Raw genomic sequence first — 222,058 nt, 5'->3', positions numbered from 1 at the left:
GGCCAAGTGCTCCGAGCCAAAGAAACAGCTCCTCACTCGTACCCAAAAGAAGAAAAAATAAATAATCACCCACCCATTTCCCTTCTCACATGAGGGAGGGATATTAGCAGTCTGTGGCCAGTGGTGTTCTGGGTGCTAGGATCCTAGCCAGCACTTATTAAGAGCTAGTAATATCGCTTGTATGCGAAGTGATATTATATTGTCTCATTAAATTGTCAGAGCCATGGGCTTGCTTAGTGGTCTTGTGGCTAAGACTCCACACTCCCAATACAGGGGGACTGGGTTTGATCCCTCGTCAGGGAACTAGATCCCTCCTGCTGCAACTGAGTTCACATGCCACAACTAAGACTCAGTGCAGTCAAATAAATATTAAAAAAAAAATAGAGCCACTCCATGGAATATTAACGTTTGGGAGCAGGGAATGGAGGATAAGGGTGAAGGTAAATGACCTGTGTTACGTACTTGTATGTGGCAGAACTGGATTCAAACTCCTTGTCTATTTGACCCTAAAGACCAGAGTTAGGCTGGCTACATTGCTTTGCAGTTCTTGATCATGACCACCAGGGGCGCCACTGCTCCACACATGAATGCTTTCATAAATGTGCTCAAGAGAACGCTGCTTTTATTTAAAAAAAAAAAACAACAAACCATCACCATTGCCATTCTGTGATTCACTATAACCATAAAAGCTACTATAAATTAAACACTTACTATGTGCCAGGCTTTGCCCAAGCACTTTACATGCATTATTTCATATATTCCTCACAACTGCTCTGTGATTTCAAATGCCACTGTGTTCCACAGGTTAGAAACTAAGATTTAAACCCAGGTCTGTCTGTCCATCTTCAAAGCCCATACGCTTAACCATACCCTCAATGGAAGGCACAAACTAAATGCTTGGAGGGTGCATTTGGCTGGCAGACTTTTGTTTGGACCAGGCTGGTACCTTAAAACACATTAAATTTAAATGCTTTGGGGCAGGGCATCAGTCTACACTTGTCGGCTTCCCCAGTGGCTCCACGGTAAAGAATCCACCTGCAATGTAGAAGATGTAGGAGACCCAGGTTCGATCCCTGGGCCAGGAAATTCCCCTGGAGGAGGAAGTGGCAACCCACTCTTAGTATTCTTGCTTGGGAAATCCCATGGACAGAGAAGCCTGGGAGGCTACAGTCTATGGGGTGGCAAAGAGTCAGACACCACTGAGCGACTGAGCACACACACGTCGGTCTCCGCTTAGCCACAGTCCTCACCATGCCCTGTTGTCTCTTTTGTTTATCTTATCTGCCCAACTCTGACATCATTTGAATTTGCAACCCCATTTATGCCAATGACGGTGCTGACTCCATTTATACTAATAATATTTGGTGGACTGGAAAAAAAAACTGGGTGGAATCTTGGAGTTTTAGGAAGACAGCCAGGAAAGGTGACAAATGGTCCTGGCCCAGTGTCATTCCAGAGATGTGGGAGGCAGCACTGTCCGTCAGTGCTGTCCCGAATGTGTCAGTAAATGAGTTAACTGCAGTGTGCATGGCACACAGATGTGTGGGTTTCCTGGGACAGGTGACAGTGAGCTGGAGGTGGATGTGACATGTTTTGACGTCACAGCATCCTCCCAAGCAGGGTGATCAGGGTGACTGGCTACTGCATGGACCCATGCAGCATCTTGTCCAATTTGTGTGTCTTTTTAGATTTCCATTTGCTTGGCCCCTGACCCAGTGGTTGGACTTCATCAGCATTGTGGAGTTTCTAATTAATATCAATCACTCCATCTGTTAAGGAGTGAATTGTGTCTCCCCTAAAATTTGTGTGTTGAAGCCCTACCCTCCATACATAAGAATGTAATTGTATTTAGAGATAGGGCCTTTGGAGAGGCGATTAAGTTCAAACGTTAGGCCATCAGGGTGGACCCTCAGCCAGTTTGACTGGTGTCCTTATAAGAAGAGGAAATCTGGACAGAGTTGGGGGAAGCAAAGGTGGAGACGGATGAGCCTAAATCCTCTCTTTTTCTACAAACAGAGGTGACTAAATTCTTCAAAGTGAGGTGCCCAAAATGTGTGACCACATCCCCACCAGCTACACTGGCAGCCAGGGGCCAGCTCTGAGGTTTGCAGGTTAAGACAAGATACAAATGGAGGCCCCCCCCCCATACCCACCAGTTTGTCCTTCCCAGCTCGGACAAGCAGCCTGCAGTGGAGGGCCTGGAATTTGTGTCCAGACCACCTAGTTCAGATGTCCAGCTCTGCGCACCTCCCTCCAGCCTCAGCAACACCCTGGGCCACCTCTCAGGGGTAGAAGGACACTCTCCAGTAGCCAGGAGAACTGGCCACAAGCCCAGGCAGGCCGTGGGAAACAGAATGTTGTTCAGAAAGGCGGAAGCGCTAGGTAGGCATGTCTCTTTGGCTCCATGGACTTCTCACACCATAGGGAGAGCAGTGGCTAGAGAGGGGGGAGGCCCTCCAGAGGCCAAGCCTGGCTCCCCACCTAAGGCAGCACTAGCCCACAGCAACAGGAAGTCCAGCCCAAGCTTCTGATACATCGGTGGTTCTCAGCTGGGGGTGGTGTGGCCTCCCAGGGGTCATTGGCAGTGTCGGGAGGTATTTTGGGTTGTCACAAGTCAGAAAGAGGGATGTTACTGGCATCCAGTGGGTACCGGCCAGCGATGCTACCTAACATCCTGTGATGCTCAAAATAGTACTCCACCTCCTCCCCCGACTCCCATCCAACAAAGAATTATCCAGCCCCAAATGTCCATGTGACACTGTGGAGCAACCCTATGACACGTGAGTAAGTATGAAGGCTACAGGCTTGGGGTTCAGACCCTGACTCTGCCACTGACTTGCTCTGGGATCAATTATTTTTTTCATCTCTCTCTGCATCTGCTTTTTTCATTTGGGAAATGGGGTTAATTGCAACTATTTTACAGGGTTGTGTGAGAAATAAAACGGACTTTATATAGAATATATAGAGTAGGTCCTCAAAAAGTATTATTGTTACCGACGGGGTTCTTGACCTTGTTGACTGATAGAAATTAATCAGAGGCCAAATTCAGGCAAGGCTTTACTGGGGCTTCTAAAGCATCAGGGTTTCCCTCGCTTGCTCCCCGAAGGGGGGCAAGCTGGTTCCTTATGTGGGGTGTGGGTAAGGGTGTGTTTTGGGTGCTTTGCACCCCCCTCCCTTAGGTGGTGTTGTGTGCAGGGGATATACACAGTACCCTGCTTTTGCTCCAGGCTCTTCAAAAGCGGCAGTTGGGATTTTTTTGGTCTCTTTATATCTTTCATCCAGCGTTTGCCCCAACTCTACATGTATGCAGTTATTTTTAGTCCCATATAGTTTCTTTGTATTTCGGTGCTCAAGGAGGAGCTATGTATCCAGGTGCAAGCACTGCAGCAAAGGATGCCAGATCCCAGCTTGTCTCATTGTAAGTGTCCCTTAGATGGAGGGAAAGAAGTGAATGAATAATATTTTTAAGTGGATAAATCACAAAATAGCAGTACAGCCATATTTCTGTGTGAAGCCGCAGAGGAAATACTAAAAGCCTTGAGGGTATGAGGGCAGGTGGTAGGAGTCGGGGCTGGAAGATGTGGAGAGCCGTGTTGTTACAAGCTGCGTGGTAGTTTGACCTGTTAAGCTCTATACATGTATGATTGGTTTAAATGTTGAAGTCGAGGACCTTGAATATTAACATCCTTCCTCCCGTGTCCCTGATAATTGCTGTTAGGAGACAGCATGAAATTACTGTGGATGTCCCACTGGCAGGATTTCATGCCACCGAGCCCTGCCCGGTTCTGCACGCCCCAAGCGCCAGGGGGTCTTGCCCCTGTTTTCCTGCCCCTCCAGAGCCCTTAATAATTCTCGGGGCATAGCAGTCAGTTTGGGCTGCCATGACAAGCACCGCAGACTGAGGGGCTTCAGCCACAGAAATCAATTTTCTCACAGTTCTAGAGGCTAGATGTCCAAGATCAAGGTGCCACCAGGGTCTGATGAGACCTGTGTCTTGGGGTGAGGATGTAAGGCTGTCTGCTCCCTGTGATCTCTGCTGGCAGAGAAAGACGGAGAAGGGGAGAGGGGAGGAGGGAAGGAGAGGGAGGAGAGAGCGAGAGGAATTAATTACACCTCTTCCGTGTCCCTTCTTTGTTGTTGTTCGGCTGATAAGTTGAGTCTGACTCTGCGACGCCATGGACTGCAGCACACCAGGCTTCCCTGTCCTCCACCACCTCCCGGAGTTTGCTCAAGTTCGTGTCCATTGAGTCTGTGATGCCATCCAACCATCTCATTCTCTGTTGCCCCCTTCTCCCCCTGCCCTCAATCTTTCCCAGCCTCAGGGTCTTTTCTAATGAGTCGTCTCTTCGCATCAGGTGGCCAAAGTATTGGAGCTTCAACTTCAGCGTCAGTCCTTCCAATGAATATCCAGGACTGATTTTCTTTAGGACAGACTGGTTGGATCTCCTTGCAGTTCAAGGGACTCTCAAGAGTCTTCTCCAGCACCATACTTTGAAAGCATCACCTCTTTGGTGCTCAGCCTTTTTTATGGTCCAACTCTCACATCCATTCATGACTACTGGAGAAACCACAGTTTGACTATATGGACTTTTGTCGGCAAAGGGATGTCTTTGCTTTTTAATATGCTGTCTAGGTTTGTCATTGCTTTCCTTCCAAGAAGTAAGCATCTTCTAATTTCATGCCCGCAGTCACTATCCACAGTACCTCTTCCTATGAGAGCACTCATCCCAGCATGGGCACCCCCACCCCTGCCACATAACCTCATCTAAACCCAGTCACCTCTAAGTGCTATCACACAGAGGTTTAGATTTCAACATGATTTTTTAATTTTTATCTTTTACTTTTGGTTACACTGGGTCTTCATTTCTCTAGTTGTGGCAAGGGGGATTACCCTCTAGTTGGGGTACGTGGGCTCTAAAGTACACACACTCGGGTGCAGGGGCTTAATTGCCCTGAGGCATGTGGCATCTTCCTGGACCAGGGATGGAACTCCTGTCCTCTGTGTTGGCAAATGAAAGTGAAAGCATTAGTCACTCAGTCATGTACAGCTCTTTGCAACCCCATGGACTGTAGCCCACCAAGCTCCTCCATCCATGGAATTCTCAAGAATACTGGAGTGGGTAACCATTCCCTTCTCCAGGGGATCTGCCCAACCCAGGGATCAAACTCGGGACACCTACATTGCAGGCAGATTCTTTACCATCTGGGCCACCAGATTCTTAACCATTGGACCACCAAGGAAGTCCTCAACATACAATTTTGAGGAGACGTAATTAAGTCCATACCATTTCTGTCCTCTATCGAGCCCATCTTTGCATGAAATGTTCCCTTGGTATCTCTAATTTTCTTGAAGAGATCTCTAGTCTTTCCCATTCTGTTGTTTTCCTCTATTTCTTTACACTGATCGCTGAGGAAGGCTTTCTTATCTCTCCTTGCTATTCTTTGGAATTCTGCATTCAGATGCTTATATCTTTCTTTTTCTCCTTTGCTTTTCACTTCTCTTCTTTTCACAGCTATTTGTAAGGCCTCCCCACCAGCCATTTTGCTTTTTTTCATTTCTTTTCCATGGGGATGGTCTTGATCCCTGTCTCCTGTACAATGTCACGAACCTCTGTCCATAGTTCATCAGGCACTCTATCTATCAGATCTAGTCCCTTAAATCTATTTCTTACTTCCACTGTATAATTATAAGGGATTTGATTTAGGTCATACCTGAATGGTCTAGAGGTTTTCCTTACTTTCTTCAATTTAAGTCTGAATTTGGCAATAAGGAGTTCATGATCTGAGCCATAGTCAGCTCACAATGGTGTGATCACTCACCTAGAGCCAGACATCCTGGAATGTCAAGTCAAGTGGGCCTTCAAAGCACCACTACGAACAAAGCTAGTGGAGGTGATGGAATTCCAGTTGAGCTATTCCAAATCCTGAAAGATGATGCTGTGAAAGTGCTGCACTCAATATGCCAGCAAATTTGGAAAACTCAGCAGTGGCCACAGGACTCGAAAAGGTCAGTTTTCATTCCAATCCCAAAGAAAGCCAATGCCAAAGAATGCTCAAACTACTGCACAATTGCACTCATCTAACAGACTAGTAAAGTAATGCTCAAAGTTCTGCAAGCCAGGCTTCAGCAATATGTGAACTGTGAATTTCCAGATGTTCAAGCTGGTTTTAGAAAAGGCAGAGGAACCAGAGATCAAAGTGCCAACATCCGCTGGATCATGGAAAAACCAAGAGAGTGCCAGAAAAACATCTATTTCTGCTTTATTGACTATGCCAAAGCCTTTGATTGTGTGGATCACAATAAACTGTGGAAAATTCTTCAAGAGATGGAAATACCAGACCACCTGACCTGCCTCTTGAGAAACCTATATGGAGGTCAGGAAGCAACAGTTAGAACTGGACATGGAACAACAGACTGGTTCCAAATAGGAAAAGGAGTACGTCAAGGCTGTATATTGTCACCCTGCTTATTTAACTTATATGCATAATAGATCATGAGAAACGTGGGGCTGGATGAAGCACAAGCTGGAATCAAGATTGCCGGCAGAAATATCAATAACCTCAGATATGCAGATGACACCACCCTTATGGCAGAAAGTGAAGAGGAACTCAAAAGCCTCTTGATGAAAGTGAAAGAGGAGAGTGGAAAAGCTGGCTCAACATTCAGAAAACGAAGATCATGGCATCTGGTCCCATCACTTCATGGGAAATAGATGGGGAAACAGTAGAAACTGTCAGACTTTATTTTTGGGGGCTCCAAAATCACTGCAGATGGTGATTGCAGCCATGAAATTAAAAGACGCTTACTCCTTGGAAGGGAAGTTATGAGCAACTTAGATAGCATATTCAAAAGCAGAGACATTACTTTGCCAACAAAGGTCTGTCTAGTCAAGGCTATGGTCTTTCCAGTGGTCATGTATGGATGTGAGAGTTGGACTGTGAAGAAAGCTGAGCGACGCAGAATTGATGCTTTTGAATTGTGGTGTTGGAGAAGACTCTTGCGAGTCCCTTGGCCTGCAAGGAGATCCAACCAGTCCATTCTAAAGGAGATCAGTCCTGGGTGCTCATTGGAAGGACTGATGTTAAAGCTGAAACTCCAATACTTTGGCCACCTCATGCAGAGTTGACTCATTGGAAAAGACTCTGATGCTGGGAGGGATTGGGGGCAGGAGGAGAAGGGGACGACAGAGGATGAGATGGCTGGATGGAATCACCGACTCAATGGACATGAGTTTGAGTGAGCTCTGGGAGTTGGTGTTGGACAGGGAGGCCTGGTATTCTGCGATTCATGGGATCGCAAAGAGTCAGACACGACTGAGTGACTGAACTGAACTGAATTAAGTCCATACCTACAAGGGCGACAGCCAAATCACGGCTGGCCTCCATGTCTAATCTCCCTTGACTAGAAGGTCTTCATATTAGTTTCTTTAACTGCTTTGAGGCTGCAGTTAAGGAAGCCCTTTCCTGCCCAGTACTCTGGTTCTGATTCCTTCCCAGCCCTCAAAGTCAATAATAATCCCACAGTACATGGTGGGAACTGGTGAACGTATGGCAGGGCAGAGATGGGATGAGCTTCCTACTAATCGGACTATGAACTCCTTGCCCCAAGTGCTGCTTCTCTCGGCCAACAACTGTCCTTGAGCCAACTACACCTCAAGCCCCCATCACTTCCAGTGACACAGTGCATCTGAGCCATCTCAATCCCTCTCGTCCACTGTCACTAGCCTGTCTGGTGTCACCACTGTCCTTCCCCTGGATGACTGCACAGCCCCCCTGACGAATCTCCCCACTTCCACTCCCCACCCCCAGCAGCCAGAGAGACCTTGTGAAAAGGCAGTTTGGATCGTGTCCCTCCTCCACTCGAGTGACTTCCTACTGCCTTGACCACAAAGTCCAACTTCCTTATTGTGGCCTAGGAGTCCTCATCAGGCCATTAGCTGCATCCTCAAACCCATCTTGGTCCACACTCGCATTTGATCATCCCTCAGCCACACTGGTTTCCTTGCTACTCCAGAGCAAGAAGGCTTCTTCCTGCCCCAGGTCCCCTCCACGAGACTTTTCTTCTCTCAGGCAATCTGTCCTCTAAGATATGGTCACTGCTGCTTCCTCTACCTTCTCAGGGCTCTGCTTGGCCACCTCCATCCCCTGTCTGAAGTGGCCACAACACTCCTCCACCCATTCCTCTCGTGTCACCCTACTATGTTGTCTTGGGAGCATTTGTCCCCGTCTCCGACTAGCCATCTTATTCATTAAGATGTATTAGTCGCTCAGGCGACTCCATGGACTGTAGCCCACCAGGCTCCTCTGTCCGTAGGATTTTCCAGGCAAGGATACTGGAGTAGGTTACCATTTCCTTCTCTAGGGGATCTTCCCAACCCAGGATCAAGCCTGGGTCTCCTGCACTGCAGGCAGATTCTTTACCGACTGAGCTACAAGGGAATCCCTCTTAGTCATTACTCATTTGTATAAAATATGTTGGCGGGAGGGAACAGCTCCAATAGCCCAGAGTGGGTGACCAGGGCTACCTCTGAGGCGTATGTGTTAGAGAAGTTGATTCAGGGCCAAACATCACCATACCCAGCACACTCATACGTGGAGCTCCAGAAGAAATGGGTGAACGGACATCTCCTGGAGCCAGCATCCTGACACCATCCACACGTGCATCCCGTGGGAGGGGATGGCTGGAGCCGTGAGGGCCGCCAGGATCACTTCCTCAAGAGCCCTTTCTCCACTGCTTTCTCCCAACCTAACACACCACCATCTGCTATTCTTGATCGGAACAACTATTTTGGGGCCCTTCTAAGAGGACTTATTCTTGGGCTTCCTTTGTGGCTCAGCTGGTGAACAATCTGCCTGCAATGTGCGAGACCTGGGTTCTATCCCTGGGTTGGGAAGATCCCCTGGAGAAAGACTACCCACTCCAGTATTCTGGCCTAGAGAATTCCATGGACTGAATAGTCCATGGGGTCACAAAGAGTCAGACACGTCAGAGCTACTTTCAGTTTTACTTTCTAAGGGGCCTTACCAATTGATATCTTATAAGTACTGGTGAAAGGAAAGAAGGGAAAGTGAAGTTGTTCAGAGGAGGCTGCCAGGCTCCTCTGTCCATGGGATTTCCCAGGCAAGGATACTGGAGTGAGTTGCCATTTCTTCCTCCAGGGGATCTTCCAGACAGAGTGCTAATTAACCCGCTTTGTGTTTCATAGGAACATCTGGAGGGCACTCTTCCTCCACTGCAGGGTCTAGCTCTCCTGCCGAAGGTCAAGGGCTGACAAGGTCAGATGGACAGAGATGGGTGGGTGGGGGTGGCGGTGCCTTCTGGCAGCAGGAACACCCTTCCTTTGGAGAGAAGGGAGGCTGGAGGCCCAGGTAAGCTCTGAATGCGGGGTGAAACTCAGGCCAGAGAGACGAAGGGCTGCTGTGTGTGGTGATGAGGGACAGATCCAGGCACAGCTTGCCTGGGAGAATATTGGCTCTGCATCCTACGAGTCCCATGACCTTGAGCAAAGCTCCTTCCCCATTTTCTCATATGAAACTTGGAGTAATAGTCTCCTCTTCAAAGAGCTGCTGTGAATAATAATGAGCTAATACATGGAAAGTTCTTTGAAGTTATTATTATTGTTGTTATTTAAGCTCTACACAGAGGTAAAGTTTCTCGTATTATGTACTAGCCAGGACATACTGGGGTGTATGCATGGGCCTGGCAGGCACGTGGTATGTAATGTGTATGGCATTGTGCCCATGTGCCATGCGTGGGTACACATCTATATTCTTTTCTTTCTATTCTTTTCCATTACAGGTTATAACAAGATATTGAATATAGTTCCCTGTATAGCACAAATCCTTGCTGCGTATCTATTTCATACACAGAGTGTGTATCAGTTAATCCCATACTCTGAATTCATCCCTCCCCGCCCCTCTTCACCTTTGCAGAATCACAACCACAGAGTCAGCCTCTGAGGTCAGGATCAGGAAAATATGGCATTCTTCAGGCACGGGCCAGTCCTCCAGCTCAGTCCTGGTCACCAGGCAGGGCACAGTCCAGATATCAGCTACCCAGGAAGCCTTGGCAGACTCCGAGCTGGACTGGGGGCCCCTCTTCTGCCTTCTCCCGGCTCCCTCTTTTTGCACTGGCCACATAGTAGTTTTAAATGTATGTTTTTTTTAATGATTTATGATATGAAATTATAAATTGAGGATTAATTTAATATTACTGGTTTCATTCTCTGCCTCCCCAACTTGCTGTAAGCTCCTAGACGCGCAGACTCTGTGTCCGATTCCACTTGGTCCTGGGTGCTCAGCTGAGGGCCTGGCAGAGAGTAAACTGCCCACTTGTTTGTATTCCTGCTGAATGAATAAATTGAATTTTAACATCCTGGACTCTGAAAATTCATTGGAAAGCCCATGCGGGCCATGTTGCCCACATTCTGTCTAATATGGAAATTCAGACGTAGCCCTAGAGGGAGGGATTAGCTCTGGGCAATCTCAGGACCAGCCACACCTTCCTTTCGGGATGAGAAGCCTGGCCTTTGCCCCTGCTGTGGCCCCTGCTAGGATTCCAGGGTTTTGTGGGGGAGCTGGAAGATGCAGGCAGCTGAATCAAGCATTTGGCATCTGGAAGGGCAAGCAGTTTTGGTTCCTGGATCAGCTCCACAGAGAGGGGAGACGGGTTGGGGAGGGCGGGCCGCAGGCAGGGGCTGAGGGTCCTCACCAGGTCAGGAGCCCTGCAGTAGGGACCAAGCAACAATAACATGTGACCTCGAGGACTGGGTCCAGGCCACACAGACTGGCCTTGGCAGATTGGGGGCGCCATGGCTGCAACGGTAGCTGGTCTATTCTGAGCCCAGGGTGGCAGCTTTAGGGGCACAGGGACAGGGTGGGGGCATCTGTGAAGAAGCCTCAGTGCTTTTACAGTGGGTGTGGCATCAGGCTCCAGGGGCTCCATGGGCTGAACCAGCATCATCTCTGGACAGAATAGGAAGAGGTAGCAGACACTGCTTCCTGGAGAGAGGACTTCCTTGGGGAGACAATTTCTTTTTTAAAAATATTTATTTGACTGCTCCGGGTCTTAGTTGCAGCACGAAGGACCTTTAATCTTCATTGCAGCATATGGGAGCTTTCGTTGCGGCACATGGGATCTAGTTCCCCAACCAGGGATCAAACCTGGGCCCCCCGCATTGAGAGTGTGGAGTTTTAGCCACTGCACCACCAGGGAAGTTCTGAGAGGATTTCTTTGCGAACATGTGAGAACCTAGATCTCCCCTGCGTAAGGCTTGGGTTGGTTTCAAGGGCTCAAAGTCTTACATTTGAAGGCAGGGCCAGAGCCAGGGAAAGAATATGGAACGTTACTGGTGTGGCCCCACTCTGCTCAGCTAGGATTGTGGATCCATTGTCTGAGAAATAAGAGCCTGAGATGGGGTTTCTGGGTTAAGAAATTTACCAGGCGGGTACTCTGAGTAGGGGAGTGAGGGAAGCAGGGTAGGGTGGAGAAGGAGCTAAGCAAAGATGGGGAGCCGCTGCATTGTGATCCCAAGGAGCTTTGGAGCATGAGAGGTACCACGGAGTGGCTGCTCCCTTATTTGGTTAGGAGGGCAGCTCTGGGGCGTGGGGCATCCCCTCCTGGTCCAGGGCGACGACTAGGACAAAGGGGGCAGCTGTGACCAGTGAACAGCCAATACTCAGGAGCCAGCCCATAAAGGGGTCTGGGAGGGGCACCAACATCTTCCCCTATAGTAGGCACCATGGACTTCCTCACCCTGAAATCAACCTTGTACCTTCCACTATCCATGCACTCTGCTTCCACTCTCTGAACCCCCCGGGACACACCCACTTGGCCACCCCCTGATACGTGTGGGCAGGGTATTCAGACTCCGTCTGGGTGCCTCCGAGCATCCCTGGAGCTGACAGAGAGGCCAGCATCAGCACATGGATGTGGCCAAAGGAACCCTGAGATCCTGATGTAGCGATGTGGGGTAGTGGTGGGAGAGCAGGTGGGAGCATCCACCTCAGCAGCAAGAACCCAATAGCCTAGCACTCTTATTTGGGACTGTGTGCGTGGATCCCAGTGATCCAGCAATGTTGCTTTCTCCAATGTATGGAGAGAAGCAAGAGTCGAATATTAAACTCTCTAAGTCATCTGTGTGTTACTGACAAGCTCCACACAGGAAATTGTAACCACATGAAATATTTATGCCTCACACTGCAACGACGCTACTGACATGACAGCATGTTGTTTTTGTTTGTTGGGCTGGGTTTTTTTTTCTTTTTCCAAAGTGGACTACAAGTCCTCCAGTGAGGAAATGGCTCAGAGAAATTGTGCCTATCCCAGGAGTTGTTATCTGGGTGAAGCAGGGTTATGTGATTGGAGAACGAGGGGCCAGACCCATGCAGCCTCCTCTGTCTGGGTCATGGGCCTGGTTTGGGGTGCCTAAACCTGCTCTTCATCTCAAAATAGCTGTGTCATGAGGCCCAAGAGCTGCAGTCTCCCCCTAGCTCCTCCACACCAGGCAATTGTGATTTTTCCAGAAATGGCTAAAATAGTCACATAATTATTACTTTATTTTGAGGTTATCACCCCTAACATCTTTCAGGAAAACCAGTTAAGAGTTCCCTGTCTGAGATGCTTGCTATACTTGGGTTTGGAGGAGTCCCTCTTCCCACCCTGGGCTCCTGCTGCCCTAAATGCACCTCTCACCTCCACCAGCCTGGAAACTTCCAGAGGACAGAAACTCCATTGGGGGCAAGGGAGTGGTCGGGAGGGACTCACTGTGGTCACCTGCTGATGGGAGCTCCCTGTGTGGCCAGCACGCAAGGCACCTTGAATCATCATGGGAACCTACTTGCTGGCACCATCATCGCCCCACTTCTACAGATGGCAAGACTGAGGCCATCCAGGCTCTGTCGCCCACAGAGACCCTCAGGGATGGAGAAAGGGCAGGGGGGACTTTGCCCTCAACCTGGCTGACACTAGGGGCTCTGTCCTGGCGAATCCCACCACCAAGGATCACTGCAGAGGGCCTGCCCCTGGCTTACCAAGTGTAAAGAGAGACAGGCTGTTTCCAACTTTTTATCAGTTTTATTATAAAGAAATTCGAGAGAAGCACTGGGCACCAGGACAGACATTTGCAGGGTCAGAAAACAGCTGCAAACATTAAGAACCCAAACCCAAACCAAACCCCAAAGCACACACACTTTATGATAAAAACTGCAATTTTGTTCTCGATTGTTCCTCGTAAACAGACAGAAGTCATTGCTGGCTGTTTTAAATAGATGAATGTATGATTAAAAAAAAAGAAAGCGCAATGTCTCTGAGTGTGGCTATAAATTGTCCAGTTCCTGCTGTACAGAGGGTGAAATGGTTTGGCAGCCTCTTTTGTGCACGTCTCCCTTGAGATAAAACTTAAAAAAAAATGTGCTAACGGTCATATAAAATGCCTTTTTTTTTTTTTTTTACCTTTAAGGAATCTACTTTCCGCCCCACCCCATCCCAACAAAATAATCTTACAGGTGTCTTCAGCACAGCTTCTAAAACACATAGTCAACTAATACTTACATGGAGCCAACAGTTTGTAAGTGTCATAATGTCTTGTTCACACTGTAAAACCGGATTTGCACGTCTGGCGCCGAGCCGACCCCCGCCCGGCGCATCTGGGGTGGTTTCCTGCGGCGGGGCCACCGGTCCAGGGACAGCTCCGGCGCAGACGACCAGACGGAGGGGACGGCGGCAGGCGAGGCGCGGGGTCCACGGGAACCCTGGAGCAAGCGGTCAGGGGGCGGGAGGTTCCAGCAGGTTCTTTGGGCTGGCGGCGGGCGGCGGGCGGCCTCTGCAGAGTCTGCCGGGAGGTGAGGAAGAGCCTCAGCCCTGGGCCCGGGCATCTCACTGCGCTCCGCGCCGGCGCCCTGCTTCCTGCCGAGGCCTCTTTTCTGCTGTCAGCCCTTCAGGCTCTGAGCAGCGCCCTTCCAGCAAGCCTCAGGGAGGACAGGGAGACGGGCTTAGGTGAGGTAGAGCGATTTATCCCTGGGGAGCAGGCTGGGGAGAAAGGAGGGGCTGTCAGAGCTGATGTGACCGCCCCCCACCCAGGAGTCCCCTGGTCCTCACGGGGCAGGACACAGGGCCCGAGTGCATGGGGACAGCTGCTCACTGGCCATTCATCCCCTCCCCGGATTCAGCGGCCCCTCGGAAGATGCGTGAAGGTCTGGGCCGGTCCCGTCTTTACTATCCACCTGCGGGGTGTCGGAGGGGTGTGTGTGTGTGTGTGGCGGCGGAGGGATGTGTGTGTGTGTGTGGCTGCGGAGGGGTGTGTGTGGCTGCGGAGGGGTGTGTGTTTGTGTCGGAGGGGTGTGTGTTTGTGTCGGAGGGGTGTGTGTCTGTGTGTGTGGCGTCGGAGGGGGGTGTGTGTGTGCGCGCGGAACCAAACACCCTTCCTGGAATCCTGGTGGGAGACCACCCGGTCCTCAGCGCTGAGGATACAAAAAGCTAGAACTTTTAAAAGTTGGGACCAAATCTCCGTTCTTCCACTACAGGAGCTCTGGTTCAATCCCTGGTTGGGGAACACAGAATTCTCCATGCCACCCGGTGCGGCCAAAAAATAATAAAAAATTATTTTATTTTAAAAAATGGGACCAAATAATGGGACCAAATCTGTGCTGTGATTGGAACCCAGAGCTCCCATGAGATCAGGCCAAAGCCAGAGAGAACAGCACTGAAACATGTATATTACCATATGGAAAACAGATGACCAGTGCAAGTTGCATGCATGAAGCAGGACACCCAAATCCGGTGCTCTGGGACAACCCAGAGGGATGGGGGGGAGGGAGATGGGGGTTCAGGATTGGGGGGACCCGTGTATCTGTGGCCGATTGATCTTGATGTATGGCAAAAACCATCACAATATTGTGAAATAATTATTCTCCAATTAAAATAAATAAATTAAAAAATAAAAGCCAGTCTCTGGCTGAGGCCATACCCTCGCTAGGCTCCTCCCTGCCCCAGCCGCTGCCCTAGCCCCACTACTGGTACGGGGTTCTCCCTGAACAAATATACATCATCAAGGGCACCAAATTCCTGCTTCAGGCTCTGCTCCTCGGGAAGCTGACCAAAGACAGTTGCTCTAGCTATGAATGCCACGCGGAAGCACTTGTGAGAAAAGAAAACAGGGTGGAGATCTCTGGTGGTCCAGTGGCGAAGAATCCGATGGCAGGGGCCACCCCTGCTCCAGGAAGACTCCACGAGGCACGGGGCAACTAGGCTCCTGCGCCACAACTGCTGAGCCCGAGCTCTAGAGCCTGGTGAGCCACAACAAAGACCCAGTGCAGCCAAAACTAAATAAATCTGCCCGTGGAATCCTCCAGGCAAGAATGACTGGAGCACGTGGCCATGCCCTTCTTCAGGGGATTTCCCTGACCCAGGGTCGAATCTGGGTCTCCTGCACTGCAGGCAGATTCTTTACCATCTGAGCCACCAGGGAAGACTAAATAAATAAGTAAATCTTAAAAAAAAAAAAAAAAAGAAGGAAAAGAAAAATAACAGGATGGAAGGAAAAACAGCAAGAGCGAAGACGGGCCTCAGTATCCCCCAGGCCTGGCCCCAGACAGCTGAGTCCCTACGGGTCCTTGCTTTGTTCTACTTCCTCTCCTGACGACGCTGGGCACCTGGTGCCCACGAGGCCCTCCTGCAGGTGACAGTGATCTGCAGTGTCCTCCTTGCCCTTTCCTCCCATCACCCCATCCTCATACTACCCTCACACTGCCCTCAGCAGCTCCCACCGTGGGCAGGGGTGGGGGTGAGGCCCACCTGCAGGTGCTGACGCCACACTCGGTGCTGGGGTAACTGCTGTCCCAGTCTCCGCTGCTCGTGGGGTTGGACGGGCCAGGGGAGCGGGGTCCGGAACTGCTGGGGAACTCAGAGATGTGAGGGAAGTCCTGCGGAGAGGGGAGGAGGAGGCGGTGAGCAAAGGCGAGCCAAAGGGGTGCCTCTCAGGCAGCAAGGAGGGGATGGGGCTGTTCGCAGAGACACCGCCCCGGCTTATATGAAATTTCTGCTCCGCCCGTCTGCCTGGACTACTTCTTTCTTTTCCCTGGTAGAGCACCTTCTGGAAAATCCAGTCCTAGTCTTAGCTGCAAGGGTGGGGTGCTGGTGGTGAAGGACTTTCCTTCCCTGGACCTCAGTTTCCCACTCTGTAAAATGGACTTACTGGGCTGTGTGACCTCCCAGGGTCAAGCAGGCTTTGTAATTCCCAGTGTCCATGGAGCAATTAGCAGGGATCAGGCTTCAGAGGCTTTGGGGAGAGCCAGGAGCTAAGGCTCAGTGGCCTTAGCCTCTCTGGCCAGAGAGCAGGAATGGACAGAAGCTGAGAGAGGAGGGCCTGGGATACCCTAGGAATCTGAAGAATCTGCCTGGGAACCTGCCAGCTGTTCTCTGCAGCCAGTGCATCTCAGGCCAGGTGTACTCATCCCATTTCACAGATGTGGTCACTGAGGCTCAGAGGGATAAAGTGCCAAGGCTGAGGTTTCACAGGCCGTGAGTGGCAGGGCCAGTATTTGGAATCCCAAGCTGCCTTCCCTTTCCACAAGGGGGTTCCTCAGGAGCGCATTCTCGCTGGGTCCTGCTTACCTGTGGCCCTGGAGGTGAGGGGCTCACGGCCAGCTGCACCTGGAGTGCCATGGGAGCGGGCAGGACCGGAGGCTGGGGGGCTGGGGACATGCTGACAGGTGGGCTGAGGAGGGTGCCCTGGGCGTGGGGTGGCAGCGGCAGCTGCTGGTGCAGGGGTGTGCTGAGAGGGAAGGAGGGCGGTGGCGGTGGGGAGGCACTGAGGCTGGGCAGCAGCGACTTGGAGCCCAGCGTCCGGGCGAGGCTGGCGGGGGAGGCCCCGCTGCGGAAGGCCTGCAGGTCAGACGGGGTCAGAAAGGAGGCCAGGCCCGGCATGGCGTACATGGGCTGCTTGGGGGGTAGCATCTTGGCCGGCGGGTTCGCCTGAGCACTCTTGGTCTCACCCTGGTCAGGGGAGCTCTGGAAGGGAAACAGACACCAATCTGGATAAGCCGGAACCAACGTGGATAAGCTGGAACTTGGGCCACGAGACCCACATGGTTTTGTAACCCACTGGCTGGCTCTCACGTCCCTCAGGGGAGAGCAGGGGACTCACGAGAGATCACTCAGGACCCACCACCCTTGGCTCTGACCATCCGACCACCCCATATTTTAATCCCTGGGGGTTCCCCTGTCCACGGGCGAACCCATGCTCCTCAGCCTGGCCCGAGGCATGAGCATCGCCCAGCTGGATTATCCTCTCTGTGGGCTTCTCCCAGCCTCTGTGCCTTTGCATTGGCTGTTCCCTTGATTTGGGACACCCTCTTTGCTTGGCCCTTTCTGGCCCAATTCAGAAACCATGTCCTCTGTAGCAGGTGCCAGACCACCTCCCTCCCGGGCTTGGACCACGCAACCGCCACCATGCTGAGCCTCCTGTGATACTGGTGTCAACAGAGAAGGCTGAGCGTAGGACAGGAGTAAAGGCCAGTTTTGAAGACAGGCAAACTGGGTTTGAATCCTAGTACAGCCATTTAACAGACTGGATACTTCCAGGCAAGTTGCTTAACTCCTGTGTACTGGGTTCTTGTTGGAAGAATCATGTGAAATGAGATGTGTGTAAAGTACGCAGCATGAGCTGGCACACAGGAGGTACCCTGGAGAAGGGACCGCATGCGTGTGTGCTAAGCGGTTCAGTTGAGTCCGACTCTGTGCGACTCTATGGACTATAGCTCTCCAGGCTCCTCTGTCCATGGGGATTCTCCAGGCAAGAATACTGGAGTGGGTTGCCATGCCCTCCTCCAGGGGATCTTCCCCACCCAGGGACTGAACCCAGGTCTCTTATGTCTCCTGCATTGGCAGGTAGATTCTTTACCACTAGTGCCACCTGGGAAGCCCAGAGAAGGGACCACATTGGTCTTATCCATCCCTTTCAAGACCTGTGGTGTTGACCATTCCCATGGACTTTGGTTCTTGCTCTATTCCTCAAGGGCTGGGCTTAGGGATCCCAGATGTTACCTTGGAAACGAGGCTGGCCCTGTAGGCTGCCAGAGCCTTCAGATACTCCTTCTTCGCTGCTTCGGTCTTCCTCTTGTAGGCCTGAAAGATCCAAGATGTGGGTGATATCGGGGAGAGGTCAGGTGGTCAGCCTGAGCTCATAGGGCTGGTAACTGGCGTTAACCTCTGAGCTAGGTCTGCTTCTATCCCCCCCGCAGGCCCTTGAGGTGAAGCCACAGGCTTACAGCCAGTGGGTAGGAAAGCTGTGACCTGGACCCCAGACTTTCAGAGTTGGAGGCACACGATGGCTGGAGATGCTTGTTCCCATTTAACAGACGAGGCAGCAGAGGTCCAGTTTCCTCCCCCACTTAACCAAGTCGCTAGTGAACACAGCTACAGAACAGCCAAATGGGACCGGGCCTACCTCCCCAGTTTACAGATGGGCGAAGTGAGCCCAGTAGAGTCCTCAGCAGAGGCTGGGCAGAGGCTAGTTCCCCTAGTTCCAGAGGCTGGACCTGGTTCCAGACCTTCCAAGTCTGACTACAGAGCCTTGAGGGACGGCCCAGAAAGGGATGGGGGCTCACCTGCTTCTGCTCCTCTCCCAAGCTGTCCCACATGGAGGCCACGATTTTGGACACATCCCCGAAGGTCGCGCTGGGGTTCTGTCCCTTGATGGCAGCCTGAGTGTCTCTGAAGAAGAGTGCGTAGGCTGACACAGGTTTCTGTGGCTCATTGGGATCCTTCTTCTTCTTCTTCTTTGGGTTCTTGGCCTTTTTGCCAGGATCGGCTGAAGGTCTCTTTTCTCCCGACATCTGCCCGGGTGAGGGGAGTTAGAAAACCAGAGAAGCCCAGGACCTCCAGCTAACCGACCCAGCCTAGGCCGAGCTGGATCTTCCTTAGCTTTTCCCAGCTTGCCCAGCCCTCCTCACACATTGGCAATGCCCTGGCCACCCGCTGGGCTTGAATATACACACACACATAAATCACACACAAGCGAATGAGCACACATGCCCTGGGTACGAGCCCTGGGTTTTTCATTCAGAATGATGGTAAAGTTCATTCAAAAAAACACAAGAGAAAGAAACAAGTTACTGCCCTATAGAGCAATAAAACCATCACCTCTGAGCCTTTAGTCTTTTCTGCTGCACAGAAGTCATTTGTGTCTCTACAGGGAAAAATTAATTTGCCTTGCAATCGAACAAAAATTGCTTACCTCTTCATCACTTTGCCCTCACCCCAAGTTAACATCTTCCTTTACAGAACGTAAAAGCCCCCATCAATAATGAGGGAGGAATCAAAAGGAAAGTATAATCTCCCAGAGAATCATCAGATAATTCTTGAGCCTGTTCGATAAGGCAGTGATATACATTGAAAGACTGTGCAGTTATCTGTTTTTGGACTATTTCCAAGTTTTGGATATATATATATCTTTTCTTAACACCTCTCCCTTCTTGTGATCACAAATAATCCCCAAAGATTATTCTTGATTGAATGAGACCGGTCTCTTCCACCACATTTCAGCTCTGCGACTTGGGGCAGGTGGCTTAGTCCCTCTGACCCTCTTTGAAGTTGCTGGATGGGAGAGAGGTTAATGTAACTGTCAGCAGGGTGACCTCACCCTGGATACCTGGCCTCTGATGCAGTCAGACTCCAGGATCTCAGTACTGTGGGCACCTGGCTTCCAGGATGGAGGGGGTGGGCACGTCCCCCACCGACTAGGACTCCCAGGCCACCCAAGGACCAGGGATTTTGGCCAAAGGCCATGGATCCTGCCATGAAGACTGTGGCTCTAATGCTCCAAGAAAATGAGGGTAATATCGTAAACTGATAAGGAAACCACGGGCCAGACTCAGGTCTGTGGGTCTGAGGGACAGTGAGGGGCAGTCTGTGGCCACATCAGTCCTATTCTTGAGTGTTTCTCTGCGGTCACCCACCTCTCCAAGCCTCAGTTCTGTCTGCCGAGCAGATGGGGCGTTGCGGGTGGTTTAGAGTACGTGTGCTAGAGCCAGACTACAACCACCTTCGTTTAAATCCTGGTTCAGTGACACCTGATAAGTCACTTGACCTCTCTGTGCCTCAGTTTCCCCACGTGGCAATCAGAGATAATAAAGCCACCTACTACATGGGGTTGTGATAAAGATTATATGGATTAATACCTGTCATGTCCTTAGAATAGTATCTGCCCCATGCAAGTGTTTTAGAAGGATTTGTTAAATACAAATTAAATTAAAAGTACCTCCTGCCTGGACTACAGTAGTGATCAAGTTACCCTGAGGATGAAGCTGGACCAGGATCCAGATGTGCCCACCCCAGCTAGGAGGTCAGGGTCTCTGATGGATGCCACAATTACTGCCCCAGGCCTCTTCAGGGACACCACGTGGAAAGAAGTGAGAGGCCCTTATGAAGAAGAAAGGGAGGCAGACATTGTGGGAGGGAGCAAGTCTTGATTTTACCAGTGGCTCAAGGAGAGACTGTGGGAGAGGCATTGTGGGAGATTCCGGGCAAGCACAGGCATCCTTGGCTTTGATGGGTCTCTGTTTCCTGCTCCAGTAAAACAAGATGCTCTTTGACAGGGAGGGAGGCTTGGGGTCAGTGCAAAGAAAGCTCAGGAGCTGGACAGGTGGTGAGTTCTCATTCCCTGGAATGTTCTTGAAGAAGCAGGACAACCCCTGGTTCCAGGGATCTGCAGGGGTCATGTCCGCAGTGGGGGGGTTGTTTTTAATGCTCCCTCTCACAGTGATGCCCAGAGGTGCCCCGTGCTGGACCACACATCTCTGTGGTCCTCCTGAAAGGTCAGAGTGGCCACAAGATGTGGCCCTGAGGATCTTGCCATTGCCATCAATGCCACCAAAATGATCCTCTGGCCATTGAGGAATAAGACGTCATCACGTTTTTCCAGAATTTTCCTTGTTTTCCGACAAAGGGGATAGTTATACTCTTGTAGTCTTTTCTAGAGGTAGGTGATGCCCATTTTCCCACAGGGCCTGTCCCTTGCTGACGGGAAGGCGTTCTAAGGCATCTGAAGCCTTTGCATCTCCATCCCCACGTACCTTGAAATGTGCCTCCGACTCCTCCTCCTGAGTTGAACTGGAGGGAGAGGGGGTCGCTGACTTGCTCCCTGGGGGTGACGGGGAGCTGTGGGCGATGCCGCTCCGGATGCCCATCTGAGAAATGAGCTGGGACTGGCTGAGGGCGCTCATGTGGCTGGCCAGCATCGCTGGGCGGCCCAGCAGGGGCCCTGGTCGGCCCGAGTCATAAGCAGCAACCTCCGAGTGGACCATCTCCTGGATCTAAGAAAGGAGGAGATTGCTTGCTGAGTTAGAAAGGGCCAGCACATCAGCATTGTCAGACTCAGAGGAGGCTGTCTGCTCTGACCTGTGGCTTCCTCAGGGACCCCTGCGTGATTCGGTGCACCCCTGGGGGGCGCCATTCTGCTGACAGTCACGCTGGACGGCTGGCCGGTCAGCATCTCAGCCCTCGTGAGAAAGCCCACTTCAGTTGTGAATAAGTTATTTGATGATATTGCATCTTCTCTCCTGAAACACGGTATATCTTTGCATTTATTCCCTGTACAGCATAACAGCAAAGAGCAGAGATGCTGGAAGCCGCCTGCACTTTGAAATCTGGTTCCACTTGTACACTGGGTGACTTTGGCAAAGTTACTTAGCCTCTCTGTGCCTCAGTCTCTACATCTGAAAAATGTGGATAATGATTAAACCTACCTTCTAGGGGTGTTAAGGATTAAATATGCCTGGCACACGGTAAGCCCTATACTGTATAAGGGTTTGTTAAATACAAAAAATAAATAAATCCCTTAAGAACATTTGCACTTTCCCCCCGCCACCATAGGTCAGTAGTGTTCTTACTATCTATTCCCCAGGATATTTTCTAACTGGTTATTTTTGGAATATAAAGAAAACTACTGAGTTTTACATACAGGCACTTCTCGTACTAATCATATTTAGAACAGTGTGTATTTTTCACCTAAAAATTATACATGTATATAGGTACACACACACTGTTCAGTGAAGCATACCAATTTACATATTCTTATAGTTATTTTTATTTCCTTTAAATTTGTGGTCAAATTCTAATTTCTAATATCTAGTATCTGTGTTTTCCTTTTCCTTTTTATTGGAGAAGTTCTTCAGTTTTCTATTTTATTTTGTGGGATTGTTTTTTTTCCTCCTTAAAATAATCAAATCTCAAATCTGTTCATCAGGTCTACTCTTTCTCTGCTTTCTAATTCTTTATCTTTATTCATCTCTTTATAGTATCTTTATCTAATTCTTTTATATTTATTAATCTCTTCTGCTTTTGCAGTTTGGTTGGTGTTGCTTCCCCCTCAATTCTGAGTCACATTTTCAATTCATTATTTTCATCCTCAATGTTTAGAAATATGTTTCATGCTATGAATTTCCCTCTGAACATGACCTTAGCTTTTCCCAGACTTCATCTCATGAGATTTTCATTATTATCCTTTTTGATATACTTATTCCTAAATTTTATTTTTAATTTCCTCTCTCATGGAACCGATGTTTAAGAAGACTTTTGGAACTTCTGAGGTTAAAATTTTTTGTTGTTTCTTTCCTTTCTGCTATTCATTTCTTATAACAAAAGTGATCAAAGAATATAATCTGTACCATTTGTACTTTAGAGAATTTATTCTGGTTTCCTTGGGGACCCAAACATGCTTATTTTTTAACATTCTTTTTTTATTGTAGTAAAACATGCATAATGTGAAACTTACATTTTAACTATTTTTAAGTCTACAGTTCAGTGGCATCAAGTCCATTCATACAACCATCACCACCATCCAACCACAGAACTTTTTTCATCTGGCAAAACTAAAGCTCGGTACCCCTTCAATACCCCTCCCCCCATTCCTGCTCATTCTGCCCCTGGCAACCACCCTTCTACTCTCTGTCTCTATGAGCTTGACTAGTCCAGGTACTTCACTTAAGTAGAATCATACAGTATTTGTCCTTTTGTGTCTGGTTTATTCCACTCAGAGGCTTCCCAGGTGGCTCAGTGGTAAAGAATCTGCCTGTCAAGCAGGAGACATGGGTTCAGCCCCTGGGTCGGGAAGATTTCCTGGAGAAGGAAATAGCAATCCACCTCAGTACTCTTGCCTGGGAAATCCCATAGAGGAGCCTAGGGAGCTACAGTCTATGGGGTCGCAAAGAGTTGGACACGACTTAGCAACTAAACCACAACAGTATTCCAGTTGGCATAATGTTTTCAAGGCTGACTCATGTTCTCCCATGAGTCAAAATTTCCTCCCTTTTAAAGACTGAATACTAATTCCCTTGCATGAATATACTGGACTTCTCAGGTGGCTCAGTGGGTAAAAAACCCACCTGCAAGGCAGGAGGCACAGGAGACACAGGTTCAATCCCTGGGTTGGGAAGAGCCCCTCGAGGGGCATGGCAACCCACTCCAGTACTGCTGCCTGGAGAATCCCATGGACAGAGGAGCCTTGGGGGCTACAGTCCATAGGGTGGCAAAGAGCTGGACATGACTGAAGTGACTGAGCACACACATAAGCATGAATATACTATTTTCTTTATCCACTCATTTATCATCCATTTGGGTTGTTTCTACTTATTGTAAATGATGCTGCTTTGAACACTGTGGTACACATATCTGTTTGAGTCCCTGCTTTCTATTGGAGTATAGTTGCTTTACATTGCTGTGTTAGTTTCTGTTGTGGAGCAAACTGAGATCAGTTATACGTATACATGTATAATATATCCACTGTTTTCAAGATTCCCTTCCCATTTAGGTCACCACAGAGCACTGAGTAGAGTTCCCTGGGTTACACAGCAAGTTCTCATGAACCATCTATTTCATACATAGTAGTGATATATGTCAATCTCAATCTCCAAATTCTTCCCACCCCCCCAAAGATGTTTAAATTTTGTGTATTTTCACAGTATTTGGAGCTGTGTTTGCAGATTAATAGTGTAACATTTCTCTGTCCTGTCAGTGATGATTATTTCGATTCCTTTGGTTTGTCTAAAGTGAAAATAGAAGTCGCTCAGTTGTGTCTGACTATTTGTGACCCCATGGGTTATGCAGTCCATGGAATTCTCCAGGCCAGAATACTGGAGTGGGTAGCCTTTCCCTTCTCCAGGGTATCTTCCCAACCCAGGGATTGAACCCAGGTCTCCCGCAGTGCAGGCGGATTCTTTACCAGTTGAGCCACAAGGGAAGCCCAAGAATACTAGAGTGGGTAGCCTATCCATTCTCCAGTGGATCTTCCTGACCCAGGAATCGAACTGGGGTCTCCAGTGTTGCAGGCGGATTCTTTACCAACTGAGCTATCAGGGAAGCCCCTTCGTTTGTCTAAGTTGCCAATAACTTTTCTGCTTCCATCAAAATCTTTCTTTGAAGCTTTTGTTTTGGGAATCTGATATTGGTTTTTACATCTTACAATGTTGTTCAGCCACAGAAAAGAAGGAAACCCTGCCTTCTGTGGCAATGTGGACAGGCCTTGAGGGCATTATGCTGAGGGAGATGAGCGAGACAGAGAAAGACAAATCCTTTGTGTTCTTACTCCCACGTGGCTGGCTCAGTTGGTAAGAACCTGCCTGCCAGTGCAGGTACACATAAGAGATATGGGTTCAAGCCCTGGGTTGGGAAGATCCCCTGGAGTAGAAAATGGCAACCCACTCCAGTATTCTTGTTGGAAAATTCCATGGACAGAGGAGCCTGGCGGGTTACAATCCATGGGGTCACAAAGAGTCGAACACCACTGAGAGATTAAGCGTGCGCGCGCGCGCGCGCGCACACACACACACACACACACACACACACACACACACACAGTAGAACGTGGTTGCCAGAGGGTTGGGGGAAATGGGTGAAGGTTTTCAAAAGTTAAAATTTCTAGCTATATAATGAATAAATTCTGCGGACCACATGTACAGTATGGTGATTATAATTAACAATACTCGTGTCCGACTCTGTGTGACCCCATAGACGCCAGCCCACCAGGCTCCCCCATCCCTGGGATTCTCCAGGCAAGAACACTGGAGTGGGTTGCCATTTCCTTCTCCAATGCATGAAAGTGAAAAGTGAAAGTGAAGTCGCTCAGTCATGTCCGACCCTCAGCGACCCCATGGACTGCAGCCTTCCAGGCTCCTCCATCCATGGGACTTTCCAGGCAAGAGTACTGGAGTGGGGTGCCATTGCCTTCTCCAATTATATAGTTAAAAGCTGTTAAAATACTAGATCCTAAAAGTTATCACCACACACACACACACACACACACACATTTATTGTGGTAATTATTTCACATTCCCTGGTGGCTCGGTTGGTAAAGAATCCGCCTGCAATGTGGAAGACCTGGATTTGATCCATGGGTTGGGAAGATCCCCGGGCAGAAGGGAAAGGCGAGAATTCCATGGGCTGTATAGTCCATGGGGTTGCAAAGAGTTGGACACAATTGAGTGATTTTCACTTCACTTCACTTCATATACATGCATCAAATCATCAAGCTGTATCCCTTAAACTTAAATATGCTAAATCTCAATAATATCTCAATAAAGCTGGGAAAAATTTTAAACACTTTTAAAAAAGAGTAGCCTTTAATATCTATTCTCTAAGCACCCCTTTTCCATCCCAACATGTACACACCTTTCTTTCCATGAATTTTAAACAAGGGCCTGACATTATTTCTTCAAGGGCAAATTAGCCTTGGGGCTCTGTGTTTAGGGCTTGTCGTCTGTTTCTTTCTTTCTTTTTTTCTTCCTGGTGCCTGCTTTAGAATTCTTCAACCAGATATTCCTGACTCAGGAATTTAATATATGACCAACACTTGGTAATGGCAGACTTTGAATTTTTGCAAATTTTCTAAGTCTGAAATGCTCCCAAAGTTGTTCTAATTTGCACTGCCCTCTTTACTAGAGAAGTCAGACATCTTTTCATTTGTTTCCTGGACATCTGGGTTTCTGTTTGTACTACTGGTGGGGGTGTAAACTGGTAAGACACACACTTTAGGAAGCAATCGGATGATACATATCCTATAATCTAGCAAATCTACATTAAGATATAAAGAGCTTTCCCACATACACAAGAACACATATATACTGCAGAAAATTTGAAAGACTTTGAAATGGGCAAATGAATGCCCTTTCAATGGCATCCTAGGTGTTGGCTCAGGGTCATCTGTTTCTACAGGAATGTATACTTTTGTCTTTGACTAGGCTATGGGCTTCCCAGGTTGAGCTAGTGGTAAAGAACCTGCCTGCCAATGCAGGAGACATAAGAGACATGGGTTCAGTCCCTGGGTGGGGAAGATCCCCTGGAGGAGGGCACAGCAACCCATTCCAGTATTCTTGCCTGGAGAATGCCACAGACAAGGAGCCTGGCAGGCCACAGTCCATAGGGTCGCAGAGTCAGACACGGCTGAGTGACTGAGCATGCACACAGGCTATTTGCTGTTTCACAAATTTAGTTGTGACACGTGGGATCTTTAGTTCATCTAAACTCTTCATTGTGGCATGTGGGATCTAGTTCCCTGACAGGGATTGAACCCAGGCCCCCTGCACTGGGAGTGTGGAGTCTAAGCCACTGGACCACCAGGAAAATCCCCCTTGCCTTTTTTTTTAAAAGGTGTTTTTATTTTATTTTATTTGTTTTCTGTCTACAATGCATGTGGGATCTTAGCTCACCGACCAGGAGTCAAACCCGCAACCCCACTTGCACACAACCCCCTGTGTTGGAAGTGTGAAGTCTTAACTACTGGACCACCAGGGAAGTCCCTATTTTACAACTTTGTAAGCTGTACAAAAATGAAATTAGTGCTTATTTTTTATCATTGATTTTTTAAAGAAATTGTGGTAAAATACACATAGGATTCCCCAGTGGCTCAGCAGTAAAGAAACCATTTGCAAGAGACCTGAGTTTGATCCCTGGGTTGGGAAAGATCCCTTGGAGAAGGAAGTGGCAACCCACTCCAGTATTCTCACCTGGAAAATCCCATGGACAGAGGAGTCGGACATGACTGAGCACAGAAACCCACATGTAGGATAAGATTTATCATCTTAACGACTTTGAAGTACAGAGTTCAGTGGCATTCAGTATAGTCACATTGCTGTATTACTGTCACTACAATCCATCTCCAGAGCTCTTTTCATCTTGCAAATCTGAGACTCTGTATCTGTTAAGCCATAACTTCCTGATTCCTTCCTCCCTGAAGTCCGTGGCAGCCATTATTTTACTTCTATGAAATTTGACTACTATTCTATGAATTTGATTACACTAGGTACCTCCTGAAGTGGAATCATACAGTTCATTTTCTTTTGTGACTGGCTTATTTCACTTAGCATAATATGCTAATGGTCATCCATGTTGTAGTATACATCAGACTTTCCTTCCTTTTAAAGGCTAAATAAAATTCCATTGTATGCATATACTGCATTTTGTTTATCCATTCATCTATTGATGGACACTCGGGTGCTTCTGCATTTTGGCCATTGTGAATAATGCTGCTATGAACGTGGATGTCCAAATACCTCTTCAAGACCCTGTTATCAATTCTTTTGGATATATACCCAGAAACAGAATTGTTGGCTCATATAGTGATTCTATTTTTAATTTTTGAGGAACTGCCATATTGTTATCCTAAGGGCTTGCACAATTTTATATTCCTACAAATAGTGAACAAGTGTTCTAGTTTTTCCACGTCCTTGCCAACACTTGTTTTCTCTCTCTCTCCCTTATTTATTTTTTTGATAGTAACCATCCTAATGGGTATGAGGTGAAATGCAACTGACTCTTGTGTATAAAAAGGCAAAAAATGTTGTCTCATAGAGGTACTAATTGATCTTACCATGTAGAAAAGAAGAACCTGAACATTATATTCTTGCTCTATAGATATCAATCAGTTTTGCAATTATTAGAAATCTTATTTCAACACTCTTGATTGCCTATATATGTACTTATTCATCAGATTCTCCTTTGAGCTGATTATAATATTTTACTGGCTTCTTCATTAATGAATAAATTAAATAATCTGATGTTTCATTTTATATTTATATGAGAGTTATGATATTAACTTTCAAAAATTACACACTACAACAAAGTTTGTTATGGCATCTTTTAACTTCAGAAAAATTGGAAATAATTTGAATGTTTGCTAGTTGGGAAATGGTGGAAATTTGTGATGTATTCACACAATGTAATTCTGTACAGAGTTCAAGCAAATGGCGTGGAGGCACACCTACCAATGACAATGAACTCAAACCAATACTGAGTGAAGAGTTTCAGAAGGACGCACACAGAAGAATAGCTTTACGTAGGCATTCAAGACGTAAAACATCACTAAAAAGTGTTTATATAGGATCTGAATAGAGACTTTTAATTGTATCCAATTCTTCATGATCCCATGGACTATAGCCCACCAGGCTCATCAATCCATAGAATTTTCCAGGCCAGAATACTGGAGTGGGTAGCCATTCCCTTCTCCAGGGGATCTTCCCGACCCAGGGATGGAATTTGGGTCTCCTGCATTGCAGACAGATTCTTTACCACCTGAGCCACTAGGGAATCCCAAAATGCATGAGACTTATAAAAATATAATAAAGGCCTAAAAACACCTTCTGTGGTGCAAGTGTGCTGAAGTTTTTACTCTGTGGATCCTGATTCCTCTCCTTCAGTAAACAACACACACAAGAATCCTTGTCTCAGGCCTAAGGCATCCTCCATCTGGTCAACTGGTCTACCCTTTCTGCGGCAGCATCTCACTGGCATTGAATCACGCTCACTTCTTTCCCATCTTTAACTGAAAATCTCCCTTATTTCCAAGGCTCCTAAGGACTTCTGCCCCAACTTTCCCCAGAACAGTCAGCTTCCTCACTGTCACTAGGCCCTCCCCTCCCACCAGCAGCTGGTCATTTGGTACCCTCATTACTACCAATACCACTTAATCATCTTCATCTTCCTCACTACTGGCCTCATCAGAGGAAGAAGAGGAGAAACTTCTGTTAAGCATTTAATATGTGCCAGAAGCAGTGCTAAGCTTTTCCATCTATGGCCCATTTAATCATCAAATAAGGTGGATAATATCATTATCCCCACTAAAGTCAAGACTCAGACAGGTTCAGAGACTTGCCCATGATCACACAGTTACTGCAGGTGGAGCTGGGTTTCCTCAGACCATTGTACTTTCTCTCTAAGCTATGACACCTTCCCCAAAGACACCCCTCAGTCCCTGACTCCAAGAACTGCTGCCTCTCCAGGCAGCCCTCTTCCCTCTGTCCAGGGCCTGGCTCCTGGTTGCCCAACTACCTAACCAGTTGCTCCTTTCTGGTCTTTTCCAGCCCACTCCTTCAACACTGGCATTCCTTTAGCTTTATCTGACTTTCCCTCCTTTCTTCCAGGCCCCCTGGGTGAGTCGTGGCTTCTGCATGGATGCCTACAAATAGGGGGCATTTCCCAGAGATGATTCCAAATTCCCATATCCTGCCTAAGAAAGTGTTTTGGTTAAAGCCAATTTTAGAATTTGGAAGGAAAAAAGGTGAGCTCCGAGGAACAGTACACAGAAATGGTCAGACAATGTCAATACCTCCACACATTCTAGAATTCTCCATCAGCTCCCAGGACACTTTCCCCAACCAGAATTCACCCTGGTCTGCCCAACAGGTTGGAAAACCATTGCCTTTTGTCCTAATCAACTACAGCAGATGCTGTGAGGGGCCTGCCCATTTGCCCCTGGCCTACTTTGGAGGTCCCCCCGCCCAAGTCCAAGGGTTATTGTACCTGCTGATGGTTTCCTGTGTCTCCCTTCCTGAGAGTGTTTTCTGTCCACTGGAAGTGCTGAACCCAGAAGTAACCCTCAACCCCTGAGGGACAGCAGTTTGTGGATAAAATCTCGGCATTCCCCACTCAAGAGGACAATTCTAAGTTCCATCCCATACACTTCCTGGAGGGTCCGAAACAAGATTCCAAGTGGTCACAGCTCACCACCCTGCCCTTTCTTGGCTTTCTTCCCTTCCTGTCCCTCTTCCCTTCTTCCTTCCCAGAGCATCCTGGGATTACCCCCAAGCAAACTATGTGCACCCAAACATTTGTGTTGGAGTCTGCTTTATGGGGGATCCCAAATGGGGGTCACAAATTAAGACACCAGCCCTCCTCTTGGCTCCCAGCATGGCTTCCTCAAGCCCAGGTGCTCTGTTGGCCACCAGAGTGACCCTTCAGGAGTATAATTGTCTCTTCCCTTCTCAGAAGCTTCCAGTAGCTCCCTCACGACCTGCTGGCATGGTCCCACCCTTGTAGGATGCCCCCACCCTCTGCACCATCTCTTTCCTCCCAACCTCTCCAGGTTCTTCCCAAAGCTTCTTGGGACATGTGGTCTTCTTCCTAGAATGGAGACTGCTTCCCCCATGGCTCACTGGTCCTTTCCTCTGTATCATCATCTTCGAGGCTAATCTGAAACATCACCTCCTCAGAGAAGCCTTCCCTGACCTTTCCGCTCCTCCCTCCTTTGGCCACGACTTTTACCTGGGCCTTCCCCAAGGCTCATCCTGGTGGGGAGGGTGCATCTGCTTATGTGTAGTGATATAACGTGCTTCCCCAGCACCAAGCAGGTGGCCCAGGCCACAGCTGGCGCTTATGAGATGGCTGGTAACTAAATGAACCAAGCCTCCTGCTCGTCTCATGGAAACATATGGTCACGTCCAGGAGCCACATCTGAGCCTCTCCCGGAAGGATGAAACAGAGGAAATGGTAAGGTGGCGGCGCTGTGAACATAATTAGGTTCGCCTGGCTTAATAGATTCTCAGGGCTGCAGGACACAAAGGTGTTTTTCCGCAAAGCTTCATTTGCAGTCTCTACGGAGAGCATCCCCGATGCCGAAGGCACCCCCACATAGCAGGGGGAGAAGCAATCACACCCGTCTCCTTCCCGCTTTCTGCTGATTCACGACCGCACATCCGCCCTGCTTCCTCTAAGGCAGGGACAAGGTGTCATTCAATATGACCTCACGCTCTGCCCAGGGACTTGGGAGTTTCTTTTTTTTCCTGGAGGCAACAGTGGCTCTGCTTAATTCTCTTATTGAAACCTCTACCTCAGCTCCAAAGGGTCTGGAAACTTCTTATTTCTGAGCACAATCAAACCCCAAAGGAAAATGAACAAGCCACTGACCATCATTTTACAATCCCTTTCATAGTCTCAGAGGAGCTCTTTCCAACATATACTAATATCTCTGCTTCATAGAGGATGGTAAGAATAGTCATAATAATACCAATACTTACTATCATAGTTAGTGAGTGTTATGTCCCAGGCACTGTGGTAGGAGCTTCATGAACAAACTTTGACATAAAGCCTCCTATTGTCTCCCTTTTATAATAAAGATGCTGAAACCCAGAGAGGGTAAGAAACTTTCCCAAGGTCACAGAGCTAGGTAGTGGGAAAGTCAGAATTCTTGCTGTCTTCAAAGACTGAGATCATTTTACTGCATTTGCTGATGTTTTTTTTTTTTATGTTTTTAAATTTTATTTACTTATTTTTGGCCCCACTGGGTTATCATTGCTGCACGCAGGGTTTTCTCTAGTTGTGGGGAGCAGGGCTACTCTAGCTGTGGTGTGCAGGTTTCTTACTGAGGTGGCTTCTCTTGTTGCAGAGCACAGGCTCAAGGGCACTCGGGCTTCAGTAGTTGCAGCTGGAGGGCCCTAGAGCATGGGCTCAGTAGTTGTGACACACAGGCTTAGCTTCCCTGCAGTGTACCCACAGATCTCAACACCTCTAATACGGGTGGAGGGTAATGAACCCGCTCTCACAGGGCAGCTGTAAGGAGCCAATGAAAAGAGAGCACTGTAGAGAACCTGGCACATAGTAGGTCTTCAACCTGAGAGGTTTCCTTTCCTTCATGCCCTCATGGACTTGCTCAGGGTGTAAGCTTGAATTGGATCTCAACTGGGCTAAGAGGGCAGAAGCAACGGCAGTTTCTGGAATATGAGAGAAATATGCAAGAATCCAAGAGGAGGCACTGATGACAATAAAAATAACAGCACAAGGCCTGGCACAGGGCTGGTGCTTCAAAGATATTTGTCATAGTTGTTAGATAAGGAGTTGGGAAACTTCTTTTGTAAAAGGCCAGATACCAAATATTTTAGGCTCTATGGACCAGATGCAAGTACTCAATTTTGCCATTATAGCACAAAAGGCAGTCACAGACAATAAGTCAACGAATGGGCACGGCCACGTTTCAATAAAACTTTATTTATAAAAACAAGTGGAGGGCCAGGTTTGACTTATAGACATGGATTGCCAACCCCTTGAATGCTGTTAAGTAAATAGAAATGGTGATAGAAGCACTACTCTGTATTTGGCAGTTAACATCTGCCAGGCACTGACCTGACTACATTTCATTCTCACCCAGTCATGGGAGGAAGGTGTGTTTATCAGGAGCATTTTACAGAGGAGGAAGCTGAGGCTCAGTAAAGTGCCTGAGGTCAACAGTGGTAAGTGGCAGAGCTGGGATTTGAATTAAGGGTTGACTAGTTCCCTGTGTCTTCAGGTACTACCTCACCCTCCTGCTCAGCCGTGTCCTAGAACACAGCTGCTCAGTGTGCTGCCCCGGGCCTAACCCTGCCCTGGCCACCAGCTGGGCTTTTGCTCTGTCTGACTCATATCACAGCCTCTGTTTCAAATCAGAAAGGTCTGGAAGAGTGGCAGAGACCTTTGGCCATTGTCCTCTGACTCTGAGCTTCCGTGGCTGTCTTGAGCCTCTTTTTCATGTCCTCGACTGAGCCTCTGCCTTCAGCTGCCCTCATCAGAACTGCCTCTGTGGTCCTTTTACTTGTCTAGTCCTCCTCCTGTTACTCATTCATTCAACAAACCTGCCCTGAGGGCTGCTATGTCTGAGATCCTGGGATAGAACCAGGGGACTAAAAACACCCTACCTGGAATGCACAGTCTGATGGGGAAGGCAAAGATGTAGCCACACAGTTTCAACCGGGGCAATAGCATGGTTGTGTAGGAGGATCAGGGAGGGGGACAGAGAGGAGCCCCTCCAATGGCTGGAGAGCCAGCAAACCTTCCCACAAGAAAGACTCTGAGCTGCTCCTGGAGAGGAGGTCTGCAGAAGACAAGAGCGGGGGGATGGTGTTGCCACATGCGCAAAGGCACAGAGGCATGGAGCAGTGTGATGGCTCACCGCGTACCCAGACATCTGACCAAACATTATCCTGGATGTGTCTGTGAGGGTGTTTCTGGATGAGATTAACATCTGAACCAGCAGATTGAGTAAGCAGCCTGCCTTCCCCAACATGGGTTCAATTCAGTTCAGTTCAGTTGCTCAGTCGTGTCCTACTCTTTGCAACTCCATGGACTACAGCACACAACGTGGGTGGGTATCATCTAATTAACTGAAGACTCAAACAGAACAAAAAGGCTGAGCAAGCTGGATTTAGAAAAGGCAGAGGAACCAGAGATCAAATCGCAACATCTGCTGGATCATCGAAAAAGCAAGAGAGTTCCAGAAAAACATCTATTTCTGCTTTATTGTCTACGCCGAAGCCTTTGACTGTGTGAATCACAACAAACTGCGGAAAATTCTTCAAGACAGGGGAATGCCAGACCACCCGATCTACCTCCTAAGAAATCTGTATGCAGGTCAAGAAGCAACAGGTAGAACTGGACATGGAACAACAGACTGGTTCCAAATTGGGAAAGGAGTACATCAAGGCTATATATTGTCACCCTGATTATTTAACTTATATGCAGAGTACATCATGCAAAATGCTGGGATGGATGAAGCACAAGCTGGAATCAAGATTACCAGGAGAAATATCAATAATGTCAGATACGCAGATGATATCACCCTTATCACAGAAAGAGAAGAACTAAACAGCCTCTTGATGAAAGTGAAAGAGGAGAGTGAAAAAGCTGGCTTAAAACTCAACATTCAGAAAATGAAGATCATGGCATCTGGTCCCATCATTTCATGGCAAAGAGATGGGAAAACAAAGAAAACAGTGAGAGATTTTATTTTCTTGGGCTCCAAAATCACTGCAGATGGTGACTGCAGCCATGAAATTAAAAGATGTTTATTCCTTAGAAGAAAGGCTATGACCAACCTAGACAGCATATTAAAAAGCAGAGACATTATTTTACCAACAAAAGTCCATCTAGTCAAAGCTATGGTTTTTCCAGGAGTCATGTATGGATGTGAGAATTGGACTATAAAGAAAGCTGAGCGCTGAAGAATTGATGCTTTTGAACTGTGGTGTAGAAGACTCCTGAGAGTCCCTTGGACTGTAAGGAGATCCAGCCAGACAATCCTAAAGGAAATTAGTCCTGAATATTCATTGGAAGGACTGATGCTGAAGCTGAAACTCCAATATTTTGGCCACCTGATGCAAAGAACTGACTCATTGGAAAAGACCCTGATGCTGGGAAAGATTGAAGGTGGGAGGAGAAGGGGACGACAGAGGATGAGATGGTTGGATGGCACCAATGCGATGGACATGAGTTTGAGCAAGTTCCGGTATTTGGTGATGGACAGGGAAGCCTGGCGTGCTGCAGTCCACGGAGTCACAAAGAGTTGGACACAACTGAACGACTGAACTGAACTGAACTGAAGAGGGAGCCTGCCTCCTGAGTGCTGGGACATCAGAGCCAAACCGCCAACTCTCCTGGGCCTCCAGCCTGCTGACCACAGATCCCGGGAAGAGCAGGAGATGAGGATAAAGGGGTAGCAGAGGCTAGGATGTGCAGAGCTGAGTTGCGGGGATGGTGCCTGCCAGATGAGAGCTTCAGGCAGAGGTGGGTCAGAAGCCAGGTCTGTGTACTGACAGCCACCAGGGTGTCCTGTGATTTACAGCAGAACCGCCTTCCTGGAGGAAAGCTGTCCCAGGGCTCTGAGAAGCAGCAGAGACCCTGTAAGGCAGTTTCCCATCGCTGTTGTAACAGATTACCACAAACGAACACGAACTCATTACTGTACAGTTCTGGAGGCCAGGATCCATCTCACTGGGCGAAGCTCAAGGTGTGGGTAGGGCTGGTATGTCTCCGTGATTGTTTTTCTTTAGGATGGATGTGGTCCTTATTCTTAGGCTCATGGCTTTGCATCACATGGCCTTTTCTCTCTCTGCTTCCATTGTCACATCAGCTATTCCCAATGTTGGACCCCCCTGCCTGCCTCTTATAAGGACTCTTGCTTACATCATTGAAGTGAAGTGAAGTGAAGTTGCTCAGTAGTGTCCGACTCTTTGAGACCCCGTGGACTGTAGCCCACCAGGTTCCTCTGTCCATGGGATTCTCCAGGCAAGAATACTGGAGTGGGTTGTCGTTTCCTTCTCCAGGGGATCTTCCCAAACCAGGGATCGAACCCAGGTCTCCTGCATTGCAGGCAGATGCTTTTAATCTCTGAGCCACATTCAGTTCAGTTCAGTTCAGTCGCTCAGTCATGTCAGACTCTTTGTGACCCCATGAATCGCAGCACGCCAGGCCTCCCTGTCCATTACCATATTGCGGAGTTCACTCAAACTTATGTCCATCGAGTCGGTGATGCCATCCAACCATCTCATCCTCTGTTGTCCCCTTCTCCTCCTGCCCCCAATCCCTCCCAGCATCAGAGTCTTTTCCAATGAGTCAACTCTTCGCATGAGGTGGCCAAAGTACTGGAGTTTCAGCTTTAGCATCATTCCTTCCAAAGAACACCCAGGGCTGTTCTCCTTTAGGATGGACTGGTTGGATCTCCTTGCAGGCCAAGGGACTCGCAAGAGTCTTCTCCAACACCACAGTTCAAAAGCATCAATTCTTCGGCATTCAGCTTTCTTCACAGTCCAACTCTTGCATCCATACATGAGCACTGGAAAAACCATAGCCTTGACTAGACAGACCTTTGTTGGCAAAGTAATGTCTCTGCTTTTCAATATGCTATCTAGGTTGGTCATAACTTTTCTTCCAAGGAGTAAGCGTCTTTTAATTTAATGGCTGCAATCACCTTCTGCAGTGATTTTGGAGCCCCCCCCAAATAAAGTCTGATACTGTTTCCACTGTTTCCCCATCTGGGTCCATCCAAATAATCCAGAATAATCTCCCCATCTCAAGGTTTAAACTTAATCACATCTGCAAAATCCCTTTTGCTGTATAAGGTAATATATTTAAAGGCTTCCAAGATTTGGACATGGCCATCTCGGAGAGGGTGTTCTTTAGTTACCGCACCCCAGAATCAGTGATGTGGAAAGTCACAACCAAAGCTCCCCAAGATCGACATTTCCAGAGATACAGCACTCTCTGAAGCATCCTCAGGCTTTAAGAGTCAAATATCAGAAAACTCTTTTCTTGGCCATGCCAGGCAGCATTCGGGATCTTTGTTCCCCAACCAGGGATCGAACCTGTGTTCCCTGAAGTGGAAGCACAGAGTCCTAACCACTGGACAGCTAGGAGGTCACAGAAAGCTTTTTTTTTTTTTAAGAAAAAAACTCCAGCACGAGGACTTCCCTGGTGGTCCAGTGGTTAAGAATCTGTCTGCCAGTGCAGGAGATACAAGTTCAATCCCTGGTGGTAGAACTAAGATCCCACATGCTTCAGGGCAATGAAGCCTGTGCACCACAAACTATTGCGCCCATGCTTTAGCGCCTGCAAGCCGCAACAAGAGAAGTCACTGCAATGAGAAGCCTGCGCCCTGCAACTAGAGAGCCCCCGCTCGCTGCAACTAGAGAAAACCCGTGAGTTGGAATGAAGACCCAGTGCAGCCAAAAATAAATAAAGTATAAAACTCCAGCACAGAAGAGATAGGGAGCCAATAGGAAGCATTCCTCAGCGCCTGCCTCTTGCCCTGAAGCCTCATCAGCAAGTATTTCTAATAAACTTTCATGCTTGGCGGGAGATCCGTCGCACACTGACAAATTTCTCCAGAAATCTGAGATGTCTTGTTCAGAGTAATAGCTACAGTGCCCAGGTGCCCAGCTGCTATTGTAAAATCAGTAAGCATTTAATTGAAACAAACGACTATAATAATAGTACATTATCCCTGCAGGCCGAGCACCATCACAGTTTTAATTATTGAGTTAAGCGTCAGACTAATTTATTCTTGAAAGCAACAGCCCCATTCCTGGTTACAGTGATCATCCCGTTATGAATATGTAGGCACCAGCAGGGAAGGATCTAAATGGAAAGCCATTTGTCCTCTTAGGGGCTGGTTTTGTCTTTGAAGAAAGGTTTGCAAACACAGGATGCTGAGACACTGGGATTGTCCTGCTGGGGGTGTGAGATTTCTGCTGGGTTGGGATTTCTCCTAGGGGGTGTGGTCCTCAGGCTTCCCCTATCTAGGATGTAGGCTCTTACTCCTCTGGATGGAGCCTGCACTAGCCCCCAGCTTCACTCTGAGTTAAGGCCTGAGTCTTAACCAAGTTATATGCTTCTGGACCCGGAGAAGAGAATGACAACCCACTTCAGTATTCCTGGGGCTTCCTGGTTCAGAGGGTAAAGAGTCTGCCTGCAAAGTGGGAGACCCTGGGTTGGGAAGATCCCCTAGAGAAGGGAATGGCTACCCATTCAGGTATTCTTGCCTGGAAAATTCCACGGACAGAGGAGCCTGGTGGGCTACAGTCCATGGGGTTGCAGAGAGTTGGACACGACTGAGTGATTAACACTTTCACTTACATTTCACGCTTCTGAAACAACCCACCACCATCACTTCCACGCATACCACTCTGGTCTCTCCCTATTGCTTTTTCCTCATTCATTCCACTCCGCACCCGTACCTCCTACCATCCCTTGCACATCGAAGCTCAGGGCCCTCCTCTAGCTCAGTGTGATACCCCCTCGTGGACATCTGCCAATATATGGAGATACTTTCAGTTACGATAGGAGACCTGGGTTCCATCCCTGGGGTTGGGAAGATCGCCTGTAGAAGGGAAAGGCTACCCACTCCAGTTTCTAGCCTAGAGAATTCCAGGATCACAAAGAGTCAGACATGACTGAGTCACTTTCAGTTTCACTTTTTTTTCAGTTAACGACTAGGAGATGCTACTGGCATCTAGTAGGCTGGTTGTTGTTCGGGAGCTAACTCGTGTCCAGCACTTTGTGACCCAACGGACTGCAGCATGCCAGGCTTCCCTCTCTTTCACCATCTCCTGGAGTTTGCTCAGACTCACGTTCATTGAGTCAGATGTCCATTGAATAGGTCAGGGATGCTGCTAAACATCCTACTAGGCATAGAACAGCCCCCTGCCATGGACAACTACCCAGCCCCATATGCCAAGAGTGCCAAGGGCGGGCCGCTTGGAAGTTAGCCATCGCCTTTGTTCGGATGTTCCTCCCCACCTGCAGGAACACCTACCTGCCTTACTCCCTCATCTCTTTCCAGTCTTCGTTCAAACCTCCCCTTACCTGAGGCCTTCCCTGACCATCCCACCTCACACTGCAACCTGTCCCCACCCCACCCCTCCTGCCTTCCCAAGTCCCTTTGGACCACTCTTCTTTGTCTTCCTTCCAAAGCACTGACCACCGGTGAACACACCATCCGACTTCTTCATTAATTGTCTTTCTCATCGTGCTCCCCCTGCCAGGATGTACTTTCCACATGAGCAGACAGCTGTGTTTTGTTCACAGGTGTTTGTACTGGAAGAGCACTTGCCACAGAGCAGGCTGTTGGTTGAGTGAATTGTCTGCTCAGTCTCCTTCTTCCTTTACCTCCTACATCTACTCCGCCTCCAGGTCAGGCAAGGCCATCTCCTCCTCATCTCCCACATCCACCCCTCTTGCTCAGCTTCAGAGCCTGGGATAATTAATTTTATTTATTTACTTATTTGGGGGGCTGCACTCGTCTCTGTTGCTGCTCAAAGGCTTTCTCAAGTCGTGGCGAGCGAGGGCTACTCTCTAGTTGCAGTGCATGGGATTAGTTGCCCCGAGGCATGTGGGATCTTCCTGGACCAGGGATCAGACCCATATCCCCTGCATTGACAGGCAGATTCTTAACAACTGGACCACCAGGGAAGTCCCTGGGATAATTAATTTTATGTGTCAACTTGACTGGGCTAACAGATGCCCAGGTGCTGGTAAAATGTTATTTCTGGGTGTCTGTGAGGGTGTTTCCAGAAGTGATTAGCATTTGAAATCTGTCTGCTGAGTGAAAAAGAAGGCCCTCCTCAACATAAGTGGGCATCAGACAGTCCACTGAGGACCTGAATAGGACAAAAAGACAGAGGAAGGGCGAACTCTCTCTTCTTGAGTGGGGACATCCATCTTCTCCTGCCCTCAGTCACTGGGGCTCATGATTTCAGGTCTTTGGACTTAGACTGAATTATATCATCAGCTTTCCTGGTTCTTTAGCCAGCAGACGGCCGATTATGGGACTTCTCGGCCTCTAAAACCACAAAAGCCAATTCTTATAATAAGTTTCCTCTTCCATGTATCTATCTACGTCCTGTTGGTTACGTCTCCTTGGAGAACCCTGACTGGCACATAGCTCATTTCTTTTTCCTGGACAATGAAACATCTCTTGCTGGGCTGCCCAGGGGTGTCTCCAGCAAGCATTTTGGGGGTTACTCCCATGTACCACAAGCGATGTTCTTGGTTCCTTGAGGGAAGAAACTGAGGCCTGTGATCTGTCAAAGTCCCAGGGTCCAGAGGGCACTGCCTCTGAGCCACAGACCCTGGGACACAGGGAAGGCAGGTACAGGCCCTGTCATTCAGGAAAGGCCACCAAATCCAGCAGAGGGACAGCTGAGCGAACCATGTGAATCCGTGATTTACCATTAATGCACTCGCCCATTCAACAAGTGCAGTGTGTCCCCTACAACCTGTGCTCCCGGGACACAAACTACCCCATCCCTGCGAACGGGCGGAGGGGGCACCACGTGGAAGCCCTGCTCACGCACAGGTGATTCTTCTAGAGCGTGAACATTTTGTGCCACCATGGAACAGCCTCAGACTGCAGACGATGCTAATCCAGCCGAACTCAGAGAGCAGTGGAGGAGTCAGCTGTGCTCCCCTGGCCCACGGACCCCACCATCTAACCCTCATCCCATCTGGCCACACATCCTGGCATGAAAGTGTCTCCCAGTCTTTGTGCATTTTGCTGTAACCCAGTGGTGAAGAGGTATCTTTACACACCCTTCCATCAAGCCACCCTCCCAGTTCTCACTGAGAGTTTATGTGGTAAGGATTTAACATGGATCTATCCACTGTGCAAGAATCTGCATTAGGGATCATTGCTGCTGCTGCTGCTGCAAGTCGCTTCAGTCATGTCTGACTCTGTGTGACCCCATAGACGGCAGCCCACCAGGCTCCCCCGTCTCTGGGATTCTCCAGGCAAGAACACTGGAGTGGGTTGCCATTTCCTTCTCCAATGAAAGTGAAAAGTGAAAGTGAAGTCACTCAGTCGTGTCCGACACTTAGCGACCCCATGGACTGCAGCCTACCAGGCTCCTCCGTCCATGGGATTTTCCAGGCAAGAGTACTGGAGTAGGGTGCCATTGCCTTCTCCGAGGGATCATTACGATTCTCTAACTACAAAGCTTCAGAGGTCTTGAGAGCCCTGTTTTCCCCATAAGCTCTGTTTTTAGGATTTTGCAGCATCTCTCATCACAGAAGAACCATCTATATTGATTGTGTGTGTGCATGCATGCTCAGTCATGTCCAACTCTTGCGACCCCATGGACTGTAGCCCGCCAGGCTCCTCAGTCCATGGGATTTCCCAGGTAAGAATACTGGAGTGGGTTGCCATTTCCTACTCCAGGGAATCTTCCCAGACCAGGGATCGAACCAGCATCTCCTGCATTCAGGTGGATTCTGTACAGATTCTGAGACATGCAGGAAGCCCGTGTGTATGGACTAGGTATCTGGTATGTGCTCAGCTCTGTACTGGGGATTCACAGTGATTAATACAGGTGTGGTTTCTGCCCCACGGAGCTGACAGTCTTATGGAGGAGACACATTGATCAATTCCGCCCCTAAATCAAGGTGCAGTCACAACAGTGATGGGGCTGAAAGGAAAGCCAAGGCCACAGGGATCTAGTTTGAGGCAGACTGGAAATCCAGAAAGGAATCCAGAAAGCCTGGCTGGGATGAAGGAGAGTGGGGAGGGGTAAGAAGGGCAGGGAAGGATGAGACTGAGATGCAAGAAGGGGCCAGGCTGGAGCAGGACTGGAATGCCAAGTGAAGGCCTTCAGATTTCATTCCATCACTGGGAGTCCAGAAAAGCAGATCAGCGACTTGAATTTTACAAAGGCGAGCTTGGCTGCCATGTGGCAGGTGGCAGCTCCCAGGTAAAAAGTGACACAATCACCATCACAGATTCAGGAAGATGGAAAGTAAGAGATGGCTATCAGAGACACAGAGGGAGAGAGGCAGGATTCGGGACAGGTCATGGCAAAGGGTCAAGGATGACACTGGACAGCCAATGATGTTCCTGGGCTGGTCACAAGGGAGAAAAGGCAGGTCCAGCCACGTGGGGAAGAGCAGACAGCTGTGAACAGGCCGAGCTCGGGCACAGCATCGAAGTGGGGTCTCCATGTGGGGATGGTCGATTACGTGGTCTGATAAGAAGGGGACTAAGCAGTGGAAACTGGCCTGGGGTCCTGGAGGTACCCATCCACAACGGAGGATCAGGCAGGGCATAGGGGGCCAAGAAGAGGCCTGAAAAGGAGGCCGGGAGTGGGTGCTCTGAGCAGTGAAGGACCTCAGGAGCCTCACTGTCACACTGAGGAAGCAGAGGAGCGGGCTGTTCCAGGAAGAAGGGGTGGCGAGTTGATCTAACTGAGCTAAATGTCAAGTGTTGGCTTTGGCAACACTTGGCAACACTTTGGCAACACTTGGCAACACTTTGGCAATGTGGAGGCCACCGGGGCCCTAAACTACTACCAGGTTTCATATTCGGGGTGGGGTGGGCGGAGGCCAGAGTGAATGCAAGGGGAAGGAATACAGACAACCTGGGCCAGTGACTCCTTCTGGAAGTTCTGCTGGGTGAGATGGGATAGCAGGACAGCGTCAAAGGATGACTTTCTATTTAGATGCTGCAGCTCAATCCGGGAGGGCAGGTGTTCCTGTCACAGGAACGCCCTCGCGGGGACCTTCGCTGCAGAACTGATGGGGGGCATCCTGGCTCTGCCACTCACGGGATATCCCGTCTCCAGCGATCCTTTTAACAGCCCGTGAGGCACATGCTGCAGCCTCCACTTTACAGAGGAGCCCATGGAGTCTCAGAGGTGAATTAACTGCTCCATGTCCACAGCTCAGATGGAGCAGGGCCGGGTCCCACCCCAGGTCTGCCTGACCCCACATCTGAGCTCTTCTCAGTACTGAGGGTGGAGGATGCAGCGTGGGCTGGGTGGGCCCGGGGTTAGAGTGCCCGAGGGAATGGTTCTGTTACCTGCCTTGTTTTGACTACTGCTGGACTCCTCTGTGTCTCTGTGAAGGACTGGGAGGGGGTGAATATCCACCAGGAAACTGCTATGATTAAAGCAAGACTGGAGGCAAAGCCTGGGGTCCGGAGTCAGCACGATGGTCATCCCTGAGCTCCAAGGCACTCCTAGGACTGGGGATGTACTGGGGTCAAGGCAGGGATGCAGCTCGGGGAGCCCCCAGGGGCACATGAGAGGTGGTGAGGGTTTGGTCCTGCAGGTGGTGGGAGCCTAAGTAGCTGTGAGCAGTAGACAGTCTGGCAGATTCCCTGTGCTCAGGATAAGAGGCCAGAGGTGGGGTCGGGAGGTAGGCGGGGCAGATGCGATGGACAAGGGAGAGCTGAGGAGGGAGCCAGCACCCTCGGTCACGGGAGGCCGATAAGCAAAATGACCTGTCCAACTGTGAATCCTCCATCTTCCTGAACTTGGTCTTCGATTCCTACTGGAAGGAGGCCTGGTGCCCCTGCCCACAGCTGTGGGGTTGAGCCTCGTTCCGGGAAGATGCCTCTGCTGAGCTGTTAGCCAGCCTTGGCTTCCCCATCTGGGGGCACGAAGGGTGTCTTTTACTCCCTTATCTCCTTGTCTGTCTCTCTGTGTACCCCACTGGATATAAGCTCCTTGAATCAGGGACTCATCTGCCCAAGGCTTGGGAGCATGCCTGGTACATAGTAAATGCTCAATAAAAGCATACAGAATGAATGAAAAAACACAGGAAGGAATCCTGATGAAATGAAGCTGAGAAATTTCCTATGTCCTCTTCAAAGTCTTGCAGCTTTAAGCACTGGAGTCAAGATTTGGGACCAGAAAAGGGGGTTATTTCCTCCCAGCAATGAGTTCCCTGTGGACAGACACCCCTTTTTCATTCCTAGTCCAGACCCCATGCCTATTACCAGCTCAGCCCCATCCCAACACCAGACCACTTGGTGGGGACTCTGCCAGACCCCCGTCCTCAAGCACTGCCCTCTGGGGGTGGGGCAGCTCTGATCTATGGGCCCAGCTCCCTCTGCTGGGAACCCAGTTTGCCTCCAAAACCCTGAGTCGCTTTACAGGGCTCTGCTCAAATGTCAGCACCTCCAGGGAGGCCTCTTGGGCTCGCCCCATAAACCAGAGTCCCCAGGTGACGGCCTCTCATGCATCTTGCATTTTTTTTTTTCCCTTGTCATGTCCAGAATCATACATTCACCAGCATGTGGACATGGTCCCAGTCATGTGCTCCATCCGTGAAGGCAGGGACCGTGGCTACTCTCCTTGGAATTGTTTCTCCGGTGCCCAGCCCCAGGCCTGGCACCCAGCAGGCATTGGGTAGATGTAGGAGTGAACAAGGAGGCCTGGGAGCTCTGGGCTCCACAGTGGCAACCTCCGGAAGCCAGGCCCATGGAGGCTGAGCCCCCCGTGAGACGCGCCTCCCAGTCCTCCTCTCCAAGCATCGAGGCACAGCTAGGTCCCTGCTTCCTTCAAGCCTCTCCCCGCCTGGCTCCCCGCTGGCTGTCCCCACATGGCAGCTTCCTCTTCTTTGCTTTTGCTTATGCTGTTCCTTCTGCTAGTGGTGACCTCGGCCATCCGCACAGGTGTAGAGATTGGCTGAGGTCGGCTGGTCCCGGTGTACCCCTGAATACCCGCGTGACTTTGCTTAACCTATTTCCTCTCTCTGGGCTTCCTCAATTGAGGGGCTCTGAATGAAACCAGATTTGCATTTCAGAAAGCTGCACTAGCGGTCCTGGTGGGGAGGAACCAGCTCTTGAATGAACCAGAAGGGGACAGACGGAGGCAAGAGACAAGTTCACAGGCTTCTGTACCAGACTCGGCCCTGACTAGGGGATGCTGAGCTGGGGTCCGGCGGTGGGCCTGAAGCCGAGATCAGTGGAAGTAAGAGGGACTCAGGAGATAGGCCCAGCGCGGCTCAGAGACTGCTGGCAGGTGGCGGGACCCCAGGTGAGAGGGAAAGACAAGGAAAGGGAAGGGTTACTCACTCCCCTCCCCCTGAATGGGGAACATTCTACATTCTGAATTAACACATGTGCTAATTAAAACCATCTTTCCAGAGAATTTATGATAGGATATTGCAAGCTAATTATGAATTCTCTGTAGCAGATCCTGAGCGGTGTGCTAATGTGGTGTTGAAATCTCTTTGGCCACCCTCGTTTAAATTATTCATCAGGCCCTGCAACAGTTGTGAACTGTAATTTAAACAGTCAGCTCATGAATATTCAATTAACACAACAAACACTGGCATGTTTTACTGCCTTGCCGCTCAATATTTTGTATCCTCGCCCGTGTTTACATGTTTTTATGAACTCTCGAGAACAGCGCTGCCTGTTGAAGTCCCTGGTTAAGGGGAGATTGAAATGCTGGGGAGGGGGCGGGAGGCAGCAGACATTATTTCTGACAAACTTTCTCAGAAGAGTTGTGGGTGATCAGGCTGGAAGGGTCCAGAGACGGGGTGCCCAGAGAGGGCAAGGACTGGGCCTGAGGTTGCACAGCAGATCCAAGGCACAGAAGTCCACGGTGGTTCCCACTGCCTAATCCCACACAAATTAACTGACAAAGTGGGTCTAAGGACATCTGGCTTTGAGTCAATACAAGGGACATAGGAGGAGGCCAGGCCTTTCCTGCTCCCCAGCTCCCTAAGGGCCATGGCCAAATGCTGCCAAAGCAGGTACAACCATTCAGGGTTAGCAGGCTGGATTAGAATCCAGGCTGAAAATCAGAGCTCCCACCCCTCTCCATGGCCAGGTCAGAGGAATATGTGTCTCCTCTCCCCGCTGTGACCCCCTGCCACCTGCAAATAGTTTTGCAGCTTTCACAAATGGCTCCTCCTTCATCCTCGCATCCTCCCATGAGGCAGGAACTACGGTGATTCCCATTTTATGAGAAGATTGAGACTCAAGAGGGCTTGCCCAGGGCAGAGTTCTCCTCTCCTCCCTCTCCTGACACCACACCCTCCAAAAGTCATCTTCACAACTCCTAAGGAACCCATCCCAAGAGGGTTTTATAATAGAGAAAAGTCAGAAATAGCCTAAACATCTATCAATAGAATACTGGTTACACTCACAATGAGATATCCATAAATCAAATGTTAGGCCACCAGGAAAAATAAGGGCACATACTATAATTATGGGCATGGAAATACACGCACTCCCTACTGTTGTAGAAAATCAGCAGGTCACAGAACGGCTCCAACAGAAGAGACCAGAAACTACAGGAAATGGTACCATATTATGGTCCTTTTTATGTAAATCACGTGTGTAAGTCACAAGTTCCAGTTCAGTTCAGTCACTCAGTTGTGTCCAACTCTTTGTGACTCTGTGGACTGCAGCACACCAGGCTTCCGTGTCCATTACCAACTACCGGAACTTGCTCAAACTCACGTCCAACGTGTCGGTGATGCCATCCAACCATCTCATCCTCTGTCATCCCCTTCTCTTTCCACCTTCAATCTTTCCCAGCATCAGGGTCTTTTCCAATGAGTTGGTTCTTTGCATCAGGTGGCCAAAGTATTGGAGTTTCAGCTTCAGCATCAGTCCTTCCAATGAATATTCAGGACTGATCTCCTTTAGGATGGACTGGTTGGATCTCCTTGCAGTCCAAGGGACTCTCAAGAGTCTTCTCCAACACCACTGTTCAAAAGCATCAAGTCTTCAGTGCTCAGCCTTTTTTTTTTTAACAGTCCAACTCGCACATCCATACATGACCACTGGAAAAACCATAGCCTTGACTAGACGGACCTTTGTTGGCAAAGTAATGTCTCTGCTTTTGAATATGCGGTCTAGGTTGGTCATAACTTTTCTTCCAAGGAGTAAGCGTCTTTTAATTTCATGGCTGCAGTCACCATTTGCAGTGATTTTGGAGCCCCCAAAAATAAAGTCTGACACTGTTTCCACTGTTTCCCCATCTATTTGCCATGAAGTGATGGGATCAGATGCCATGATCTTAGTTTTCACAAAGCTATGACTAAAGGATACTTAGCGAACCATTAGTCTAATCATGGTTATCTGCGGATGGTGCAGGTTTTCATTGGTTTTTTTTGGCTGCACCACACAGGTGGTGCCAGTGGTAAAGAATCCTCATATCAATGCAGGAGACTTAAGAGATGCAGGTTCGATCTCTGGGTTGGGAAGATTCCCTGGAGAAGGAAATGGCAACCCACTCCGGTATTCTTGCTTGGAAAATCTCATGGACAGAGGAGCCTGGAGGGCTACGATCCATAGGGTCACACAGAGTTGGACACGACTGAAGCTATTTAGCCCACACACAGCATGTGGGATCCTAGTTCCTTGACCAGGGATCAAACCTGGGCCCTCAGCTGTGAAAGTGCAGAGTTCTAACCACTGGACAACCAGGGAATTCCCAATGGTGCTGTTTTAACAGTCTTATTTCTTCATTGTATTTGCTTGTGCTTAATATTTTTACTACAACCATCTCCCATTTATAGAAAAATGGATAAAGCTATGTTTTTGACAGAAAGAAGTAAAGGATGTAAGAACACTTCATTTCAAATTTATAGGGTACAGCCAAAGCCATACTCAGGAAAAAGGTACAACCACAAATTTTTTATTATGAAACAATAAAAATAAAAGTAAATGAATTAAAGAATTTAAAATGGAAACTCTAAACATACACAGGAAACGAGGGAAGGGATTAATAAACATACAAGGGGAAATGAATACAAAAAAAGAAAAGTAAGAGAATTGAAACAGAACTCTGATGGTTGGTTCTTTGAATAAAATGAATAAAACAAAATTGATAAACTAATAATGTGATTAAAGATGAGCATAAAAAAAAGAGAAACTATAAAACACAGCTTTTGGAATATGAATGGGGTACAATTAGAGGTACAATGCTATAAAAAATATAACATTACACTACGATTTAATGGTAATGACTGTATAGATCTCAGTGAGATAACTATTCATTTTACAAAGATGGTATAACCTGTATAGTAATTATATATGGTATAGTTTGTATTTCAGTACAGAAATATGAGAAAGCTATCTTATAAAAAGAAAACTACAGACCCATTTCACTATAAAAAATGCAAAAGAAACATCTTAAGTAGAATAGTACAACATTAAATTCAGCCTCATATTAAAAATATATGTGTGTATGTACATATATTTAAATATGTATGTATACATACACACCATACCCAATCAGAATATATTAACAGGTACTGGGAACCTATTAATAAAATTTATTAACTCAATATACTAAGAAAGAAAAATGCATATGATTATCTCAATGCACACCTTCGAGGCATGTGATAAAACTCAACCAAAATTATGAGTAAGTTCAAAGATTAGAAATGTCTTTTAAAGTATGCTAAAGGACAATGCACACCTTCGAGGCATGTGATAAAACTCAACAAAAATCATGAGTGAACTCAAAGATTAGAAATGTCTTTTAAAGTATGCTAAAGAAAACTGACTTTACGCCAAGGTGAATTTCTTTCATATTTTAGAATGTATTTGGCTGCACTGGTCCTAGTTGCAGCATGTTGGATCTGGGTCCCTGACCAGAGACTGAACCTGGACCGCCCGCACTGGGAGAGCTTAGAGAGGAGTCTTAGCCACTGGACCACCAGGGAAGTCCTGCCAAGGGGGAATCTAATTCGCATTAAATTGAGGGAGAAAGTAAAGATCACTGGTCACTGATATCGTCCCTATTAAGTGAAAGTTTGACCCAGTGCAATGCAACAAAAAGAGATGAGAGATGAGTTACAACAACAAAGGAGATGGAAAAGCTTCTTCTTTGTAGATGTGATAGCATTTCTAGAAAACCTCAAATTTTTAAAAAATTAGAATTTGAGACAGCCACATAAAACTAAACATAAAAGACACACTGATTTCTTATTTACTCTCACACACACAAAAACAGAAAACATAATCAAGAAGTCCTAACCACAATAGCAATGCAAAAATATACAATTCTAAAAAAACAAGTATATATGGAATATGTTAGATCTGTATGTATGGATTTATATATATACAGCTATAGAGCAAAAATTATTTAAATAAATGGAGATACACATTGTTTCTGAAGGGGACAACTCACGAGTATATTGATATAAAATCTCCCCACTTTAACCTGTAGATATAATGAAATTCCAAAATAAAGAAGTATATCCAGGATCAAACCCAAGCAGGAACCAGAGGGCATGAGTCGGTCAAAAGGGAGCTAGCAGACCACAAATCATGCACAAAACATGGGTGCACCAGTGCCCCTGCCTCAATTCACACGCCTGGCTGCGACGAGGAGGAAAAGCCCGCCTCAGCCGGCACCACTCTGGGGATGGACGGAAAGCCTGGTCCCCAGGCATGGACTCACACCTGGCGTAGCATCCCACCAGGGGGCCCACTTCACAAAGACACAGGCACGGGATGGAACTGTCACCACAGGATTATGGCTCACCTCACTTATCAGGCCAGCATCTGGCCTCTAGAACGCAGGGATGGCCTTCTCCAGAGGCAGAGGAAGCACGAGCTTGCAGATAACGCTCTGGGAAGATGGGGCGCTAACCCTGAAGTCGTGGTATTTGCATTCAACTGGAGGCCTCCACATGGTTGACTGCAGTACACGTGGGCTGAGGAACCCAGGCGTGGAAGCAGGAGCGCCCCTCCTCCTCATCACTCCCCATGACCCACGAGGGGATTACCCTGACCCAGCAATGCTGGGCTCTGCCGAGCTGGAGAAGCTGGTACCCACGGAGGGTGTGTTCCTGCCAGAGGACACAGGAGGTCCTGGCTGCTCTCAGGACCCTTTGGGCTTCTTATGTCTGGGGTTGTGGATGAGAGAGGAGAACTCTGCCATCAGGGCAGGAGGAACTGGCCCTGACTGGCAGGAGGCCGGAGGGCTGCCCCGTGGGGGCAAGGAGGTGACCCCCTCCTGCCATCTCCTTCCCCACTGTGACTGCACGTGGACAGGTGTGGTGACCTGAACCTGAGAAGTGTATGAGTGCCAGGGACACAGAGCTCCTGGGAGCAGGTAACACGTATTAAGGCACCAGATCAGCGGGGGTGATAGCTGAAGGGGACGGGAACTTAGCCGAGGCCGGCCCGGGAGGATAAGGACTGATCACAGTTCCCAGCAAGGCAGGCTGTCATGAGTTCCACTACATTTCCTACAGGAACAGAGGTCCAGGCAACCATGGAGATGCCGTTCCCTCGCCTGCGTGGAAAAGTAGGTCTGTGTGGACTCTGCTGGCCACGGAAATGCTCTGAGGGCCCAGCTGTGCTCTTCTGGCTCCATGAATGTGCCCTTGCCACGGCCACGCTTTCCACAGGCCACCCCACCTTCCTTCCCTCCTTCTTTCTTGTTTTCCTTCTATGGATGTAGAATTCTGGTATCACGGTCTGGAATTCCACCTCCCCACCCCCAACTTCCTGCCTTCTTTTTCTCCCTCCTCAACAAACCTCTTCCATGTCCCATCCCATCCAGGGCTGCTGCTTGGGGCACTTGAACTACTGCCAACCAGAATCCCTCTCTGGGAGCAAACTGTCCCTGTTTGACTGTACTGCACTGAGAAATATACCAGTATATTTATATATTTATATACACTGAGCAAGGTGTATAAAATGCACCTTGCTCAGGGTGGAGGGTGGACCCAAGGATGCTCAGTTCAAACCAAAGGGGCCCTGAACTAACCCCCAAGGAAGGCAGGTCCTATTAACGGAGGAATCTTCTTGAAGTTGAGCTCAGAGGTATGTCTGGATCCGTGGGTCTAGGGGCATATGCTGAAACTGGGGGGGATTATGGTCTGAGAGAATCAAGAGGATTGTGACACAGGACACGCATGCCATGAGGGCAGAGATGAGACAGACAAGTCATCACAGTGTCAGTGCGGGAAAGAGGGGACTTGGGAGCACAGGCCTGTGTCAACTGTCTGTGATGGAGACCCCCCCGCCGAGAAGGTCCCCAGGGAAGTAACTTTGTCCACCCATACTTTGGTAGGTAGATGTTTGGGGGAAAACTAGGAAGGATACAGAGTGCTCCATGTGGGTTGGCAGAGAGGAAAAAAAAAAACAGGCAGCTCATACACGAAGTGCTTAGAGACAAATAATAGCATATTTATGGCTACCATGCTGAGCATTTTATAAGCATTATAACATTTAATTTTCAAAACAAGCCCATAAGGTAAGGGTTATTAATATATCCATTTTATGCATAAGAAAACTAATGATCAGAGTATGTGAATAACTTGTTCAACACGGCAAGCAACTGAAGGAACTCAGATTTTTTGCCAGGGCGGTGGGCACTTGGGATCTTAGTTCCTGAATCAGGTATTAAACTTCCCCTGCAGTGGAGTCTTAACCACTGGACTGTTGGAGAAGTCCCAGGAACTCAGATTTAAATCCAGGTCTCTGGAAGTCCAAAGTCAGAGATATTAATTTTTGCAAAGTACCCCCCGCTTTCAGCAGGGCAGTGGTCAGAGGCAGAAAGACACAATGCAAGTGTCCAGGGTGAGGGGTGGCAGTAGAGGCTAAGCCTCTATCCCAGAGGACAGCTTTGTTTTTAGTGTCATTGGCCGGCCATTGGTCACTTGTGCTGTGGACACCTGCGGGGGTGGCAGGCTTCAGCCATGTGCTGGGGCATAGAGTTAGGAGAAGATACATCACTGTGACCAAGGTTGCAACGGTGGGGGTGGGGGGACATGCAGAGAAGGGCTCAGCCAATCTGCTGGCTGGAGTTAGTCTGCTTCTCCTAGCAGGGCACAGCAAGTAAGAACATGTCAAATACAGAGGCAGGTGAAAGGGGTGGAGAGGAGGACTCTCACGTGCTAAGGCAGAGGGGCCGGAGGTCCGGGTTCCCAAGCAAGGAGTTTTGTGGGGTGGGGGAGTGACCATCTCGGCTTGACCCTTTGGGCCCAGGATCTCGGGCAGGAGGCCCATGCTTTGCTGTCACCTTGCGCCCTTAACCAAAGCCCAGTTCATCGGGTCCAGCTGCGGCCAGCACTGCAGTGTCTGCTTGAGTGTCCAACTCCTCATACTCAGTCCTCTCGTGATTTCCAAGAACAGGCTGCCCTGATCACCCTTCCTCAAGCACCGCACTGTCCCCCAGACCCTGCCTCTTGGTCATACAGAAGTCCCAGTGACATCCCCTGCCCGGGGTTCCCTTTCTTTACCCGCCTACGACATTTTGCTTCTAATTCTGCATAGGCCCTTGGTACACAATTCCCCGTGAAGCCTCACAATCTAAGGAGACGTGGCCTGGAGTCCTTCTGATCCCAGGGGGCGGATGGTTCCCAGGCCAGGGTGTCTGCTTCGAGGCCTAGCCAAAAGGAGGCAGGAGGGGCTGGGAGGAGTCAGGAGTTACACGTGTGGATCCTCTGCATTCTCTGGGATAAAGGGTTTGCAACTGTCACAGGTGTGATGAAATTCTCAAGGCAGACAGAAACACAAGGGACAGTTCCGAGGGTCCTAAAACAACGGAAACCAGGACTCAGCTGAGGCTGACGGCCATCCAGCGGCTCTGGGCTGGATCACTATCTCCTGGGGGACTGGTTAACAAAGGTTGAGAGGTTTGGGTGGGGCCTGAGAATCTACATCCCTTAACGTCCCAGGCCTTGTTGTTGTTTAATTGCTAAGTCGGGTCCGACTCTTTGCGACCCCATGAGCTATAGCCCATTAAGCTCCTCTGTCCATGGGATTTCTCAGGCAAGAATACTGGAGTGGGTTGCCATTTCCTCCTCCAGGGAATCAGGATTGAACCCACATCTCCTGTATTCTCCTGCATTGCAGGTGGATTCTTTACCCACTGAGCCATGATCTCATTTTTGATGGCAATACTGCCGGAGGCCCATAGAGATCGATTCTTGGGAGTGTTGGCTGCCAAAGGTTCCCGGCTGCCTCCTTCTCTAAGAACTGCCCTTGGCCAGTGGGAACCATCTTGCCTAGGAAGTTATGCACAAGCTCCACCCAGCCTGGCCTGTGACCAATGCCTGATCACACCGCACCCAGTGGTCTGCTTCATGCTTGAGAGCTCCCTACGGAACCAAGCAGACCTCCCTCTAGCACAGATCTGGACACCATCTGGAATATCTCATTTACTCTTCACAACAATCCTGTGAGGAAACTGCAGCACAGAGAGGGTGAGTGGATGGCTGAGGTCACACAGCCAATCATACATCTGACCTCGGAGTTCCTCTAGACCCCCACCCCCCAACCATTGACAACAGCCCCCTGCGGGGCCCATTCATGACACACTTTGGAGATGTTGTCTCTCTTGATCCTCTCCACAGCTCTCGTTGGGGTTGGTCCATTCAACACATGAAGAAAGTATGGCTGGGAGGAAAGGGATTGTGTTCTATCATCCATCAGCGGTGGAGAGATGGGCCATGAACCCAGGTTTCCTGCTTCCAGGTCTTTCTACCAGTGCCGGGGTGATACTAAGAACTGCTGCTGCTGCTAAGTCACTTCAGTCGTGTCCGACTCTGTGTGACCCCATAGACGTCAGCCCACCAGGCTCCCCCGCCCCTGGGATTCTCCAGGCAAGAACACTGGAGTGGGTTGCCATTCCTTCTCCAGTGCAGGAAAGTGAAAAGTGTAAGTGAAGTCGCTCAGTCGTATCCGACTCTTAGCGACACCATGGACTGCAGCCTACCAGGCTCCTCCATCCATGGGATTTTCCAGGCAAGAGTACTGGAGTGGGGTGCCATCGCCTTCTTCTAATAACTAGCAATGGCTTATTCGGAAGGGATTCCTCAGGGCTCCAGTATCTTGGGGCCCAAAATTTCATCCAACCAACACAACCCAATGACAAGGTCTAAATACTTTTTTCTTGCTACCAAGAGTCTCGAGAAATAGCCAATGTTTTTGCCCGCCCCCCCGACCCTATCTCTGTGTCCGGTGAGAACTCCGACCACAGGCTGGGCAAAGGATGCTTCTGTGCAGTGTTGAGGGCACAAAACTTGGGGTCAAGGGAAGAAGGTTCCTATCCTGCCTCCACCACTTCCTGGCTGTGTGTCTCTGGACAAGCCCCTTGTCAACAGGGATATACCTGTAAGTGAGATTAACTCTGTCTCCCTCCAAAGTTGATGGTAGGGTTAGGTAAGGTGGGCCATAAGATGAAATAGACTATTTTCAATAGAATAGAAAATAGAAATAGAGTCCCCATCTGGCTTACTTACCAGCAATAGCGTAGGCAGCGCTCTACAGTTTGTGAAGGGTTTGCCTCAGCACCGTTTATTTTTCATTCATTCACTCACCCACTCACTCACTCAGTCATTCAACAAACCTGTATCAGACACCTGTTACATCCCACACAAAGCTAAGCATCAGGATTATCCAACAGTACAGTTGGTTCTCACAGCCACTCTGGGTGGGCGGGGGGCGAGGGGCAGGGTAAACAGCATCAGCTCCATCTTACTTGAGGCTTGGAGAGGAGGAGTAATGCCCAAGGTCACACACCAGGGCAGAGGAGGAACCCCAGGACTCCAGGCTCCCTGTTAAGTGCTACTGGTTGGACCCCAGGCTGCCACTACCACAGCTGGGGCCACAGCCCAGACCAGCCAGTGTGCCGAAACCTCCCCCAGGACACCTTGGCCTCAATAGTAATACAGCGATGCTCTCCTCTGGAGCCTTAATATTTTGATGAGTTTTATTTGTCTTGTCACGTTTTATAAAGACTCCGAGTACTAAATGGACAAAGCCGCAAGACGAGAGAAAGAGGGCAGGGGACTGACTGACTTTTCATTATCCAGCAGAGCCGGGGGAAAATGACTCCAATAGATCTCAAGTTTTATGTGCTCCAGACATTCTGCGGAGCCAGAGATGGTTTCTCAGCAATGCTGATGGTACATTAAAAGCTCATTTTCCCAAACGTGGTACTGAATATGCACTAGGAGGAAAGAGCCATTATATTGGGTAATATCGAAGCTGCAGCTGACGAATGTTGCTGAGATTTTCTGTGAGTTTTCCCTCGTGACTCGGGAGCCGGTCTCAGAGGGAGAGGTACTCTGCCACGCTGGGCATCTGGCCCAGACTGGAAGTAAATGCCTGGTGGCCCTTGCACCCTTCTGGGCCGGAGGATCACAGCTCCGACTGGGAGCCTGGCAGAGGGTGGACACTAGAGGGCGCTCAAGTGATCTATTAATAAAACCTCACGATCGTTTTGTGAATCCCAGTGGAACAGGTGGCAATTGGGTCTGAACACGGAAGTCCAGGCAGGTGTGAAATTTCCTTCTCCTAGGCATCTGCTGCTGTTGTCTGGTTCCAAAGGCCCAGCCCCTAGGATGCCACCTCCAGGAAGTGCTCTCTGCTACCTCTCTCCTCCGAGCTTGTTAGTACTCATCTGCTCCTCATTCCGAACTAGCACCTCACGCTTCATGCTGTGGTTACCTGTGAACGTGAATGGCTTGACTCAGAGTCAGTTAAAGTGGGTCTCAGGCCTGGCTCGCTCACCCCCTTGCTCATTCATTAACTCACGTGAAGGCTGTACAGGTTGGATACTGAGTTCACAGGCAGGGGAGCCAGCACCTGGGTTTCAAATCTGAGCACCACCATTTGGTGGTTGTGTAGCCAGGTGGTTTTTCTCTCTGTGCCTCTGTTTTCTCATCTGCAAAATGGCAATAATAATAGTACCTCCTTCTCAGGACGAAGGACTGAATGAGATAAATATAAAGGGCTTTAAGTGGATGTTGAGCACATAGTAAATGTTTTAATAAATGTTAGCAGATTACAGATGAGCCTGGTGGGCTACAGTCCACGGGGTCATGAAGAGTCGGACACGACTGAGCAACTAAGCACAGGATCCACACATTTAGAAAAGCTCACCTAGAGGAAAGTGAACGTGTTAGCTGCTAAGTCATGTCCGACTCTTTGCGACCCCATGGACTGTAGCCCACCAGGCTCCTCTGTCTAAGGAGTTCTCCAGGCAAGAATACTGGAGTGGGTTGCCATGCCTTCTTCCAGGGGATCTTCCTGACCCAGGGATTGAACCTGGGTCTCTCACATTGCAGGCAATTTCTTTACCATCTGAGTCACCAAGGAAGCCCCAGCTAGAGTAAATGGGGGTCAAATGAGGAGTATTCCTTGCCCTCCAAAGGCCAAGATACAGAATCCATGACTGTGGGGAGCATTAGTGGTGCTCCCGGAGGCTCATCGTCACGGTTCTGTTCTAGGAGAAGCTCTACATCAGTGAGCTGCTGCCTCTTGCCTGGCACAGGGCTGGTGGCTGCTTAAGTCAGCCACCCGGAGAGCCAAGTGGACACCAAGCTGAAATCACAGCTGCTGTTCCCTTTCCCCCTCCCCCAGGCTGGGAGCATCCCATTGCATCTTTTAGTCCCCTGTGACTTAGATGCCACCCTGTAGGCAAACTTGATTCACTCCATACACAGCCTGAAGGGTGCAGAAGGCACTGGGCTTCGAGGCAGAGACTTGGGTCCGAATTCCATCTCTACCCTTATTTTCACTGTGGGACCTTGGACAAGTAATCTCTCCTCCTGTTTATTCCATCAATAAACAGAGACTGAATATTATCTGCAAGCCAGGCCCTTTGTTAGATGCTAGTGCAGAGCAAAGCATAAAGCACAGACCCAGCCTTCAGGCTGTGCCGGGCTGGTGGTGCGGAAGGCATCTGAATGGACAACCACATATTTCCAGGAATTTAGTCAGATACTACCTTTATTTAAATTTTTGATACACGATTCATCATATTTTTGGTGGCAATTCTGCCTTTTAAAAATGCTGTATAAAAAAAGGACTTGTCTTGATTCCTGAGTTTTGGCACATGCCCTTAAATCTTGTGATGGAAGCAAATGCCTCACCTGCCTCTCCCTACATCCAGCTCAAAGGATCCAGAGAGCCTCTGAGAGAAAATGACTTCTGAATCGGGTCCTAAGGCAGGAATAGGAGACCACCAGGTTGACAAGGGGGAAGAGGAGTCCAAGTAGAGGGGATGGCATGCAGTGGTGCTCAATCAGGGGTGATTTTGTTCGCAGGGAATATCTGGCCATGAGAGGAGCTATTTTAAAATTTTTGACTGGCGATTGTTCCTAGAGGCCAGGAATAGTGAAAGGAAGCCAGGGATGCTAGACATCCTACAGTGCACAGAACAGCCCTCCACAACAGAAAACAATCCCTCCACCAATGCTGGTCGGGCTAAGTTGAGAAATGCCATACTAAACATCAAGGAGCGGAACATCATGGCATCATGCTACCTTGGGCTGACTCCTTGACTTCTCTAAGCCTCAGTCTCTGGATCTGAAAAATGGGGATAATAGTGGTACCTGCTTTAGAGGGTTTTTGGGAAAAGGCAGTGGTACTACATCTGTACACAGCAGGTGCTCAATAAATAGCCCTATCTTTTCCAACTTTGAACATACCTCAAACTTCAGAGCAAACCCTTCTCAAAAGAAACAGCTTCCCCGGGTTCCAAAGAAAACTAGGACACAGAAAAGAACACATTTTGTTCTTTTCTGACCTTTCTCTTAGAGAAAACCACGAGTCTTATCTCTCAATAGAACGTGAGCCTGTTTGCAGAGAACCAGCCTGTGTGTTGGCTTATCACTGGCCTGAGTTTTAACAGGGACTGCATTTTTATGACTGCGTTATAAACCTTTGCAAAACCCACTTTTAAACTAAAATACGCCGACAGGTTCTTAACTACTATAGCTACTAAATTAAGCATGAGGGATGGAGGGAGGTGCAGAGTGCAAAAGAAAACAAAAGTGCCCTGAAAGAGTCAGTGGAGGTAAAATAATGTTCATTAAAAATAGAAAAACAAACACACACAAAAATCTTTTGTGTTCAACTTCACACTCGTACATCATAATGTTCCAGTAAAAGGCCATTTCCCCCTGAGATAATAAAAGAATTGAATTTTTCCTTATCGGTCATCTATTTTTCTAGCTGAAGCTATTACTCCCGCTCTGGGGTTGCTAGGCAACAAGAAATATTAATAGCAGCTTTTATTAGCTTAGCTTTTGCAGCCGAGTACCAGAATGAGAAAATGGGAAACATAAATGTGTTACATAAATCTTTCAACCTTTCAGAGCCGGTGTTAGTCTCTGTTTTCATAATGATTTATTGGAGTGATGGTTCATTTATGAGAAAAAGGAGTGCAGGATAAGAAAACGGAGCAGTCCCCTGCAGGAGTGTTTGAAAATAAATAATTATAGCAGGAGAGCAAAAGCTGTTTAAAGCCATTTTTCTGAGTTTTATAAAATGTAAAAAGACATATTTCTTTCGCTTACTGCCTCTAAAAAACAGGGGGAGTGAGTTTCATCCAGACTCTGTAGAATAAAAAGGAACCTCTGAACCTCTGGTCTACTGCCACCCTGCGTAGGATTCTCAGAGGTCCATTTGGGAGATAAATATCCCGACTCCCACTCCCCAGAAGGAAATTAGCCAAAAACATGGCAGCCAGGAGAAGCTCAGCTACAGAAGCCCTATGGATGCCCTTGTTGTTGTTCAGTCACCAAGTCATATCTGACTCTTTGCAACCTCATGGGCTGCAGCATGCCAGGCTTCCCTGTCCATCACCAACTCCTAGAGTTTGCTCAAACTCAGGTCCATCGAATCGGTGATGGATGCCCTGCTTTTACCAGAAGATGGATCCTTCTCCAGGTCACATAGCCAAGAAGAGTTGAGTTCAGGTCTTTCTCTTTATTGGCAAGCAGGAGAACTGACACTTTTCTGTTGCTGTCAAGCTCTGAGCCTTGACTGAGGTCCTGGTTTAATGACCATGCCCATCCCCTGTCCACCCCCAGCTGGGGCCCACTCCCCACCCACAGCCACCCCACCCTCTGATCTGCCTTCCCCAACACCCACTTCTTGGATTGGCGAGCATTGGCGAGTCTGATGACACCTCCAGCAAAGCCAACCCCAGGCAGGTCAGGCTGGACCAATAGAGATACCCAAACTGTATCAGTAAAATGAACAAGTAGAGTGGCTTACATTTACTGAATGTCCACTGTGTGCCAGGCACTGGGGACATGCCTACATCTGATCACTGAATTCTCTTAAGTTCCCATAAGACGTAGCTCAGATGGTAAAGAATCTGCCTGCAATGCAGGAGACCGTGGTTCGATCCCTGGGTCAGGAAGATCCCTTGGAGAAGGGAATGGCAACCCACTCCAATATTCTTGCCTGGAGAATTCCATGGACAGGGGAGCCTTGAGGGTTATAGTCCACGGGGTTGCAAAGGGTCAGACAACTGAATGACAAACACACACACACACACACACACACACACACACACACATTACCCAGCAGTTAGGAGCATGGGCTCTGGGGTTAGGCCAACCTAAGTTCAAAACCCAGTTCTACCATTTGTTATTCTCCACCCTGTGACTCAGAGCAAGGAGTTAATCCCCCGGTGCCTCAGTTTTTTTTTTCATCTGTAAAATTTAGGTAATGTTACTTATCTTACGGGAACTTGTGTGTGTGTTAGTCGCTCAGTCATGTCTGACTCTTTACAACCCCAAGGACTATAACCCGCAAGGGTCCTCTGTCCATGGAATTCTCCAGGTAAGAATACTGGAGGGGGTTGGGCTGCCATTCCCTTCTCCAGGGGATCTTCCCGGCCCAGGGATCGAACCCCAGGTATCCTGCAATACAGGCAGATTCTTTACCATCTAGCTACAAGGTCTTACAACTGCTGGATAATACTAAACATCAAGAAACACACACACACAAATGGCCACAAATTCCTGCCCTTGCTGCATCTATACCTTTCTGCAACGTCACTCAGCCATTTCTCTCTTTGGGGTCTACTTCTGGGCTTGGCCATACGACTTGCTTTGGCCAAAGGAACATTAAAACATGTGATGCAAGCAGAGGTTTGAAAAGTGGTTGCATGTCAGAGCCTCTTTTTCTTGATGCTCTCAGGAGCCCTATCACCATCGCCATGTGAACAAGCCCAGGTCACCTGTGGCCACATAACCTGCACAGACCCAGCCAACTGCCAAGTTGTGAACAAGACCATCCAAGGCCATGCAGCTCCAGCCAAGCTGCAAGCTGACCCCAGAAACCAGCCAAGCCAGTCCAGGTCAAAAGAACTACCTTGCTGTTCCACAAAAGAACAGGAAATAGAAAAAGTTCATTGTTTGCTTTAAGCTACTAAGTGTTGGGGTTTAAGCCATTAAGTGTTGGGGTAGTTTTGTTACACAGCAAAAACCAACTGATAACAATTGTAAAACAAAACAAAAACCAATTTATGCACTAAGAGCAATCAAATTAATAGGTTGGACAGGGTGATGGGTTTCCACTGGCCCTGCGGCTCAGAAATCCAGAGGATCAAAGGTTTGGGGCCTTTGGTCCCTTTATCTCAGACTCCAGACAGGACCTCTTGCATGTCAATTTGTGAGAATCATCTAGAGGGAGATCAGGTCTTCTGGGTGGAAGAGGAGTGAGTCAGGGATGGGAGGAGGGGAGGAACAGGAGATTGGAGGGGAAGAGTGAGAATAGGAAGAGAAGGGGGAAGGTGATGGGGAGATGAATATGAAGGACCTCCCCTCCCTGGGTCAACACACAGAGCCTGCCCCCAAGCTCTGAGCCCTGCCTTCAGGCTCTGGAACCTCAGCCAGGGCTGCAAGCTGTCTCATGGGAACCACCTCTAAGGCGAGGGGGTGAAGTGCAACTGCGAAACTGCTCAGCCCTCTCCCTCGGCCTATCCTAGGATTCCAGCCAGGAAAGATCCTTCACTCGGTATGCCCCCAGCCCTCTCTGTGCAGGGAGAAAGTCCAGTCTTGGCACGATGCTTTGGGACAAGGACCTAGAACATGGACAGTATAAAACTACCAGTCCAGCACTCAGGATGTGAGTCCAAGTTGATGAGGCTCGAGCCCCCCGGCCAGTGGCATGTGTGGTGGTCACTGTAGGGGGGTCTATCCAACCCCAAACCCATATGCTTATTCAGTGTGTCACAGCTGACAAAGCAGTCACTCCCATTTTCCTATCTGCGAGTTCACCAGATCTAGAATTCCAGTCTCCATTCTGTCGATGGGAAAGAAAACTGAGGCTGGGAGAGAAGTTACTTACTCAAATCCCCGGAGAAAGCAGTAGAGAAGAGTCAGTGCTGGAGGAGAATGTTTGAATGATGCCTGTGTGCCACTCTTGTGCTCACTGAAGCCCACGACTGGACCACAAAGTTCCAGTGACCTAGCGGATGGCCAATGACCAGCGCTCATCTTAGGGAGACCCCAGATTACCCAAATCACCAGGACCTGTGGCTGCTTTTGCCAGAACTCATTTCCCATCGTGGCCCATCTCCACCTGTTCAAGGCTCTCCAAGGAGTTCCTCTGGTCTTGCAAAAGGAGCAGGTTCCCTGAGAACTTATCTAGGAGCATCAGGCTTTGTCCCTTCCCAGGATAATTCCTCTCCTGCGTAAGCCAGGACGGTGAGCTCAAACATTTCCCAAGGACGACTCCAAAATAAATTATTTCAGACTTAACAGAGGCTGTTTAATAAATTCCACTCTTCTAGTTTCTTTGGGTATTTTAGAAACTGATTTATACACACAATATCTCTCTCAAAATGAGACAATCAACACAGGATAAAATTATTGAGTTATGAAAATAGGGGTCAGATGGAGGTGCAGCACTTTAAATTAAACTGGCAAAATATATCTTTCATACTAAATTGACTCTTTTTGTCTTGGAAATGAATGTTTAATCAGTTAAGATGCTGAAGTTGAGGGAGAAGCCTTGAGCATATTTAATTTTGTAAAAGAAGCCTGAAGCCAATATTGTACAGGCCTCCTGCCGACAGCCATACCTTTAAAACTGAAGAACCAACTCCCACACAAGCTGGGAGACCATGCGGGCTGGGCAGGGGACCAAAAGGAACTGGTGACCTCTGGCATCAGAGCCAAGAGGGCCTGGCATTAATGAGAGGGCTGTCAAATGCCTTAGTGTCAAATGCCACTGCTCCAGGGACCACTTCCTTGACACATTGCAGCCTATGCAGAGGGCACCTCGTCATTGGGCCATCTTCTGTGCCCCCGGTGGCCCTGTGGCCAAGCTGCTCCACCCCTTGGGCAGCTGCTAAAAACTGTGAGGTACATGGTAGGGGACAGAGCTGGGAGTGAATTCTGGTTTGGGGACTTAATAACTATGTTATACTCATTCATTCATAAAGTACATAAACTATTAATACTAGGGTCAGGTTATCACTTCCCCTAGGAAGCAGTAACCTCACATCTGAGCCAGGTGCCTCCTCTTTGTGATTTTAATTAATTAATTAGGCTGCATCAGGTCTTAATTGCAGCACGTGGGATCTTTGTTGCAGCATGTAAACTTTTAGTTGGCCAGGTGCCTCTTCTAGGTGCACAGAGCAACATGCTCTGATTCTATCAGAGGATTTATTACATGTTCAGAAGTGGGCTCCTCACCTGTCTTTCTACCTGCACTGGTTGTTCCTCAAGGGCATCTCGTAGGTCCAGAGCTCAGAACAATGTCTGGTACTTAGCTGGCTCTTAATCAAGACTGATTACTGTGGTTAAGCCCAAAAGTGGCCCCTTTAAGATATCAGATTCTAATCCCTGGAACCTGTAAATGGTTCTGTACTTGGGGGGAAAAAAAAAGAGTCTTTGCAGATGTAATTAAAAGTTAAGGCTCTTGGGATGGGGAGATGATCCTGGATTAACCCTATATGTTGTAAGTCCCTAAGCATCCTTGTAAGAAAGGCAGAGGGAGATTTCACTGACAGAAGAGAAGGTGATGTGATGACAGACAGAAACTGGAGTGATGTAGCCACAAGCCAAGGACAGCCGGCGACCACAGAAAGCTGGAGAAGCACAAGATGGATTCTTTCCCAGAGACCCCGGAGGAAGGTCACCCCTCCCGACACGTTTCTCAGTCCAATGATACAGATTTTGGACCTCCATCTTCTAGAGCTGTGAGAGTATAAATTTCTGTTGTTTTTAAGCCACAGTTTGTGACAATTGTTACAGCAGCCGCAGGAAACTAACAATCACCTACCTGCTCTGAGTCTCCGTTTCCTTACCGCAGTCGTTCCTGCCTCACTTGGAACTTGGGAGTGTTATGTGAGACAATGTTTGTAAAGCTCCCTGCGTGGTGCTTCACATCTCGGGGGTCTGACACAAACTCCAGCATCACCCACATAGCATGCATGTCCACACACACTCACACACACACACACCTTCAAGCTTCAGCTCAGACAAATTTAAAACAATTGTTGAGCTTCCCTGGTGGCTCAGTGGTAATGAATCTGACTGCCAATGGAGGAGTGTGCATGCAAATGTGTGAGCGCTCACTTGGGTCCAACTCTTTGCGATCCCATGGTCTGTAGCCCACCAGGCTCCTCTGTCTATGGGATTTTTCAGGCAAGAATACTGGAGTGGGTTGCCATTTCCTACTCCAGGGGATCTTCCTGACCCAGGGATCCAAACTGTGTCTCTAGCATCTCCTACATTGGCAGGCGGATTCTTTACCTCTGATGCCAATGCAGGACACGTGGATTCAATCCCTAGTCTGGGAAGATCTCACATGCTATGGTGCAACTAAACCCGAGCACTGCAGCTACTGAGCCCACACTCTAGAGCCTGTGCTCTACAACAAGAGAAGCCACTGCGATGAGAAACCCGTGCACCTCAGCTAGACAGCAGACCCCGCTTGCTGCAACTAGCGAAAAGCCTGCACAGCAAGGAAGACCCAGCACAACCGAAAATAAATAAATAAAAATATTTTTTAAACATCTTTTAAAAACAACTGTCTTTTTAGCATATGGTCCCAATGGATGGACGTGTTCTTAATTGGTTTCCCACTTGGTTTGGCAGCCTTCCTCTGGGTAAAATAGTTTGGCTTACCTTTCATTTCATAACGAGGGAATAGAAAACCCAGTGAACCGTTGATAACTCTCACTAATGGAAGAATTAAAGCGATCTGAATTTGTGAAGCATCTTAAACATGCACTAGTTTTAAAGGAATCTGGAAAATGGCTCCAAAGTGCCTATCTGGACTAAGGCCAACAAAGCCTAGGCAAAGGGATCAGGGGGTCATCCTGATAAACAGATAATCTCCTTTGCAATGATCAGAGCTCTTATAACCAGGTGACCCTACCAAGGTACCTGCGAGTATCTGGAGACTGTTCCTTTAGGTAAGTGAGACTTGCGGAAAACACTGCCACTCGTTACAGTGGGAATTCATTTTTATGACTAATAATAACAATAGCAAATATTCCCTGATTGTTTACTCTCTGCCAGACATTTGCTGAGACTTTACATACATTATCTCAGATACCCATCACTGTAAGAAAAGAGGATTGAAGCTCCGGATGTGGGGCCGGGGTTAGCACTGGTCTGTGGGATGCCAGAGCCTATGCACTAACCACTACCCGACACTGTGTCTGCTGAAGACTAGCATCCCAGGCCAGTGACACTGTGACCGAGAACCCCAGGCAGACGCACGCCTGCATCCACGGGCCTCCCCAGGGTACACGACAGAGATGTCAGCCAGGCCGTGCCCTCGCCTGGGTTACCACAAATCCCGAACCGGGACCGTCTGGAGTTGTGAAGTTTTTGCTAGGAAATTAGTTGGGCAAGCAGCTAAGGCAAAAGCATTGTAACAAAATGGAATTAAAACCATACACTGTGGAATCTGCAGGTCTCCGAGAGAGAAGAGGAAGCTGAGGGTCTGCATTATTGATGGGCTCCTTTTTCAAGAAATGGAGCAGCAATTTCCACTGAGCACTTTAGTGAACAGTAGAAAATGTGGGCCTTGAATTGGCTTCCTTCTGCTCTCCCTGTCTCTCATCTACGTCTCACCTAGCTTCACAAAAATAAAAGTGACGTGGCTCTTGAAAATACACAGAGTATGCCAGGTTGTTCTTCTTTTTCTTTTTAAGCAAGGAGATTTGGTGGTAATAAGAGTAAACAATAAATAAATAGAATATAGTCAAGATTGGTGGATGATAAACAGTGTAAATGAAGGTCTCAGACATCAGATAGAACTGGGCCACAAATTTGGCTGTGACCTCTGAACAGCCTTGGTAGGGATAAACAGGATCCATCCAACATCATGTGATTCTTATAGAAATCAATTTAGCAATCCCTCCTGCCCTCCCACAGGTGTGTTTCTGACCAAATCAAGGACTGTTTTCCTCCTAGATACAGTGGTTGGTCCACCCATGGTGTCACGGTCCTCCTTGGAAGACTCAAACTACCACCTACCAGAGACATCAGAGAAGATGCTGGCTGCCGGTAGCCGTCATGCCTGCTGTGTGGATGATACTAATGATATTGCTGGAGTTCCTGGATCCAGCCATGCCTGAAACCCTCTGTCCAGCCCTCAATACCTAGATATTTCAGTCTTTTTTTTTTTCTGCATCAGCTTCTTTGAATTTTATTCTTGTCACTTAAGAATGAAGTTAAGAGGTGTGACTATCAATATAATATTAATTGTAAAGGAAAAAGCAAAAAGAAACATATACCCCAGTCATTCAAAAGAAGTACTAGAATTCTAGAAGTACTAGAATTAAGGAGATTTTCCTCATTATACAAAAGAATTCTCTACTGTCTATAGGTCTTGATTGTTCAAACCAGTCATTCATTCATGCTGAAAACTCAAACCTTGCTCAGCATGGGACTCAGGATCCTTATGATCCAGGCCCTACTAATTCTTTCATGTCTTCTCTTCCTACGTGACTCCATGTTCTTCCTCTCCAGCCCAGTAAGAGCGACCCACATGCCACACCTGGGCACAACATGAGCCTCCTGCTTCTTGCTTTTGTACATGCTGTTCCCTCAGCCTGCAAGGTCCTGTTCCTGTGCTGGTCTGCCTGCCAAAGTCCCTCCTATCCTCAAAACTCTAAGTCAGTCACCACCCTCTTCCCTCCCAGCTTAAGCAAGACACAGTATTTTTTAAATAATATGATTCCACTTATATGAAATGTGCAGAAGAGGCAACTATACAGAGACAGAAAGTAGATTAGTGGTTGCCTAGGGCTAGAGATGGGGGTGGGGTTGGGAGTGATGACTAAAGGGTATAAGGTTTCTTCGTGGGGTGATGAAAAGGTTCTAAAATAGCTTGTGTTGATGGTCACACAGCTCTGTGAATATTCTAAAAGCTACTGAACCGTATACTTTAAATAGGTGAATTTCATAGTAGGTGAACAATATTTAAATTTCAATAAAGCCTTTTTTTTGACCGTGCCAGGTAGCTTGTAGGATCTTGGTCCCCCAACCAGGAACTGGACCCAGACCCCCGGCAGTGGAAGCATGGAGCTCTAACCACTGGGAAACCAGGGAATTCTCCTTCAATAAAGCCTTTACAAGGTGAGACTATATTATTAAAAATAAAAATAAAACAAATAATATCAATATATTATAAACAGAGCTTCAGAAACAAGTAGCATGAGAACACAAACTTCCCTCCATGCCCACCCCCCATATTCTGCTGACCCCCATGCAAGTAACCGACACAGCCCAGACCCTGCACCTGAGCAGAGGGTCCTCCCTTCCTTGCCGTAACCCGGCAGGAACCATGGCTGGTAACAGGGACTCACCGTGGGCAGCTGGCCTGATAGCAGGTGGCTGTCCTGGGCCAGCATGTTGGACACCATGATGGCTGGGAGGTCCATGGCCTGGTAGGAGTAAGCAGGGAGCAGTCCGTTGGGCGTGAGGCCGTGGCACAGCGAGTGGTAGCCGGCTTCGTGGTCCCCCAGGTGCAGGAGGGATGGCTCGGGGAGGTTGGGAGGTGTTATTGGGGGGATCTCATAGTCTTCGTTGCTCTCGTTCTGGCTGTTGAAGGTCTAAAATATCAAAAGGGCAGGTTGTTGCGGGTCAATGTTGTACAACTGCAGAACAGGCTTGACAGCACCAGTGATAGCCACAATGAACACCCCTTAGCAAAGCAGACAGGGGATGGTCCCTCTGCAAGGCACACAGTCAAGATGATGCAGTCAGACTCCTGACCCATCTGCAGTGGGTGCTTCCTCCTACTGGACAGTCTGTATACAGAAACCTGCCCTCCTGGAGAGTGGGGCCACCACCTGTTCACCTGTTTTTCTGTTTTCCCACCAGATCTGGCCACTGTAGCCCACCATGAATCCATCTGTCTACATCCACCCATTTTACAGATGGAAGAACTCAGGTCCTGGAGGAAAATGGCTTGTGCAGGGTTAGTAGACGAGCCAGGAGTGGAGCTGAAGTATCCTGGCTCCATACCTGGTGGTCTTCCAGGGCAGCTGGATGACTTTCTCTTGGGTGTCCCCATCTGCGTCCTCTCTTGGTCTTCTCATCTCGGTAAATGGTACAAACATTCCCCCAGGAGCACAAGCTATTCCCCCAGGAGCCACACTGGACACTTTTCTCTCCAAACATTATTTGTTCATCTTCCCCACCTCATTGCACTGACCAGGAAGCTCCAGTACAATGCTAAATAGAAATGGTAAGAGTGGACACACTTGCTTTCTTTCCTTAAGTAGCTCAATATTTTATCACTAAGCACCCAGGTGGTGCTAGTGGTAAAGAACCTGCCTGCCAATTCAGGCGGCATGATCCCTGAGTAGGGAAGGCATGGCAAGGAGGAGGAAGAGGGCATGGCAACCCACTCCAGTATTCTTGCCTGGAGAATCCCATGGACAAAGGAGCCTGGCAGGCTACAGTCCCTGGGGTTGCAAAGAATTGGACATGACTGAAGTGACCCAGCATGCAAAATGTTTGCCATAGATTCTTATAGGTATTCTATAACAGGTTAATTGTATTCCTTCTTCTTTCAATTAGGCATCAATTTTTAATTTTATTGAATTCTTTTCTCTTGCATCTACTGAAAGGCTCAAATGAGCCTTTTCTCCTTTAATTCAGTTAAATATGGTAAATTGCTACACTTGGTTTTCCTAATGCGAAAGCAACCTTGTATTTCTGCATTGGACCCTACTTGGCTGTAATGTACTATTTTATCCATTATTAAGTTTTGATCGCTGATATTTTGTTTAGGATTTTTGCATCTAGTTCATGAGTGGGATGGGCCTATGATTTTCCTTTTCACACTGCTCTTATTGGGTTTCAGCACCAAGGTTATGTTAGCCTGGAAAATCATTCTTCCTTTCCTATGCTCTGAGAGTGATTAGACCTAGGAGAAGAGTTATATGTGAAATGCAAGATGGATCTGAGAAAACATGAAAGAGAAGTTTCAAGACATAGAGGAAAAAGTGAGGAAAAAATGGACATCTCTTTAATCAACAGACTGGAGGGTGAAGAGTGAGAATGAAGCAGAGGAATAACTGAAGAGATAATGACTGGGAATATTCCAGAACCGATGAAGGACACTTAAGGTACTGGTGAATATGATGGTGACCTGTGGTCACCTGTCTATGACAAAAGAGGCAAGAATATGTAATGGAGGGAAAACAGGCTCTTCAATAAATGCATAGCTCCACATAAAAAGATGAAATTAGAACACTAACACAATACATAGAATAAACTCAAAATGGACTAAAGATCAAAATGTAAGACAGGAAACTCTAACACTCTTGGGGGAAAAACATAGGCAGAACACTATTTGATGTAAATTGCGGCAAGATCTTTTTTGATCCACCTCCTACAGTAATAAAAATAAAACAAAAATAAACAAATGGGATCTAATTAAACTTAAAAGCTTTTGCACAGCAAAGGAAAACAGAAAGAAAGCAAAAAGGCAACCCTCAGAATGGGAGAAAATATTTGCAAATGAAGCAACCGACAAGGAATTAATCTCCAAAATATACAAACAGCTCATGCAGCTCAATGTCAAAAAAAGAAATAATCCAGTCAGAAAATGGGCAGAGATTGAAACAGACATTTCTGCAAAGAAGACATGCAGATGGCCAGAAAGCACATGAAAAGATGCTCAATATCACTAATTATTAACATTAGTGAAACGCAAATCAAAACGACACTGAGATTTCACCTCACATTGGTCAGAATGGCCATCATTAAAAAACCTATAAACAATAAATGCTAGAGAGGTTATAGAGAAAGGCAACCCTCTTACACTGTTGGTGGGAATATAAATTGATACAGCTACTATGGAGAACAGTATGGAGGGTCCTTAAAAATGTAAAAATAAAACTACCATATGACCCAGGAATCCCACTCCTGGCCATATACCCAAAGAAAACCATAATTAAAAAAGATAAATGCAACCCTATGTTGAAGCTGAAACTCCAATACTTTGGCTGCCTGATGCGAAGAACTGACTCATTGGAAAAGACCCTGGTGCTGGGAAAGATAGAAGGCAAGAGGAGAAGGGGACAACAGAGGATGAGATGGGTGGATGGCATCACTGACTCAATAGACATGAGTTTGAGTAGGCTCTGGGAGTTGGTGATGGACAGGGAAGCCTAGCGTGCTGCAGTCCATGGGGTCACAAAGAGTCGGACATGACTGAGCAACTGAACTGAACCCTGTGTTCATAGCTGCACTATTTACAATAGCCAGGATATAAGCAAATGAAATGTTCATCACCAGATGAATGGATAAAGAAGATGTGGTACATATATACAATGGAATATTACTTAGCCATAAAAAAGAACAAAATAGTGCATTTGCAGCAACATGGATAGATGGAGAGATTGTCATATTGAGTGAAGTAAGTCAGACACAGAAAGACAAATATCATGATATCACTTATATGTGGAATATTATTTTTTAAAGGATACAAATGAATTTATTTGCAAAACAAAAGTAGAGTCACAGATGTAGAAAACAAATTTATGGTTATCAGGAGATGGAGTGGGGAGGGATAAATTGGGAGATTGGAACTGACATATGCACATTACTATATATAGAATAGATAACTAACAAGAACCTACTGAATAGCACAGGGAATTCTACTTAATACTCTGCAATGGTTTGTATGGGAAAAGAATCTAAAGAAAGATATACATACACATGTACATGTGTATGTATAACTGATACACTTTGCCGTATATATGAAACTAAGACAACTTTGTAAATCAACTATACACCAACAAAGTATAAAAAAATAGCTAGGGCAGTTCAAGCCCATTACAATATCTGGTTCATGGTAAAATAATATTTGTTATTATTATTAACAATAATAAATATTTGTTGGATGAGGTCATTGAAGGATGGGATGGGTAGGATTTGAGTGGAGTTATGGCAGGAGACTAACTTGGAATTAGTCATCTTCTTGGAATTAGAATTCCAAATTTTTGGAATTCTGCCAAGAAAATGCACTAGTCATAGCAAATACCCTTTTTCAACAGCACAAGAGATGATATACATGTTCATCACCAAATGGTCAGTATCAAAATCAAATTTATTACATTCTTTTTTATATAAATTTATTTATTTTAATTGGAGGCTAATTACTTTACAATATTGTATTGGTTTTGCCATACATCAACATAAATCCGCCACGGGTGTACACGTGTTCCCCATCCTGAACCCCCTTTCCACCTCCCTCCCCGTAGCATCCCTCTGGGTCATCCCAGTGTACCAGCCCCAAGTATCCGGTATCCTGCATTGAACCTGGACTGGTGATTCGTTTCATATATGATATTATACATGTTTCAGTGCCATTCTTTTTAGTCGAAGATGGAGAAGCTGTATAGTCAGCAAAAACAAGACCTGGAGCTGACTGTGGATTAGATCATCAGCTTCTCATAGCAAAATTCAGGCTTAAACTAAAGAAAATCAGGGAAAAATACTAGGCCAGCCAGGTATGACTTAAATCAAATCCCAGATGAATTCGCAGTAGAGGTAACAAATAGATTCAAGGGACTAGATCTAGTTGACAGTGTGCCTGAAGAACTGTGGACAGAGGTCCATAATATTGTACAGGAGACGGTAAACAAAACCATCCCAAAGAAAAAGAAAAGCAGGAAGACAAAGGGGTTATCTGAGGAAGTATTACAAATAGTGGAAGAATGAAGAGAAGTGAAAAGCAAGGGAGAGAGGGAAAGATAAATCCAATTAAATGCAGAATTTCAAAGAAAATCTAGAAGAGACAAAAAGGGCTTCTTCAATGAACAGTGCTTAATAATAGAAGAAAACAACAAAAGGGCAAAGACTCGAGATTTCTCCAGGAAAATTGGAAACATCAAGGGAGGATTCTGCCAAAAGACAGGCACAATAAAGGATAAAAATGGTAGAGACCTAGTGGACACTGAAGAGATCAAGATGAGATGGAAAGAATACACGGAAGAACTGTATAAAAAAGATCTTAATGAACCGGATTACTACAATGGTGTGGGTAGTCACCCAGAGCCAGACACTCTGGAGTGCAAAGTCAAATGGGCCTTAAGAAGCACTGCTGTTAATAAAGCTAGTGGATGCAATGGAATTCCAGTAGAACTATTCAGATCCCTAAAGGATGATGCCATCAAGGTTTTGCATTAATTATGTCAGCAAATCTGGAAGACTCAGCAGTGGCCACAGGACTAGAAAAGGTCAGCCCTCACCCCAATTCCCAAGAAAGGCAGTACCAAATTGGTACTGAGTGCATTGGACAATCGCACTCATCTCCCACGCTAGTAAGGTCATGCTTAAAATCTTGCATGCTGGGCTATACCATTATGCAAACCAAGAACTTCTGGATGTCCAAGCTGGGTTTAGAAAAGGAAGAGGAACTAGAGATCAAATTGCTAACATTTGCTGGATTATAAAGAAAGCAAGGGAATTTCAGAAAAATATCTATCTCTGTTTCATCAACGACACTAAAGCCTTTGATTGTGTGGATCATGACAAACTGTGGAAAGCTCTTAGAGAGATGGGAATACCAGATCATCTTACCTGTCTCCCAAGAAACCTGTATGCAGGTAAAGAAGCAATAGTTAGAACCCTGTATGGAACAATTGATTGGTTTAAGATCGAGAAAGGGTACGACAGAGCTGTCTGCTGTCACCCTGTTTGTTTAACCTATATGCTGAGAACATCATGAGAAATGCCGGGCTGGATGAGTTACAAGCTGGAATCAAGATAGGCAGGAGAAACATCAACAACATCAGATACGCAGATAATACTATTCTTATGGCAGAAAGCAAAGAGAAACTAAAGAGCCTCTTGATGAGGGAGAAGGAGGAGAGTGAAAGAGCTGGCTTAAGACTAAATATTAAAAAAACTAAGATCATGGCATCCGCCCCTGTTGAAGTGAAGTGAAGTCGCTCAGTCGTGTCCGACTCTTTGCGACCCCATGAGGTGTAGCCTATCAGGGTCCTCCGTCCATGGGATTTTCCAGGCAAGAGTGCTGGAGTGGATTGCCATTTCCTTCTCCAGGGGACCTTCCCAACCTAGGAATCGAACCCAGGTCTCCTGCATTGCAGGCAGACGCTTTACTGTCTGAGCCACCATGGCAAATAGAAGGGAAAAGGTGGAAATAATGACAGATTTCCTCTACTTGGGCTCCAAAATCACTGTGGATGGTGACTGCAGCCATGAGATCAGAAGACGATTACTTCTTGGCAGGAAAGTGATGACAAATCTAGACAGTGTGTTGAAAAGCAGAGATATTACTCTGCCGACAAAGATCCATATAGTCAAGGCTATGGTCTTCCCTCTGGTCACATATGGTTATGAGAGCTGGACCATAAAGAAAGCAGAATGCCAAAGAATTGATGCCTTTGAACCGTTGTGCTGCAGAAGACTCCTGAAAATCCCTTGGATAGCAAGAAGATCAAACCAGTCAACCTTAAGGGAGATCAACCCTGAATATTCACTAGAAGGACTGATACTGAAGCTGAAGCGCCAGTATTCTGGCCATCTGATGCGAACAGACAACTCATTGGAAAACTCTCTGATGCTGGGAAAGATTGAGGGCCGAAGGAGAAGAGGGCATCTGAGGATGAGATGGCTGCATGGCATCACTGATGCAATGGACATGAAGTTAGGCAAACTCCAGGACATGGTGAGGGACAGGGAGGCATGGCCTGCTGCAGTCCATGGGATCACAAAGAGTCAGACACGACTGGGCAACTGAACAACAACAGCAATGGTTGGAGTGGGGACCACACGGTCTCTAAAACCCCTGCTTGGTGTCAACACCTTTCTCCTTGGGTGCCTGTGGTTTGAACCTCACCACAACTTGTGGGGAAGAGCCCTAGACTGGTCTTTGAGGAGCGTGCATGCATGCTCAGTCATGTCTGATTCTTTGCAACCCCATGGATTGTAGCCTGCCAGGCTCCTTTGTCCATAGAATTTTTCAGGCCAGAGTACTACAGTGGGTTGCCATTTCCCTCTCAAGGGGATCTTCCCAACCCAGGGATTGAATCTGTCTCTCCTGTGCCTCCTGCATTGGCAGGCAGATTCTTTACCACTGAGCCACCTGAGAAGCCAGACTGTCCTTGATATTCACAGAAACATGCTCTGAGAAGATAGTGCCTTGCCACATTCATGCCCAGCCCTTAGACCCAGACCCCAAGCCAGCTCTTGCTCATTGGCTCCCTCTGCATGGATGTTGTGAGATTATTTCATATTTTAGGCAAATAGCAGTCCAGGAAGCAGTGACCCTGTTGGGGGAAAGGGCACTGGCAGCCCTACAGAATAGGACTCAGTCTTCCCACACCAAGATCTGGCTCTTCCCTACCATCTGAAGTTGCTTCCAAGTGCTGGGCCAAGCTCACATGTTTGGGGACCAACCTCCGCCTAGCTGCTCTATATGCATACACCTAAAGTTACATCTCTCTTCCTGCACGATCTGAGGTTGTCATCGCCTCTCTCTGGGCTCAGTCCTCACTCTTGCACTAAGAGGGACAGGGGATGGGCTCATCCACCTCTTAAGTTCCATGGCTAATGATATACATTGGCTATTCAATCAAATCGATGAGATTTCAATTCAACTCGATGGGAGTCCCACAGCTGGTACCCAGTAGTAACAGAAGGACAGGGGAGGGGACCCAGGGAAGATCCAGTTTCTCCTGATCAAGCTTGACATATAAGTGGAAACCATGTCCTGGTAGGCATCAGTTCTTCTGAAAACAACTTCCTTGAGCATTTTTTCAATTAGGAAATATAAATAAATAACATTTACTGTACATTAAATATGCTAGTTATAAACATTTTACAGATGATTAATGTACTGAATTCTTACAACCTCTTTATGAAGGAGGTTCTGTTATTATATGCCCATTTTACAGATACAGAAACTAAGGTACAGAGAAGGGAATTTACTTGCCAAAGTCACACAGTTAGAAAAAGGTCTCACTCCCTCCACTGTCTGCAAAGGAAGGCAATGTTTTCTAGTCTGTGGCATGGATCCTGGGACTCTGGGTCCTAATAATCATTAGAGGCTGTGCCATTTCATGGCCAAACTGAGAGTGTAAGCACTAAAAAACAAATTTTGGTCCAGCCATGATAACCACAGCTATTGTTGTTATTGTTCACTCAGTCATGTCCAAACTCTTTGGCACCCCGTGGACTGCAGCTCGGCAGGCTTCCCTTTCCTTCACAATCTCCCAGAGTAGCTCAAACTCATGTCCATTGAGTTGGTGATGCCATCCAACCATCCTTTCCCACACTGGGTCAAGATTCCCTTCCGCAGCCTCACATGCACTCTCCGTGCCTTCTTAACACCTGCAACGATTTGTGACTCATTCCTCACTTTCAGTTTGTGTCCCCTCCTCCAGACCCCAGGCCAGGGGTTAAGGCTGTTGTGTCACCAGTGCCTGGCACACAGTAGGTGCTCAATTAGAATGTGATGAGTGAGCACATGTAAGAGGGTGATGCACCAGGCTTTGGGTTTAGACTTCATCTGGGTATTTCCACATCTGTCCCTCCCAACAGACCGGAAGTCCCTCAGTCAGCCTCTATTCACGTCTGTGGACGGCTGACTTCCTCTCTACTCCCTGCACACACAACAGGTGCTGTCACAAGGCACACGACAGTGAAAGCCAAATGACTGCTGGAGTCCACACCTTTCGTTTAAAAACCAAAACCTTAACACACTGGAACCAGCCCAAAGGACCAGAAGCCTTTTGCAAAACTAAGCATATGTTGTATCAAAATATTGGAATCACACAATTATGACAATTCATTTAAAGAGGCAATTAGCACACTTAAAAACAACTACACACGCAAACATGTACATGCCTCCTCTGAATGCAATTAAATCCTAAATGTATGACACCTGAATACCAGCCCAGCCTCCTATGGATTCATACTGTCTGTCAGTCGCTGGACCCGGCATTTCCACACTCACTCTCCATTTAACTCATGAGTTCTGCAAAGAAGTGACTGTTCTCTCCATTCTGTGGATGAAGATGATGAAGTTCAGCGAATGAAGGTGTCACAAGTAATTCTGGGTTGGGATTGAAGCCCAGGTCTTGTGACTCTGAATCCATCATTTTCCCACACTGGGTCAGAGACCTCTTCAAGACTCAAGTTCCTCACTTCCTCTAAGTAAGAGATGGGCCTCAGTGATGCCTAAGTTGCTCTTCAGCACCAGTGTCTTCATGAGAATACAGAAAGAGATGCCAAGTTGTAAAAGCTATAGAAGCTAAAAATATTAGCAAAACCTTACAAGGAAACTTCTGGGAAGAGCTATCTTTTCCTATCCACCCATCCTCTCTCAAACCCACTCCAATCACATTTTCATCCCACCATCCACCAAAACTGTTTGTCAAGGTCTCCAGTAACCTCCATGTTACTAAGTCCAATGGTCAGATCTCACTGCCCTCTCGTCCCCCTTGACCTTCTCAGCAGCATTTGACATACCTGGGAATAAATTTCTTCAAATATTTCTAGGACATCACAGATGTTGATCTTCCTAAATCACAAGCCATTTCTTCTCCATGCCCTTTGCTGGTTCCCATTCTTTCCCTCAACCTATTAATGATGTCACAGAGCTCAGATCCCAGACCTCTCCTCTAAACACACTCAGTCTTTGAGCATTTCATCCAGTCTCCTGGATTTAAATACCATCTATGTTCTGCTGACTCCCCAGCTTATGTGTCCAGCTCAGAACTCTCTCCTGAACCAGATTCATGGACCCCACTGTTATTTGACACCTTTGTTTGCCTTTTAATGGACATCTCAAATTTAACGCATCTAGAAGAGAACCTGTCAATTCATGGTTTTCTCTTCCTTAGCGAATGGCAAGTCCAACCTTGCAGTTGCTCAGGCCAAATGCCTTGGAGCTGTCCTTTGACTACTTTCTTTCTCTCATATCCAACACCAAATCTGTCAGGAAATGCTAACGGCCCCACCTTCAGAACAGAGACATATGGAACCACTACTGTCCCAGCCACCATCCTCTTTATCCTGGAGGACTGCAGTAGCTTCCTACCTGGCTTGCCTGCCTCTGCTCTTGCTATGGTCTGTTCTCACTCAGAGGCCAGAATTACATGTCAAAATGTAAGTTCATATAATTCCTCTGCTCACCACCCTCCAGGAGTGCCCTTCTTACTCAATAACAGAGTCCTCAGCAATTCCATTCCTGGTTATAATCTAGAAAAAACCAAAATTACTAATTCAAAAAGATACATGCACCCCAGTGCTAACAGTGGCATTATTTACAATTGCCAAGGTATGGAAGCAACTTAAGGGTCCATCAACAGATGAATGGATAAAGAAGACGTAGCATACAGACACACACACACACACACACTGGAAGGCTACTCAGCCATAAAAAGAATGAAATTTTACCATCTGCAGCAACATGAATGGAGCTGGAGGGCATTATATTAAGTGAAATAAGCCAGACATAAAAAGACGTAGACCGTATGATATCACTGACACGTGGAATCTAAAAAATACAACAAATTATAGCAAAACAAAAGTGAAAATAGAAAAAAAAAGGAGCAGACACAAAAATACGGGTAAGAAAGTAGCGGTTACCAGTGGGAGAGGGAAGTGGGAAGGGGGAGTACAGAGTAGGAGGGGAAAAGGGTTATTATGGGATGATATGAAACCATGTGTGTTTCATATGAAACTTTTGAAAACTGTAAAGCACTGTAGAAGTCTTTTTATATTTATTTATGGCTGCATTGGGTCTTAGTTGAGGCACAAGCTTTCTTGTAGCACGTGAGATCTCAGTTTCCCAATCCTCGATTGAACCTATGTTCCCCATACTGGAAGGTGGATTCTTAACCACGAGGCCACCAGGAAAGTCCAGCACTGCAGAATTTAAAGAATTGTTCATTCAATAAAAAAGAACAAGGATCTTATAATGGCTACATGGCCCAGCTCCCCCACTCCCACCTACATCCCTTTCACCTTCCTGACGTCACCTCAGGAACACCGGCGCAAAGTGTTCCTTCTTTGCGCCAGTCTGGCCACACTAGGTATGGCTATGCCTCAGCACCTTTGCACTGACTGTTTCCTCTCTCTAGCAGATTCTCCTGTTAAATATTCACACAACTCATTCCTTCATCCCTAAGGTCTCTACTCAAACATCCACTTCTCAATGAGGTCTACCCTCACTGTTCAATTTAAAGTCACAAATCATCAGCCATGTTCTACAATTTCTTTGTTTCTATCACTTACTAAATGGCAACTCACTCCAGTATTCTTGCCTGGGAAATCTGATGGACAGAGGAGCCTGGCGGGCTGCAATCCCTGGGGTCACAAAGAGTTGGACAGACTGAATGACTGAGCATGCACACATCACTTAATGCTTTCTAACATCCTACACATTTTATTGATTTATTATGTTTATTATGTATTACCTTACTCCACTAGAATATCTTCATGGAGGAGGAGATTTTCACCTGTCTTGTCCACTGCTATATCCCCAGTTTCTTCAACAGTGCCTGGCATGTAATGAGTGCTCAAAAAGTCTTTGATAAATGAATGAATAAATGAACAAATGAGCTGCTCAGCAAATGCCTGAAGAAAGAGTGGTAAGAAAATGAACGGACTGGCAGACCATGAAGAGTCTCCCCTTCTAAGGAGAAGGCTTACTCTAGGCTCTGATCCAAGGCTGACACAAGTTGTTTGAATCAGTCCAACATTTCCCCCTTCTCAGAGCTGGCGGATGAGAATCTGTAAGTGTCCTTTATGGGAGTGGGTGGGAGTGGGGAGAAAGAGGCACTGCAGCCAACAGCAGGGCTAGGAAGTAGGGGTTTATCAACACATGACGTCTACCATGCAGAGGCGTGTTAGGAGGCTGCCAGAATCAGCTTGTTTCTCAGTTCCTCCCTTTGTGCTTTTCTTTCCAAATCAACTAAAGAATGAGTTAGTTGAATCAACCATACTCAGAGCAAAGCAATAGAGATGAGGTAGAAGGGGCATCCGGGAAACTGTCCGGTTTTTCACGCACCAATTCCAGGAAAGGAAGACTACTGCAATGATCCAAACAACCTTTGTGGCTTGCCCTTGGGTCAGAAGGCTAAGCATTCTCAGGGAATTCCTAGGAGGTAGAGGCTTAATTAAACATGGAAGCTGATGACTTCTTGAGGTAGGGGGACAAACAAGCAAGGGTGGGGGATGGGCCCTAGGCCTTGAGAAAGTGATGGAGAGGAAGGAGTCTAACAACATCCAATGGACCACAGCCTGTTCCACTGATAAGCTTATGTTCCATGAAACTATCAGAATAGACTCATTTGCTTACCACAATAAAATAAAATGACAAGTGAATCAATTAGCCATAGGAACTAACATGGCTGTAATATAGGAAGTAAAAAAATAAATATGTGTGTGTGTACATTCTAAGTCGCTTCAGTTGTGTCCAACTCTTTGCAGCCCCATGGACTGTAGCCTGCCAGGCTCCTCTGTCCATGGAATTTTCCAGGCGAGAATACTGGAGTGAGTTGCCATTTCTTACTCTAGGGGATCTGCCTGGCTCAGGGATCAAACCTGAGTTTCCTCTTTCTCCTGCTTTGGCAGGCAGATTCTTTACCACCGAGCCACCTGGGAAGCCTATATATATATATATTCTTTTAAATAACCCTTTCTGAAACAAATATTCAAAGTTCAAACCCAGAGAACGATAAAAAAAAATCAAGAAAAGGATTCTAGAAAGAGTAGTGAGCTGAAAAATTACAATGTATATTAATTCAAAATATCTGTTCATAAGGTGACTATAGTATTCAATATGTAATGTGACTATATTGGTTCCTAAAATAGAAAAGGTACAGGATAGAATTATAAAATTAATAATGATCACAAACTAAAAATCTAGAGGATTTCATTAGAACCTATGCCTTCCCTTAAGATTACAACTATTGATTAGTAATTTATATTGCAAGGAAAATATAAGTTTAAATACTTCTGTTAGAATTTAAAAAATTTTATTGAGGTGAAATTCACACAACAAAAAGATAATTCTTTTAAAATTAACACTTGTGTGGCATTTAGTATATTCATTCACAACGTTTTGCAATCACTGCCTCTATCAGGTTCCAAAATATTTTCATCATCCTCAAAAGAAAACCCCATACTTATTGAGTAGTTTCTCCCCTGGCCTCAACCCCTGGAAACCACCGATCTGTGTTGTCTCTGTGGATTCACCTATTCTGAATAGTTTAATATAAGTGGAACCATACAATATGCAATTTTACGTTCTTCTTTCATTTAGCATAATGTTTCTGAGCATAATTTACATTATCCACAATGTAACATATATCAGTAGTTCGTTATTTTGTGTGGCTGAACAGTACTCCGTTATATGTATATACTCAGTTTTGTTTATCCATTCGTCCACTGATCTGGGCTGTTTCCACCCTTTGGCTATTGGGAAAACTGCTGCTATGAACAAGTGTGTACATATATTTGTCGGAGTCCTTATTTTTAATTCTTTGGGGTATACAGCTAGGGGTGGAATTGCTGAGTCATGTGATAATTCTATGTTTAACTTATTGAGGAACTCAAACTTTTCCACTGTGGCTGCACATTTTACATTTCTACCAGCAATGTATGAGTGTTCCAATTACACCACATCCTTGCCACCAACACTTAAAGTCCGTTTTTATTAGAGCCATCCTAGTGAGTATGAAGTGGTATCTTAGAGCAGTTTTGATTTGTACTTGCCTGATGACTAGTGATGTTGAGTATCTGTCCATGTGTTTTTTGGCCATTTGCGTATCTTCTTTGGGGAAACGTCTAGAACTTTTTGTTCATTTTTAAATTAGGTTGTCTTTTCATTGTAGTGTTGTAAGAGTTCTTTACATATCCTACATACCAGACCCTTATAAGATATACGATTTGCATGGGGTGGAAAGTTGGAGGAAGGTTCAAGAGGGAGGGGACATACCTTTAAGTATGGCTGATTCATGCTGATGTATGGCAGAAACTACCACAAAGTTGTAAAGGCAATTATCCTCCATTTAAAAATAAAGAAATATTCTTAAAAGCTAAGCACAGAGCTTAAAAACAGATATATGATTTGCAAAATATTTTTCTCCCATTCTGTAGGCCTTTTTTTCATTTGATAATGCCCTTTGATACAAAGGCATTTTTTTCGTTTTCATGGAGTCCAATTCATTGTTTTTCTTTTGTTGCTCATGCTTTTGATGTCCTATCTAAGAATTCATAGCCAAATCCAAGGTCACGAAGAGTTACCCTATGTTTTCTTCCTTAGAAGATTTTGTGGCTTTAAACTTCCTTAAAATTTTGTGGCTTTAGTCCTGAGACTTGGGTCATGGATCCCTTTTGAAATAACTTCTGTATACAGCATGAAGTACAGTCCAGTTTCATTATTTTGCCCATGGTTATCCAGTTGTTCCAAACTATTTGATGACAAGACTGTTCTTTCTCTGTTGACTGGCCTTGGCATCCTTGATGAAAATAATTGTAACTGACCACAGCCGTAGAGGTTTATTTCTGGACTCTTATTTCTATTCCATTGGTCTATATGTCCAACCTTATACTACAACCACTGCAGATGATGACTTCAGCCATGAAATGAAAAGATGCTTTTTCCTTGGAAGAAAAGCTACGACAAACCCAGACAGCATATTAAAAAGCAGAGACATCACTTTGCCAACAAAGGTCCATCTAGGCAAAGCTGTGGTTTTTCCAGTGGTCATGTATGGATGTGAGAGTTGGACCATAAAGGAAGCTGAGTGCTGAAGAATTGATGCTTTCGAACTGTGGTGTTGGAGAAGACTCTTGAGAGTCCCTTGGAAAGCAAGGAGATTCAACCAGTCCATCCTAAAGGAAAGCAGTCCTGAATATTCATTGGAAGGATTGATGCTGAAGCTGAGGCTCCAATACTTTGGCCCCCTGATGTGAAGAACTGACTCACTGGAAAAGACTCTGATGCTGGGAAAGATTGAAAGCAGGAGGAGAAGGGGATGAAAGAGGATGAGATGGTTCGATGGCATCACCGACTCGATGGACATGGGTTTGAGCAAGCTCTGGGAGTTGGTGTCGACAGGGAGCTTGGTGTGCTGAAGTCCATGGGGTCACAAAGAGTCGGACACAACTGAGTGACTGCACTGAACTGAACTGAACTGAATACTATGAGCACGCTGTTCTGACTGTGGTGCTCTTGTAGGAACCGGGAAGTGTTATCCAACTTTGCTCTTCTCTTGTAAAACTGCTATGGCAATTCAGGATTCAATTCCTTATGTATTTGAGGATCAGTTCTTCTATTTCTTCTAAAAAACTTGACAGGGATTGCATTGCACATGTAGGTTGCCTGGATAGTACTGCAATCTTACCAAAATTAAGACTTCCGATTCACAGACACAAGATGTCTTCCCCATTTATTAAGCTCTTCTTTAATTTCTTTCAGCAGTGTTCTGTAGTTTTCAGCATTCAAGTCTTTCACCACCTTGGTTAAATTTATTTCTAAGTATTTTATTATTTTGGATGCTGTGACATATGAAACTGTTTTCTTAGTTTTTTTTTTTTTTAATTGTTCTTTGCTGGTATATGGAAACACAGCTGATCTTTGAATATTGATCTTACACCCTGAAACTTTGCTGAATTCATTTATTATTGATTTATTATAATTTTAAATAAAAGCAGAAATTTCACACCATTAGAGGAACAAGAACAAAAATAAAAACAAATGGAAAAGAAAGCAGAGCCTGATCAATCTAACAAAAATGTGAAAAGAAAAAGAAAATAGAAATGAATTATGAAATATTATAACCTTCATAAAATGAGAGTATTAAGACTACTAGTAATCACAATAAATACAAATGACTTTAAGTCCTTTATTAAAATATAAAAAATTAAAATTTTGATTAAAATAAATGAATCCAGCACATGACATTTATAACAGGCATGCCTAAGATAAAATTACATAGAAGGTTAAAACTAAGCAGATACATCAGGCAAATAAAAAGCAGAAGTGGCAAAATTAATAACAAGTTAAGCACAATTTGGGGGCAAAAAGCATTAAAGAGACCAAGAGCAATACTGAAGTTGATAAATGACACATCCACTAAGAAGAAATGACAGACAAAGTCTTTTATGTAGACGGATAAACCACAGGGATATACAACGTTGACAAACTGTTAGAAGTACAAAGAGGATTTAACCAAACCCAAAACATAAAGAGACACTAGCACATTTCTTCAAAAACTGACAAATCGATCAGATAGAAATGAGTAAGGACAGAAGATTTGAATAACACAATTTCCTCTCTTGATTTGTCTCAATTTAAAGAATACACATTCTTTTCAAATGTGCATGGAACACTTAAAAAACATGACCATGTACTAACTACTCAGATAATTACAAACTTATCAAAAGGTAGAGATGACATGGGCCACATTCTATGATTTTTTTTTTTTTGCACTAATCTAGTTTTTAACAACAAAGAAAGAAGAGAGAGAAAGAGGGAGCAGAAGAACATGGAGGGAGACAGACCTTCTTAAATACTTGGACATTTTAAGCACAAATCTAGTAAATTTGGGGTCAAATAGGAAATCACAACTGAAATTACAGACAATGAAAATACCACCTGACCAAATCTGTGAGAGGTGGACAATGAAAAATGTATAACTTCCTACCTCAATGAATTTATTAGAAGACAAGAAAGACAAAATAGATGAATTCAGCACTCAAGAAGCTAGAAACAAAAACAAATAAACCAAAAGTCATTAGAAGAAAGACTTAAAAAAGTACTACAGAAGACAAATTTTATATAAATATGAGGAGGAAATTTTTTTTGAAGAGGTTAACAAAATAATAAATTGACAAGAAAAAAAAAGGATGCCCCAAAAGAAATGAAAAATACATAGAATCTTTGAAAGTTATTGTTGAGAATTCCTTTGTAACAGAGTATAAGGCTAATTTTCATAAATGTTTATTATTTTCAACTTAATTCTGTTGTGTAAATCTTCTAAATAACTATTAGCTTTCTTTTTTTCTCTTTGATCCATTGGTTTCTAAGACAGGTAGGTCAAAAAATTTCCACCATGATTGTGATTTTATCAATTTCTTGCTGTATGTCCATTTTTGGCTTCATATATTTCAGAGCATTGTTATGTATTTGCAAATTAACAATTGTATCTTGGAGAAGTATACCTTTCATTATTTAATTGGTTTATCCAATTAATGCTTACTAGGAGGTTGTCTTGGAGAAGGCAATGGCACCCCACTCTAGTACTCCTGCCTGGAAAATCCCATGGACGGTGGAGCCTGGTAGGCTGCAGTCCATGGGGTCGATAAGAGTCGGACACGACTGAGCGACTTCACTTCGACTTTTCACTTTCATGCATTGGAGGAGGAAATGGCAACCCACTCCAGTGTTCTTGCCTGGAGAATCCCATGGACAGAGGAGCCTGGTGGGCTGCTGTCTATGGGGTCGCACAGTCGGACACGACTGAAGCGACTTAGCAGCAGCAGAAGATTGTCTGGCTGACATTTGGATTACCAGTTTCCATCGCCCACCCCAGGGCTGTGGAAGGCAGAAGATTCACTGAAGAGGAATCTATAGGAGTTGAGGGTGATTTGGCTTTTCTCTCATCCTGAACCCCCGCTTTCAAGCCAAGTGAGAAAGACCTCTGTCACCTGTCAGGACTTGGAGTGCAACACAAAAGGGGTGGTGGCACCTCATTCCCTGGTGAAGTCTGGTGAGAAAGAGCTTTCAGGAGGACTCAAATTGTGTCTCCAGAGTCGAGAGGCTCTGTGACTAGGAGGTTCTAGAAGATGAGAGGAGAGCTGGAGCCGCCAGAAGAGACTGCAAGGAGAGTCAGAGAGCGATCTGCACGTCCATGGTGTGGCAAGTTCGGGATGTATGAGTTGCTGGGGGCAGATGAAAGCTAAGGACCGTGGTTGGCTGTAGGTATCCAAAGAGGTTCACCCAGAACAGCAGCCTGATAGGGCAGGCGGAGTGTCTTAGCAGCAGGAGGTATGTCAACAGGTATGCCACCTGCAGAGTGGATCCCCAGCTCAGTGCGCCCCAAGGGAAAAAGGCCATGTGTGAGGGTCTGCTACAGCAGCAGGCACAAAGGCGAGGATATCAACAAGACTAGTGAGTGTGATGTTCTGATCCTATTCCTTAATCCTGCCTTCCCCTGTCCTAACTCTGGAGCCTCCAGCAGCATCACAGGAAACGGGAGTGGGTGGAGAGGCAACAGACCACCCCCTGCCCACTGCAATTTCCAAGACCATGAGCCGGGAAGGAAAGGACAAGCGTGGACCTCTGCTTTCTTGTACCCTGTGGAGTCCAGTCTGCTGAAAAACCCAGACTGACAGAAACACCTTATGCTGAGACCGGACTTTGGAGCTCCAAATGCTTTCATGTATTTGAAATACTTTTTCCACAAAAGCTTGAAGATTCTTGAAATGTACAATCAGTGGGTACTATTTTTTTTTTTTTTTTTAATTTACAGAAACAGTGCTGGCTTCGGACTTACACTGAGCTGGGGGAATTCCAGTCCTGCCACTTACTTGCTGAAGGACCTTTGGCAATTCATCGCAACTACCTACTCCTGGGTGTCTTTCTCTATGAACAAACCCCACCTCACCGCAGAGAGAATTATACAAGGAAACAAGATGAAAACACAGGGCCAGAGGTCAACACAATCCCCTCCCCCATGCGCAAGGAAGCCAAACAAACAAACAAACAGAAAACTCAGGGTGTAAGCAATACAAGGGTTAGTATCTTTTCTGTTTTGGAAACTGAGGTTCAACATGGAAAAATGACTTATCCAAAGTCACACAGGCAGTATTTATGGTAACAAAGAGAAGAAGCCCAGACTGACTGGGGCCAACACATGCTCTACCATTATTCACGCCTGTCCCAACACATACATCAGTCCTGATTAGCCCAGAACTGTCCTGCTTTATGCCTCTTGTCCTGGGGTAATTTTTAATAGTGCCCTCTTTCACCTTAAAATCGTCCTGGTTTGCACAGTAAATTACATGGCCATCTACCATCTTAACAAATCAAACCCACACCCTGTAAGAACATCTCAGATAGAGGACTGTCATTCAATTCAGTGTTTCCTGACTCTGTATTCAAAATAAGGAAAACAGCATCTTTCCCCAACCTAACGCCCCGTCAACTGGATCAGGGCACCCAGCGCCATAACTTACTATGTGTACAGTGCTTTTATGAATTCAGTGGGGAATGAAATGCAATTTTGTCAGGCTTGTCTGTGTCCATAATGACTGAGTCAAATTAATCATCTTGGATAATACCCCTGTGTCTTCCGTCCCAGAGATGTTTAATAGAATTTTTCTGATTCATGTCTTACAGTCCATCAGATCTGGAGTATTGCCACCCTTCTGAAAATCAGTACAATAATGCCTTCTTGTTGGGCTATCATTTTCCAGGGCTAAAATGCTTCTCAAAAATAAATAAATAAAAGCCGATGCCATATATAAGCGAAACAGGAGTGAAAAAGCCATATTGTTAAAATTAAATGTGGATTCTGGTGGCAGCGGGGAGGGGAGGAGGATATAATAGCTTTTTAAGCCTTTATTTACAGGCAGAACCTCTGAGCCATGGCAACGGGGATGGAGGAGACCACAGAAAACTCTCCCTCTGGTGGTCCTGACCCTGAAATGCTTAGGTTGGAGCAGACAGAGGTGTCATAATGAGACAATGACAACCAGTCCCACTTGACATGAGTTTTGTTTATTAAGACTGTATCTGGGAACAAACATGATAATCCTTGCAGGTTTTTTGCTCAGGAAATTATCTGAGTCACTTTAAGGTTCAGGCAGCTTTCCAGACTGATCCACTTGTGGGGGATGCTTCTGGAAAAATAAGCAATTAGTGGAAGGGTTTCCTTCTTCTTTAGGAGAAAGCAATTCCAGGAGAACTGAAGTAGGAAGGCTGGGAGTAACTTGGGGGTCACAGCTTTTGAGTGACAGGGTGTGGCCTGGGCACCATCATTATCCCATTTTACAGATAAGCAGGCTCCCTTTTCTAATAACTGGTAGAGGTTTATTTTAATAACATACTTTTTTTTTACAATCACATACCCAACTGCCTCTTTGACACTTTCCCTTGGATGTTGTAAAGGCGAGGTCTGCAAAATTTTTTCTATGAAGGTGGAAATAATAAACCTTTTTGGCTTTGTGGGTCATATAGCCTCTGTCACAACTATTTTACCTCTGCTTCTGGAGCATGAAAGTAGTCAAGACAGCATTGAAACTAATGAACATAGCTGTGTTCCAATAAAGCTTTATTCACAAACAACAAGTGGTTGGCCAGATTCGGCCCATGGGCCATGGTTTGCTGACCCCTGTCCTAGAGGTGGTTTTTCTTCTCCTTAGAACTTTTACCATCTAACACACAAAATTCTTGACTTTTTAAAGATACTTATTGCCTGTTCCAGAAACCTGTACGTGGGTCAAGAAGCAATAGTTAGAACTGGACATAGAACAATGGACTGGGAAATGGAAATGGGAAAGGAATATGACAAGGCTACATAAAAGGCTGCTTATTCAACTTATATGCAGAGTGTATCGTGAAATGCCAGGCTGGATGAATTACAAGCTGGTATCAAGATTGCCAGGAGAAATATCAACAACCTCAGACATGCAGATGATACCACTCTAATGGCAGAAAGTGAAGAGGAACTCAAGAGTCTCTTGATGCAGGTGAAAGAGAAGAGTGAAAAAGCTAGCTTGAAACTCAACATTCATAAAACGAAGATCATGGTATCTGGTCCCATGACTTCATGGCAAATAGAAGGGGAATAAGTGGAAGCAGTGACAGATTTTATTTTCTTGGGCTCCAAAATCACTGTGGATGGTGACTAAAGCCATGTAATTAAAAGCCTCTTGCTCCTTGGAAGGAAAGCTATGACAAACCTAGACAGTGTATTAAAAAGCAGAGACATCACTTTGCCGACAAAGGTCCATTCAGTCAAAGCCACAGTTTTTCCAAAGTCATGTACAGATGTAAGAGCGGGACCATAAAAAACGCTGAGTGCCGAATAATTGACACTTTTGAATTGTGGTGCTGGAGAAGACTGTTGAGAGTCCCTTGGACTGCAAGGAGATCAATCCTAAAGAAAACTGATCCTGAACATTTATTGAAAGGACTGTTGCTAAAGCTGAAGTTCTAATACTTTGGCTACGTGATGCAAAGAGTCAACTAATTGAAAAAGACCCTGATGCTGGGAAAGACTGAAGGCAAGAAAGAGAAGCGGGTGGCAGAGGATGAAATGATTAGATAGCATTACCAACTCAATGGACATGAATTTGAGCAAATTCCGGGAAACAGTGAGGAACAGTGTGGCCTGGTGTGCTGCAGTCCATGAGGTTGCAAAGAGTTGGACGTGACTTAGCAATTGAACAACAATAATTGCCTGTTCCCTTCTCTAGCATATAAATTCCACTGTTTGGTCACTGATTATCCCAAGGGCCAAGAACAGTGCCTTGCATATGGTAGGGCCTCAATAAATATTGTTGAATGAAATAACGAATGAATGAGAATAGGGGTTTTGGACTGTTGTGTTTGCAGCTGTGTCTCCAGCTCCTAGGACACTGTGTGGCACACAGTAGGTACTCAGTAAACATTTTTTAATGCATGAATACATAAATGAATTTACTAACAGCCCACTGATGGTACAGAGGGCTGGCTCAGCACCATCTTCCCTGTTCTAAGAAGTTAGAGCAAAGATCTGAGGTGGCCTTCTCCTTAGAGACACTGCTTAGCACAAAGTAATTCTAACTTGACCCATGGACATCTCTTGGTTCCCTGTCCCCATCTTAGAAATCATCTTCCTGTGAAAGTGTCTGAATTCCAGCTCTGTCCTTCATAGTCTGTGTAACTTTAGGAAACTCACCGGCACTGCTGCTTCTGGGTCTCAATTATACCAACTGTGAAAAGAGGGAGTTGGACCAATGGATTTTCAAACCCAAATTCAATCCATGTATGTGTCACTGATTCGCAGGTACACAGGCAGACATGAAGTGGTGCTGATTTTAAAAGCATTTTAAAATGATGAGCAGGCTCTCCTGTCGTTTCTGTGTTAAAAGAGCTTCTGGGAAAAAATTATGTCTATTTGCAGCTTTTTTTCCTTTCCATTTCTACCTTTTGAAAACTACATTAAGTAGCATCACCTAAAAATGTGCCACACCAGCTGTTTGGGGCTGAAGGTGCTGAAGTCCTCAGAGACTGGTCTCCATGAGTGCTCTGAGGGCCTGTGATACTAGGATAAGCAGGGAAGACCCCCAGTTTGCATTGCCCCAGGAACACTGCCCTGCTCAGACCCTCTCGAGGCTTACCTGCCTTCAGAGCAGGGATACAGTACCTGTCTGGCATCCAAGGACTCCTGTCCCAGACACTGCAAGCTGTGGTATCACCAGGCCCCTGGGTGTGCTGGACCCTCTGCTCAGGTCATTGTCCTGCCAGGTGACACCTGCTCATTCTCAGAACAACCACAGTACCCTTTTGTCTTCCCAGGTGGTGGGACCAAGGACAGAGCCCAGCACCCTAAGCCTGCTCTGTACAGAATGGAGCAAGGACTCCTTCTACAGCCTGGACCCCATACTCCCTCTAATGTGCCCCAAAAGTCCCATCAGGAGACTGCAACCCAGAGCTTATCCAGACCCCTAAGGTTTACTGTGAGCCAGCTTATGCTGTTCCATTTCTCTGAAGCTTTGTTCAAATAATAATAACAGCAAAACATCTATATAGTACTTACCATTTACTCAGCACATCCCTGCCCTATGACTTTTCATACATGAATTTATTTATCTTCACAACAACTCTAGGAGGTAGGGCCTACAATTATAATCCATTTCACAGAGGAAGAAAGGGAGGCATTGAGATTTGAAACTGGCTGAAAGTCACAAAGCTGCGAAGGGCTAGGACCAGGATTCCAACTCGAAAGTCTGGCTCAGGGGGGTCTGAATCCTTCCAACAACCACTGATGAGCTTGGGAGCAAATCTCCCTTCAGTTGAGCCTCCAGATAAGACCACAGCCCTGATCAACACGTCAACTGAAGTCTCATGAGAGATCTTGAGCCAGAGGCATTCAGCTAAGCCACACCTGGATTTCTGACCCACGAGAACTGTAAGATAATGAATACATGTTGTCTTTATATTTAAAAGTCTAGCTCTTAATCTCTGTGGGATTCTGCCTCTTTATAAATAGGAGGGACAGGCTCCCTCAGGAATGATGCTGAAGGCCTGTGTTGATTCTGTCTCCATGGGCGGCTCCCGGCTGCCTCCTCCCTTATTCTCTGATCTCTCCTCTCCAGCAGTCCTCAGGTGGGCGTACGGCTGTGCTCCACCCAACTGGTAAGCCCCTTGAATGTGGACTCTCCTTAATGTTTGAGGCAGACAGTGTACCCCAGGCTATGCCTCTCAATCTGTACTGAGCACAGAAACCACCTGGGGACCTTGATAAAATGCAGGTTTTGACGTAGGAGGTTAGGGTGGGACCTGGGATGCCACATTTCCAACAAGCTCCAGGGGATGCTCCTGGCCCATGGGTCACACTGTGGATAGCAAGGCCTTAGTATTAAAAGCATAGACTCTGACCCAGATAGACCATGGTTCAAATGCCAGTTCTGTCACATCCCAGCTTGGAATCCTTAACCTCTGAGAGGTGGGAAGACTTACCCAAGACCACGTAATAAACATGGAGCCACAAACAGAACCTTTGCTCTGACTTCCAGTCCAGAGTCTCAAAACTGCAGCTAAACACCCACTCTCCTGATTCCTGGGCCCGGACATGGCTATTTGGGTGTGTGCATGTATATGTCCTATATATGTCAACACATGAGGATGGGTGTATAGGCAGACATGTATACATATTTAAAAAATGTGTATGTGTATGTGCCAAAAGTTAGCATGTGTGCCAGGGCATTAGTGAGAGTTGTTCATTCACTCACTATGTCACCAGATATTAACTGAGCTCCTACTAAGTGCTAGGTCCCCACGCCCATGAAACCAACAGTCTAGGAGGGAGGCAACCATCTACAAATAAAAGTATCATTTGTGTGTGTCTATATGTGTGTGTACTGCGCACAACAGTGCCACCAGCTGGGTGCCCTTATTGTCTCCATCTCAATGAGGACACTGAGGCACTGAGAGGTTGAGTAACTCGCCCCGAGTCACAGAATGATGCTTAGCGCTTGCAAGGTTGTGTATCAGCAAGCAGGACAGGGTGAGTGTGAAGTGCATATATGCTTGTACTTGTGCATGAATGCCTGCAGACGTGTGTGTGTGTGTGTGTGTGTGTTGGTGTGGGTGTGTCTGTTGGTGGGTTGGTGTGTACTTGGGGTGTGTGGCTGGTATGTGCATGTGCCCAGAGGCACTTTTCCACAGATATCTCTAAATATTCCATAAACAAGATTTTCTGACACCACAACATAGCATCACAAGGACACACGAGCACACATTTTTTTCGATGTTCGTGTTTTCAGAGTTCCTAAAATTCTGCCCATGGAGAAATGGGAGTGAAAGTCGGGGCCAGCAGAGCACGGCAGATCCAGGGAAGCCCAGGCCCCTTTTTCCCCTGGGGTAGCCCTGGAGCAATTTCACAGCTCATCATCCATTATGAGGCTAAAAGAATTCTGCCCCTCCCAGGAACTTAAATAAATTGCTCAGGCTGTAATGGGCCAGTCCCTCCACACTCCCAGTGGGAAAAGGCACTACCTTGGTGAGACGATTGACACAAGATACGAATGACCGAATCTGGCTAGGTTCCCTTCTCCATCATACCACATCTCTAAAAATAGAGACATCTATACAAATACCCTGATAATTCTTTTTCCTTTTTGTTGAAACATAGGGTATAAATAGGAAGTGCAGAAGTCCTATGTGGACAACTCAATGACAAATCATCACAAAATAAAAATACTTGTGTAACTAGCACCCAAAAAAGGACAGAAGACTTACCAGCACCTCCAAAGCTCCTCAAGTCCCCTCACTACCCGCCCTGGCCCCCACCACCAGGGTAACCACAATTCAGATCTCTATCACCATAGATTAACTCTGCCTGTTTCTGTGCTTTATGTAAATGGAATCATACGGAACGCTCTGTTTGGGTGTTTGGCTCCTTCCATTCACCCTGTTGTTTGAGATTTATGCACTTGGTTATAAATTGCTCCTTCTCGATGCTGTGTAGTATTTCACTGTGTAAGAATATTTTGCAATAATCTATCCAGTCTGCTGTTCATAGGCATTTGGACTGTTTCTAGTTTTGTGCTTTTATGAAAAGTGCTGCTATGAACATTCTTATACATGTCTTTGGGTGATCAGACGAATGCATTTCTATTGAGTGAACACTCAGGAGTTGAATTACTAGGTCACTGAGCTCTATACTGAGAAATGGTTTTCCAAAGTGGTTGTACCAATTTATGCAGCAATGTATGAGGACACCAGGGCTTCCCTGGTAGTTTATTTTTTTTTTTTCCCCCCTGGTAGTTTAGCTGGTAAACAATCTGCCTGCAATGCAGGAGACCCTGGGTTGATTCCAGGGGTGGGGAGGTCCCCTGGAGAAGGGATAGGCTACCCACTCCAGTATTCATGGGCTTCCCTGGTGGCTCAGATGGTAAAGAAGCTGCCTGCAATGCAGGAGTCCTGGGTTCGATCCCTGGGTTGGGAAAATCCCTTGGAGAAGGGCATGGCAACCCACTTCCGGTATTCTTGCCTGGAGAATCCTGTGGACAGGCGAGCCTGGTGGGCTATCCATGGGGTCGCAGAGTCAGACACAACTGAGCGAGTAACACACACACGAGGGCACCAGTGCCTCCACAGACTTGCCCAACTTGGTTTCTTCTATTTTTTCCACTTTCTACATTCTGGGGGGAACACTTAATAAAACGCCTTCTTCTCCTATTGCTGTCTGGATTGTTTGCTAAGGCTGACAGCGAGTGTAAAACTATCAATGCTCCACGTTCACATATCACACAGACACAATCTCCAGCCACAACCCACCACTCTAGAGGGCCATCCCAGCACAGGAAATAGCCCAAAGGAGCACAGAGTGACTTGAAAGGCCTTGAGCTGCTAAAGGTTTTCTTGAGGGGACTTTGATCAGGTCAGGCCACCTCACAATGCTAACAAGGCTTTCACAGGCGCTCCTTCTCCATCTCCCTCTCCAAAGAAAACACTCATTCCTACGGCCTATCTCCCCATCCTTCACCGGCCAGGCACAACCTCCCCTCCAGGCTGTGCACCCCAGGCCCCCAGGCTCCTGAGAGCCTCCGCCTTGCTCCACGTCCCTGGGCTGTTGATCAGACTCTGACACCAAGCAAACAGTGCATCTACAAGGCCCTGGTGCTGGCCTGGCTTGAGGGTATCTGGGCTGGATTTCTGTTTACCTGAAATATAAGCCTCATATAATTCATGCCACCCTGGCCCTATGTAAAAAAAAAAAAAAAAAAAAATTTTCACCAAAAACTGGAGCCTACCTCCAAATATTTACCTAGCTCCTTCACTATTTCACTTCTCAGCATGGCACATTCTAACAACAACAAAAACAAAAGCTTTATCAAGTTCCTATCATATTCATCACTGGCCAAGCAGGTTATTCGAGACCCATTTAATCGGTTTTCTTAACTACGTACACCCACTTAATCAGTCTAACTCAACTGAACCACTTAACTAAGCTACACCTGCTAGTTTTTTTATCCTGCAGGGTAGGTAAGGCTGCTTGCTGCTGCTAAGTCACTCAGTCGTGTCCAACTCTTTGCAACTCTTTAGGCTGTAGCCCACCAGGCTTCTCTGTCCGTGGGATTCTCCAGGCAAGAATACTCAAGTGGGTTGCTTTTCCTCCTCCAGAGGATCTTCCTGTCCCAGGGACTGAATCCTCGTCTCCTGTGTTTCCTGTACTGCAGGCAGATTCTTTACCTGCTGAGTCATCAGGGAAGTAAGGCCGGTAATAATACCCCCACTTTACAGAAACAGAAAGTTAAGACAAGAGAGGTTAGGTAATTTGGTCAAGGTCACACAGGGAGAACGAAACAGAGGTAGGAGTCCCAGACCTGCCTCTTACTCTCACCTGACTCCCTGAGTCCCTGGCACTCCACACTTTCCCAGGGGCTGCAGATGCGGGATGCCAAGTCTGGCAGGGGCAACCATGTCACACCAAGGCCTTTGTTTCCCATCAGAGTCTCAGGTTTTGACTATATCAGAGACAGAGACACTGGCTGTCTGGACCAGATTTTTAATAATAATGAGAGGAGGCTGGGCAAACCCAGCCTGGGGCACCAGACTGGAGTGTGGTCAAATGGAGTGGGGGTGGGGAGGGGTCACACTTTAGCCGCCTGGCAATTATCAGGAGGCATCTTCTATTTTTGTGATCGGGGGGCATTTATTGGTACATTTTAAAAGCAAGGTAGTTCCAACATCATCTTTGCAATTTCAACCCTTCATATAATTTGACTGTCATTAGATAAAATCACTGACCGGCCTCCTCTTTGCTGATACTTCTGATGCTGTTTTTATCTCCTGTGCCCACCACATCCTGGGTGGATGACTTTGGCAAGTTGTTTCACCTTGCTGAAAATCAGTTTCTTCATCTGTGAGACATAGCACCTCATGCTCTTATACCCCTGCCACACACCGAGGACTGTAATAAGAACTTTGGGTATAAATGCACCTTATTTACTTCCCCCCAAATCACTTTGAAGAACTTCTAAAGACAACATTGAGGCTCAGAAAAGCTGGTTGACTTACTATGGTCACCCAGCCATGAAATGTCAAGACTAGAACTTGAGCCCAGCTCAGTCTGTCTTCCCCTGTCATTACTTCTATAACTCTCTGACCAACAGCATCTCTTTATGGTTGCCCATGGTGGGCTAAAACCTCATTCAGAGTCACCAGACTCCATCTCGGGGGCTGCTCCAGCCTGGGCGCGACTTTAGCCAGCTGGGGGAGGCCAGTCTCTGGTCAGTTGAAAAGACCACTGTCCCTTCTGGGGTTCAGGCAGAGGGTGGAAGAGGCCAACCCATCTAAAGACATAACCCTGAGACACCCAATCAGCCCCCATTCACGGATGCAAAAAGCAGGGCTCAGAGAGGGCACATAAACCACCCAAGGGCGCCCAGGGAAAGAGGCTGAAGAGGCCGCAGTCAGGCTCCGGCCCCTCCAGGGTCCAAGGACCCAGGACCACTCTAGAAAGGTCCCACCTCTGGCCCGCTCCAACTTGCTAATCCCTGGGTGAGCTTCCACTGTAACAGACAAGTGTGTGAAATCAGGGACTCTCCCATCCTCCCCAGGAAAGACTCAGGCCCTGTAGAAGATGCTGAGTTCCAGGTGGCTGGGAGTGGGCAAGGGGTGTTGTTTTCAATAAAACCCTTGAAATTACGTTTCCAATGCAATGCTGTTCCCTCCCCCCAAGCCATAAACTTCCTGCACCATCTTCATTGTTTCCATCCCTTTTAGAGAGAGTGAACGTTTCCTGGGATTCAATTTCTCTCATAATAGTTGGAAGGAAACAAAACTACATGCCGTAAACATTCACTGCATTGTACAAAAAAATATCAGCATTATGGGGGAGGCATAGTAAGCGCAGACCAAGGTCCTCCCCAACCCCTGCCCCACCAAGTGTTCATTTCTTGGTTGTGTTTGACTCCGAGACTCCATGGACTGTAGCCTACCAGGCTCCTCTGTCCATGGAATTCTCCAGGCAAGAAATATTGGTGTGGGTAGCCATTCCCTTCTCCAGGGGATCTTCCCAACCCAGGGATCAAATCCGGGTCTCCTGCATTGCAGGCAGATTCTTTACTGTCTGAGCCACCAGGGAAGCCCCAAATTCTGCCCACGAATCCATGCCCCAATGCCTCCCACGCCTGTGCCCTCAACTATTTAAACTTTTAACAGCCAGGAGGCTAGAACTTGAAAACAAATATATATATATATATATATATAGATAGATAGATAGATTAGCTATTGCAGTACATAATTAAGACTGGTGAGGTGTAAGCACCAACTTTCTCAGCAGTTTTCTCTCAAAGAAAACAAGAGAGGTTGGTCCATTTTTCCGAGCACATGTGTAGGACATGAGGGACTGTTCATTAGTTCAGCCTGACATATACTCAATTCTCTCCGTATACATAGCTTGCGTGGTTTTTTTTCCCCCTTTCATGCATTTTCTTCTCCAGCTGCGAAGTGATATTAAATTTCATCAGATTTGAACACAATCTACAGTCTTGAAACAGTTTCCTTTAAGGCCCCTCATATTTATTCAGAATTCATGAATCATGTTCCGATAACACAACCATAATTATTTTTAAAGTGTGATGTTTGTGGCTTTAATAGGAAATGCTTGCAAAAGGCCTTTTCTCTTTGATTGTTTGTAATCTTAGCAGTAATCGCTGCCGTTCCCTTCTCTGCACCACAGCAGGCAGAACACAATTTCATTTTCATATGAATCGGGAGCTCTTCACCCAGGTTTTAATTAAAGCAATAAAAGTCATGTCATCTTTGCCCTTTATATTGTAGACAGACTCAGGGGCCGGAGTTACAAAGCCTAGACTCTTAGATTTCAATAGTGGCAAGAGGTCTTCTGTCTCCTGGTACATTTTCTGGAAGTATTTTTGTTTGCTTCAAAAAGACTCTCTATGGCTGCAGTGTCTTCCTCTGTAAAATGGGAGAGCAACCTTACCTATCTGAGAGACGAAAGAACACCAGCCGTGGAGAACATGGAGCCCCCGAGCCTGAGCCCAAGGAAGTGCCTGGTAAATGTTCATTACTATCACCAGCATTATTTAGGGCTGGAAAAAGCCAACAGACCATCTTCCTTCATTACTCACATGAGCCAGCTGAGGCTCAGAGAGATACCAGTGCAAGGTGAGGGGAACAGGGCAGAGCTGAACCTGAAACTCAGAGTCTCCTGGCTCTTTCCCCCTTCTGGGCATCCTACACTGTCCCCTGCTGGAAGGAGGCTGAACCTTCAAGACAGGGACAGTGCCTGGGGACTGCAGATCTGACCCTAACCAGCAACCTACCTTCTGGCCTCCAGGTTAGACCATTGACCTAGTGGAGGTTGATGCTTGATCCAGGTGGTAAGAAACAGACCAGGCATCCCTGAGGATGGGGTTGACATCCTTCTCTTTGCCCAGTGTCCCAGGCAGACCTCTGTCTACCTCCCCTACAAATCCACCCCACCCTATTCAGCTCCATCAGCATCCAGTGCCTCATGCCTCCCCAGCGTGTCCCCTTTCCCCAGCATGCTCCCAGCTTTCAGCCCTGGCTTCCTATCCATCACACCCCAGCATCACCTTGAGTCCCTCCAGCTCAGTCATCATGCTGATGATGCTGGGCCCTCAGCTCCTCACCCCCAGGAATGCCTGCTTCACTCTGTCAATGCCCTCCCCCCAGAGAGGACAGCCTCCATCAACGCCCATGGCTGCTCAACTTCGAATCACCACTCAAGTCCCACTCTGTGATTTAGATATCTTACTGTCCAGCTCCTCCCCCAGGGGGTCTCAGAGCCCAGGGTGCCCTCTCTTCTCTCCTTTCCAAACTTGGACTTCCAAGTCCCTTCGCTTCAGTCCCTCTTTTGGGCAACAAAGCTTGGATGTCCTTCTGGTACACCTGCTTGGAAAATCCTTGCCCTGGCTTCACTCTATTAATATCCACCCCGACAGCACCTGAACCAAGAACTCAGTCTTCCATCAGTTCAGTTCAGTTCAGTTGCTCAGTCGTGTCCAACTCTTTGCAACTCCATGAATTGCAGCACGCCAGGCCTCCCTATCCATCACCAACTCCCAGAGTTTACTCAAACTCATGTCCATTGAGTGGGTGATGCCATCCAGCCATCTCATCCTCTGTCGTCCCCTTCTCCTCCTGCCTCCAATCCCTCCCAGCATCAGGATCTTTTCCAATGAGTCAACTCTTCACATCAGGGGGCCAAAGTATTGGAGTTTCAGCTTTAGCATCAGTCCTTCCAATGAACACCCAGGACCAATCTCCTTTAGGATGGACTGGTTGGATCTCCTTGCAGGCCAAGGGACTCTCAAGAGTCTTCTCGAACACCACAGTTCAAAAGCATCAATTCATTGGTGCTCAGCGTTCTTCACAGTCCAACTCTCACATCCATACATGACTACTGGAAAAACCATAGCTTTGACTAGATGGACCTTTGTTGGCAAAGTAATGTCTCTGCTTTTGAATATGCTGTCTAAGTTGGTTATAACTTTCCTTTCAAGGAGTAAGCATTTTTTTATTTCATGGCTGCAGTCACCATCTGCAGTGATTTTGGAGCCCCCCAAAATAAAGTCTGACACTGTTTCCACTGTTTCCCCATCTATTTGCCATGAAGTGATGGGACCAGATGCCATGATCTTCGTTTTCTGAATGTTGAGCTTTAGGCCAACTTTTTCACTCTCCTCTTTCACTTTCATCAAGAGGCTCTTTAGTTCCTCTTCACTTTCTGCCATAAGGGTGGTGTCATACCCACAACAAATATCGCAGACCTTCCCCACCCTCTCCAACCTCCAGTGCCCTCTCAGCAGGTGACCCACCCACAATCTCTCTGAGAACAGGTGCTTACTGGTACAGACGCCCTCTGCTCCCAGCCATCCTATCTATAAAGCAACACTCCTTTGGTCCTCAGTCCTCCTTCTGGCTAAAAGGCCAGAGCTTCCACCTCTGGGCAGTGATGCAACAGTACCCATGCCTCCCACCCTCTCCAAAAACTTAAGCCATCAATTAACTCCTCCCTGTCCTGAGCTCTCAGCATTACCCTTTCTCCTAGATGCCTTCTATTGAGATTAATTCTAAAGACTCTCTTGTCTTAAAAAACAACCCCTTCTAAGGAGCCTTCATCTCATTTCAGCTATGGCCCTCGCTCATCTTCCCCACTAGACTTCTCAACATTGTCTAGACTTACCATTTATGTCCTCACCTCATACTCCCTCCTCCATCCACCCTGGGATGGGTAGGACATCCCCTACACATCAGAGCTGCTCCTTCTGAGGTCCAGGGTGACTTTCTCTTTGCTAAAACCGTCAAATGAATCTCAACTCCTTCCCCAACCAACCCCTCAGAAGCATGGACCTTCTGCTGCTTCTTGTTTAAATTTTATTTAACTTTTTGAAGTGATAATAAGTCATCATGGTTGGAAACCCCCAAAATGTACAAAGGTACAGTGAAAAGTCTCTTTGTTATCCTTGTCTACCTCCTCAATAACCATAACACACACACACACACACACAAGGTACAAAGTCAGTTTTACTAGTTTCCATAAATCCTTCCCTGGTGGCTCAGACTGTAAAGAATCACGTGCAATGCAGGTGACTCGGGTTCAATTCCTGTGTTGGGAAGATCCCCTGGAGAAGAGAATGACTACCCACTCTTGCCTGGAGAATTCTGTGGACAGAGGAGCCTGCTGAGCTACAGTCCATGGGGTTGCAAAGAGTCAAACACGACTGAGTGATTAACACTTTCACTTTTATATATCTTTCCAGAGTTATACAAACACACAGAAACTTACATTCTTACTATACTTTTGGCATAAATGGTAATATACTTACTGTTCATTGCTTTTTTTCAGTAAGTAATGTGTCTAAAGAATTCTATCACTTCCGTTTCCTCATTCTGTCTCTATAACCACACAGCACTCCATTTGCTAGATGTACATAATTTCTGCGACTAGTCCCATATTATTGCACTTTTGATTTTTTCCCCAATTTTTTGCCATTATAAAGAGTACAAAAATGAATAAGTTTGAATACATCATTTCTCATGTATGCAGATATATCTGTAGGATATATTTCCAAAAAGTGAATTACTAGGCTAAAGGTTGATGCACTTTTAATTTTGATAGATGCTGCCAATTTGTCTTCCTTAAGGATTATACCAATTTACTCTCCTTTCAGTGATGTATAAAAGTGCCTCTTTCCCTCCATCAACTCCAGCAGAGTTTGTTATCAAGTCTCTGGATTTTTGCCAATCTAATAGATGAAAATGTTAGTTTTGTTTCTCTCATGAACTATTTTTAGCATTTTCCGTATATTTAATATCCATTTATATTTATTTGTCTGTAACCTATTGCTCATTGGGTTTTGAATTGATTTCTAAGAACTCTTTATATATGAAGGGAAATCAGTCCTTTCAGTATATCATAAGTTGAAAACATTCTGGCCCAGTTTTTTGTTTGTCTTTGACTTGACTCATGGTGTTTTGGCCATGCCAAAGTTGTGCTTCATTTTAATTTATGGTCAACCTTTTATGCCTTTTCTTTTAAGGCTGAGTCATGGAAACACCTTTCCTACTCCAAAGTTGTAATGTGTACTGTAAAGACTTTTTTTCTAGTGCCATTATGGTTTTCTTGAATACATTTACAATTTTAATTTATTTAAAGTTTATCCTTTGATAGGGAAGTGGCTGGGCCCAACAGCATCTTTCCCCAGATCTCCTCCTTCCTTCCTGGAACCCTGCCCTTGGCTTCTAAGACTCCACGGTCCCTACTTCTCCAGCCACTGATTTTCAACCTATCTCATGGTTGTCTTCTCCTCTATTTTGCTTTCAAATGTTAGACTTCAACACTTCAAGAATCATTTGCCCTCTGGTCTTCTCACTCCCTTCTGCCTCTGTAAATTTCATCCTCTCAAGGTTTTAATACCATGGGCTAAGGACTTTCAAAATCATTTCCACCATGAGCTTCAGACTTGTATAATCATCTACCTACTTGGACATCTTTACTTGGATAGACATCTCCAATGTAACACATCCAATTCTGGCCTTATCAAACCTGCATTTCCCCAGACAATTTCCAACTTAGAAAACTGTGCCATTGTGCTGGAAAACAGACTCATCACAGATGCCTAAGAGTCATCCTTTACTCCTCTATCTCTCTCTCCCTCTGCATTCATCATCATCAAGGCCCACCGACTTTATTTCCAAAACACATTTCAGATCCATCTACTTCTTCCCATCGCCTCTGCCTCTACACAGTTTAGGACAATACATCATCCTTCACTTCGACTATTATCACACCCTCCCATTTGGTATTCCTGTATCCAATCTTGCCATCGAGAATTTTTAAGCCCTCTGCAAATCTGATCACATCACTCAATCTCAGTCTCTCTCCATCTCTCACTAACAAAGTCTAGTAACTTGCTTTGACTATTAAAATATGCTGGAAGTAGTCATGTGCCAGTTTTCTCTCTCTCTAACACATACATACAAACATATACACAAGCTCTTTCAATCATTCTTAAAACAAAGTCTGAAATATTTAGCAGAACTGCTGTTTATAGATAGCCAATATGCACATGAAAAAAGATGCTCAGTATCTCTATTAGGGAAATACAAATCGAAACCACAGTGAGGTATCACCTCACACTGGTCAGAATGGCTATCATCAAAACATCTACAAATAATAAGTGCTGGGGAGGGTGTGGAGAAAAAAGGAACGCTCTTATACTGTTGGTAGGAATGTAAATTGGCACAGCTGCTACAGAAAACAGTATGGAGTTTCCTTAAAAAAAACTAAAATAGAATTGCCATATGGTCCAGCAATCCCACTCCTGGGTATATATTCGGAGAAAACTCTAATTTGAAAAGATACATGCACCCCAATGTTCACAGCAGCACGATTCACAATAGCCAAGAAGCAACCTATATGTCCATCGACAGATGAATGGATAAAGAAGATGTGGCGTATATGCACTCAGCCATAAAAAAGAATGAAATAATGCCATTTGCACTAACACGGATGGACCTAGAGATTAAAGACAAATACCATATGCTATCTTCACAAATGTGGAATCTAAAATATGATAAAAATGAACTTTCTTACAAAACAGAAACAGACTCACAGACACGGTTACCAAAGTGGAATGGGCGTGATGGAGGGATAAATTGGGAGTCTGGGATTAGCAGATACAAACTAGTATATATAAAATAAACAACCAGGACATACTGTACAGCACGGGGAACTATATTCAATAGGCAATAATAAACCATAATGGAAAAGAATATGAAAAAACATACAGGTACATATATAGCTGAACCACTTTGCTGTACACTGAAAAGTAACACAACATTATAAATCGACTATACTTCAATTAAAAAGTGGTCTTTACAGGCACAAGACTGGAAAACTCGACCTACAGCCAGGGAGGCTGTAATGAGGAGGTGACATTTGCAATGGCCCTGAGAGAACAAACAGGTATTTGCTGGGTAAGAGTGGCCAGGGGATTCCCATCGGAGGAAACGCTGCACACAGAGGCACAGAGCCGTAAATGAGCACAAGAAGTGACCAGAGGTTCACCCCCTGTGACCAAACCATTATTTACGGTAATAAAAACAATAAAAAGAAGACACAGCTAGTTTTTTTTTGAACACTGGTACTTTACATACTCTCTTGGTTAGGTTCTCTTGAAGTGGAACTGAGATGGGGATTCCCATGAGAGCGACTTACTGAGAAGTGACTCTAGCGAAGGGGAGGGAGGGAAGCAGGACAGGGCAGAGATGATGGAGCTGAGCTGGCTAGAACTCCATGGGGAGTGGCCCTGTTGATTCCCTCCAGGGACAAGGGGCATGGCCTTCTAGAACATCTCCCACTCCCCTTCCTGATTCATGTTTAGCAGAGAACTGTCTAGGGAAGAGGCAGCTGTGAACAGGTAAAAGCCAACACTCACAACACCTAGGCAATGGGTGTTTTGGGCGGGCGAAGGGAATCCGCGGGGGAGGTACCAATAGAATCCACATCACACACCTCATTTAGTTCTCAAAACATCTGAGGACAGAGGTCCCCAACCTGATGATCTGAGGTGGAGTTGATGTAATCATAATAAGAATAAAGTGCACAACAAATGTAATGTTCATGAATCATCTCAAACCCACTGCCCCCAACACCACCACCACCACACTATCCGTGAAAAAACTGTCTTTCGGGAAACTGGTGCCCAAACTGATGAGAATTGCTGCCTTAGGAGGCAGGCATTATTTCTCCCACTGGACAGAAAGCTGACATAAATTAATAAGGGCATTTGGCTGGTATATGGGAAATTTGGAATTTTTGGTAATCAGGAAATCTGGTATATGGAAATCTGAATCCAGGTCTGCTAAGATCCAAGCCCAGTTCTTTTCCTCCTCACTCTCATCCCAGGAAGAGGGAAACTCTTTTCGGGTCACTTGATCAGGAACAATCAATCCCTGTAACTCTTCAATGGGGTATCCTCTCAGGATGGGGAAGAGCTGATCTCTACCAGGCCCACCACCCCCAGAAGCTACTGATGGGCCAGAAATTATGTCTGACTACTGTATCTCAGGCTCAGACCACCCAGGAAAGTCTGGTAGCAAAGAAACTCAAGGTCCTCAAGGGAGGGAGGAAAAGGGATAATATATGGAAACTAAAGCTGCTATGCAGGAATTTTGTAGACTTGCAAAAAAAAGCAAACAATGAAGCATAGATTTACAAAAGAAACTTCAAGACTATGAGAACCAGTTTGAAAGGTTTTACGAGGGGACACAGTTGGCTAATATACATCCTGTAGGAACCTCTGTCTCAGGTACAGAGATAAGGAATACCATGTTTCAGCAGAAGGTTACCTTAAAGAGCAAGGTTTTTAACATGATGAAATTGGACTTTCTGGAAGGAAACATCTAGAAATAGCTTCCTGCTTACACCTAGAGCTTTTGCACATAATAAGTGCCCAATAAACACTTGGTAAATAGATGATGCTTGTATTTAACTGTATTTATAAAATACAGTTGTATTTATAATAATACAATGTAAATAAAATTTATTTTATACATATAAATACAATTATTATAACATATTTATAAATGCATTTCATGCCATTTCAAGTGTTTATCCTCTGAATCCTCTATTAGCTGAGGCCTTTGTTTGCCCACATGTTTATGTCCATGCCTTGATAACTGGGACAATACAATTCCTACAGTTGATAAGACCACGTACCACGACTGGTTCTCAGGTACAAATGTGCATGTGTGGGTTCAAGCAAGCATTCCAAGGAAAAGACTGGAAGGAAAGACACAGAACTTTTGCCATTAAGAACTAGAGGCCTTGTCCTATTCAATAGATGTCCTTCATCTATTCAACAGATGAATAGATAAAGATATGGTATGTATATATATGTGTCTATATATATACATATATATATATAAAATGAATATTATGCAGTGATAAAAAGAATGAAATATTGCCACTTGCAGAGTCATGGATGGACCTAGAGAATAACACTCTGCAGTGAAGTAAGCCAGACAAAGACAAATAACTTATGACATCACTTACACGTGGAATCTAAAAAAAATGACACAAGTGAACTTATTCATAAAACAGAAACAGACTCACAGACACAGAAAACACATTTAAGGTTACCAAAGGGGAAAAGGAATGAGGGATAAACTAGGAGGTTGGGATTAGCAGATACACACTGCTATATATAAAACAGATAAACAACAGGACCTACTGGATAATACAGGGAACTATATTCAATAGCTAGTAATAACTTACCATGGAAAAGAATCTGAAAAAGAATATATGTACATATATATGTGTATATGTATGCACAAAATAACCAAATCACTTTTCTATACACCTGAAACTAACACAGCAATGTAAATAAACTATACTTCATAAAACAATAAGAACTAGAGGTCAGTGGAACCCTACCAAACCACTGGAGCTGCAGGTCTTATTTTTATTTTTAAGTAAAATTAGCATGTACTACATCTGACATGTTTCCCACATGTGATAGTTTGTTAAAAGACCATATTACTTTGCAGTGGTTCCCATCAACAGAGTCTATTTCCTCATTCCTTGACTCTAGACTGACCCTGTGGCTTGCTTTGATCAATGGCATGTGCTAGAAGTAGTCACATGCCAGACTTCAAGAGGTCACGCAGCTATGGCTCTTGCTGCTCGGGGAACCCTTCTCCCACCATGTAAACAAATTTGGTCTAGCCTGCTGCAGCAGGAGAGACCATCTGAAGTAGAAGGGAGTCCCTCATAACAATTAGCTAAGAGCCTACCTGGCTGCTGACTGTTGCACTTAAATGATCCTAGCCATGACCAGAAGAGCCACCCAGCTGAACTCAACCAAACTTCCAAGCCATGGAATCATGAATTAGATGAATATTTGTTGTTTTAAGCCACTAAATTTGGGGGGTGGGGTGTGCAAGTTAAGCCAACTGGTACACTTTAAGAAGTCTAGACTGTAATTGCTAAGTCTGCTCGTCTCAAGGTTGGCTCACACCACCATATGGACTCTGGGAATCCTGTTATCTCCTTTATAAAGTTCTAAGTTAGGGAGACTCTCTGAGCAACAGTGCATGAGACCAAGAAGGACCCTTAGGGAATCCAGCCACATTGTTCCACTGTTAAGGAATGCATTCATTACATAAGTGTTTCCTGAATGCCTCCTTTGTGCCAGGCAGTATGGCCCAGTAGGAAGGCACAACAAAGAATAAGAGAGACCAGATCCTTCCCTCAGGGAGGTCACAGTCTAGGGTGGAAATCAGATGTTAACCAAGTCATTATGCAAATAAGCAAAAACCACAGTGACAAACGCTGTGAACTAAAAGGATGAGGTACCATGAGAAAGAATAATGGAGAAGGGACCTACTTGGATTTGGGGCTCACAAAGAGCTCTGTAAGTAAGTGACATTTAGGCTGAAGCAAGTTGAAAATAGCCTTGAGGTGGGAACGGAGCTCTCCATAAACACAGTAAGGGACTCGGAGCTTTGAGTTCTAGCCGTGCAGATTCAAATTCCATCTCTACCGCTCCCTGGCTGAGTCAGTCAACATCCTAGAGCCTCAGTTGCCTGATCTATGAAATGGGGTTAATGGTAACATCTTACTTTTTCATGACACTTCTCAAAGCTGTCGTGAAAGCCAGTTGAAATAACCACGTTTATTTGTCCTGCAGTTCCCCTTTGAGGGACTGTGCCCCTCTGCCCAAGCCTAGAGCAGACACAGAGCTCCTGAGTCTCACTTGCCCTTCTCGGTCAAAGTGCAGTACCAACCCTCTCCATTAGGGACGGAGCCAGAGCAGACTCCAGCATAGCACAGTTCTGAGTCAGGATGTTAACAAAACGCAATCCAAAGCTGAAGCTCCAGTACTTTGGCCACCTGATGTGAAGAACTGACTCACTGCAAAAGACCCTGATGCCAGGAAAGATTGAAGGCAGGAGGAGAAGGGGACCACAGAGGATGAGATGGTTGGATGGCATCACCAACTCAACGGACAGGAGTTTGAGTAAGCTCCAAGAAATGGTGAAGGACAGGAAAGCCTGGTGTGCTGCAGTCCATGGGGTCGCAAAGAGTCCGACACGACTGAGCAACGACAAATCAAAACACTGTGAAAGGACTCAGATAAGAGGTTCAGGAGTAAGCTCTGGCTTTTGAACTAACCACATTTCCAATTATGGACAATTAAATGACTTCTGTGATTTCTTCCAAAATGGGCATTTCCAGGACTGGAGTCTTACCCACCAGTTCTTGCAGCTTGTCAGTGCAATATAAAGGCAGCTTTTCAGCAGCCCCTCTGGTGCTCACATGGTCACAGACCAGAGAAGGGGGTGGCATGTGGGCCCACCAGCGCCCTGCTGCAGTGGTAGAGGTGGGGTGGGGTGGGGTGGGGGTCGGGGTGGGTGTGGGCTCCAGTGCCCTGTAACAGAGTTTCCACGCCACACTGAGACATAGTCTCTTTCCTTGTCAGTAGTGTTCCCCAAGAGCCACAAGCCCATGTCTTTCTCATCTGTGTCCCCACTAGGACCTCTCACGTAGCATAGCACATAAATATTTGTGAATTAATAGGCCTCTGTTTCTCCGGCTGGAAAATGTGACCCCAGCCACCCAACTGCCATGACTGCCATGATTACACAGCCAGAGAGGGCACAGCAGCTCTAGGGGCAGGCTTGTCTCCCAGATCCCTCACATTTGTCAACGGCTACGAAACCCCTTCATCCTCCATCCAGCAGCCCGAGCTGCTGCCACCCTGGAGGCACCACTGGGAAGCATCTTCCAGGATCTTTGCAGGACCCTCCTTGGGGTCCCAGACTGCAGTGAGGACCCTCTGTGGCATCTGAGTCTAGACTGAGGATGCTCCTGGCTGAGAGAGACCAGGCTGACAGTGGACAATCTGTCCAACTGGTGTCTGGGACTCACAGCGGGCTGGACTGGGCCTAGGGCTGGTCTTCCCTGGGATGACTCAGCTCCCATCCCCACCAAGAAAAGCTGCCCAGGAAGCCTCCACTCTCTTCCCTTTCCTCCATGTCCACAACCCTCCCCAGAGCATGAGACGACGCCAGGTAGACAGAAGAACCCTGAAAGCTGATGCATGGGTATGAGTGCCTCCACACCAGCACCTGTCCCCATGGCTGCTGTGTGGCAGTAAGAGGCAGGGCCACCAGGGGCATGTGACATGTGTATTCGTTGGTGCTGAAAATCTCCCCTCTGTGCGTGGAGAGTGTAGACAATATGTTTCGAGTTTTATCAAGTTTTCAATGATGCCAAGAGTAGCCAGGTAGTTGATTTACAGGAAACACTATAGTCCCAGTTTGTCCATTTGAAGGAAAACTCAATCGACATTACTTTCTAAAAAAAATCAGAAGTTTATAGACTTGGTTCAAAAAAGCTTATAAAGGCTTTTTTTTTTCCTGTTAAAGAATTATAGTCTAATTTGGAAAGTCACCAGTACAAGAACAATGACATCTATGATTTAGACAGGCCTCTTAACAATTACATGTTTTTTGTTTTTTAAATTTTTTGCTGCATGCAAGGCATCTGGGATCTTAGCTCTTCAACTGGGGACTGAACCCATGCCCCCTGCATTGGAAGTACAGAGTCTTAACCGCTGGACCACCAGGGAAGTCCCTAACAATTAGATGTTATATAACATCTACAACAATTGGATGTTAACAATCAATTGATATTCTTGATCATTCTGAGAGAGGACAGTAGTGGGCTATGCCTCCAGCTCTGCACCCCTGCCACCCCGCCCTGGGAGCAGCTCAGCTCCAGCGGCCCAAGGGAGGCTGGGCACCCACCTGGCTGGTTGATAGGAGCTCTGGGTTTCCGTCACTCATCCCCACGTAGGCACTCTCACCATCAAACTGGAACAGAGAAACAGAGAGGCAGCTCTGATGAAAATGTTCTCCAGAAGGGCCCAGGAGAAGCCCGAGGAGGTCAGGGGACTATAGTGCTGAGGGGAAAAGGCTGGAGCCCAGAGAAGCAAAGATTGAACCCAAGATGCCCAGTCTCCATTTCAGCAGAGCTACCTCTAGGGTAGAAGGAAGTGTCCTTATTTCATGACCTCCATAGCTTGGGTTCATCACACTCAGGATACAGAGAGGAATACCTTTCTGCCCTTTACACCTTGTCCATAGATGTGACAGATGGCTTTGTCAGGTACTGAGCTCCCCATCTCTAGAAGTATGCAAATATTTCTCCTGGCCAAAATGACATCAGGCTTTCAGCTAGAGCTGGAATTCCACATGCTGGAGGGAGGCCAAGATCTCCAGAGCCCTGGGATCAGGACAGCCTGCCCCCGTCCCATCCTCCAGGAATGACCATCCCAAAGGGCTCTGTCCCCTTACCCTGGCCTCCCATGCCGTCCCTGACCACGGGCACTGAGGACTGTGGTAGAAACCAGGTACAGGAACTACAACCCTGTGTTTTGAGACGCTGCCAAGGCTGGATTTGGGAAAATTCGTCTGCAAGAGGGAGCAGGTGTAGCTGGAGAAGCAGGGGCTCTGGAGTAGCTGGCTCCCCTTTCTCAAGGTGTGTGATCTTGCGCTGGAGACTGCACTCCAGAGGTGCCTCGTCTGTCAAAAGGGGCTGACAACAGTAAACCTCTCTCCAGGGGACGCTGCCCCGGAAAGTGCAAAGCGCTTGGCTCCATTCCAGCTCCCTTCACTTGAGACAAGCCTCTGGGATCGGGTTCTCTACAGAGCTTGAGACAAGGATTCAAAGGCATGTGATCTTTGAGAAGTGTGCTTTAGCAATAACCTGTAAGGGAGGGAGGGATCAGGATAGGGTACGGGAAGGAGCTAAGCAAGGAGGGAGCCCCAGTGGGAGGCTTGCTGTAGGCTTATCCCACCACAAGCTTGCTCCAGGGCATGGCTGGTACCGCAGAGTTGTTCCTGCATGAAACCAGGGGGGGCTTCTGTAACCCATATATGTCAGTCATTGGTGGCGGCTTAAGGGGCAGAAGGGAGTCATCACCTGAGAAGGGTGGCCCCCATTTGGCCAAGGACATTTTTCCAGGGAACTGTGCCAGCTGTGAGCCATTTTCAGCCTGTACTCATCCCTGGTGGCTCAGACGGTAAAGAATCTGTCTGCAATGCAGGAGAGCGAGGTTCAAACCCTGGGTCGGGAAGATCCCTTGGAGAAGGGAAAGGCAACCCACTCCAGTATTCCTGTCTGGAGAATTCCATGGGCAGAGGAGCCTGGTGGGCTACAGTCCATGGGGTCACAAAGAGTCGGACACAACTGAGCAACTAATACTTTCACAGCAGATGGGGGACAATATTGTCCAGCTGTGCTGGACAATAAAGAGATCTGGGTGGAGTACCAACACCAGCTGTCCATTTTATTGTAATTGAAAAGAATTTTTTATTAGGTTATATTCACATGATTTAAAATTCCCAAAGTACACAAAGAGCAACAGAATGAAAAGTCGCCTGCCCCCACCTCCCAGGCATCCACTGCCCCTCTCCAGAGATAATCACTGCATCTACCAGCTTTCCATATCCTTTCAGAGAGAGTCCCTGAAATACATTAGAGTCACTTCTTTTCTATAAATGACAATGTTCTATACACACCATTTCACACCTTATATTTCTCCTAGCAACACATCCTGGAAAGTGTTTTCTCTCAGATCATAATTTTGTCTTCTGGTATGCCCTAGCATGGCTATAACATATATATTGAACTACTTGAGCAAATGGGCAATTGAGTTGTTTCCAGGTTTGTGCTATTCCACATTGCTCTGGTGAATATTTTTGTATATCCGTCATTTTGCAGGGGTGTGAGTCTATCTGTAGGATTAGTCTGAATAATTGCTGCATCCAACTGTGGGTGCATCTGTAATTTGGATGGACATCACCAAGCGGTCCATACGGAGGTTGGAAAAGCCCACATTCCTGCAATCATCAGTTCATCCAGACCCTCTTTGCTCAGAGAGGTTTTCATAACAAACTGGCTCAGACACCAGCCTCCGATCTCGGTGGGCTCCAAAGCCCAGCACGCCCGACTCCCCCTGTCCTGCTCACCCTTGTTCATTGTTCCATCGCCCCGTCACCTTCTAGCTTTCTATGTAATTTACTTATTTACCACATTCATTGCTCACAGTTGGATTTCCCCTATGAAAATGAAGGGCCCTCGAGGCCAAGGGGTCTTAGTCTTTCGGTACACTGATGATGCCTCCCAAATATCTAGACTAGCACCCGACACGGAACAGACACTCAATAAATGCTTCTTGAATGAATGAATGAAGCAACCGCTTGCATTGTCTTTTACCAGGCCAATCTTTTCATCAGGGCAGTGGCATTAGGACTTATACCCAAGTGCCTTCCCAACACAGGGATGGACAGTCCTTCAGTGACTGCTGGATTCACAAAAGAAAAGGCTGTGCCGTGTCTAGAGTCTGAGCATGACCCCAAATGCAGGGCTTCATCCATCATACGGAGTTCAGGCTTCAAGTCTCTGCTCAGAAACCACCTTCTGCAAGAGGCTGGACATCACTGCTTTCATTTCCTTTGGCTGTCCCTCTAACAACCTAGATTGTCTCTCCATCTGTCCTCTGCCCAGAATGGAGCAGCGTGAAGGCTGGAACCGTGTCCTGATGGTTTCCCAAGCCCCCAGTGCCCGATAAGACTGGTATCAAGGATAGGACTATGACTTGGGCAGCATAGAGAGTTCTCAACGAAAGCTCCTAAGTTCTATCTGATAGGTCACCGTGGTCCGATATTTACTCTTTGATAAAAATTAGACCATTCTAAAAATCACACATATTTGATAAGTATGTTCTAAAAGAAAGAGGGCTTCCTTTGTGACTCAGCTGGTAAAGAACCTCTTGCAATGCTGGAGACCTGGATTCAATTCCTGGGTTGGGAAAATCCCCTGGAGAAGGGAAAGGCTACACACTCCAGTATTCTGGCGAGTCCATGGGGTCAGGGAAGTGGAAGGGGACTAAAATTTTTAAATAATTAAATAATAATGAAATATCTTTTAAAAATTTTATTTATTTTTCGTTCAGTTCAGTTCAGTTCAGTTGCTCAGGTGTGTCTGACTCTTTGCGACCCCATGGACTGCAGCACGCCAGGCCTCCCTGTCTATCACCAACTCCCAAAGTTTACGCAAACCCATGTCCACTGAGTCAGTGATGCCATCCAACCACTTCATCCTCTGTCGTCCCCTTCTCCTCCCGCCCTCAATCTTTCCCAGCATCAGGGTCTTTTCAAATGAGTTAGTTCTTTGCATCAGGTGGCCAAAGTACTGGAGTTTCAGCTTCAACATCAGTCCTTCCAATGAATATTCAGGACTGCTTTCCTTTAGGATGGACTGGTTGGATCTCCTTGCAGTCCAAGGGACCCTCAAGAGTTTTCTCCAACACCACAGTTCAAAAGCATCAGTTCTTCTGCACTCAGCTTTCTTCACAGTCCAACTCTCACATCCATACATGACTACTGGAAAAACCACAGCCTTGGCTAGATGGACCTTTGTTGGCAAAGTAATGTCTCTGCTTTTGAATATGCTATCTAGGTTGCTCATAACTTTCCTTCCAAGGAGTAAGTGTCTTTTAATTTCATGGCTGCAGTCATCATCTGCAGTGATTTTGGAGCCCCCCAAAATAAAGTCTGTCACTGTTTCCACCGTTTTCCCATCTATTTGGCATGAAGTGATGGGACTGGATGCCATGATCTTAGTTTTCTGAATGTTGAGCTTTAAGCCAACTTTTTTACTCTCCTCTTTGACTTTCATCAAGAGGCTCTTTAGTTCCTCTTCGCTTTTTGCCATAAGGGTGGTGTCATCTGCATATCTGAGGTTATTGATATTTCTCCTGGCAATCTTGATTCCAGCTTGTGCTTCATCCAGCCCAGTGTTTCTCATGATGTATTCTATATATAAGTTAAATAAGCAGGGTGACAATATACAGCCTTGACATACTCCTTTTCCTATTTGGAACCAGCCTGTTGTTCCATGTCCAGTTCTAACTGTTATTTCCTGATCTGTATACAGATTTCTAAAGAAGCAGGTCAGGTGGTCTGGTATTCCCAGCTCTTTCAGAATTTTCCACAGTTTGTGGAGATCCACACAGTTAAAGGCTTTAGCATAGTCAATAAAGCAGAAATAGATGTTTTTTCTGGAACTCTCTTGCTTTTTCAATGATCCAGCGGATGTTGGCAATTTGATCTCTGGTTCCTCTGCCTTTTCCAAAACCAGCTTGAACATCTGGAAGTTCACAGTTCACGTATTGTTGAAGCCTGGCTTGGAGAATTTACTAGCGTGTGAGAGGAGTGCAATTGTGCCGTAGTTTGAGCGTTCTTTGGCATTGCCTTTCTTTGGGATAGTTTGGGTTAGGTGGGTCTTTGTTGCTGGGCTTTCTCTAGTGGCAGTGCACGGGTTTCTCCTTGCAGTGGTTTCTCTTGTCGCAGAGCATGGCCTCAGGCATGCGGGTTTCAGTAGTTGAGGCACAGAGGCCCCAGAATGCAGGCTCCGTAGGTGCGGTGCATGGGCTTAGTCAACCCATGGCCTGTGGAGTCTTCCCAGACCAGGGACTAAACCCTTGTTCCCTGTATTGGCAAGTGTAAACTAAGCCACAGGGAAGTCTGAGGGGACTAAATTTAACAAGGTATTTGAAACATTCTATAAAGCAATAGTCATCAAACAGTATGGTGTATGTTAAAGATACAGGGCATATCTTTTAATGTAGGTTAAAAGATATGCCCCCAAACTCTGCGTAATATCCCATTTATTAACTCCTGGCTAGAACAGAGCCACGCTGGTCTGCTCTCTCTCCCCACCCCAGCCCTGCTCCCCAACATGTACAGCAGGCGATGAACAAATACTTGATGAGTGTCTGTTCATTGGGTGAATGAATGAATATACTTGGCACCAAGCAAAATGCTTTTCATAAAATAACTCATTTAGCTTTTTCAACAACCAACATTTTGGGCTTCCCTGGTGGCTCAGTGGTAAAGAATCCACCTGCCAATGCAGGAGACTCGGGTTCGATCTCTGGGTGGGGAAGATCCCCTGAAGAAGGAAATGGCAACTCACTCCAGCATTCTTGCCTGGAGAATCCCATGGACAGAGGAGCCTGGTAGGCTACAGTCCATGGAGCTGCAAAGAGTTGGACACAATTGAGTGACTAAAACAACAACAACAGCTACCAACGTTTCAAACCATGGAAATAAGCTGAGAAGATAAACAGTTGTCCAAGATCACACAGTCAGGGAGACACTGCACAGCAGTGGTCTGTTTGCTTCTTGGGCTTGGTCTCTCCCATGAGCGTGTATGCTCCTTGGCAGCAGGAATCACGGCCTGGCTGCAGCCCCCCTCCCCAGACATAACCAGTCATTCTTCAGGGCCTGGCACATAATAGGGATCTGATGAGTATGTGTTTGTGGTTCATGCAGGGAGGACCTACCCACGGTGAGCAGTGGGGAACGACGCTGGGAAGAGCAGCAGGGATCCTAGATTTTGAGGTATGCGTGCCAGGGGTTGGGCAGGGGATTCCCATGAGGTCATCAGAGTCCCCTCAAGTGGGCTTATTCACTTGCCCTTTATTCAAACAAGAAAGAGCAGCCATGTGGCAGAGTAAAGCTTGTTTCCTGCTTCAAGGAAAATCTGAGAATTTGGCAGAAGTTCCCAAGGCAGGGCTGGGTCAGCCTCTGCTGGGTTTCCCACTGGTTGCTTTGCATGGTGCCCTAGAACACAGGATTGGGACTGGCTACTGAGCAGCTGTGAAAAGAAGGCCCCAAGTGGGTGGTTTGGGGGCTCTGTTCTCTGCCAGCCTCTGTCCAGTGTTCCACCACCTCTGAGCCCTTGTAGGGGAAAGGAAGGAGGGGAGGGGCCCCTGAGACCCCCCGGGCTCCCCTGGCTTGGCCCCCAGGGTGAAGGGGAGATGTCGCAAAGCCTGGACACAGCAGAGCCACCTCCTCCACGTGCACAGAAAAGCTCCAAAGTGCCCGCATGGACACCCAGCGTACAGCGGTGACGCTGTGAGTTCATGGACACACAGGTACGTGATGCACGAGTGTGCCCAAGCACGGCGACAACGTATGCAACACAAACTGGCAGGGGGCCCAGCTCACACCACAGAGTGTTCAAGACACCACTCAGTTACACACGTACCCCAGCATGGGTAGCACCAACCGTCCCAGACAAAGGTGTCCGGAACATAAGCATGAGTGCACACAGCACAGACCCTTTACGTGACCGGTACACAACATACACAACACCTAGAGTCTGCACACAGGGGAGGGAGGGGATGCCCGACGCGAATAAATACACCCTCCATCTGCGACTGAATCCGTGCATAACTCACAGAAGCGTGCACACAAAAGATGACATGAGCGTGTAGAGACACACACAGACACCCAGGAACTTAAATTCTGTGCATATTTCAGCTTCTCAATCCCTCAGTCAAAAATCTTTTTTCACATCACACAACCTTCTGCACACTTTAAAACATGAAAAAAAAATATGTGTGTGTATGGGAGGGTGGGGGACAAGGGCCTAAGAATTTCCATGAAACGCCAGGAGAACATCTCTTACCACTGACTGGAATAGATTAATTTTCCCCATTTCATATTCTAATTATAATTCCTTTTCCCAGCGCCATCTTCAGTCGTCATTACAGCTGGAAGATTGTTCTGCAAAAGCCAGCCCTTCATCTTCTCTTCCCAAGAGTTTTGTCATGGAAATGAGTTTGGGAATCTGAAAGAATCCACATTTTTGCAAACAGCGAATGTGTCAGGATAACCCTTTCATGACGGCCACCAAGGAGAGGCTTCTGAAGAGTCTGTCTCTCCTCAAAATGTGTGGTCCCTTTGGTGAGAGGGGTAGCTAGTCCTCTAGTCCAACAGCCACCCCACACATACCCCAAGAAAAGGATAGATCCCCTTTCTATCTTTAAGCAAACTTAGCAAATAGGTAGGCAAGGTGAAAGGCAAGGCGCCCTGATTTTTGCAAGTCAGATGATGCCAGCTCCATCTGTGAAACCTCGGGCAAGCTCTGTAACTGCTTGAAGCCTCAGTTTCCTTATTCTTAAGACCCACAGAGCCACTGATTCATAGTAGGTGTGAATTAAATATCTGTGGAATGGACAAATGTGATAACTGTGTAGATGGATGGATGAAAGGGAGGGAGGGAATGAAGGATGGGAAGGATGGATGGATAAATGGATGGATAAGTGGATGATGGATGGTACAAGTCAGCAGAGTTCCACAGCAATGTAAAGCAAGCCACAAGTGTAATATAAAATTTTCTAGTAGCCACAGTTTAAAAAGCATAAACAGGTGAAATTAATTTTAAAGACATTTTATTTAACCCAATATATTCACATTATGATCTCAATGCATGATCAATACAAAACAATTGTAAATGAGATGGTTTATAGTCTTTTTTTTTTGGTACTGTCTTTGAAATCCAGTGTGTATTTAACCTTCCACTATGGCTCAGTTTAGACTTAGCCACATTCTGGGTGCTCAAAAGTCACCAGTGGCTGGTGGTAAATAGAGACGTAAATAGTTGGGATGGGTAAGATGAGTGGATGGATGGTGGGGAGGTATATGGGTGGGATGAATGGATGGGTGGATGGTCAGGCGAGTTGAGTGGTTTAGGGAAGGAATGGGACAGATGGGCCAGTAGGTGGACAAAGAGATGACTCAAGGGTCAGATAGATGGAATTAGAAGGTGGGATGAATGGATGGATGGGCAGATGAGTGGCTGAGATGAGAGGGATGAGAGATAGATGAATGAACTGGGATGGGTGAGTGAGTATGAAGAGACAGGTAACGGGAAGATGCTTGGGATGGTGGGTGAGATAAACAAGTAGATGATTGGCATGGGCGAGTGAGATGCCTGGGTTGATGGAATGGGTTGAACAGGTGGGTGGGATAGATAAGTCTGGTATTTCCTCCTCTATCCACACTTGCTTTGGACAATGAGCTTGAGCAAGCTCCAGGAGTTGGTGATGGACAGGGAAGTCTGACATGCTGCAGTCCATGGGGTGGCAAAGACTCAGACCCAATTGAGTAACTGAACTGAACTGAGCTGATGGCTTCTTAGGGTTGCCACGTGTCACTCTCAAACATTCATCTTCAGCCAAGCTGCCTCCAGATTCCAATGCACAGTTTACCCCTGAACATTGCCCCATTTGGCTCATGCGCACCTCAAATTCAACCCACCCAACACTGAACACATGACACATGGATGAGCCTGCTCTTTCTCTGGCGGTTGGCCATCATGAGAGATGTCACATTCTACAGAGTTCCCCTGGGGTGACTCTGGACCCCTTCCATCCTACATCCTCCTGATCAATCACCAGCAGAAGTCCTCTGCTCAGCTTCCTCCCACCCAATCCATCTTCCTTCCACCCTGGCTATCACTAGCGATCTTTTGGTAATCATTTCACTGCTCAGATCAAAACCCTGAAGTGACCCCACATCACTAGCTCTGGCATACGGGACCCTCCATAACAACCAGCCCTAAGCCTCAGCTCCCATTAAGGCTGCAGAAACCTCCAGAATCTTGAAGCTTGCACATATTTCCCCATCGTCAGCCTGGAGCACCCTCCTCCCTTTCTCTACCCACTGAAAGCCAACTCTTTCTAGGTGTTTTTTTCTTTTCTGGCTACACACTCCAACCGTAACCAGTGCAGCTTGCTTCTATCAACCCATATTCTTGGGCCCAATTTTAAAGTCCCCATCTCAAGTTAGCTTTGGACTTAATTCATCTTCCCTGTATGGTGTGACATCCCAGTCAACAGCATTGATTCTTGAATAGAAGTATTGGTTTCAACACTTTCTAGCTGTGTGTAACCTTGGGTTTAACTTCTCCTTACCTCAGTTTCGTCACCTGTAAAATGGTAATGATGGCAGTTAATTATTACTGCCTTAAAAAGTTTTTTATATCTGTTATCATATATTAGATACGAGCTATGGTCATGTATGGATGTGAGAGTTGGACTGTGAAGAAAGCTGAGAGCTGAAGAATTGATGCTTTGAACTGTGGTGTTGGAGAAGACCCTTGAGAGTCCCTTGGACTGCAAGGAGATCCAACCAGTCCATCCTAAAGGAGATCAGGCCTGGGTGTTCATTGGAAGGACTGATGCTAAAGCTGAAACTCCAATCCTTTGGCCACCTCATGCAAAGAGATGACTCATTGGAAAAGACCCTGATGCTGGGAGGGATTGGGGGCAGGAGGAGAAGGGGACGACAGAGGGATGAGATGGCTGGATGGCATCACTGACTCGATGGACATGAGTTTGTGTAAACTCTGGGAGTTAGTGATGGACAGGGAGGCCTGGCGTGCTGCAGTTCATGGGGTCGCAAAGAGTCAGACATGATTGAGCAACTGAATTGAACTGAACTGAACTAAATACTCTATAACATAATACTTCATAATGGTGATAACTTTTGACAAGTGTTTAATAGATATTATCTTTTATTATAATATGCTAGATTATTATCCCTTCATCAGCCCCAGTAGCCCTCAGTCTTGCAGAGAACCATGTCTCCTGTGTCATGGAGGCCATCAGATATCCCCTCAACTCTCTCCCCTCCCCCACTTTATTAACATCACATCCCTCCTGACATCCTTTCCTTTAGTCTAAATAGGTGAAGTGTCTCCCTTCTGTTCAAGGTGAGCCCCTCCACTTTGACCTCATGCCCCTCGTGTCTTCCTCGTATTCACTCCCACTCGTGGTCTTAGGTCTAAGACCAAATTTACATGTGCTGAGGCAAAATGAAATCAGTCAATGCCCTTATATCAGGTACCAAGCACCTACAATGTACTGAGTAACACATCTCCCAACATCGAGGGTTTATGATAAACAAAGCTTGTCACGGGGCCCTGAAAAGAGGTAACAGCAAAGGAATTCTGAGGTCACAGAAGGGGCAACAGTCATTGTTCATTGGCTAGTATCTAGTGATTATGTGCCTGGCATTGTACAGATACCAGGCATCCTGTAATGGTAATGACACAGCCCCTAAGGAGTCCCCAGTCCTTTGGAGAAGCTTGGGCAAATAACACGTTCCTATTCTCCAAACCTGAGAAATGAACACAGGCCATTCTTTGGCCACTGTCTCACGACAGGAGCAAATAAAAACCTTGTCTGAAAGCTTGTCTTAATTGGTCAGTGACAGTTTTGCACCCACCCATCCTCTGAAAGTCAAGAGATCAATTAACAGTCTCACTACCGTAGCTACACGTCCACAGGTGGCGGTCAGCCTGTCCCAAGAACCTCCTGCTTCTGAAAGTCCCCTATGCCAGGACTCCATGCTTCCTCAAACCCTACAAAACTTAGCTCTTGCTTGATTTGGACAGACTAACTTTGCAAAGTACGACAATGAATTCAGCATCATATTGAATGGCAGCCTCATCTTTGACAAATGTGATCATGGTAGGATAAAGTTATCATAGAAGAATGGAAGAAGAGAGATGGGTCTTTCAAGAGAAATCTTCTGAAAAGGGTAGCCTGGAAGCCCCATGATGGAGAACACACAGGAGTTGGCCAGGCAAAGAGCAGGGAACGTGACATCTGAGGCTGCTGGGAGCACAGGCCAGTGGGCACCTACTCTATTTCAGACCTCCTCCCAGAGCCATGCCTGGTCATCTCATTGGAAAGCCCCAGAATTCCCAAGGAATTGCATGACCAGCCCCATTGTAGAGGTGAGCAAGGCAAGGCTCAAAGTGGTTGGTAGCTTGTGTATAGCTCTCCAATCAGTTCCGAATCTACCCTCGATTCTAGGTACCAAAGCAACAGTTGTTGTGTACAAGTTGCTGACCCTCCCCTCTGCATGGAGACACACATCAAAGACCAAAGATGCACAGCCCTCAACCCGGCCAGTTGCAGACACCAAGAGATGTGCCTCGTGGAGATCTAAAGAGGAAACAATCAAAGCAGCCTACACGGCTCCCGCCTGCCCCGACACCGGGCCGTGAGAACACTTGTTCTGCGCAGATAAAACACAGTTCAAAAGCAACGAGGCAGCAAACGTGGCAGCTGCGCCCTGGGTCCTGCCGAGAGTGCGGTTTTATGTGGAAGTCTCACAGAGAGATACACCTCGGAGCGGGGAGGTGGTGGAGGAGGGGCAGAGAGGCCCTGTAGAGATGCAACTGGACAGGGAGAGGGCCTTGGGCTCAACTCCGACCAGATCCCATACGCTCGAGTCCAGGCCCACCGTCTCTTAATGAAGGATGATGGCACCATGGGTACAAACACGGGCTCGGGTGCCAAGCTGCCTGGGTCCAAATCTGCTGGCTTTTCAAGCTGTGCAACTTGTAAACTAAGTTATTATGTCTCTGCTTCCTCATCTAGAAAACGTGTATGACTATCATTTGGATTAAACAAATTTCTGTGCTTAGAACATTGCCTAGTGCAGAGAAAGCACTCAAAATTGTTAGCTATTACACACACACACACACACACACACACATATATATAACTTATAAGGTAATATATTACTTACACTGTTTAATTCTTACAACAACCCTTCAGTTCAGTTTAGTTGCTCAGTCGTGTCCAATTCTTTGTGACCCCATGAACCACAGCATACCAGGCCTCCCTGTCCATCACCAACTCCTGGAGTTTACCCAAACTCATGCCCATCGAGCCATCTCATCCTCTGTCATCCCCTTCTCCTCCTGCCCCCAATCCCTCCCAGCATCAGGGTCTTTTCCAATGAGTTATCCCTTTGCATGAGATGGCCAAAGGATTGGAATTTCAGCTTTAGCATCAGTTCTTCCAGTGAACACCCAGGCCTGACCTCTCCTTGCAGTCCAAGGGACTCTCAAGAGTCTTCTCCAATACCACCGTTCAAAAGCATCAATTCTTTGGCTCTCAGCTTTCTTCACAGTCCAACTCTCACATCCATATATGACCACTGGAAAAACCATAGCCTTGACTAGACAGACCTTTGTTGGCAAAGTAATGTCTTTGCTTTTTAATATGTTCACTTTCACTTTTCACTTTCATGCATTGGAGAAGGAAATGGCAACCCACTCCAGTGTTCTTGCCTGGAGAATCCCAGGGATGGGGGAGCCTGGTGGGCTGCCATCTATGGGGTCGCACAGAGTCGGACATGACTGAAGCGACTTAGCAGTAGCAGAAGCAGCAGGTTAGTCATAACTTTCCTTCCAAGGAGTAAGCGTCTCTTAGTTTCATGGCTGCAATCACCATCTTCAGTGATTTTGGAGCCCCCAAAAAATAAAGTCTGACACTGTTTCCACTGTTTCCCCATCTATTTCCCATGAAGTGATGGGAACAACAACCCTAGGAGGTTGATATAATTGCTTCTCTTTTGTAGATGAAGAAAATGAATGGGGTTTCATGCAAACCTGTGAGGTCTTAAGTGGGATTCTTTCCTGCCTGCCATATGTAATTTGGTGCCCGCCTGCCATATATAATTTGAAATAAAATTTGCAAACTAAACTCTTTGTCAGAGAGTCTAATTGGGTTTGTTTTTCCCATGATGATGACTTTCGTGCTTTGCTCCTGAATATCAAACATCAATTTCTCTCCAAAGAAAAAAGCTTTTCTCCTTATCAGTCCTTTGCACATTCTTATTCTGCCCACCAAGAAATCCAGGGCTCTGATTGAGGCCCAGAGAGGTTAGGGGATCTATCCAAAGCCACACAGCCAACAAGGGCCCAATCTGATTTCTGTATTCCATGCTGCTGAACCCCCAAAGCCCACACTGGCTTCCTACCCCCACTGTTTCTAAGCTGAGTGAACCAGAGCAGGTGACCTCATGACCCTGGGCCAGGGACTTTGTCTGCCAGGAAGGAGAGACTATGCCTTGGATGTGGCCTGCTGGGGGGCTGGGAGTCTCTGGAGCAAGTTTGGTGCTGTGGTCACTGCAGGAACCGCCTCCTCACCACTAAAAAGAGTCACATAAGATGGTGCCATCTGTTATATCAATAAAAACTATCAGGAGGTAGTGAGAAAAGACAGTGATCAATACAACTTTGGTGGCAGAGTGTGCTACCAGGCACTTGGCTCCTCTGGGAGATGAGAGTTGTTGCCCCATTTTACAGACAGGGAAGTAGGGCCTTCCTAGCTGGCTCTAACCTCGCTTCTTCTAGACCTGGTGCAGTAGTCCATGAGCGCTTGGAATGTGGCTGGTCCAAACTGAGAGGTGTTTATGTGTAAAATACACATCAGGTCTCAAAGACTTGGAACAACAGTAGCAAAAAAGACTATAAAGATGCCTCATCAATATGTTTATATTGATTACATGCTGAAGTGATAACATTTTGGGTATATGGGGCTAACTAAAATATTTTATTAATTTCAGCTGTTTCTTTTTCCTTTTTTAAATATGACTACTAAAAAATTGAAGTGATATAGACAGTATGCATAATATTTCTATTGGACAGTGCTGGTCAAGATGCTGTCCCAGCCACTACAGTTTCAGACTCAGAACCTTAGAGATAGCAAAAGCTGAATCCAATTCTCCACTCAGAAATGGGGAAACTGAGACTCATAGAGGGAGAGTGATGTTTAAGGCAAGAGGCTGGCACAGAGGCATTCATTCACTCAACAAATGCTGTTGTTCACTTGCTAAGTCACGTCCAACTCTTTTTGACCCCATGGACTGCAGCATGCCAGGCTCCCCTGTCCTCCACTATCTCCTAGAGTTTGTTCAAATTCATGTCCATTGACTTGGTGATCCAACCATCTCATCCTCTGTCATCCCCTTCTCCTCCTGCCTTCAATCTTTCCCAGCATCAGGGTCTTTTCCAATGAGTTGGCTCTTTGCATCAGATGGCCAAAGTATTGGAGCTTCAGCTTCAGTCCCTGCAATGAATATTCAGGGTTGATTTCCTTTAGAATTGACTGGTTTGATCTCTTTGTTGTCCAAGGAACTCTCAAGAGTCTTCTCTAGCACGATAGTTTGAAAGCATCAATTCTTTGGTGCTCAGCCTTCTTTCTGGTCCAACTCTCACATCTGTACATGACTACTAGAAAAATCTTAGCTTTGACTATATGGACCTTTGTCGGCAAAATGTCTTTTCTTCTAACATGCTCTCTAGGTTTGTTGTAGCTTTCCTTCCAAGGAGCAACTGCCTTTTAATTTTGTGGCTGCAGTCACCATCCACAGTGAGTTCTAAGTTCTGGGATACAGCAGAGGACAAAATGTGGACCCACACTCCAGACCAGAGGTGACAAGGTGATGATGCAGGTTTCCTTGCCTGGCCCAAGACCCCTAGAGTAGCCAGGGCAGCCGGACTTGCATCAACCCCTCGGTTCCCCATTGTCAGCTCAGACCATAGAGCTCAGCGATGGAAAGACACAAGAAAACTCCAGCTCCAACCCAGAGCAGATCTACCTCAAAGACCCCTACTGAGCACCCCCAGCAGCTGCCAGGACAACCTGACGGACAGAGTGGTTCAGTGGGCATAGTCTGGCCGCCTGGCAGGCCTGTGATTCTACCCCTGGTGGTAACTTACATACCGTCTGCGTTACTGCAGATTTATGGCAAAAATTATCTTCTCTCTCAGCTCCATTTAAAGCCATTTGGAGCTCGCTTCCATCCTCGATTATAAATCTAATTGCACATTCCAAACAGACAAGCACTCATTAAGCTTTAATTATGCACATGTTGTTTTCAACAAACATTTTCATTTGGCCGCTGTGAGGGGGAATGGTTCCCAGGGGGCTGTCAGTGCTGCCTGTGGCTAGAGGGAGCTGGGGCCCGAGAAGTGGGTCAGGGCGGGGTCCAAGGGGAACGTTCAAGAGCAGGGCCAGGACCCCATCAGACCTGGCTCATGATCTTGATGGTTTCCCATGAGGCGTCCACTGCAGAAGATGCCACAGGTATGTTCTCAGCCCCAATGAGCCAGAGTCTCATCTAAGCTGAAGCCAGTGGGCAGCTCTAGGGTGTGGAAGGGGAACCCACACTCCCAGCCTTGAACGATAAGCTCTCCCTCCTCAGGAGCTGTCCCTGCTCTCACCCATCCCTTGCATTGCACCTGGCACCATCTTTCTCCAGAACCTTCCATGCCCTCCTGTGTCCACTCATCTATTCCACAGTGACAGACTATGCACAGACTCGATTGGGCAGTGAGGGGCCAGTGGAGATCATGACAGATAAGGACCCTGTCTGGTTCTGTCCAAGTGACTCTCCTCCAAGGTCCATCTTCCCTATGGTGGGGGGAAAATCAGAACGCTTTACCATAGCATTCAAAGCACTTAAGGACCTGAGTCCTGCCAGCCTGGCCTCTCATCCCTCTCTCACATTCCTCCCTTGCTCTTTTGGAGATGTGTGGACCTCCCGGCATGCACCATGCTTTCCCTCCCTCTTGGCTTCTGTGGCTCTGAACTCTCCACCTGAATCTCCCTTCTCAATCTCTTCCTTGTTGTCAGCTCCCTTTCACTCCCACACTGTCCCTTCCAGGAAGCCATTGCTGACACCCATTCTCGGATCAGGCTGGCTGCCCCTCTGCTGGGGGGAAGCTATGGAAGCATTTATTGGACCCTGATGCTGTAACTGGGTTTCCCTGGTGTCTCAGATGGTAAAGAATCTGCCTGTAATGTGGGAGATCCAGGTTTGATCCCTGCATTGGGAAGATCCTCTGGAGAAGGAAATGGCAACCCACTCTAGTACTCTTGCCTGGGAAATCCCATGGACAGAGGAGCCTGGCGGGATACAGTCCATGGGGTCACAAAAAGTTGGACACCACTGAGCAATTAAACAACAATGCTGTAACCACTGCCACATGTCTGGCTCGTAAGACCAGCCTGCCCCACTATTTCCCCATAGCACCCTCTGCTCCAAGGGCTGGGAGGAGAGGCACCTACTCGTTGTGTGGCCTTGAACAAGGCCTTCTTCTCTCTGGGCCTCAGTTTCCCCACTGGGACATGGAGGGTTTGAATGGGTGAGGCTCTCTGGGCCCCTTGCAGTGCAGTAAGTTTTAAGTTTTGCGGTTTGTGCAGGAGCTAAGAGCTTTCTCTTTCCCACCTGAAGAGTGGTCCTGAAGCCACCGATCCCCATTCAAAGGTTCAGCCAGGACCCTGGGAGCAGAGGGAGCCTACCAAACCAAGTATGGAGTGGGGAAAAGGCACCCACCCAGAGATGGGGACCAGGGGTGGTGGAGAGCTCTGAGGCCACGCCTCAAAGAGCTTCTGGAAAAACAAGGGAAATAAATGCTTGCTTTAAAATGCATATCAAGCCCCATTCACATCTGATGATGAACTGATGTTCTAGGGCAAGTTCCGTGGAAACAGACTCAGAGTGAAATCTGCCAGCTGGATGTTTATTGGGGAGCACTAAAGAAGAGCAAGGGAAGTTGGTGGGCAGAGGGCAAGTTGAACTGTGATGCAGTCAAAAACAGAGGCTTCAGTCTGTCCCAAGGAGACTCTGGAGCTGGGACGGCTCTGCAAAGATGAGTCAGGAGCCATTGCATTCCCAAGTAGGCTAGCCATTGGGTCCAGGCTGAGGCAGAGAAGGGTGTTTGATAAACTTGGACAAGGCTCCTCCTTCCACCAAAGGCAATTAATACCAAGAGAGAGACTCGACTGTGAGTAGCAGTAGCCGCCACTCCTCACAGCTGGCAGGATAAGCATCTTAGTCAGGGAGGGATCTGGGTGATTTACAACAGCTTCCTTTACAGCTATGATCATCCGTTCATTGTAACTAAACTGTGCAACATTTACAGCCTGCTTAATATGTCAGTGAAAGAGAACGTGTTAGTTGCTCAGTCGTGTCCAACTCTTTGCGACACCGTGGACTGTAGCCCACCAGGCTCCTCTGTCCATGGAATTCTCCAGGCAAGAATACTGGAGTGGTTAGCCATTCTCTTTGGGAGTTTTTAACTCATATAATCCTTACAACAACCCTGCAAGGTGAGCTGCTACTTTTTTAATTGGAGTAAAATTGCCTTACAACCTTGTGTTAGCTTCTGCTGCACAACAAAGTGAATGAGCTGCATGTGTACATATATCCCCTCCCTCTTGCACCTCCCTCCCACCCCCTCCCACTGAGTTACCACTTCTAAGGCTCCCATTTTACAGATGAGGAAACTGAGGTCAAGTGAGGTTAAGCTGCTTGCCCAAGGCCACATAGTTAGTAAGTGGTGGGAGTCAGGACTCAAAAGTCAGGATGTCCACTTCCAGAGCCCATTCTCTCATGACTGGGCTGGGCTACTTCCATGGCCTTGGCTGCTACTCACAAAGGCACAGAGCTACCTGCCTCCAGCCTGCTGCCCAGAGGCTGGGCTGCGGTCAGCAGTCTAGAGCCTCAGGCTGCCCAGAGCGGCCAGTATTTGTGCCTGACAATTATCCATCATCTGAGTGGTTGGGAACAAGTCCCAAAACTGATCCTTGCCAAAGACAATTAACTAAAAGCCACATGAGCATACGTTGGGGGAGGAGGGGGACTGTGGCGTGGGGATGGGGGGAGTGAGTGTGACTGAGACAATGAGAAGCAGATGATTTGGAAGATATTTTCTCCCCAGCGCTACAAAACAAGCCCTCAATCATGCCACAAAGGGCTGGTATTGTTGGAAGGGAAATATGTCAACGACAGCGTTCAATTGTGGGGCGGTTAAAAAAAAAAAGAAAGGAAAAAAAAAATCTTTTGAAATTGTGATTTGACCTAGAAAGGTTTTTTAGGTCACCTGAACTTGGCACTGATGCCTCTAACCCCAAAACCTAACACAGACAAAGTACCAAGTTCACTTCCTTTTGTCAGTGCCAGATAACCCAGGAAACGATTTGTATAAACACTGCTGCTGTATTTTTTAGTGTATGAAAATCAGCCCTCGGACTTGGGAGCCGGGAGGACAGTGGAGCAGGGCGGTTTTGGAAGCCCAGGCTCTGCACTTGGTCGCTGCGTGGCTAGGACAAGGACCTCAGTTCTCTGATTCTCATATGTCTCCCCTGTAAAGTGGAAATGGGACTGGCAGGACTGCGTGTGCTGCCTGGCAGTGTGTGGGCACCCTGAGGTGCCCGCGAGAGGCTAGATCTTTCTGTCGCTCCTGCCACTTGCCTAGGCTGAGGGCCACCCTCTGTTCTTGACTATGGAACTCCTATGCCCCAGGTCTGGACTCTCCCTGGGGACCTTGCAACACAGAAGCCAGGAAGGCAGTTAGAAGCAGTTAGAATCTCTGTCTTAACAGGGCTTTTCTCCCCAGACTCAGGAAGGGAGAGCAAACCCCATTCCAAGGCGGAGCACATGCCAACGAGTTCTTCAGATTCATCTCCACTATCAGGCCACCCAGTCAGAGATACATTACAGAACCTCAGGGCTGACGGGCTCTCAGACCTTCTCATTATCCCTCTGGGGAAAATTGAGCCTGGTAGATGGCCCCCAGTGACTGGCAACAGCATGCCAAGAGTTGCAATCACCACATTCCTAGGGTCTCTGACCCTGTGTTCCCCCAAAATGACAAACTCATCCTGGTTACCCTCAAAATCCAAGGTGGTATCAGCATATCCGAATTCCCCAGCCCCCAACCTGAGAATCTATGATGTACTGGCCATTGCCAGGCTCTGAGGGGACCAGGGACACAGAAACCATCCCCAGGGAAGGTTGGGTTCCAGGGGCAGTACAGACACCAGCACTGGTGACAGCTGGAGTGATGAGGGAGACACAGGTAGAGACAGGCCAGGTGGGTCAGCAGATGCACACCTGCCAGGTAGAGGAGCCACAGGATCAGAGAGCTGGGGCGTGAGGCCGCAGGGAGGGTGAGAACACCGCGTGTGCGTGCGTGTGTGTGTGTGTGTGTGTGTGTGTGTGTGTGGCTGTGAGGTCAGCTATATAGAGTGCACGGGAAGAGTCAACAGTCACTGAAAAACAACGGTGAGAGTCTGAAACAATATTCCTAAGAGAAGAGTAATAGGGGCGTGGGAGTGCCATCTAGTTTGGCCTGAGATAAAACATTCTGCGAAGCAACAGTTAAATAAACAGTTAAATAATTAAAGCAGCGGGGCAGGGATGTCAACGGAGAACTTCACATCAATGAAACAGAAAGAAAGTGCAGAATCAGACCCAACTCTGTACAGAAACACATTACATTCCGGTTACAGAGGGCACTTACTCTACGCCAGGCACAGCATGGAGTGCTTCACCTAGGATATTTCAGACAGCCTTTGCAAGGAGCCTGAGCCTGTAACTGAGATGCTAGGACTCCTTTTTTACAGAGGACAAAAGCTCCATGCAAGCAGAGTGCTCAAGGTTACACGGCTACAAAGTGACAAAATCAGAATCTTAACTCTGCTAGCTCCTGCCCATAACAGCCACTCTATTTTGCCTCTCCTTTTGGAAACAAAGAGACAAAGACCAATTATTTCATGAAAAGGATGAGGGGTTATCCTGTTCCCACTTAGGAACACTGGACTAGATACCCAGGCCAGCCATCCACCAACATGTCCTGAGAACAGATTCTAGAGTTAAGTATAAAAAGTCACGTTACAGGGAAATATCAGAAAACAGACAGAATGCTTATCAGATCTCTGGCAGCAGGATAACTTCCTCAGTCCTCAAAGCAATCACGGAGGGAGGGAGATTGACAGATTCAAATATATACGCATTCATATCTTCTGTAGAGGGAAGCATAATAAAACCAAAATGAAAAGGACATCAGACTAAGAAAATAGCAGCACCAACTATGAGACAGTTAATATATACGGTGCAGAAACGGCGTAGTCAAATTAAAGAGACAGCAAGGTGCCGACAGACAAGAAGACGCAAGAACGAACAGGAACGTCACACAGGAGGCAATCTAGCAAGAGACAAGTACATAGGGAAAAACGGAGCGCTTGATTCTGTGAACACGGGAGAAATGTACATGAAACACACCTACTGTAATGAAACGGGGATACTTTCCACGTTCCTGCCGTGGAAAGCAGCTTCCAGCCTACTGGAAAGGAACACGGCAGCCGCCCCCAGGCAGACAGCCAGCGGGAAGCAGGGTAGATGAGTGCCTGAGACCAATGCCGGCTGCCCAAGAGTCACCCCTCACCACGCTGCTCATTTGTCTCAAGTCCACCGAGTCTTCCTGGAAGCAGCTTCTGTTCTCATGCCGGGGATGGTACCAGTGATGGACAGGCCACAGTCTCTGTCCTTCTGAGTATCTGGTGTACTGAAGAGGAAGGACCAGCCATTATAAACGGGTGATAAGTGCACTGGGAGCCAGAGTTCACGGGAGCATGGAGACTTCTCAGAGGAGGTTTCTAAGCCCACCTACCTGCAGGCTGAGCAGAATTAATCAGGTGAGGGAGAAACCACCAGGTGGGAGAGGGTGGTGGAAACAGCATTTGCCAAGGCCAGAGGGCAGGAGAGGAGGACCCACTTAAGGGAGGCAGTGAGAGCTGAGCTGCTCAGGCAAACAGGACCTGATGAGGCTTTTCAGGGCTACATGGGGTGGGGGTGGGGGGGTGGAGACCTAAGTCCAGATTGTAAGCTACATTTTATTTTTTTACTAATTTTTATTGCAGTAGAGTTGCTTTACAATATTGTGTTAGCTTGTTGTTGTTTCACTGCTAAGTTATGTCTCTCTGTGACCCCATGGACTGTAGCCCACCAGGCTCCTTCTGTCCACAGGATTTCCCAGGCGAGAATACTGGACTGGGTTGCCATTTCCTTCTCCAGGGGATCTTCCCCACCCAGGGATTGAATCTGACTCTCGGCTTCCCTGGTGGCTCAGAGGGTAAAGCGTCTGCCTGCAATGCAGGAGACCTGGGTTTGATCCCTGGGTCAGGAAGATCCCCTGGAGAAAGAAATGGCAACCCACTCCAGTACTCTTGCCTGGAAAATCCCATGGACAGAGAAGCCTGGTAGACTACAGTCCATGGGATCCAAAGAGTTGGACACAAATGAACGACTTCACTTTCTTTCTTTCTCCTGCATTGCAGGCGGTTCTTCACCACTAAACCACCAGGGTAGCCGTGTCAGCTTCTACTGCAGAGCAAAATGAATCAGCTCTACATATACATATACTCCCACTGTTTTGGATTTCCCTCCCATTTAGGACACCATGGTGCAGTAAGTAGAGTTCCCTGTAGTTTTAGAAGTCCAAGCCACAGCAATCAGAGAAGACAAAGAAATAAAAGGAATGCAAATTGGAAAAGAAGTAAGACTGTCATTGCTTGCAGATGACATGGTACCATACATAGAAAATCCTAAAGATGCCACCAGTAAACTACTACAGCTAATCAATGAATTCAATAAAGTTGCAGGATACAACATTAATACATAGAAATCACTTACATTCCTATACACTGACAACAAAAGATCAAAAAGAGAAGTTAAGGAAACAATCCCATTTACCATCGCAACAAAAAGAATTTTTCCAGTGGTCATGTATGGATGTGAGAGTTGGACTATAAAGAAAACTGAGCACCGAAGAATGGATGCTTTTGACCTGTGGTGTTGGAGAAGACTCTTGAGAGTCCCTTGGACTGCAAGGAGATCCAACCAGTTCATCCTAAAGGAGATCAGGCCTGGGTGTTCACTGGAAGGACTGTTGCTAAAGCTGAAACTCCAGTACTTTGGACATCTGCTGAGAAGAGCTGACTCATTTGAAAAGACCCTGATGCTGGGAAAGATTGAGGGCAGGAGAAGGGGATGACAGAGGATGAGATGGCTGGATGGCATCACCGACTCAATGGACATGGGTTTGGGTCGACTCCGGGAGTTGGTGATGGACAGGGAGGCCTGGTATGCTGCGATTCATGGGGTCGCAAAGAGTCGGACACAACTGAGTGACTGAACTGAACTGAACTGAAGGAGGCAAAAAACCTGTACACAGAAAACTGTAAGATACTGATGAAAGAAATCAAAGACAACACAAACAGATGGAGAGATACACCATGTTCTAGGACTGGAAGTGTCAATATTGTGAAAATGACTACACTACCCAAAGCAATCTACAGATTCAGTGCAATCCCTATCAAATTACCAACGGCATTTTTCATAGAATGAGCTGCATTTTAGAAACTGGCCTCTGGCCTTGGGTGGAAAATGGATTGGGGGAGATAGGATTGCAGCCTGTCTAGGGAGCCAGGCAGAAGCTTCTGTGATGATCCAGGGCCAGCGCCTGGAAGCAGGACTCTGAGCAGGGTAGAAACACTTGCTAAAGAAATAATAAGTAAAAGAGCATGGCAGTGATTCAAAAATAGAAATTTATATTGATGGTTAGAAAGGGAAGCAGGGTTGAAGTCAGAATAAAACCACGACAATCTCCAGTGTATTTTCCAAAATTCAGAACTAAGAGTCTCAGAGATGAATGAAACCTGCCAAGAGCAAGGGATCACCCAGGAGTCAGAAAAGGGGTGACTCACACAGTTTTGCAAACCCTAATTTCCTCTCCTTGGTCACACACTTCCTTCTGATTTCTTTTTCTGATGATTCATAAGAAAAAAAAATTTCTCCGTTTAAATTCAAACCCAAAATGCTTGAACTCCGGAGCTTACCCTACCCAAGCCTTAACCTCTGCCCCTCAGCCAACAGAACTCAATTTAAACCCAGGTAACTAAAAAGACACTGGCTGCCAAGAAACCAAGAGGAAACTAGAGGTTTCTAGCTTTATTGTGGCTGTCAAAGGCCCCATGGGGCCTCTGAGACCCTAGGAGGGTCTTCAAGCAGCAACTCACAGGCCCAGGTCCACAGCCCTTAGCCAGGACCCACAGAGTTTCAGAATTCAGAATTTGTTTGGATTTCAGAAAAGTGAGGAAGTGATAATTCCACAAATTAGGTAGTAGCCTCTGTGGGGTCCGAGTTAAGACACTTTCAGATTTCTACAGTGAATCCCTAGAGGGCTAGGTAGAGATTATGTCTGTCAGTTTAGATCAGACTTGGGAGCTGAATGAGTTTGCAGCATATTTGCAAAATAACTGCTGGTTTCAGAGCCTTTTGGATCTCAAATAAGGCAGTTTAGAGTTGACTCGAGCACTGGGCGCACATGTGCTGGGCCCTTGGGACACCATCCCACTGTATGCCCATCTTATAGATGAGGAAACTGAGGCTCAGGAAGGTAAAGGAAACTGCCCAAGGTCTCACAGCTATTAGGCGACTGAGCTGGGATTAGACCCCAGATCTTACATCCTTCTATGGGCACACATGGATCTGCCAGGCTGCTGAAATTCCAGGCAGTGCTTAGCATTACAGGAAATGTGGGCAGCATTGGGATCTGGCCAAAACCAGGTGCAGACTTCCCTAGAAGTCCAGTGGTTAAGAACCCACCTTCCAATGCAGGGGTCACAGGTTCGATCCCTGGTCAGGGAGCTGAGATCCCACATGCCTCAGGGCAACTCACACAGCCAAAAATAAATAACATAAATAAATATATTTTAAAAGACCAGGTGCAACAGGAATTGGGTGCCTGCAAGATGCGCATCCCCTCAGGCAGGCCCAGGAGCATCGACCCTCCTCACAAGCCCAGAGCTCCCTGCATCCACTGTAGATATGGTCCCCAAAGGCCTCAGAGTCCACTGGGGGATATTTTTTAAAAGAAAAATGGTAAATGTAGTAAGTCATTTATTTAGTATGTTGGACGGTTCTGAGACCTATATGAGAAAAAACGGTGGGGCAGGTGAGATGAGTCGGCAGTGGTGAGAGTTTGAACAGGGTAGTCAAGGTGGGCCTCCTTGAGAAAGTGACAGTCGAGCAAAGACTGCAAAGAGGTGAGTGAGCCAGCCAGGCAGGTATGTTGGGGAGAGGCCGGGCAAAGACCCAAAGGTAGGAGTGTGCTGGTGGAGACCACTAAGGTGGGCAGAGCTAGTGAGGGGGGCAGGAGGGGAGGCCAGAGAGGTTAACAGGGGAGAGAGTGTACCCCCAGATGGCACTGAGATTACCCCTCCCCGGAGAGAGGAAGGCAGCACTTTTTCCGCCTGCCTTATCTGATGCTGTGGTTGGAGGAGCGGGCGAGGGCAGGCGTGAGGGCAGCACACGTAGCCCGGCACATCCGAGGAACCTCAGAGGGGCCCCAAGCAGCTGACATCCGCTCGGCCTGCGGCTTCTTCCTGTGGCTTCTGCATCTCAGGCTGCCCCCATGGCTGCTATTTTTGCTCCTGTTTGGGGTTCAAGGCAGGGCTCCTCTGTGCATGGGGCCAGGGGCTGCTGGGCCCAGCCCCTCTTCGGGTTTCCTCTGCTCAGAGCAACAGGGAGGAGCTGTTTAAATGTTCCAAGTATCTTTGGGGACACTTCCTGTTCAGTAAGTGGGAAAGAAGTAGGAATTTGTTATAGGTATCATCCTGTCAACCTCTTGACCCTCTAAGCTCAGAGAGGTTAGGTGGCTAGTCTGAGGTCACACAGCCAAGTCAAACCACAGGCTGAGGATTCTGATCCAGTCAGTCTAGGTCTGAAGGCTGTAAATTAGCAAGGGGCTCTCTGCATTTACTATCTAAAGTAATGTTTACCAAGCAGACAGTCTGTGTTATCCAGACTTATAGAAGGTATGAGAATAAAGGTACATCATCAGTTCAGTTCAGTTGCTCAGTCATGTCCGACTCTTTGTGACCCCATGGACTGCAGCACACCAGGCTTCCCTGCCCATCACCAACTCCCGAGGCTTGCTCAAACTCATGTCCATCAAGTCGGTGATGCCATCCAACCATCTCATCCTCTGTTGTCCCCTTCTCCTCCTGCCCTCAATCTTTCCCAGCATCAAGGTCTTCTCAAATGAGTCAGCTCTTCGCATGAGGTGGCCAAAGTATTGGAGTTTCAGCTTCAATTTCAGTCCTTCCAATGAATATTCAGGACTGATCTCCTTTAGGATGGACTGGTTGGATCTCCTTGCAGTCCTAGGGACTCTCAGGAGTCTTCTGCAACACCACAGTTCAAAAGCATCCATTCTTCGGCGCTCAGCTTTCTTTATAGTCCAACTCTCACATCCATACATGACCACTGGAAAAACCATAGCTTTGACTAGATGGACCTTTGTTGGCAAAGAAATGCCTCTGCTTTTTAATATGCTGTCTAGGTACATCATACATGCCTTCAATCCCCTCCGAGCATCATAGCACTGATGGGAAGGACTGTGATACAGTGGGCACAAGAGAGGGGCCTCTGGCTCAAACTGTTGGGGCTGGGATGAGGTGGCGATCAGAGAGGATTTCTAGGGAGCAGTTATGCCACAACATGGTCTGCAGGAAAAGGCAAAGAGGGACGTGCCTGGTGGCCCAGTGGTTAAGAATCCACCTGCCAATGCAGGGGACACGGGTTTGATCCCTGGTCCAGGAAGATCCGACATGCCAAGAAGCACTGAGGCCCGTGCACCACAACTACTGAAGCCTGCACACCTAGAGCCCCTGCTCTGCAGCAACAGAAGCCACCGCAAGGAGAAGCCCACACGCTGCAGTGAAGAGCAGCCCTCACTCCCCACAACAGAGAAAGCAAGCGCACAGCAACGAAGATCCAGCACAGCCAAAAATAATGACTTAATTTTAAGGTGAGTTAGTCGCTCAGTCATGTCTGAATTTTTGCGACCCTATCAGAAGCTATCAGGACCCCTTCAGGCTCCTCTGTCCAGTTCTCCAGGCAAGAATACAGGAGTGGGTAGCCATTCACTTCTCCAGGGGATCTTCCCAACCTAGGGATCAAACCCAGGTCTTCTGCAATGAAAGTGGCTTTTTTTTTTTTTTTTTTAATCATCTGAGCCAATTTATTAACACAAAAAGAAAGGCGGGAGTTCGAGGAGTAAAGGAAGCATATTCTGGATAAAAGAGTCTGGGTGCACAAAACCAAGAAGCATGTTCTCTCGGCTAGCGGGGAGGAGCTTTAGGAAGCAGGAGGGCAGTGATTCTGCCTGGGAGGGAGGAGGCAGAAGCCAGCTCTGACTGCAAAGCCTGAGATCCAACAGGGGCCCTAGCCCCACTAGCAGGCATATGAAAGATTTCAGAACAGATCCAGTGGCTCCAAGTGACCAAGGATTCAAGCAGAGGAGCTGCTCGTGGAGACTGCACTGGGGGAGGGTCTGTGAACAGAGCAGACTCTAAGAGGGAAGGTGCAGCTAGGGAGTCCTGGATAGAGGCTCCTGTGTCGCCCAGGCACAGGTGATAGAGAAGCAGGGAGACGTGGCTGTGGCCGAGGGGTGCAGTCATCAGGGAGTAGGGCAGAGAGAGGGGTCAGGGATGACTTAAGCCAAGCACTGGAAGGCCATGAGGTTTACCAGGATGGGGTGACGGGAGCGGGCATGTCTGGGGATGGGCGCACGTGCATCAAGATCAGGACCATTCAGAGCCACTGTCTCCTTCAAATGAACTTTCTGGCGGCTCTGAGGATGTGCAAACCAAGGCTGCCTCTCTACACTATTTCCCCGTCCTTAGTGGCTGGCGGTTCCCACGCCTCAGCTGTAAGACCTGCAGAAGGTGAGAATGTTGCCTGAAGTCTCAGAGTCAGAAATCACGAGAGCAAAGCCTGCCCATCCAGGCTCTCCTATGCCCATTCTCATGTCCAACTCGACAGACACTCCATAGCGGGGGACCCTCACACCCTCCCTGGAAAACGGCACCGCAGGGTCTGGGAGAAGCTAGGGAATTCAATCCCATCTCTGATAGTTCAGGACTTTGCTTGTCATTGTTCCACACGTGTGAACACCTGCCAGGCCCCCTGACTAGACAGAGACCATGACTCCTGGATAGCCCTCGGGCCCCCAAGACCATCACAGGGGGTGCCACAGGGGCGCCCGCTCAGGAAACTCTGCACCCCTGCCTCTGCCCCTAATTTCATTAATTACTGGTTTGTGGCTGCATGAGGAGGCCTTGTGGGTGCCACTAATCATGAGAAGGAAATTAACTTCAAACACACAGTTCATCCTCTTCTGGAGGGTCCCCATACAGCCTTGACTTCCAACACGGAATAAAGCATCTGGAGTTTCTGGGACCAGCCTAAATTATTTCTCTGAAGGAATCAGGGGCCAAAAAAGGTAGAGAACTTGCCCCAGATCATGAAGCAATTACTTAGCAGGCTACGTACACGCGACTCCGGTTTCCCACTCCCCGGGAACCTTTGTTCTTTCCGTAATTTTCAGGGGTGCCTGTTGTGTGCCACACCCTGTCAAAAGCTCTGCAGGGCGCCTTCCTCGAGAGAGACATGAGTGTTTTTATTTACTGAGCACCAACAAAGTGTTTGTTTAATCCTCCTAACAATCCATCACTTTGTAGGAGAGGAAACTCTGGTTCAGAGAGGTAAGGTGCTGAAGATCACACAGCGAGCAGGGAGCTCATGGCCAAGTCTTAACTGGGTTCAGCTTCTGTTCTCCCAGTTCAGGGGGGGTGTGGGTGATACTCCAGCCACGCCGTCTCCTCCAAGACCTCTCCTCCCTCCCTCCCCAGGTCTTCCTCCCTGACCCAGGGTTCTCAGCTAACACTGGTTTACTAAAGGGACTACTGTCGTGAGATCCCAATTGTATTCTACAATGCCGGTGACTGGTATTCGATAAGCCTTCACGAAGTGTTAAAAATAAGAGTCAGTTCTGTGTCAAGACAGCCAGTAAACCCCTGTAATTTACTCCTCTCCCTGTCAAGAGCTCATGGGTGTGATCAGAGACATAGAGAAATTTGTATCAGCCAGGGCTGCAAAAAACGACTGTGGCCCTGTATTCAAGCTTCCTAAGAAGAGAACCAGAACACAGAGCCTCGGGCTACAAGCACAAGGGGAGAGTTCCCCGGGTCGTACACACCTATGCACGCACACACACACAGTCAGCACCACACAGAAAAGTAGGTATCATTGTTCCCATTTTGTGGATGAGGAGACAGACTTGCAAGGCTCAAGAAGCTTGCCCAGTGTCACAGACCGTATTTGAGACAGAGCTGACATTTGCAACCGGTACCTGATCGGCCCCTGACACACAGTGGGCACTCAACAGCTACTTCCTCCATGGATGGCTGGCTCCAAAGCCTGCTGAGCAAAGCCTGTGACTGCCTGCTTTGACACCCAGTGTGCAGAAAGTAGAGAGCACACACTTCTTGGTCTCAGTTGACCTGGGATTTTCCGAACCCAGGAAAGAAGGCCTGAGAGTGTTACAGGGCTTCCATTTCTGGGACGCACATGCTCACTGCTGGATTTGCAACACTGACAGTGACTGTGATGAATCAGAGCGCCAGAAGAGGTCAGGCCTCCTGCTCGCTCTGCTCAGCGGGGTGCAGCCCTGCCAAGTGTGACAAGCCCCACCTCCAACTCGGCCAACTCCTATCTCAAAGACGATCTCCCCAGGGACAGCGGGGAAAATGCCACGGATGTTGGGTTTCTGCACTCACATTCCCGGTCACCTGTTACATGTGTATGTGTTCCCCCTGAAATCTGTTACCATGTCTTTTCTCATTTTTTGCTGTCCTTTCAACTGGTTATCTTTTCAAAATCGTTAATGGAGTAGAGGAAAAGGTGGCACTCACCACAACGGGTGAGGGCTTTTTCCTGACTCCACAAACTCCTAAATCCAATGGAAGAGGCAGCTCAAACTTTGCTCCTGGTGACATCCCCGGCTACCCCTCACCCCCGCTGCCTTGAAAGGCTCTTCCCACCCCTCATCCCAGGTACCTGCTGGGCTCCTACCATGCCATGGGCCAGATGTACCCTTGTTTCAATCTGAGTTAGCCATATCGCCCCACCATACCTGGCCAGGCCTACTGCAGGGCATGCTAAATGGACGGATAAGTGAAAGAACAAATGCTCTCTGAGCATTTAGGCACCGACACCTGCTCTCCAGGGGCTGGCACCAGCCACTGCCAGAATTCCTTTTTAGGAAGGAGTTGCCAACTGCAGGCCTCCTGGACCTTCCAAAGCATCTTCATTCTACAACGTGACAGACACCTGTCCATCCCTGCCGGCCCCCACCCAGACATCATCTGTCTTCACCCTGGCAGTGCCAGCCTGACCACCTCTAACACAGGAGGTGGTGGGCGCCTGCTGCTTACCTTCTGCTGAAACACACCTGCAATGCACCAGCGTCTTGTTAGTAGAAGGAGCCCGAGTCTCATTCCACAGAAGCCCAGGCAGCGAGAGAACGCGCCCGCGACAGCCTCTGTGCAATTCTGCTGCATAATCAGCAGAGAAAGAGAAAAATGCCAGAAATAGCAAGCTTTATAAGCCCTCCTGACAACTCTTGGTCCTCTATTGGCTGGAGGCCCGGCACCCCCGCCCCCCATCCCATTCCTATAAGGTGAAATGGAAAAACCTGTTATTTAACCTCTTTTATCAAAATCCATCTTCTATCCCAATTTGGGCCTGTGCGTTCAGAGCTCCTGGTGGCTCCAGGTCTCATGGAGCGGAAGGGGAGGCAGCCTGGCTCCGTATTATTTGTGGCTTAAGAGCCTTCCCCACTTATGTCCACTGCCCTGGGAGCGGGTGCTGGACTGCAAGGGCTTTCAGAAGGCAATTTGGCAGCATCTGTCAACGTGTGAAACTTGCATGCCGTTTCATTTGGCAATTAGACTTCCAAGTATCCATTCTGCAGAAATACCTGTACCTGCGTGCACCATGCAAGCCCACTGATGTTGCTCATTACAGAGCAGAATTAGAGGCAGGCTAAACGTCTAAAACGGGGTCAGGCTGAATCGACTGAAGTGCATCCATTCTATGGAATATGATGGAATGAGGAAGATGTGTAGGTACTGACTTAGAACCGGTTGGGAGAAAGTCAAGGACATGATCCCCTTTTTATAAAAACCATAATTGCATATGTATTTGGATACGCACTGTAAAAAATGCCAAACTGTTAATAGTGCTTAACCTGGGGAGTAGGAGAAGGAGGTATTTTCAGCTGCTGCTTTTTTTCTATTTCATTTTTTTTTTCTTTTCCACAAGCATGTACTACATTTGTAGTTTAAAACAAAAACATAAGAGCCTCCCTGGTTCCTTTCCCACTCCTCTGAAACCAGCAGGCCAAGCAAGGCCCAAGGTCACCCACCATAAAGCGGAATTAAGCCCAGGACAGTGCTGGCCCGAAGCACTATGGATCCCCCAGCAGCCTCACTGACATTCATACAAGCACGGTTAAATCAGGGCTTGGTGAAGAAGGTGGACTTTGGAATAAAACAGAATTGGGTTTGAATTGCTGCGCTGCCTGCTGGAACAGTTAACTTCCCTGAGCCTCAGTTTCTTCATCTGTTAAATGGGGATGACAGTGCCTACTAAATACCATGTAGTGTAGGGGGTGGTATGAAGCTAATTTTAATCTTTTGGACATTACAGAACCATCAGAGGCTGCTGAGAAAGCACCACAGAGCTGAGGGCATCCAGGACTAAGTGAGAGGGGTCCTGGGGGGGTCACCCCACTTATCACAATAAACTATGAGACAGAGAGAAGGGCCTGGGCAACAGCAACTGCCACATGATAATGGGGGTCACTGCCCAGCACGTCAGCAGTAGGATGGATTGAGGGGATTAGAAAAGGCTTCAGAGAGAGCAGTCCAGAGGTTAGGACTCCATCCTTCCACTGCAGGGGGCACGGGTTCAATGCCTGGTTGGGGAACTAAGATCCCACATGCCGTACCGCATGACCGAAATAAATAAGTAAATTAAAATAATTTCAAAAAAGAAAGAAAAGGCTTCAAAGAGAAAGAAGTCCTGCTTCTGCCTCTGTCAGGCAATTCTTCATTGCAACATTATTTTTGAGAATATGGTAACAAAAATAAAATCCACTGAGAGGGGTTAAATCACAACTCTGGTTAAATCACAACTCTCTGGACAGTGGAATACTAGGCACCTATGAAACGGTCAGCATTCACTGCTACGGAAAGAAGCTCACATTTGTTGAATGTTAATCTCGATCACTGGAAACCAGAGATGCTGATAAGTAAAAGGTGTAGCTGACTGGGACACAGAGAGAGTGAAGGTAAAAGCCCCTCAGTTATCATGTTTTCATCCATTCACTCATTGAGCGTGTTCTGCTCCCTCTGCCTAGGTCCCACATCAAGAAGGGCGGGCTTCCAGACGCCAGGGCAATGTGTGAGCAGGGCACTGTTGGTATCATCAAAAAGACATCCCAGGGGCTTCCCTGGTGGCCCAGTGGCTGAGACTCTGCACTTCCAATGCAGGGGCCCCAGTTCAATCCCTGGTCAAAGAAACTAGATCCCACACGCAACTAAAAAGAGATCCTGTGTACCACAACTAAAACCCAGTGCAGCCAAAATAAATACCAATAAATGTTTTTAAAATTAAAAAAAAAAAAGACCCCCTAGCTCACACAAGTAGTGAAAGGTTATGGTGGAAGGAAGACAGTGTTCACAACTAAGGGCCCAGGGTCATGGGCTGAGTGAGGCTTCACAGAACAGGTGTCATTCGGGTTGATATTTGCAGGAGGGGCCAAGTTTGGGTGCACGGAGAACGGAGGAAGCATGTTAAGAGGGGGGCTGATATGGGATAAAGGCAGGAGGTCCTGACATTCTCCATCAAACACAACTCCACCACGTGTTGGGGGGAAGGGAGGCTGAGTCTGAGGACAGAAGATTCTGGATGTCTTGGAAGGAGGAACGCTGGGGTTGTGACCATGCTGTCCTCAGTGTGCAGTGACAGAGCAGCGTCCCAACCTGACTCGCTCACCCTGAGAGTCCCAGCCCCATGGGGCAGACGGTGCTGAGTGAGGCAGAAGCGCCCCTTTGGCAGGTTGGGTACCGGCAGCTCAGCTAGGTGAACGCCAGCACCTAGATTTCGGAAGGAGGGCTCTTTGCTCGGCGCTGAGTACTTGGCCCAGCAGTGCAGGGTGATGGGGGTCCCAGCTCTAAAGATCCTCTGCTCAGCTGCCCATGTTGCAGAGCCAGGGAGGGGCCCCTGCACCATGATGAAACTCAGCATTTTCTTAGTTTTATTTTTATTTTTCAGATTTTTGATGGTTCTGGTTCAAAACAAAGAGAGATGACTCAGCTTCCTGTGAAAGGGCTGCAGCCCTTTTGGAAAAGGTGGTTCTGTTCTAATGCTTCTCTCTTCCCCGTCCTCCAGGCAGCTCATCCCGGCTGCCTTGTTTTCCTTGATGATCAGCTATTCCCAGAGTGGGGACAGGGACAAAAGCTAGGCTCTAGGGGGATGGGGGGGGGGTGTCAGATGGCCTGAGTCTGAGTGCTGACCCAGGTCCTTGCTCGCTGAGAAGTGAAGTGAAAGTCACTCAGTCGTGTCCGACTCTTTGTGACCCCATGGACTATACAGTCCATGGAATTCTCCAGGCCAGAATACTGGAGTGGGTAGTCTTTCCCTTCTCCAGGGGATCTTCCCAGCCCAGGGACTGAACCCAGGTCTCCTGTATTGCAGGCAGATTCTTAACCAGCTGAGCCACTCGCTGAGAAGACCTGGACAAAGTTAAAGCCTATCTGAGCCTGCGTTAAGAATCTCTCGCAGGATCTCTGTACGAAGCAGCGGTCTCCTATGGAAAGGGTGGACCGTAAACATCACTGTTAATACCAGCAGGCACCTGTGCTGAGGTCCTACTGTCCCTACATTATCTTACTGAAGCCTCACCCCTGCCCAGCCCAGGTTCCTATTTTACAGATGAGGAAACTGAGGCTGAAAGCAATAAGCTGCCTCGAGATCCCATCTCCCCATTCCCGAGAATCAGGGCCCACATCCCAAGCCAACTGAGAACTGAACCTGTACGATCTTGTGCTTTCCATCTGACTCTCCCAGCCAAGCACACCAGCCCCTCACTGCCTTGCTCTTGACTGGCAACACGGAATCATTGTTCTCAGATGATGGAAAATTTCAAGCCAAGGCTTCATAAAAATAATTCCATGAAGGGCTCAGAAAGAAACCTTCAATAATAGTACACCATTTCTTCCCCCTCGGACTAGGAATCCACAAAAGCTGCCTGTGTAGCATCCCAAGGAGATGCAAGAAGCTGTTAGGAAAACCCCTTCAGAGTGCAGATAAAACCGAAAAGCTGAGAATGAGGTGTGAGCTCATGCAAATAAAGAGGAAAGGACTCTAAAAAGGACCCGGATTTCAAACAGGCACCTGGCAGCACAACAGGGTGGGGTCTCTCAAACCTTTGTCCTGGAACTAATGGAAAAAAACAGATCTGGCGCAGGTGAACACAAGGTAACTCAAGACAGCAAGAACCCCACTTTCCATGGCCCTTTCCCCTGCATCACCCCAAAGCATACACTGACAGAACAACCTTAATAGTAACTGACTACTTTTAAACCCTGTGATTACCAGGGTTGATTTCCATGGAACCTTCCTTTCACAGCACCGAGACGCACTCATGAGCGGTAATTGCCAAGTTCAGTTTTAGCTCTGTCATACGCAGTCATCGGCGCTAACTAAGGCGGCCGCTCCCTTGCCAGGTAAGCCGGTAATGAAGTCGGCTTTGCGGCTGAATTTCACAATATTGTGATGCCGCCGTCAGCACCTACAAGTGCTGAGAAGCCATGGAGCTGCTTCGAGGTAGAACAAATCTCGCCCCGGGGAAGTAACTGGAGCCACTCTGAGTCTCTAGGGGGTCCTGCCTGGATCCTCACAACCACCAGGGTTCGTGGTTGCTTAACCCCACGTGCTGCCTCGCTGGAAACGCTGATCACCGTGGGGCCACCTTGCACACGTGGGGGTGCTCCCTTCCCTGCCTCCCGACATCCCCTGCAACTGCCTCCCACTTCCCCTCTCCATCCCGACGGCCCTCCCCGCATTTGAACTCACGTCTGATCGCACAGTTTCACCCATTGGGCCCTTGCCGGTCCTCCAACCACTGCATGGACTCGCCTGTGGGAGTTCTGCACCACGCCACGTGCCAGTCTCATTTTATAAACGCTTCCATTGGCCTTGGCCGCTGACCTATTTTTTATTATGTACTTATTTATTTGGTCTTGCGGGTCTTCCCTGCAGCACGTGGGATCTAGCTCCCTGACCAGAACCTCCTGCCTTGGGAGCGCGGAGTCAGCCACTGGACCACCAGGACTGTCCTGTAATTAAACAGTTTCCATGCCCCACACACAAAACCCTCCCCCTGACTGCGTTCTGATGGTAGAACTGTGCTCTAGAACACGAGCAGGGATGTGTGCGCTGACGTTGTACTGACTTCAAACTTATTCCCAGACACTGAGAGGTGCTGCTATGATGGGACAGAGGGCTGAGAACCACTCCCTCTAGGTGCCCACTGCATGCCAGGCGTGCACGCGTACCCTCGCCCACAAGCAGCCAGACAGGCGAGAGAGCAGGGGCTCATTCCCTCCCTGGGGAAACTGAGCCCTGAGAACGTCAATAAAGCAGGTAAGGGGTTTCTCTTCATTCCAAATGCCAGTTAAACCTGAGGAGCTGCCAAGCCTCTTCCCCTGATAAAGAAATCCTGGAATAAATCTATTTCCCTTTTTACTTGTCCACCAGGAAGCCTGGAGAGCCAGATGTGTGTACGCCAATTTCACTAACTATAGGACCCAAAGCCAACATATCTGTTTTCATTTTTCACTTAGAATTTGTTCTATTCTATATTTTCCTTGGCTCTAATTTTCTTTTTATTGGAGTGTAAGTGCCTTACAATGTTGTGTTGGTTTCTGCTGTTCAAGGAAGTGAATCAGCTACATGGATACATATATCCCCTTCCTCATGGACCTCCCGCTCCACCACCGCCACCATTCCAGCCCTCTAGGTCATCACCGAGCTGAGCTCCCTGTGCAATATAGCAGCTTCCCACTAGCTCTCTATGCTAGACATGCAGTGCACATATGTCAGCCTCAGTCTCCCAATTTGCCCCACCCTCCTTTCCTCCTCCTGTGTTCACATGTCCATTTTCTACATCTGCATCTCTATTCCTGTTTTGCACATGGGTTCATCTGTAGCAGTTTTCTAAATGTATTATATATACTTTTATATCTTCCTATGTGTTCCTGTGAAAGAATGACCAAAGTTAAGCAAGCACCAAAAGCCAAACATGGAGAGGTAGACACCCAGGGTCCCACAGGTGGTCCAGGAGTCTGTCTACCCAGGTCCCCTCCATACTGATCCCATCCACTTCCTCCTTTCCTCAACCAAAAGGCTAACAGCATCCGAGCGTCTGTTTTCTGCCAAGCACGACAGGTCCTGCTATGTCCACACCAACTTCCCAGCAACCCCAAGAGGTAACACTAGTAAAAGCACATCCTCTGTCCCAGGTACTGTTTCCGCACATTTAAGAATAGTGTTCCCCACGAAAACCCTCTTAGGTAGGGTATTCCCATCTTACAGGGGCGTGAACTGAGGTACAGGTTGGGTAACTTACTGGATGTGCACAGCTAGTTAGGTGTCACAGAGAGGACTGGAACTAAGGTTCTGGGCTCTACTGTGCATGCTCCCAGCAGGATGCTGTAGACTGAGTCCCTCATCTTATAGATAAGGACGTGAGGTTTCGAGAGACCAGGGGTTCGCCGCGCTTGGGCTCTGACTGTCCAGTCCGGATGGCTGCAGGCACAAAGGGAGAAGCCAGGAACTCCAGGAAGCCCCTCTCCCAACTCCCGGCCAAGCCAAGGCTGCACTTCTAGAAGTCAGGGCACAAGTTCACTCCTGCCAGAGATGCAAAGGGAAACTGCCAGGGAGAAACACGAGGACTGAAGGCATTCCGAGTCTTCCAAGGCCACCTCAGGGCTTCCCAGGTGACTTAGTTTTAAAGAATCTGCAATGCAGGAGACTCGTGTCGGATCCCTGGGTTGGGAAGATCCCCTGGAGAAGGGAATGGCAACCCACTGCAGCATTCTTGCTGGGATAATCCCATGGATAGAATGGCCTGGTGGGATAATTCCATGGACAGAGGATCCCAGTGCATGGGGTCGCAAAGAGTCAGATACGACTGAGTGCACACACACACACACACACACACACACACACGCACACGCATGAAGGCCACCTCAGCTGTCTCTCCACCACTGCCCTGGACCCTTTGGTGCTGGGGCCAGGCATCCCAGGCCACCCACCCCGACTCAGGCCTCTTCCCTGCCACACTGGTGGCTGAGTGCCCAATTCAGTCAAAGGCAGTGTGAGGGTTTTTTGTTTTGTTGGTATTTTTAACTTAATTTTTTTAGAATTTTTTTTTTAATGTGGACCACTTTTAAAGTCTTTATTGAATTTGTTACAGTGTTGCTTCTGTTTTATGTTTTGGATTTTTTTTTTTTTGGCTGTGAGCCATGTGGGATCTTAGCTTCCTGACCAGGGATGGAACCTGCACCCCCTGCATTGGAAAGTAACGAAGTCTTATCCACTGGATCGCCACAGAAGTCCCTGGAAATGAGTTTTGAAGCATGAAGAGCCAGGTTCAAATCCCAGCTCTGCCACTTACTAGCTGTGAACCCTGGATGAGGGTGAGCCTCTCCATATACTGAGTGTTAAAACCACCGCCTCACTGCATATCTGGGGAGAGGGGAGAGCCCACTGCACCCGTAGCCTCTCTCTCCGAGTAGATTTGCCAACCAAGTGGTGCCTGCCTCACCTCCAGCATCGTCCTGGCAAACCCTTCCAAGGCCTCCATCAGCAGATGCCAGAGGGCTGGGGAGGCCAGGGAGGTTTGCTCCAACTTACCTCATTCAAGACATGCCTTCTGGAACAAGACAAAAAAAATTAAGTAATAAAATTTGAGTTTGAATAGAAAGCCCGAATCAGGACTGATCTTTCCAGAACTTCTCCATCCTACCTCAAGAAGGGAAGGGGATCAAGGAAGTCTCTGGGGGTCACCCCACCTCTAGTCGGCCTCAATGACAGGCCTTCCCCCTGGCCATCCGCAGCAGGATGGGCTGCTGGCCCACGTGACACATCACGGTTGCCATGGTTTCTGTTTATTCTGGGAAAGACAGCTTCCCTGACATCCAGGCCTGGTAAAGACGAGTGTTTGCTACACTCTGACCGTGTAATCACTGAGGTCCCTTGCCCTGTCCTTAGCTGCACACAGGCTAGAGCCTGCAAGCACAGAAGCAAAGGCACTGGTGGTAACTCAGCACCCCCAGGTCCCCCCTCTACCCAATCCAGTGTGGATGGAACCAAACCCCACTTTCAGATGAGAAAACCAAGGCTTGGGCTTGGGCCGTGACTTGCCCAGGGTCAGCGAGAGGCAGGGATTCAAACTTGGATCTGTCTAACCTGTCCCATTTTTTCCAGCTGTGTGCTGGTTCATTTATGATCATTACTCTGACTCCCAGGAAACTCAGGCCTTTTCCCAAAACTGCACCTCCTGATATGCCTTGAGAGGACCCTATCCAATGCTCAGAGACATCAACGGCAGCTCACAGGAGTGAGCAGGGAGTTCCCCAGGGGGACCTGACACTCAGGTCCCCACCCCAGATCTGACCACACCATTCTCAGTTCAAAGACCGCTGGCCAACAGAACTAAATCTAAGCCTCGCACTTAACCAGCACCCCACACATCCTCAGTTTTATGCCTATGTCCCTTCCCTCGCTGTCTCTTTGCCCTTTCCAATACTCAGATCCCTCCTCTTCCATCGGAATTTCCTGGGTGCCCATGGGAGCATCAATCCCCACTCCTCCCGAAGGCCACGGAGCCCAGCTGCCCCTGTGAGAGGGCCACCCATGGAAGGGTCTCTCCTCACTCCTGTGTTACGTGGGACAGCTATGAAGCAACAGTTCCTTTCTCAGCCAAGCCTGCTGACACTGCCAGGGAACTGGCACTTCACCGGGAGCTCAAATGTGCCAGGTTCCTCCCTCCACAGGGCCTTTGCACATGCCATCCTACCTGGAATGCTTCCCCTTAGTCCCTACCATCTAGCAATTCCTAGCTCTCCTTCAAGTCTCAGTTTAAGGGTCACAGAAGTCCTCCTGACCCTCCCTGTTACCCAGTCAGACAGCACTCGTGCAGCCCTGCTAATCATACTTGTCATGGTCACATTGGGTTTCGTTATGGGATTATTTATTAACTAGACTGAAAGCCACGTAAGTGCAGCACTAGGTCTGTGCTGGGGTCCCTGGCACAGTGCCTGGCACACTGCAGGGACTTGATAAGTGTTTGCTGTTCTGAAAGAGTGTGGGCAGCTGTGGTGGATTAAAATGATGCCACAGGGTCTCAGGTTTCACATGCAACCTCTGCACTGTAATGTTACACCTCCTCCCATCAAGCACCGGAGTCTGTCTGTGCATGCCTTGAAGGCAGGCTTAACCATGTGACTCCATTTGGCCAATGAGATGGCAGCAAATGTGCCGCAAGCAAAGGCCTGAAAAGCACTTCTGCCCCAGGACAGTCTCACTCGCTGCACTCACAACCCGGGAGCAGCAGATGAGGACGCCAGAGGGAGCTTGCTGGAGGATGAGAGACTGGGAAGAGCTGACCCAACAATCAGCCTCCCACCTGTCAACTGCCAGACACATACATCAGTGAGGCGATCTTCAATCAGCTAGTGGCCAACTGACCGGCCAACTGACCACAGATGCAGGACAGAGCCTTGAAGAGGCCAGACTGGCTCAGAAAGCCCTCCAGCCAACCCACAGATTGTGACCAAATAAAATGGTGGTTGTTTTAAAGCACTAATTTGGGGTGACTTGTTATGCAGCAAAAGGTAGCTGATACAGGAGCTAAGATATGCTCACAACCAAAGAGCTCAGGTCTGACCAATACAACATCAAGCTGAAAACAACAAAAGCTTCTTGGGAAGTGGAAAGCAGCTGGGAGGTGAAGGTCACGTCTCCGGGTTTGAGCCCTGCTGGTCTGTGACTTTGTCTTGAGCCTAGACAAGGTGGCCACTGCCTCTGTGCCTAAGTTTGCCCATCTCTGCAGTGAGAATGACACATCCCAAACCAAGTTTCCCTAGGAGGGGTAGACTGAGTCTAAACAGGGAGTGGATGTGAAAGAGCTGCCCAGAGGAAGCTAAAGACTCTTTGGTAGACACGTGCTGCAGAAGAAGGATCACAACTTCAGAGCAGACGGATTCTGGTTCCTGATTCCCTCTGCTGCTGTCAGGGTGAGTGACCTTGGGCAAGTTTCTCAACCTCTCTGAGCTTCAGGTGTCACCTGATACATGTCCCCTGACCTGGTGACAATACATAATATGCAGGGCTATGGTGAGGGTTAAATAAGACAGTATACATAAGTCATGGAACACTGTGCCTGGCACATAGAAATTCTATAAATAGTAGTTCCTCCTCTGTCCCCACCTCTACTCCACCGGCACCTCTTTCTGCCACCTTGCCCCAACATACCATGTGGAGTAAGAGTTCCCATGTTTCAGATCAATATCTTGTGCCTGGTGACAAGTTGTGACTGTAGCTTACATAACATCGAGAGAGAAAAAGAGAAAGGCTTGCTTGAAGGATGAGAGGAAAAGAGCTCCATGTTGGCAGCTCTGACAAGGGGAGAAAACTCAGGCTGTAGTGAAGAGCATGAAGAAAAATGGAGATGATTCAGAACTGAGCCCCTGCCCTGAAGGCAGACACACCCCAAGCCCACATCTGTCTTCATCTAGGATGATTATCTGTGGTCTTTCCTCCATTCACTGCCAAGGCACCAGCAGGCAGCCTGGCACTGGCCACTCAGGAAGGATGCAGGTGGGCACATCACGGGGCAAGGCAACCAGCTCTGAGACCCCTGAATGATTCCTGGGCCGCAGTCAGCATCTTGGGCTTCCCAAGTGTCTTGGTGGTAAAAAAAAATAACCCCGTGCCAATAAAGCAGATGCAGGAGATGTGGGTTTGATCCCTGCGTCGGGAAGCTCCCCTGGAGGAGAGCATGGTAACCCACTCCAGTGCTCTTGCCTGGAGAATCCCACGGGCAGAGGAGCCTGGTGGGCTGCAGTCCATGGGGGCACAGATGAGCATGAGCACGTCGGCATCTTAGCCTGGCCTCTGTCCAACAAAGCACCTACCGCAAATGCAGAGGTCTCTCTGCCCCAAGGACCCCTAATGTCAACAGGTGGTCAGGAAGGCTCCAGGATGGAATCAGCAACTGCCCGCCCCCCGCCCCAACACACACTGATGAGGCTGAATCCAGGGAGGGCTGACACGTCGGGGAGCTGGCCCCGCATGGGGACAGAAGGTTCCCAGAGCAGAGGGGAACAACACTGGATGATTCCCCCTGCAAGCGTCACACCTACCCCATGGCCTTCCATGGCCCCCGCTACAGGATCCAAACCCTGAGGGCTGACACTCCAGGCCCTTCCCAAGCCCCAAACCCATGTACTTTGGCCCCTGATGTGAAGAACTGACTCACTGGAAAAGACCCTGATGCTGGGAAAGATTGAAGGCGGGAGAAGGGGACAACAGAGGATGAGATGGTTGGATGGCATCACCGACTCGACAGACATGAGTTTGAGCAAGCTCCTGGAGTTGGTGATGGACAGGAAAGCCTGGAGTGCTGTAGTCCATGGGGTCGCAAAGAGTTGGACACGACTGAGCGACTGAACTGAAACCAATCCACCCAACCCTACCCCAGGCCCCATTACAACCTGAGTATAGGGACCAAGGACCAATCACAACCAAAATCTTGTGAGGCTACAGCACAAGAGAGCACAGTGGCTTACCCAAGGTCACACAGTGAGTTCAAACAAAAGCCAAGAACCCTGTCCCCCATCCACACGCCTGAAGGTCACTGTCAGGCAAGGATACAGTGTGGGTGTTGATGGGGTCTCCACTCCTATACCCCGATCTTCCTTTTCAGGCTGTGCAACCGCCCCTCAGTGACAATACAAGCTGTTCTTCTCCGTAGAACTGCTCTTGGCTAATAGACAAGCCTAGGGGGCATGACCCAGCTTCCCCACCCTTCCTGAAGAAGCCCATGGCCATGACCACCTGAGATGGAGGTACAAAAGGCCACCCTCCATCTCAAGATGGGACCAGTTCTATAGCATCATTCGTGCTTCAGGGATCCCTGTAGGATGAAGCAGGTCTCCAGGCAGACCACCTCCTTGCTTATCTTCTCCCTGCCCTGCTGCCCCCACTCCCCTTCTCATAAAAGCAGTTCCCACCGATTCTCTTTTATAAGAAGCAGCTCTGCCGCTAGGGAGCTCAGCCTGACACAAAGTCCTCAGTCCTCAAATTGTGGTCCACTCACCAGCAGCAGCACAGCATCATCTGGACCTCATGAGAAACACACGCTCTCCGACCCCACCCAGATCTGCTAAATCAGAAACTGCCTTTTTATAGAAACCAACTTACATGTGATTTCCATGCAAGTTATGATTTGAGACGCTCTGGCTTAACAGAGATAGTTATCCCATCGTGGGGATCATCTAACCATGGTATTGCCCAAACCTGCCCATCTGTTGTGGCAATTGTATGGCTAAGCAGCTATGTCATCTCCGTGCTCCATGCTCTGGCTGGATGTGGGCTCCAGCATAACCGAGGTAGAAGTACTATGTTCTTCTGATTTGAGTTCCAGTCTCACACACTTTACACGGTCACCAGAATTCTGTTTTTCTTTCTTCTGCTTTTCTTTCATGCCCCCAGAAACCAGTCCCAGTGCTTGCATTAGTCAATTAGAGTGTCTGCCTCTACTACCTTCTTTTTTAAAAAAACTATTTATTTATTTTTGGCTGTAGGGGGTCTTCATTGCTGTGTGACTTTTTCTCTAGTTGCAATGAGTGGGGCGAGCTCATTGCAATGAGTTTTCTCTCTAGTTGCTCTCGTACTTCTCATTGCGGTCACCTCTCTTTTTGCAGAGCACGGGCTCTAGGTGCACAGACTCAGTAATTGTGCCACACTGGCTTAACTGTCCCGCGGCATGTAGCATCTTCCTGGACCATGATCGAACTCATGTTCCCTGCATTGGCAGGTGGATTCTTAACCACTGGATCACCAGGGAAGTCCTCTACTGCCTTCTTGAAGGGACCCAACCCCACACCAGACAGCTAGGAAATTTTCCTCAAGGGCACTTTTAGGGGAAGATGGTGCAAAGAGGTCCAGATTCCCCAGGGCCCTGGAGGGTGGAGGGAGGGGGAGCAAGGCCACTGATGTCACTGCCTTGGAAGAAGAACATTCCTGACCAGCCATGAGTCAGAAACCCCTCTTCAGAGGCCCCATTCCAGCCCACCCCAGGGAATGAGCCCCACAGAGCCCCTCCAAGGGGATGCCTATGACCTTTGCAAAAGGAAAGGCAATAACCAAGTCCTACATGCCTAGCAGACCCCAGGGCCATTCCCGGAGGCTGCAATAATCCTGCCGGGTGTTTGGACAGGAGCAACCGTGCAAAGCTTGTCATCTCTGCCTGTTGCCTGAGGAGGGAAGTGGTTCACCTTTTGCTAATCGCTCTAATTCATTTTTTATTACTAACTTTCCTGTTTTCTATTTGCCGTCTGATTGAAGGTATTACCGAAGGCATTTAAACAGCATCAGACCGTACCACAATGGCAAACATAACTCTTCTGATTGAAATCTGAATTAATATACATATAATTCCCTGATCACAAAGATCTCATGATCCACATTTTAGACCCCAAGTGAAGGCGGATTTGACAAGAGACATACACAACTGAAGGTTTTTCAAAAGACAATTAGCCGTGCCAGGAGGCTGCCTTAAGATGGGTGCTTTCTTGGGCTGTTGGTGGACATGGCTGACACTTTGGCACCACGTCCTGAATCCAGAGACATAAAAACATTCACTCCTTTGAGCCAGGAGTTCAACTTTGGCTGTGGCCAGCAGCCTAGGTCTGAACCTTGACACCCCATCTCGAGCATACCCCAGAGCCAATCCATCCCCAAATCACATATAGTCTACCTCCTAACATCTCCCATATCCTTCTACTTCTCTCCACTCTCATCCCAGCAGTATAGTCCAAGCCAGTGCGGTCCACAGAACTTTATGCAATGACAAGAATATTCTATATCTGCACTGTCCATGGGGGATACAGAGGACTTGAAATATGGCTTGCATGATGAAGGAGCTACATTTTATTTGATTTTACTTTAAATCTCAATAGTCACATGTAGCCAGTGGCTACCATTTTGGAGTGTGCAGCGATCATCAATCCTCTTCTAAACCACAGTGACCACCTCCCCACTGTCCCCTTGGACATTCTTTGTCCCATCCACTGCTTTCCCCATAGGACAGCCACAAAGATAAGAGCAGCACACCTCAACTCTCACTACCATTGAGACAAAGTCCAAACTCCTGGACATGGCCTTCAAGGGCCCATCTCCTGGAGCAGAAACTACTCCAATTCTCTGGGAGGCTATGGTAGGCCAGGTGCTGGAGGCGGGGCAAGCAGCGAAGGCCTCCTGGAGGAGGTGTCACTTGAGCAGAAACTTAAAAGACATGTCCATAGGAGTCTGCCAGGCGGGAGGAAGATGCCAAAACCAGAGGCACCACAGTGAGAACAGCTCTCGTAGCTACATCCACGAGCCACCGGCAGAGAGCCAGCCCTTGTGAAGCTGATAATCTAGTGGGACAAAAACAATACACAGAATGAATAGGCAAATGACACATGAGAAGAGAAAAGAAAAAGACAGGTAAGGGGTTTCTGATGGACTGGGTGGAAGGGAGAAATCAGCAGCATTAAATTGTAAGGAAGGAAAGTGCCCAAATAAACATGCTCTCGAGTCTGTGTGATTGGACAGTAGCGGGTGGTTTCTCCCCCATTCCTTAAACATCTTGGCAGGGAACACAGTCTTCACGATTTATAGTTTAGTAAGAAGAAGCAGGTGATCTTGCGTGACCACACTGATTTTTTTATAGAAGTTTATTTTTTATCTATTTATTTCTATTTATTTGGCTGCCTCAGGTCTTAGTTGTGACAAAACTGGGGGCTAAGATCCACCAGCCTGTCCCCCATCTAGACAAGCAATGATGAAAAATCCTAAGAGTTTCAACCACCAACCCTCTTGACTCCCATTTCAACCTTCTTCCCTGGACTTGGCATGTCTTTACGATGTGAACTCACGTAGGCTCTTTCATTGTGGTGCACAGATTTTCTAGCTGCAACATACTGCCTAGTTGCTCCATGGCACGTGGGATCTTAGTTCTCCAACCGGGGATTGAACCCGTGTCCCCTGCATTATACCGTGGATTAATCACTGGACCACCAGGGAAGTCCCCAACCACACAGAGATCTTGATTATAGCCTGATGCCACCACTTAAGGAAGACCTTTAGCAACCTTGATGAGGGGTAGTACATTAACAGTGGAACCTTTCTCTACGATATTTATCATTCACTATGGATGTTAACACTTCAGTTAACTGTGATTTTGCTCTACATGGTTTATTTTACAAGGTGAATTTAGTTTTTCACAAGTAATTAAAAACCTTTCCTTATAACGTTTAAAAAAAAAGTCCTGCCTGCCCAACAGAAGCATTCCCATGGGCTAGAGAGAGATTTCCTTATCTCTGAAGGTCAGGCTGACTGCACTCCAGCTCCCCCAACCCAAGCAACTGGGAGTGATGCCTCCCTCCTAAAAATGGCAAGGTCATCACCCAGAGGGAGACTGGAAGTGGACAAAATGGGGCTGAGATCCACCAGCCCTTCCCCCAACAAGTCAAGCATTGATGAAAAATCCTAAGGGTTTCTACCACCAACCCTCTTGACTCCCATTTCAACCGTCTTCCTTGGGCTCAGCACGGTCTTTACAATGTGAACTCACATTTATTAACATTTACAAAGCCCCAGACACTGTGTCTCTCATATTTATGCATTTAATCCTCTTGGCAACAATGCACAAATACCCAATGGAGGCCCAGAGAGGGTGACACCGAATTATTCTTGGAAACACAGCCTGGGATATGTTATGATGGCTATCTCTGGCAAACATAACCACCACACTTATTCATTCATTCTTTCAACAACTTATCACCGAGCACCTACTACCCAGCAGACACTACGTTTAAGTGCTGGAGACTCAGTGCTGAAAGAAACAAGCGAGACTCCAGTGGTTGGAAAGCTTACCGTCCTCAAGGTGGAGCAGGCCCTCAAGTCATCCTACGGATCTAGCATACAAGGGGAAAAACACAGTGGGGGCTGAGATAGAAAATAACAGGGTAACTGCAAAGATGAGGGGGTCAGAGTCTTGGAGAAGGTGAGGATAAAGCTGAGACCTGAAGGATGAGCAGGAAACAGCCCTGTGCAGAATGAAGACAAGGACATTTCACACAAAGGCAATGGCATATGCAAAGACCTTCAAGCAAAAATAAGCATGCGGGTGGGGGCATCTGGGGAAAAAGCAAGAAGGCCGGGGTGGCCAGAATGGAGTCAATGGAGGCTGGTTTTGCTCCCCATCGTATCCCCAACTCAAAGCCCAGGGCCTCGGACAGAGCAGCTGGGAGTGAGGCTGGAAAAGCAGGCTAGATCACACCAGGATGTCTGGACCAAACAAGGCATTTATCGTTACCTACACACCCAGGGGAAGCACTGGAAGGTTTTAAGCAGAGGTCTGATTTTGGTTGGGCACAGATCGTGTGTCCTGCTGGCCAAGCAGTGGTTCTTGTTCCAAGTCCTTCGAGAAGACAGGTACCAAGGGTCTCCTGAGTGAGTCTTACGAAGCTGCATGTTTCATTGAACCTTACAGTCTTTGTGAGAGCGTCCATGAGAAAGAAGAGAACTGATGTAGAGGAAGAAAGAGACTATTCCAATCAGAAACACCACTACACTTATTCTGAACTTGAAAGCTCTTTAGACCTCTCCTTTACAAAAGACATGAAAACCTGGGATGCGGACTGCCTTGGCAATCCAGGGGTTAAGAGAGGGTGTGGATTCAACCCTTGCTCAGGGAACTGAGATCCTATATGCTGCGAGATGCAGCCAAAAAAAAAAAAAAACTTGGGATGACACCTATGCTCACTGTCCTTCAAGGGCCCAGATGACCTGAACAACACCCAGGACTAGAACAAGGGAGGATACAACTTACTTGACCTCCCAGAGGCCTCACCACAAACCTGAGATGCAAATACAGTTATGTAGGATAATTGAGGCTCAGAAGGCAAGAGCACCCCACTCCAGTACTCTTGCCTGGAAAATCCCATGGATGGAGGAGCCTGGTAGGCTGCAGTCCATGGGGTCACTGAGGGTCAGACACGACTGAGCGACTTCACTTTCACTTTTCACTTCTATGCATTGGAGAAGGAAATGGCAACCCACTCTAGTGTTCTTGCCTGGAGAATCCCAGGGACGGGGGAGCCTGGTGGGCTGCCGTCTATGGGGTCGCACAGAGTCGAACACGACAGAAGTGACTTAGCAGCAGCAGCAGCAGCAGAGAGGTTAAGTGAGCGGTCCAGAGTCACCCAGCTTGTAAGTGTCAGGATATGAAGCCAAGTACCTCCACAGAAGTCAAAAGCCATATTTGAATCCACTACCTGGTTTTGCATAAAAGCTCACTTACAGCTCAGGTGGACGTATGAGGCAAAGAACACACAGGGCAGAGGCGGGGGTTGCTGCTCAGGTCGTTTGGCCCCTTGAAGGACAGCAAGGAACCATCCCAGATTTTTTTTTGCGGGGGTTGGTGGGGGTAGTAAAGGGATCTCCTTAAATAATGTAGGTAACACCCAATAGGCACTTAGTGAATCTTTGCAGAACAAATGAGCAATGAAAGGCCCAGTGTCCATCTTCCACATCATCAAGTATGCGTGTGCAGGCTAAGTCACTTCAGTTGTGTCTGAGTCTTTGCTCTGCTATGGACTGTGGGCTGCCAGGCTCCTCTGTCCATGGGATTCTCCAGGCAAGAATACTGGAGGGGGCTGCCATGCCCTCCCCCAGGGGATCCTCTCGGCCAAGAGATGGAACCCGGGTCTCTCGTGTCTCCTGCATTGGCAGGCATTGCTTTACCACTAGCACCAATTATCAAGTATAGTTCAAGTCAAAACACAGCACAGTGCGACAACAAAATTTATGCATGACCCTGGGTTAGACTACTGAGGTAGACTCCTTTCCAACAAGTTTCTAAATCATTCCTACCAATTAGGCCCAACTTCGACATAAGCACGTTTTAATTAGCTCTAATGTGAAGGCATTCTACTACCAAATGCTGTTTGAAGCTGAAAACCAAGGCAGGAGGCCCAGCTGGGAATCCCCTGATCCCTAGAATAGACAATGCCGAAACAGTTGAAACAAGGGGTGAGCTGGTCCACTCTTGCACCCCTGCAGAGGGAGGAAGCTCTAGCTGGCACCACGGAGGCTGCAGGAGATAGAGGCGGGGAGGGCAGTCTGAACCCCAGCTCCGCCAGCCAGCTCCTCTGCTGCCTTCTGTAACGTGACTTCCTAGGACCTCAGTCTTCTCACCTCCACAGTGGGGATGTGTGTGTCTAGCACAGTTCTTACAAAGATTTAGTGAGATGATATAAGTAAGAGAGCCTGGCTGAGCCTGCAGTAAATGCTCAGAGAATAATTTGTGCTTATTTTGAGCCTGCTTTTCTCCATAAAACAGCACAAACCTTAGAAATAAAAGTCAGTGAGACTGTGCTTTTTCTTTTCAAGATGGTGCATAGAACACATAATTTTACCTCTCCCCTCTTCTAAACCCACTAGACTGGGGTTTTTTGGGTTTCAGTTCAACCCTCTTTCTCTTCAACTTCTTACTTTCCAGCACCCTCTCTATGTTTCTGATGCCCACTCCTTTCTTGTTTTCTTACCGACCCTTTTGGAGTTATTCAGCTTTCATCTATCTGAATTATGAATATATATGTGTGTATATGAATTATGAAAATCTGTGTTATATCTGTCTCCCCTTTTTTGTCATTCTAGTGGGGTTTAGAAGAGGAAAAGCTATTTTCTTAACTGAAACCCAGAAAATCCCAAAGAACAGGCAGCAAGGGCTGAAAGCCCTAAGAGACTTGACCTTTGTGTTAACCTATAGTCCTCTGCAAGGAGATCAAACCAGTCAACCCTAAAGGAAATCAACTCTGAATATTCATTAGAAGGACTGATGCTGAAGCTGAAACTCCAATACTCTGGCCACCTGATGCAAAGAGCTGACTCACTGGAAAAGACCCTGATGCTGGGAAAGATTGAGGGCAGGAGAAGGGGGCGAGAGGATGAGATGGTTGTATGGTATCACCAACTCAATGGACATGAGTTTGAGCAAGCTCTGGAAGTTGGCGATGGACAGGGAAGCCTGGCGTGCCACAGTCCACAGGGTCGCAAACAGTCGGACACACTTAGTGACTGAACAACAACAGTCCTCAGAGAAGCTGACTGTTGGCTTTCATCTAGGACCAAGCCAGGGAGAAGAACTCTAGAATTAAGCAAGAAATCTGTCTCAAGGATTCCCCCTTGCCATGGATGGGCATGATGCAGGAAGAACAAAGTGCACTAGTGCCCACGGGTGACTGCTGATAAGAGAAATAGAGGTCCCCACCCAGCTGCAAGTGAGCTTGCCCCATGCTCCAGCAGAAGTCCCCAGCTTCAAATGTCTACACACAGACCATACTCAGGGCACCTAAAACCAACATTTGCATTGCCTACCTACATGCTCGTGGCTTTCACAGATGTTGAGGAAACTTTCAACCACAGGATAGATCAATCTAGAACCTTGTTTACAAATAAATGTCAACCAAGACTCACCAGGCATTTGTAGAAAATATCAGCATAAAAGAGGGACCAGGAAGTGAACCGAAGAGCTAGTCAACAAGAAAACAGAGTTAATGCAGCAAACAGAAAATGACTTTTTTAAACAACTGAATTATCGTCTTCAAAAAGATTCAAGATGTTCATATATCCATTTAGAAAAGGATGGGCTACTATAACATAAGATCAATCAAGAAACAATACAGTATTCTGGGAAATGAAAAAGTGATTACAGAAATAGAAATGATACTTATTAGAAGCATTGAACTAAAGAATGGTTATGCCTGGAAGTATACCCACTACACTTCACTCTATGATTAACCCTAGGGAGCAGGGCTGAGAGGGCAGGGAGAAAATGAAAGAGAATGAGAGGCTCTACTTTTTTTAACTCTTAACATATTTCAGGGTATTTTATAGAGAATAAAAACAATTTTAAAAAAGAGAGAAAGGCGGGGAACTTTCCTGGTGGTCTAGTGGTTAGGAATCTGCCTTCTAATGCAGGGGATGCAAGTTCGATCCCTGGAATTAAGACCTTACAAGTCTCGAGACAACTAAGCCCGTGCTGTGACTACTGGGCCCACACACTGCAATTAAGAGCCCATGCACCTGAATGAAGACCCAGTGCAGCTAAAATTTTTAAAAAATAAAATAAAAAATAATATTGGCTTCCCTGGTGGCTCAGAAGGTGAAGCGTCTGCCTGCAATGTAGGAGACCCAGGTTCGATGCCTGGGTTGGGAAGATCTGCTGGAGAAGGAAAATGGCAACCCACTCTGGTACTCTTGCCTGGAAAATCCCATGGATGGAGAAGCCTGGCAGGCTATAGTCCATCAGGGTCACAAAGAGCTGGACATGACTGAGCAACTTCACTTTCACTTTTAAGACAAAGAGGGAAATGACAGAAGAATGAAATGAAATTGAGAGTGAATTAATGAGCAAAAGATGTCCCATGATATCCTAGATCATGCCTACAAGTGACCCAGGCATTTGCCTCTGAGCTTCTTGGTTACTCAGAGAAGATGAAAGATTGGTAAAGAGACCACCATGGCTGCTGACTTACACTGGGGCAGGGCAAAGAGGTCTTGAAGAATGTGCCTCAGATGAGCCTCTATTTATAGTTTTTTGAGTAATGAAAACTCTAATTTCATTTTGAGAATGAAAACTCTAATTCAAAAATATACATGCACTCCAATGTTCACAGAAGCATAATTTACAATTGCTAAGACATGGAGGCAACCTAAGTGTCCAACAAAAGACGAATGGATAAAGAAAATGTGATGTGTGTGTGTGTGTTTATATACATACATACATATATATAATATTACTCAGCCATAAAAAATGAAATATTGCCATTTGTAGCAACATGGACAGACTTAAAGAATAGTATACTAAGTGAAGTAAGTCAGACAGAGAAAAATTATATATGACATCACTTACATGTGGAATCTAAAAAATAATACAAATCAACTTATTTACAAAACAAAAACAGACTCACAGACATAGAAAATAAACTTATGATTAACAAAGGGGAAAGGAGAGGAGGGATAAACTAGGAGTATGCAATTAACAGATAGACGCTGCATGCACGCTAAGTCACCTCCGTCGTGTCTGACTCTTTGTGACCCTATGGACTCATAGCCCACCAGGTTCCTCTGTCCATGTATGGGATTCTCCAGGCAAGAATACTGAAGTGGGTTGCCATGCCCTCCTCCAGTGGATCTTCCTGACCCAGGGATCGAACCTGCAACTATTACATCTCCTGAATTGGCAGGTGAGTTCTTTACCACTAGCGCCACCTGGGAAGCCCAAGAGATGCACACTACCACACATAAAATAAACCACAAGGATTTACTGTATAGCACAGGGGACTGTATTCAGTGTCTTGTAACCTATAATGGGAAAGAACCTGAAAAAAAAATACATATATGACGACTAAATCACTTTGTTGCACACCTGAAACTAACACAATATTGTAAACCAACTACACTGCAATAAAAAGGGAAAGAGGATGCCAGATCCATATAAGTGAATGCTGTGAAAGTGCTGCACTCAATATGCCAGCAAATTTGGAAACTCAGCAGTGGCCACAGGACTGGAAAAGGTCAGTTTTCATTCCAATCCCAAAGAAAGGCAATGCCAAAGAATGCTCAAACTACCACACAATTGCACTCATCTCACACGCTAGTAAAGTAATGCTCAAAATTCTCCAAGCCAGGCTTCAGCAATATGTGAACCGTGGACTTCCTGATGTTCAAGCTGGTTTTAGAAAAGGCAGAGGAACCAGAGATCAAATTGCCAACATCCGCTGGATCATGGAAAAAGCAAGAGAGTTCCAGAAAAACATCTATTTCTGCTTTATTGACTATGCCAAAGCCTTTGACTGTGTGGATCACAATAAACTGTGGAAAATTCTGAAAGAGATGGGAATACCAGACCACCTGATCTGCCTCTTGAGAAATTTGTATGCAGGTCAGGAAGCAACAGTTAGAACTGGACATGGAACAACAGACTGGTTCCAAGTCAGAAAAAGAGTACGTCAAGGCTGTATATTGTCACCCTGTTCATTTAACTTATATGCAGAGTACATCATGAGAAACGCTGGACTGGAAGAAACACAAACTGGAATCAAGATTGCCGGGAGAAATATCAATAACCTCAGACGTGCAGATGACACCACCCTTAAAAGCCTCTTGATGAAAGTGAAAGTGGAAAGTGACAAAGTTGGCTTAAAGCTCAACATTCAGAAAATGAAGATCATGGCATCTGGTCCCATCACTTCATGGGAAATAGATGGGGAAACAGTGGAAACAGTGTCAGACTTTATTTTTGGGGGCTCCAAAATCACTGCAGATGGTGACTGCAGCCATGAAATTAAAAGACACTTACTCCTTGGAAGAAAAGTTATGACCAACCTAGATAGCATATTCAAAAGCAGAGACATTACTTTGCCAACAAAGGTTCTTCTAGTCAAGGCTATGGTTTTTCCTGTGGTCATGTATGGATGTGAGAGTTGGACTGTGAAGAAGGCTGAGCGCCGAAGAACTGATGCTTTTGAACTGTGGTGTTGGAGAAGACTCTTGAGAGTCCCTTGGCCTGCAAGGAGATCCAACCAGTCCATTCTGAAGATCAGCCCTGGGTGTTCTTTGGAAGGAATGATGCTAAGGCTGAAACTCCAGTACTTTGGCCACCTCATGCGAAGAGTTGACTCATTGGAAAAGACCCTGATGCTGGGAGGGATTGGGGGCAGGAGGAGAAGGGGACGACAGAGGATGAGATGGCTGGATGGCATCACTGACTCGATGGACGTGAGTCTGAGTGAACTCCAGGAGTTGGTGACAGACAGGGAGGCCTGGCGTGCTGCGATTCATGGGGTCGCAAAGAGTCGGACACGACTGAGCGACTGATCTGATCTCTGATAATAATATTAAACCCTCTACCAAAAACAAACAAAAATTTTCCTACGGCAGAAGACCTAGAGATGGTCACCAACAATGGTCTGGATCCAGCAACAACGAATATTTCATACTCTGAACAATAACTGTGGCGGCCCCGCATCTTTCCACCTAAAACCTAAGCAGCTCGAATTCAACCCTCTGTATAATGACCCCTACTGGTATTCCTCTCTCCTGCAGGCCGGTAACCCCAACTTAGGCTGACAGTATCCCCAAACTGCCTTGCAAGAGCTGCCCCTCTGCCTAGAAGGTCTTCCCACCACTCTGCATGCACCCCACATAGCCTGCTTGGTGTTTCTTGTAAGACTCTGCTGTTTGAAGCCTACTCATACCTCTGACACTATCATTTCCCCAGACAGTTATATAGTTGTGACTCTGCATTTTGAGCCAAAATATTACAGATCCACATGGTCTTTCATCTAGGAAAGCCAAGTTTCCTGTTGAGTCACTGAGCCTTCAGGACAGGACTGAATCCCCTAGCACACAGTAGGCACTCAAGAAAACTTGTTGAGCATCAGCAAAACCCAGCAGAAAATCCAGCCTTGTAAAACCACAGCCCTGTTGCTCCTTCTTGCAGACACCAGAAACAGCAACTGTACAGGAGGAAATTTAAGCCTCAGGATAATTGATCAAAATTTATTATCTTGTGTTATACAACATGTTTTCACTAAGTTATAAAATTACAATTTACCACGACTCATTAAGTTAATAATGACTTACCATATGTTTTTCCTGCTGCTCCCAAACCATGCTGAAACATCACTACCGTAGGTTTTTGGTCCATGTAAACAAATAAAAAAAGATAATGGCCAACCATGTGGATAAAGGATTTGCTGACAGGGAGACACAGGACTAAAACACCAGACAGAAAGCGTGAACCTCAATCTCTGCCACTCTCATCACCATCATCTCCTAGTTTACCTGCACCACTTTCCAGATCAGTGGTTCTCAAACAGGGGTGATTTTGCTCCCCACACCCCAGGGAACACTTAGCAAAGTCTGGAAATATTTTTGATTGTCATGACTCGAGGGGAGGTGCTACTGGCATCAATTGGGAGTGGCCAAGAATGCTGCTCCACATTCTATTACGCATGGAACAACCCCCACAACAAGGAATTGTCAGGTCCAAAATGTCAATATTGCTGAGGTTGGGAAACACTGTTCTAGATTACAGGGAACTTCCATATCCGTTACTTTAATCTGAGCCTCATAGCAACAATATGAGGAAGGCATTATGCCGCCATTGTACAGATGGAAAAAACTGAGACTTGGAGAGGTTAAATGATGTGCACAGGTCACCAGCCCTCGCCAGTGAACCACGCAGCTGCAATTTGTACTGGTCTTCTCTGCGTCCAAAACCCACCTTCCCTCCCACACAGATTCAAGAAGGAAGAAAAAAAAAAAAGACGCAAAGGAAGTGCACAGCCCTTGTCCCTCCATAATGCTGTGCAGAGATCGTTTCAAACCAGAGGCCCGGGAAAATCAGATCTAGAGACTATGGCACGAAAAGATCTCACGTTAGGAAGACCCTTCCCCCAGCAGCCTGCGCTGAAACTAGATTCCTCTTGCATTTTAACTTTCAATTGTGCTGCTCTTTGTGAATAGAAATGAAAGCATTTCCTGCTGGTGCTGAGTGCCTTACAAGCAGGATTTCTAGTCCTCAAGGCAACCTTATGGGGGTTGGGGCGGGGGGTGGTGGGGGGTAAGTATTGATGTGCCCATTTTCCAGATAAGGAGACTGAGGCACAGGGAGGTGAAATAACTTGCCTGCATTGAGGATCAAAGCCAAGTCTGCTGGGTTACAGAATTTACACTGCCTTTCTAACCTGAGACCAGCACTGGGAAATTAGAGGAGCAAAATAAATGCCCTACAGAACCACATGGGGCTGGCAGCTATGCCACACGGGGATCCTTGGGATAAGGGTAAGGCTCTTCCCAGCTTATTGGCTGCTCTCCATGCTGGGCTCAGTCCCCCGGGCCTACGCAGGGAAGCTCTTCTAGGAATGTCAGGTCAGCCAAAAGACTCTTGGCCTCTACCCTGCCCTGAACACCAGGCGCTCACTACAAAAGTCTTCAGATTATAAGAGCCAAACAGATGCTAAGTTCTTCAAGCCACAGGGAACAACAGGCCAGCTCTGAATTCATTCATTCAGCAAATATTTACCTAGCACCTATGAGCCAGGAAACACAAAAGTAAAGGGAGACAGAGACGGTGGTACCTACCTACTGAAGTATATGAGAGCCCATCTCTTCCAAAAGCATAATCCTCTACAGTTATAAAGGACATGTTTATAGTTTACAGTTTATAGTTTACAGTTACCACACTCTTCAGTTATAAAGACATGCCCAGACTTTATTTCATTATATTTCCACACCACAGCCCCCTATCTCACAAGGCTAAGGGTCACTAATTTGCTCTCCTTTTTGCACAGAGGGGAACACAGGCCCAGGGTATGGCATTTTCATGCTCAAGGTCATCCAGTAGACTGGGGACAGCTGTGCCAGACCTGGGCTGCTGCTCCTGACATCGGTAAGGTATAGAAGTGTGGTGCTGTGGAATCTTTGGGACAGGCTGGGGGAGGACATCCTATACAGAACATCTTATAGAGGACATCCTATAGAGAACATCCTTGGACAGAAAGTGAAAAAGCCTCCTAACAGAAACACAGGTGCCCTTCCAGAGTTCCCCCAGGACCAGCCAGCCCAGGGCTCCTCCCCCAGGGACCTGCCCACAGCCACCAGTGTCCCAGGAGAAAGATGCCGTGGGGACCTCACCTACCAGGGATGCTGAGCAGGCCTCTCCAATCTCAAGTCTGGGTGAAGGTGGGACCAGCCCCTCCCACTTAGTGGATTTTCGTCACAAGGAGCCACCAATCATGCACTACCCAAGCTTGTCTAGATCGCATCCAGGGACAAGATGCCGTGCCCAGAACTGTGGGGGTGGAGAGTTGAATCATTCACCCACCAGCACAATTTCCTGAGTAATTATCGGTCAGGCACTGTGCCAGGTGCTGGGCATGGTTCCTGCCTGGTGGGAGCCCACAAAGCCCTGTATACAAACAACCGAACCACTGCTGCATAACATGTGGTCTCCGGAGTGGCAGCGGCAGGACTGGGAGCTCGTCAGACACACAGACCCTCAGGACCCCAGCACAAATTAGCTGAATCAGAATCTCAGGGCAGGAAGGGGTGCCCCGGAACCTGTGTTTCAAATCTTTCCAGATGATTGCTATTGTGTACATGAATTTGAGAACTCCTGGTCTAGACCACAAGGTCTTCCCCAACCTCACTACTTAAAACGGCAAACCAGTCCCTGGACCTGACACCCCTAACTCTCTTCCCTGCTTCCTTTTTCTCCATAGTTGTACTGATGGCATCGGTCACAATACCATAACGATCTCATCCATATATTTATGACTTCCCATGCTGATACATAAGCTCCAGAGGGAAGCAATTTGAGTCACTTTGTTTCACTTCTATTGCCAAGTACAGTGCCTAGCACAAACATGTGCTCGGTAACTGTTGACTGAATGATGGATGGCGGAACCTGCCAAAACCCATGCAGTAACCAGTTCTTGGGGGGATGCCTGGAAAAAGACAGAAGGTTACTGACCATGGAGCACTGCATGGAGAAAGTGGTACCCAAGTTGGCCCTGAAGGATGTTTGAAACAGGGATGAAGGATATGTGGAACACAGAGATGCTAAGCCTCTCACTGGAATAGGTCCCAAGTGGTTGATACCATTACTATCTAACTACTAGCCAGTATGTGCCAAGAACTTTTATACCCTATATTAACTCAATTAACTCTCCCGAACCTCAGAAGTAGACAGTGATGTCCTTAAGAGGACACTGAGGCTCAAAGATATTAAATAATTTGCCCCACTCACAGAAAACTTGTATAAGGATGTTCACAGCAGCTTTATTTATAACAGCCCCAACATGGAAACAAACACAAATGTCCATCGGCAGGTGAACAAATAAACCAACACAATGTCATATTACTAAGGAATAAAATAGAACAAATTAGGGATAAATACATGAACGAATCTTAAGGACACTTCATTGAGCAAAATGAACCCAGATGCCAAAATGTATATGCTTCATATGAAGTTCTAGGACTTAAACTGACTTAGTACACATACACTGAATTTAAAAAACCACTGATAATAGAAATCAGGTAAGTAATTTCCTCCAGACGTAGTGGTATTGACTGGAAAGAAGCATGAGGGAACTTTCTGGGGTGACAGAATGTTCTATATCTGGATTGGGATAGGGGTCACAAGGGTGGTTATATTTGTCAAAACTCATGGAACAGTACACTTCAAATTTCCATTTTATTGCGTGTAAATCATACCTCAATGAGCTAAAATCATTTGCCCTAGGTCACAAAGACACAAGTCGCGATTTGAATCCAGATTTGTTCAATGCCACTGGCCAGTTTCCACTAGTCTGCCGTAGTTGAGCGGGGAGCCCCAGACAATGCGCTCATCCTGCTAAACCACCTTGCCAAAACCCAAATAAAGGGACTTCATAGTTACCCTAGAAGGATATCATAACTTCTAACTCCCAAACCATGACAGAGACCTGTGGGGAATGCCAGTCAAGCATCAAACTGGGAGTCCAGGAACTTGGGTTCAGGCCTCCGCTGTGTTCTTCATTTGCTGTGTAACCTGTGAGTGTACTACTCCATGACTCAGTTTCCCCTTGTGTGAAGGAAGAAGGAGGGGATCAGCTGTTCCCCGTAGGGAGACACATATAGAGCTACAAGGCCACAAATCCCTATGCTCAACCAGGCAGCATCACTACATGAAATAAGTAATGTGCCTGTTTCATATCTTATAAGCTATTTTTCAAATGTATGCTAATATTATTGTGATTAATAAAATAAACATCTATTTCAAAGCAAAAATGAAACCATAGCAGCTTTGTCACTGTGCATTTTCTCAAACAAAAGATAACCAAAAGAACAGCCACTGCTCATGACTTTGGTTTAAAGAGGCTGGAATCTCTATGTTAGAGGGTTACTAAGGGGACAGTCACCAAGGGCCCTTCCAGGTCAACTGCCCCATGGTTGTCCAGCATCACTTGGCAAAGGCTTGTCCTTGTGTTTCTCAGGTTTGGGTCCTTGTTGGAACCTGGCTCTTATCTAGACTCCAGTGACCAAGCCCCCAACGTGTGGGTCACGTCCTGGCTGTGCACCCCAGTCTATAGATCCCAATTGTGGTCATGGTTGCATCTTGGGTGTGTCTCCCCTCCAGTCTGGAGAGTGACCAGGATCTCCCCAATCCCTCCTTGCTGTACCAAGAAGCCTGGTAGAACAAGGGGCATCAGTTCCTTGGTACAACTTGCACCACCACCCCCAACCACTAGCACTGAAGGCGAGTGCCCATTGGTGATCTGCTACCAACAGGCTTCTGACTCGTCCCTCCCTGAGCCAAGTGACATCCTCTGTCTCCCCCTGCCCCCAGGCTGCAGGATTGAGAAGCATTTCCCACGTCCAAGTAGAAAGTCAGATCTGGTTTTCACCTACCCTAGTGATCCAACCGCCACCCATCTCCTACCTGGACACACCCTGAGCTCTGGGCTAGGGGTCGGGAGATCGCAGACAGAAACCAGTATCACCAGCTTCTCCTTCCCTGACTGGTTTCCTCCCACCAGGGTTTCACACTGGATCTTGGTGCTGAGTCAGAGCTTTACAGAACATCAGAATAAAGCAGGGGCCTCGGCTGAATGCCACCTCCCAAAGGCCCCCTCAGGAGACCACCCCACTCTAAAGGGGTTTACAGAAACATCACCCTGCAAAGGAGCACTGCAGGCGAGGGGCACCCATCTAACCAGACTTTGAGGCACACATCCCCAGACTCACCCATGCCCCAAGACCAGAGGCTGGAACCTTGCCAACTTCATATTTTAAAAAATAACAAAGCCAAGGGCAGCAGATAGACAATTGCCCCCCACCCCCCACACACACATCCAACTGTCTTCTGCTTCCTAAAGATTCCACTTACTACTTCTCATCAATTTTCCCTCCATCAGATGGAAGCGGCCAGAGAACTGGCCTTCTCTTGAAGACACCATCCTCCTCTTTTGCTTCTAACTTTGCCAGTCACTGGACCAAAGATAAATCGCCCCATCCTCCGCGCGATCTCACTTACCGCCCGTCCCCGCCCCAGGTCTGGGGGCCCCGGACCCCACCCCATGCTCCAGGGGAACTGCGCAGGGCTCTCTGCCCCTAGACTCCAGAAGCCGCTCCCCAAGGCCTGAGGACGCAGCCAGAGAGGCTCAGCCGGGGCGGCCCCCAGGTTCCGCGCGGGGACGCCCCCTCCCCGCAGCATCCCCATAGCAAGAAGCTTGATGAAGAGCCTGCGGGGTGCGGTTAAGACCCCGGAGGGGCGCCGACCCAGCCACCGGACTGGCACTCACCACGCAGCGCCACGGAGCCCGCGCGTCTGCGCCTTGGCCCCGGGGAAACCCACGCGCGCCGTTCAATCCGGGCTCCGAGTGACGAAAAGCCGCGCTCGGCTCCGGCCGGCCCGGGACCGACGAACCGACTAGCGGACGCACTGACTGTCCAGCTTCCTAACTTAAGTTTGAAAGTTCCCTCCCGGGCGAAAGAAGAGTCTCGGACTGCGGCGCTGCCGCGCAGGGTCCGGGGCTGGGCTGGCAGCGCGGAGCAGGGTCGGACGCCGCCCGTCCCGGCTTTCAGAAGCGCGAGCTCTCATCTCGCCCGTGCCGGGCAGCGCGGCGGGGACTTGGCTCCAGGTAGGACCTGGTCGCGGGAAGGGGTGGCGATCTCGGGAAAGAAGGGGCTCCCCTCACCACAACTCCAGTCGGGAGAGCGCCCGCTCGCCATTCCGGGGAGGGGAAAGGCCTCGATGGGCCATTGCCAGCTCGGAATCCGAGGCTCCGCCGGATTTACCGATTCGTAAACGGCCCAATTCGTGCGCTTCGGCGGCAAGAAGTTAAAAATCCCCGACGCGCGGGTGTGGATGGCCGGGCGCGGGGTAGAGGGGGCGGGATGCTGCTGCCCCTGGGTGTGACCGCGCGTGACTGGGTGACTGTCAGGGCGATTCGTGTGCCTGAGGTTCACCGTCCACGGGGTGGGTGGCTGTGGGTGACAGCGTGCGACTGTGGAAGTCACTGGGAGCGCGGGCGAGTGACTGTCGGAGCGACTTCTTTGTGTGCTTGTCCCGAGTTGTGGCTGCGTGTGGCGGCGTGGGGGCACGGGACGCGGTGTGCGGCGGCGTCGCGTGAGAACGGTGACTTGTGCGTGGCGGGGTGACAGTGCAGGTGGGCGCGTGACTGCGTGTGATTGTGTACGGATGAGGGTGACCTGTGCAGGACGGTAGTGTGAGCAGGTGCATGGCTGGGCGAGAGTGGGTCACTGCGCGTCGGCTCGTGAATGCAGGCGAGGCCGTCAGGGGGGACGTGGTGAGTGTGTCACTGTGACTTCGTGTGAGCAACTGTCGGGTGACTTCTGCCTGTGATCCCAACAACTCCGGGCGTTGAGTGTCACCACCAAGGGGATCGGCGTGAGCGGCGTGTGTGCCCGTCGGCAGGGCTGGGGGGGGGCGGTGCGTGTGCCCGCGCGTCCGCACCGCCGGCATCTCCCCGCGCGTGTCCCCGAGAGCGCCCGTGTCCCGAGCCGCCGGGTGACCGCTGCCCGCGCGCTCCAGCCCGGGACGCTCCGGCGCGGCGCGGGGTCCGAAGGCGCGGGCAGGCCCCGCCCGCCGGGCCCCCACCCCGCCCCCGCCTACCTTGCCGCAGTGGTAATAGTCCAGGGGCGCCAGGCCGGTCGGCTCGGCCCCAGGCCGCGCGCCCACCGCGGGCGCCGAGGGGTACAGGCGGACGTCCATGGCGGGCGCGGCGGCGGCGGCGGCGGCTCCCGCGGGCAGTGCCTGGGCGGGCGGCGGGTGGGAGCCAGTGTGCGAGCGGGTGTGTGAGCGCGGGGGGCGGGCCGGGGGCGGCGCCCGGCGGAGCGCCCCGCCCCCGCCCGCCCGCCCGCCCGCCAGCGCGCGCTATTGTTCCGGCCGCGGGCGCAGCGGAGGGCCGGGGGCCTGGGCCCCGGGGGAAGATCGCTCCCGCGGTCCGGGCAGACGCCGGGTCCCCGGCCCGGCTCGCCGCCCCCGCGGGTCCCGGAGGGTTGCGCGCCCGTCCAGACGGCCCTTTCCCGTCCCGCCCTCCGCCACCAAGGGTGAGGGGAGGGAGAAAGCCGTACTACACCCTTCCCCAGTAGTGGGACTCTCCCCGCCCTAGATATCAGGGCGTTGCTGAGCCCTGAAGGTGGCAGAAGAGAAGGAACACTTTCGGAGATGGATGCTGCGTTACCCGGCGTTGCCCAGAGCCCGAGGCCGGCCGATCGTAGGATGTCCCCGCTCCCGGTCCCACTGATCTGAATCATTGAGAGAGTGGCCCTGAGCGGGGTGGGGGGCTGCTGCTTAAATTCTCACTTTACAGATGAGGAAACTGAGGCAAGGACTTGTGGGATCGGTGATGGAGTGGGCTCCGCGGTACCCAGAGGATCCAGGACTGAAGCCACCTGGAGGAGTCTAAAGCATCCTTTAATGACAGAGAGAGGGAAGGGTCATAGAAAGAATAGACTAGGACGTGGAGTTCTGGGGGAGCGGCCAGAATCGGCCACCCCCATCACCACGACCAACAAACACCACCACTAACCACCACGGTCTCCTGGAGCGAGAGACTGGAAGTGAGATGGCTCCCACAGTGGGGCAGAGAGGTGACTGAAACGGCCCCCCCCCCCCCAAAAAAAAAGCCCCTCACTCCTCCCATCACCAGCGGATAGCTAGCCTCTGTTGCTCCTCCCCTTCCCATCTAAGAATTGTCTACTCGGAGGGCCTCTATGCCCTCACTTTCCACGGACTGGGCCACCAGCCCTGCCCTCTGGTTCCCGACTCTGGCACACTCAGGATGCCTAGCTGGGAAGGGTCTGAGGCCAGGAGGTGGAAGGAAGCAGGTCAGAATGGGAGTCTTGAGTGGCAGCAGAACATGAGATGGCATCTGGAGAAAAGGGAGTGAGCCCCTTGCCCTCACAGGAACCAGCTTGGAACTTAGCTCCCAACTGTGATCTGGGCTTTGCTGGTCCTGGCTTCAAGCTGCTGCTGCTACTGCTAAGTCGCTTTAGTCGTGTCCGACTCTGTGCGACCCCATAGACGGCAGCCCACCAGGCTCCCCCCTCCCTGGGATTCTCCAGGCAAAAATACTGGAGTGGGTTGCCATTTCCTTCTCCAATGCATGAAAGTGAAAAGTCAAAGTGAAGTCGCTCAGTCGTGTTCGACTCTTAGCGACCTCATGGACTGCAGCCTACCAGGCTCCCCGGTCCATGGGATTTTCCAGGCAAGAGTACTGGAGTGGGGTGCCATTGCTTTCTCCACTTATTTATGACCATAAGGATGCCCTGATACAAGATAGGTGAGGGAAAGAGGCTTTCACTAAAGGTTTGGGAACAACAGAAGGAAATTACAGCTCAGAAAGGAAAGAACTTCTAAATACATTTCATCAATAATTGTTTCTAAAATTCATTGTCATATCTCATTAGAATGAATTTCCCACTGGTCCCTCTCCTTTTTTTTCCCCAATCTGAATCCAACTGACCCAGCAGCATTTATTGAAAAGATCACCTTTCCTCCCACTTCTCTACAGTGTTAACTTTGTCATAAACCAGGTAATCCATATGTTCATCAGACAGTTTCTGAATTTTCTAGTCTGTTCCATTAGCCTGTTTGTCTCTCCTTGAGCCATTGTCGCATTGACTGAACTTCTGTAATTTTCAATAAGTCTTTAATGTCCCATAGACTAAATCTACCCACCTTTCCTCCAGAGCGCCTTGCCTATTCTTGACATTTGCACTTTCATAAAAATTTTAAAATAAAGGTTGTCTGTTTACACACACACTGGCACACACACAATCCTGCTGAGATTTGATTGCTATCGCATAGAATCTTTAGATCAATTTGAGTAAAACTGACATTAGTAAATATTAAGTCTTCCTATCCATAAACATGGTATGTCCCTTCATTTATTTAGGTTTTTAAAAAAAGTCATCTCAGCAGTGTTTTGTAGTTTCTTATATACAGAACTTGCACACATTTTAATAGATTTAGTCCTGGATATTTTATGGTTTTGATGCTATTATCAATGGTTTTTTTATATGTGAGGATTTTTTTTTAATTTTCTGTTTGCTGCCAGTATAGTGTGGTGGTTTTAAAATACGTCAGCAAATTATTTGCTGCTGCTGCTAAGTCACTTCAGTCGTATCTGACTCTGTGTGACCCTATAGACGGCAGCCCACCAGGCTCCCCCATCCCTGGGATTCTCCAGGCAAGAACACTGGAGTGGGTTGCCATTTCCTTGTTCAATGCAGGAAAGTGAAAAGTGGAAGTGAAGATGCTCAGTCGTGTCCGACTCTCAGCGACTCCATGGACTGCAGCCTACCAGGCTCCTTCGTCCATGGGATTTTCCAGGCAAGAGTACTGGAGTGGGTTGCAAATTATTTGATATCCTCCTAAATAGTGGAGCCTAAAAACCTTCCTCTTTAAAAGTGTTGGTTTTAATGGTTTTTAATAAGTTGAATGTCACAGAAGTGATACAGAATTGAGTCTAGGTTATGCAAGTTGATATATCTTTTGCCTGGCTCTTTGTCTTGGGACATTTGTCTTTGGAACACTAAGCAGTATGTAAGAAGCCCTAGGCTGCTATGCTTTGAAGAAGTCTAAAGTAGCCCACACAGAGAATCCATATGCAGTGACCTTAAGACTGAAAAAGGAGAAGAAAATGCCACCAGTCCCCTGCCTTTCTAGCTCCATATACGGACTGACCGAAATCCTGAAACAATGAAAAACCCTGAAACATCCAGCTGAGTTCTTCCTCAATCCAAAATGCACAGAAATCATGAGAGTTAATAACAATTATAATTTTAAATCATAAAGTTTTGGAACGATTTGTAACTTGGGAATAGAGATCTGGAACATACATAGAAATAGATTTTTGTGCAATGCCTCTATATCTAGCAACCCTGCCAAACTCGCTTATTCTAACAATTTTTCTGTAGATTGTTAGGTGGCACAGTGGTAAGAATCCACCTGCCAATGCAGGAGGCCCAGGAGACGCAGGTTTGATCCCTGGGTCAGGAAGATCCCCTGGAGGAGGAAATGGCAACTCACTCCAGTATTCTTGCTTAAAAAATCTCACGGATAGAGGAGCCTGTGACGTTACAGTCCATGGGGTTGCAAACAGTTGGACACAACTGAGTGTCTGAGCACGCACAAATGCACTCAGGCGAACATTCTACTTCATCTATAAAAATGAGAGTTTTCATTTTTCCTTTTCAATCTTTAAACATTTATTTCTTTTTCTTGCTTTGGTGCACTGGCTAGTATTGCCAGTACATTTTGGAAAGAAGTAATAGTAACAGGCATCCTTATCTCATTCCTGATCTCAAAGGAACACTATCAATATTTCACCATTTATTATGTTGCCTGCTGTAGTTTTTTTTTTTTTTTTTACTTGCTCTTTTGTTTAATTTCATTTTGTTTTTGCAGGTTGAGGAGGTCAGTCCTCACAGTAAATCTTCTGGGTCAGGAATAAGACTGCTGTCGTGATTTTACAGATAAGAAGTGTGAGGCCTAGTGAGGAATCCTCAGCATCACAGTGTTAATAGCTGGACTAATCAATCAGTGGTACCTAAGCCTGGAATCCCACTTTCCATTGCCCATATTTCCACAGTCTTGGTCTCGCTGACTCTGGTTGAGGCTGTAGAACAATTACCACCAGAGTATGGAGGCCCAAGTGCAGTGGGTCAGCTTCGGGAAGCAATTCAGCCACCCTGTCAGTCACCTATGTCCATTCCCTTCCCTGAGCAAGGTCAGCACCAAAGAGATCTCTGGGCATTTTGGCAGTGGAGCCCAGCAAGGAAGCCATGCAGACCCCAGAGCTTGGGTTTGCCCGTTTTTTGTTGGGAGTTGATCAGATAGGAAGTCAATGACTCATTTCCCCCAAAGAAATGCCTCAGCCTCATTTGTTGTTCTCAGAATGGGAGTGGGGCTTCTCTTCCTCTGAGAGATGGGAGTCTCTCAGCTGGTTGAGGCTGGGTTGGTCTTGCCCTGCCTGCCACAATCCAGTGTGAGGACCCAGAGTGTCTGCTTTTGCATTTCCCAGTTCTCAGTTTCTGATATCATCAATAGCTGATATCTCAGAATATGGATGTGTCTTAATATGTTTTATTATTATTTAGCTATGGTAAGGAAGATAGATCAGGAAACAATTGACATTGAAAAGATAATTTGTTGCTCACAGTTTCCAAGAGAAGAGGCAGGCCATACCGTAGGGGCCACATAGGGAAATACCAGCTTCAGGTAGGAGGCAAGGGACAGGGAATAATTGTAGGCAAGAATGTTTATTGTGGTTACCATGTGAAGGAACAGGCTTCCCCGGTGTCTCAGTGATAAAGAATCCCACTGCCAATGCAGGAGATGCCAGTTCGGTCCCTGGGTCAGGAAGATCTCCTGGGGGAGGAAATAACCCACTCCAGCATTCTGGCTGGAAAATTGCATGGACAGAGGAGCCTAGAGGGCTACAGTCCATAGGGTGGCAAAGAGTTGGACATGACTGAGCACACACATACACGCAAGTGAAGGAACAGCCAGAGCAGCATAAACAAATTTAGGATTGGCTAGTTTGAATCATTTCCATGTGGACATGTAGTAGACTTGTACTTCCCCATCCACTGGTACTTAGGTATATGACCTTGTGACTTGCTTTAGCCAAGGAAACATGAGCACAGTGGTGTGTGTCACTTCCAGGTGGGAGATTTAAGTGTCTGGGCATTCTTAACCCCCTTCTCTTTTCCTTCCACCACGAAAACCCTAACAAGTTCTAGCTCATTCACTAAGACTCAATGAAAGTAACACCTCTTCAGTGAAGACTTCTCCAAGAATCCAACTCATTGCTGCAATTTGCTGCTCCAATAACTGTCTGCACACGGGACTGTTAGAGTTAGATTTCACCCAACCGTAATAACACAACTGCCCTGACAGTATCTTAAGGAGGGATGATGGTGCCTCATTCATCTTGGTGCCTCCAGCGACTAACACAGGATGGATGTTTCATGCCCACTTCCAGGAGAGCTAGAGCTCTCAAGGGATTTCCTATCTACACACACACACACACACACACACACATACACAGAGACACACACATACACTCAGGAAGAAGTCACCTCTGAATTGTTCGGATTCCAGGGAACAGATGGGCTACATTTGCCAGTCAGGGGAGTCACAGTATAGCACATGTGGGTGGCTTCCAGCAGTGTCTCTTCCCCTCCAGTGGCCACTGTGCATAAGATCTGACCCGGGCTTTGATGTCATGGATATGTTAAGCTGGGTTGGGGAAAGGCTCACTTAGTTGGAATTTTCCAAAAGCTGATTCTGAAGCAAGAATCCTAGTGCAAGTAATGTACTGGAGAGGGATTCCAGGACACATGGGAAAGGGGTGGAAAAGTGATCCCAGGAAAGAAAGACAGTCAGTAAAAGGCATGTTATCAAGCAAATTACCACTGCAGGCAAATGAAGCCTCACTCCACTGGGGAATTCTGGAAAACAATGTGGAACACTGCCACAGAGTCATTCCACTTGAGGGGCAGAGAGCTGGAGTCTTTACCCACCAGCTCCTCATAGTCTTGGTTGAAGATTGTGCTCAGAAGGCAGTTCAGCCTGAAAGGTAGAATGGGGCTCTGGCAACCAGAGAGTCAACAGGCAAGGAGATGCAGGTTCCAAGAGCTGGCAGTTCGGGCTTCATGCACTGGAACGGTGAGTCTGTGGGGATGTGGGCAGAGCCCCTGTAGTGTCTGCCGCAGGGTTCAAGTCCATCTAATAGCAGAGCAGAACTCTGCTATCTTTAGGCACTCTCATGTCATGTGTGTGCGTGTGCATGCATGCATCTGCTTCAGGAACTTGGTTGAAGTGGGTGACTATTGTCTGGTGCATCCGTTGGGCATTCTTGGGGCCCCAACCACTGTGCCCCCTCAACAGCACTCCAACCTATGATTTCTGACCACTGGCCAAGTCAGCCCACAACTTCCACTCAAAAGGTCTGCTGGGAAAGATCAAATGAACCAAATGCATGTGTGGCAGAGACTTTAGCACAGGATAATTCATTCAGGCCCTTCATGTAACAGCACTGAGACACCAAGGGCTCTGAGTTTAAATCCCCGGCTCTGCTCAACTCCCTGTTTTGCCCTATCCAAGTCAATGTACCTCTTTGAGGCTCAGTTTCCTCTTCTGAAAAATGGGAAAGTAGTGCCTGCTGCTGCCTGCTGCCAAGTCGCCTCAGTCGTATCCGACTCTGTGCGACCCCATAGATGGCAGCCCACCAGGCTTCCCCATCCCTGGGATTCTCCAGGCAAGAACAATGGAGTAGGTTGCCATTTCCTTCTCCAATGCATGAAAGTGAAAAGTGAAAGTGAAGTCGCTCAGTCGTGTCCAACTCCTAGCAACCCCATGGACTTCAGCCTACCAGGCCCCTCCGTCCATGGGATTTTCCAGGCAAGAGTACTGGAGTGGGGTGCCATTCCACCGGTTTGTTGTGAGAAGCAATGAGGACATCAATAGTAAAACATTTCTAAAACTCTGAAGCACCAGTTAGTTGTGAGTCACTGTTATTAAGGCACATTTTCCTAGTCAACAACTCTAAAGTTGCCTCAGAAAAGGAGGGAACTTCGCCCTGATGTCCCACCCACCCTGATGTCCTATTCATGGATGTCCCACCCATGAATCCCTCTCCAGTTTTCCAGAAGGGCAGTGCCAGAACCCATCTGTGAGACTTTACACTCTTTGGACTTTCATGGGGAGAGGGGATGGTGCTGGGAGGAAGGAGAAAGGTTGGAGAACCCTTGGGAGGGAACTAGAGATCATGGAGCCCTGCTGTGGGAACCAGCCCATTATCAGCTCCCTCCACCAGCCTTCATGGTGGGCATTATTATCAAGGCACTTTTTACAAATGAGGAAACTGAGGCTTAGAGAAAATTCCCTGAACCTCAGACACACAGCCAGAACTTTGCAGAGCTGGGATTCCTCATGAGTACTTGGAATTCATGCTCCTTCTGCAACAGCACACTACACTTGAGTTTAAATTACATCGTGCAGATTGTCTTACAACACAAAGAGCTTGTAATGAGTGCGCTATCTGGGCCACATTCCCTGAGAACTCTCAAGGATTCCTTACCTGTCTGTGCCGTGTGCACACCTGTATATTACTGTGCACTGGTTACAGAAGGACAGAACACAGAAAAATTAAGTGTGAATGAACCCCACTCAAAAAAGAAACAAGAAATCTAAATAAACCACCATGTGCAGTTCTCTAAGAAGAAATTAAAAGATATTCTAATAACAGCTAAAAAGTACCTAGTACCAGATGTGTGCCTGACTGTGTTAAATGTTGTACATATATTACCTCTGTTAATCCTGACCAACCCCATGAGGTAGGTTCTAGTCTTATTGCTATTTTACAAATGAAGAAACTGAGGCACAAAGAGACCAAGTAACTTATCTGTAGTTAGCACATGGTGTAAGCAGGATTTTCAACTAGTTGATTTGACTCCAAAGCCTACACTCATAACCACCAGACCTCACTGTGGCTGTGCTTTGTGGCTCAGTCATGTCCAGCTCTTTGTGACCCCATGGACTACAGCCTGCTAGGCTCCTCTGTCCATGGGGATTCTCCAGGCAAGAGTACTGCAGTGGGTTGCCATGCTCTCCTCCAGGGGATCTTCCCAACCCAAGGATCAAACCCAGGTCTCCCGCATTGCAGGCAAATCCTTTACTGTGTGAGCCACCAGGGAAGCCCACTAGACCTCACTGTATCTCTCTAATATTACATGTAAATTTCACCTTATACAAAAAAGAAAGCTCTGTTAGTGTTTTATTGGAACTGTATTTAGTTACTAAATTAACTTGGATAGAATTGAGAGTTTCTTGATAAAAAGTCTTTCAATATTTAGAAATTATATATATATATATATATATATATATATATATATATATATATATATATATATATAAATATAAAGTCTTCCCTGGCGCCTCAGTGATAAAGAACTCACTTACCAATGCAGGAGGCACAGGCTTGATCCCTGGATCAGGAAGATCCCCTGGAGAAGGAAATGGCAACCCACTCCAGTATCCTTGCCTGGGAAATCCCATGGACAGAGGAGCCTGGTGGGCTACAGTCCATGGGGTGTCAAAGAGTCAGATTCTACTTAGTGACTAAACAACAATGACATATAAATATAAAGGAATACTATTAAAGTTGTGGATGAATATCTTGTGTCAACAAAACTAACTAAACTCTCTTATTCTAACAGTTTTTCTGTAGATTCTCTTGAATTTTCTGCATGAATGGTCCCATTATCTGTACAAAGAGGATGGGAGGGAAACTGAATCTGCTTTTCTGTTCCAATCACCTTATTACTTGTTTGTTTTTTCTTATTGCATTGTCCACGTCCTCTAGAATCAATGCTATATAGAAATGTTGATATCAGGAATGCTTGTCTTTTTCCTTACTTTAATAGGTACACAGTTCACATTTCACCATTAAGCTATTAAGTAAGATACTGTAAACTTTTGTTAATGCTGCTGCTGCTGCTAAGTTGCTTCAGTTATGTCCGACTCTGTGAGACCCCATAGACGGCAGCCCACCAGGCTCCCCCATCCCTGGGATTCTCCAGGCAAGAACACTGGAGTGGGTTGCCATTTCCTTCTCCAGTGCATGAAAGTGAAAAATGAAGGTGAAGTCCCTCAGTCATGTCTGACTCTTAGCGACCCCATGGACTGCAGCCTAACAAGCTCTTCCATCCATGGGATTTTCCAGGCAAGAGTACTGGAGTGGGGTGCCATTTCCTTCTCCGAAAACTTTTGTTAATACTCTTTATCAATTAAAAAGTTTCTTTTTAGTTCCTCTTCCGCTAAGAGATTTTTCTGGTGATCATGGATTAATTCTAATTTATAACACTTTTTAAGCATTTATTAAAATAATCATCTGGATTTTATCTTCTAACTTACTAACATTGTAAATTATATTATGTTAATATGTATTTTCATGGTGAACCATCCTTGAATTCCTGGGATAACTGTTGGAAATTCTATTAAGTCATAATTCATTTTTCAGCTCACTGCTAAAGCCATTTGCATCATTTCATTTAGAATTTTTGCATCTATGTTAGTAGTTGAAACTGTTCTTAAAATTTTTTTCTGTTATTGCCAAGCTTTGCATGTCAAGGCTATATTCATTTTGCCTAATGAGTTGAGGGAGACTTTTGGTAACTGATTCAACTGCTTAAATTATAATTGTATCATTATGTCATATTTTTCTCCAGTAAATGTTGGTAAATTATATTTCTAGAAAGTTGCTCATTTTCTCTAACTTTTCAAATGTATTAGTATAAAGGTGTTTTAGTCTTATGGTTTTAAGAACTCTTCTGTATCTATTATCCATTCTTTCTCTCTCCTTTTCTTTATCAAGGTTTGTCTTTGTCATTAGACTATATTTTTTTCTGTATTATATATGTTCTATTTTCTATATTCTCCTCTAATCCACAAATTTTCTATAGCAACTGGATTAAAAATTAATAATTTTAAAGAAAGGCAATTATAAATTATCTGGCAATTATAAAGTATTTGGCAAATATTAGTAAAGCTAATATGTGAAAAATGTTTTTGATCACATATCAGAGACTAGAGATTGAACTATGATAAGGACTTAATTTGTGCTCTCAAGGAGCTCACAGCTGAACTGAGAAGGCAGACAAACAAATGGTCAATTAAATAGTGTAGGAAACACAATAGAGGTGAGAAAAAGAGTGGGAATGGGAACACAAAAAAGGGCTTCCTGAAGGAGGTGATGATGAACTGGGCACGGGAGGATATTTAGGAGTTAGGCAAGTACAGAAATTGGGTATCTCTTGGTTCTACCCGTGGGCCCATCTTCAGTTGACTCAGCTTAAGAATATCTGCTAATATTTCCCTCTTCTAAGGATAAGACTCCACTTTGGGCCCAGACACCCCTCTGGTCTATATTCTCCATCACCTGTAGTAGCCTTAGTGATATACAGGCTTGGGCAAACGAGAATAAATATAGAGTTTATTGGTACTTCTCATGTTGAAGAAGATATTTGACAAAGCCCCTTAGAGTGACAGCCACTCCCCAATTGCTGATGGTTTGTAAATAGGCCCAGCCTTAGAAGAAATATCAGAACAAGTACATTAAAATAAAAGATGTACAACTCTCTGATCACTCTCTTCCAGTTCTTTTCCTTGGGGGTCTCAAGAAACTACTTGGGAGAAGCCTAAATTTCCTGGTCCAAAGATGTTCAGAAAAGTAGGGCTTAGAGTCGCTGAAATTGGACAGAGAGAAATCTGGCTATGGCAGTGAGAAATAAGAAGAGTTTCTCGGTCCTGGAATACTGACAGCAACCACTCAGCTATGGACTCTGAAGAACCCCACTGAGCACTTACTATGTACTAAGTGTCTGACGTGTATTATTCACCTAATTCTCTCAACCACCTGTGAAGTTGTCATTGTCAGCCTTCCCAGCTTACAGGTCAAGAAAGTGAAGCTCAGAAAGGTTAGGTGACTTGCCCTAAAGAACTCTGGACCTGAGATTCACATCCAAGCAACTTAGTTCCAGAACCCTCATGCACCATCTCATATGGGGTCGTGTCTCCAATGCCTGGGACAGAGCAGACCTTAGGAGACTAAAGAATGGAATCAGTGAAAAGCACAAATTACCATGAAGGCTAGTAAGCAATGTGAAAAATTATTTTCCTACAGTGGTAAGTGAAAAACAAATAACAAAATGGTGGTGGTGGTGGTGTGTGTGTCTGTGTGTGCGTGCATGCACACACGTGTGTGTTAACGATAGACTAGGAAAGAGCATGAGGGAACTTTCTGGAGTGATCCTGATGTTCTGTATCTCGGGTTACACAGGCATATGCAGTTGTCAAAACTCAGAGAATGTACATTTAAGATTTGTACAGAGCTTCCCTGATGGCTCAGTGGTAAAGAAACCGTCTGCCAATGCAGGAGCCACTGGCTTGATCCCTGATCCGGGAAGATCCCACCTGCTGCAGAGCGACCAAGCCCGTGTGCTACGCCTATTGAGCCTGCAGTCTAGAGCCTAGGAGCTGCAACTGCTGACGCCTGAGTGCCGTAGAGCCTATGCTCGGCAGCAAGAGAAGCCACTGCAACGAGAATCCCTCGCACTGCAACTAGAGAGTAGCCCCGCTCTTTGCAACTAACGAAAAGCCCATGCAGCAACGAAGACCCAGCAGAGCCAAAAATAAAAATGAATAAAATAAAAAAAAACTACCTTTGTTAAACAACCAGTATGCACCAGTTGGAGAAGGCAATGGCACCCCATTCCAGTACTCTTGCCTGGAAAACCCCATGGATGGAGGAGCCTGTTAGGCTGCAGTCCATGGGGTCGCTAAGAGTCGGATACCACTGAGCGACTTCACTTTCACTTTTCACTTTCATGCGTTGGAGAAGGAAATGGCAACCCACTCCAGTGTTCTTGCCTGGAGAATCCCAGGGACGGGGGAGCCTGGTGGGCTGCCGTCTATGGGGTCGCACAGAGTCGGAAACGACTGAAGTGACTTAGCATGCACCAGTTATTGGATTAGATGCTAACTAAACAAAGCAAAAAAAATGTAACAGACTCTCAATAGAAGTTTGTTAAAAAAAAAAAAAAGATTTGCATGTTTCATTGCACGTAAATTTCAAATCAAGAGAAAAAAAGGTAAACAAATATCAGACTTTTATTAATTACACACATACTGATATATTCTAGGGGAGTTAAACCATGCCAGCATTTGAAATGTGTCCAAAAAATAAAGATTGATGGATGAGTGGAGAAATGGCTAGATGGATAAATATGTAATAAAGCCAGAAAATGTAAAATGTCAATAGCCAAATTCAGGTGGTGGGCATACGGGTGTTGGCTGTAATATTCCTCCAGTATTGTTTACTAAACTGTTATGAAAAAGCGGTGAAGGAAAAGATCTTGGTATATTGTGGTGGCAATTGTTTAAAGAGCTTTTTTGTTTGCCTGCCGCTTTGCCTGCATCCTGGTATTTACGATGCTTTCCCCTTTAAAAGAATGGAGAGAGAGCCCTGCCTCCCACTCTTCCTTCCTTCCCTCCCTTCCTCCCTCATTTCATCCAGGAAATAGCGACTAAGTGCCAATGCTGGGTTGGCAGCAAATCCCTTCTCAGGTTCCCCTCCTCTATGCTGCTGCTCCCCTTCCCCAAGCAGCACTGGCTACTCCCTCTGATGAGCAACTGTCTTCGGTTCCAACTAAAGTCCATTTGGAGTTACAAGGAGAGCATGGTACTTGGGAACCCTGCCATACCATCCACCTTGGAGTGAAAGAATCTGCCTTATCTTTGCATCCCCCACCCCAGGTCTTCATCTGGCATGCAGGGGATCATACAGGACTGTCTAAGGAATGCAGAGAGAGAGAGAAAAAGTGTCCTGAATCCAGCAGGTAGAATTGTAGATGATTTTGCTTTCAAACTTTCTTTACTGGTGTCCGATTGCCTTTTGGATAAGGAGAACACACAGCTCGCTCAGGGGCCCCAGTGATGCTGTCGACAAGCCTTTTTACCCATCAAGGGAGGACGAACCCGCTTGCTTTGCGACTTGCAGTGATGTTCGTTTCCTTGGCTATTTGTTTATCATTGGCTTATTTATTTTTCTTTTGTTTGCCATATGGTTCCTTTAAAATATCCAGAGAAGGAAGCCACTATACATAAAGAAATTTGAATTTTTGAATGCCCGCTTCCCATCTGAAATGTCACTTGCACGTTAAGTCTCTGTCCCTGAGTTGCTGTGGCAACCTCAGCAGCACTCTTTGCCCGGGGTGACAAAGGGGCCCTTTGTTAGCCGGGAGGCCAGGTCTGGGTGCAGGGACATCCTATTCAGCCCATCGTAACAAAGGAGCGCACGTCCCCCTCTCTGAGCAGGGCAGCCGCCGGCCCGATTATGCCTGCACTGTTGACAACCTTCCATGGGGAGACCGGGAAAAGAAATCCCCTTTTATTGGCATCTTTGAGCCAAAGTTGTTTTTTTCCCCCTTTTTCTCTCTGTGCTGCTCGCTGTATAAAAACCCCTGCAAAGGGCCCCACTCATGCTCTTGCAAAGAAAAAATACCAATTGTGAGGCCTCCCTGGAAGAGGGATGTGGTTCCCAATCTTAATTGAATCTCCTAAACTTGGTTATTAAATGGCAACTCCAGCAGCAGTGGGTGAGCAAATGGGTTCTTCAAATTTTAGCAAGCGGCCTGGCTCTGGCCCAGAAAAGAGTGTTGGCCACCCTTGGATCTGCAATGATCTCTGTTCCCAAGAGCAAGGGGCTTGTGCTAAGGACAGGGGACCACCCCTCACATATTCTGACCAGATCTGGGGCTCAAGTGTGCCACTCAGCCTTGGAAAGCTGAAACCCCGGGGAGGAAGTAGGGCTGGGCAGTACCTAGGGAGATGACTGAAATGGTCGTGTGAGAGCAAGGCTAGGAACCCAGCATCCTGACTTCCAGGCCTAGGCTCTTCAAGGTCACTGGTGGGTAGAGAACAGCCCCAGACCCAGGCTACACCCATGGCCCTCCGTCTGCTGCCAGAGCCTTCTGCCTGCAGGTTAGGCTCAGTTGAGGCTCTTACAGCATTTTTCATGCTCTCTATCACTGCTCCCATCAGCATCACCTTTCACATTCCTCTTTCTGATCCAGCGATGTATGTATTAATAGAAGCTAGGACTGCGGTCTCCAACAGAGCCAGAACTGTCTTATTCACCGTGTACCAGCACAGTGCCTGGCATGCAAGGTGTACTCTGAAAGTATTTGTTCAACCAGTGGATCAAGAATGAGCGAATCTCTCAGTACGGATTCATTTCAGTGTACCAAACCCTCCTTGAGGTCAAAGTCATCTTCCTCATTTAGTTCCGTTCCTGCTGTCCTCTGTTGGCAGGTCCAGGGCTGGAGCAGGCTATCCGGGTGACAGACGTGGTCCCTGCCCAACAAGGGCTGCGTTCAGACAGTTGTGTGTGCAGACACTGCAGTGGAGGACAGCGAGAGCCCAATGCGGGAGTGACCCTGGCTGCAGGAAGCAAGAAGGGAGGATGCAAGGAGTACAGAAAGACTTCCAGGCCGAGGACACTCCCAAACAAAGGAATGACCAGAGCTGGCTGAGCAAAGAACAATGCTTTGTTCAGATAAAACAGCAAAAGCAAAAAGGCAGAGTGGTGAAGTATTAGTAGTCCATGATATGTAATAGCCCTGTGAAGCTGGCAATAGGTAGAGAGTACAGAGCGTGGCAGGGAGGCCTGGATAATGCTGGAGAGACAAAGCCAGAGGGAGGACCCTATGAGCCAGGCTTAGGAACTCAAAGCCAGGGCAACCATGAACAGTTGTACATGTTGTGTACTGGGTAAAGGAGGCAAGTAGAGTTGAAATCCAGCCTGCATTCTGTTGGCTAAGCCCGGTGGCCACCTCCAAATCCCTCTACTTAAAAAGGCAGTAAAGTAAGTTTGAAAAAACATAAATTACTCAGATGCCCATTCCCAGGGGTGGGCAACAGTTTCCTCAGTCCAAGCTCCAGGCAGCGTTTGTTGAGGGGAGGTGGTGAAAAGTCCAAAGGAAGGCCAGGCAAGAATCAGGATAAATTAGCAGTTTCCCCAGGATCATTAGGGCCTGCTTGGGTTGCCAGGAACATGCACACTCCAGTCCACCCAAATTTTCTAGCCTTCCACACACAGGGTGAAGGTATTTGCAAAGGAGCAGTGAAAACTCTCAATCTCCAAGTCAATCCTCGTTAAGAGAAGAGAAGGCAGGAGGGGACGGAGTATGCAAAGGGGTGGAGGTTCTGGTTTTTGAGGTCTCCATGGGATTGGGCTAGAGGAACTATGAGAAGGCTGAGGATGGTACAGTGAGGCCCGCCAGGTTTTAATTTAATACGGGGGAGTGGGAGAGACCGTCTCTAGGGTGTGTCCTCAGCAGTGAGGGTAGGCTGGCCTTCAGAGAGAAGGTGAAGTCCAGGACCAGAAGATTAGGCTGTGAACTGGCTCCTGAGATGGGAGGGTGAAGCCTCAGGCCAGTAACTAGACCATGAGCTCCTCCAGGAAGGACGGGGTGGAATCTGCTTTGTGTTCCAGGCGCCCAGCCCCGTTTCTCATACATGGAAAATGAGCTATAAATATTTGTTCAATTAATGGCTGAATTGATAAAATCAATGACCCCAATATTCTGAATGTTACCTGTGAATGCCTGAGAGGTTTGGAAGGGAAGGTGTGCCAGAGGAAACAAGTACACAGAGACAGTGTCTCTTTTAGGGTGATGTTAGCTGCTGTAACAAATAACACCCCAATATCAGTGGTTTAACCTCACTGTTACTCTTTGATTGACAGCTTTCCTCCATGTGGTGATTCAGGGATCCATGCTTCCTCTCTCTCAGGCTCTATCATACCCCAAGGGCCTTGGAGCCCTTTGCATTGAGCAGGCAGATAAAGGCCAGGAGAAGGGAGAAGTTCCAGCTACTTCATACAAACCCCAATCAGGAAGTGACCCATCACTTCCGCTCCCGTTCTCTGGATGAGAACTGGTCCACAGCTCACCCTGGATGCAAGGAAGGCTGGGAAATGTAGTCGACACCTGGAAAGACGCCTTTTCAGAACAATGGAAGGGGTGCCCCTGATGTTTGGTTCATGGACACAGGAGGTGACAGGGATGTGAAGAAGGTGGGTACAGAGGTGCGGTCATGGCCAAGGACAAGAGCAGCCACCAAGTGAGCCTTAGATTGAGCTCTCAGCCTTGCTTGAGATTCTAACTGGACCATGCAGGTGAGTTTTGTGGGGGTGGGAATGGACTCACGCTGGATCCTCATGGAGTCTTGGGAAATAGAACTCACCAGCTCATGACCCCTTTTAGACAGATGAGGAAACAGGGCCTCAGAGAAGACCTTGGCCAAAGTCAGAAGCCAGAACTAGAACCCGGGGCATCTGTTTCCCAGTCTTGTGCTGACCCACCTAGTCCCCGACCTCTAAATCAATCCCCCAGAGCACGACTGAGATTTTTGTGTCATTTCAGAAAAACAGCCCAGTGCATCACTCTCTTCTGCCTGAGCTTGGAGAGAGCAGCCTGTGGCCATCAAGACTGAGTATTTGCTTTTACTGACAGCTGGGAGGAGGAGCCTTTATTGTCAGCCTCTGTGGGCAGGGCTTGGCCAGGCTCTCCCTGCTGGGTCAGGAATTCTTCCATTATTGCTCAGCAACTCGGTTACAAAATATAGGATCTTTGAACTTGTTTTTAAACACTATCAACTGAGCTCTGTGTTCGTTAATATCCCTTTGTCCTGAAACTGGACCTGGACACAAACATCTTTTCCATCAAAAATTCAAAGGGACCCTTACAAAGTGACAGAGGATTAGATAGCAGTATTTATGATAAAATCCCCCACCCTCTTTTTTTTTTTTTTTTTTTGGCCTAGCACCAAAAATCAAATGCCAAAAAGGCAACCCATCTCAGCTGCTTTGAAACTGGCTGTGTCAGTTCAAAGATTGTTTCACTGTGGACACTGTGTGACCCTGTGTTTGCGCCTCCATGAAATTAATAAGCAATGGAGATTCATGAGCCCTTTATCTCAGTGTCTCCCCCAGTCCTGGCACACAGCAGGTTTAGGAAACAGGATGGAAACCCAAACCCTGTTTTTTCTCTGACCCCCTCCCACTCCCCTAGAAGGCAGCGACTTATAGTTGCTGAGAAATCTGTTATTCGTGGTTTTTCATTTTAAACCTGTGTTCTCACATTGCCTTAAAATGTGTCAACAAAGGCATGGGGAGTATTACCTGCACCCAGCACCGTGTGGATCAGAGCAAATGATCAACAAGTCATCTTTGAATGAATAAAGCAATTAGGTAATTAATGTCCCAAGACGGGCTTTCAAAATACATTACATCATTTCCTGAAAACAAGGACGTGAGTGTACCTCCCCTTTAGCAAAGGGAACTCACTGCAAACTGGAGGATTGGGGTGTGCAAAAATGACATTTCTGGGGCCTATGACACTCCCCTCTGACCTCAAATCCTACCCACCTATGGCTCTCATCCCCAGATCTTCTTCTCTTCCAATCCCCTTCCTGATGTTGCTCACAACCTCCACATCTCCCCCCATCTACCCTCAGGCTGCACACCCCTTACCCCCTACCCACCAGTTCTAGCCGCTCACCCTCCAGGGTGGATGCCCAGGATGGCCTCAATTTCCCTGGGATCAGCCTCAGGGAAAGAGGACTTGGATGACTCCTCCTGGTCCCCATGGCCACCCCTTTTGTGGGGAGGGAACAGGAGGATCCAGGGGGGCCTCTGGGTGGAAGAGTGGGGTTCTTTCAGCTCCTGGTACTTAGCAACCTCCCCATGGCCCAGCCTGCCCACCTGGAAGATGAGGTGGAAACCTACTGGAGGAAGGGCCAATGCAGTCTAAGGCAGTCAACCTAAGCATTTATTTAACCCTCAACTTTAACCTCAAAATTAATCTTAATGCTATTAACCCCTTCTCTCATAGATGTTTTAAAGTTTTTCTTCCACATTAGTGTTTGTCTTTTAGCTTCAAGCCTTCTTTTGCTCTATAGAAATGTCCTCTAAAAAACAATAGCAAACTAAAAGAGAAATCTGTTTTCTTGCAATTAAATCTGTCAATCTTTTCCTTTAGTTTTTCTAAAAGATCATGAAAATGTTCTCTTGAATTTTTTTATGCTGTATGGATTTAAGGATTGCTTTTTCCCCCCTCTTTTCATCCTTGATTTATCTCTGAAGTTTATTTTGGAGTAAGACCTGACGATAGTTTTTAACTTAAATTTGTATCCCAAGGGTGAGCCATTTTAGATAGAATTTAATAAATAATTCATCATTTCTTCCCCAAATGTGAAATACTCACTTCATTATTTGACAATAGCCATGGACCTTTGAGTCTATATTTTCATTCTGGGCCCTCTTCAGTTCATCACCCCATCTCTTTAACTGGCAACATGTTTTATGAATGGGCGAGTCCCACTCTTGCTTCCTTTTCAGGAAAGGCTATTCTATTCTTTCAAACCTAATGGTCAAGATTCATAATAACTGTTAAAGTCCCATCAATTTGAGGGAGATGTTTTTATCGGGATTACCTTGAATTAAAGACTAATCTAAGAGGATTTCCCTGGTGGTCCTGTGGTTAAGCCTCTGAGCTTCCGCTGCAGGGGGTACGATCTAACCCCTGACGGCGGACTAAGATCCTGCATGCCATGTGATGTGGCCAAATTTTTTTTTTTTAATTTTTTAAAATAAAGACTAATCTAAGAAGAATGTAAATCCTTTCTATACCAACACTTCCTATTCAGGATAGGAAGCCCTATCATGTACTTATTATTTTATTGATTAAAGTTCTATTTTATATCCTTGAGTGGAGATTCATTATTTTCTCTTTCTCGTTCTTTCGTTATTCTCTCCATATTAAACCATTTTCTGATCTTGTTTCCAGGAACCCACCTTGATGCACTGTTCTGCTTTGACTCCCAGAACATCACATGCCCCTTCTTTTCCTCCTACCTCCCAAATGGCTCCTTCATAGAATCTTTTGCTCACTCCTTCTGGGCTCCCAGACTTCTCAAATGGGCCCTGCAGCTCAGACTTAGAATTCTCAAGGATTCTCCTAAATAAATGAGTACTTAAGTGATAGATATCTTTGTGCTGGGATTTCCCTGGGATCCAGTGGTTAAGAATCTGTCTTCCAATTCAGGAACACAGGGTTTGATCCCTGGTCAGGGAACTAAGATCCCACTTGCCGCGAGGCAGTGAAGCCTGGGCACTGCAACTACTGACATTACATGTCTTAAAAAAATAAAATAAAATCTTTTTACAAACGGGCTTCCCATGGTTTGAGTATTTTTCTCTTTATGATTCCTCTCCAGTGGGAAACACTGAGCAAAAGAGCCACGTAGGGTAGATTTCCTTATCATGTCAGTACTGACCATGGTTGCCTTACAGGGTTATCTTGGCTCAGAGCAGAGAGCTTTGTCTTTGAGTTAAGCTTCCACGTTCATCTATGAGAATAGTAATCTCGATTTGAAATGCCATTGCAGGAGCTACATTTAGAAGGAAATTATGGTAGATTGCAAAAGTGGCCCCTCCTCTACATGCAGAAGAATGATTTCTAAACTCATCAGTCCTGGGTTCAAAAATCTATTCATACTCTGTTTATAGTGTGGCCTTGGGGAAAGTAACACCTTCTGAACCTCTGTTTCCTGGATAGTAAAATGAAGGCAGTAATATGTAGTTGTTGTGGGCAATTCATTCATTTATTCAACAAACATGTACAGAGTGCCTGTCACGCACTTGGTGTTGTTTTTAACACTGGGAACCCAGCATGTTTGATAAAACAGACAAACACTCATACCTTCTTGGGACTTACATTCTAGGAAAGAACAGACAATAAGAAAATAAACAAAATTATCAGAGCTAGTATAAATGCTAAAAAGAAAAGCAAAAAAATAGGAAATGGGATGGAGTGAGGGGCTTGCGTTTGAGGCAGAAAGGACTCTTGTTAAGGTGACATTTGACTGGAGCAAGTCAAGGGTGAAAGAAGCAAGATCGTTTAGGTGCTAGAGTGATTATTGAGGAGAGAGGTAATGGTGGCTTAGGATGGGCAGCCATGAAGATGGTAAAGATACCGTACCCTGAGTGTGTGTGTGTGTGTGTGTGTGCGCGCGCATGTATTCAGTCATTCAGTCATGTCCGACTCCTTGCAATCCCGTGGACTGTAGCCTGCCAGGCTCCTCTGTCCATGACATTTTTCAGGCAAGAATATAGGAGTGGGTTACCATTTCCTCCTCCAGGGGATCTTCCTGACCCAGGGATCAAACCTGCATCTCCTGTGTCTCCTGCATTGCAGGTGGATTCTATACCGCTGAGCCTTGGGGAGGTGGAGTAGAAGGAGAAGATGTAGTAAGGGCTAGAAGGTTCAGCCTGTGACAGTATAAGAATTGAGTCACTGTTGAGACTGAGAGTGGAACAGGCATGGGGAGATCAGGAGCTGTTGGAACAAATTCACTGGAGAAGTCTGTTCACTTCTAGGTGCAGAGAGCAGGCAGGTAGGTGGATGCATGAGTCTGGAGCTCACGGCAGTAGCCCAGGCTAGCAGTACAAATCCAAGCTTAAATAAGAGAATCAGATAAAGTGTTTGGACCCCTGTGAATCTTAGAAAGAAGACAGACAGGTCCATGCCAGGCTGACTCCCTGCTAACTTGAACGTATCAACGTGCACAATTTAAGCTGATACCTCTGTAAAATCACGCACTTTTTACACATCACAGTCCTTTCGAGTCTCTCATGAATGGGTGTGAGCAGTGTCATCAGGAGGACCTTCAGAGCTCTCCCCAAACACTTATTCCCAAGTTAATCATGCCCTTGCCAGGATTCTAGCTCAACTGGTCAGGTCTTCATTCTATAAAAGCTCCCCACGTGGTTTTTGTGGACACCCAAGTACCATCCATTGGTCAGAACCTTGGGTGCTAAACTCATAATGCCAAGAATATTGTAAAAGTAGGGGGTGAGTTACTGGGGGCAAGAAGGCAGCTGTGGTGGCCGCAGCTGAGGAAACAAGATGGTAGATTTTCTGAAAGCACTGCCTGTCTACAACAAAAGCAATTTTAGTAGATTTCATGCCGACTCTGGGTGCAAAGCCTCGAACAGACGTCCCTCGGTCTCCCTGCCCACTCGGGAGTACCCGTCTGAACAGATCATCGTGACAGAAAAAACATTCTTTTGCGCTTCCTACATCAGCAATGGGACAGAAAGAATGCCGCCAGGAAGAGAGACCTGGAGCTAGTGGCCCTGGGGGGCGAGAGCTCGGCACCCCGCGCTCCCTCAAGGTCGCACGGAGGACAGCCCGACGTGTACGAGGACACTTAAGGCTCACGCTCCCCGACAGGCGCCTCCTGTCTTGTCTGCTCCTCGCTCACCTGCCTTGTGGTAGCGCCCTCCCACCCCCACCCCCACCCCCACCCCCATCCGACCCCCACCTCCACCCCCACCCTCACCCCCACCCCCACCCCCTCCAGCGGCCCACCGTGCCCCTTCCACACCGCCTCCAACTTCATAGAAGCCAATGTATTTATTTTCCTTGAGTTTTTATTTACGCTGGTAAAATGTACCAAGTGATGGTTACAGGGGACGTCAGATCCAGTAGTGTGATGTTGGTAGATGCTTAAAAATATATATATATATTGTTACTCACCTCCCCACCCCCACCCCCGTCCAGTTCTCCTTCCTCCTCTTGCCCCCCAGTTCTCCTCTGGAAAACTGGAGCGTGTCTGTGAGTGTCTAGAGCCGGAACACTGCTGCGGCTGGCCGGCAAAGGTGGGGGGCCCTTCTCCCAGCCCCCTCCTACCAGTCCAGGCCTTAAAGACTTGGCCCTGTCTCAAGTTCCACTGGGACCTATTCTGTGCCGAGACCTTGCTCTAAGACTGAGTAAGGGGGAGAAGTCAGCCCTTCAGGATCTTTCTCTTAAGTCATTTTATCATAGACTAGTGCGTGCTCCATGTCCACCCCAATAAAAGGATCTTTCCTTAAAAAAAAAAGAGAGAGAGAGAGAAGAGGGGGAAAGAAATATCCAAGTAATAAAGGTGGGTATGCTTATCCTTGCTTCCCAGGTGGCACGTGTGGTAAAGAACCTGTCTGCCAGTGCAAGGAAACATAAGAGATGCAGGTTCTATCCCTGGGTCAGGAAGATCCTCTGGAGGAGGGCATGGCAACCCACTCTAGTAGTCTTGCCTGGAGAATCCCGTGGACAGAGGAGCCTGGTGGGCTACAATCCACAGGGTCCCAAAGAGTCAGACATGACAGAAGTGACTTAGCATGCACACAAGCATGCTTATCCTCATTTTATAGGTAAGGAATTAGCAGCTCAGAGATGAAACAAGCTTCCTAGAGTCACATAGCTGGTGGCTGATAGCCAGGATTTGACACAGGTTTCCAGGTCGGATTCAGTGGTGTTCTTGTCACCACACTACTCTGCTGCTTGGTCACTCGTCATTCCACCGAGAAGGAGAAAGCCTGTTTTGGGAGTCTGAATGACCGAAACGTGTCAGGGGTAAGTTTTCCTGCCCTCTTAGCCAACTCTTCAGCCTGAAAGAGGTAAGGATTGAGCCGATATGTCCCCAATCCTAATATAATCAGAGTCACCGGGAGGATTCCTATGCCTCCATCCCCAAAGTTAATGCTTCGTTAGATCAGAGTGAGAAACACAGTCTTAGATGCAAAGTGCTGGCTGCTCCAAACACTCAGTCATTTCTTGGAATCTTTCTTCCACTTCCCTCAGGTGCTCAGCAGCAGATCATGAACCCCTCCCAGCTTGGCTCTGGTCCCTGGGTCCTGGCAGGAGAGGGTTAAAGCCCTGAGAACTCGGGGCTCTTCTCTCATGAGAATGGAATGTGGAGGGGAGCAGCTGAGCGGGATGCGGGCTGTCCAGGGCTGAGCATGGCCATTGTTGCAGAACAATTGACCCCCAGGAACAGAACAGCAGACGCTAATTATGGGACACTCGTGTTGTCATGTAATTATGAGGCCTCTGGAACCATTAGCATAAGAAACTAAGCTCACTGGCTCGTTTTGGTCATAACTTTTCCCAAAATGCTCTGCTCAGAAATCTGAAGAAGTAAGACTGTTAACTCAGAGTTGCATAAAAGACTCAGTCCAGAGAGTCTCGGGTTTTGGTCATGCTAAAATCTCCCAGTTGCTTGATACATATGTGGAGTCTCAGGACGCACTTCCAGAAACTTGGGTTTGGTGGAACTGAGTGGAAATGAAATTAGCCATTGAAATTCACAGAAGTCCAAATTTAGCCCTCCTTGGGAGTTGGCAGAAGTCCTGGCAACCATACTGGAGTTTTCTAAGTACCTTCACTCCCTTAGCAAGGACTCTGATGCTCAACTGTTGTTGCCTGAGCCTTGTGAGTTAATCAACACATCCTCAAACACCAATTGAACCCCAAGATAGCTCACCAGGAAGACCAAGTCGAATGACTAAATTTCTCTGCACACAACCTCAGATCTGATGGGAAAGTAAGAATCACAGAGAAGACAATGATATAAAACTGGAGTGATAAAGGCTCTGAAAAGAGAAAGGATGAAGGAGCAAAATGACCTCATCTGAGGGTCCTTGGGTGTCTGATCACTGAATTAGGTGACTTTAGACGTGAGTCAGAAATCTATGGTAATCTAGCTTGGTTAAGATAGAATTAGTGATGTGTATGTTTGTTTAATACAGCACGAGCTACAGCTGCTGCAGAAATAACCAGAAACCAAGGAGAAATGCCTCCAGAGCGTTCTCTAGGCTTCATTCTTCCACACTGACTTCCTGGGCCACCTGGACGCCACCAACTCCCTGCCTCACACCTCCCTCACTCTCCCATCTGAAAGATGCTACACCTCTTCCTTTAACTCCAATTTGAAAATTCCTAGGAAGATTTCTGCTTGGCCCAATGGGCTCCATTCTCCAGCTCTGGTCCAGGGGAAAAAAGCTGCAATGATTGACAGCTCATAGAACCAAAGGGTGAAGACAGGATAGGAAGCTTCTCCCTCAATGAGAGAAGAGAAAGATTGAGCAAAATTTGGTCCCTATCGTTACATACCCTATTCCATTTAAATCTCGCAACCAGGTTGGGAAGAGGTAAACACTGCTAAAGTGTTCTAAGACCCTTGCATTGATTGGGAAGAAGATAAAAATACACATTAATGTTGGACTTTGATAAGTCAAGGACACTTGTTGTAGTCTCTATGGTAGCCTTTAAAGGAATAGTAAAAGTATGTATAATTACTGAGGTGACAAAAGAGGCCACAAAAACACAAACTTCAACAGAAAAAAATAAAGGATAGAGGAAAATAGAAATTACACAGTAAAATGGTAGATTTAAACTTAAATACATTCTTAATTACACTAAATATAAATAGTCAAAAGGGTCAAAATTAATACAAAGATAAACCATATTAAAAAGTATAAAACTCATATGTTCTTTAACAAGAGATAAATCTGAAATAGAAGGATACAGAAAAGCTGAAAGTAAGATGTCAGTGGGTTGCTTTTGGGAAGAGGACATCTAAACATCTCTTTCATCAGAGACCTGAATGAAATGAGTCCTATGCATGTCCAAAGGGACATGTTACAGAAAGAGGAAGTAGCACATAAAAGGTTTGAAGATGAGAATGAGTGGATTGTGAAGGAAGTGTTAATAGAATTTGGGATGAATTCGGTACTGGGGGTTGATGAGGGAAAGAACAGAATAAAGAATAACTTTTTAGTGTTTGAACCTGAGCAGAAAAATGCGTGAAGTCATTAACTGAAATAAGGAGGAGTGAGGTGGCTTAGCACTAAAGAATCTGCCTTGCCAATGCAGGAACTGCAAGAGATGTGGGTTTAGATCCCTGGGTTAGGAAGAACCCCTGGAAATGAGGAGGAAATGGCAATCTACTCCAGTATTGTTGCCTGGAAAATTTCACGGACAGAGGACCCTGGCGGGCTACAGTCCATGGAGTTGCAAAGAGTCGGACACAAGTGAGTGACTGAGCATGCACGCACGAAGGAGAAACAGATTCTAAAGTAGGGAGTGAGGGGATCAATCAGTACTTTGGTATTCTGCTTTGGATGGTTTACATTGGAGATGCTTACTAGACATCAATTGGAAGTGTTAGGTTGCCAGGTGAATATATAAGCTGAGATCAAGGGAGATGTCAGAAGTATAAAACTGAAAGTCATCAGTGTGTAAATGATATTTAAAAACAACTGTACTCAAAGCCTGCTGATTGTTGGATCAAAGTGTAGAACCAGAAACAAGGAGATCATGATGAAAGAGGACTGGTAATTAGTAATAAGACCAATTCAGTACGAATTTAAAGTATTATATATTTTAAAAATTAACTCTCAGAAAAGAATTGCCCTAAATTTTAGTCCTTACAAAATCTCTCATATTATGGGAAGTCACTCTCAATTTCTTTGTTTCGAACAAAAATCCTGGCTGGGGAGGAAACAACGACCTGAAATGACCTCAATCAATGCTGGTTTGGGATGATTAGAGATGGCACCTGACAGAGTCAGTCAATAAGGAAGGCAAAGAAATTTGACACAGATTTAGTAATTATTGCTGGAGGTATCACCTCACAATTGCAGGCGTCCGATGTCTTTGTAAACAAGCCTCTTAAAGCTTGCTTTAAAATCAATACAGGAAATGGTTGTCTGTGGAAGTCATGCACAAACACCACCAGGACAAATTAAACAACCCAAACCTGTCCTGACACAATGCATTACTGTGGCTTGGGATACAGGTTTCTGTGAAAGCAAAAATATAGATTCAAACGTTAATGTATCTCAAATGCCTTAAACGGAAATAAAGATAATGTGGTGTGGAAAACTTAAGATGATTTCCCCCAAAATGGCCCTACAGATGACAAGAACACTGATGTCCGAGATACTGGTGAAGACTTTGAACAAAACTGCTCCTTAAAACATGAGTGGCAGGACTTCCCTGGTGGTCCAGTGGTTAAGAATCGGCCTACCAATGCAGGGGATATGGGTTTGTTCCCCACAGGGGAGATCTCACATGCCTCAGGGCAACTAAGCCTGTAAGCTTAATCTACTGAAGCCCATGTGCTCCAGACCCCATGCTCTGCAACCAGAGAAACCACCACAGTGAGTAGCCCCTGCTCGTCACAACTAGAGAACAGGAGCAGTGGAGACAGGGCAGCCGAAAATAAATAATAAATAAATTTTGTTAAAAATAAATGGAAAAAAGCAATAAAGCAATAAATAAAATTATTTTTGTAATATATAATTCTAAATGTGTGTAATTATTCCAAAAAATTTTGTAAGTAAACACCTGTTTCCACTATGCCCTAAAGTTTTTTTTTTTTTTTAATATTTAAGATGACTAAGAATCTGTTCATATTTAACTTATATGCAAATTACATCATGAGAAACGCTGGACTGGAAGAAACACAAGCTGGAATCAAGATTGCCAGGAGAAATATCAATAACCTCAGATATGCAGATGACAGCACCCTTATGGCAGAAAGTGAAGAGGAACTGAAAAGCCTCTTGATGAAAGTGGGGAGTGAAAAAGTTGGCTTAAAGCTCAACATTCAGAAAACGAAGATCATGGCATCTGGTCCCATCACTTCATGGGAAATAGATGGGGAAACAGTGGAAACAGTGTCAGACTTTATTTTTGGGGGCTCCAAAATCACTGCAGAAGGTGACTGCGGCCATGAAATTAAAAGACGCTTACTCCTTGGAAGGAAAGTTATGACCAACCTAGATAGCATATTCAAAAGCAGAGACATTACTTTGCCAACAAAGGTCCATCTAGTCAAGGCTATGGTTTTTCCTGTGGTCATGCATGGATGTGAGAGTTGGACTGTGAAGAATTGATGCTTTTGAACTGTGGTGTTGGAGAAGACTCTTGAGAGTCCCTTGGACTGCAAGGAGATCCAACCAGTCCATTCTGAAGGAGATCAGCCCTGGGATTTCTTTGGAAGGAATGATGCTAAAGCTGAAACTCCAGTACTTTGGCCACCTCATGCGAAGAGTTGACTCATTGGAAAAGAGTCTGATGCTGGGAGGGATTGGGGGCAGGAGGAGAAGGGGATGACAGAGGATGAGATGGCTGGATGGCATCACTGACTCAATGGACGTGAGTTTGAATGAACTCCGGGAGATGGTGATGGACAGGGAGGCCTGGCGTGCTGCGATTCATGGGGTTGCAAAGAGTCAGACACGACTGAGCGACTGAACCGAATTGAACTGAAGAATCTGGTGCTGCTGCTGCTGCTAAGTCGCTGCAGTTGTGTCTGACTCTGTGTGACCCCATAGACAGCAGCCCACTAGGTTCCCCCGTTCCTGGGATTCTCCAGAGGCTATTCTAAATTGGAAAATGGATGGAGATATGTGTTATATTCTGGTTTGCCCTGTAGTTAATTAAACATGTATGGTATTGGATGTTCCTATGGCTGTAAAGTGCTTCCCTGATGGCTCCGATGGTAAAGAATCCACCTGCAATGCAAGAGACCTGGGTTCATTTCCTGGGTTGGGAAGATCCCCTGGAAGAGGAAATGGCAACCCAGCTGTTGAGGGGCTTCCGAAGTGGTGCTAGTGGTAAAGAACCCACCAGTGCAGGAGATGTAAGAGACTTGGGTTGGATCCCTAGGTCAGGAAGATCCCCTGGAGGAGGGCATGGCAATCCACTCCAGAAATCTTGCCTGGAGAATCCCATGGACAGAGGAGCCTGGTGGGCTCTGGTCCATAGAATAGCAAGGAGTCGGACTTAGAGACTTAGCACACATGGCTGTAAAACTAATGCAAAGTTACGGCACTATCTCCACATAGGAGGCATGAAGAGAAAGACCTAGGTGAGTCCTGAGAAAATCTGAGACTGAGGTCCCTGCATAAACAGCATTCTGAAACCATGGTAATGGAGCCATACAAGAGCAATGCTCCTATCACATTTCTCTGAGCCAGAGTCTGAATACTGCTGAGGGTACAGCATTCTAAAGAATGAGGAGTGTATGCACGCACATGTGCATGCGTGCATGCACACACACACACACACATATGCCAGATGTTATCAAGGTGAAGGCAGAATCATGGAAGATGGGGACAGTCATCTTGAGACTATTCTCACAAATATAGACCAACATCATCAACAAATAAGGTTGGGGTGAGAATATCCTTAGTCTTCAACACAGAAAGCCTATAGTAATGAGCTTTTCCTTTAGCTTGACATCTCTTCAATCTGATTGATCCACTTCGAAAAAGGGAGAAAAATGAGAATCAGAAGAGGCGCCCCCCAGTAGGCCAGGGCACTTCCCCATCTGCATGTTGCCCAATAGGTACAACAAATATAGAAAAATGTACCAATTTCCAGTTAAAGATGATGAATTGATGAATTGAACCCAAGCATTGCACTCTGCTCTCTTTAGAAATTCCATGAAAACAACAAAAGGGGATTTAGCAACAACAAATAAAGCACAGATTAAAAAGGACCAGTAAGAGGAAAAGCAACAACAACATTTTGAAAGATGGAACAAGTGAAACATATTTAACTGAGAATTAAGAAAGCTGAGTTCTAAGACAGCAGGGGTAAATCCAAGAACCAACTCAATTTATATAAACCCCCTTCCACCTTGCCAAAATAATCGGCAATTGTTATCAGGAATCTCTAGAGGCAGAGAAGATTCAAGTAGAAGCTGGATGGGGGGTTGGAAGTCTCTTGGGGAGACAGTCCAATACCCTTGCCCCTTCCCCTCCCCGACTGATCATACCCAGACAGAGGACTGAAGGTCTAGTCCCTGAAAAAAGGACACCAAGCCACACTGAAGGAAACAAAGAATAAAGCCAACACTCACTCCCTGGATTTTGAAACCCCCGACTCCTCCCTTATTCATCTTCAGAGTGTGAAGGCAGGCCCTCTTCCTCCAGGCAGGCGACTGTGAAAGTTTTCTCTGGGAATCAGAGCAGTGCATTAGGGAAGTCCCAAAGCTGCTAACATTGAGTTTGCCCATGGATATGTCCAGTTAAGGGGCTTCCTCAGTGGCTCAGCAGTAAAGAATCCACCTGCAAGGTCGGAGACTCGGGTTTGATCCCTGGGTCAGGAAGATCCCCTAGAGGAGGTCATGGCAACCTATTCCAGTATTCTTGCCAGGAGAATCCCATGGACAGAGGAGCCTGGTGGGCTACGGTTCATAGGGTCGCAGAGAGTCAGACACGACTGAAGTGACTGGGCACGCATGCATGACCAGTCAAATTACTCACAGGGAGTTTCACAGTCAACAAGCTCGGCTCATGCTTTCAGAGCTTCTGATACATTTCTTAGTCCCCTATTATTAAATATGTTCAGATAACTCAGATATCGGACTACCAGATATCTGAGAAAACCTCTAATGTGAAAATCAGAACTCAAACTTGTTTTTTAAAAAAATGGCAGGCAGGATAATGACCCCTCAAAACGTCCATGTCCGAATCCCCAGAACCTGTAAATGTGCTAAATATGTTACATGGCTGCAAAGGCAAGTAAGCTTGATAATCAACTGACTTTGAGGTGAGATTATCCTGGATTATCCGGATGAACCCCGTCTAATGACACGCAGCCTTGAAAGCTGAGGACATTTCCTGGCTATGGTCAGACAGAGATGTGACAACTAGAGAAAGAGTCAGAGGGTTGTGAGTCTCTGGCTTTGCAGATGAGAAATGGGGCTGTGAGGAAGGAATGTGGTAGCCTCTAAAAGCTGCGAAAGCCTAGAAAATGGAGTCTCCAGAAAGGAACACAGTCCTATGATTATAGCCCAGTGAAATCTGCTGTTGTTCAGTCGTCCAGTCAGGTCTGACTCTTTGCAACCTCAAGGACTGTAGCACGCCGGGCTCCTCTGTCCTCCACTATCTCCTGGAGTTTGCTCAAATTCATGTCCATTGAGTTGGTGATGCTATCTAACCATCTCATATTGAACTTTTTTTTCCTACAGAATGGTAAGACAATAAATTTGTGTCATGTTAATTTGTTACAACAGCAATAAAAATCAATACAAAGGGATTTCAAAAAAGAGATATGATTTAGGAAGAAGACCTCTTTTTACTAAGTATTCATTTCCTCAAAGGTATGAAGGGTTGCAAGCATGAAACAAGAACAGGATTCTATTTTTGATAAAAGCAACATTCTGAGAACAAGAGGGTGCTCTTAAAGTTAAAAATAAGATAGGAGAATTTTTTTTTTTAATCAGCAGCAGGGTTGGAAGATATAGATGAGGAAATCTCCCAGAAAATGGACCAAAAAGACAAAGATACAGAAAATTGGCAAGAAAGGTAAGAAATGATCCAAATAAGAGGAGTTCCAGAGGAGCATAGGGGAGTATATACATGGGTTCTGGTAGCAATTTCAATGTGGGAGAAGGTCCCCACGCCAATAAGCAATTCTCAGACCCCAGCTGGGAGTCGTACAATTCAACTGGATTCTGACACCATCTACCTGGATGAGGCATCAGATTCCACGGGTAAATGGTTCAATGCTATGTGACTCCCTCACCCAGGCCAATCACAGGTCCAGTTTTTCACCTGTGCTTCTGACCCCACTGGCTAGAAATCAGATTCCAATCACCCCCTCTTCAGGTTTCAGCAATTTGCTGGAGTGGCTCATAGGACCCAGAGAAATAATTTATTTACTAGATTGCTGGTTTATTATAGAAAAGATAAAACTCAGGAACTGCCAGATGGAAAAGCTGTGCAGGGCAAGGTGTGGAGGAAGGGCACAGGGCTTGTAAGCCCTCTCCAGGACAGACACTGTCTTCGCATCTCCATGTGTTCACCAATCTGGACGCTGTCTGAACCAGGTCCTTTGGGGGTTTTTTGGAGGCTTCATTATCATCTGCCATTGGTGACTGATTCACCCTCCAGCCCCTCTCCCCAACTTCAGAGGTTGGAGTGGGGGATGGAGGGTGGGGTACTGAAAGTTCTAACCCTCTAATGACATGGTTGTTTCCCCTGGCAACCAGCCTCCATCCTTAGGTTACCTAAGGGCTAGCCAAAAGTGACCTCAATAACATAACAAGACACTCTTCTCACGGGAAATTCGAAAGGTGTTAGTAGCTCTGTGCCAGGAAAGGGGTCAAAGACTAAACATATATTTCTCATTATAAATCACAATATTACCGTATGTCAGTAACAAAATAATAGCAATTCTCCCCAAAGAGAAGGATCTCAACTTCCAGATTGAAAAAATCCACAAGTATCTAGCAAGACGCACACAAAAAAAGACTAAAGCAGGGGTCCCCAGCCTCCAGGCCATGGACCGGTACTTCCTGTCAGATCAGCAGTGGCATTAGACTAGAAATTTAAAAAAGAAATACAGTGCACAACAAATGCAGTGCACTTGAATCATGCCCCCACCCTGATCTGCTGAAAAATTGTCTTCCACAAAATTGTCCCACGTGCCAAAAAAGTTGGGGTCCACCGAAAGGATATCATTGTGAAATTTCAAAACACTGGGAGCAAATAGATTTTTTAAAAAATATTTCTGATTATTTTTAGCCTACTTAATCTGTCCATTTCAGAGTAGAATATGATAAAATGTCCAATGGCAAATAATGAATTATCAACATCTCCTTGAGGTTCTATCAATTGTTGCTTGATCCATCCCATCTCTTGTATTCTTTCCTCCAGCTGTTCTGTTTTTCATGCTTAATATCGCTTCTTTTAAACAATTTCTTAGTTTTTCTTCACACTCTTTCCATCTTGCTTTATTTCTTTGAGTCTTTTTGTAATGCTTATTTTAAATTCTGGATCCATCGGTCTCAATAATTCTGTGTCAGGTGGGATGCATTTAGTTTCCCGTCTTTCTTCCCTAAGAAAGGCACTCCCTGTCTAGTTATTCTGGGGGCTGTGAGTCCGTGACTCCATGATGCCAGCAGAGCCCCTTGCTGTTCTGTTTTGGTTCTGCTGACACTGGAGGTCTGGGCTGTTGCTTCCAGTTTCTATGGTGAAGTGACCGTCCAAGGTGGTATCACGGCGTTTCAGGAGCAGCAAAGGCGGGACTTTTAAAAAGCTTTCCTTCATCCCAACAACGGGTTTTTATCCTCGTTCTTAAAAGTGCCAGCTCTTCACACACTGATAAAATCAGAACACCTGGAAATTTACAATATGCATCTCCAGAGGTCTGGGGGTGTGCCTTGATTTTCTCAACCCTGTATTTTAGGGAAAAAAAAAAGTCAAACCTATAAAACAGTTGAAAAAGATAGTATAATGAACACCAGTGTGATCTTCACCTGGATTCACCAAACGTTGCCACGCTTGCTTTTGCCCTCTCTGTCTCTTTCTCTCCCTTCCTCTCTCTCTCTCCCCGCTTCATGGGAGTACAGAGTGTTTTGTTTTATTTTGCTGAACCATTTGAAAGTAACTTGCAGACATAACTTTTCATCTCTAAGACTTCAGCATGACTCTCCTAAGAACAACAACATTCTCCTATTGTTATCGGGTGTGAATATTTTTAGAAGCTTCCTTGGGTAATATTTAATGTGCAGCCAGGATTGAGAATCACGGCTCTAAGCCATCTTCCCACTATTGCCTTTACTTGCCTTATCCCCTACCCATCAACACACATGAGCACACACACACACACACACACACACACACACACACACACACACCCCAAATGCAATACACACATATACACCACACATACTACATATCACGCACATAACACGCCACACCACACATACACACTATGAACATGCACTCACACCACACACACACCAGCTCAAGGCAACCTGGCGACCTTCAAAGTCCTCAAGAATTTTTGACAGTTTTTTTGTTTTTGCTTTTTTGGCCATTCTGTTCACTTCAGTTGAGTCGCTCAGTCGTGTCTGACTCTTTGCGACCCCATGAATCACAGCACACCAGGCCTCCCTGTCCATCACCAACTCCCGGAGTTCACTCAAACTCATGTTCATCAAGTTGGTGATGCCATACAGACATCTCATCCTCTGTCGTCCCCTTCTCCTCCTGCCCCAATCCCTCCCAGCATCAGGCTTTCTTCCAATGAGTCAACTCTTCCCATGAGGTGGCCAAAGTACTGGAGTTTCAGCCTCAGCATCAGTCCTTCCAAAGAATACCCAGGATCTCCATTAGATCTCCATTAGAGATCTCTATTAGAATGGACTGGTTGGATCTCCTTGCAGTCCAGGGGACTCTCAAGAGTCTTCTTCAACACCACAGTTCAAAAGCATCAATTCTTCGGCGTTCAGCCTTCTTCACAGTCCAACTCTCACATCCATACATGACCACTGGAAAAACCATAGCCTTGACTAGACGGACCTTTGTTGGCAAAGTAATGTCTCTGCTTTTGAATATGCTATCTAGGTTGGTCATAACTTTCCTTCCAAGGAGTAAGCATCTTTTAATTTCATGGCTGCAATCACCATCTGCAGTGATTTTGGAGCCCAAAAAAATAAAGTTTGACACTGTTTCTACTGTTTCCCCATCTATCTGCCATGAAGTGATGGGACCAGATACCATGATCTTCATTTTCTGAATGCTGAACTTTAAGCCAACTTTTTCACTCTCCTCTTTCACTTTCATCAAGAGGCTCTTTAGCTCCTCTTCACTTTCTGCCATAAGGGTGGTGTCATCTGCATATCTGAGGTTATTGAGATTTCTCCTGGCGATCTTGATTTCAGCTTGTGTTTCTTCCAGCCTAGTGTTTCTCATGATGTACTCTGCATAGAAGTTAAATAAGCAGGGTGACAATATATAGCCTTGACGTACTCCTTTTCCTATTTGGAACCAGTCTGTTGTTCTATGTCCAGTTCTAACTGTTGCTTCCTGACCTCCATATAGGTTTCTCAAGAGGCAGGTCAGTTGGTCTGGTATTCCCATCTCTTGAAGAATTTTCTGCAGTTTATTGTGATCCACACAGTCAAAGGCTTTGGCATAGTCAATAAAGCAGAAATAGATGTTTTTCTGGAACTTTCTTGCTTTTTCCATGATCCAGCGGATGTTGGCAATTTGATCTCTGGTTCTTCGGCCTTTTCTAAAACCAGCTTGAACATCAGGAAGTTCATGGTTCATGTACTGCTGAAGCCTGGCTTGGAGAATTTTGAGCATTACTTTACTAGTGTGTGAGATGAGTGCAATTGTGTGGTAGTTTGAGCATTCTTTGGCATTGCCTTTCTTTGGGATTGGAATGAAAACTGACCTTTTCCAGTCCTGTGGCCACTGCTGAGTTTCCCAAATTTGCTGGCATATTGAGTGCAGCACTTTCACAGCATCATCTTTCAGGATTTGAAATAGCTCAACTGGAATTCCATCACCTCCACTAGCTTTGTTTGTAGTGATACTTTCTAACGCCCACTTGACTTCACATTCCAGGATGTCTGGCTCTAGGTCAGTGATCACACCATCGTGATTATCTTGGTCATGAAGCTCTTTTTTGTACAGTTTTTCTGTGTATTCTTGCCACCTCTTCTTAATATCTTCTGCTTCTGTTAGGTCAGGGATCAAATCCTGCAGTAGAAAAGCACAGATATAACCACTGGACTGCCAGGGAATTTGCCAGTATTTCTTTGTTAATTCCTCAAATTTAAGTTCTACAGTTTCTCCAGGGTAGAGTTTGAGGACAAGAGCCACCAACTAGGGCTCAAAGGTCATCTTGTAGCCCTCAGGCTTTGTATGTATCTATTTCCCAATGTTGATGTATTTGGTATATGATAAAGCAGTGGAGAGATACCAGCATTGTAAGTGAAATATCAGTCCAGAAAAACTGAAAGCAATCCTAATGCAAAATTAAGTCTGATCTTGAATTTGTTCATAGTATTCTTAAGAGTATATGAATTATTTCTCCACTGAAAACAAAATACACTAAGACTAAATTCACCCACTCTATCCATAGCCCCATTTCAGTGTGGGTTTTAAATGCCTGAAATAGCATTTTAAGTTACATGACACAGTTTTAAAATTGCCTTTAAAAAAATTTCTTGTAATAGTGCATCTTCCCCCATATTTTTACTGTACTAGATATTATAGAATTTTAATGTTTTTTCCAAGAGATGATGTTTCAGTGTTGTTTTAATTTGCATTTCAATAGATATCAGTGAACTCAAGCATCTTTTTACAAGCAAATTTTATTTGCCATTCATAATGTTTGCCTATTTTTAAAAAGAGATTTTTAAAGAACAAAATTGAGTTTTTCTCTCCCTCTACTCCTACCTTGAAGTAATTGATAGATTCTGTTGGTTTTGTATCCCTCTTAATTTTTCTCTAATTGCATCCAAATATGTAGACACTTAGATGGTACTTGTAAGGTGATTCCAAAGCCACTCAAATACATAGGGGATGGAGTGTGAGGTATGGGGAATCACCAAGGAAAATCTGGCCATGTGCAGTTCAGTTCAGTCACTCGGTTGTGTCCAACTCTTTGCAACCCCATGGACTGCAGCACGCCAGGCTTTCCTGTCCATCACCAACTCCCGAAGCTTACTCAAACTCATGTCCATTGAGTTGGTGATGACATCCAACCATCTCATCCTCTGTCATCCCCTTCTCCTCCTGCCTTCAATCTTTCCCAGCATCAGGGTCTTTTCCAATGAGTCAGTTCTTCGCATCCGGTGGCCAAAGTATTGGAGTTTCAGCTTCAGCATCAGTCCTTCCAAAGAAATCCCAGGACTGATCTCCTTCAGAATGGACTGGTTGGATCTCCTTGCAGTCCAAGGGACTCTCAAGAGTCTCCTCCAACACCACAGTTCAAAAGCATCAATTCTTGGGTGCTCAGTTGGCCATGTTAGTCTGAGACAAATAAAAATCCTAAATAGAATCATAGTCAAAGGTGAAAAAAGGAGACATAAGCAAAAACTTCACCACAGAAGAGAAGGAAGCAAACACAGCAGTATAGAGATGTGAAGAATATGTTTCTGAAAACTGAACCCATAAAGCATGAAAATTTGGGGTGAATCAATTTTCAACAGCATGGGGAAAAATTAAACACTCTTAAAGAAAAAGGATGAAGAATGAGGTCCTAGAACAATAGATCAGTTAACAAAAGAATGGGCAATACTAAGAAAAATATTAAGAAAATGAACAATGATATTGTAACATTTTTAAAAATGGCATAAGAAGCAATGAAAAGCAAACTCATCATTGAAGGGACCCAAATTAGCAAGACTGCAGGAAGATGTGAGGAAAATAATACAAAACGTAGATGTGAAAAACAAGAGAATAAGAAAACCCAAATAGGAAAAACAACAGAGATCCCCTATATGGTAATTGGTATTCTTAAAGAAAGACCTGAATAAACTGAAAAAACATTTGAAACATAAAAGAAGAAATCTTTCCTAATATGAAAGAGGACTTCAGATTGAAGCAGGAAGCAGCCCACCAAAGAGAGGAAAAATAAAAAACAATAGCAAGGCAAATTCTGATATAATTCTTTCATTTTACATATAAATAGAAATTTATGTAAATATCCATGGAGAAGAAATAGAATCTTGACTTTTCTGCCATTCAGATTGCTGCCAGAAGACAAAAAAGGTTTGAAGGAATAAAAGGAACTTGGTCCCAGAATTCTAAGCCCAGACAAGATACCTGTTACCTGTTAAAGAAACAGACAAGATGTTATTAAACATTGGAGAATTTGAGGAGGAGATTACTTTAAAACTCTTCCTCAAGAACTACTCGAATAAATAAATATTTTTGAACAGGAAAGTTGTGTCATGGAAGGGTTGTGGTGAACCTCAAATCCCAAATATGGAATTGACTTAAAAACTATGAGAAATATAAAACAGAATGAAGATATTCAGTTCCTTGCAGAGAAAGGCATATGATACAAGAATTAATAATAATTTCATTGTAATACACTGGAATTACTAGTGGTAAAGAACCCTCTTGCCAATGCAAGTGATGTAAGAGATGTGCATTCATTCCATCTCTGGATTGTGAAGACCCCCTGGAGGAGGAAATGGCAAGCCACTCCAAATTCTTGATTGGGAAATCCCATGGACAGAGAAGCCTGGTGAGTTACAGTCCATAGAGTCACAAAAAGTCAGACGTGACTAAAGCAACTTAGCATGCACATAATACAGTGGAACAAAAATTCAGGATACATAGATAAGTAAATCTGGTAGTTTAGATTTGGAGTTGAGGTTGACTGAGGAAAAAAATAAAAGGAAGTAAAAATGTATATTTTCTTACTCTTATAGAGAGAGATGAAAGACCAGGTCTTCTAAAACTGATGAATTAGAGAATATAGGGTTAACTGTCTTCAATTATTAATAGATCCAAAGCATGGAATCTATGTGGTCATTAATTACTTTTAAAATTATAAGCAATACAGCAAAAGACTCAAAGCAAATAACACTGCTGTGAATCACAGCACAAAAGACACAATAGCCTAACAACACTTTTAAACAACAGAAATTATTATGGCAATAAATGAAAATGGGATATACACATATTTAAAAAAAAAAAACTTACTTGAATTAAAACATAAAATACAGTTCCAGGATGTCAACAAAACATTCAAGTAAAACAAAATGATTCAAAAAGATTATGAGTGAGAGGAAAAGCAAAGATGTTCTAGGAATTGCTAACAAACAAGAAAAAGGCAGAGCTGCAATGCTAACATCAAAGTAGAATTCTCTTAAACATTCAAATACTATAGCAGTCTCTTGCCATTTAAATAATTCCAATGCATAATGAAGTTAAAATTCAATTATTTTTACAAATTATGCAGACTCAGTGTAAAAAAGTAGACAAAGCATGAAATGGACCACTATAAACCCAATTCTAAATGTACCTGAAAAAATATTAAATAAAATAAAGCAAATAAGAGGCAATGTGAGATGAGATTAAAAACGTTAACAGAAAAAAAGTGTGAGATTAAGCCATGATTGTTCTAAATTTGATAGACTATCCATATAGAAAGAAAAAGAATAATCTCAATGAATGCCTAAGAATCATTTTTAAAAAACAGTATCTACCTTTGATAGTAATGTTTCATAAAATAATAATAGAGGGATATTTTCATAGCATGAACTCCTCCCTGCCCCCTGAAATTTCACACTGACAACAAATGACTGTTAGCCTTATAATCAATGGGAAGACATTCAGGAACATTCCCCTTAAATCATGAGAAAAACAAGAGACTGCTATCACTACCCTTTTTGCACTCTCTTCTGAGGTGCTATCAGCGTCACTCGGCAAAAGAATGAAATAAGAGGTGTAGATATTAGAATAAAAGCAAAACGATCAATATTTGCACATTATATAATTTTCTATGTAGGGGGAAAAAAACAAGAAAATCAATTAAAAACCTGTTAGAAATAATCATCATCTCAGTGAAAGCAGGTGGTTTAAAAATAAATACACTAAAATCAATAGTTTTTCTAGATTTCCAACAATGATCAATTAGAAAATATGGCAGATTTTAAAAATTGCATTCATATAAACAATAAACGTAAAAGATACCTAAAAATTAACTTTAAAAACTATTCCTGATCTATATGGGGAAAAAAAAAACTACTACTTAACTTTATTAAAGTATCTAATAGTTTAAAAAAAAATAAGAAAAAGAAAACTAATATTTGGGGGGATAAGAACAAATTGGTTGGGGTAAACACTTTTAAAAGGTAATTGACAGTGTCTATCTAAGTGGAAAATAACTATACCCTTTTATTCAGCAAACCCAATTCCAGGGACTCTACAGAAATTCTACCTCAAAATACAAAATTACTATATGTAGAATGACTCAAGAATTTTGACCTGAGCAGTTGGGTACAGTTTCTAAAGTTAGCAAAGTTTCTCAAATTGACAATATGTAGTGACAGCTGGCACCCCACTCCAGTATTCTCGCCTGGAAAATCCAATGGATGGAGAAGCCTGGTAGGCTGCAGTCCACGGGGTCGAGAAGAGTCAGACACGGACACGACTCAGCGACTTCACTTTCACTTTTCACTTTCATGCATTGGAGAAGGAAATGGCAACCCACTCCAGTGTTCTTGCCTGGAGAATCCCAGGGACGGGGGAGCCTGGTGGGCTGCGTCTATGGGGTCGCACAGAGTCGGACACGACTGAAGCGACTTAGCAGCAGCAGCAGCAGTGACAGCCTTAAAAAATGTTACTCTTGTTTTTCTATTCCTAGGAATCTATTCTTAGGAAAGAAGCATGGTCATGCTCAGAGTTAGTTTCTGGGAAATTTACTGCAGTGGTGTTTATAATAATGAAAAAATGCAAACAACTTAAATGTTAAACAGTGGAATATTGGGAAGCACTTTAACACTGATGTAGAAGAGTGTTCAATGATAATGAAAGAGATACATGATACACTGTAACATGAAAAATATCATATTACAGGACAGTAGTTTCTGCATGTATAATGTGCTTGAAATTTGGCAAAAAAAAAAAAAACACCAACAAACCAGCATACAGATATGATATGAATATGTCTAGAATAAAAGACTAGAAAGATACAGACCAAGTTGTTGACAATAGTTGTCTCTGGGTTATATATATGATTCTTAATTTTCCTTCCAGCTATCTTTTCTGAATTTTCTCTAACAATTGTGTCTTACTTTCATAAAATAAAAATGTTTTTAAATGGCTTTTTTCTTTTGTACAAGGTCCCAAGGGAATTCAACTTGCCACCTTGGCATGCTAAAAGTACTTTATGATTTTGGAAAAGTTTCTTTTCCTCTTTTCCTCTGGGTACTTCAGTTTCTCATCTGTAAGCCAGAGGGCTGGTGATAGCCCAGGTCCTCTGAGCCCTTGTCATGCTCTGGGGCTTCCTTTAAACCACCACCCTTCACCCCAAGAGACCCTTTATGGTACTGCTCAGAGTCTGTTGCTGGTAAATTCATTCTGACCCCTGGACCCTAACCGTACCAGTGCTGACCCAACTTCTAGTTGCCATCATTTGCATATTGCCTAAGGGCTTTCCCTGGTGGCCAGAGCTGTCTCCCCACCCCTGCATCCGTCTAAGTGCTGGGGACCTAAAGGAATGTCCAGCCAGGAGCAGCCTTCAAGCAAATACCACCCAAGCTGGCATATAGATAACTCAGCTCCCTCTCCTCATGGGTGGATCCCAGAATTCTCCACTGGGATGGGCCTTCAGTTGCCCATTGTGGCAATGGGCTTGACCATGCTCCTCTTACTGGCTTCCTCTCCTTCTCTGCCTCCATCCCCTGCCTGTGTATCTTAGGATCACCTTCCAAATAAACCACATGCTCTGGGATTCTTGTCTCAGATACTGCTTTTGAGCAGCCCAAAGGAAGATAACTCACACTCTTCAGCTCCTCTCCTCTCAAATCTCCAATCCCCACCACCTCAACTGTGGACCTTGTCTTTTAGTTTGTAGAGGAAATAGAAACAGTCAGGTATCAACAGGCATTCTCAGAAAAAACTTGAAAGGCTAATACATATATGAAAACACACTCAGCATTACTGATGATCATGCTTGTGTGCTCAGTCGCTTCAGTTGTGTCGGACTCTTTTCAAACCCATGGACTATAGCCCGCCAGGCTCCTCTGTCCATGGGATTTCCTAGACAAGAATACTGGAGTGGGTTGCCATTTCCTTCTCCAGGGGCTCTTCTCCCCCAGGGATCGAACCACGTGTCTCTTATGTCTCCTGCATTAGCAGGCGGGTTGTTCACCACCAGCGCCGGCCGGGCAGCTGGATGATCCAGGAAATACAAATTAAAACAACTGATAGACCATTTCATAAAACCAGTTTGAGGAGAGTTATCTGACAAGACCAAATGTTGTGGAGGAGGTGGGATAAACAGTACCTCTCATACATTCTGGGTGAGGGTGTTGGTACTCTCACCTTGGAGATTCGGCAAAACCCAGTGAAGTCGGAGATGTGTCTGTCCTGTGATCCTATGACCCTATGATCCAATCCTCCCACTTTTAGGAAAACACCTGAGAGTCCCTCTTACACATGGGCTCAAGAATAGTCACTCCAGCATGAATATAAATAGGAAGAAAAGAAGGAAAGAAACTCATGGCCTGTCAGTAGGGTATTGGCTAAGGAAATTTAAAACCATTCTTACGCTCTAACACTATGTTACGGCAAATGAACTACATCTACTAACAGAAAGGTAAATGGATCTTAAAAGCACACGCTGAGTAAAAATAAGTTGTGTGCATTATGCACATACATTGTGACACTATTTTATGTAAATATCAGAAGTCTCCAGAACAGTGTAGTATAATTATCTGTGATCACATACAATGCAATGAGTTTTAAAACTTGGGGAGAGCTTGTTACCTTTAAACACAGGTAGTGACAGTGGCTGAGCTTCTCTGGTGGCTCAGTGGTAAAGAATCTGCCTGCCAATGCCAGAGACACAGGAGACGCAGACTGGATCCCTGGATCAGGAAGCTCGCTTGGAGAAGGAAACCGCAACCCACTCCAGTATTCTTGCCTGGAGAATCTCGTGGCCTGAGGAGCTTGGCGGGCTACAGTCTATCTGGGGTCACAAAGATAGGACTGAAGAGACTAAGCAACAAGAAGTGACAGCGGTTACCTTCGGGGACTGGAGTGAGGAAGTCTCCAAGCGTATCTGCAACGCTTAATTTCTTCAAAAGAATTTTATTCCATTTCTTTAAAAACGGAGAGTAGATGAAGGGAGAGGAAGAGAGAGAGTGAGAAATAGAACAAACCACAGCAAATACAGCAAAACAAAAACCCTGGTGGCAAATTCGTGCTATTTTGAAATACTAAACTCTTGTTTTTTTTTTTTTTTTTGATGGTTGCAATATCTCTAAATTTAAAAAAACTGATTGAGGTTCTGTCTTGATTGTGATGGTAGTTACATGAATGTGGGCCCCAGCTAAGGCTCCTTGAGCTGGACACCTACAATGGGTGCATGTTCCCATATGTAAATTATACCTCAGTAAGTCGATCTTCAAAAGGAAGGACAAGTCAGGGATATGCTGACTGGCAGGTGTATGGGTCTCCTGTGGGACCCAGTTCGACATGGAAGTGCACAAAGGGATGAGATGCCATAAACTCAGGGCAGCCTTGAGGGTCTGCCCCCTAAACTTCAGGACCTCGGGGCAAGTGGAACACCCTTTGCTTTGGGGGAGGAGTGGACCAAGCCCTCCTCACGGGGTCTAATCCGAGAGCTTTAGGGGCCGGGGAAGCTCTCTCCTGCCATGAGTTCATCATGTCCTCTGACATCTCAATGTTCTCTCCATTTAATTTTTAAGAAGCACCAACACATCAGAAAAGACGTCTGCCCTGAAATCGCTGTTTGGATGAATCTGACATTTGTAGGCCAGCAACGGCAACTGGAGGAGCTGATGTGTTTGCAACTCACAGCTTCATCTCATGGCCCACCCTCCCAAACAGTGCACACACTAGGAGGGCAGGGGTGGGGAAAACATTTGCCTGGATGGATAAATAGAACTCAGTAGGCAGACTCTCCATGAGGAAAGGAAAGAAAGAGGAAGGAAGGGAGGACAGGCAGGCTGGCACAAATATACCCCTGTGTGCCGGATCCACTGTGCCATTTCATGTTCAAAACCTGTGTCGTTACCCCCATTTGCGAGTTGAGAAAACAAGCTCAGAAATGGGATGTGTTGCTTTGCCAAGGACACAAAGCCAAGTTGGATTTGACACAATCCACGTGATATCAAATTCCTTAGAATACGCTGGCAACAAAGAGAAGAGACTGTTTCCTTCCTCTTACCTTTCCTCTCTCCTCTTTCTTTCTCTGCGAGGAAAGGGGTCCAGCCAGACTGGGGGATGTATGATTGAGCTGTGTGGGGGACAGAGGCAGGACAGAATAATTAATTGGATGGTGAAACTGAGGAAGACTGAAGAATCCTGGACAAGTCACTGGTTTCCGTGCTGGGGTCGGGCACAGAGGTAAGGAGCCTTCACAGGAAAAGCAGCTGCTGGCAGGAAACGGAGGGATGGGATTAGCTTGAAATATTTCTGTCCTCCAATAAAGGAGTCCTGAGACAACTGAACTTCTTATTATAGACTTGTGGAGAGAAGGGTACCCTAGGGAGTTGGCGATCCTTCCAAAAATGAGCCTTATTGTGGTTAGACTTTCTTCTCATAGTCTAGGATGACTCCTCAATATAAGGGGTCCAGGTGGAAAATTCCAACCGAAGGTGAGCCAATATTTTGGTGAGATTTCTTCCACTTCCAATAGGCAGGGGAGAAAACCACATTCACATATCGTCGCATTTCTAATAACATAACAATGGTGAATTTTTACAGTTGTCCAACAATGAGATAGACAAAGAAATAACAAAAACGCGAAAACCCTGGGTAGTTGTTCCAGTTAAGTTCAATTAAACATACCCGTAGGTAGAACAGATACGGTGGAAAATGTCTTGTCAGAATCCAATTTCCTTGATCAACACACTTGCCAGCAGACAAGGAGGTTATTATTTCATTTGTTGAGAAAGATTGCAGTGTAGTGGAAAGGACAGAAAATTTCGAGTCAAGCAGATCTAAGCCACATGGGCTCTCTAGCCACAGACAAATAAAACCCACTAAAACATGGGCACAATCATATCTACTTCAATAGGCTGCTGGAGGATTAAATGAGATGATGCACAGGAAAGAGAGATTTGAAAATGTACCCCCCAATAGTCATAGGAAATCAAATAACTGAATTATTTGTAAGGTTTTCTTTAAAATTATCTGAAACATTCAAGGAAGATAGAAGAGTCAATATGGGCTTACTAAACATCCCTTGCTTCCAACTGAATAGAATGAGCAAGAATACATTTTATTTTTCAACCTTTTTATTTCATATTGGAGTATAGCCAAACAACAATGTCGTGATATTTTCAGGTGGACAGCAAAGGGACTCAGCCATACATACACACGTATTCATTCTCTCCCAAGCTCCCCTCCCATCCAGGTTGCCACATAACATTGAGCACAGTCCCCTGTATATACAGTAGGAAATAAGACATTTTAAATAACCAAGAATTAGCCAGCAATTCTGAAGCTAGGAATGGACTGCAACCCCCTGGGTTGAATTTTGAAAACTGTCTTCCTGAAAAAGAAAAAAATAGGACCAATTTGGAAACAGGAAAAATAGGACTTAAGAACGGATATGTTGATTACCCCTGCAATGGTGAAAAGGTTGAATGGATGACATTCAGAGGAACCTCATGACATCACCCCGTTTGGTGGGGTGGGAACCAGGAGAATGCACTGTCCAAGAGAGAGGCCAGGGTATGTCAGTCTAGAGCAGGCTTTCCAACCTCACAGGATGGAAACATGGGACAAGAGAATTCTTTGCTTTTCTGGGTGGTGTGGAATGCTTAATAGCATCCTTGGTCTGTCCCAGGTTTGATCCCTGGTAGCTCATTTGGTAAAGAATCTGCCTGCAGTGCAGAAGACCTGGGTTTGACCCCTGAGTCGGGAAGATCCCCTGGAAAGGAAATGGCAACCCACTCCAGTACCCTTGCCTGGAAAATCCCATGGACAGAGGAGCCTGGTGGGCTGCAGTCCATGGGATCACAAAGAGTCAGGCATGACTGAGCGACTAACACTTTGGTCTGTCCCCCCCAAACTGTGCCAACCAAAAGTATCCCTAGACTTTGCTGAGTGTTTCCTGGGAGGAAGGGGCCAGTATCACTTCTAGGTGAGAATCACAGGTCTGGAAGACCACCCTCCTTACCCCAGAAAAGAGTGAGTTGGCCAAATGCAGACAAGCCTAGGATCCCTGCCTGTAGCTGAGAGGGAAGCAAAGCTCTTTCAAGGGGATGAACATCAGGACAAACAGTCTGACAACAAATAGAGGCTTTGCAGAATGGGGAGAGAAAACAACACTTCCTGTGGGCAAGGCAGCCCAGGAAAGATGTGGAATGCAAAGAATAACCCACTTGGCCTCTCTCCCTCCCTGTCAGTAGCTGGAGGAGCTGAGATCTTTAAAATTCCATCTCACAAGAACAGGGAAGAGCTTGGCTGGACCCATGGTCTGAAACTGATTGTTCTGATAGCCGAGACGTGGTCTCCAAAGGTGGACTGTCTCCGAAACTGCTGGCACTATCTGAAACTAAGAGTGTCCCCCCTCCCCACTGTCCCCAGCTGGATGTGTCCCTAACTGCACTGAGTGACTCTCCTGCATGGCTTTAAGCTCTCCAGGTGCTATATGGAGAAAGTCACAAAAGTTTCACTTGTAACTCCCATCCAGGTCCCCAGCTCCTCCTTTGTTACCTTCTAGGCACCAGAAAAGCAGCCTTGATATTCAAGATGTGATGGGTACAGAGAAGACCCAGGTAAACAGACAAGGAAGTATGGGAGACTCCAGCTGTTCTGGATCTAGGCAAATAAGAGACGTGATAATAACTCCTCCAGTTCAAAGATAAATAAGTTGAAATAACAACAGAAATAACAACAAAATAATATTAAAACTACAGAAATTTTCAAAACACAGCAGGAAAGGAAAGGAAGGGGTAGATCATGTTAAAAACAAAGACAGGTTTGAAAAAAGACATGGGCTAGGAAACAGAAAAAAAAAAAAAGACCACAAATGTATCACAATCCCAAAGAAACTGAAAATAAGATGATAACAAAGTAAGATTAGAAGAATTGCAGGGCCAAGGTAAGAAATTATGGATCAGAGTAATACCACGAGGCTGCTACTAAACAGATAAGAAACCATGAGGGCAGAACTGACACAGCAGAAAAATAACTTGGGAATGTTAAAGATAGTCTACAGGGAAAAAAAAAAGAAAGAAAACCATACAAAATGCAAAAGAAACAAAGAGTTAGGAGCAATTTAGAGAAGATAATTGTTATGGATGACAGACAAAGGAGGTTAACATAAAGATGAGTAGCCTTAAAGAAGACAAAACAAATACATCACAAAAATAACCCATCATATAAAAAGGGAAAAGTGAATATGAACATTCAAAGTGTATATGAAAATCTAGATGTTCAAGATGTTCAACTTAAAGAATCGAAGAGGCAATTATATAAACACCCCACCCAGGAATACCAAATTATTAGCAAGAGGAAGAATATCAGAATCCCTTCAATTTCTCCACACTAACGTTTGATGTCCAAAGACCAAAGTAACATCTGCACAGTTTTGAGGGAACACAAGTGTGACTTAAGAATGCTATACCCGACGAATACTTTATCCGTACTTACTCAAGGACGTAAGATCCATCAACATTTCTCTTTAAACAGTTTTGGTCATAAAACCCAGACAGCCATGCCATGCGTCCATATTCAGTCGTGTCCAACTCTTTGTGACATTATGGACTGAAGCCCACCAGGCTCCTCTGTCCATTGGATTTTCCAGGTAAGAATACTGGAGTGGGTTGCCATATCCTCCTCTGGGGGATTTTCCCAACCCAGAGATCAAACCCGTGGCTCCTGTGTCTTCTGCATTGGCAGCTAGATTCTTTACCACTGAGCCCTCTCGGATCATAACTAAATTGGGTTGGGGAGGAAATATCAATCCTTCAGAGAAAGTGGGAGGCCAGGAGAAGGACTGAACAGAAGTTGAAAGTAAAATGATTTTCCAGGATGTGCCAGGCAAACGCAGACTAAAAGAAACCACAATCAAGTCGACTTTTAAAGTTCTCACCACATACAAAAAATTATAACCATGTGAAGTGATGGCTGTGTCAACTAACCTTATTGTAGTAGTAATACTGCAATATGCACATATATCAAATGATTACATTATATACCTTAAACTTGAAAAAAAGAAACTACATGTTAGTTTACTACGTTATGAATATCAGAAAAGGTTGAATTGAAAACAAAAATTATTGAATGAAAAGAAAAGCATTGCCCATAACTCTAAAGGATAGAAAACATTAGAATAACCGTCATGACATTTTCTGTTCCAGATAAAGTAGCATCAAAATATATGAAGCAACACATGTATACCTGTGGTGGATTCATTTTGATATTTGGCAAAACTAATACAATTATGTAAAGTTTAAAAACAAAATCAAATTAAAAAAAATTATAGATATAAATACAATGTGGAATCAATAGAAATACAAGAGTAGGGAACTCCCCCTTTTTTGATTTTTGATAGTTAAGTTGAACAAGTAAGGATATAAATGATCTTATTAATATGATTAATAAAATTGATTATGGACTTCCTTGGTGGCACAGTGGTTAAGAATCTACCTGCCAATGCTCGGGTTCAATCCCTGGTCTGGGAAGATTCCACACACCACGAAGCAACTAAGCCAACCAGCCGCATCTACCGAGCCCACGTGCCGCAAATATTGCAGCCCGTGTGCGTATAGCCTGTGCTCCACAACAAGAGAAGCCCGTGCACTGCAACAGAGTAGCCCCTAGCTCACAGCAACTGCAGAAAGCCCATACAAAGCGACGAAAAGCCAGTGCAGCCAAAAATAAAATTAGCAGATTAAATTTAAAACTTTTAAAAATCTCTTTAAAAATTGATCAAATATGAGTATATATGGTATCTTTACACTCTGTACATGGGGTGCAGAGAATATTACTCTTCTTTGGGTGCCAATGTGATTTGTATAAGTTTGCCATACGCTAAGCCACAAAAAAAACCTAAAAATTCTAAAAGTAGATATACCATGGGTCACCAACACTGACCTTGATGCAATAAAAATGTACAGTAATAGTAAAGGGAAAAGAAAACAGAAATTGAGACATTTTCTATCCTCAACCACTCTTGCCTCAAAGAAGAAATCAATACAAACAGCTCAAGCCATAAAGAGAAGAAAATTCATAGGCTTAAACGGTTACATTTCAAACAAATGTTAACTGATATGCCCTCAGATTTCAATACGCAATGGCCACAAAGTAATTTTAAGACCCCAATTATTATGACTCTCAGCCTTCCATCCCACTAACTAGAGTCCATCATTCTGCCACATTCCCCATGAAAGCATTCCTGGGAACCCCACAACTTGTGCCCCAGGAGTTCCTCTTGGTCATCATGCTCTCTCCCTCTTTGCCCCCACCTCTTTGGTTAGCAACCACAGACAGTTGTATGTAGTCATAGGATAATTCAGTACCTCCATTATAGTGGTGACTGCACATATCTATACATGTATTAAAATCTATAGAATTGTACATCCCCTCAAAAAAGTCAAAAAAGAGCCTATTATACAGTGAAGTAAGTCAGAAAAACACCAATACAGTATATTAACGCATATATATAGAATTTAGAAAGATGGTAACGATGATCCTATATGTGAGACAGCAAAAGAGACACAGATGTAAAGAACAGACTTTTGGATTCTGTGGGAGAAGGCGAGGGTGAGATGATTTGAGAGAATAGCATTGAAACATGTATATTACCATATGTGAAACAGATGACCAGTCCAAGTTCAATGCATGAAACAGGGCACTCAAAGCTGGTGCACTGGGATGACCCTGAGGGATGGGATGGGGAGGGTGGTGGGGGCGGGGTTCAGGATGGGGGACACATGTACATCCATGGCTGATTCATGTCAGTGTATGGCAAAACCCACTACAATACTGTAAAGTAATTAACTTCTAATTAAAATCAATTAATTAATTTTAAATTAAAAAAGTCAATTTAGGATAATTATAAAAATATGATTAAGGAGAAAGGGTAGTGACCACTAGGATTTATAAAGAAGAAATTTTCTGAATATTTTAAGAAGGCAGGCATATAAATTACACTAAAAGCTGAAAACAAAACCAAAAAAGGCAAATGAAAGCTGAAAACAAAAGGAAAAAAGAAAACCGATTTCAAAACATTAAATAAAATATTAACAAATCAATTACAGTTATACATTAAATAACTGCCATAATATGCCCAAGCAGTGGTTTGCTCTAAGACTACAAGGATGGTATAATATGAGGAAATTCATAAATATGATTTACCACACTAATAGGTCAAAACAGAAAAATGACAAGATCATCTCCTTAGATGCCAAATAAAGGCATTTGATGAAATGAAATCTTTATTTCTAATAAAAATAGTTTCATAACAGTACCAATATATACCTCTATATTTAGATATCTACAGATATCTGTTGGATGAAGAAATACATGTCTACAATAACCATTTAACTCAAAGGTCCGGCAATAGCAGCATTTCTGATTATATATCAGAAATAAGATCAGGATATCCATAAGTAACTAAGAAAATAAGGTATAGCTTTTGATAAGGAGTAAGCAAAATATTCATGTATTGTATTATTGCATTTCTAGAAAACTTGAAAATCCCTAGTAAACTATCAGAAATAATACAATAATGCAATATAATACAAGAATAATAATAATATGCTAATTTAGGAAAATAAATTAATATACATTATAATAGCTCAGGAAAACAACTCATTACAAAACTTTAAATAATAACAGTAGCTATATAACAATAATAATAGCAATAGCAAATATTTATCAAGGATTTACTGGGACATTGCCATCAAATAGGTACCATTTTTATTCTTATGTTAAAAACGAGGAAACTGAGGCTCAGAGAGGCAAAGTTACCTGCTCACAGTCACACAGCTTGTGAATAACAGAGCTAGGATGGAAATGCAGGTAGTCACATTCCAAAGCCCATGTGTTTATACACATCAGTTCAGTTCAATTCAGTTCAGTCGCTCAGTCTGACTCTTTGCGACCCCATGAATCGCAGCACGCCAGGCCTCCCTGTCCATCACCAACTCCCGGAGTTCACTCAGACTCACGTCCATCGAGTCAGTGATGCCATCCAGCCATCTCATCCTCTGTCGTCCCCTTCTCCTCCTGCTCCCAATCCCTCCCAGCATCAGAGTCTTTTCCAATGAGTCAACTCTTTGCATGAGGTGGCCAAAGTACTGGAGTTTCAGCCTTAGCATCAGTCCTTCCAAAGAAATCCCAGGGCTGATCTCCTTCAGAATGGACTGGTTGGATCTCTTTGCAGGCCAAGGGATTCTCAAGAGTCTTCTCCAACACCACAGTTCAAAAGCATCAATTCTTCGGTGCTCAGCGTTCTTCACAGTCCAACTCTCACATCCATACATGACCACTGGAAAAACCATAGCCTTGACTAGATGGACCTTTGTTGGCAAAGTAATGTCTCCGCTTTTCAGTATACTATCTAGGTTAGTCATAACTTTCCTTCCAAGGAGTAAGCGTCTTTTAATTTCATGGCTGCAGTCACCATCTGCAGTGATTTTGGAGCCCAGAAAAATAAAGTCTGACACTGTTTCCACTGTTTCCCCATCTATTTCCCATGAAATGATGGGACCAGATGCCATGATCTTCGTTTTCTGAATGTTGAGCTTTAAGCCAACTTTGTCACTTTCCACTTTCACTTTCATCAAGAGGCTTTTTAGTTCCTCTTCATTTTCTGCCATAAGGGTGGTGTCATCTGCATATCTGAGGTTTCTGATATTTCTCCCAGCAATCTTGATTCCAGCTTGTGTTTCTTCCAGTCCAGCGTTTCTCATGATGGCTCTGCATAGAAGTTAAATAAGCAGGGTGACAATATACAGCCCTGACGTACTCCTTTTCCTATTTGGAACCAGTCTGTTGTTCCATGTCCAGTTCTAACTGTTGCTTCCTGACCTGCATACAGATTTCTCAAGAGGCAGGTCAGGTAGTCTGGTATTCCCATCTCTTTCAGAATTTTCCGCAGTTTATTGTGATCCACACAGTCAAAGGCTTTGGCATAGTCAATAAAGCAGAAATAGATGTTTTTCTGGAACTCTCTTGCTTTTTCCATGATCCGGCAGATGTTGGCAATTTGATTTCTGGTTCTTCTGCCTTTTCTAAAACCAGCTTGAACATCAGGAAGTTCACGGTTCACATATTGCTGAAGCCTGGCTTGGAGAATTTTGAGCATTACTTTACTAGTGTGTGAGATGAGTGCAATTGTGTGGTAGTTTGAGCATTCTTTGGCATTGCCTTTCTTTGGGATTGGAATGAAAACTGACCTTTTCCAGTCCTGTGGCCACTGCTGAGTTTTCCAAATTTGCTGGCATATTGAGTGCAGCACTTTCACAGCATCATCTTTCAGGATTTGAAATAGCTCAACTGGAATTCCATCACCTCCACTAGCTTTGTTTGTAGTGATACTTTCTAACGCCCACTTGACTTCACATTCCAGGATGTCTGGGTCTAGGTCAGTGATCACACCATCATGATTATCTTGGTCATGAAGATCTTTTTTGCACAGTTTTTCTGTGTATTCTTGCCACCTCTTCTTGATATCTTCTGCTTCTGTTAAGTCCATACCATTTCTGTCCTTTATCGAGCTCATCTTTGCATGAAATATTCCCTTGGTATCCCTGATTTTCTTGAAGAGATCCCTAGTCTTTCCCATTCTGTTGTTTTCCTCTATATCTTTGCATTGATCACTGAGGAAGGCTTTCTTATCTCTTCTTGCTATTCTTTGGAACTCTGCATTCAGATGCTTATATCTTTCTTTTGCTCCTTTGCTTTTTGCTTCTCTTCTTTTCACAGCTATTTGTAAGGCCTCCCCAGACAGCCATTTTGCTTTTTTGCATTTCTTTTCCATGGGGATGGTTTTGATCCCTGTCTCCCGTACAATGTCATGAACCTCAGTCCATAGTTCATCAGGCACTCTATCTATCAGATCTAGGCCCTTAAATCTATTTCTCACTTCCACTGAATAATCATAAGGGATTTGATTTAGGTCATACCTGAATGGTCTAGTGGTTTTCCCTACTTTCTTCAATTAAAGTCTGAATTTGGTAATAAGGAGTTCATGGTCTGAGCAACAGTCAGTTCCCGGTCTTGTTTTTGCTGACTGTATAGAGCTTCTCCATCTTTGGCTGCAAAGAATAGAATCAGTCTGATTTTGGTGTTGACCATCTGGTGATGTCCATGTGTAGAGACTTCTCTTGTGTTGTTGGAAGAGGGTGTTTGTTATGACCAGTGCATTTTCTTGGCAAAACTCTATTAGTCTTTGCCCTGCTTCATTCCATATTCCAAGGCCAAATTTGCCTGTTACTCCAGGTGTTTCTTGACTTCCTACTTTTGCATTTCAGTCCCCTATAATGAAAAGGACATCTTTTTTGGGTGTTAGTTCTAAAAAGTCTTGTTGGTCTTCATAGGACCATTCAACTTCAGCTTCTTCAGCATTACTGGTTGGGGCATAGACTTGGATTACTCTGATATTGAATCGTTTGCCTTGGAAACAAACAGAGATCATTCTGTCGTTTTTGATGTTGCATCCAAGTACTGCATTTCGGACTCTTTTGTTGACCATGATGGCTAGTCCATTTCTTCTGAGGGATTCCTGCCCGCAGTAGTAGATATAATGGTCATCTGAGTTAAATTCACCCATTCCAGTCCATTTCAGTTCGCTGATTCCTAGAATGTCGACATTCACTCTTGCCATCTCTTGTTTGACCACTTCCAGTTTGCCTTGATTCATATCAGGGACTGCTATTTCCTGTCAATATGCTCACATATACAAGTAAAAACTAGTCAGAAAATACTATGGAATAAAAGACACATTTCTCAATAGTAACAAAAACAAGAAAATACTTAGGAATGAACGTAACTGGAAATGGGTAGAATCTTTAATGAAGAAGAAAATAAAACACACATAGGTACATAAAATATAAAAAAAGATTTGCATTAATAATAACAGATACCTTTTTCTAAGTAGAACCTAACATCAAAAAATATAAATTCTTCCCCAAATCATATAAAATTTAACACAATCCAAATTAAAAACTCAAAAATACTCTTTGTGATCTTAACATGATAATTCTAAATTTTGCAAAGAAAAATAAATGTACAGAGCTGTGAAAATCCTTTAAAAGAAAAAAAACAATAAAGGGGAATTTTCCTTAGTTATATGGCTCAGTCGTGTCTGACTCTTTGCAACCCCATGGACTGTAGCCTACCAGGATCCTCTGTCTATGGGATTTTCCAGGCAAGAGTACTGGAATGAGTTGCCATTTTCTTCTCCAGGGGATCCTCCTGACCCAGGAATCGAACCGGGGTTTCCCATATTATAGGCAGACATTTTACCATCTGAGCCACCAAGGAAGTCCAAAGTTGTTTTAACAGGTGCTAAATATAAATACTTCTTGTCTCCTGTCTACACTCTTGTTTGGATTAACTCTTCTATGAATAGAATTTTCCTTACCAGGTAGTAAAATGTACTATAAAACTATAGTGATCAGTAATGAGATAGGTTGCCTAAAGCGATAGACAAATCAGTGACACAGAATGGGGAATCCAATTTGGAGCCAAAAATATATTGAAGTTTAATTTATAATAATGGCAGCATTTTAAGCGAGTGAGAAGATTATGTTTTATACAATAAACAGATGGTGGGATAATTGGTTGGCCCTTTGGGGGTTAAAAACCCAACCACCCTCTTAATACCAAAATAAATTCCAGAGTTCAATGGTTTACATATTTTTAAATAATTAAAATGCTGGGAAAACACACCAAAATTGAGGAATAGGACACCATAAAAAAGGTTAATTTTATTATATAACATTTTAAAATGGTAATGAGCACCATAAACAAAATCAGAAGACAAACTGTAGTATATATACAGAAGAACCAAGGTCTCTACTGTACAAAGAAGTCTTTCACATCAATAAGAAAATAGCTGAACTTCGTAGAAAATGAGCAAAATAAATGAGTAAGCCTTTCAAGTAAGAAATAACATAAAAAGATACTCAGCCTCACTGATGATTAAAGAATGCAAATTACAACATTGACAGCTCTTTGAAACTCTACAATCGGCAAAATTTAGTAATTGAAAATTCTGAGGGGGGTGCAGTAAGAGCACGGAGGCACTAGGCAGTGGCCAAGAGCATGGCGGGGAGGGTGGTCATGCTAAGGTCCTGAGGCCTGTGGGCCTGATGACCGAGGAAGCTGAGTGGTAAGGGAAGCTTGCGGGGCAGCCTGGAGACATGAGCTGACAGTCACAGCAGCCAAAGCTGCAGGATGACGACGGGGATGCTGAGCTGGTGGGCAAAGAAGACAGAAGGCAAGATTGGGAGGTTGGTGACATTAAGAAAATAAGCAAATCAATTAAAGAAATAAAGAAAAATGTTGAGGATAACAAGAGCCAAGATTTTCATTGCCTAAGAAGATATTTACAAACACAAAAGGGGAAGCCTGTAAAGAACCTTGAGATGTTTGATTGGAATTAGAGGTATGGATATAAACTCATGGTTCTGTAATATACATAGAAGTACATTAGAACTAATTTATAAGTTGGACTGCAAGGATATCCAACCAGTCCATTCTAAAGGAGATCAGCCCTGGGTGTTCTTTGGAAGGAATGATGCTAAAGCTGAAACTCCAGTACTTTGGCCACCTCCTGCGAAGAGTTGACCCATTGGAAAAGTCTCTGATGCTGGGAGGGATTGGGGGCAGGAGGAGAAGGGGACGACAGAGGATGAGATGGCTGGATGGCATCACCGACTCAATGGATGTGAGTTTGAGTGAACTCCGGGAGATGGTGATGGACAGGGAGGCCTGGTGTGCTGCGATTCATGGGATCGCAAAGAGTTGGACACGACTGAGCGACTGAACTTAACTGAACTGAACTGATATGGGTATATAGTTACACAAAGGTAAATGGATACAAAGATAGATGATACATACATACACAGATAGGTAGAGATAGGTTAGGTCAGTTCAGTTCAGTCGCTCAGTCCTGTCCGACTCCTTGCGACCCCATGGAGTGCAGCGTGCCAGGCTTCCCTGTTCATCACCAACTCCAAGATAACCAAGCGATGTCTAGACAGAAGCAAGACATCCTAGTAGCAACAAGCACACTGAGCACCCATACCTTGGTTTTTACCATCCTCCACTGAAATGAATCAAAACTAATCAAATAAATGGCTGATTCCAAGGCTGAGGCCAGGAAAATGCAAGGGGAGAAGATGAACCTAGAAATTCTCGTTGTGCCCAGAAGTAAGGAAATGATCAGTGAAACATGGAGGCATGTCAAAAAGGCCACAGGAGACACTTTGTCCTTGAAGGGGCTCCTGTTGGACACGTTGAGCATGAAAATAAACAATGATAGAAATTGATTATAAAATAAGAATCCATGAACTCTTGGTGATACAAATAAACTGGAGAAAGGGAAAAGTTTTTCCTTATGATAGAAAGCCAACGAATCCATGTAGAAGGAACGATGGGAATAGAAAATCTCCATTTGGCAACAGGCACAGAGGTGGTTGATTCATCAGGAGTAATCCATGGAGATTTGACAAGGAACAGGATATTGACATAATCTCAGAGAGCCTACCCACGACATATAGGTCCATTACAAAAGGGGACGGTGAGTTTAGGTAGAGAAAGCTGGCAAGCGCCAATGTGACCAGGAGACCAAGTTTAACATCTCCAGGGTGGCATGAAGCACTGCCACATGCCTCTTGATATGGGGCACTGATTTTTTTTTTTTTTTTTGGCCACACCACTCAGCTTGTGGGATCTTCAGTTCAGTTCAGTCGCTCAGTCGTGTCTGATTAGGGATCAACCCACGTCCCCTGCTTTGGAAGCATGGAACTGTAACCACTGGGCCACCAGGGGAGTCCCGTGGTGCCTTGATTGAGCACAGCATAATTTCTGTGGTCCTTCTGCCCAGGAAGCATGACCTGAATATGGAATGAAGGGAATGAGGCAGATTTGGATTGAGGGTCATCCTACAGAATGTAAGACTCATACCCTTTAGCACTGTTGAGAACTCAAAAGACAGGGGGAAATGCAGGCACTGCTCTAGATTGGAGGAAACTGAAGGTGCCTAAGAACTAAATGCAATACATATTCTTAGAGAACATCCTGGACAAGAAGAGAAAAGGCACAAAGTCAGCACAATTGATTCTGTTGATTGGGTGGTGGTGCCTGTAGCAATGCTGTTGATTTGGAGGGTTGCATGGGGGTTGTGTAGCAGAATGAACTTGGTTTGGGGAAATATGCATTGCAAGTGTTTAGAGATGAGGGATGTTATGTCTGCTGCTTGCCCTCCAAGGATTCAGAAAA

The 222,058-nt window shown here is 46.3% G+C and overlaps 1 protein-coding gene and 1 pseudogene across 9 annotated transcripts; one reads left to right on the top strand and one right to left on the bottom strand.

Moving 5' to 3' along the window:
* Positions 1 to 13,055: 13,055 nt before the first annotated feature.
* Positions 13,056 to 166,432, bottom strand: TOX2 (TOX high mobility group box family member 2). Of its 9 annotated transcripts, none has more exons than XM_025000595.2 (9): positions 166,276 to 166,430; positions 106,566 to 106,631; positions 65,845 to 66,090; positions 21,073 to 21,312; positions 18,607 to 18,834; positions 18,044 to 18,124; positions 16,613 to 17,008; positions 15,794 to 15,921; positions 13,056 to 14,029 (listed from the first exon to the last, which is right to left on the bottom strand). In XM_025000595.2, exons 1-9 carry the CDS (start codon positions 166,372 to 166,374, stop codon positions 13,993 to 13,995), a joined length of 1,521 nt encoding a protein of 506 aa, XP_024856363.1. In that variant the 5' UTR covers positions 166,375 to 166,430; the 3' UTR covers positions 13,056 to 13,992.
* Positions 166,433 to 174,627: 8,195 nt separating this feature from the next.
* Positions 174,628 to 187,534, top strand: LOC132346972 (DET1- and DDB1-associated protein 1-like; annotated as a pseudogene).
* The last annotated feature ends 34,524 nt before the right edge of the window (positions 187,535 to 222,058 follow it).

The sequence above is a fragment of the Bos taurus genome, chromosome 13, assembly GCF_002263795.3.
Source record: "Bos taurus isolate L1 Dominette 01449 registration number 42190680 breed Hereford chromosome 13, ARS-UCD2.0, whole genome shotgun sequence".
In the NCBI taxonomy this organism is placed as follows: Eukaryota; Metazoa; Chordata; class Mammalia; order Artiodactyla; family Bovidae; genus Bos; species Bos taurus.
This window is presented reverse-complemented; position numbering and strand designations above follow the sequence as displayed.

Coding starts and splice junctions, on each gene's coding strand:
- TOX2 (XM_025000593.2), bottom strand. CDS start 135,844: ATGGGGGGCGGGGGTGCCGGGCCTCCAGCCAATAGAGGACCAAGAGTT. Junction 21,313..65,844: donor TATCAGGCCAGCTGCCCACG/GTGAGTCCCTGT, acceptor CTCCTTTCTTAG/ATCCAGGAGATGGTCCACTC. Junction 18,125..18,606: donor TGGGAGAGGAGCAGAAGCAG/GTGAGCCCCCAT, acceptor TGGATCTTTCAG/GCCTACAAGAGGAAGACCGA.